This window comes from Oreochromis niloticus, linkage group LG14 (genome assembly GCF_001858045.2).
Source record: "Oreochromis niloticus isolate F11D_XX linkage group LG14, O_niloticus_UMD_NMBU, whole genome shotgun sequence".
Taxonomy (NCBI): Eukaryota; Metazoa; Chordata; class Actinopteri; order Cichliformes; family Cichlidae; genus Oreochromis; species Oreochromis niloticus.
This window is the reverse complement of record NC_031979.2, coordinates 34,805,073-35,033,254: the sequence shown is the minus strand read 5'-3', so window position 1 is coordinate 35,033,254 and position 228,182 is coordinate 34,805,073. Positions and strand designations below refer to the sequence as shown.

The following is a 228,182-nucleotide window of genomic DNA, read 5'->3' as shown; positions in this document are numbered from 1 at the left end:
TTTTTTAAGTGTTTGGAAGATTTTTAAGAAAAGAAAGCTCCCAGATTTAGATCTTCTGCCCTCCATGTCCTAGAATAACAGGATTTAACAGCCTGCTTTTTGCACACAGACACTGGGAGTCTATGGACACATCTGCAGAACACAACAGCTTACATATGAGGACAATATTGTGTTCATGATGTTTAAAAGAACTCCTTATATCCTTGAACATTCCCAGAATCACCACAGATCGAAGATACCCTGAACTATCTGTCTGGGGAAGTCCAGCCATCTTGTCTTTCTAACAAGGACGTCGATATTGCCGGAGGTCCTCACACTCCCACGCACTTCTCAAAATATGAAAATACAATTGGGCTGTACATGGGACGAGGGACTAAAACGTAAAAGTTATAGCACTTCTTTATTAAGGAGGACTCCACTGAGCAACAACACAACGATCTGCAGTCATAAAAATTAATGTGCAGCAGAAAATCCCACATCACAGGGAAATCTTAAACATAATCATAAAGTATTTTATGATTAAAAGAGCCTGAGATGATGTCTGTTTCCATGATGACTCGGAAATTACTTAGAACTAAAAGTAATCTATACTCTAATACTTCCTGTAATACTGTTTGTTTTAGTGAAACCTGGATGGACCCTTTACACTCGTCACTGGTTTCCTAGTCCTCCTGTTGGCTCAGGACTGATAGCACTGAGTTGCCTACGATTCCCAAGGCTGGTGGCTCTCTCATCATCTCTTGCCTCCATCTGTTGAAGTGTCCTCGGGCAAGATGTACCCCCGGTGTATTAAATAAACGTCAGTTTAACCATTGTGGACTAACCAAGGAGAGGAAGGGACACGGAGGTCATGAACGGGCCTCACAGACTTGGACAGTATAGCAAACAGCTGGGCTGCACAGTGGTGCACCGGTCACCTCACAGCAAGAAGGTTCTAGGTTTAAACCTGTTCACAGACATGCCTGTGAGGTGAAGTTGCTGCTGGTAAATGGTTAAAAAATTGATGACAGGGCGCGTTAGCAGGAGAGAACTAAACCAGAGGTAAAGGACTCATTCATCGATGTGCACAGGAGTGAACAGGATCAATGTTGAATGTCTGAGTCTAATTGTATGCGTCACACTGCTATCAAGGGGTCAAAGGGTAATCCTTCGGTCTGCAAACCACTGAGTGGTTGTATTAGTCATCAGACCACTGGAGTGAGATGTAACATACATGTCACTGCAATTTTCTTTTGTTTGTTCTTGTTTTACGTGAAAAAATAAGCGCTGCTGAAGTTTCTATGTTATAAATTAGACATAGAGTCAAGGCTGACATGCTGTAGTAAAAAAACTGTTTCTTAAGATGGAATGACAGATAAAATTGAAAAATATTGAAATCTAATGTCCCCAGAAAGACAAACACTCGATTTTTGCAGTTGTATCCGCTTTCAAAGATTATTTCTGTTATCTGCCACACTAAAAAGTTCAATCCACAAAAATAGGGCAGACACAGCAGAGTTCCCAGAGTTTTCTCAGTAGCTTGTCACGCGCAGAAGTTAAACGCAACTGAGCTCAGATTTCACTTAAATGCTAAATTGTTCACTCTTGTTGCTCAAGCCAGCGAGGAGGAAGCTGAAAGTCAATGCCAGCAATGGAAGGAAACAATCTGAGAAGCACAGGAGAAAGATGAGGACGAGTTAGATTAGAAGGAGTCCTTTCGGATGAAATGTGAGCAACTGTGATAGACTTTGCTTTCAGTGGCAGTGCTAGTCACTTAGATTTATTTGTGAAAGTGTCTCATTTCACTTTGTTCTCAGTTAACATGATGTTTAAAAAAATAACAGGAACACTCATGGAAAGGAACAAAGGTGTTTTTCTAATGTCTTCAGCCAGGGGCGATTTCAGCCCATTTTTGAATCAAATGAATCAAAGCACCCCCAAAGATTTCTTACGTTTTTTGACAATATTTGCTGTTTGTGTGACACACTACTAAAAATATAAAAAGCATACAGTACTTAATTGAGATGGAACATTTTAACAACAAAAGTATAGATAACCCCCCCAAATGGTTTGTTCCAGCTCGCCTCTCCCCTGCTCTGGCTCTAGCGTCCTTTCTGCCAGAGCGATGGTGGCTGAGACGCAGCGGAGCGGAGGTGTGAGTGCCTGGCTTGAAACAGGACATATTAGCTGCATTTAACCTTCAGTTACTCTTTATATAGTTGGGTAGGAGTCAGACCATGTTTCTTTTTAGCTGAAAAACACTACACCCAGGTAACCTGCAGTGTTGAAAACATGTTTTCCGACGATGTTTGCTACCCTACAATCCGTCCTCGTGTAGTAAAATCAGCAACATCTGACCGCCCTGTTGTTCCCATTGAAATTTATACAGCTTATTTAAAATCTGAAACTTAAAATTATCAGTAGCCTGCTGTTGTTACCACTGTCCTGTTTGAAATGGAATGAGAGAAGCTGGTTATTTTGTCATATGTGGTGATATTAAACCCAGGAGCAACATTCAGGTAAAAGTGTAAGAACAAATGATCCGTCAATCAAGGATAATGTTGGATCAGTGTTTCAATATTTATATCTTTTATTAGATGTTCATGTGGTTTGGTTATTTGCCTTTTGTTTGAAAGTACACTGAGAGAGGACTTTTTTATTAGTGATCTTAACAGTATTTTTTTCATATTAATGTGATTTTTTCATCTAATTGAATACAATCTATTTGTGTATGATTGTCAGTCCAAAGAGGGAGAGAGGAAAGAGGGGAACGTGAGGAGAAAGTACAAGTTCAAGAAGAGCCAGGTAAGAAAACAGACAGGGAACAGTGACAGGCACAACAGAAACCATTAAACTGCTTGAGAGAGTTGATCACCAAAAAGTGATGGACAGATTTGCCAACCTCAAGGTGAGGCCACATAGGTTAAAATAAAAGAAAAAATCTGCAGAGCCATAGTAGTATCTGCAGTAAAGATCTATTCATACATTGTATACATTGTACCATAGGCAAAGTTGCCTCCATTTTTATAATTTTTCTATCAGTATTTTGTAGATTTCAAGGACTCTGTTTTTGGAGTGTATTTTTATGTATCTGTATTATATTATACATACACATTAAAAGTGAATCTCTGTCCAAAAATATGCTCTGTTTACTTCTTACTCACTATGATCATCATTCATAATTCTCCCCCAGTAATTAAGGTTAGGATATGTATTTTTTTTTAAATTTCAATCCATTCTTCTTTTGCAGCATTTAAATAACCTTTATCAGATTTGATGGTTTTGTTACAGACTTTAAAAAAAGTGTTTTGCTTTTCTTTCACAAATGTGGGGATTAAATTGTGTTAAAATGTACAAAACAGTGATGTCATGTTTTGTGACGAGGACCCAGGCAGAGAGACTTGATGAATTTAAGAATCTTATGATTCAATAAAGAAATTTGCAGACTTGCACAGAGATGGTAAAATTATGATGACTGATAACGGAGATGAAGACAACAGAGGATGAGGACAGGGAGGAACAGGGGTTTAAATGCACCAAGGAGACAGTCAGAGGGAACTCTGTACAACTGGAGACATTCAAGGATGCAGGGACTGACAGAGACAGGGAAGAAGTCTCATCGTGACGAGTAAAGATTATCTTGCCTGGCTGGGCAGCTCTCTGGGTGCTCAGCACCCCCAAAGCTCTGGTCCTAGAATCGCCCCTGTCTTCAGCCCAGTAAAATAAAAGCTTTTTGTTATTTGTCCAAATCTCTTGTGAGTTCCTGGAAATTTTTTTTGCCAGTTTTTGTTCATAATTTTTCCATTTTTCTTTTTTTCAACATAGTATTTATACTTGATCCTTATAATGTTGGATGAGAAAAACCAGCCACTTTTATAAGTAAGCTATGAAGTCTTATGACATATACAAAATGAATTAAACACAAGTCTTTACCAGATGTTTTATTCTGTTTCTTTTTCTTGTGTAAGTGAAGGCATAAGTACATCACACTGTTATAACGGAAGCTGAGGTCCTACTTCTGATTTTATCTCATACTTTTGTCATTTCTGTGGAACTGCCACAGAAAAATTTAAGTTACATTTTCTGAACACTGTTTTTGTTTTTCTGATAAAGTGTGGGTGATATGGTCGCTGGGTGACACTGTGCAGATTTGTGCAAAGGTAAGTGAGTGAGCTTGTGAGTTTTAACAAAAGAGTCAGATGTTTGGTTCATGTAGTTTGTAGATTGAGTTTTGAGACATAAAGTTTGGAGATAGCTTAAAAAATGTAGAGTGTGTTTAGCCAGCTTAGAATCGCCAGTAAAGCCAACATGTGAGAGGATCCAGGGAGAACACAAGCATGGGGCAAACCCCACACTGACTAGAGGCAACAGTGCTAACCACTACACCATCGTGCTTGATGTGAATATGACACACACACACACATAAACAGATGTTTCTTCTAATCTGCTCCTGTAATGAGGAATGGCTATTTATAGCTACCCTGAAATTAAGACGTGACTGTAGGAATGAAGCAGTACTTTCTGGATACTGAGAGCCTATCAGTTACAAATCCAAATGTCTGAGGCTTAGAGCCTGCCCTGCAGAGCCATCAGCACAAGATGTGCATAGCAACTGAAGTACATCATTTTGTAGAGGACTGTTAGCGATTTGTATGTTTTAATGAGTCACCAATTTATCCAGAAAGCGTGTTTTCGTCTTTCTGATGATCAGTGGAGTGGCGATGCAAACAAATACCATCAGCTGTAATTCTGCTGTGAGCCTGCAGAGGAAGAAAATACCCCGTTAAACACTCGTGGTAGAATGGATTGGCCTTGTTCTGCTGTGATTGGCTGTTCCGTCGTATAACTGATGACATTCCACTGAAGGCCGCAACAGTGTTGATGTTCACTGTAACATTGTAGCTTCAGGCGGTGTGCTGATGTAACCAATCAAATATTCCTGTGTGTGTGTGTTAATGTAACAAAAGTTTGAATGTACAGGTGAGCTCACGGTGTCAGTCTGTGTGTCCACTGAAACTGTGAACCCTAGAAGAGTCACGGTTTTTGAGGCTCTTCTTTAGTCTTTCTAATACACAATATACTTATAAAGAAGCCTGTTTTGTTAGAGTGTACCGCACGCGCAGGCTGAAACAGTGGAGCTGTTTGTGTTTGACCGTGAACAACAAAAGGGGGTTTCTGTCAGATTTAAGAACTCTGTCACACACAGAAAGAGTCACAGTCACACCACGTCTCCATATACAAGATTCAAAAATAATCTTTAAACACCTCTGCATAAAGTTACAGTACTGTCCGAAGGCCTCGGGTCTCATTTCTTCATGTTTTTCTTCCAATTTCCAACTAATTTTTGAAGTGGTCTTGTTCAGTAGTTCTCCGGGCTTTCTGAAGGACTTTCTTTGGATGTTGGCTGCTTGTTCATTAATTTTCAATCCAGTCCTTGTGCCTGACCATTTCAGAAAAATGGTTTTGTTTGTTAAAGCATTTAACACTGAGCTATGAATCGTTCAATCATAAAAAAGAGACTTAAGGGATGAACCAGTGTTGAGTCTATACATAACATAAATGTTGTCTTTTAAGACATGTGTTCCCATTAATTTAGCAGAACTAAAAAGCTGAAGTGTTAGAAATGGTCTGAGTGTAAGTGTGGCTGTGAAGTTCTTCTTAAGTAAGGCAAATAGAGAAAAAGCTGAGGTACGCCAGATTACACAAGGTCAGGAGAGTTCCGCAGCACTATATACTTATGAACAGTATTAACAGAGAAAAAAATCTATAAAATTTACAAATATACAAACCGGTGTAAAAAAGTAAATATGTAATAAATAGTGTTATGTATATACAGTTGGGTCATTGCACATAGAATTCATGGTATTCATGACTGCGTATTTACGATCAACACTAAAACCCCAAGATTTTGCCAACTTTGTCCTAAAACAAAGTTTTAAAAATATTTCCTCTCCTGAAAATTAAAACTTCGGCCTCCGTCTTCACTCCATTCCCTTCAGGATTCTTGAATGTTGTTTCTCTCTCAGGTTTCGCTTTTTAGATGATCAACGTATTCGTTATGACGACACGCCATGTCACAGCGGACACGCCCCGGTCCGCGTCCCTCCAGCTGATGCAACCTAGCCGAGAGTGAAACGCAGTAAGGTTACGGAGCCTCAGAGCGCCTGCGTCGAAGGGTGAAGGCGGAGACGCCAGTAATACCGGAAACATGAACGTCTACAAAATAAAGGCACCCTTCGACCGAGTGACCTACTTTCCCAATCTGCGTCAGATTTCAGCTGCTAAATGATCAGTCATCGATCACTGGTGATTTTTTAATCAGGCAGATGTACTGTATGGAATGTAAAACTATGATAAACACCCATCAAACCATTACAAATCAAAATACCTGTAATTACAAATGAAGGTTTATTTCGAAACCAAATTATCAAGAAGACACCCATTCAGACAAATGAACAACATTAAAAATGATTTATTTATTTATTGCTATTATTAATAAACTTAACACGGATTAGACAGAAAGGCAAAACAACAGATGTCATGTAACCGGGTCATTAGTTAAAGCCAATTAGCATTCTCTATCCCCGGTTAATCTTTTAAAACTGTGTCCAAACAATCAAACTGATTAGTTACCTGCTCCTGATTACTGCTCATAGACTAACCACTTGTTTACATCACCTTTAACTTGATCCGATCTGCTTTTTCCTTGTAAAGATCAACGGTAATATGGTTAAGTAAAACGTAATGAAACACTAAAACTAGACTTTTGAAAAAGATCTAAAGGAAAGTACTGTTAGACACAAAAATCACTATAATAAAACGAGAATAAACAGGAAATGTTTCCAGTTTTAGTCTTTGACAGTGTTAAAAACAGACTGGGCTAACATGACACGCAGTGCTGTGTTTGTGTTGTAAACCCATTCTGGGCGTTTTAAAGTTTGCCTCAAATACCTGCTCCCTACTGTTAAAATAAAATATAATAATAACTGATAGTCAAATTAGTCAAAACCAAACTGAAAACTCTACACCTGAACAGAATGAAATAAAACATAATAATAAAATAAAAAATATAAAAATAACTTTGCCTGTTTCAGTAAATTTTGCACAATATTCTGCGGTCGAAAAGTAAAGGACATAGGACATCTATAGTTAAATGTCTTTATAGTTAAAAGACATTTAACTATAGATTAAAATCCACCTTGTTAATAATAATAAGAAATTGAGAGAAACTGTAGGCGGAAGCGGGGGGCTCTTACTTTGAAGTCTCGGGCGGAAGCAGCCCGTGTTTACAGTGAGTAACCTGACGCCTTTGAGGGGATTTATTGGGATTTTACTGTGTCGTCGAGTCAGATTAAACAACAATAAAAAGCCGAATCGTTTCGCTCAGCACTTAGATTGAAGATGGAGAAGAAGGAGGGGGTCGTTGCGGTCAAACGGTAAGACTTATCGATTTACGGTTACTCGGGTGAAGGGTTCGGTGTGTTGATCTGTATTTTCTCGCTTTTAACTTTGAGTCTCCGGGAGCCATTAAAGCAGCAGCGGGCGGTGGAAACGACGGCGGCTTAGCTCGCAGGGCTACAGGCTGTGCGGCTAGCTCTCTATCGGCCTGTTTATATTCAAGGAACATTATTTTTAAATTATCATTTAAATAACATTTTTTTCTGTTCTTCCCCCTCCACAGCTCCGTGCTGCGTTTTCCCTGCGTTTAATAGAGCCTTTTAATTTGAAATCCTATTTGAATTGCGCGTGCTGAACAGCCTTATTTCCTTAAAAAAAAAATAGACATAATTAATATTACAGCATGTTTACAAGCCTGTAAATGAGATAAATATGCATGGGATGTGATATCTGCTGTACATCTGTATTACCCAGTCTGGTCTTGTGTTGTTGTTGCAGAGCACAGCCGCCGCCTTTGTTCACGCCATGTTGCTCTGCTTCATGCATGTCCCGCATCCCAGTTATGGATTTTTTTTTTTATTGCAGGCAGACATAACAGACAGAGATGGCTGCGGAGAGATAACATTAACGTGTTCACGGGGTTTCTCGGGACTTTGCGTCTGATTGTAGTAGATTGTTTAAAAAAGAAAAAGAGGAAGCTTTGGTGGAAAGTGGAAGAGGGTCTGAGGACATTTAGTGACAGCTCAAAGAAAGGAACAGTGTGTTCTCTGAAGGCTTTAGAGCAGAGCCTGAGCACACCTGAAGTTCAAATTGTTGTATTTATCAGAGAGTATGGCTGCCATAGAGGGCATATTTTCATATATATGGTTATAAGAGACACTTGAATCTTTAAAGTGAGTATGTGTTCTGGGGTAAGTGGCAGATGATTTATGGAGGATTTCTAGTCATGTCTCTTTTTTGCGTTTGTTTTTCTTAATGCTTTGAGGTTCTTTTCAAGCCCTGCTGGCAGTGTGGATGTTTTGGTGTCGGGGGCAAGGCTTTAGGGTTTAATATTAACACTAAAACTGGAAGTATAGCCTTTCCTGTCTGAGCAGAGGGGACGGAGGTGGGAGGGGGGGTGTAACATGTGGGACAGAGTGGACAGCCACAGCAGGAGCTGTGACCTCCGCCCAGGAGGAAACCTGAAGCCCACCAGAACAGTGTGCTCAACCAAAAGGTGTCATGTGTTAGTACATTTATTCATATTTGTAGGTGACTCACAGGGATGAACTCTAGGTCACATTATTGATTCGTCTGTTAAAATTAGTTTGATAAAGCCCATAAAGTTGCTGGTGTCAGCTTTGATGTGTCTCATAAAAATGTGGATTGGAAAACAAGGAATATGAAGAAATGGCCTTGGGCTTTAACCTCCGTAGTGGAGGGTTATGTGTTTGGTCCAGTTTGTGTGTTTGTTCAGAAAGTTGAAGATAGATTGTTGGGAAATTTGGACACACACACTGGGCTTGTTTCCATAAATTTCTGGATCCAGGTCCAAGAAGTTTTTGGAAGGACTCTTTACTAATGTCCGATGGGGCAAATGTAGAAGTTTCACATGATAAAAATTGTTTTGTTGTTCTAAAGATAATCTCACAAATTAATCTGGATCTGCACACTCAGATTGTGGAGGGTGTGCGTTTGTTGGCTTTGGAGGAAGTATGTGGTCTTGGATTGCTCCTGGTACTTAATGTGTCCTAGTTCTGTTTACGAGTTTTGTGGTCACCTCAAAAGAAGTGTCTCTGATTGGGACTAACTGATTTAAAAAGACTTGACATAAGCACATAATGTTGAAATTACACTTATTTCTTGAGATAAATCAGGATTTTCATCATCTGTTTTTACTCATTAAATGTGAACCTTCCCTGCTGTACACTAACAGATCGGCAAGTTATTCTGAGACTGTTTTATTGGCCCGTTAGCTGAGTTTGACAGTTCTGCTTTAAAGACTGACCAAAAGTTGGTTTCAGGCCAAAACAGCCTGTGAGAGTAGGAAAAAGAACAGTTGTTCAAATGTGAACACACTAGGCCAAAGGTTTGGTGTGTGTGTGTGTGTGTGTGTGTGTGTGTGCGCGCGCGTGTGTGTGCGCGCGCGTGTGTGTGCCATGACAGTCTCCAGGCTGCCAAAAACAACCCTTCCCTGTTTCAGCAGTCTTGAACATTGTGTACTGAGCCAAACAAGGCCGAGCTCACTTTGTTGTTTATAGTTTAGTACGCATGTCAGCAAGGATATGAGATGTCTGGTGTTTGTGTGTGTGTACCATGTTTAGATATCTTTGTGCGGACCACAAATTGGAATGTTACCATACTTGTGGGGACCAACATTAATCCCCACAAGTTTGAAGGTATTTTTGAGACTCAAAATGTGGTTTTAGTGTCAGGGTTACTGTTATGGTTAGGGTTAGGCATTCAGTTTTGATGGTTAGGGTACGCGGCTAGGGAAAGCATTATGTCAATTAGATGTCCCCACTAAGATATAAAAATGCAACTGTGTCTGTGAGTGTGTGAGGGGGCTGGCAGGATACGTGTGATTATTTACGAAGGGGGTCCCGGAGTCTTTGTCCTGGACTTCCTCATGTTTTCCTTCACTCTCTCCCGTCCTCATCGCTGCATTTGTTCCTTTTGCTTTAAAGTCTCGTGACCTGCTGCTGAGTGTTTGTGTGTGTGTGTGTGTGCGCGCGCTCCCTCCCCCGTCTACACATGCCACGAGAGGACATTGTGTTCTAAGCGTAAGCGGCGCTCCAACTGGTAATTGCTTACCTCATGTTTCATAGACGCTCCATCTGTGTAGATTATAGATTACTGTGTGTGTGTGTGTGTGTGTGTGTGTGTATTTTAGAGGAAGGCGAAGTCATGTGTGACGGCTCAGTAACCGCAGTTTGTACTCCAGAACACACACAGAAGACAGTGTTTGGTGCAGAGCTCTATTCAGGGCTTTGTACACCTCCTCCCAACACACACACACACACACACACACACACACACACTTGTATTGAGCAATAAGTCGACAAAGAGCAGCGCTGCTCTCTGACCAAGGACACGGAGCTCGCTGAGGCTCCTCCCGCTGGCAGGCTGCTCGGTGCTGTGAGTGCTTGTTGACAGCCTGTGATAAACAGCTGTAACAGGGCTGCAGTACTGTACCTGACTGACTCGTGCAGGTGTAATCAGCTCCTTTTAATGTGTCAAAATCCATCAACATAGTGTTAGTACCTTGTGTGTGGCTCTGCGGTGTAGTGGTTTACACATTCGCCTAACAAGTGAAAGGTCCCTGGTTTGATTCCAGAAGCTCGATGAAGACTTTAATTGTTCTGTTATAAAACGATGAAGACAGACAAACTTTTATTGTGTTTTTGATTGTAAGGACATATTTTAAAACCTTTAACATTAATGTTAGCCTGGTGGAGGGGTGATGGAGTAATCAGCCAGGAGGGTCATTCGCATCCACCTCTTGTGTTTTACAGGTTTGTCTTTAGACTCTAAAAAGTTTCTGGTTCGGTTTAGAAAACATTGCGGTCTGGGTTCATAAACACCTCTCAGGAGTAGCCATGCATGTTTAACACTGACAGGTTTGGCGTGACGGACGTGTTTTGCTTTTCCCATATCCTCGTGTATCACCCACCGCCATCGAAGGACATTCTTTGTGTGAATGTGACACGTTATCAAAACAGCATTATTTTAGGGAAATGGCCATGAAATTGAGCCTAATCATGTCAGCGCTGTTTTCCACGGGATTTCCTCTTATTTGCACGATTGTTTAATTTGTGCACAGAGAATAAATATCTTGTGAGACGATGTAGGACCAGAAAGCTGTTTTCACTCACAAACTTTGGAGAGTTTCAGGATAATTAGGTCGGGATGTTTTCTGTAGTTGGCTTTGTTTATATTGCATGAAGCACACAGCAGGAAACCGTCTGCTTCAGATATGTTAAAGCCGCTGGAAGTGCTCCAGAGGGAGTTGTCTGGATCGAGCTTCCAGGACGCTCACTACCGGTAGAGCTATTACTTGAACTGCTCCCACAGTCTGACATCACAGAGTTTTTTATGAGGGAGCTGGCAGGTTCAAAACATTTTAAAGCGACTACGTCAGACATTTTTCTCACACACCCCTCTGTCAGGTGATGTCTAGAAGAGTTCAGGGATGCTGTGCATGTGTGGAAATGTCTTCCTACCTCTGTCTCATGGCAAAACGTGAAATGCTGTTATGTGCGTGGGCACGAATTTGGCAGTTTTCCAGTACAGGGAGGAGGAATTTGACATTTGAGGAAGCTTTGAGGGAACTAGGAATGCCATCATACCTGAAATTATTTACACAATACGCAATACCACAACAAAATTATCTAATGCACTTAAACATAAACATTTAGGTGTTCCCCGTCACTTCCTGAAAAGCTGCAGGTTCAGTACCTACACTGCCTACAGCAGCTGAGGTCATCAAAAAACCAACTACTGGGGCGTTTTTTTTTAGAGTTTCAGTAGTAAAAGGTATCCCAAGTTTTGGTTCTGGCAACTTCCTGGAGGAAACCAAGAGAACTGAACTTTGTTTTCCAAATCTTAACCAAGTCATTCTGGCTGATCTAAATGGGAGGCCAGGGTGTGTAAAGGTAAAACTAAAGAAATTTAAAAAATATTCAGTCACGTGTGCAGCTCAAGCGGTGGTGTTCATCCAAAAAATGTGGACTTTCCACCCTTTAAACCTGGAAAAATTTCCACCTGTGCTTGTGGACACGAGTCAATAAATCTGATGAAAATTTGTGTTTGTGTAAACGGCAAAGGAGGGGAAATTTGTACCCGAGAACACGGATCGATAGATTAAATATTGGGAGTATTTAACAAACAGCTGTAATCTGTGTTATAGAGGTGAAAAATAAAAGCGTGTTTAGCTGAAGTTGTTTTCCTTCTGTTAGCTTCGGGGAGGGAAATCGGTGGGGGGGGGGGCTTAAACCCTAAAGCAAGTCAGCTGAGGGGAAGCACTGAAGTTGTTGGAGACTCATGAAGCTGTAGTAAATTAAATGAAGTGTTTGTCTTGTTTGTGTAAGATAAAAAAACCTGAGAGGAAATGATAAGTATCTCCTGTCCACAAGATAAAATCCCTTTAAGGTGCTTAGGAGCTCTGTGAGCAACAGCAGTGATGCTAACACAAGTATCAAGCTAATATTGGCGACAACAACACTTGTCGGTAGTTCTGTATGTGGTGGAAGGCCTGCAGGCAGAAGCAGTGTTGGCAGCAACACAAAAAGGAGCTAAAACTTGAGTTTTAATCAAAACAGTTGAACAGCAGAACAGAAGGACACGTTGTGTCCTCACCCGTGTGCAGCTCTGTGTTTTGGTTTGTGGTGAAACTGTGACACGGTTTAATGTGTCCACATGCTTACCAAGGTCATTTCTGACAAATATTTTAAGATCTTAAGGAAAACCAGGGCTGAAGAAGCTCTCACAAAGACACCCCACATTAATCTCATGACCCCTTGAAGGGGCTGTGACCCCCCCTACTGGGAAGGGCTGCCTTTCAAAGGCAAAAAGAGGAATGCATTCCTTGCAAACCCCCTGAAGGGGTTTGTCCGCCCCTGGCGTCACTGAGCTGCACTTTGGGAATTCACATGTCTTCCTATTTTGTGCTGCAAGTTTGAGTGCGAGTCTTCTAATTGTCAGCTTCCAGCGCAGCGGTTTGAAGTGGGTTTGTCAGCTTGTTTTTCTTGCACAGACGCAGCACAAAGAGACAAAACGAGCTGCGCCATTATCTCTACCGAACGGCTGCTGAGTGTGTTTGAGGGTGACGTAGGCTGGTGTGAAACTTTGACCATATCTGTGGCTGTCCAGCTGCACTTCACCTCCTCAAACATGGAAATGTGTTTGACTTGGGATGGCGTGCCAGAAGCTGCATGAAATATATCTGCAGTGTTGTGACCCTCGCAGTGTTTATGTACCCAAAAGATGTTGAGTGACGTTAAGCTGACATGCTAAACCTAGAGGTTTTTTTTTTTTTTTTTTTCTGCAAGCAGCATACCAGAGTTTCCTGTCTTCGGTACATTCAGTTCCTTACACACCAAAAAAAAAGTTCATGACCCTGAGCTGTGGAAAATTACAAGTTTTTTTGTTTGTTTCTTGTTTGATCACCTTGTAGACAAAACTATTGAATCAAAATGATAAGTAAAAGAAGAGGAAAGTGTTGCAGACACCTCTGCAGGAAGTGTGCTGCAGCAAAGATGTTGCTGAATCGGAGGAAAACGTCTTATTTATTTAATTTTTGGGTGTGCTTTTGAGCAAAATTGAGCTGAACCCCAGAGGTAAACAAACCAAATCCCTGTGCGGTGTACGGGTACACTCAGTATTTCAGGCTGTGCTTTAGTTCATGCTGTGAACGTGACTCTGTTTCACTTCTTTGCACGAAGATTCGGCAAAAGAAAACAGGGCTGTTCTTTCAGAGGGGGTGGGGATGAGCATGCGGTGGGGGGGCAGACTCTGAAAGTGTGTGTGTGTGTGTGTGTGTGTTTGTTTGAATAAAAGCCATCACGTTGGATGCGGATGGTGTAATAAATTTGTACTCTTGTTCTAATGCCCAGTAATAAAGAGATTTGCGGTATTATGTGCTGATGCAACAGCAGCAAAAACAAGGATGTTCTTTAATCTGATCTCAGATATTCACACGGGTTCCAGGTGGATTAGCGCCTGATACAAACAGTGTGGGTGTGCCCGAGTGTCCCGCTGGAACATTATGTGCTACTGTCTGAATAAAGGACCGACATGTTTGTGTTCACTTTAAACCAAAGCAGGGAGGAGGTATTCAGATCAGGCGGTGAATGTAAAAGATGTCCTTTCACCCACAGACCAACTTTATTTCATTTCTTTTGACTCGGAGTTGTTATGATTATCATTATTATTATTATTATTATTATTATTATTATTATTATTATTATTATTATTATTCATTGATCACCTTCATTTGATTTTCTTTCACTCCATATTCCTCCCATAGATGTTTAGCAGCAGTATTAGGTGAGGTCTGATCTTTTGTCTGAGCAGGTTTTGTTTGTTTGTTTTTAGTTTATTCTGCTGAAAACAGAAAAAATAAACATAAAGACTAAAACAATACTGGCAAAGTCGTAATTTTAAACATCAGCATCGGCCCAGAATTTCACAATCAAGTCTGCTTATTTTAGAGGATGCGGAGGCCCCTGTAAGGAATAATAACCCACAATGTGAAGAGTTGTGCAACATTTCTGTCAGCGTGATCAAACATGTATTACCGTAATGAGTGTGATTATGCTGACCGTGTGTGTCTGTGTGAGTGTGTGGTACTATGTGCTGTGTAAAGGTGTCTGTCAGCTGCAGAAGTTATTTTTGAAGCCGTGCTCAGCTGGTGTCCTGTGTTATGTTCTTTTTGTTCTGCGCTTTGATCATTTATTGGCCCGAGTCAGCACACTGAAAGAGGTCACTTTGTTTTAGGTAGTTATTAAAGCCTGTAGCATTTTATTACGGAGGACCCAAGGTGCCAAAATAAGTAAATAAATAAAGAAACAACTTTATTAGTTTTTATTAGTTTTATCTGTCAACAATGCACTAAAATAATAATAATAACAGAATGTTGACATGTGTGTTTAAATGATTGGGCCTTGTATTAAATGCCATGCCATTCTTTGTTTATTTATGATTAAGTATTTATTTGCTGGTGCTCTTCAAAGCTGTGTGTTCTCGTCAGCTGAATTCTTTATTATCATGTTTTCTTTTTCCGCAACGTCCGTGTGATCCCACACAGACAAACACACCCTTCAGATTCCAGCTCGGTGTTTGCTTTTTCCAAAAGTGTTTTACTGTTTTTCAATAATTTAATAATTTGTTGCACAAGAAAACCACCCCTAAATCTCTCCCTATTAAAGTGAACTGGAGAGCCAGAGAGGACTAGGTAACCCACCGAGCTTGAAAACTAGAAAAATCCTGCTTTTCCTAATGGAAAATTAATACACTGTGTGTAATGTTCAAAATAAAAGCCTTAGTTACTGTCTTAAATGTTCAGTGAATCCCCGAGTTGATTTTACAGTATAAACACAAAATAAACAAAAATATTTCAAAATAAAAGCCCTTAGCTAGGCTAGTTATAGGAATTTTTCAGCATGTTTTCAGCAAGTTTTTCAAACTTTTTATAGTATGAACATTAACTGCTGACTCCCTTCAGCTTTTTCAGGCAACCTGTTTACCTGCAACTTCTTACACATTTACAAGCAACCATCACACAGCAGTTGCCCCAGAAATTGCATTTTCTACTCTATTTCTAATTTTCCTTTTATATTGTTATTTATTCAGAACTAAATGTATCAATAAGTAAAAAATATTTCTTAACATTTAATATCCAAATCCCGATCACGAGGCGCTGCCAATGAATATTCAATGAATACATTTACTCTTTAATTTTTCTTAGTTTGGGTCCTCCACTGTTGCTGCTTGCAGTGAAAGAGTGTGTTAGGTGACACTGTTTGGCCTCGACATGATTGCATATCCACCCACGACTGGAAAACGCAGTGAATGGAAGCGAAGTGAAACCAGGCTTTTGTCCTGTCAGCACATGTTTTTTTTAATCTCGGCCTGAGCGGTGCTGAGCGAGCTGAGGGATGGATGAAGACAGAGCGAAGAAAAGACGAGCGGGGGAGGGAGCCCTGTAGATCTGGACGTTTTCCTGGCTGCTGAGATGGAAAACATTTTGTTCCCTTCAGTTTTTGGGTGCTTCTCCCTATTTTTGCTCACTTCTGTTCCCACTTTGGAGTGTTTATAGAGCTGAAACTTGTGGGCACGATCACCAAGTAAAGACGTGAAGGCGTTTATGTCTCGTTGCCTTTAAAGTGGGATTAACCCTGTAATTAAACGCCTTCACTTTACAGAATCTGTACATGCATCTGTGATTAGTGCATTATATATTTGATGGTTGGGTTGTTTTCCATTAAAAGCATCTGGTTCCAAACTCCTCCTCATGTGTGTTTCGAAATCCAGAAGACTGGAAGTTGCAGTTTATCAGTTTATTAGGGCACCAAGTGTTGCTCATAAAATTCCCAGACTGACTCACAGGTCACTGCTGGAGGCTTTAAAACTGCACAGCTGCAGCACTGAAGGGCTTTTAGGGCTTTATTGGGGCCGTTCAGAGTTTTCTAAAAGCATGCCTCTTTTAAAAATTAATCTTGAACTGGCTCAGGGCAGGTATTTGAAGATGTATCTTAAATTAAAAATTAACATTAACAGCCAAGAGGATTTAAAAAAAGCTATCTGCAACTGGGTGTTTAGAGCTTTGGCGCTCACAGAGACTCCTCGTACAAACTCTGAGGTCATCATTTGAAACTTTAGCCATGTTTATTACGAGTGTCCGCCATTGACCATAAAGAAAAGCAGACTAGATCCACTTTAATGTTGCTTGAAAGGAAACTGGGGGAGCCTTCTTTGTATAGCACTCATACTCTGACCTTCTTCCTTGTAGTTCTGTGTTAACAATAAAAAGCATTGTCAGCAGAGGAAAGGAGAAACACATGCTGGGGCTGAAGTGGGGAAGGAAATTTGGTTACAAGTGAATTGTTGATTCTGGGCTCCACACAGAGGTCTTTTTTTTTTTCTTTTAGTCCCACTTCAGCTCCTCCGTTCCTCCCCCACTGCCCCACATTCCTTCTCTGCTCTAATCATCTTTTCCCTCCCCTCTCCTCGTCCATTCTTCTTTATTTATTTCTGTCACATAACAATTATCCTCCCTTCCTCCTTCACAGCTTCTTCTTTCCACATTAGTTTTCCGCTCCTTTTTAAAAAAAAATTCACCTCCTGATCATCTTCCTCTTCTTCCTCCTGCAGGACCAGCTCAGAACAGAGAAAACTGCGCTCTCGTGATGCGGCCAGATGCAGGCGGAGTCAGGAGACCGAGGTCTTTTATGAGCTCGCCCACACTCTGCCTCTCCCACGCCGAGTGTCCACCCACCTGGACAAAGCCGCCATCATGAGAGTGACCCTCAGCTTCCTGCGAATGCACCACCTGCTTCGATCAGGTAAGAAGCACAGAGTCATGTGACAGTGTGTCCCAACAGGGCCTGAAGATCCTTAATGGATCAATAATTATTACCTGATTAAAAATTACGTTACGTTATACTTAACCAAAGCTCATGCATGGCAGGATTTGCATTGGAGCTTTCACACATTCTCTGCAGCCCCGAGCCCTGAAAACAGCTTAGGATGCAGTGCACTTAAATGTCACCTGGTCTGAATTGTGCGCCCCAGAGGATGCAGCTGGATAGTGTAGTGGTAAGACTACACACCTTTGGAGTGGGAGTCACAAGTTCGATTCCCACCCGGTATCCAGTAAGGGTCCTGGCTAGACCCCCCATGCTAAAACCAAGCCCTGGAATGGCGCGGCTGTCCGCAGCTCGGACAGAAGAATTTCACTACATGTTGTGTTCTGTATAATTGTGTATGTGATAAATAAAGGTTGTTTGTGCAGATCCCATTTTTGGTTTGACAATATAAACTACAAAACAGTTAAACTCCATCTGCATTTTTAGTGCTAATAAGCAAACATTGCTGAAGCAGTGCGGTCGAATTTGTAAATATTTAACCTGCTTAACAGCAGGATGTTAGCATACTGAGCACAGCTACAGACTCGGTTTGGTTCTTTTGGTTTTGTTATTCTGCACATGCTTTAATTTCATGACCTGCATGCTTCTTTTTTCTGTTTTCTAATGGCAGAAAACATAAAGACTGGTTTAACTCAGCTAAATAATGCAACTTCTGAGTTCCACGGGAAGAGTTAAGAATGAGGAAAGAAGTGAAAGTTATGCTTTTATGGCTACAGTTAAATATGAGGCTTGATTGTGGCTCAAGTGGTTGTTGTTGCAGGTGAGTCAGGTTTGGATAAAATGTTCCAAGTGAAGTCCTTTAAAAACAGCACAGTGTGAGTTGTTCTAATCATTTAAACGGCTTCTCCCTCATTTCTTTTCTTCATCTCATCTTTACGAGTGACAGAGTTTGAATGGTGAACTCGGTCAGGCATGAACGGTGCGTGAATGTGAATACAGCTCTGGCATGTTGCGTGTTCAGTGTTACTACTTAACGAGATGAGTCGGCTCATTGCCTCAGGTGTGAGAGCAGAGTCATGAACTCCTCCTGGCTGGTTTATTGATTGAGGTCAAAGGTGAGAGGTGAGACATTCTCATAGCTGGATCGGATTTTTAAGGGGATTCAAATATGACACGTATGTCAGGGTTTGAAAGTGTGTTCCCGGATTTACTGGTGGAAAAATCCTGCAGGAAGCAAAAAACAGAAAATGCACAAACAGTCACGAAGCAGGAAAAGTCGATGGTGATCATTTTCAAAGAGGTCTGCATATCAAGGACCTTTAATTTGTGCGGTTAGTGTGAATGCCCACACCAGCAGAGACACGGAGCCATGGGAAGGAGATGTAGGCAGAAAGTCGGTGAACTGATAAGAGGCTTGCAGCTACAGCAGAGTACGTTTCTTTGAGCCAAATCTCAGAGAGATGGAGCTCACATCGCAGCAGAGGAAACGCCAAAGCAGGATTTGAAAATGTGGCTATGCTGACAGCTGTAATTACACATAAGAACGGGTTGGCTCCAAGAGTGACACAAATCACCATAAACATGGCGGAGTTTACAGGAAGAGATTACAACATGGTCTGCTTGGTGAAAATCCAGAAGGAGACTTTCAGGCAGTTAAAGACGTGCAAAGTCGAAAAGAGGTTTAACCTTAAAGACTTTGGGTTTAAGTGATCCTGCCTGATCTGCCTCTGGTAATAATAATAACCTGGTTCTTTTCTTCTGCAACAGATAAGAATCTGAAAGAAGAGCCTAAAGAGGAGGAGGTGGAGGAGGAGGAGGAGGAGAAGGATGAAGATCCGATGGATGCTTTCTATCCTCAGGCGCTGGCTGGCTTCATCATGGTGATGACCGAGGAGGGAGATATGATCTACCTGACAGAGAATGTCAACAAACACATTGGCATCACACAGGTACACACACACACACACACACACACACACACACACACACACTGTCTTGATGTTTTTAAATGATAATCTTGTGCTTTGTGGGTGGCACAGAAATCTTAAGGCATTTGTTTTTGTGCCGTGCAGGCGTGTCCAGGACATTTAATCCTGACATCTGTTGATTGATTTTTGTGTAACAAGCCAAGTACTGATTGTAGGTAGAGGCGAGGACAGATAACATCGTCGTATGAGTCGTAGTTTGTGATAAAGAAACCAAAGTATTCGCTGCCAAAGCTTCACCACACGGACTCGGCCTTGGATAAATGGAGAAAGTGAGGAATGTGTGGATCCATGGCTGTGAAACCTCCTCTGTAACCATGGTGATATCCCTCTGTCCAGAGGCTGAGCTCAGATTATGTTCATTCATGATTTCTTCCTGTTAAAGGGAGTTTTTCCTTCCCACTGTTGCTAAGTTCTTGCTCGTAGGGGGTCGTCTGATTGTCGGGGTTTTCTCTGTGTTATTGTAGGGTCTTTACCTCACAATATAAAGCGGCTTGAGGAGACTGTTGTCGGGATTTGGCGCTGTATAAATAAAGTTGAAATGAAAAATTGATGCTGTAACTGTGGCTTTCAAAGCTTGTTGGCAAACCTGTGTTCCTGCCTGCCCTGTGGGTTCTTCAGACCGTGTTGTCAGGCAGAGGAACTCTAACTGCCCATTTGCCGCGTATCCCCGGCCTCCTTCAGACACTTCTACACAATCTGTGCTGCATCTGGTTCAGTTCCAGCACTATTGTGAACGAGCCAAGCTTCTCTCAGGAGAGGTGTTTGGTTTCCAAGTCCCCTTTCAGCTCACTTGGCATCGTGTTAGCATTTGCCAAACTTCTCCTGACAGATGTCATAGCGGGGGCGGGGGACTCGTGATGTCCTCGGTCCAGCTGAAGCCATTAGAGGGCTGGCTTTTCCAATGTAGTTTCCACTTTTTGAACTTTCTTTCTTTTAAAATTTTGAATGGTGGGTCACACCGCTGGTTAATTGTGCTTTGCTTCACATAAGAAAACGATTAATTTCCTTGTTATCCTTAGAGTCATGCTCACATAATTAAGATCATCCATCAACTGCTCCAACACACCGGGCTCTTTATAGCAGGAGGATTTTATTTCAGGGAAAGTGAATACGTAGAGTATGGATGCATGAATCTAATGACTGGAAACTTTTTATGTAGTTTGATTATTGCTGTAATAACCTATAGTTGGCACACAAACAGTTTGGTTTGTTTATATCAAGGGTGTCAAGGTCACTTTAGTTAATGAACCAAAACAAGCTAGTATGATGGACCAATAAAACAATTATGTGATAACCCACCTTTCTTTTAACATAGAAGTAAACAATCACGTTTACTGAGAAACAGCTTAAAATATCCTGCGTGAATTTTCAACAGACCGTCTTTATTACATGTGCATTCAGGATCAGTGTAGCCGTGCAAAAGCATAAAACAGAGCTTAACGCCTGTATTATGTATCCAAATATATTTTAACTTTGATTAAAAGTGTTTTTAACATTTTGATACCTGTGCTGTTTATGCAAAAAAAGTGCATCATAAGTAAAATTATTCACTCCCCGTTTTAAATTTCACACTTTGCAAAGTCATTTATTTACTCAGTTTGTTCTAATCAGCGAGACTTCTTTTTCGAGAGGCCGGAGAGCTCTCGTAAACACATCGAGTAACAGGAGACCACATAGCTTCTCTGAGGCTAAAAACATTCCCTCCACACCCTCCGTGAGCAGGTCTGCATTGATTTAGGATTAGTTTGCCTTTTGTTTTTCTCTTGATGAAATTTAGATAATGTTTCTCTGAAAACGTAAAATTAGACAAAATGATGTGCAACTTTGCTCGATCTTGCACTGTACATATCCTTGCAGAAGTTACCCACAAATGCTTGGAATCAGTTCCAAAACAACAAAGTTAATCCAGGCCCCACCTCTGGTAAAAATTCATGCAAATCCATCCGTGTCTCTGCGAGTAATCCTGCTGACAAACAGGACGAAACAAGCACTCGCTCTGCAATCACTTTGTTATTTTACTATTTATGATTCCAACAATTGATTAAAAATGTATGAATATTTCTAAGTTTCCAGAGAATGGCCCTCCCGTGTGGTGAGGCTTATATCAGCAGGAACAGCCGTGCATGGCGTTAAAAGTCAGACGCTAAAGACTCTTTGCTGGTTTAAAGGCAGCTATGAAAAAGGAACATTTTCACTTTTCCTGGTGCCTTCACGTCGTTTGTTACTGCCGTCTGATTGGGCGCTGAATTTCCATACTTTAGTCTTAAATCTTTTCCTTTCATTTCAACCGTGCCACCCTCAGTTTCCCGCTCAGCGGCCACTCCGTGTGATGATCTTGTGACCCGTCAGCTTGGCGTTCCGGTTATTTTCCAAGTCGGTTCTGCTTTTCCATGCACTGTGTAGCATTACGAAAACCTCAACACCAGAAAATGGATTTTTGTCGGTCTCCAAACATCCATTTTCGGTGGGGTTGGTCATTTTAAACACTTGACACATCACCCCAATCCCCATAAATACATATATAAACTTACTGGGTTTAGAAACTGGACCAAACTGAAGGCATTTCCTTTGCGTTGCATTTATTGTAGTTTATTTTTGTAGGTGCTCAGCAGCGTATTTGCTAAAGTGTAGTTTTTATTTTGGTTAATTACAGTGTCTTGGTTTACTTTCAGTGAAGTGTAATAATGTTGTTTCAGGGTGTGTAATTAAACCCCAGAGGTACTCGTTGGACGTGAGAACGGCATCATTATTGCTTATATTGTAGATGTGGTGTTTGTCATTCCTGACCTACATCAGTTTTTAGTACACTCAGCCCTTACGAGCTTTTCTTAGATAAGAGTTGTTTTCTTTTTTGTTTCCTGTGAGATGCCAGGATAGTGTGTCTATGAAAGCTGAGCGGGAAGAAGAATCTGTTCCTTAGATCTATTCTTAGCCCCGTTTGAAGAGGTTATGGCGAGTATTCACCGAGGTCCAGAGTGAAGTATGCTGTAACAGCGGTGGCTATTTAACCCGACCTCGTCAACTGTAATTACAGTCGCTGCTAAACACAGAAAAGAAGAAAAATGGATTCACCAGAGAAAATAAAGTACAGACAAACTTTTAACCAACACGTCAGGTTCAAAAAATACATGTTTGTGCTTTAACAAAACAAAAATCAGGGATAGCAGTTGATACTTGTTGTGCTTGTTGGTGTGTGACTCAGCAGTTTTGTTGGTTTCTTGTCATCCACAGCTGGAGCTGCTGGGTCAGAGCATCTATGACTTTGTTCATCCCTGCGATCAAGAGGAGCTCAGAGACCTGCTGACTCCACGTCCAGGTAAACACGCAGAGCCGGGGATCAGGAGCTCCTCTGACACCTTTATTTTGTAGTTTGGTCATGTGACAAGAAGACAAGCATCTTCTTAATTTGATCTCCAGAATTTAATTACAGGCCAGATTGACTGTAATGAGTTAATTTAGTGCGTGCTGTTGTATTAGTTCTGTTTGTTTGTGGTCACAAAGACTCAGCGAAGCCCGTCTGTGTATGCTTTCTCAGCTCAGCTGTTCTTTGAATTTTTAAAATGTTTTTGGTACTTAACAAATTTTTTTGTAGGCTGACAAACTCCTGTGAATTACCCACGTTAACGGTGTCGTGTTGCTTTCAGGTCTGAGTAAGAAATCACGGACAGAACAGACGAGTGAGAGAAACTTCTTTGTGCGAATGAAGAGCACACTGACCACCAGGGGGCGCACTGTCAACATCAAATCTGCCACCTGGAAGGTTTGTATTACACACAGCTGTACATTAGTGTATATATACACACACATCTCACAGTGGTGGCTTTCTGAGGGTGCTCACTCACCTCTGACCTCATTCTAGCCTAAACATTAAAACTGTATATAAAAGATGGACACAGCTACCATGATGTCATCTATTAGTTTTTATTTAGAAGCCTCAATATTAAAGTTTCGGCCGGATCCATGTGCGGATTTTGATCCAGAAGTAGTTGTAAAGAGTGCAAATGCTTAGAATAGTAGGCTGCATTCATAAACTGTAGGACTGCAGCTACTAGCTAACTACTGCTCAGCAACAGAGTAATAATATACTAGAATACACCAACTTGCTGAATATGCGAGAGGGTCAAAGTCCAGTTTGCAGTGCTGTAAAGAAATGTTCTGTTTTATTCATACCGCCAGGTGCAGCATGTCTTTAACCCTTAAAGGGGACGTATTCACCACTTCCTTATTTTCTCCTATGTACATATATACTTATGCAAACATGGATGTTCAAATTAAATGAGGCCAAAGTTTTAAAAAACTACAAGTAATGCCTTCACAAGTGAAAGCTGAGCTTTTGGCTCATGCACTTGATTGGCTGCAGGCTTCTTCTAAATGACAGGTGTTGCTGCTCAGGAAAAACAATAAATAAATCACAGCCTCGGGGTTCGAGCAGGAATAGAAGATTGCTTGTACTCTCCCCGACACATTTTTACTGTTTGGAGGTGCACGACGAGCCCAAACGACAGCAGTGCACATTTACTTTTGACTGGTGCGTAAACTACCTTCAGTAAGGACGTCTCGAGTTCACACCTCTGGCTTTGAGCACATAAGCTTCACCCACCTTTACCCAGGTCTTCGGTTTATGACAGGCAGCCAATCACAAGAAAGGAAGAGGAGTTAAAATAATAAATTGTCAGCTGGAATGAGCAGAATACGTCCCCTTTAAACAGGCCTTAGAAGGTGTGTCACAAAGTGAGGGACGGCTAGTTCTGAAGCTATAATTGGTCCTCATAAAAATAGGCACAACAGACACACACATGCAGCTAAAGTCCAGTCTGAAAGAGATATGGCAAGGTCAGATTATCGCTGGCAGCCGGCCTTCACGCTGTAAACGGTACACCTACTAGTTCAAACACACACACTACTTTCAATTCATGCGCTCACGTGTACTTGCTGCACAGTGGCACGTGTCCTGATGTTACCATTCCTGTCTAAAGTGCTGCGCTTAAATTTTAAAACCCCTGGAAGAGTCAGATGGTTTCCAGCACTGACGTGTTTTGGCTCCAGCGCCGCAGAGCAGGGACTCTTAAAACCTTCTGAGCATTTAAGGGATTACAGCTCAGATTTGAGTTTGTTTCTTGTTTTTATTCTTTCTGAATTTAACATTGGCAAAAGCAGAGCCACACAAACTGAATACTTTTCATTAAAAGGAGCTCAATACAGCTATGTAGCATGAAAACGAGCAAGAAAAGTTATTTAGGTTGTTTGAAGTGTGCTCTGTTGGTGAACTCTGCCTTAAATTCCTCGCCCTCTTTCTCCAGGTCCTCCACTGCACAGGCCAAATTCGTCCCTTTGGCAGCGGCTCTGCGTCGCCCCCTGCAGGCAGAGTCATGACCCTGCTGTGTGAGCCCATCCCACACCCATCCAGCGTGGAGTTCCCTCTGGATACTTGCACCTTCCTCACCCGTCACAGCATGGACCTGCGCTTCACCCACTGCGAGGGCAGGTGAGACGGAAAAATGTAACTGATCTCGACCTTTGACCTCCCCCCGTGGATGGGAAGCAGAGGAATATCATTGCACTGTAGCGTGAAAACAAGGAGGAAAAGGAACCTCTGAACTCCCGGTTTTCTTTTCTCACACTGTTTCCAGGGTTGCAGAGCTGGTGGGATACAAACCTGATGATTTGATTGGACGCTCAGGCTTCGAGTTTCTTCACGCGCTCGACTCGGATCACATCAACAAGAGCCTGCACACATGTGAGTGTCAGTGTGTGTCTGCGTGTCACAACAGTGTAATAATTTCAATCATTTTCACCGCATACCTGGGTCTAAACGGCTTTCATATACGGATTAAAGCAAAATCCAGCATAAACACTCTCAGCAGTATTTGGCCCTCGGGTGTCGTCAGAACACCTTCAGTGCATCTTGGCCTTTAAGAACAAAGTCTGAAAAGTTGGCTTTGATCCACCTGAGCTCATAAAAGGGTGTTTCTTCGTCATGCTCTCTGCTGTTGATGTCATCAGTCTATTGATTGTGTGTTTGAGGCACAAGTTTTAGTACATTTCAGCTGTTATTAAAAGCTGTGTTTCAACGAGGAGCTCCCAGAATTTGTGTTTTAATTAATTGAAGACGTGTTCTGGCATTTCATCATCATCATCTTCTTTCTCTTCTGTCCACACTGCGCAGTGCTCTCCAAAGGTCAGGTCAGCACCAGCCAGTACCGTTTCCTGGCAAACAACGGCGGCTACGTGTGGGCGGAGACTCAGGCCACAGTGCTGTACAACAGTAAAACTTCCCAGCCTGACGCCATCGTCTGCCTCAACTTCATCCTCAGGTACTTTAAAAAGAAGCAAAGTTGTCTCACAAACTGCAAAATGAGCGAGGATGGCGCTGCAGTTTACTGTTCCCCACTTTAACGTCGTCTTCGTCTTTTAGCTCTGTGGAGCAGCCGGATGTGATTTTCTCCATGGAGCAGACCCGCTGTAGTCGCGTGCCTAAAATTGAACCGGCAGATGAGGACTCCGGGACTGCCGACATACGCGAGTCTGAAACTGACAGTGAGCCTCGCACTGTTTCCACTGAGGCTGAAGATGTGGATTCAGATTCCAGCAGCAGCGCGAAGCTCTTCATGGAGCTGCGGGAGAAGCCGGAGGAGCTGCTGCAATTGGCTCCTGATGCTGGAGACACCATCGTACCTCTGAGTCCAGGTGAGACCGACAGAAGACCCTTTTTCCCCCCTTTTTTTTTTTTCTAAACCTAAAAGCCTCGTTCACGTTACAGTTGAGGGAACGTCGTCAGTGGTTATTCAGAGTGGATGTTTTTGGCCTCTTTCAGGTTCTGTCGAGCTCTCATTTGCCAGTCCACCCAGTCCAGATTCTGTGCCCGAGCACCCTCGGGATCTGTGCACCCCGCAGCTGAGAAAGCTCCTCGCACCCATCTTTGACCCCATCACTCCTCCTCCATCTGCATCCTCATCCTCTTCTTCACCATCGCCGAGCTCCTCACCTGAACCCGAGCAGGTAAATGTCAGCCCTTAAGTCTTTGTGTATCGGTCGAAGTATCTGTGTCTCCGTCTGATTTAACGCTTAATCATTATCTGTGTCTCAGAGCCGCAGTGAAGAGGAGGTGATGGACACCAGCGAGGTGGAAAAGTTCTTTGCCTTTTGGCCAGAAGATGCCCAGAAGAAAGATACCCTGGTGGTAAGAGCACCAAGCAATGAGGCATCAACAAAAGACATCCAGATAAAAACTGTTCAGTCAACCGCTTTCTGCAAAATATTCAGTCCTACCTGCATTTTCTCAGGAGATGGAGGGGATGGACCTGGACATGTTAGCTCCGTACATCTCCATGGACGATGACTTCCAGCTGACCTTCCTCAGCAGTATGACCGAGGAAGCTGAGAAACCTTCGTCATCCGAAAGTTCAGCAACAAGCAGGAAACGGTAAGTTAGACCAGCGTTATCTATGAAACTATTGCAAAGGTGTGTTCAGAGCAAACAGGAAGCCAAGTTTCACCTTGCATTATATAATGTAACTGAGCACAACGGGCCAATGCCAAAATGTGAAATTTGTCCTGAGGGAGGCGCCAGAGCGAAGGACATTGTAGAGCCCCTTTTCAGTCTCAGCTTTTTATTGTAGGTGACGACACAGCTAAAAATTTATATCTGAACATTAAAACAAAGATTTACGTGTTTTACAATCCGTCTGTCTCTCGTTCAGGACCCATGACTCTGCTGAAGAGATGCTGTCAACAGTGATGCTTCAGGACAAGAGACCGAAAAAGGATCCTTCCATAGAGGAGGAGCTTCTTCTCACTCACAAACTACTGGTGAGTGGAAGAGGAAGAGGAGCCGAGAGGGGCGATTTTAAGACGTTTATTCCAAAATGTTTTCTGCCGTGATGACCTTTCACTGCTTTGATTATTGATGCAGTGTTCAGTTTTTACCTAAAACCTTTAAAAAACCAAATCAGTATTTGGTTGGTTTCTTCTAATAGATGCTATGTAATGATAATTATGTTTTCAGAACAAACTTTTTCACCTGACCACACGTTAACCTCCAATTTCAGGACAGTCTGGATGAAACCGACCAACCAGATCTGATCATGGACCCGGTGCCGGAGAGTCGCAGCCATCTGCTCACAGACAGAGATCCGGTCTTAGGAGGCATGCAAGGACTGTGTGACACTGCAGGTAATATCTCTAACCTCAGCTCACATTTTCAGTCTGGCTTCAAATTAACGTCAGAGGATAAAGGGCACTGAGTGACTTCCATCCCCGTTTAGTTTTTAAGCAGCTAGACCTCCAAATTCATGTGATTTGGCGCCATCTAGTGGTCATACTGAGATAATGTTTTGGAATCGAGGCAAAATATTCCACACAGTTCAATAAGTGATCATGTTGGTGCATAGGCTACTTATAGATTTCCTGTTGTAATAATGTTGGATTGTAAACGGATTGATCTTTTTCACCCAGATATTAAATGTGATGGGTCTGGAACATAAACTGTACGTCACAGATGGCAGTTTTCTCTCTATTCTGACTCCTTTCAGGTCAGATCTTGGTTATCAGTGGTTAGCTCACAGCTAAAAAATGCTTAGTTCAAACCCCTGCAGGGACCTTCCTGTGACTCTGTGGAGTGTTGTTTTTTTTTGTTTTTGTTTTTGTTTTTACCTCCTGCTGTTAAAAACATGCCAGAAATCACTGCCTGTGTGGGTCTGAGACACATAAGAGATTCTTAAGCCTAAGAGTTTCAATTCCTGCTTTGGTAAAGGTCAGCCGGAGTCATTTTTTAGAATGAAGCCAGTCTGTGCAGATTTACCCGTGGCCTCAGATTCATTATAAAAAAAACAACTCTCACATTTTTAAATTAAATGACAAAAACAGAAATTCTGTTGCATCCAAAACCTTTTTGGATTAAAAAGGCAGCTGTGAAGTGTCCTCTGACCGAACTGTGTCTCTCTCTTTGTGTCTCGCAGCTCTGATGAAGGACATATTTGTATCTCGCCCGACTCTCCTCTCGCCACCTCTCTCACCTATGACCTAAAGGAGTTCCTGCCAGTCACGAGTTGGCCCGACTTCACCGCTTAAAACGAGAAAGTCGACTTTGGATCTGCCTGCAAACACTGCATCCTGAGCGCACACCTACAGACATGCACGCACAAGATTCGAGACTCACACACGCTGCATCACTTCGCCTTCGGATCGTTGATTGTAGCCAAAGCCGAACGGTCTCTTGATGTTGGCTTTTCCCGTCCGTCTCTCACTGTGAAACAAGAGCCGGCGACCCGCTCTGGAGCCGGGAAAAGTCAAAGCGAAGATGCTCCAAATTGGCTTCCCGCAACCCGGCACAGCTCAAGCGCTCGCTTTCCTCCATCATCACTTACTTTTCGTCAGGGATTTAATCTGAGAAGTCATCACTGAGGTCTGTCCGTTGTGATGGAAACGGCAGGTGGTGCTAATTTTCCTCATGCGAACGATGTGAAAGATTAATCATCCCGAATGGGTTTAACGGTGAGACAAAAAGAGACGTGTTTCTCTGCAGCTAAATTTCTCACAGTTTGATCACATTATAAAGGTGTACAGAACAACCATGTCAGCAAAAATCACCATCATCCTTCAGTCAGTGTCTCAACTAACAAAAAGTAAATAAATCACTCGCTCTTCCACTTTACTCAGAAATAAACAAAAAAAACCTTGCGAAATCAGTGGCATGTCATTTCAGTGGCATATTTTTGTGTTTTTTATACACTTGTAAACATTTTTTTTTCTTTTTTTTTAAATGATGCAATTACTAGAAAGTTCTGATAGTTTTATTTCAGCGTTCTCTTCAGATCCTGAGTCGCCCTTCGTCGCAGATTGTTCTTCATGTCTAATCTTTAATCCCGAGGGGCCCGGTGGGTGCCCTTCATCTTCTCTTACACTCTCTATAAGCTAATGTGAGGTGATCAATTGGCTTTCAGACGTGTCCCCGTAGCCGTGGGTAACCTGCTGAGGGTGTGGTCAAACGGCAAAAAAAAAAAATAAAAAAAAAGTTTGATGGGTATTGCTTTGTCCTTTTTTATTGTGGTTTTGAATATATATATATATATATAAACATATATATATTTCTATAATCGATTTATCTTGCCATTATTGTTAGTTAAAGCATCAGTAGAGTAAGCTTGTTTATATGCTGGTAAAAATGTGATGAAACACTAGAATTTAGTTTTGTTTTTTGTCCTTAAGATCAAATTTTATGACTTTAACAAATTTTACCTCAAATTAAATGAGTTTAAAGTAGGCTTGCATCCTTCAGTTGCAGTGTTTGATGAAATATTGTGATTTTGATGTTGAGGATTGTTTTCATTTGGCCACAATCATCTTCTCCTTTTCCACACGTTATCTGAAAAACTACAAACTGTCTGTGTGCTACTCCCTGCCCCCTGTAAAACTGCCATTTTATCTCAAACGTGTTACCTCTTCCAGAGCTGTCTGTGCCTTTTTCTCACCCAGTGAAAAACATTGTTTGGCCTGTTACTGTCACGCAGGATCTGTTCATTATTTCCCCCCGATGATTTACACAGAGGGAGAGGGGTTGTATACTGTTTTCTTTTCTTTTTACTCTTCATCCTGTATGTATTCTTGAGCTAAATAAAGCTGATGAAGCAAAAGCAGAAGCTGTAGTGTGATCTGTGTGCAGAGGTAAATCAGGGTACCTGAGCTTCTTATGATTATTGCCCACAAAAGGACCACAAGCTTCTGTCCATGGCCATGAAGGTCACGTCATACCTCTGAAAACAGAAAAATGTTCTCCATGTCAGAGCGCTCGTATCTTTTTCATTTTGAACATGAAGTTTTTAACTAAAAACTGCTGTTTCATCACCTTATTAAACGTCATCTGTGGCTCTGCAGGCCTGTTTTAACCTGCGATGCAGAGCTAGCTTTGCTCCTTTATTAGAATTAATTTATGATTTGTCCTTTTGGAAATTTCATTTGTGCTTCATGGCTACTGTTCAACAAAAAATATAACTACGTTAAAAACACAACAACAAAGCAGTAACATCACCAAAAATCTAAATGCCACCATATGCGAGTGGCACCCACATCATATCACATGTACCGGGATTTGTTCCACAGAGCTGCTCAGAACGATTAAAGGAGCACATCACCTAATGAGATGCCCTTCCAGACCTCAGGTCACCCTCATGAAGTCTGTTTCTGATTGCTTGGTCAGATACATTCGCACTGGCGGCCTGCTGGAGCTCATTTTGTAGCTCTGACAGTGCTCATGCTTTTCCTCCTGTCACACAGGAGCAGATACCGATCCTATGAAGGACCTTCCTCAGCCCTGTCCAGCTTTCCTAGAGTAACTGCTTATCTCCTGGAGTCTCCTCCATGTCGCTGAGACTGCCCTGCGAGACACAACAAACCTGGCAATGACTGGGGTGGCTGTAGGATAGGATGGGTCACTAATCTGCGTAACCATTCCTGTTTTGGGAGTTGTCTCATTGTTGCCCCTCTAGTGCACCTGTTGATAATTTCATTAACCCCAAATCAGCTGAAACTGATTAATAACGATCACCAACCAGATCAATATCCCAGAAGTTTAACCAACTCGATGCTACACTCTGATTAAGAAGTGTTCCTGTATTTTTTGAGCAATATACTGCAAGAAATAAAAAACCTCTGTGCTGAAATGTTCGCAAACATTTTGAGAATAAACCCACATTTGCACAGATTTCACAAATCATTATTACGCAGCAGATTTTAGGAAACTTGTGTATGAAGAAAATCAAGCAATGTACAAGCTGTCAGCTGTATCGCCCACAGCTCGTTTGCATCATCGTGGGGTTGTTTTTCTCGGAGAGGGGGCAAAAAATGCATAGAAGCAGTTGTAGATCGGACACCAACACCACATTTGTGGAAAAGTTTAGTAGCAGGTGGTTAGCTCTGACACCTCACAGCAATGCCTGATTTAATATGACTGAGTGTGTGTGGTTGTCTGGTTCACACATCTTTAAGTTTTAAAAGCAGCATTTATATTTAATATTGTTATTTTGCCTGAATGCTTTTGAGCATCTGACTGTGTGTGAAAGAAATGTCTTTAATTTGTAAACAGTTGATGAAATATTTTTGTAAAACCCCTCAAATTAAAGCTGAAAGTCTGCACTTCAGTCACATGTTGACTGTTTGATTTAAAATCCAGCCTGGTGTGGATCAGAGGCAAAAGTACCAAATTATCTCCAAGGTTCAAATGACCTGCTGAAGGAGGCCTGATCATGTTTTTCTGTTCACGACTTTAAGGCGTCATGAAGCATTTTTCCTTTGATTTCCATAAAGGTTTGAGCTCGTGCAAAACCAAAATAGTTTAAACCCTTACCTGTGACTTCATTCCACAGGTGTGTTTCATCTGTTAAAGGTGGCTTTCAAGTCGTCAGCAGGTGGCCCTAAACACTAAAATAAAATAAAAACAATAATTAATAATGACGTCAATCATTCATCATTGGAACAACACTGATGTGTTGAGTTAAGGCAACATAAACATATTAACTTACATTTAAGTTTCATAATCCAGTGGAAATGTGACTTTATAGTAAATATTTAAATTGACTGTGTAAGAACTCTAACTTAGCCCCAGTTATGTGGCAAAATGAAATTTAAACTGTCAAAATAGCTGATGTAAGGCAGTTTTAAATTTTAGTTCTGTTAACTTTTTAGGGCTTAAAGAAACAAAGAAGCAGAAATGGGAAGTAAAACAAATGAAAGAAAACCAGTTTGTCATCAAAAAAGAAATCACAGATGTGGGCATTTGCATAAACCCTGACAGTAACTATGAATTCACCCTGTTTGCACAACCTCGCTGTGATGTCACACGCTGGTCACTTTCTGAAGAACGCATTTGTAAGGAAGCTGAGCAGAGGAGGGAAACCCTCAGGGCTGGTAACAGTTTCAAAGATCACACTGTGTCTTTTCTGGTTATGAGTTGAGAAATTCAGTCTTCTTCCAACTTCCACCATGTGACGGGATGTTGTCACACTGTGGCAGATGCAGAAAATTAATCACTGTGCTGACTGGTTGCAGCACGTCTCTGTTTCACTTCTGGACAGCTTGGACTCATCCGAGCAGCTTCTCCTTTTAGTCCGACTGGAAAAGGTGAAACACATCCAGGCTTATCTGACACAGAGTCCTTGAACTAAGTCATAAACCGATAAAGACCAATAATGCTTTCCTGTAAATAGGTGCATTACATATCACTGAAGAGACAATGTGTTTTATCTTTATGGGAGTTTTCCTGGAGAAAATCCAAGGAGGAAAAAAAAAGAAACACAATCTTACATTTTCAGTTTAAGAGTCCTTGACCAGAGAGACATGTTTACTCTGTCTGTGGCTTACTTTAGGGTTTTATACTCCTGCGCATCATTTCAGAGAGAAATACTGAGGTTTTTTTTCATACATCTGCTGAGACGAGATAAAATGAATGGTCTTTTGTTTCAGAGGTGTGGTCTGTGATCTGTTGTATCCTGAACAGGTAACTGTGCATCCTAATGTTAATGAGGTCCAATCAGCCTTATGTGAATTGTGTTTAATCATATTTGATGTGTTTACTTAAACTGGATATTTATTTCCAACTCCACTCTTTTTTTCTCAGACTGTACCAGAGTAGCTTTGCATGAATCACAGATTAAAATAATCCTTATTTATCTTGAATTGGATCTCGTAACAGCATCTCAGTTCATATGTTGAAAACAACCTCTATTCTTCTGACTGGCTGCCCATCATAAACAGAAGGTTTGAGCAGCCAGTGGGCGGAGCTGCTGGCGTTGTGGCTCAAGAGTTATGTAAACCTCCATGGCTTACAGCCTTTTAAGCAAATATCAACTTGTGTAGTATTCACAGAAACCTTTCTACAACCACCAAACACAGCGAAAACAAGCAATGATTAAAAGAGCAGTTATGTAAATGCGAAAAAGTCCGCTAAACATCAAAACCAATCCAGAAATTCTCCAGACTTCATGTAACCGGCTAAACAAAGGCTAGTTAGCTTCGAGAGCTATCACACATTCCAAACACCAAGTTTCACCACGCTCCGACCAAAGGTCACTGAACCAGCCGCAAAAGAAGACCACAAAAACGCGTAGCATCCCAAAATCGGCTTACCTCCCAGTTTCCTCCCTTATTTTCGCCGGTAGCCGATAGCACCATGATTATCAGCAGCTACCGCGGCTAACTAGCCGCATCAGAGCCACTTCCGCCAACAACTGTCCAGCCTGTAGACCCAGACCCTGACTGGACAGACAGACAACACGTCATAAATTGGGCCCACCTGGGCCTGGCTTTGCAACTTCTGATTGGTTGAAGTGCAGTGAACGCGGCATCATTACCTGATTCTATTTGCTCAAACGTTAAAAAGAAGCGTCAATCATGCAAATCGGCTAAAACAGGCCAAAAGAAGCCGAAGCTACAGCCCCTCAGAAAGGGCCCACTGCTTATGAATATGTGGTTCTTAATTCTTCAAAAATATATATTTTTTTAAAAACAAGCATTTTTAGGCATGTTAATGAAATTAAATAATTTCTGCTGTTCGATACCTAAAAAATTCAACCCTATATGGTGTCCAGAGAGTGCCAAAATTGGACTTCTTGTACAATGCCTGAATATTTATTGATGAAAAGTGTTTCACTTTAGAAGCATAAATCTTTTTATCTGTTTATATGTTGATTACTGAATTTCTGGATTAAAATGTGAACTAAAGAATATTTTAAAAGGGTTATATGCTAAATAAATAAATTAGGCAAGGAAAAAATCTACTTAATTTTTCTGTGTTCCAGCCTCAGTAACATCTGCTGCAATTTTGACACCTCTGATGAACAAGTGTTGGTATTAAAATAAAACTAAGATTGTTTGCAGAGAGTTTGTGATTGCAGAGAAATACTCCATTCATTTTGGGGATGTCATTTTCGATCAGGAAGCGCAGAAAGTAGGTTAAACCAGACTGCTTTCTGTTTTTTATTTTTTTTGTTGAATTGTTTAATGTTTAATTTTTAAGTCATACTACTTTTATGTTTTAATGCATTTATTGTTCTATTAGCTGTAGATGATCAATATCTAGCTTTTTTTTTTTTTAAACCATCCTTTTAAACAAATTGACCTGATTTGCCTCTGCGACGTGACATTAGATGCCTGATTGTTGTGTTGCATCATGGGCAAAGTTCTCATGCCAGCTAACCTGCAGTCTCCTAAAAGGGAAAGACCAGATTTTGTGTCATTGTTGTTTTCACAACGTCAAACAGTACAACTCGCTGTGCCGTTTCTTCACCGTGCTTGAGTTACAATGTTTCTCAGTTACTTTCCGGGAACACAATCATTAACTTTACTGCTGACAGTTGTTGTTGTGGACTGACCTGCAGCACGTAGGGGTAAAAGGTTCATCCAGCCAGGAAAAACTGTTGAGCAAGAAAAGAAAGAAAAGTAAACCACCAGGAATTTAAAACCCTGCAACACCTCAAAGAGTTCCTCCTGTTTTTAGCAGAGCATCTCAAACAGTTGTGTGAAAACTTTCAGATTTATGTGAAACTAGCAGCTAAAGACAAAGGCTGCACAAAATATCAGCTGTGTTTGCTCATTTTCAACAGACTTTACATTTTTGATGCATCTGTGTTGCACTGCTGGACTTATCTGACACAAATCAACTTTAACAAAGTTACAAATGAGACGGAGACGTCCAAATAAAGAAACACCTCAACATTTATTAATCATATAATTCTGTGCAATTACACAATATAGAAATAATCGTTTTGTAAATATTACAATTATATATATATATATTATTTCAGATCTGTCTGCACAAAACAAAAACATTAAATACATTCAAGGTCTGAAGGCGTCAGTCACTTGAGGAACCCAGTAAGGACATGAAGATGATCCTGAAAGGCATTCGGGTCATCTCAGAGATTTGCACCTAAAATCTTTTTTTTTTTTTTTTTTTTTAAATTGATTTTTTTTTAAAAAGTGCCTACATAAATCTCCAATGATTTACTAAATTTATTTATTTACGGAATGATTTCATTTAGTAAATCAATCGACTCTTAACTGTAGATTGAAAGCGATAAAATATTAAATATTTTTTCCTCCATCAGCATTGAATAAACACAGCAGAAACACTTTAAGAGAACATTTGGTTTCCAAGCACTTTGCTGTACATGAAATTAACATTTATTTAAAAAAAACAAAACAAAACAAACAAACAAACAAAAAACAAAATCACCATCCACGACCCAAGTGTGTGTGCTTTTAAATCAGCAGCCCGTGCAACTCGGCCCGTTTGGACTTAATAGAAACACTGTGCAAAAGTCTCAGACACAAATGCGGAAGTGAAAAGAAATAACACGCCACTGACTTCACAAACGAAGCCTTGATGAGCCCCGTCACTGAGGGGAAAGGTAGACGACGTCTCCAGAAACACACTGAAAACACACACACACACACACACACACCTTCATGTCACCGCCATCTGGTAAAAGCCTTCCTGTTTTCACACTCTCAGGATTTCACAAGACAGCGATGATACCGCACAACACACCCCCTCCCTGTGTCACATACATTCACACAACACGCTATACAATCAACATTTCAGTTATAAATGCACTTCAGTCCTCTTCAGTCGGGCCTTTTTTGACCCAACAACTGGCCAATCAGAGCTTATCATCTAAAATACCATGTGATAGGTCCTGATGCTGGTGAGCCAACCAGGAAAAGTGCAGGCAGTACAGGAGTCTGCCGTGAGCCCCTGTTTTTATGTTTTTTGAGCCATAATTTGCAGAGTGAACACTGCACCTGTCACAATCATAAACTACTTCAGTCATATGTGAGTCTCTCCGTCTGTCATCATGTGTCCTTATCGTCTGAAAGTGCAACGTGGAGCTGCAGGACGTCCCCATTATTCATCCTGTCTCTGGCATGTGGTGACTGGACCTCTTCGTAAGGCGGTGGAGGGTTGTCGGGGCTTTGGCCCGATAGGAGCGGGCAGTGGCTGCCGTCTGACTGACTGCTCGGGGAAGACTGCTGACAGCCCGGAGCCTCCTGAGCCAGGAGGAGCTGCGTGGGCCCAGGGGCTGAGCAGGCAGGGATGCGCTGCCCCCAGCTGCCATACACCGCCTCCTCATAGGAGGGAAGGGAAACGGGAAGCCCGTCCACCATCAGGTCCAGCTGGTCTGAGGAGCGACGGCTGCAGGGAGGAAGGAAAAGTAAGAGGTTAATGCTCCGATGACAACTGAAGCGCTCCTGACCTCTGACCTGAAACTGCAGCACTGATTATAAAGTAACTAAAGTTCAGCCGGTGTTTCCAGTTCCCAACCCTCAGACAAGGCAGCACACGATGTTAACACGCCTTTGAGTATCACGTATCCACCGGCGCTTATCAGTAACCAGAATGGATACTACCAACCCTCTGGCCTTACTAGGAGGTGGAGTTGACCTAATTTAGAGCTTATTTATTATAATAATGAGACCATGTGGCAACGGCCTTGATAGCCTGATAACACTCAGAGTTTTTGAAGTGGTGTCTGTCCTGTACAGCTATTAGTTTATTTATTACTATAAGGGTACAATAAGATATCATGTCCATATAAATACACGTAAGATGCCACACCAGTAAAAATAGGTGCTTAGAAACAAACATGTGGATAGTTTTTTTTTTTTTTTTTTTAAAGTCAGTAGATGTTTCTTCTTACCTGTGTGATTGACAGGGGTAGAGCCGGGACTTGAGGACCAGGCAGGCGGTGGTGGTGAGCAGGAAGATGGACACACCCACCGCAGTCGTGGCCATGCTGGGCATTGAGTCATCTGGTTTTGGGATAGGATTGCCTGAGGAGAAAAAGACAGACATTACAGATGCTGAAAATACCAAAATCTTCACATTTTGTTGCCTTTTCCTGACTTTTCCTGCACACTGAACATTTTGGGCCATTTCTTCATGCATGGTCTCATTTATGCATGAGACCATGCATACGCAGCAGAGCCACCAGAACATTCTGCAGCAGGTTTGAACTTAGCAGGACCATAATCTGTTTTCAGCAGAACAGAGCTCCAAAACTAAAATCCAGGTTCTTTAAGGAGATCTGATCATTTCCAAAATTGTGTCTGAATGCCAGATGTGCATTTGGGGTTTTTGTCACCACAATAAGACAGGTAAATTGAACCTAAATGCATAACCGTGAGAAAGGTTGTGTGTTCTGAGTAGAAGCTCTGAGCAGAAATTAATTATCTATCTCAAGATCTTTGCGAGAGGAGAGATTTTCAAGCTGTGTGGTTTGTTCGTGCCCGTGACAACACAGCAGCAGCTTTCCATGAGACTGACAGCGTCAGAGAGGAAATGTTTAATGGTTATTATGGTGGCTTTGCCCGCTTCCTCTTTCTGCACTCTGACTTCCTGTTGCAGCACATTCGACTGAATGGCGACAGAGGAAGTTGGAACTGGTCTGAGGAAAGTAAAGCTGCTACTTCCTCTGTAGTGTGTCTGTGTTCACCTGTTAAGTAGGTCATAAGATAGAGACGATAAAGCTGCTGTGTCTGCTGTTTTTGCATAATTGATGCATTTAACTTAATTCAGTATTGAATTATCTACATTTTGTGTCAGTGTAGAAAACATTGGGGCTGATTTTCAGGTTCATGCACAGCCCTGTGCACAAAAACAAAACTAAAAGTCCTTTTATTTTGCAAAACTTGTCAGCAAAGCAGTGAAATGTGTATTCAGACTCTTTGAGGTAAAGTTAAGAGTCAGAGCATCAAAATATAGTTAAAAGTACTTAAATAAAAACAGTCATTGTGCAGAATCACACATCGATGAAATGCTACAGCTGAAGAGGTTTTTCATTACTTATACACTGCTGGATAGTTTAAAGTACAATACAATACAATACAAGCACAATAAAAGTGTATTTCAGCAAAATCCAAGAGTAAATATATCGCGTCACACTGCAGCACTGGCGGCACCGTGAGACTAAGAGTACAACAGTTCAGTGGCACTGCTGGTGGGTGTTGATTCTTGTGAATGAATAATGTGGTTTCCAGTAATAATGTAGCCACAAACATTATGAAAGTTTACCCATTAACAGAAAACTACGACAGAGACTCTGTTTTTTTTCCCTTTCTTGTTGTTTCAGAAGTTAATGAAATGGATGTCTTGGTAACATGTGCGGTGTATGGGCCACCAACGTGTGGCCAAAACTGAGAACTCGGTCTCTTAACGCATAATGTAAATACTGTACATTTTCTAAAAGAAATCTATGCTCATTGGTTCCATTTTATGAGGTTTCCATTATAACATTAGCTTAAAAAAGATGTTGAATTTAATACATTTATATTAGTCTAGTTGTAACTACCTATTCCTGAATACTGAGAAGCACAGTCATCCACAAGTGTGTTATTTAGTTATTTGTAAGGGATACATCTGCAGTGGCACATGCACAGACTCACTGGATTGTTAGTGCTCAACTTCAAAAGCTTAATTTAATGTGTTTTGATCATAGTTTTCTTTTATTCTGGGGGCGATCGTGGCTCAAGAGTTGGCAGTTCGTTTTGTAATCGGAAGGTTGCAGGTTTGAGCCCCGGCTCCAACAGTCTCGGTCGTTGTGTCCTTGGGCAAGACACTTCACCTGTTGCCTACTGGTGGTGGTCAGAGGGCCCGGTGGCGCCAGTGTCCAGCAACCTCACCTCTGTCAATGCGCCCCAGGGTGGCTGTGGCTACAATGTAGCTTGCCATTACCAGTGTATGAATGTGTGTGTGAATGGGTGGATGAATGTAGTGTAAAGCGCTTTGGGGTCCTTAGGGACTAAGTAAAGCGCTATACAAATACAGGCCATTTATTCTGCTTAGACTTTGAGTCTTGCAGACTTGTGATGCTGCTGTCTGTGTTTTATTGACCAAGAGCACTGGTTTAGCTTTAACTCATGGAGTGGTTACTGAGCCCTGGTCAGTGCTTGTGTTCAGGGTTGTTATCCAGTTCCTCATGAAACCTGTGTTTCTGAAACTGTGCGGTGTATGGGGCATGTGATCTCTGATATCTGTTTTAAATATTGTAAAATCTGGGAAATTTGAGTTCATAATTTGCTAAACACGTGGTATGGTGTATTAATTTCATGTGACTCAAGCTCTTTGAGTACTGCACACTTTAAAAAGCCATGCAAGTACAACTTGTCTCTTTAATTATTTTCAATAGTGCCATAAAGTCACTGGCTGTGAATTAAAAGAAAAAAATGTAACAGTGGCTGATACTCATTGGTATTAATGATGAGATGGAAATTAGATGAAGATGATGAGATGGAGCTTGAAGCTTCATATTACTTTTAGGCCCTCTGCCTCTCATATCGGAAATTAGCATTAACACATATTTGTATGCTGTCGACAAGTATTTGGTACACACGCTATCCACTTCCTGAATGCTTAAAACAAGAAATGAGCAGTGACTAAAATGACTAACCAGCCTTTAGACCGGCTGGGCTGACGGGGAGATGAGTCACAGGTAGATTCTAAACTGAAGTAATAATCTCTCACAGCAACGCTGTGATGCTCACTGCTGCTGGGAAATGTTAAGAGTTGTCTAAGAAAATCTTATTATTAAAGAAGGAAAGTTTAATATCATATGACTTTAAACTGAGTAACTCCAGAAGCCTCAGAGGCGATTGGATGGCTTGAATTGTATTGAAACTAACAACCTGCTGACAATATGCATGAGCAAAACTCTTAAGCATGGAAACTGAAGCTGGCTTATCAGCTCCATTAAACACATCTAAGAGTGTGAATTTAATGTATCATTGCACTTTGCACTTAACAAAACACACAAACCTCAACACCACGCCCTGATCACATTGCTAGAGTACAAACAAAAACACAACACACTCTATAACTCTGACTGGAGGCCTTCAAGCTCTCACCTTTCATGGGGATGCAGGCAGATATAGGAGGGTGCCACTTCCCGTTGTGGCACCTGGAGTATGAGGCCCTCATCTGGTATCCTGATTCACAGAAGAGACGGATGGTGGTCTTGTGAGGGAAGCCTTGGCACGGGGAGGGATCGCAGCGGAAACCTCCATATTCTGGCACCAGAGGGTGAGTGCAGTTCATTTTGCCTGCAGAAAAACAAAACACAGTGATGAGAAGAGGCCATGTTTCTCCAAGCACCAGACCTCCTGGACACCTCCTAAGTTAGACATTTGGCCATATCCATTTGGCCACTTGGGAGCATCTCAGTGCAGCTCCAGAAGAGCTAAAGGAGTTGGGTCCAGAGAGGAGGCTCTGGACATCCCGTGTTAGACTACGGAGCTGTGGACCTAGACCTGGACAAGTGGATGGATGGACATTTGTTCAGGATCCATCACTGTTGCTGGATATCGTTTATGTTCTCCCTTGCCCCTCCTCCATCTCTGCAGCACTGCTCCATGTGCGTTTGTTTGCTTTTGGCTTTAAAGAACAGGATAAACATTGTGGAGGTGTTTTTCTCACTCCTTCCTTCCACCAGCTGCCACCTGCTGAAACTAAGAGAGATTTAGCTCTGTTTGGATTGAGGAGGGTTTCACCCCCCCCTTTTTCCATTACATAATATTCAGGGTTTATATTATTTATATTTATATATATATATTTATATTTATATATTTATATATATATATATCCATAGGTCCCTCATCCTATTCATGAGGGACCTATGGATATATATATATCCATAGGTGACTCCCAAGCTAGGCGAGTGGCTCCAGCAGATCCCGGGAACAACATCGGAGATCTCTGTCCAGAAGAGCGCAGTCCTGGGAACAGCTAAGATACTGCGCAGGACCCTCAAGCTCCCAGGCCTCTGGTAGAGGACCCGAGCTTGAAGGATAAACCGCCCGCAGGGGCGTGCTGGGTGTTTATATATATATAAAAAAAAAAAAAAAAATATATATATATATATATATATATATATATGCATGCATATATGCATTGCTTTACATTGATGTCCACAGTGTCCTTTGGTTTCACAACGCTAGCCAATGATTTTGCAGGTTTATCTGCCCCCTTTGTATTTGCACTTTTCTTAAATGTGTCATTGTGCAAACACTTGTGTGGTTCATTGTATTTATGGATAAAGAAAGAGGACCTTCATGCATCCTTTGTCTGGATTTTAAATAACTAAACGAAAAAGAAACCAAAGGGCAATAAGTCGGCCTGGAGTGCAAGTTGTTATTCCAACACACTCAAAGAAGATCAGTATGCAGGCGAGGTTTCAGGGTGAGGGGTGATGGATGAAGAGTGATTGCAACACAAGCTGTGTCCGCATGAAAGCACAGCAAGGGGATATTATTACAGCAAACAAGAGCTGATACGTGGCTAAAAGGTTCCACAGAGAGTTGAGATTTGGTTCAATTTTTTTTTTTTTAAATGATCTTTATTTACTCGCCCACAGCAGGCAGCTTTACCAGAAACCCAGCTGTGTTCCTAACTTCCTCTATTTCTTCATCTTTCACCTTAAAAACCTCATGTGTCTGCAGAATTATGGTTTCCTCCACCTCCTCAGTGTTAACGTGCTAAGAGTAGGGCAAGTGTGAAGCTGAGAGTGCAAAATGACAACTGAATGAATAAAGTCAGGCACTTTCAAGGGATTTCACTCGCCTTCTAAAATCAAAGAAACAGATATTTAGACGCATTTTGAGCCACAAAGTTGCACTGCAGCATTACGAAACACAGCTGGTTCCTATACAAGCTAAAGAGCGTGAAAAGACAGTTCTTATTAGGACAGGAGGAACCAGACAGCTAGTTTCAAACCTCCAAAACAGACTGAACACAGTGACCTGAAGAGAAACTGCAGACATCCTGCCTAAAGTTCATGTAGTGTTTCAAAATCAGTCATGGTAAAGGTGTCATATAAGTGTGTTTCAGTCCAATCTCCTGCAGAGGCTTTATGTGGCTTATGTGGCCTTTTCAGTGAAAAAAAAAATTAAATAAGGGTGACTTTTTGATCTTTTAGTGTTTTTGTAACCTTTATAAATCTCACGTTAAATTTCTCTTCAGGTAAGATCAGGTGGCAATCTGAATTTCCAAATAAAGTTATCTTTTCATAACTTTCACTGAAAATTGGTTTTCAGTTTCACTCCTGCTGGTACACATAAGGTGAGCTGAATAAAATAAGATTATATCAGTTTATTTAACCACTTATCCAACTCAAGCCGGGGTCACCATGCGTCTGTGTTTGGAGCTCTTTGGTTGCAGAAGGATTGTGGGAATTGAAGCAATGCAAAGACACAGGGCATTACGACATTAGTGAGAGTAATCGGCCACTCCCAACTCATCATTTCTCAAATACCAGGGTTCCTGTTGTGAAGAGACGAGCTTTAAACCAAGCTGCAGTCTTTTCGCAGGTTGTCGGTCATACATAAACCTGATCACTGAGTGGAAGTGAAAGTGAAAAGTGGGGGAAAGAGAGAAGACAAAACCTCCTCACTGCTGTCCCACCACCATCCTTCCAGCGTCCATGAGGACTTTACATGCCTGCAAAAACAGGACTGTGACCCGTCAGGTACCGATAGAGCCGCGGCTGGAACAACTGACGCTCAATGACGCCTTTTGCATGATGGGGAAGCACAGGAGGCGCCTGACAAAGCTGCATTATGATGTGTCAGGGTGAGGGCTCCCTGGTTCATAGAGAGCGCTTTGAAACAGTCCAGAATAAATGGGGCTCGGTGGAGCTCTGGCCCATCTTCTTCCATGTTCTTAATCAAATGTATTGAGGCAACAGATTTACATGTCTGTGAATTTCAGGGACATCACAGCACCATCATCAAACTGACCAATCAGCACGCTTTAGAGCAGGGACGGCAAACTCACTTTACATCAAAGGCCACACACACACATACCCACTTTGATCTTAAGTGGGCAGTAAAAATTCCCTTTCTGTCACGGTAAAGTGGTTTAACTGCACATTTATCTCAGCATAAGAAATACATGTGCAAAGTTTCTGGTTTCTCATCGCTTTTAATTATAAAGTGGAAAGTTTTGTTAATTCAAATAAAAATAATGAGAATTTTCTGTCATTTAAATGCTGATCTATCACTTCATTACTTTGGTGTAGTATGAATGTTGGGGGGAGGGGTTTATCAGTAGGACAAGCAAAAAAACATTCTAAAAAAAAAAAAAGAAAAAAAAAAGGTTAAGTCATTACATGTTTCAGTGTCCAATTCTGGCCCCTGGGCCTCATGTTTCATACCACTGCTTTAGATGAACGTTTATAAGCAAAGTGAACTGGCCTGCATGGAGACTACTCATATTGTAGTTGTGAAAACTAAACTCGGATGTGTGTGAAGCAGGCAGAAATAATCACTTTATGTTTAGGTTCTTCACCCCTCGTATCTTTTGGACCATCTGAGACCAATTTCTGTCATAAAGTAGTTAAGAGGAAGTGGCAGATCTGACACTGACAATCTTTTTCCCTACTTCTTCTTTCAGTCCAAAATGTAAAACTACCACAATGAGATGAATGAGCGCTTTGTTAGTTCTCTAATATTCAACACTGAATCAAAGTGTGTTTCATTTCTCTGCCATCAGTTCAGAGTTTTTGCTTGAATCCTTTCAAAAAGGTCGAGTGGAGATTGCTGCTTGTTTTAAAAGCGACCCTGTTGAGGTCAGAGGTCGTACCTGCAGTGAGGAGTGGTGAGGAGGCCAGCAGGAAGAGTCCACAGACCAGACTGACGGGTCCACACGGCCATGGAGAGAGGACTGAGGCCGACATCAAACCGGATTTCCTGGTGACACAACAGAGAGTTAGAGGAGGAGAAAACACACACAAACATGCCAGCGGCCATCTTCACACACACACACACACACACACACACACACACACGGGGGTAACAGACGGTCACCAGGAAGAAGTCCCCCCACCCCCCTCTCCCCGCCAAAACCTTTCTGAATGAAATGACACCCCAGGTGTGAATGCAAACACCTTTACACTACTTTTGTCAGCTGTGAACCAGCCTGTCTGCTTTATTTTGCAGAGAACACCTACAGACCGAGCCAGCTGTTGTCTTCATCCACACCTGTCAGCTGCTGATCACCACCGCACCCTGTGCTCACCGAGCAGCTGCAGCTGCAGCAACAAAGGACCTCGCTCTGATTTTAAACACAAAACATCAAATTTAAAGCCCCACGTCCTCCCCTCTGTCTGCAGCATAAAACCTGCCATTTTCAGCCACATTTAACTCAGAAAGCTGCTTTTAAAATGCAGAGAAGCAACAATGAGGAGGACGTTTAAGAATATTATCCAGATTGTATCCCAGCAGGATCTTCGTCTAATGTTTGGAAGTACTGGGGAGTTTCTCCAGCCTCTGAAGGAGGTTTGAGAGCCAACGGAGTAACTGAATAATCGTGCAGCATCTGTTTGTCACTTTGTCACAAAGCAGCGTCAGCCACACGTTATTTCACAGCTCCGTGTTAAAATGCCAAACAGTCACACACTTTTATTTGCTTCTACTGGAAATGCAGCAAAGTAACAGTAAAACATTGATTTTACTGATGGCTGAGGAGAAGTTTTCTGCAAAAATAATCAGATAAAAAGAAGATTCACCCACCAGCTTTTCAGACCTTCTGTTTGTGAGGTACAGCTAATCAGAAGAAAGTTTGACTGCTTGTTTCAGTCAGAGTAGGAACTGAGGATCTGCACTGATGGTCAGTACAGTTCAAATAAAGATTATTGTGGACTCAGAATCATGCAGAGCTACTCTAAAAGAGACACACACCCTACTTTATTTCATCATCTTCCCATCAAACCTTTAACCAAGACAGCATGGCCTGACTTCAACCTTTCAGGTGATCCATACTGAAACTACCACCTCCCACTGTTTACGGTTTCAACAGTGGCCATATCGACCACCGCCGCCGTCTGACGGCGCCGATACAAAACTTTCTTCATGCCGAAACCGAAAGCGATCGCCACAGCAACCAAACCTTTATCTCCAAATCACTAACATTGCACGCACACGCTTCCTGAGATAAACTGGTGCCAGATCTCTGCCGGAACCTGAGCCCAAATGCCAGTATGTGTGAAAAGGTGTGTGTAGGTGTACTTTGCCCTCTTTCATTTGTGTTCGGTGCTTTTGTGTCGAGAGAGATGCCAGTCATCTGTGGAGCAGCCGGGGGAGGCCCCACTGCCTCAGCATGCCAGCCAGGCTTAGATGCACACACACACACACACTACAGATTAACACACTGAAATACACACACATTCACACCTTCTCCATCTTCTGTGACCACAACCTGCGTGGGAGGTCTGCATCTTAGTCATCATGGATCTGTGTGATATTAGAACTTGTGCTGTAATGTTTGTGAAGTTAGAAAAAGCCTGGAGGCAACAAGGCTGCCGTGACAACAGAGTGATAAAATAAAACCAGCCTCATCAGGCCTTCCTGTCTCACTATAAAGCCATGAAACGACACCCAGGCTTCGCTCGGTTTGGCAAACTTTGCGTTTGAAGATGTGAAGCACCAACGCAGACTTGATCAGAATTGTTCTGGAGAGGCTTAAATGTCAGATTTCCTGCCGACTTCAGGCTGCGCCGGTGCAGTCTGGGTGCTGAGGACTGATGATATGACTGGCAGATGCTACAGGTGACTCCACACTGCAAGTGCACCAAAAATGCAGCTGCACAGTGAGAATAGGACAAAAGCAGAACAATTTCACAGAGAAAATAGTTCCTGGAGCATGTTTTGGACTGTCCTCCCCCATCACCTACACCTCCCCTTCATGACTGAGGTGAAATGATTTCACCGTAACTCAGGGTGGCCACGCCTGTGTGTACACATTACATCTTCTTTATCTCATATTAGATCACCTAAAGTAGCATTTGCTCTTGTTTTGCTCGCTCTTTCTTGGAAATATTTTCTGATGTTTTTTTTCCATGTTTGCAGCCACAACATCAAGCTGTTTGGCACAAACAGAGGAAGCAGCGGGCGTGAGCACAGGTGAAAAGGGGACTGCAACCTTGAGAGAGCCTCGCGGTCTCGTGCAAGATGCCGTAGACAGTAAAGATAAGGGGAAAAACAAAAGCGTGTGTTATGGAAGTTATCAACAGTAGTTTGTATAAGGTGGTGTTAAGCCACATCTGAGAGTCTGGTTGATGAGTAGCCGTGAAGAAGAGTCCTCCTGTAAAAGCCTGAACTTTGCTCGTTTTGCTCCGGCTGTGAACGTGAGAAACGAGCAGGCAGATGGAGTAATAGATGGAGTAATAATAATAACACTTAATGTCAGTGTATGATTATTACCGCTTTTAATTAAGAACTGACCACAGTTTTTAACCACAAGTTAGAATAAACATGTGAGCTCTATCTCAGATATCATAAGATAGCATGTGATTAAACCTGTGTTTTGAGTCAGGCTCCAAAATACGTCTTCAGCTGATCATGCGGCAGAAAATTATTCCTCACTTATGTTTTGAGACAACAAGAAAAAAAGAAAAAAAAACATCAGTGATGAAGCAACAAACAAAGAAACAGAAACCTGGCCTCTGTGTACACAATGCACAGCAGCACTCTGTGGAAGTGCTGATGCTGCATTACTGAGCCAGTGGCAGGGATGCAGCAAACATGCCACCCTGCAGCTGCTGCTCCTGTGTGCACCAATATTTATTTGAGACACACAAACACATCTCAGTGCAGGAGGGAAACAGGAATATCGTGTGTGCTTCACTTAACTGAGACATAAATTTATACAGAAAAACATGGAAAGCAGGATTATTTCAGAAGATGGATCCTTGGATGCCTCCTTGTGTTTAAAAGCACCATCAGAATCGCTGCCTGGTTTCTATATTATGTTTCTAAATAGATGTATACATATGCAGGTTTTACAGTGTGTAGTGGTTTGCATGTATGTTGTATCGCTCTATATTTTATAGCTGGTCTAATCTTGTGTGCTGCGGCTAAGGGAGCTGCAGATCGAGGCTAAAATGCGGTGAAAGTTCAAAGCTAAATTAAACGATCTGTATGTGCACACACGCGAAACACTGGAGATCCGTCCTGATGATCTCACTTTGTTCGCTAATCTCATCCCTTTGAAGGATGTCTCAGATCAGTTGGTGGAAATGATTTTATCCATAAAGTGTTTCCTGTTCAGTGAGTCAGATGTAAGATACTAAAGGTCATAAAATCTGGCAGAAATTAACCATGCACTAATATTATGGCAAAAAAACCGCTTTGGTCTGATATTACAGGTTCATTTAACCACTCGATCAGCCAAATCTGACAGAAACTTTCATATTAGCTCATCCACCACAGTCCAGATCCTTCCTTCGGGTTTTTACAATTAACATGTTTTGACTCACAGATAACGTCTCTTATTTTGCTATGATTTTTTAAAACTAGTTGATTAATGTTGAAGAATCTGGAAATCTGCCCAGCTTACGCCTTCAGATCGCTTCTTTTATCATTCAACAAACAGCATAAAAACAGAGGAAAGCAGAAAATAACTCAGAACAACTCATACACTGGTTTTCCTTCATCCTGCCTCCTCAGTCCCTCAAGAGTCAAGAATCCTCATTCACGCAAGCATAAAGAAATTAAGGCATTACTGCCGGACATGGTGCAAAAAACTTTAGCACAAATACTCTCACATAAAAATAAGTATGAGTGCAATATATATAAAAATAAAACTGATTGAAAAGTATGTCCCCCATCACATGTCCACATCAGACGGTCTTGGTGTTAATGAACGTGACTCAAAGAGCACTTTTCTCACCTCACAACCATACAATACATCAGTAACATCACAAGTGCTGCTTGAGGGTGATAACCTCATTACTCAAAGGCTTTTTTTTTTTCTACATCTGAAGCTCACATCATTTCCAATGTTCATGATATGTGAAATGTGGTAGAGAAAAGCAGGAAAGTGCTAAAAACCGACTCATATTTCATCTGTAGACCTAAACTCTTGCAGTGCAGAGCCCTGACAGCTTAAACTCGTTCAAATTAACCCTTGAAGAGGCTTCAAGGGCTCCTGGAAAGCCTTGAAAGTAAAAACCTCTCCTTAAAAGCTGCACAGCTCCTGTTGGATTACAGATTTCTGCGCACAAACACGGTTTGTTATGTAAAAATCTCCCCCGCTGCATCATCAGCAGCATGACGGACCTGTTATTTTTAGGCCCTTCAGTCGTTTTTGAAGGAGCTGCTCTTCTGTCACCACAACAATAATTCGATTACAGGCACCGAGCGCCCCTGCGCGATCTGCTGTGACCGCCGATGTTTGCTGTGTGTGGATCCAGCGACATCAGAAAAACACCCACACACCAGATCACAGCGGGGAGTCCTCGCTGTCCGTATTTACACCTGCGTTATCCCGCCGTCACCGGGCAGGTAAGCGCAAAGCCCGACACCTCCTCGGTGTGAATGGAGCGATGGAAGAGAGTGAAAATGTCAGAAATAACATTAAAAAAAAACAAAGCTCACCTGAGGGCTGAGAGCGAGGCACGGCGGGGTGATCGTGCACCGGAGCGGCTGCAGGGCTGTCGAGGATTCCTGGTGTGCTTCTTCACCGGTTTCAGTGCGCGAACCGAGGGTGGATCAGACCTCCGCGACCAGCTGACGATCGCTGCTCCTGCTCAGCAACAAGTGGGACCTTTTGGGCTGTTCTCCCCTGACTCATCGATCAGCTGTGTTTGACAGCGACACCTAGGCCTCCCATTGGCTGCTGCATCCTCAAACACCGCCCACCTGCGCGCCTGCCGTCATATTCTGGAAACGCTCTCTTTAAGCCACAAACACACACACACACACAAACACAAACACATCCTTTAAAGCTTTAGTTCCTCTTAGCACAATTAGGGAAAGGAAACTGTGGCCGGTTCCAAAATAAAAATAAACATATACATAGAATCATTAAAATGAGCTGAAAAGCCGATGAAGTGACTTCCTGGAAGCACATTTAAATAGATGCTGTGGTGCAGCAGCAGCAGCAGCAGGCTGAGCTGCTCGCAGTTATAATGAGCTGAGCCTGTTTAACATGCTTGTTAAACACACAGCTCACAGTCAGGTAAATCAACAGCCCTGTTACTACACCCTGGGAATCATGTCAGTGATGGCAACAGATTATGGGTGTTATGGTAGTGATGTTACAATCACAAGGTACCCACGCATTTACGCAAAAACTGTAAATCATGCTGTGTTTCACAAGAATTGAATCATCTACACGTAACAAGCAGGAGAATTTCCACTATTCTTCTATAGATCTGTTTTATCTGTTAGCTACCAGAGGAGTCGCCCCCTGCTGGAGGCTAGAAGCTGCACGCACTGACTGTATTTAAAAGATGGACGTAGCATTCGGGTTTTATAAGTAAAGAATTAAACCTTTTTCCTTTCAAATGTCCAGCAGAGGGCGACTTTTCTGGTTGAAAAATGGACAACTCTACCTGTTCTTTGATTTATGACTTCAGTTTGTACTTTCATGAGTTTGTCTCCCTCATTAGTTTCAGGTGTTATTCTATAAAACATGATATCCACTTTTATAAATGACGGTCCCCGTTAGTATCAGCACGGGGGGATTCTTCAGGGCGGGTGATTCATGAGTGTCTGCCTCATGAACATGGGCCTGGGTGTCGCAGTTAGATCGACCCATTTCTAGTGTTTCAAAACATCAAGATGGAAACAATGACGATTTTCAAATTGAGTCTTTATGACGGAGCTTCACTAACCATTCTGTGACGTCACCGCTCATACAGCCATCTTTTAGTGCAACTGTGAGTAATATTAGTAAGACACGGGCGCAGGGTCAAAACAAGCAAACCACAGGTGAAGTGCTGGAACTTATTTGAAACCAGATGTTTTCATGATGATGAGAAACAGACAGTTTAGCCTTGCTTTCTCCTGCACGGGTAAAGTGGGGCTCTTTAATGATCAAAATTAGACCACACTTTACAAATCCACCATCAGGTTGCTCTCAGGAGGGCTTCAAACTAATGACTGAGGTTGTAAACCCACCAGGAAACTGTTTACTGGGGTCACCGAAACTTGTCTCTAATCAGAGGAGTCGCCCCCCTGCAGGTTAAAGTAACTTCACTTTTCAGGCCTCATCTTTTATAAAATGGGCTTTCTCTCTCTCTCTGTGTGTGTGTGTGTGTGTGTGTGTGTACAACCACATTTCAACTGAAGAGAGGATCAGAATGAAGACAGGAAGAAAAACAAGTATAAAAAGTATCCAAATTTTCTTTTTTACGTACTTCAAAAATAACCTGGTTCCAAGTTTAGGTAACCCATCCCAACAGGCACAGATGCACACTCATCTTGAATACAGCACAAGATCTAAACATACAAATAAGCAAACGCCTCACTTCTTCTTTCCCATCTGTGTGAGGTTCACACGCCCACAGGGACCACAAACACAGCTGTCATTGTTTGGAGGAACCCACCCTTCAGTCTCACTGTTGACAGTAAAAGCGAAGAGCCGCAGCCTGCAGAACATGGTGCCAGCGGGGTGAGTTGACGGAAATACTAAAAATAAAACAGCACTGACTCCCTGCATGCTGCACAAGTGATTTTTTTTATTTTTATCAAAGTTTCCTCTGGTGGCTGTATCAGCTCATCAGCAAACTCACAAGAAGTTTATCAGGTGTCAGATTTTAGCCTCACTGTGACAACATCTCTGCAATAATTTCATATCATCAGTGTACGACTTCCTGCTTGTAAACTGATGACTGTGACTGTGACTGTGGCACACTCAGCAGCTCTGAAGGCAGAAATCAGGAAAATAAAACTGCTTTTTAAATACCAGAGAGAAAATCCCGCACTTGACAGCAGGGAGGAAGAACTCCCTTTTCACAGGAAGTTGTTTGGATTGAAGTCTTAGTTGGACTGTGTGGCGTGGGTGTGGTCTCTGGCCCACTGCAGAGGAGGGGTGGCATGGTGCGCTCCCGGGGCGGCGCAGAGGCGGGGCCGAACAGGTGTTTGGGACGAGTGACTGATTGTGACTTTTCTTATGTTTCAGTGACAGTTGAGGAAGTGGCAGAGCGACTACTGCGTCGGGAGTGTCTGTGTCCCGTGCGTTAAGCCGAAACCACAGCTATAATAAAGAAGTGTGTGTTGCCATAACCACGGTGTGTGTGTGTGCGCGTGTGTTGGGGTCCGACGTCACAGACTGATTGTGAACCCTGCACCTTATGTTTGACACCACTGTTATTGACAGTGCTGGGGAGTAACGGAATACATGATACAAAATACAAAATATAAGTAACTGTATTCCATTACAGTTACCACTTAAATAGGTGATAATTAGAATACAGTTACTTTGTTGAAATAAATGGATTACACGATGGTCTTTTCCTGTGTCTTATGTTAGGCTATCCCCTCTCTAATTTTGGTAATTCCACGCATTGCCGGAAACCCAAACAAAACATGCAATAAGAGCCTCTGACCGGAAATCTGACCGTGCAATGCAAACTCTGTTTGCCAGCAACAAGCTGCTCTCAGCGTCAAAAGACTACAGCTCCAACCTAAAGAAACATCTGGAAGTAAGTTCTTTTTAAACAGCTAACGTTAACCTATTGCAACTTCCTTGTTTTAGTTGTGGTAGCTACCTGGGTTATTTGCCACTTCAGTTTCTTCAATGTACTATTGCTGTGATCTATTACTGTTACTGAAGGCTGCATTACAACCTGCTAGCTGCAAATAATCATGTGCAGTTCTGTAAGCAGACAGAAAGAAACATATTCCCGATACAGAAATAGTTTTCTATACGAGATCACTGCAAAAAGTGCAGCCTTACCTAATGTCCACCCTACTGTTACTCACTTTATATTAAGATTTAAAAATCGAGTTGGTATTGCTTTCAGAACTGCACATGATTATTTGCAGCTAGCAGGTTGTTAATGCTGTCCATGAAGTCTAAAAGTCTGTGGTCTATGAACTAACCTCAACTAATGCCAGCTAACAATGTTAGCTCGGTGGCGAGTAGCCTTCAGTAATTGTAACAAATCACAGAGCAATAGTACATTCATGTAGTTGTAAAAATGATGACAATATATCAAGTAATGGTCTGCTGAACCCAAACTGGGAGCTGGTTCCACCAGTGAGAGGTCTGACAGCTGAAGGCTCTGCCTCCCAGTCTGTTTTGTTGGGTCATGTGACTCATGCCGGAGCAGATTAATTCTAGCAATGTATTTGTATCTGAGCTGACCTGGTTTTTCTCACTTCCTGCCTGATGGACTTCAGACTTTCTGCTCATATACGTCACCACCGATTCACTGATCCTTCCCACCGCTTGTCAATAAAATAGTTAATGCATGTCTTCCTTGTGTGGACTTCCCCTTTAGTTGCAAGCTAAAGTCACTTGCAGGCACGTGCAGGGGGCTTGGGCACCAGCCCCTTTCCCTTTTTACTTTATTTTTTAAATTTGTGTGCATGTGGACTCCTGCCTGTGCCCTTCAACAATAACATTTAACTATTAATCACATTTTTGCTAAATAAAAGGATCTGGCTTGCATCAGTTACATGATGCTCCAAATATCTCAAAATGCTGATTTTACAGCAGCAGACTTAATAAGCTTTCTGCCTGCACAGAGTGGATAGTCAAACAAATCATTATCATAAATACATTATTTTGTCAATAAATACATTTTTATATTTATGATTTTATTTTATTTTTTAATTCTTATCACTTTATTATTATCGCACTAGGAATAAATAATAAGGGAAGAATTCTGGATCATGGTTTCAAGCACTGTCACCAATCTTTGCATTTTATTATTATCTCCTAACACATGTTTAATCAGCTTAGTGTCAGATCAACACAGGCCTGCCCTCCAGCACTATCAGCAGCAACCCCTCAACAGCAACATTGGACCCATCAGGTAAAACATAGGCTACGTTTGCTTTGCATTGTTCCCCACCTGAAGACAGTGATATAGTGTGATGTGATTGTGGGTTGTTGTTCTTCAGCTTGGTTCTATGTGTCCCTGTTTAACTTTGAGCACCCGCCCCTTCAAACATCTCTGCACAGCCATGGCCACTTGTAACATATGTTTACAAACTATGAACCTATAATTAAGTGTCTGAGAGCGAAGAGCTGCGTTAGGCACGAGGATGAGGAGCCAGCTTGTGACGCACTAATTTAAATGTTTCAAATTCAGTTTACGGGTAGCATATGTTTAGAAATGACAATGTAACAAAAAAATGTTTACTGTCATGTTCGCTTATTTCAGTCATCGAGACCTCAGACGTGGTCAGAAGAGCCGCAAGTCATAGAGGAAGGGTTGAGCTGCACTGAGCCACGTACCAAACAGAAAGCATGAAGATGCCATCTTTAAAATTAAACCTCTCACCTGAATTCTGGCTGGTGTCTCTGTAATAACCTCCGATCTGTTACTGGGCCAAGCGCTTTGAGTCGTCTTTGTTTTCCACCATGTAAACACATTTATGCATGACCAACATTTCAAACACACCAAGCACATGAAGAAAGGAAATAAGAAATACACAGACTCTGGGGATCTTTACAAAAACTGTATTTGCAAAAAAGTAAAATTTGCAGAGTAAAATCTATGTTTTTACAACACCAGTGACATTTACAGAAACGAGTCGGTGCAGGTAGTCGCTCGCATGTCTGACAAAACAACACATCAACAAAATCAGATATTCAACAAGTCAGTGGAAATCTGAACAGTCCATTTGTTTCCCCTTCACGTGTTTTATTCCAGTCAGTTACTCGTTCGCTGTGGAAACCAGAGGGAGGTCCTGCAGGAGTTTTCCCAAGAAGCAGGAAAACTTTTAAAAACGATGCCTCAAAGAAAGGCACTAAACCCTGAACCCAGTTAACAAAATGATCCACAGGACGCCTCTGACAGATCTGTAGGACAAATGAAAGTTAGCAGCCCTGCTTCCTGAAAAAAATCCTTTTGGACTGGACCTCTTCCCTGCCCCCATCAATCAATCAGATGTCTGTGAGGAATGTCAGTGAGAGCTGTCACTTTAAGCATGTTTAAATGATGAAGACCCCTCAGATATGTGAGATGAGAAGAGGATAAAGCATCATGGAAGTGTCCTTCTCCCCGTCACCGGCAGTCCCAGCGTCAGAGTCAGTTAATCGTCTGTCAAGTAGTGACTGTGAATGTTAAGGCATGAAATCGTGACGCGTCTGCACACACAGCAGTACAATCTGGTCCACGGACACGTAGCTACGGCTACTTAAACATCTGGCACACCAGATAAACAAGATTCACATTGATAAAGGACAGCTGATCAAACAGGGCTGATACAAAAAACAGAGTGTCTTTACAACATGACAAAAAACTGTCACCAGACTAAAAGGGACTCGATCTGACCCGGGATCAGGGCCGCTGTTTGGAACAATTAAAATAAAAAAAACAAAAACAAAAACTCCACACACAACAGAAAGAAAACTTAAAAACAGCTATGAACAGACTCCTGCGCATTAACATCCAAAAATATATTTATTTTACTTGCAATGTTTCATATTAGACCTTCATCGTGGACATGTTCTGTTCGACTCACGAACCAGACGTGCCAAAACTTTTCCACTGCAAGAAAAACACGTGAAACATTTGCAGAACAAAGTTAAAAATTATGAGATTGAAGCCGTTGGTCTGGTTTCTCTGTGCATCGCAGGTTTGAGGGCAGTGAAGTGACCGATTAAACCGGAAAGCACAAACTAAAGCAAATCTAGATTAACGGTTTCAATGAGCCACAACACTCAAACCTCTCACAGGTGACCTGAACACGTTCTGCTCCTGCCAGCGCTCCCCGACAGCTGCGGTTTCTCACAGCTGGACACAGACTTCCTGTTGAGCTAAAACATTTCTTTTGGTTGTGTTAAACAAACACGTTTCTCAGTGTTGGGAGAATCTTGTTTTTGCACCAATTCATTTAATCAATATTTTTAAATTAATATTTACATTTAATCTTCCTCACTGACGTCGCCGCCTGCACTCGCTGGAAGGAGTGCACGTGTGGAGCAGCAACTCATCCATCATCTCAAAACGAGAGGAAACGAGAGCGATTCTGACTGCTGCTTTTGTTTTTCAGTTTTTTATTCTCCTTTTTTATTGTTGATGAAAGTGTGTGAAGGGCACGATGAAGCGTGGAGGACAGGCAGGTGAGACATTTTACACAGATAAAACAGACTGGTGGAGTTCAATTCAATTCAATTCAATAAAACTTTATTGATCCTGAAGGTTGACCCCGAAGGAAATTGAGTTATGAAGAAGGAGAAGGAGAAATGAGGGCAGAAGCCACGACCTTGTACAGCTTTTGTGGTTCAGCTGATCCATGCTGGGTCACGGGCTTTGGCTGAACAGGTGAACGAGGCTCTCATGCTGGGGAAGCCTCCTGGATGTCCTCCCCTGTCTCTATGCGGAAGATGATAGCCTACACTGTTCTTCCAGAGAAAGCCTGAGGAGGCATTGGAAGAGGAAGCAAATGGCCAGGGTTTGAACCCATGACCTTCTGATGTGTTAAAAGGCCGGTGCCTGATCCACAGAGACCCCAAAGAACTGCTGCCACACATGCAGTCCTACTCCAGACAGACCAGAGCTGCCCACATTAGTGACAAGGTTTAAGTGGTTTTAATGGTGTGGCTGATGTGGCTTCAAAACAAACAATTAAGAGTTGGACTCTCATTCTGCTTTTCCAGTGGACCCAGTATGATCCAGTCATTTTAACCAGCAACTTATAACAGATTAACAAAGTTCAGCAGGAAACACAGCCAATAAAAACCCAACAAGAATCAGCAGCATTAGCAGGAGGCCAGTCTTCATGTTAATCAGTGTGAAAAGGTTCAGTTTAAAGATGAATTTAGAGGCTAATCTGGGATCGATAATCAAAACTGAGACACAAAACAGAGAACAGCAAAGTTCAGAGTGTTTCAATCACTAAATAAAGATTGTCATCCAGTCCGACATTTCATTCGCCTTTCGCACTCGGTGACTCATTACCGGCCTGCTCCATTTTTCACCACAGAACACATCCAGATGATAATTTACAGTCTGGGAAGCTGCCAAGAAGACAAAGTACAAAACGCCTGCGAGACGTTTCAACTGAGCGGATGCTTCTGAAGAGGAAGAAAAAAAAAAAAAAAAAGAGCGGCAGGGACGAGGTTTACAATTAACCTACGTTCATCCTGTGGTGGCACAAAAACATGCAGATGAAACCCGGGCATGGAAAATATCGTAACGCACGTTTTCATGGGGTGGAAATTATTTTTTTCCACCTCCACTTTTATGAAAAACAGCCGGAAGGCATGGGCACTTCAGTGCTGAGCTCCTGAAGCTAAAAAGTCAACACATTATTACATGATTAGAGGTTAAAGCGGCTGAAAGAAAGCTTTTCCCCGAGGTTGAGGTGCCGCCTAATGGAGTCTGCGTCTTTAATGTGACCACAGAAGAAAAACTGTGAAACTGTGCGGGGTGATGCTGCTCTCAGTGAGAAATCCTTCAGCCTGCATCATTAAAGTGGTTCCGGTTCTGCTTTTCCTTATATACTACCACATCTCTGCTGTCAGGGCAGTGGATATTAAACCTGCAGAAATTCCAGCTTTTAGCCTGTGCCAAAGAAAACCAGGGTGTCATTAACACAGGCGTACTGTTTTTGTTTATGAAATGGTCTGAAGTAAGCTGAAATCACACATTTCTACCAGTGAAGGTAACACAGACCCTGTTGACATGTTCTCACGTGCATAAAGGCTCGTTTTAAGACTGGAAAAATCCCTGAAAACAAGGCCAAAGTTTCAAATATCGAGCAGCTGCTTCCAAACATGTTTTGGCCTCCAACCAAAGGAAAATGACTAGCGTTGTGTAAGCTGTTGTTTTTTTAAAGCTGGGGTTTGTCAAAGATCGCTCCCTGACCCAAAACACAGAGACCAGTTACACTGGACCTCGTTAAGGAGTTGGACACGTCAGCGTCAGTGTGGAGGCCCTACTGGTCTGTTGCCTGGACGCCAGGAGCAGGTTGTCTTCTTTTATTTTTGTTATTGGCAAACAGAGTAAAGGCTCACTGATATCACGTCTGATAAAAACCACAGAAGCAATCCAGTGTCAAAAACAAAGCTTTACACCTGCGTTCTTCTAAATGTCCAGAAGGGGGCAGCTACTCTGGCTGTATAGAGGTCTTTTTTGTAAATATTTCATTATTAGAGTCAGATGCTGATTATCCAGTTTATGCACAGTCAGACATCTTTTATATACAGTCTATCGCTAAAAAAAGGGAAGGTGTGAATAATTTAAAACTATTTTTTCACTGACCAGTCAAATAGTCATCCAAACTGTCACATCTGTTCCCTGTTTCTCACCCTATTAAAGTGGGACAGCGTCGAGCACTGAGCTGGAAAGTGAATGAAATGGATGGGTCAAAAATGATTCTTAATCAGAAGTTAGTTGGGTTAAAGGGGGTGGAGCTAAAACAGCTCTTCTCAGATGGAGGATGAACTGCACCCTGCGATAAAAAAAAAAAGGTGTTATTTTGGACTTGCAAAATACTCCAGCAGTCCTGTGCAACTGGAAAAGAGGGTGTCATTTTAACCATCTTCAAACCGCAGCTAGCTGTGCCTTGCAGAAATGATAAACAATGTTAGGAAACAATGAGCTTGAACTAAAACCTACTTCCTGCTTTGATGTGCTTCTACTCTGTGCTGCTGCTCTTTGTACAAAGCTTCAAATATGCCAGTTAGACAGCTGCTGTGTCAGCATGGTTAACAATACATTTATGTCAAGTACAGTAAATGTGCCAAAGGCCACCCAATCATACACCTTCAGGTGTGTTTCCAAAAAGCAGAAGGCACCTGTAAGTGTGCTACATGTTTCCCTGTGTCCATCGATTGGAAGTATTCTGGGTTGGCAGTTTATAAAAAGCCACCTGACCGAGTTCTGGTCGGATGTGGAGGCTGAACTGGAAGACAAAGAAGGAATGGAAACAGGCTGAGATAGGAATGCGTCTGCAGGTTGTTTATCTCCGTCTCCCTGCAGGGCGCTGGATCACAGCAGAAACAGCTTTCCTTCCATCGTTCTAAGAACGACTGCTCACAGCCACACACTGCACAGACCTCAGACGGGTAGTTAAGTCTGAAACTGTGCCCAGCCTGACCCCCTCAGAATCAGCTGACTGCTTTTTGTACACCAGCTTCAGTTTATGGAATGAAGCTGTGCAACATTTTACCTTCAGAGTTACAGCCCCTAATGGAGGCTTGCTGTTCATTAAAAGTGCAAAGTTTTGTACTCTTGATGGTCCGTGACCAAAAAGTTTTCACAGCATGAAGGCAAAATTATGCACGGCTTCATGAAATATACTAAAGTTATTGTACATGAAGAAAAATCAGCTGATTCTGAGCGGGTCAGGTGGGAAGAACGGACTAAGTTTTCATGGAAGGACTTCCGTTTTCCGGTCTTAGGATCGTCAGGGCAGAAGCATAAAAAAAACAAAAAAATCAAACTGAACTATTATAAGTAGTTTTCATTTATAAGTTTATATCTTTATTTATTTAAAAATTCTTCGTTTAAAATCAGTTTCCTGAGTGGGTCTGCATGTTTGAGTGCTACAATGTGGTCGTGTAGACAGCCCAATCCTCGGATTACTTAAGATATTTGACTGAAACTGAAGAGATCTCTTCTATTTTTTTTTCAAATTTAGGTTTTAGTTTATTTTTAGCGAACTGTGATACTGTCAGTCGATTTCAGCCATCTAAGGAGGAATTTGAGACTTGAGTCATCACCATTTGGTAACAGTTATGATTTCTATGAGCTGCAAGAAAATTAAAAGAGGAAGGGCAGGCCGGAAAAAAAAAAGATCACATTTCCATATTCGTCTTCTACCCATCAGCGCTCTTTACCCATTTAGATTGTTTTGGTGCGAGTTGCACAGGTTTGGAGAACATGGATCTACAAAACTGTGGAATGAAATAGTCCTGAAAGCACGATAAGCTCAGCAGAAGTGCCCTTATACAAAAATCAAGAATTTTCATGCAGGAACTATTTTTTCTCAACCAAACCACATCTGAAAGCGTATCATTCTCCAGAAGGAAGTGTAAGCGGCCGTGTCGAGAGGCTAATGGTTGTGCACCAGCAGAGCTTCCAGGTCCACATTTACATATTGAAACTTGTACTGTCACCAAAGTGGTGCCAAAAAATATGGTCAACTCTGTGCTGTTGTTGGTCCAGCAGCTGACTGTTTTTAGGGGACAGAAGTCAAAATACACACCGGGCTTCTCTTTCTTCTCTGTAGCTAAACCGAGTGTTAAAATGAATGAAAACTTTCCACTTTAGCCAGTTTCTTTTGGTTGCATTTCTTCCTCTTTGCAATGAGCTTATTGCTGTTCTTTTCTCTTGCTGAGCCAGATTATTAACCAATCAGCATCTGACCCAACCCTGTTGGCATTTTGGAGGACCGCAGACACTCTAAAGCATCTGTGCTGGTTGAATTTGCACAGTTCCTCTCTTTGTGCAGCCAAAGAGCTGAATAAACAGACGCTGCACCACAAAATTAATGTCCTCCCTCTCGGCTGATCTCTAATGATAGCAGGCTACATGCTTCTTTTCACTTGAAAAAAAAAATAGTTCCCCCATGAAACAAACCGTTCGTTTGAGTAACCGGTTACAATGATGGCAAGCTCTGCAGACGTATTTTTCAGCACTTTAATAACCATTTAGTTGAATTATATTAAAGCAAAGGCTTTAATATAATTCCAAAACTGCACGACTCGCACCAAAACGATCTAGATGCATAAGCAGCACCACAGTCCAGAGGAAAAATGAACAAGCCTGATTTTGGTGACCTGTCCTTAAAGGGTAAATCTGTGCCTCAGGTCTCGTGCTTTCTTTAGCTTTTAAACATCTCTACATTATTAGCAGCTGGAAGCTGATTTTCACACGAGTGTTAAAGCTCCAACAGACACTGTCCACTGGAGTGTGAGCAGCACAGCTCATCGACAACAAAGCTGCTTTTCTTAATCATGGCTGACACTTCTGTTTGTGAGGTGGAATAGTGTTAACATGGTCCTATAAATAAAAGCCTCTGGGTGACAGAGACCTGGTGTTATCTTATTTCAGAGTGGACTCGCAGGAGGGCAATCAAACACGAAACAAGCAGAGGAACAATGTCAGCAGCTGGAAACTTCTAACAAAAACGTCAAACGACCACAGAATAAAAACTCAGCTCAGCAGCTCAGGCTCGTTTTCTAGTTTGTCGAGTGAGCGTTGAGTGTTTAAACCCTACTGTTCTAAAAACACGAGTGAAAATCAACCAAACCCAGGGGGTGACTCAGACACTCAGACCCAGGTTTAAGAGGCTGTGTGTGTGTGCTGTATGTGGTCTTTATCTAAAAAACAAAATAAAACTGGGAGTGCAGCTTCTATCTCTCGTCAACAGTGCTTAAGAAAAACAATTATCACATCTCACTCTAAAATAAACCAGGAAACACTTTACAATAACAATAAAACAATCACAAAACAGAGATAGTATAACATCACAAGTGATATAGCTCTCTATGTTCATTGTACTTCAGGAGAAAAGAAGAAGAAAATTCATCTGAAACCACGACTCCAGTGTTTACTTTTTCACTTAGTGTACGCTTGCTTGTTTACGACAGGAAATTAGTGTTTTTAAGGCTACAGAATAAAGTCGGAGCCACAAGATTTCCTCTCTCAGTAGTAAGTTCTGGCTGTGATGAGGACAGTCTCCGAACGCAGGAAAAAAAACGAAAGAAAGAAAATCGGCTTACAGATTGTCCTATAGTGATGTTAAAAATCAGCCAATGGGCTCTCAGCTCCTTCAAAGCATCAGACTGGTGTGCAAAACCTCACCTTCACACCTCAAATCCAGGTAAGGTCCACAGATAGGAGAAAAACAAAAGATCCACAGTTCTTAATCTTTCCAGGTGAGGCTCTTCAGGTAAAAGTGTTTACAGGAGGCTGCTCTGCTGCTCACACACAAGTATGAAACACACACACACACACTCCACCTTACTGCCTCTGTTTGTTTTAGGGAATTCACTCTCGCAGTTCAGTGACTCACAGAGGATACTCCTGCACACCCTGTTTTCACGTCTCCTGTCTGTGACCTCCGAGGGTCACTCCTGTGTGTGCAGGAGTATCCTGTAACACCATCTCCAGAGTCCAGGCGTCTTAGTGGCGCGTATTATCTCACTTCATCCTGTTCTGCCGCATCAAAGGCACGATGCAGGACGGCGGCCCCCCCTTCGACAGGAACGGGTGCTTGAGAAGCTCGCTGGCGGTGGCCCTCTGAGCCGGGTCTCGCACTAACATCCGGTCCAGGAAGCTTTTGAGCAGAGGAGAGACCTGGGAGAAGAGACATCCAGGTGTTACTGATGCTAGAGTTAAGATTTTAATTGTTTGATGCCAAAACATCCAGCTGTTAATCTAACAGCTTCTTCATTTAACCACATTGGTCAGTCACTCACAGTTTACTTGTTTTGTTAAAACATGAATAAAAGCTGAAGCCTGTACTTTATGTTTACTGATTGTGTTTAGATGAAGTTATTAGCCCCAAAGACCCATTGTAAGGCAGGAAAAACACTGTTACAAGCCAAAGACTCAAATATTTTAGTTCAAAAAACAGTCTCAGACAGTTTTTATGCCCCTGAGAGCAGACATGCCTGATATGGTCATCTCAGGCACGTGGAAGCTGCACAGAAGCTTTACCCCCCTGCAGGAGCTGAAACAGCTTTTTTCAGACCGCATGCACCGAGGGATCCAGAATAAATAAAAGTAGTATTATTTTGAATTGTGAATCATGCAGAGTTAGTCTGGGAGAGTCCAGGATTTAAAATTTCAAGATGGAAATGAGAATCTTAGCTCCCTTTGAACACCTCTTTTAATCTGAAAGCGTACTGCCCTGATGGATGTGATACTCTTTAGCTCGTCTTGATGCATTCTCAATCATCCAGGTAAGTAAATCTCCAAAAGTTGCTTCTGTTCATCTGGAAGTAGCGTTTTCAGAGGGAGAAGCGTTTCGTCACTCATCCAAGTGACTTGGACTAACTGAAGAAGTCACTTGGATGAGTGACGAAACGCTTCTCCCTCTGAAAACGCTACTTCCAGATGAACAGAAGCAACTTTTGGTGACTCTTTAGTTCAGGTGGTGGCATCAGCACCAGGACCTGAGCCAGGTCACAGATAACTTCTGTCATTGTTGCTTGATGACACTAAGCAGAAATCACATGTTGCAGATTACTGAACACTCCTTTCACCTTGCATGTCATTTTGCTCATGCAACAATAAAATAAGGGCAAATTATAATCACACCCGTGCAAAGCAGTGGCCATTAACACCACCACTCCATTCTTCCTCTTGTGGAAGCAGAAGTTCTGCTTTCATATGAAACTAAAATAAATTGCTGTGCTTTTGATTGTGTTTCTGTCACTAAGGGGAAACCGAAACACTAAATTCTGCCAACTGTGTTTCATACAAAGGCTGGTTTTATTAAAAGCTCATCTGTCTGTTTTTTTTTTTCCTGGTTTTCAGCTTATTGCCCCCTCTTCTGTTTCTGTACCTTGTGCAGATTCTTCAGTTTGGGTGGCAGGTTGTCTCGAATCATTTTCATGGCTTTGAGTGGCGGCTCATTGAAGTACGGTGGCTCCCCATCCACCATCTCTATGACCATGATACCCAGAGACCAGATATCCACCTGGACACAGAGAGGAGAGACCGTCAGTGACGGGTGGAGACAAAAATACAGGTTTATCCTGACAGACAACACAGCCAGAGTGTTACCTCTGGTCCGTAAGGTAATCTGGATATGAGCTCTGGTGCCATCCAGTATGGAGTTCCAACCAGAGACTTCCTTCTCTGCACTTCCTTAGACACCTGTGCACAGAAACCAAAGTCGGACAGCTTCACCTGCAGATGGAGAGGAAGGAGGAAAAGAAGAAACAGGAACATTATTGTTAACATCTAACATTTTTCTGCAGCTTTTCACAAACAGACTTTACTTGAGCGAGCAGCTCGTGCTCATTTTGAGTCTATTTGTGGACAGTCCCCATAGCTCTTATTTTGAACGCTCTGTTGTTGCTAAACAGCTAGCTCCAGCACTTCCTGTGTCATGTTTCCCCACCTAGTGGCTGCTCTACAGTCAGAGTGTAGACTGTATTAAAAGATGGATGAAGTCTGATGCTCTCCACACAATCTGACCAAAGAAGGGATGATACCCTGGTTCATCCCTCGTTTTCACTCAGTTCAATAAAAACTAACAAATAAACCCATAAGAGTTTACAGAGGCAGAGAGCTGAGGCATGTTTTCCCCAAAACCTCTATACAGTCAAGGTGATCCCAGCTGGGCACCTGTCATAACCGGACGTTACATCCTTTACATACAGGCTATGGGTCAGATAGACACCAAAGGCTAAGACTGCAGCTACCTTCAGATTAGGATGGTGGAGTTAGTGGACTGAATTTCGAAGTTCCCCAAGTGTGTGTGTGTGTCTTTATATATATGTCCAATTATTCATTCATTTGTTTAGATAAGTGTGGGTGTACTTTCCTGCCTGCATGATGCACTCATATACAATCTGATTCTGTGGAAAACACCATTTGGATACTAGATGACAGATTCCTGGTAACAGAGCCAGAATGGTTATCGGTTTACCGTTTCAGCCGCATAAAAATAAATATTCAGACAGTTTATCTGATGAACCACACATGACCTCATGACAGTCAGGCATCGCTGCCATCCACACCTCTTTCAGAGAAAGTTTCTGCATGGCTGCATACTCAGACACTGGCTGGCTGCTGGGCTCAGATTACTCATAAAGAGAAATGAAACGGCCTGTTAGGAGAAGTGGTGCACACTGCACATGTGTGAACACCACCATACACAGACGTGAACATGTTGGTCACTGAGCTCCACGTCCAGCAGACGATACAGCACAACCCAGAACAAAAACCCACTGCCTGGCCTTACTGTAGGAAGATGAAACCATCACACAAATGCACTGCTCAGCACGCAGGTGCATTCAGACACAACAAACACTCCCGCCCCTCTGCCGAGAAATGCTTCAGGCTTGGCTGATTCTGCTTCCCCTGCCAGGCCAAACCACAAGCAGCAAGTAAAACCCAGCCCAGTACCAAAACACCACAGCTGCCAACAGGAAGCGCTCTGTGAGAGAACGAGACCACCCAGAGAACTTCAAACTACGGTTTTCAAATAAGCAGACCGCTACTTCCCCCAAAGCCTGCATGCACATCAGTGCTTCTTGTTTTATTGTAACCCGTTTAGGTTCATTCAGAGTGCTAACAGATAACACTCTGACTTGATTTTTTAATTTACTGAAACTTTAACTACTAATACAGATACTGGAAATAAAACGACTGCATAGTTTATCACTAGGATGGTGCATGACATCCTCTGCTTACAACGGGAAACAATTTATTCTGCAGAAGTGCAACATCATCTTCAATCTGGCAAATTTACTCCTTAGACATGCCACTTTAGACTCATGTTAACCTGAGCCATGTTTTTAACTATAAAGCTGGTTTACAGGCAATAAAACGGTGAGAAATTATTTATTTTTGGTTATACTCTGAAACTTGTTTCCTCTAAGAAGGTTGTGGGGGTTTATTTTTCATTATAACTGTTTATTATTATACTGATAAAGAAAAATATTACTTTTGAAAATCATTTACAGGACCTGCCACCCTTCATACATTTGCTGTCTTTAGACATGTATGGAAGTTATGCTTTCAGTTTTAGTGCTGTATGGGTGAGTATTTTATATTGCGACTCCTCTGAGCTTCAACTAGCATTCAGTATTTAGACTGATAAGATTTGTCAGATGGTGATGAAGATTTGTGTGGGTGTTAAAGTTTTTGCATCCAAGTGATGTAAATTTACTCATCAGACATTGAGCACAAGGCTGCATGCAAACATCTGCGTGCCCACCAGTTTTTTGGGACCATGAGGACTTCTCCAACAGAACTATAGCGAACCAACACGAACCCTACAGATGGACTCCAAGTCTACTTGGAAAAAAAGGAGAATAGGAATGACTCATGTGTGATGTCCATCTGTGTCAGTAAGCAAGTGTAATCCCTGCCTTAGAGCCTTTCCCCCCCCCCAAAGATGAAATTAAAATAATAGTTCATTATTATTATTATTATTATTATTATGACTAACACTTTGTGTTTGTAGAATCTGCAGTGTTTGAAAAACTAGACAACACACCATACAGATAATAAATTAAACAATCTGAAGGTCATTAGAGCTACCAAAACACTACTGGAGACATTACAATAGAAACATTTCTGCCATGTTAAAGCAGGTTTACTCATTTTATTCTACTGCAGCAAACTGTGGACACAGAGTCTCACAGGAAGATTAAACAGAGCTGGCAGGTGCTTTATCTGTCTCACGACAGAGTAGACAAAGCGCTTTGGTGTCACTGCAGACAAACGCTTGGTCATGCATAGATCTGGAGGCCGAGGGGATGGCGAAACCACAGCTCATAAAGACATCAACCCACAAGCATTCATCAGATGTGATCAAGTGCAACGTGGTTTATGCAGTAGCATCAAATGTGTGACTTGCACAGCAAGTACGCTCTCAGAAGAGGCTCAGCAAAGACCTCCGTCTGTGTATAATATATACGCACTACACTGTATAAGCAGGTTTCCTCTCACTGGAATTTATTCTAATTATTAAACATGAATTAAGAAGCGGTGGGCCAACTCGGCCCTGCAGGGCTGAAGAGTTACAAAGAAACGTGTGGTCTTGATTGCAGCTTTAACAGCTGTTACAGACAGCCTAGCATCCGTGATCTGAATCTGCACTTTCTGACTGAAGGGGTGTGAATTTAGATCAAAGATGATTATGAGGTCATGAAAAAAAGGAAAGGTGGCAAACTGCTGAGCTGCAGTTTAATAATTTAATGTATAATATGGCAAATTGTTGTTCTGTGCTGATGAGCTATTAACTGAGATGTGAACAGGATTACAAACGACGATGATCACAATGCCAGGAGAAACTGCAGGTGTAACGACGCCAGAAATACACGGCAGCCACTTCTCTACAGGAACAGCACAAAAAACTTTTCTAATGAGGAACTGATTTTTGGGCATTTCGTCATACAAAATACAGAGCCTCGTCTTCTATGAAGAAATGTGTGCGGATTTCTGCAGACTTTTGTTTTTCATGTTGTGATGCAAGAGCTACAGCACACACAGTGAAGGCATTCAGCATCACGGTTACATCAACTTATCCTATGTGAGAAAATTCTGGCAGCAGTGACATTAAAACATTAAGTCAGCAGAACCTGCAAAGTTCTTCAGTTTTAGAGGCACAGTTCGTGTGTGTGTGTGTGTGCGCACACTATGACACACCAGAGGATGAGTTCCTTTTTTTATTGGTTTAACTGTGGTTTCATTTTCTGTAGAAAGCAGAAACTTGCTTGTCACCAGGCAGGAAGCGATTGGGCATCTGTCTCAGATGCAGTAGTGGTTAAAAGGCATCTGGTTCCTTTTTCTAGTTGCCATTTTATTTTAACTCGTGCAAGAAGTGGGCTTGGTTTTGTCAGTGGCTGCAGTGCATCCTGCAGAGTTTCTGCACCCCGAGAGATAAAATTTAAGTAGAAACGATAAAGCTGCACCACTATGGGCGCATGCCACAGTCCTTTCTCACAGCAGACAGTGTGATGCACTACAGCAGAAAAAACTCAGATAATGCTATTAATATTAGTGGTTAGTGCATTCTGCTTAAGTAATGGTTTACTGGGAAACCTCCACCCTCACATTTAAATAGAAAAGAGTCTTACTTCAACTGTACTCACTGTATAACTAGCTAATAATTAATAATTTTAAAATTAAACTAAGCATAAAAAGATTTTTTTTAAATAGGAGATACAGCCTTTTTGTTAAAGTGAAGGAAATTATTACATAAAAGTGATTTACATGGATATGAATACTGGCGTGGGTTGAAATTTCTATTCTTCCCTTGTTTGAAGTGTTTGAAAACTCCTCGTAGTTGACATTTCAAACTCATCTCTACTCTGAATATCTCTACATCTGTCTGTTCTGCCCTTTCTATATATCTAATACACTTTCAACGTGGCAGGTATACTGGTGTAGGCTGGATTCAAGGCAGTGGCAAGTTTGACAGTATTTGGATGAAGGTTTTATTTTATTTTACCAAAACACTTTTTCTCCATTTGAGTGACTGCTGCCTGCTCCACTCCGTGTGCAGTACATACGTGGGCATGTATATTTGGCTAGCTTTGACATTAATGCTTTTTCACATCTCTTAATCACGAAGTTTAACCATCATGAGTAAGTACCAAACGCCTTCACCTCAACGTCAAGCATAAGCCCAAACTCCTAAAAGTCTTAATCCTCAAAGAGACCTATGGAGAGGTGAGCCGGCAACAAAGCTTTACCTCATCAACTGACAGTTTCACGCTTAACGTGTTTTATTTAATTTAAAATGGTTTCCTGTGACAGATTAATCAGACACTCAACATACAAATGAGTAAACAAAAAAACTCCCCCCAAAAAACTGCAGCCCACAAGTTGCCCATTATGTACAGCCCCGTACTGAACAGACATAGTTACACAAACACATTCAGCAGCTTTTTGACCACCTGCTCTGTGCAGGTGGTCAAAAAGCTGCTGAATGTGTTTAGGGGAAATCTGTACATTCTACCTGCACAAAAACAAAAAAACACCTGGGTTACACTTGCTAAACTGAAAGTGCACCACATTAAAAAAAACTGTGCAAACTCCAGTAAGGGAACTGAGGGTGGGGCTGGAGAGCTCAGTGATCATAGGACCAGAGAAACAACACCCCTGTCATAGAAGGCTCTGTCATTTTGACCCACATAATCAAGTGGAGGACAAGTTTTAATTCAAGCTGTCCCAGCCCAGTAACGCTCAGATTGGAGGTCAGCGAGTTCTGTCTATTGACGGGCTCTCCAGCCCTCTGCAAGCACTGCCGAGGCATACGAAGGTCTGAGGGGAAACTAATCTCCTCTGGTGATACTACAACGGTCATGTGCAAGCCTACATTTAGACATGCACAAGTTGCGATTTACGATATTTGTGCTCTTCTTGGTGTGACTAATAGAAGATGCTTGGCGATAAAAGGTCTGTTACAGTCTTTTGCTAAAAAAGTTGCTTTCTCAGCAACTACTTTGTGGTCTGACATAAAACCACAAGTGTGAGGCCATTGTTTTAAAAACAGAACTACATGATTCACCTTCCTGTGAAACTTTGACCGATCAGCTGGCTGGGGTTTCCTCTTGCGTTCCTCCAACATAAAAAACTGTTTGGTTCTATGGAAAAAAACTTTACTCTTGTCAAATTATTAACATATAACATGGCAGACTTTCATATGTAATTTAAAGCAGTTCTTAATTGTTTAGGTTTTAATTTAATTCCCTCAAAATTATTTTGAAAGGTGAGTCCCTGCAAACCAGCTAACAACTGCCAATCGCACTTCCCCACCGGCAGGATTACCAAGTGGCATTTAGCTGCTCTCTTATTCAGCGACTCAAACCCCACCATCCTTCACAAGATAGTTTTTGTTCTGCTTGGGAAATCCGACTGTGAGCTAGAGGGTCGCTCTAACCAGAAACCAGAGCATTTGGAGAACCAGTTCGCACGCTGAGCTCACTGAGGCTGCAGAGCTGGACGAGCTTATCATCGTAAAGTTCTTTTCATAGGAGGAACTGACATGAAAGTCAGCTGATTATTGCTGATATTTATTTTCACAAAGCGTATACAGTACTATGACTTTGTTTTTTTGCACTTACAGATGCACATGGCAGAGCAATGGCAGAGCAATACAACTTAATTCTGTGGAAAATGCTGACAACATCTGAACGCTTGTCCCTTCCAGAGAAGTTTTATTGAGTGTTACACTGCAAAACAGGAACTTAAACTGATTCTTACAGAAGTGTAGTACATACCCGTCCATCATGAGTGAGGAGGATGGAGTCGCTCTTTATGTCTCTATGAATCACACCCTGTGTGTGAAGGACAGACAACGCCTTCAGGACAGACAGACACACTGTGGCGATCTGCTCCTCATTCATCCTGCAGACAAACAGAGACACCAGTTTTTGTGATTCAGTTCACAGTCAGGAGTGAAAAGTTCTTGAGCTACAATAATGTGCATCACACAGGGTGTCTACATGCAAACACAAGTGCAATTTAAGACTTAAAGACCTCTTTTAGTACAACCTTAAGAGATACTAAAGCCAAAACACTGTCAGTTCCAAATAACATGAAATTAAATTATCTGATTAAACTGTGAAAATTAGCAAACAAATCATTGTTTACTTAAACAACATCACATTTTCTGACCTACGACAATCAGCACAGTTTGTTAGCATTTTCACAAGCTAGGCTTAAACCCTATTCACTATTCTCTGGTCATATGTTAATGAATTTGAACGTTTCTATTTCAGTAAACTAACGAGCAAATTGGCTTCCTCTTTATTGTCATCATTTACCCAGTTTCCATCAGTGTACTGCAAGTCTCCAGGCCTAAAATAACCACCTGCCAGCGCAAGATTTCAGTGACTCTGGTAAATAAGACCTATAACTGTTTCATTAGCTCATGCAGCTTATCGGTCTGTTACTGTTAAACATTTCCGCATATAAAAACAGCAAGATGGGGTGGTGAAACTAGCACATCCTACATGATGTATTACCTAAATGTTTTCAGAGGGACAGAAATTATTTACGTGACATGACTAAAATATTCCCATCACACCAATCCAGATTTACTTTATGAGCCCCTATGTGTGTTTTAGACTTAGAAGATTCAGTCTGCCAAACACTCTCACTCCTGTTGCATGGAAAACAACGTAAAATGACAGACTACTGTAAAGCAGTATGTTTCTGTGCTGAATAGATAGGAGACAGCGCCCCCTTATGGTGGAAATCATATCTGGTGAACGAACAACTTAATAAGGGGCAGCCTTAAATGGCTTAAAGCTTATGAAAAAGGAATATAATGGGCACAATGCCTAAAGTATTTTGGTTTCTTTCAATTAGCAAACATTTCAGAAAACCAAATCTATACAGTCAGTAACTTGGAACTAATTTTCTCCCACTTAAATTCCAGCATTCAGTCCTCATTAGCTTGTTTTTAATTGGTCCAGAACACAGAAGCTAAGCTAACAGAAACTAGCTAACATCACCTTTATTCTTGCTTCACTTCACTGCCTTACAGCTAAAGTTTGTATTCATTTTGAGACTTTATTAAATCACTAATAAAGCCTTGAACGGCCTAGCTACTGGTCATACAGCAAACATGGAGATCAACATGTGCACACATGCTTGCATCAGTGCCAGATACTTACATAGGCTCTACGCATATTCACTGCATAAGCATAAATTAAGGTTTAGTGTGTGTATATATTGGTAATTAATATCAAATATTGTTGCTGGAAGAACTCAGTAAACATTGAACTGGCTCAGTGATTAAGAAAATGAATAGACAGTTGGATTTTTACTCTTATTATTGTTATTATTATAGCCATTTAATACTGCGAGGTCCTGCATAAATGACTGATGTATAAAGTGTTTCTCTCACCTTGTGTGTGTCACGATGTCAGTGAGCGCTCCTCCCTCCATGAACTCCATGACGACCCAGAGCTCATCTCCCACCAGGTAGCTGTTATACATCTCCACCACGTTCTCATGGTGATAGTCCCGCATGATCACCACCTGCAGTTACCACACAGAGAGGTAGGATCATCACATTACTTTGATCGCACTGAAGCCCTGCCTCGTCACTCATGAAGGGAGTCCAGTGTTTAAAATCCAAGGTGGAAATCTGCAACTGAGGCGAAGGCGAGATGGAGCGTGAACCCCACAACGCTTGCTTTGGCAGCGCAGACTCATGAGATGTGTCTAAAGGCGACTTCTTACTTATTGGTTTTATCTTGAATCAAGTGTGGGGAGAGATTTCACGTATTTCTTACCACTCTGATGTATTAACATAAAAATCTATGTTTGGAAAAATGCGCTGGTGTCAGGAAAGCATCAAATATTACTTTTAGATTTGAGACTATTAAAAAAAAACCAGATCTGTATGAACAGAGAAAGATCTCGTCTCCTCTTTGGTTCAGCCAGCTTTCTGAATGCCTCTGAAAAACAAACGCAACATTTGTATTGACTGTGTTTAACCGTGCTGATTAAACTGGGTTACATTTTGATTGTTTATTGTGTTAAAAACTTATCTTCATAAATTTTAAATATACAAAAATGTAAATGAATCTGACTGAAGTTGCATTTTGGTTTTATTTACATTTAAGACGGTGTCCCAACTTTTCTAGGTTTGTATGTTTACCATAGTGGCTTTTCAAATAAAAGCCACCAGCAACGTCACACATTGACTTGTGTCAGTTTTTATAAAATAAATAAATTACAGACGTCCAGAGATCAGTGACCTCACAGCTGGTTAAGGCAATGGCCGTCAGTGCAGTAAACAGTGCAGAGTAGACGAGCCAACTGGAATAACCAAACGCTCTACATTCCCTACTTTTATGACGTTTTTGCCATAACCTGGCATGTTAATTCTGACTTTTTTGAGTTGCCAAACAGATCTTTTACCTCATTGAAGAGGAGTTCTCTGCGCTGTTGTTTCCTCAGGTCCATCTTCTTCACGGCGACCAGTTTTCCTGTGTTTTTCATCGTAGCAATACACACAATCCCTGTGGAGCCCTCACCAATCTTAATGTAGTGATCCAAGTAGGTCCGCGGATCGCCCGGATCGACCACCATCTGCAGCGCCGCTCTGAACTGCTCATGGGAAACTCTCTGGGGTTCCCTCTGTGGTGAGCGGCCCTGAGGAGGAGCACCCGATGCAGCGGGCCCAGACGGTACCGGGGGTCGTGGGGCTGGAACGTTGGGGTGAGGGGTGTGCGGGAGCTGGGAGGACTCAGGGGCCAGGATGGGGTGGGAAGAGTGATGAGGGTGTGGGTGGCTTATAGGGGGCTTTGAGCCAGAGGAACCTCGGACGGAGCCGCTAGAGGGGCCGTTCTGAGGTGAGGACTCATGGTGTCGACCCACCTGGAAAAGGGAGCCAAAGAACAAAATTATAAAATCTAAATGAAGCTTTTCTGTCACAATATCTTCCTACTCCCTGGACGTGAGGTGCATGAGTGTCAGGATTATTATGGAGCTATGGTAACTGTCACAAAGAAGGTAGCTAAATCTGATCTGGAGATCTGCCAGCAGGCTCAGTTTAGACATGTCTGTGATTTTATCACTGGTTCCCTGAGGTTTCCCACCCCTACCTGTCCTGTGGGGCTGCGTCCGCCATCGCTCTCTGTCCGCGGGTATGTGTTAAATGGCCGTGAGGCTTGTTGAGCAGTTTTCATCACTCCCTCAGACATTGGCAGATTTGGGGTGCGTATGTTGGGTCCTGAGAGAGGCCTCTTGTCCCTGGGAGACTGAGGACTGCCGTCCCGTGCCACGTAGCTGGACTTTGGCCTGTGGTCACCAGGCTGATCCCGCTGAGCCCCATGATCCCGAGGAGAGGGAAAGATCCAGAGAAAGTAAATTAATGGGAAGTATTGAAAGAGAGACCAACAGAGAGGAGGTGCTTGTACTGCCTGTTGCGCTTTTATTTTCTATAATATTTACTATAAATCGTGAATGGAATTGCACTTACAAAGTGCTTTTATACTCTGAGCACTTAAACCACTTTGTACTACAAACCTCATTCACCCACTCACACACATTCATACAGCGTTTAATTCTGTGGCTAAGCAACTATAAGAATTACTATTTTGCGAGAGTATGTGGGCTAAAGGAGCAAGGGGTCAAACTGAACCACAACCGACCTTTTGTTACAATGTTCATGTCAAACATGCCCAAATTTCCAATCATGATATCAGTGTGAAGCAAATGGCTTCAGATTACTCTTCTCTCAGTTTCAACATTTTTTTCCTCTACTTTTGGGTAAATGTGATGACGCCTTCTGTTTGTGAGGGGGGAGTCAATCCGAAGAAAACTGAGCAAGAACTGAGCATCAAAGAGCCTTAAAAATAATAACACAGCCGTGAATGTGAAGCCAGGTTCTTCCGTCTCTACCTGGTCTCTGTCCCGAGGCTGTCTGTCTCTGTGAGGGGGAGGAGGGGGGGCTTGTCTGTCCCTCTGGGCTCTGCTGGGCTCTTGGCCTCGGGGCTGCTGTTGGGGGCGGCCCTGGATCACCTCATCTGCCTGAGGAGGACGGACCCCGCGCTGACCCTGGTGGCGGGGGTCACCTCCGCTCTGCTGGTCTTGTCTGGGTCGGTCTCTGAAAATCACATCAACACAAATGTAAATACAGAACAGATATATTATAACTTTATATTATTTAATTAATTTGCATTTCTCCTTTATTTTGCATTTTATTTATTTTCAAGTCGTTTCCAGTTTAGTTTTTATTGTTTGAAAATGTTCAGTTTTAGTATTTTTATTTATTACAGTTTATTACAGAGGGTGTTTGTCAGTTCAAAATAGACTTTATAATATAAACATAGCTTGCAGTGAAGGCAGATGACTCACAGTCATGTTGACATGCCAAATCTGAATGAACAAAAGGACTGAAGCCTCATTAGGCAGGTTGTGTCAAGAAGAACGAAAGCAAAGACATTTCCCGTATAGTTTTCTTTCAGTTTAATTATTTTTGTAAACGGAGGTCATTTCAGTTGAGTGAAAAAACTAAAAAGCGGTGTGGTACACATTTTAGTTATTCCACCAAAAAAGATGGAAAAGCAATTATCTGAAACAAGATTTTGCACTTAAATAAAATAAGACAAAATAAACAAACACAGAAAATGTCTTTAGTTTTACTCTGGTGCAGATGTTTATTGAGACTGGGATGTCTACATGACTGTGCAGACAACCTGAAAAAATGCCACATAATAAAAAAAAAAAAAACCAAACCAAAACAAAACATAAACAGAGTAATAAAAAAAATGAAACTTAAAACACTAAAACTACTTAAACTATATAAGAACATTTCTGGTAAGTACACAATAACATTTCAGTATAGTTTAGATTTCATGACAATTCACTAAGTTTCTTCACTCGTACTTGTAGACTTAAACTTGTAGTTTTCTTAAACTAATCTAATTAAGTAATCCTATATTCATGAGTAAGAGTTATTTAGCTGGTCCTGAAAATATCTGGTGTGTAGGGAGTAACGGTGCCTTCCAGAGGAAGTCAGAATTGGAACACCCCCCTTATCTCAGCCCCATCAACCCTGAGTTAACAATCCAAGATGGCGGCAGTGAATGTAAACAGTATTAATTTGTGAGTTGTCATTTGTGACTCACTAAATAAGCCATGGATTGTCCAGTGATTAGGATGCATCCATGAATGTGCTGCAGTGGTGTTTTGTATTATGCTGTATTGGTAGTAATGGACGAATTGCTCTACCCTGCTTTTCTGTTTTTTCGACTTTACCGGAACGCACTCAACAGTTTCGGCATCCAACTTCCGAGGAATTAGGAACGCAGCAAATGTGCATGATTATCACTCCACGGGGAGCTGCACTTCATTGTCTCACCTGTCTTGTCTGTCTGAGTAGTGTCTGTATTGAGGATCTCCGTTCTCCTGCCCTCCACCTCCTCCTGAAGAGCTCGAGTCCCTGCGAGGGTGCGTGGGAGGACTCCCTCGCCGCAGGGAGTTGGAGCGAGTCACGGACATGGTGTCGAACTCATCCAGCAGCCATGTTAGAGACTCTGTTCCCATCCTGCTGCCGCGTACGATGGTCTGGAGATTTTTAAAAAAACAGAAGAGAGGATGCATTACAATCTGTAAAGTTAGCAGGTTACAAGGTTGGCAGTGTATGTTGTTTTTGTATAAAAATGACTGAAAACTACAATCACGAGAATATTTCAGATCATCTGTCACTAAAGAATCGGTATGATAAACTCAATCTCTGATTTCCGCTCACCTTTCGCGGTTCTACAGTAGTGATGATGGTCGCGTCGATAAAGGGTTTGGGCCTCTGCGCCGTGTCTTCGATGAGTGATTGCCATTGCCGCGGCAGCCCGACAAACTTCTGCTCCTGCTCATCAAAGTCCGTGTGCACACGGTGCTCAAAGTTGGACGGAGCTGAGATCTGGATACGAGACTTCTTCTTTTTGGCAAACATGATGGCAGCTGTGGCCGAGCATCAGACCTGTGTGGAGGAAGGAGGAAAGGGATGAAGGTTAACAGAAAATAACAGTGAGGAGAAAATGCAAATGTAAAACTCCCAAGTAAAATATGTAAAACACATCACACGTGCATGCTCACAGGCAGCGACGCTCGAAAACAACTGCTGTCAAGCTTTAAAAGTCACATCTCATTTAAGGGTTTTAGAGGCTGTGGATGAAGTCTTCTCAATGAATGACTTTCTAAAATTCTAAATTTTCTTGTCATGGTTTTAAAATGACTCAGGTTTAATTTGCATGGTATGTTTGATTAAGCTCCTTTTATCATGTGTTCTGTTGATTTTACCTGTTCTTTAAACACTCAGTTATACCATTTGTTTATTTTAAGTAATTGGTTTTTTTAATTTATCATATTTAAAGCGCTCCCCCCCATGTGGCTCTCTGTTTTATGATGAACCTGATGAAGTCCACAAACTGAAACTGATCAGTCAAATAATAAAGATGTTCTACACAGTAAGACTTGCTGGAGCTTCAACCTCGGCAGAAATATCAAACAATATTTTCTTAGCAGATATTTTTATTTGAAACATAAAAAAAAAAAAAAAATCTTTGCTTTGCTTGTCAGTGTAAATTCGCATGTGTTTTTGGAGACAGACTCAATTTAAAAAAAAAAAAAAAATACTAAACGAGTAGTCTTTTGTTGCACTGCTTTGGCCTCTTGTGGATGTTAATTGAGAGTCAAACAATTCAAAATCCTGTTTCTTTTTAACCATTAATCAAATGTGATTTTTGGCCAGTTTTGGCAGCCTCGGCGGCGTGTCACGTACATGCTCTGCAGTGAGCCATTAATAGCTCACATTATGCCAGATAAAACAGACGAATACACGATTCTGCACTTATCACTTAAAAATAATTGTGTTTTCAACTTATCATTGTGTGCGAGTGGGAGGAGGTCTCAGAACTTTTCCCACGCCCTTTATCTCATCCTGCTACATTTTCCTTGAGGACTGATATTAGATGGCTATAAGAAGACTGGAATAAAGAAGTGGTTTTAATATTTTCGATATTTAACTTGTTGGAAGGACTGTGAGGCCCCACTCAGGATTGACACTCGCTCTTTACTTCAGCTGAGGGTTCTGCCATCCTGCTCCCAGAAAAAGCCTCCACGTGCCCCTGATACTTGACAACATGAGCACAGGCCCACATGAGGCTCACCTGATCTTGCAAGTGGAAAAAAAAACTTTTTAAGCCCTGTAATAAACTGGCAATCTGTCCCGCCAATGAAGCTTTCTCATGTTTGACAGATGTCTACACTTAGTTAGTGACCTTAATAAAATCACCTGCTGTTGTGGTTGACTGAAACAAAAACCAGCATATGTTAGAAAACAGCAGTCTGGATCCAGTATGAAAAAGACACTCCCTGTAGTTAAGCAGGGGAATCAGGTAAAGCAGGTGACTGACAGATGAGGTGGAGCAGCGGGCTCATTACATATTTAAAAAAGTCAAATCTGAAAAGTTCCTACCTCAGCAAAATAACCTGATGATTTTTTTGATGTACTTAATTGAAGCAGTGCAAAAAATGTTAAAATCACAGTAAATGTTTTCTGAACTACACACCCCCAAAGTAGACAGATATGCTGAACCAAATAAATTTTAAACCCACTCCAAATATCACAATCTAAAAGGCAAAATCTTATTTTCTTCTGTGTGATTTTTTTTTTCTAAGAGCAACATTCAGCATCTGTCGTTGTGATTTGCCGCAAATGATCCTCTGCTTGCTTATAAAGACAGAAGGTAGAGTCTGATGGCTCCCTCTCCCTCTTAGCACTGGCATTACTCCTCACTGTCTTTTTGCAGTTCTGGTTATTCATTATTAGTCATGTTAATTATTAGTTTAGTTGAACAGTTTAAGTGATAGGCAAAGGTCAGAATCCAACAGCTCATTGTCTGGCTGGTTTCTGTACCATCACCACTCTGAGAGTTGATGACTAAGAAAAAATTCATATGTCGTATATTTATAGTAAGACAGTAAAATCTTACACGGCTTCATTGCACAAGAAGGATTCTGAGTATGTAATGACTCAGCTGGCCTGTTAAAAGCAGCTGCTTTCTACAAAATACTGTGCTCATTGGTTCAATTTGCTCATGAAAAGAACAAAAAAAAGAGAAAAAAAAAGGAGAAAGTCGAAAACAAAGTGATGAAAAAGATGCTAGGATGTAAGGATGGGGAGATAGAGGGCGGGGTGAGGCGATTGAGAGGGTGATCTGGGTGGGTCACAAGTGAACAGGGCATGAGTCATGTTGCTGAGCTCACAGGCTGCTGTGGTAATAAAGTCTTTCACAGCAGGAACGTTTGAAGTGAAGTGGGACCCGCCCAGAAACACACCGAGAAATGAGAGGTTCAGAGCCAACGACGCAGCACAGACACAGAACATCAGCACAGAAAAATAAATCAGGATCAACGTTGGCATAAGAAAAAAAGTGTCAAATAAAACCGATGAAGAAGGAAGAAAAACAGCAAAACAACAAATTCTCAGTCATTGCGTGCTCACTGCATTGATTTACTGCAGTAGTACTTATATTAGTACTTATAGTAGTATTATTTCTTGTTAAAGGTTCCCTGTGTGCTAGGGATGAGCGGGAGCTGTAAAAACAGAGGAGGTTCAAGTATCTCAGCATCATATTCACAACTGATGGGAAGATGGAGTGTGAGAAACCGATGCAGCTTCCTTTTGGTACTGTGGTTACTTCAATATTTTACTAATGAATAGCTTTTATTTTACCTAGTTACGAAAATAATTTTTAACCTTAGCTTGATGTTTCCTTACACCCTAAGGAACAACTCCCAGAATCTTCCTCCTGGTGAGGAACAAAGTTTATTATTTAACAGTAGTACTGGATCAGAAGTCAGTATCAGCAGATAATCAAAACCAAGGTATTGGCATCACATTTCAACCGGAAAAAGTTGGATTAATGTATCCCCAGTCATGAGCTCCACTTAGTTACACAAAAACGAGTCTGCTGGGTTCATCCTCAGAGATTGGATGAGGAGCTCGCAGCAGAGACACTGCTCCTTTGTGTCAGAAGAAACAAGCTAAGGAGGTCCCGGGGAGGTCTAACTAGGAGAGACTGAGGTAAATCCTGAATTTGCTGAAGAGATTATATATCATCTGGACTGAAAGCACAGCTATAAAGGAACTGGAAACTATTGCTATTGTCTGTTTCCCCCCCTTTGACACCTGCAGTATAACATATACGTCTTCCACAAAAAGATAGTGGCAGAGCACCTCGAAGGTATTTGTCAAGAACAGCATGATACTAGCTACCAGAGGTCGGATCAGTGAAGCAGGAAACAAGAGAAATGTGAAAGACAAGAGACGATTACAACCGTCAAAAAGCCATGTATGCAACTCATGACAAATATAAACAAAAATGAAATCGAGTGGGAACTCCGAGCATGTCACAAGTCTACGACAAGTATACAGTTATTTAAGGGAGGCTGAGGTAGGTGAATTCCCAACACAGTCAGATGGGATGCAGCGGATCTTAAAGCCGACAGCTCCTGACATGTGGTGCATGTGAGAATAGTGTAGATAGCGGTTGAGTAAACGAGCGTCATGTGTTTTACCTCCCGCGCACTCTATCCAGGAAGCTTCCTCTTAAAACAAACCAAGTATTTCCAGTAATGTGAACGTGTCTGAAAAAGGCCATTTCCTCTTGATAGGATAAAAAAATCTAATGAAATGAATGGTAGACAGAGATCAGCTGTGATTTATATATGCAAAGCTGTTCTCTCAGTTTTCTCAACAGGATTATCAAACACAAATTCCATTGGAAAAGAGATGAACTAAGATGAAAACAGAAAGAGATAGGTCATTAACCTATTTTTTTATTCTCTTCTATGAATTTTAGTGACATCTGTACAAGAAGCGCTTGTTATGTTCATGTCTCTGTATGAATGACTGGAGAAGGTCAGGAGGAATTAGATTAGAAGTCTGTCGCCTTCAACATTTCCAAGTCAAAACGCTGATTCAGTTCCTAAAAGTAAACAAATACAAAATGGTCCAAATTTCTTCAGCTCCAATAAAATGATCACATCAGGAGTTAGAGATGTTGGACTAGCTAACTACAGAGCTGTGGTTAGGCTAATATTAACACATCAGAACAGGAAAGTGGGATGAGGGTTAAACTGTACTCAATAAAAGTTCTTGTTGAGGGTTCCTGATGGACAAATGCTGTCATTAATATGTTGCTGTGTGGTTTGTTTTACTTGGAAGCTTATTGCCCACACTGAAAACTGTGAGACCTACTACGCATGAATATTGATCACAAAACTTTTGAGGGGATGAATAAACAGTTTTTGGGAGCTCGCCTCTGTTCAAATAACATGACATGAAGAACTGCAGCACCTTAAAAAGACGAGAAACGGAGTCCACACGTCAGCATTTCACAAGCAGACAGGAAAAGCTAACACTGGTGCTAATGCTAATAATGTTAAAAAACAAACAACAGCATCTGGAGGTCATGTGTGAAAACAGCCACTCTTATTGTTTTAGGTTTAGTGAGCAAAGCTGAAGCATGCAGACTTTTTTTTGACCAAATCAAAAAATTTAGCTTTACATCTGGACACACATTCAGTTTTTTCCCTGGAATCCCCACCCAGCTCCCAACTCTGGATTTAATTCCCATTAGCAGAACTGACTCGCAACTGACTTGCAACAGCACAGTTACAACATGGATGATAAATGCCTCTTTCCAGTTATAATGAGTCTGGTGACAACAGGGAGAGGAGAATAAATCACCACAGAGGCCTATCATTAGTGTTTGGGCTGAGACAACAAAACAGTCAGTCAATGCATCTGAACTGAAAGAAAGCACTGCCTCAAGGAAGGATAAAAAGTTATGACAAAAGACTGAGGAGGATTACTACACTACAGTAACACAAACCTTATACTCCTACATAAGGCCTGTTACATACAGGAAATCAGTACAAAAAACATACATATGAGGGCTGATAATGACATTGAGCATCTCCTATTCGTAGATGGCGGTCTGGCCTTGAATCAAAGAGCCCTGCGGCTTTCAAATCCTCTGCTTTTTTCTTCCTCCTGCATTTGAAAATATGCGGAGGTCTGAGCCAAATGGCTGTGGGTGAAAAACAAGATTTTACTGCTGCCTTCAAGAGCCAAGAAATGATAAGATTCATAAGTAACGAAGGCCGAGTGGCAAACAGTAAACAGATTATGGAGCTCTGACCTCAGAGATCCCGTTTGATTTGAGAGCGAACTTTCTTCTTTCACAGGTTGCTTCACTGTTGCATGAACAAACCTAAGTGTGTGGGTGCAAAGACAAAGTTTACATGAAAGGACAAGTGAGTCCAGGCATGCAGTTCAATCAGGAGATGATAACTGCACAAGCCTGTCAGGACAAAATAACAACAGAGATGAGTCAGTCACTCATTCATCCCAGCACACAACACTGAATGAGCGCGTTTAAAACGGTGCATTCAAGTGCACTAAACTGAAGAATAACCGGGTACATTTTTGTTTATCAAACAGACAAAATTGATGGAAAAATACTACTACTGTTATGTAAGGGGATACAGGCTCCCTGCCTTTACCCACACTTCCTATTATATATGATGTGTGAACAGCTGATTTGACTGGATCTGAACTTAAACTAAATTACAAGACAGACAGCTGACAGCCTGCCAACACCTCAGCTACACGCTGCCAAAATCAGACCAAAGGAGAAAACTCCAAAGACAAAGGTGAAACCATGAAAGATTGTTCCTCATGTTCACCTTTTGAAATCTTTAACCTCCTCTTGACAGATCTTGTTGATGGAAGGATCTCCTCCCGTCACAGAGACACGATCTGAATTAAACCCTAAGTTTCAGCTTTAAGGAAGGGGTCAAAACAACAACAACAACAACAGCAGCAGCAGCAGCAGCAGCAGCAACAACAAGAACATACATACAATTAATGAAAAAAAGACTGTTTATCCTTTTTTCATGAATGCTGGAAGACAAAGTCATAAGTGACAATTAAAAAATTTTGTTGTACTATTCATAAAAGGTCTCAAACTATTGGTACAAAAATAAATGGTAAATGGTACATGGCCTGTATTTGTATAGGGCTTTACTAGTCCTGCCTAGGGACCCCAAAGCGCTTTACACATCGAGTCATCCACCCATTCACACACACAATCACACACTGGTGGAGGCAAGCTACAGTTGTAGCCACAGCTGCCCTGGGGCAGGCTGACAGAAGCTTGTTATAATAAATATGCTTGTTAGTAAAAAAAAAAACATTTAGCTGAAGTTGCATTTTTCTTTGCATATTTCTTTAACATCTGGGCCTATAAAAGTCCACTGATCTCAAAACAAACTAGGGCTGTGCGATATGACCAAAATCTCATATCCCAATATTAAGACATCTATCGTCCGATAACGATATAAATCACAAAAATGTAACATTTTCTGTAAATTCTGTGAATGTCGGGCAGCTCGACTTGCGTGAAGTGTTTCCAGCTGGGCTTGTAACAGCCGCCGTTTTCTTTGTGAGTATTTATCACACAGCGTGCTGCGGGGAAAAGCCTGTTCTAACGTTTGAGTCTAAGGTTTATTTTTTAGCATCTGACGGCTCTTTTTTGCTTCTCATCCGTAAATACTCTGCATCTTTCACGTGATTCAGTTTATTTTGAAAAGTCTCAACAGGATCTTGAGCTTTATTGTGAAAGGTTTATGTGGAAAATAAACAAGCAGACATGCGGTGGTTTTACCGTCGTTGTTGCTAACAACAATGCATAAAAACAAGCGCTTCTCCGTCTGTAGTGTGGTTATATAAAATATAAGAGAAAGAGAGAACTTTAGGAAATTAATATAGCCACTACAGTGACCATCAAAATAATGAAAAAATATTGCCGTAAACAGTTTATTTTGCGACACCACAAAACAAACGATAGCGTAAAATGAAACGATAGACGTTTTTATATCGTCATCCGATATATATCGTTATATCGAACAGCCCTAAAACAAACACATAAATTAATGTGTTTGGAGACCAAACTAGACACCACTCTTCTAGCTTTTACTGTTTAAAAAAAAGTTGAAATAGAGAATACAGAAAATATACAAAAGATATGAACTTCAACCAGAGGTTAACGTAACTAAGTGCCTGAATGCTCTGCATAATTTAGCAGCCAACAATTGTTTTTTCAGAAGTGAGTAAAAGTTTTAACTGAGCTTTGTTTGAAAAGCAATTTCATTCTATCCAAGTAAAATTTGCCTAACAAGTTAATAATATATCTTTGATCAGAGATCTAAATCGTTCCAAAACAATCCCACATGTGCAAATGGATTAAATAAACTGGACAACTAACATCTAGGCAGCACGTGGTGTGGTCATAAATATTTGTCTACCACCACAGTTGACTTTAAAACAAAGTCCAGACTTTTTCATCAACTGTTTAGGAATTACACAGGCCCAATATTTCTGGACCTGACTGTGTTCTGGCTGGCACAGCTGGGCTGGATAGGAAATGTCTTGCTTGGTTGAGCTCTTGATTGTTTGGCTGTCACAAATAGGTAAAAGGGGACAGGACTGCACTGCACCACCCCCTCAAACACTGTTAGAGTACATCTATAATTTGTCCTCTCTGAGCAAAACAAGCACATCCCTCTCTAAACACAACAATCAGTGTAGTTACAGCTCCCCTGTATTTTCCCCTCCCTCCTACTAAAAAAAGAATAAATCCATCTCTCACCATCCTCTCTCCTCACCACTCGCCATTTAGCTCTCAATCTGCTCCCAAAATTCCCTTCAATATCTCCATCTCCCCGTTCTCCTTTTCCCTTTAAGCGTTTTCCATCTCCTCCCCCTCCTTAATTTAACCTCCTCTGCCTTGCTGTATGCCTGGCTGAACCGTGAGAAAGCCTGTCTGGTCAGTGGGGCAGAGCCGGGCTGATGAGCTCTGGACGAAGCTGCTGTCCTCTGGCCTGTTTCACGTATTGTACATCATGGGTGGTCTGCACTCTGAGAGACATCGAGAGGCGGTGTAATGACGGGGACCGCACTATGAAAGGCTGCTTCTGAACTGGCACCAGATCCAAATATACAGTACACAGAGGGATTTGTTAGGAATGATCCCTCTGATTGTACTGCAGACATATGTTTGATGTGGCTCTATTTAACTTACAAATGTCTCTCTTCTTCTCTCTTTCTATAACAACATCAGTTGGCTAAATGGCAGTCACAGTCCATTTACTATGGCGCAGTATGAAAAGCCTGATTTTTCAGTGGTTATTTAGAATAAAGCAAAATCTAAAATAGCACCTGAAACAGATTTTAGGTTCAAGTCTTCCTGATCAAAGGAAATCACCAGGACTTTGATTTTTAAGAAGTTACTGAGTATAAAATACATTTCTGTTCACCATAAATAACACAAAAATGTCTATTTTCCTTTTAATCAGGTAGCAGCAACTCTTTGCTTTACCTATATGTGAAACAATTGTACCATTTTGAGTTGGAAAGATACTATAAAGTTAATTTTTATTAGTATTATTCTTTTCCTCTCTAAATTTAATTAAAGCTATCGACAGGGTGTGAAGAAACAGCCACTATGACTTGAGGAGATATCAAGAACAGATATCAAATACAACCATGCACTAGCACTTTGCTGCACTTTGATGCAATACCAATTTGCACCACAAGATGGTGAAACAAGGTAATGCCATCATTATTTAAGCAGTCAAATCATTAACACTACATTCTATTTAGGAAAATGCAAAGCCTCCCTGAAATGAAACCAGAAGTATAAAAAAACAAAACAAAACCAAACAACCCAGCAACACATATCTGGAAACATCACCAGTCCCACAGGTAAAACACTGCCCCCTGCCAGTGAATGTTATATTTTTCCTGAGGGTAATTACAGAAAGTACCTTTAAAAATGCCACAAAAAGGTAACCTCTGGGTGAGCCAATGGTTAAAAAAAATGAACCTTTTAGTTTAAAATTAATGTATTTTGAAGACACACATGACCTCAGGAGATAACAGAGGAGTTAACACCTTTCTTCTTACTATAGCAGGCCCACCTTGTCTTAAAGCTTTAGTGAACGTCAAAGACATAATTAGTTATGGACATCTGCTCTGCATGCATTACAGTTTTTGCTTCCTCCAAGCTAATTGTTTTTCTCCATTCAGACATACCTCACATAGCTAACTTTCTAAGGATGCACTTACGGCACTCAGGTGTTGATAAACTTCAGTAAGTCAAACTAAATCTTTGAGACAGCATTATAAATTAGACTATTATGCCAAGTAGCACAGATATTCATCACCCCATGTAATAACTTGTTAGTCAGTGATCTTACTGCATAGAAACCAGCATTGTCATTTTCACCAACTAAAGACTAATATCTATTTTCATTAATAAAACAGTTAAAAATAAACAAATGCAAATACTGTTGTATAACTATGTCACAATCTCCCTGGCTTTACCAAAGAAGAAAAAAATGCTGCAGTTAATAAATTGTGAAAATATGAAAGTTACATTTGCAAGTAAGACCATTCAGTTTTGCTAATGTGGAGTAAAAAAGTCCCTCAATCTATAAAAAAAAAACAAACCCTCAAACAAACTTACAAATAATTAGATATCAGATCAGTTCAATTTTTATTTGGTTTTCACAAGTTTGAAGGCCCCTTCAAATATTGCTGACCTATCTTAAAGCTGTTGGACCGTGGGAATATGTTTAATTAAAGCACAGAAACTCTTATGTTTACATGAAGTCACAATGACTGATAAATGCTTTAAATTTAACAGCCAGGCACATTTTCTAGGGCTGAGGTATTAAATGGTCTCTAAATGATACCTGGTAACCTGCCAATGCAACTGGTGGAGTGCAGAGCTGCCAGCCAAGACCAAAAAACTAACCCGAATGTTTGTCAGGCGGTAATTTCTCACGCCTTGTCTCACCAAAGCTGAATACACAGGTAACAACTCTGGAGTGAGATGGAAACAGAGGGGGGTTTAAAGAGTGAAGCACCAGAAAGCGAACTGCAGGATTCAGGTTACCTCTGCTGTTTGCTGGTAGTTGTCACTGTTGTTGTGGTGTGCTTACATTAGCTTTCTTCTGCAGAATCAGGGCTGATAATTAATAGCCTGTACTCTCACTACTGCACACACACACGCACACAGATAGAGAGAGGACAGTACTTCTCTCCCAAAGTTTCACAGGTTTATAAATGCAGTGCAGAGACACAGCACACTGACTGCTCTCACAGCATCAGTCTGTTCATAACACGGAGTTTATATACGACAGTCTAAATTTCAGCATCACTGCAGGGCCAACAGAGGAGGTGAACATGAACCTATTACTGTAGCACTTTTTGCCCTCAATAAAGCAGAATAAGTGGCTGAAATGCACAAAACTCCATACAACCCTGAGACCATGACTGAAACAGGTTATTACAACTATTATTAAGACTTTTCATGCTTCTATTTCAGAGAAGTAAGATCAGGCTCTGAGACCTGGACAAACTTTAAAAAAAAAAAAGAAAAAGAAATTATAATTCCAGTTGAAAAATGCATAAGCAGCTGTGTCTCCTTTCTCACCAGAAATCCTGCACTTTCCTGACATTTTTGGCCATCTGATAGAGAAAGATGCATTTTAAGCTTAAATTTAAACCCCACTTGAAAAAAAGCATTAAAAATCACAGTCCCACTGAGCTTCCTGCAGTGGAAGGCCTAAATGTTTTACATGTGGGAAAAACTGCTTATCCTGAACCTTCACCCTAAATTTTATTACAGTTTTATTACTCATTATTTTACCCTTTGTAAAGGAGCCTAATATCTTTTTCAAAAAAATTAAAATAAAACAGTGCTTAAATTATACTTCCTCACGTTTTGTGTTCAGCTCCCGCTGAACCAAGCTTCCTCACAACTCTTACCACAAACACAGGTTCACAATGAATCGCCATCCTCCCCCTCTTATCTCCATGTGTCACCAACACTTGTGCAGAGAAAGACACATGAGCGGGACAGCGGGGTCCAGCAACTGTCCTGACAGCCGCAGACATGAGCGGTGAGCAACAGGTTTGAATGGGAGCAGCGGGTGGTGAGGGGGAGGTGGGGGAATCATCCCTCGCTGCTTGCTTTCTCACTCCCCCCCCTCCCCTCCACACCAGGCAAACAATAAAGTTATTATGCTTTTTTCCTGACTCACAGTTAATCCACTCGGGAAGATTTCAACAACAGAGTTTCGTTGTTCGGATTAACTTTCCAGCGCAAACAACCCAGCGAGGAGCAGCGCGCTTATTAAGTGGCTTTCCACGCGATAAACGTGGAATTTCACACGCCTTTATTTCGCCTTTCAGAGCGGAGGATACTCACTTTAAAGCACAGGTACTCCGTTTATCCAGCAGGACACACTATCCACCTGATCTCATGTCGGAAACGCAGCGGAGGACGAAGGGAAAGCACACGGAGAGGATCCCCGCAACAGCCGCAAAGTTACTTCCGCGGAGAAATCCAGTTCAGCTCCGCGGAGGAAGCGCCTCTGTCTTTACTTAAAGACACAGCGAAGTGGACACGAGTGAAGACACTCGGCGTCAGCGTGAAAACACACACAAACACAGGAACGCTGTAGCTCCCGGCCGTAAAAACTCAAAATGTGTCGCATTCCTATGGTTTCAGCAAAGCCGGCCCAGTATCGTGACGTCACGGGGAGAGAGACGGAGAGAGGGAGAGCGAGATTAGCACGGGTAAGCTCGGATCTATTCACAACTTTATGTCCTGCCTGCTTTTAAATAAAAGGCGTTAATGCCCCTTTTTTCTTCCACTCCTACGCTTTTCTTCCTGTCACACACACGGAATCTGCTGTCACAGGTGTTGTTACCTGAGGTGTCACGTGATGCAGAAGCCCTGTCACTTAAGGAAGCCTGAACTCAAACATCGAGTTATTTTTTTCAACTTTAAGTTTTGGGTTTTTTTTTTTTTACCCATAAACACTTCAAAGTTTAATCTGTAACAAATATCTTCTTTTGTCCACCTTTATTGTTCACCATTTAAAATACCAACTGTTTCAAATAGTAAACTATGTGGTATTTATTAGTGAAACCATAGATTAAATGTTGGTAATTGGTTTCCCTTTATTACTGGATTCCTTTAACCGCAGTCATACCGGTTAGAGCTGAAACTGGGCAAGTGCTGTCATAATCAGAGTGACATCATGTGACAGCACAGGTAACGATATGCCTGTGGTGGGAGATTCCTGAAGCGTGACAGAAAGGATGACAGGATTTCTATTCAGGATACTTTGTGTGCCATATCTTTATGCTAAGGACCTGTAAAATCACAAATCATTGGTCAGTGAGCATTACCTACTTTTGCCAACCTTTCTGAGTATAATGGATTAGAACTACTGTTTGGCTCCATAAAATCAAATCATAAAACCCCCTAACAGCTAATGGGATGAGGAAGAGCTGGAATCAAGTTACAGTAACATAATTTGAAGACCTTATCATGAAATTCTACAATTTCACTTACTTTTCTCCAGGCCCTCTCCTTTCTTATCCTCTCTATTTAAAAGTGAGGCTGAACTACACAGCTCCATCAGCCCACAGAAGTGGTTCAACAAGAATCAAAGTGAAGAAAATTATTCAAAGCTGAACTTTACTTGTGAAAAAGAGGAAACATCAAATCCTGTCTGAGATTTTAACAAGTTCATTTCATTAAAAGACAAAAAAAAGTAACCAAGAAACCAAAATTATCAATCCTTTTGGTGTGATTTAGAGTCCAGCCCTCAAAGTTAAAACTGTTCAAGTGTTCCTTTAATTGTTTTTTAGCATTATATTTTAACTCAAGCAAACACAGATTCGCACATGTTCACACATCATCACATGAAGCTGTGTAAGTTCACCTCAATGCAAAGCTTCTGTGTGCAGATGTGCTGTGTGAAAACTTTGTGTGTGAAAGCATTGTGTTTGGTGTCAACACAACATACAGTCACAACTTTAATCTGTTTATTTACTTAACTAATCAATAAACTATTAGTTGTGTTTAATGTAAATCTATAGTTTGAATGATGTTTGAGCCCTAAAATGGATTATCATTTACTCTGAAATACCAAGTAAAGTTAAAACAAAAGATGAATGATGAGCTATTTCCTGGCTGAAACTTTAAGGTCTTTCTGTTGTTGTTTGTTGTCACATGACAATATGAGTCACTCTGACATGGCAGGACCTGCCAGTACGGTTCAAATTAGTGCTGTCCAGCCTGCTATGAAATACCACGTCTGCCTGCTAATGTCAACAGACCCATCAACACATGGAGAACTCGCTGAGGGCGAGTATGTCAAGTCTACATTACAAGACACATTATCTTAGATTCAACAAAAATCTTGCCAATGTATTGTGTTAACATTGCTGCTTAAAAACACGTTTAAAAGCTGCTCATAGAAAAAATGTGATATGGTTGCTTAGTTTCAAAAGACAGAAATAAACAGATTTCAGGCCGAGAACATAAATGGGCGAATCTGAAAATGATTACAGACACATTGTTCCACTTTTTAGTACGTGCACGGCCTCTCAAACGAAATTGAATTTGGTCTACAGGTTTTTATGGTTGCCTTGTTGCCATACTTAGTAATGACTAACAATATAAGCATAAGTTATTTTAGTCCAAATGAAAGTAATTAGTAACTGAATGAATATGTTTCTTTAATATGTTTTTTAATAAGCCATTTATTTCAAAGATTATTGGGCCAACAAATGGCCATAAGCATAAACAACTTATTCTGCCTACAGAGGACAGTGACGGAGTATATTCTGCATGGAAACATTTTTATTATAGCTAAATCACCATAAACAAAGACTAAATAAAACAAAAGAAAACAATTAACTAAAAAAAGATAAAGACAAGTTTGTCATGAACGCTGAGAGTCAAACCTCAGTTTTATAGTTGTTTATCATGTTATTTTTATGTATATGTTTTTGGAGTTTCTAGTCACAACTACTCTACAAGTTTATGCCCTTGACAGGTACACAGTTTACTTTTTTAAACAGTTTTTTCATCCATGACTTCACAATGTAACTCTAATTTAGATAGTTTGGAAGTAGATTATTTTGTGCATTCTGTAGTATCATTTCAGAGCTAAGAACAATTAAATCATGAAATTATAAGGTGTGAAGTTTAATGAATACTTGATTGCCAAAAAGTTGATGCTGTTCATCTGACGTAACGTTTTCAGTGGGAGAAACATTTCGTCACTCATCCAAAGTGACCTCTTCAGTCTTAGCTAACTGCAGGTTTCCCCAACCTTATAAACAGTACATTTGCACAGTAACTGAAACTAGCTCACTGAATGAACCATGGGCTGTGAGGTCAGTTCCTTGATCATTAACATGCAAATTGTCATGACCATTGATCAACAACCACTGATTACAGGGAAACCTGCAGTCAGTTGAGACTGAAGAAGTCACTTGAATGAGTGACGAAACATTTCTCCCACTGAAAACGCTACGTCCAGATCAACAGAATCAACCTTTTGGGATTTACTTACCTGGATGATTGAGTAGGCATCCAGACAATAGTCCGTTGGCTGGTTCATAATAATATGACCCATTTATCCATCAGAAGACAAGATCAGTTTATATCAGGAGTTTCTCAGAGTGCTGTGAAGCCAATGTTTTATCAGCTTTCCAACAGACTACAAAGTGTCAGCCTCCATAAGGATAAGGCACATTCCTCAGAGAGTAAAAATACAGCAGGAACTAGTCCACTCAACGTATCAGATCCAGGAACATACAAACCTGCCAATCCCGACGGCAACTTTAAACAAAGTATGCAGTGTTGCAGCCAATGAGGGCTGACTTCCAGAGGCAGGTTGTGGAATGTGGAAAGGTCAATGATAAAGAGAGATAGAGATAGAGAGAGAGAGAGAGAGAGAGAGAGAGAGCTACACGGAGCACACCAGCTAGCTCCCAGCACACACGCACTGTGAACACGAGCTAGTTTGGCTGTGAACTGACCTGAAGGACTTTTGCTCATTGAGCACATACTGACAAATACAGAAATACTGAGGTTTATGGAAGCTTAGTTTAGGAAAATTTAACCTTGTTCCAACATCATGAAAATTTTAATTACGACCACCAGATAAAAAAAAGAAAAGAAAAAATGAATCCAGGATCCTTCTGGATTCAGAAGGATAGTGTGATCGGGATTAGTCTGTGGTATTTTCTTTATAACATTAAGATGATCTCTTCACACGGGTATTCTTTACATCCCATCTCATCAGCATTTGTGAAGATACGGCACAAAATGTCCAATTTAGCCTCATCTCATCGTGGTAAAGAAGACTGAAAAAATTCCAGAATCCCGATCAACTATGAAACATAATCCAGTTCAGCCAAGACCCACCAAGCAAAAAACATTAATCCAAACTTTTTGAGTAATCCTAATAAACAACCGACCACGCTAATACGGTAATATTATGTTGAAGCACAGTACGTATCACTCCGCGAGGCGCCTGCCTACGATAGCTGTAATGCTCCGACAATCCATCAAGCGGTGTGGGTTCGTAGCTTAGCAAAGTCGTACTGAAACATTTGACAGATTTTCGAGCGCCGTGTACCACATAAAATCGTTTCGAGGTCAGTAAACACAACCAGAATTCATACATAAGGCACATGGGATTATAAGGGGCACTGTCGATTTTCAGAAAAATCAAAGGATTGATTTTAAGTGTGCCGTATTTTCCAAAAAACACGGTAATAACGACGGCCCGCTAGCATGCTCTACCAAAAATAGTGCTCTGTTGTGTGTCTGACGGATGAAAGCCAAACCAGTTCCACACCACTGAAGTTGCAACATTTTTACAAACCAATTCTGGTTCATCCGTTTCATTCAACGATCCACTTTCGCTCTTCTCATTCTGCGTCGCCGCCATGTGCGTATGTAAACAAAGGCACTGCGCATGCGCGTTTTACCCATATTCTATCGCGATATTTCATTTTCTTATCGTTGCCCAACATTACACCGGTATTACCGTGAACGGTATGATATAGCCCAGCCCTACTAATCATCACTAATCAATATTATATTATTTTTTCAATAGTTATATTGATATTTACTTATGCATTATTAGTATTATTTTATTACTCATCATTATCATCAGAAATAACAGAAAAATTAAATGAATGATGTAAATTAAGGTAAAGACTTATTGCCTTTACTGGACCAATCATACTCATGTTTGTAGTCGTCCCCCAACAGGCCAATCCTGGTTATGTACCAGGTGCCTAAACCTTTGTTGCAGAGGGCATTACACTAACTCTTCTCCCCCAGCAGAACATGACAAAGAGCCCGCAGTGCTGAACCACTCTGCAAACTCCTGAGAGCCCAAACTATGGAGCACCTGCAGTACAGACAGCACTGATGTTTGTTGACTTATGCTGCGGAACTAGCTGAGAGATAAGAGATCTCGACACACAAAACCACTGCTTACTAACAACTAGTCTGACAACCTGGAGTGGCTTCTTAAGTTTTTTTAAGAACGTTGTGTTTTTCTTTGAGGCTCAGCAAGCAAGATAGCTCCGCTTCAACTACTCTCATCATAACTTGTTAGTGTCCCATCAACAAAAGTGTTGTTTCAGTGTTAGAGCTGTGTTAAACATTGAGGTATAGCGTAAAGCATGTGACTCACAACAGCACCATCATTACATAATGACGACATGTTGTGGAAAACAGAGGCAATGAGGTGATGGTGTGCTGAAGAAGCCAAACTTCATGCCAGTCTGCTCTCTCTTTAGCGAGGCCGGCTTTCATCTGATCCAAGAATTACGGTCTACCGGAGAGAGCCGCCCGCCAAACTCAGCAGAGGTAAGAAACTGCAATCAGAAGCTGGCAAATATCCTTCTTACGCTAGCTGTGAAAATACAGGCAGCTACCAATGTGTAGTCCACAATCAAGCGAAGGCTCACAATAATACGTTTGGACAGCTTGGACATTTCCATGCCAAAAAAGCATTCCAGTTACATTCAGTGGTTTCCCCAGAAATCCCACTGAAGAGATTATGAAAAACTCAAACTTTCTATTTAAAAAAGATTAAATTTTTAATTTCTAATGTAGTTTTACTCATTTTGATGGGATTTAACAGGCTTATCCTTATTTCCATCACATATGGCAAAGGTAACATGTTATACCCCCAAATATCTGAAGCTATACAAATGAAAAAACAAAGACAACCAAAACAAAAAACAAAAAAACAAAAACAAATCCGCTTTCCTTTGTGTTCGCCCTCGCACTTCTGCCATACACCAGCACAACTGAGGTAAAAAACACAGCCAAAATCCACAAATATCTGTATTGTTTTTAAAACCTCTATATGAGCAAGCTTGCCTCATCAGCTTAAAGTAGGACAACTGTGCGAGCAAACATAAGTGTATGCTGGGATATATTCAATTTAACCAAGAAAATGTCAGAAAATGATGCCAGATGGTGCTCAAACTGACTTGCTTTGCTTGGCCATTGTTAAAAAACTCAATATAAGAAGCTCTAAAGTCCTGTTTTGTCATGTTTTGTCTTCAGCTGCATCGACTGTGGCTAAGAATGCAGATTTCAGGCTTCACTCAGTGTAAAAGATAAAAAATGATGATATCCATCCCAAAACAAACGCACTGTAAAGAATTTCAATTTTTCCAGACACAGAACACCAAAAACTGTCAAAAATGAGCCCTTTATTTTTTTTAATACAGAATTTTTTTGCATTATTATGATGACGATGATTATTATTATTCATGTTAATCGTGTGTTCTTGCCTCTGTTCCTGAGCACCTACAGAGCTCTGTTGATCTTGGCTCCTTCAGTCATTCCACAGAGGATTTCCCCCCCTCTAATGCAATAAGCCTGGACCTCTTTCCCTGTTACAGCGAGAATCACAATATCTGATGTAAGTGTATTATTTCTGCTTTTCCCCTATCCCTCATCTTCCCTTCCTTTTTTTCCACCCCCTGAACATGATTTTCCACCTAACTCATGTCATATGTACTGATAATGTCCACATCTTCCACTTTTAAAGGTGATAATTTGCATTTGGTGGTTGGAGTCGGATGTGGAGCACACCACAAACAGCTGATCGAGTCCTACACGGAGCAGATTTTTGATAAAAAATTAACTTGTTATGTTTAGGGAGTAAAAACTTGTCTGTAAGGCTTAGGCCTTAAAACTACTCAAGTAGGTTTAAAAAAAGTTTTTGTTCAAATTCAATCATTACTACTTTCCCAAAGCTTTTTTGGCAGCTTGATGTCACGATTTCAAGCTTGGTTTCAGAAATTTTACATGTGGTTGTTAAACATTGATCTATAAAATATACTTGCAAAAAACAGAGCTTATAAAAGCAAATTAATGAATTAAAATGGTCTTGTTTTAAAGTCTTGGGTTTTCTTTCGCAGTATGGGCAGATCTGGTAATTTGGCTGTTAGCCTGCAGCTAAATCTGGTTTACTGTTACCTCTGCAGCTCACCTCGACACAAACACACACACACACCCCTTTGCTCCCCCTTTTTCCTCACTCAACTCTGATACCTCTCTCACACACAGTTTTATCTGTGCGATCTGGCCCCAAGAGAAAAGTCAGAATTTAATGTTTCCACTACAGCATCAACTCAACAAGCAACGACACAAACAGGACAGAAGGAAAATGGAGGTAATTGCAACTTCACATGTGGATACAAACAAAGAACTTCTAAATAGTCAAGACCTCCCACTCTCATAGACTTCTGGTTTCACAGGGGGCACTTACTCCACTTACTGTATTCCACAATGGCCTTATGAAGATCAGCCTATAATGGAACATTTCATCGGGTAAAGATTTTAACCCAATTAAACATTTAGGCAGCCATTTCTTCTGCTAATTTGAGCTTAAGCCATATTATTATTAAGTTATAAGATAAGAGGAGTGTATCCTATTTTTATCTCTGTTGACTGAAGGTCAAAACTGTTGTTTTTTACTAACACATTATTCTTATATATTACAAACTAAAATGTGTTTTGTTTTGTTTTTTGTCTAAAAGCAGGTACATGTAGTTATTTTAGCCATTAAGCCTTTTTCAATCATATTTATTCATATTCCTCCATTCTCTTTATAATGGGATAAACAGGAAGTAGAAGGACTGAAGGGCTCCACTTTATATTGGCTGTCATAAAAGTCAATAAACAAATTAAATTCAGTAATTATTAAATAATAAACAGCAATCATAAATTTCCAGGGCCCAAAGTGACGTGTTCAATTTACTAGTTTGATCAACAGTTAAAGAGATTTTCTTTGGGGGGGGGGGGTTGTTTAGGCTTTAATTGCTGTTGGTGGTGGTGACTAATCAACTTCACGGCTATTTATCAGTAAAGAAAGTTAATTTCCTACTTTTAAAAATTTTAATTGATTACAACTATTCAAAGGCTCAGAAGTTCATTTTTTCACCTCAAGTCATCACACAGGATCAGAACTAAATGAAAAAGGAAAAACGTGCATCACAGACTCTAGTCAAATGTAATGTCAGACAGCCGTCATGTCTTCAAACTTTCATACCTGGAAACATAGTGGCTGCAACTTTGTGATCTCAAACTTTTTTGAAATAGACATCCTGTTGCCCTTTACTCAGACCACACCAGAAAATTGTTTCTTTTTTTTCCTTTCAACACCATCAGTTTCTTTCTCGATAACAAATCACCACACACACCTCATGCTCCTGCCTGTTATTGCCCTTTTGCCTCCAGCCATCACCTTGTACATCGCTGTGAAAGCTGTTTGGACTTCACAGAAGAAGCCTGAACAGCAGCTGCGTTCGGGCCCTTCTGGTCAGTTCGCATCAAAGCAATGACAACATCCCTCCTGCCAGCAGCTCTGTCTCCTGCTGGACACATCTGTCAACAGTCATCTGTGATTTCTGATCATTTCCACCTTCATGGCTCGCCTCCTCTGCTGTGATTCACCTAAAAACTGGCCGAAAATCAAGAAAAACTCTTAAATCTGCTTGGAGTGAATCCTTCAAACTCAGTAGATTTTAGGTACTGCAGCTTTATAAATATGATCAAAGAAAATACAGAAACTGCAGAGGAATTTGAAAAAAGTAGCATATAGCAAGTGATCAGATATATTTTTGAATGCCTCTTCTTTACTGCTAAATACAGTTAGAAGCAAAAAATCTTTAGCCCCATTGTGTATTAGGTTTATTGGCATAAATTCAGTGTCCAGCAGGCTTATCACCAAAGCCCACACTGCACACTGAAATAGCTGCCAAATGGGCCTTTATTATGGAAGAAGTTTGTCTAGCTTTGTCTAGTAAATTCTGCATAAAACAGCACCTCAAAGTTCGTAACTATAAGTACACTTCTTTCTAACTGCCTTAGTCAAGTCCCGCCACAGCTTTTCCATATTAATGGTTCAGACAGCCACTATCTAGGACTTCCTCTGAAACCTAAAGCCAATATTCTGAGGTATGCTTGGGTCACTGTACTACTACTGAAAGGTCCATCAATGCTTGCGCATCAGCGTCCTCACTGACAGCAATACATTTTGGCGACCGTGGCTCAGGAGATTGGGAAGCTCATCTGTAACCGGAAGGTTGCCAGTTCGATCCCCCTGCTCTCTCTGTCCTGGTCGTTGTGTCCTTGGGCAAGACACTTTACCCTACCGCCTACTGGTGTTGGCCAGAGGGGCCGATGGCGCGATATGGCAGCCTCGCTTCTGTCAGTCTACCCCAGGGCAGCTGTGGCTACAACTGTAGCTTGCCTCCACCAGTGTGTGAATGTGAGAGTGAATGAATAGTGGAACTGTAAAGCGTTTTGGGTGCTTAGAAAAGCGCTATATAAATGCAATCCATTATCATTATTATTATTTTCTTCCAGGATTTCTGATACTTTATTTACTACATGTTGCCAGTTGTACTTTGTAGACTTTTGCATTACATGAGGAATCAAAGAAGTCTCTGACATCACTGAGCCACCATCATGCATTACTATAGGTCAGTTCATTCTTCCTTCTCCAGACACATTTCTGACCCATAGGCCAAAAGTTCTAGTTTTGTTTTGTCCCCCCCCCCCCCCCCAAAAGATCTGTGCCATCATTTCAATCATCATCAGTAATGAGTCACAGCACTTCGATAAATCATATGACCTTGGGAATAAATTCAGGAACAGGTTTCATTTCAGCCAGTGAAACTGCTAGTCAGTGACTGAAACTGGCAGGGCTCTCTTAGGTTTGGCCCTGTTACATAGTGCCAGCAGGCAAATGACAGGAAATGAAGGAAAGATGGATGCAGCAAAGGTTCCCAACAGACTTCTACCCGCAGACATTGTGGTTTATTGTTGTCTGAGCCAAAGGAAATTATTATGAAGTAGTAAAATTAAAGTTAAAAAGTGTTGTTAAATGTCTTTATCCTGCCAGGTAGCATAATAAGTTTCCTGCCAGCAAGCAGAATAAACACCAAGCAGCATCTTTTGGGACCAGTTTTGATTATTTATACTGGGATGAGGGCTTTTTGAGCAACCTCCAGGGTACCACAAAACCCCCTCTTTTACCCTACAGGGAGAGCCAACTGGAGCCTCCTTTCAGGAGGAGAATAAAGTATAATACTGATATCCTACTTTAAGGAAAAACAAACAAAAACCAAACAGCAGCATACACTTAATGCTCCTTTCCCAACAGACTCTCTATATGCCCCTTGTCTGCCACACAAAGTCGTTTATTTTTCCACTTGTTGATTGTCTGCTGCTTCTATGACCTGCGTGGATTTGGTTTATCTGGTCCAAATATGTCAGTGAGGATGACTGTTTAACCTGCCAGCCTGTTTTTCCTGTTTGATTACCTTGGTTGGCTCCTCGTTTTTCCACCACAGAGCAGACAATTCCAATGTTTCTACAACTACCAGCAGACAGAAGAAGATGCTTTTTATTAAAGCTGTTCTGGAAACCCGAAAAAGTAAACAGAACTTAAACATTTTCTGCTAGAAAAGCTAATTACTTTCTTTCACCTGTCCTTTTGGCTTAGGTTTGTATAATTTTAAATTATCAGGTACCTAACAAGGTATTTTAAAACCATGTTATCTTAACACTGTTAGATTCATATTCAGCACATATGCTGTGTTTTTTGTTCACAATGAACAATCACTCAAAGAAAACACACACATTTCCAATTTTTTTCCAGTAAACTTGCCATTTGTTTCTTTCAGATTCAGTTGAGGTTGTTGTAATTTAGCAGAACAAATGCCATCCATAAGTTGCATTTTCCCAAAGAGATATTAGTCAGTTAGCTACTATCTAACAAAAATATAACTTTTCAATATGGCTGTACTGATTGTGAAATTCTGAGCTGATACTGTCAAAAGAATTTGGCCTAAATCCTATCCTCATGTATCCATAGTTTATTTAAATGTACTTTTCTTGTTATCTGTTCCCACTTCTGTGCTATAAACACTAACATCTTTTTAAAAGACTTTCACCTTTTCATCACACTGCCTTTGAACTCTCCAGCAGATAAACTTAACTGTTTATCTTACTTACTAGTAGATGGATATCAGCTGTCTTGCAGCTGCATCCCATCTCGCAACTTAACACGTGAATATTGCTGATGAATATTTTGCCATACATGATGTAGATGTTCCCGCTGCTGTTTGGGAATGGTGCATATGTGAGAGAGACGAGTGACCCCTTCATACAGCTTCTCTGGAATCCCAGGAATGTATGGTGTGCCCAGCACCAACCGCACGACCTTACAAACACAAACCCCCCCCCCCTTCCTCTCACTGCACACTCACGAAGCACAACACAAATGCAATCCATAACATGACATCCGCCAGCCAAGAGGAAAAGAAGTGGGAGGGGAAAAAAGAAACTAAAAAGGAGAATTCATTCATGCACGAGAGAGAGAGGGAGCAGCTTAATATCCTCTTTTCCTGCTTTAGCCTGCCCACACAAACAATTCAGTCCTCCTTCACAGGTGAAAACGGAAGTTCACCGTGATCGTGATTATCAGGAACCAGCTGAACTTATCAGAAAGCAGACTGGCAGACTCAGCGTTACCAGAACTCGTTTGTCTCCTGGGTGTGCAAATGAGCCATCCTGTGAGCGTATGAGATCTTAGCAAAGGAAGACAGTCTGAACCTAAAGTTAGCTTCACATTTTTATTGTTTAACAACTTTCACAAGTGGCCCTCAGATTTTTGATTTCACAGTTCAGACACGATTCACTCTAGTCTACGCTTTGAGTGATTCATGAGCTAACACACAAACACAAGGAGAGCAGACTGAAGGAGGCTGCTCCGGTATCCTCACACCCGGACTGGCCGGACCGACCGGAGCGCAGCTAACGCTAGCCTCCGTTAGCGGCTCAGCGGGGAGCGGAGACGCGCCACAAGCTAACCCACAGCACGGTCCGGTAACCGAAGTCAGAGCCACGCGGGGATACTCACCAGGGATGTCCCAGGAAAACTTTTTCTGCCGACCCCGCGACGTACTTGGAAACTTTCCAAAAATCAGAAGGGCGGGAGCGGACTAACTTCAGGGCAAACTGTGTGATATTAGCCGAAGTCTTACTTTCCCGACGCCATGTTGAACAGAGGAAACTGGAACATCCGGGAAACTGAAACCAATCTCCATGGAAACCGAGTTAGCAACGGGCTACCGGGAGACGACTCTTCTTCGGCTTTTTTTTCTTCTTCTTTGTGGTTGGTAAACATTACCGCCCACCGGTAGACTAATACTGTACCTTCCTCCCAGCTGTTTCTTACATTTGTAGTGCACGTATTATTTATTAATGCAATTCACACTACTCTCTTTTACCATCTCAGTCTCACTTTTTACTTTACTTTAACTTAACCTAATTTTTTTATTCTTTCTTTTCTTTGTTTTTTAATCACAGTGGAAAATGTTTACATATAACAATCTCACAGGCCGTCACTATGCGCCTGTGGCACTTTAACTTTGTTCTTTATTTATTGTAGACTGCACTATTTTTATTCTTTATCCCGCTGTTGTAACACAATAAATTTCCCTTGTGGGATTATTATGTTCACATATGGCTTCTTCTTTGCATGACAAAGATTTGTCTGCACTCTCCATATAATCTTACATCCAGCTGCTTTAAAATCACCAGCTAACCTAACATGCATGTCTTTGGACTGTTTGAGGAAGCTGGAGTAACTGAAGAGATCCCACAAGGGCACAGGGAGAACATCTAAACTCCACACAGAAAGGTCTCAGCCAACCCGGGAATTTGAACCTTTCAATAAACCCCATTGCTAACTACTTCAGAATGCTTTCCATAACAGAACTATTTAGGTTTATATCTTGAGAGTTAATGTAAGTTTAAAACAAGAGAAACAAACCAAAAAATAAATTTTTTAGAAGAAATGTATTGATCTCATGGCAGTAGAGTGTTTTTTAATGTTACAGTGACTAAACACAGTGGTACAAAAAAGTCTGTTTTACAAATGTAGCCAATCGTCATATTTGCGGGACTGATGGATTCTCATACAGGGGCACCTCCAGAATTTTTTCATAGGGGGCCACTAAAAATACTGGGATGCCACACCAAAAACAGAATTTCCAGTTTTACCATGCTGTCATCAAATATATTTTTTTGGGGGGGGGGGGCTAGTTTTGTTTTGTTTTTTTAATCTACCATGTCGAAGCAATGCAGGCACACATACGTACATGCATTAATATGTAGAATATGCAGTAAATTCCTATAAAACAGAGACATTTCAATCAATAAGAGGGACAAACAACTTCACTATGAGCTCATATGGTAGGTTTTATCTTAACTTTAGTAAATAAAACTGCGGCAAGTAGGGTTGGTTAATGATTCACCAGGAGAGATGGGAACAGAAGTTGCTGATACAGGGCCAGGCTCCTATTGTGTGATGCAGAGGTGGTGATGGATAGGTGGGACTACAGCCTTGAGAACAGCTATTTGGATGCAATTCGACTTTCTGTGCCAGATAAAGTTGGAGCTCATGGATCATAGCGACGTCACTCCTCGGTATAAGTTCAGGGACAAGTCATCGCCTTGCTGCTGTTGCTCCTGTAGGAGATGAGGAAAGCAAGGAAGGTGGGCGAAGAGATAGGAATGAGGTAGCTGCACAGTGAGGAGTGCAGATATCTGACAGTCCGCAGGTGGTGGTGATCATCCAGAAGAAGCTCGGGGCAACAGAGGGAAAGTTCAGGGTTAGTTCGGAGGAGCTAAAGTAAATGCTAAACTTTCACAAAGAAAAACTGTTTTTCTCTGTGGAGGTTTAGCACCGCACTGCAGTGAGAACAGCCCAGACAAGCTTTGTCTGAACCAGAATATCCTCACCTTATCCCAGAATAACACATCTGCATACTCTGGGGATCTGTGAATTCACCATTTTCATCACAGCTGGTTCAGAGCTGCTCACGAGTTTGTTAAAGGGGACTGCAACAGTATGCTTACCATCCAGAAAAAAACACCCCAGTGATGCCAAGCAGCACCGCAGTGCAGTGAGAACGACCCAGAGAAGGTGTCTCTGTTTGGATGAAGAGGAATTAAAACTGTATAAACAACCATATTCATTAATCTGCCACTGAAAGCCCTGATTTTGCTATGTTGCCATCTGAAGACAGAGACTTTTAAAAAACAAATTAAGCTTTGGTTATCCTCGCATCTGTGATACAAAAAAAAGCTCTTTGTATTAATCAGTGTTTGGCAACAACAGGGGAGGAGATACTGAGGACAAATCTCATGTCTGGTAATGTGCAGTACAACACACTGACAAACATGTAAAATATATTTAATTTTGGTCAACATACACTCATCATAATATGTTCTGTGAAAAAAGTAACATTAAAGTTCCCATTGCTTGTATTTTTAGTCTTTGTGGGTCAGCAGCTCTGTGTTCATTGTTTCCTGGCTAATGAATCAATACACTGCACTGTAATTATTATTAATATTATTTTTCCCACAAAAATACTGTAAAAAATATCAGAAATGTACAATAATAATCAATTTTTTGTGGTATTTAAAAAAATAAAATCATCTTAATTAAAATACAGATGTTTTAAAGTTACATGAAAAAAATGTCTGTTTTTACAGATTTCTTTTTTCGAATAAAGATGTTTAAATCTGTATAAACAACAATATTACCTAATAATAAGTTCAAATACTCACCAAGTAATTAATCCAATTAGAACAGGAGAAAAGTACTGTTGAATTTTACTTCGTACGTTCTGCAATTTTGTATTTTTAGTCCATTCATAATGTGAAAAAATGATTTACTACACAAATAAACCAGTTTGTTAAACTAGTAACTGGGTTTACATTTTTTTTTTTAAATAATTAAAAAATTACAGATCTTTTCTAGCACATACTGACTGATCATATTTGATTCCACATAAAATCTTAAGTCTATTTAGTTGATATGATAAGAGTGAAATATTCCATGAACCATGTAAACTCCTGTTTACTGTGCTTTCAGCCTGAGCAACTGTTTTATTTTGTAAATCTAGATACTGCTCCATATTTGTGGGACAGCAGCAAGTTATTAGTTTCCTTGTATGTGATGATCTCATCAGTATTTCCTGTGCTGCTACAGATGAAACTACACAACAGGGTAAATTACATTATGATAGCTTGACCTCAACCAGCAACATCAGTGAAGCAGAACTCAATAAAAATGATTAAATAATGTATAATAATCCTGTGATAGACTGGCCAGCTGTCCAGAGTGTACTCCGCCTCTCACCCTGTGACAGGCTCCACCGTCACTCTGATCTGGATGAGAATTAATGAATGAATGAATGAATGGATGGATGGATGGAAGAACATATTTTTCTGCAGTATCACTTTCAACTTTAGCTATTTCTTTCAACTAAAGAAAAATGTAAATCCATAATGTAAGTAAATTTTTACTTAACATTGAGAATTAATTGCAACTTTTAAAAACATTTGTAATCTTGTTTAAAAACAAGCAAACGGCTCCATTACGTCATTAACCACATTTCCCTCATCACTGTAAAAGCCAGGATATTACCTCAGTGTCTTTGCAGTTTGATCTGCACAACACTGACCTCTAGTGATCAAATGCACACACTGCTCTGTCAAGCTTTGCTCTGTGGCGTCCTCGTCACGGTGAGAGGTTTTCAAAAAGGCCTGATGAGTGAGGAGACAGTTTTCTTTTTGTTCCTCACACACTGATGGAGTAATGTCATTGTTAGTTTCAGAAATGATAAAAATAATAATGAAATTTGTGAACTAAACTGTGAAGTTTTATTTTATTCTCAAAGATGTACGTTTCTGTGTATGTTTTATTATTGAACAGCAAATTTTCATATGACGCATTTACCAGATTTCTTCTGCCAATACTAAGTGCATACACCTCTTCTGTTCCAGGTTTCATTGTCTGGAGATGAAGCTATCACGTCCCCCCTTATTTTCTGTCATATATTTACTGTTACAGTAGTTGGTGCTCATATTAAATGTCCCTGAAACCTAAACACACGGAGCTGGAAATGAGCAGGAAAGGTCACCTTTGAGAGTTTCTCTCGGTGGAAACATCTTCCCATTTAGATAGTCTTGCTTACTGTATTAATATGTTGAGAAAAACCTACATTAATCTCTTAACCTGCTAACCTCTAATGACAATCAGCTGATTATAACTTTACTTGCAGCTTTAGGAGAAAGTTATATAACTAGAGGTTTCATTGAGCGAGAGTTTGATCATTTATTTCTGCAGTGGAAGCAAATTTGTTACATTTCAAATAGCAGCTTTTTTGTCCCATTGCAAATTTGGATCAATACTTTGCTTCTTTTCTGGTGGTTCTCCAGCTTATTTACAGGCTTTGTTTGTCCTGGGAGACGTGTGTGTTTGCTGAGCATGCTCCTCTTTTCCAGCTTTGCTTCTGCATGTATAGATAAATCTATATTTACTATTTTTTTATACAGAGAAATCACATTTGTCCTTTAAAATTCCTGCTTTTCCTCTCATTGTGGTTTCTGACTCTTAGGGAAAACATATAGTTAATCAGATCTCGGCTGTAAGTGTTTTATAAACTGAGAACAGATGGTTTTCTCATGTTTCACTGCATTAAAGAAGTGTGGAGTAAAGGCACCAACATCTGAGGGACTACAGGTTGGACTCTGTGACTAAAATGTGAAGCTGCTCAAACAGCTTTCCTAAATGAATCCACAGCTCAGCAGTTTGTCGAGCCGCCTCGCTGGTTTACATCCTCTTATGAGGTAATGAAAGCCCTGAATGGATGGTACAAAGCAGGACTTCATCATCCTTCCAGTGTTCACTGGGCATCTAATTACTTTAACAGGGGGTCAAACGTATTGGACAAAAATGAAATGTAAAACGTAGTCTGGCCTGCTTCATAGCACGTCACAAATTTCAGGTTTGGCTGCCTGTAGACTGTAATTGAAAAACCAAAAAATCAGACATTTATTGTTGTCATTTGTACTCTGAAAAATGCCTGTGAGCTAAAACAGAAATAAAGGCGGTATTCTGGTGGTTTGGGCACTATTGTCATGGTGTAAAAGTTCAAAAGATTTTTAAAGATAAGAAAAGTAACAATCAAAAGTAAAAATACAGCATGAAACAAACACTGAAAGCAAACAAGGAACAAAAAATGCAAATCCACATACATCCAAAGTAAATACTGCAAAAGATAAAACATTCAGAATGCTCCTGAAATATTTCTTTAAACTCCAAACCTTTTATTGAGTTCAAAAAGCATCTTGGGACCTTTTCAAATGTTTTTTGTTGTTGTTGCATCTCAGAAAGCCTGGAGATCTGTTCCTCAACAAAGTCTGGCTACTTGGAGGCAAAATATAAAGAAATGATGAATGAGCATAATACTGTACCTACAGCATATATATCAAAACAAAGAGCAGAAAAATTGATTTCTGACACTAATGGAATATTTTGAGGTGATATTTTTAAATATTTAAATAAATAGAAAATATGCCCCAATGAAGCACAATTAAAAAACACAACTGGAACTGAGAATTATGTATTTGTTAAATGTTTTATCTGCCTACACACACGTATGAGCTTCAGTGACATCCCATTATTAATCCATAGGGTTTCATATGATATCAGCAGACCCTTTACAGCTATAACAACTTTAACTCTTCTGTGAAGTCTTTCCACAAGGTTAAGAAGTGTTTATGGGAATTCTGACCATTCTTCCAGAAGTGTATTTGTGACACTGATGCTGGACGAGAAGGCCTGGCTGTCAGTATTCACCCTAATTCATCCAAAAGCCGTTCAGGTTGAGATCAGGACTCTGTGCAGGCCAGTCAAGTTCTTCCACACCAAACTCGCTCATCCATGTCTTTATGGACCTTGCTTTGTGCACTGGTGCACAGTCATGTTGGAACAGGGTCCATCCCCAAACTGTTCCCACAAAGCTGGGAGCATGAAGTTGTCCAAATGTCTCAACAAACAAACAACTCCAAACAACTCCACACCATAATCCGTCTCTACTGCTCAGCCACTGAAACCCATCACATTACTATGCACTGTTCTTGAGCTGATCTGAAGCCACATGAAGTTTGGAGTTCTGTAACGATTGACTCTGTAGAAAGTTGGCGACCTCTCCGGACCATGCGCTCCCAGCATCCACTGACCCGACTCTGTAATTTTCTGTGGCCTCCCACTTCATGGCTGAGCTGCTGTCATTCCCAGTTGCTTCTACTTTGTTATAATACCACTAACAGCTGATGGTGGAATATTTAGTAGCAAGGAAAGTTCAGGACTGAACTTGCTCCACAAATGGCATCCTCTCACAGTAACATGCTGGAATTCACTGAGCTCCTGAGAGCAACTCATTCAAATGTTTGTAGAAACAGTCTGCATGCCTCGGTGCTTGATTTTATACACTTGTGGCCCTGGAAGTGGTTTTCAACACCTGAAGTCAATGGTTTGGATTAATGAGTGAATACTTTTGATAATAAAGTGTTGTTAGAAGCTCCAGATTTAGAAATAACACGAGAAGAGTGTGATGTTTGCTGTATCCTGTGAAATACTCTTGTAGTGAAATAGCTGACCTGTGTGTTTATCAGTGTAATTCTGTTATCTCATGTTTCACTTCCTAAAACACGGCCTCTCCTGCACTTAGAAAGTTTAAGAACGATGACAGACACCAATCAGCCAATTGCTTTTAGTCTATTTTGGAGAATATTATGAAGTGCACAGTTCCTGTGGATTAAAACTGCCATAAATGAATGATGAATGTCTACTCTTACATTTTTTTTTCCCATGTGGCCTGCTGTTTCAGGAGCACGGAGAGGAAAGATGACAGGAGAAAGGGAGGAATCACTGAACCCAGAGGCTGATGCAGATGTGTGAACAGCTGGCTCAGGCTGCATGCAGCACGGCCTTTGCTGTTTGTTGCTGCTGCAGTTCGGACAGGACGGCGAGCTCTGCTGAGTCACGCGAGGCTCGTCTGCAGCTTGTGAGGAAGAACAAGCGCTGACAACCTCAGCTGTTAATTTAATTATTGATCGAGGGAGGCACGGCGACCCGCACACTGTCACACGCTCTGCGCTGAGCCGCTACAAATAATAGATAGAGGAAACTCCCTGGAGCCCACTCTGATGAGATTTTGTGTGTGCGTAAAAGGTGATGAGAGCAAGCTGGCTCAAGCACAGCTGCTTATTGGCCTCATGTGTTTCTCTTCTATTCTTAATCCAGGGGAAAACGCGGGTTAACAAGGGCTGTATAGATTTGGTATTGGTATTGTCACAGTATGAGCGTGATATGGTGGTATGAAGCACACGCTGACATCTTTTAGTTTTGAGAGCCCATCCTGTGTTTCAGCTGATTATAATTCAGTGTGAGGTCGTAAATATAAAAGGATGCTTTGCAGCATCAGAAAAATGTCAGACTTTAGCTTTTATTGACACACAGTTGCAGGAAAAAAGGAAAAAATATCCTCTGAATGTGTTCACCATGACAGCTGTGCAGGTTTCACGTTTAATTGATTTTTATTTCCTGCCTTGACTTTGTTGATATTTTTCGGTTTGTCCTGCAGTCCCCAGTTTGCCCACTGTGTCCCAGTCTGTCAGCGTTTCAGTGCCCCTCCTGTCTCTGTTGTTATGCTGTCAGTTATTTGTCTTGAGGTTATTTTTAGTTGGTTTTCTCGTGTGTTGTTATGTTTTTGTTTTTAATTCCTGTCTTTATGCTTCTTCCGTTCCCTGATTGCCTCCACCTGCCCTTTATCCCCGATCAAACCCCCGTGTCCACACACAGTTCTGTTTTAAATCCCTGTCTGAATTATATGTGTTTTCCATTGGATTCTACTTTGTGCTACCGTGTGATTTTGTTTATTTGGACTATTGATCAGCCAATAAAGGCTTTTGTTAGAAAGAGGTTTGCTGATGCTCATCACACTGGAAAAAGATTACAGAACTAACTCTAACGGTCTGCACCACACAGCTTATTATTTTGCCTGAAAGAAAAAAAGTCTAGCTCTGCGACTCCCATTAATTGCAGTTTTACTTTTATTTAGGGGGTTGAGGGTTTCAGAGGATGGCTCTGCTAGGTGCTCAGTAAAGTTTTAGTGTTTAAGCGCAGCCCATTGTGCAGTCACACTGCAGCAGCAGCCTGCAGTTCAGTCCCTTTTCTCAGGGACACGTGAGAGGAAGAGGGAAAGAAGCTGCGACCCTGATTGATCCTGCTCCCTCAGCATTAAAAACTTCACCAGCGTTTTCTCTACAGTAGAAACGCTTTGCAGTAAAATGTGAATCACAACTGTCATAACTAACATTTTACGGTAAAAGCTGCAGAAAGATATTAATGTTTTAGAACAGCAACCATCTCTCTACTTTAATGTGTGTGCATAATGGTGCATCATGGCTGGAAGTCACTGTGATCTCAAACTGCACAGCATAATAGCTCGGTAGTTCTTCTTGTCCTTCTGGCTGCTCGCTCTAGAGGTCACCACATCTCTCCCTATTCTTAGCATCTGTCACGCCAATCCTCTGCTTCCACAAATCTCCTCTGTGCTCTTCCTGTTTTCCTCCATACTCCACAACATTAAAGAGTGATTTTAACCTTTTTTATTTGAAAAGCTGTGATAAATAATATTATTTTGGCATCATTGGGCAGAGAAATCTGTCCACTCACTGTACATTAACTCCTGGACAGTTCATTTTCCATAGAAAATCCAACCTGTGAGAGTCAATTATGGCAGATCTTTTTTGGCTGTTACTACTCTACTAGCTGTTCTAGTGGGAGAGAATGCTGAGGGAAAATTTACAGCATTAATAAGAGCCACCTGCACTGAAAAGCATCCAACTGAAAGGTACGCAGTCATATCAAACTCTGCAAACTCTGGGGATAAAATAAAAATAATAAAAAAGCAAAACACGGAGGTGCAAAAAAATGCAGTTCCTCTAACGGCCACTCGAGGCAGGCTTTAAAGTGGTAAAAATTCTACATATAGCCTGGTTCAGAGAAGAGTTTTGGCCTCTCATAACATCTGTACAGTGGGTGAATTACTCTATAACTCCTCTATCTGGACACTGTTAAGGGTTAAAATTAGGGGTGTGGCCACTTTGACTAAGCTGTAGTCGCTCTGTCCTGTTGAGCCTCACATTCACTAAATCACTCAGTCACTGAACTGGACTTCTTCACCGCATTTGTGCTGCTGATGCCTAATGGAGCATTTTTAATGCAAATATACGACTGTGTGAATCAGCCCAGGCAAGAAGTTTGTGCTGCACTTTAAGTGAGTGAAAGTCGATAGTTTATTTTAGTCTGTTGCTTAGAAATAATCAGCAGGTATCTCTGTTTCTGCACATGGTTAGGAAAAAATAAAACTTTTAGGCTTCCAAACATGGAATCCTAAATCGGTGGATGACCTCACGGTGGTTTATGTCCAACTTTTATATACAGTCTATAAGTCTGACCGGTTAAAGCACAGGTCGATGTCGGCACGGCCTACTCCTACTGATCTCTACATGCTGTTTATGCAAAAAGTAAAAAACGATGCACATTAAACAGGACGTGTCACTTCATCCTGCTCCTGTTACTGTTCTGCGACGACCTTTTTAATCATCAGAGAAGCATCCACTGACAGTCTTCGGTTACCAAAGCACTCTACTTAGATAAACATGAGAAAGGTCAGTGAGGAGAGGGCCAAGCAGCTGTCACACTGAAGAGGCCAGATGTCCTCACACAAGTGTTATTTCCACGTAATCTGGAGTATCTAACGGCTCTGATTTATAGTGAAAGTGGAGGCTGTGTTGTTTCAGATGCAGGCCAGCACTCCCCTGACGTCAGCTTGGCCTTTTCAGTAAAATGTCCCTGCGTTATTTCAGCGCAGGACGACACCAAGCTGCCCGCCCCGTTGCCTGTTTTTGCTCGTCTGCTGACAGAATGACAACACACCCACACTGGAATAAATGCATAGTTTATCATATCATAACAATAAATTCTCAAGGCTACATTGTTAATAAAACAGTCTAGTAGATTTAGCCTAAATTCTGAAAAAGGAAGTGAGGTGAACAAAACGTGTCATTGAGAAGAAGAGGTACAAACGTGACACTGCAATTAACGGTCATTCTGTGCGGCAATGCAAGACAACAAAGATGGCTCTAAAAAGGTAAAACTGCTGCAACTACTGAGAGTGATCGCCTTGCATTTCATACAGCTACGAGCTACCGGAGATCACAATTTAGGCTACTTCTGCTACAGTACAGTATCGCTTTAAGTTCCTCTAGATACCTGAATAAAAACAGCATTCTGCTGTGAAAAAAGAGAAAAACCAGAAAGTCCTCTATAGGCATGAAAAAAAGAAGTCTCCATTAGTGCAGAGCAGGGTCCTCGAGGAGTTGCAGGGGTTCCTGAAGGGGTTTGTAGGCTGGGGTTTAGTCTTGGGGGGTTTAAGAGTTCTTTGGTGGGGTTTTCTAATGAGGTTTCTCAGGGATCAGCATCAGGGGTTGAGAGGTCTGCTGGGATGTTCTCCAGGATGTTTAAAGGATCAGGGCACATTCATGGTTTTTAAGCTTCCATAAGGTGGAGCATTGGTGTATAAAATGAATTTTCAAAGGGGACCTCTTATGCTTGTCCTTGTTTTTTGGCATATATCTCCAGTTCCCGTGCTGGATGCTCATATTTAACACGGACAAAGTTTCAAATAAGGAGGTCCGTGCATGTTCAGGCAGTTTTTTCCCCCTCAGCTCTGTGTGATGTCATAGAGAGCGAGAGAGAGATCTCAGGTACAGAAGTCCCATCCACCTGCTGTTTGCATTGGGCAGCCAATTAGAAGAGAATTGATGAGCTGAGGGGCTTCACCAAGTCCATGTGACAAAAATAAAGATTATTTTGAACTGCTGATCATGCAAAGCTACTCTAGCAGGTTCCCAGGGTACAAAATACAGAGCTGGAAGTGAGCAGGAGAGGTCCCCTTTTCACAGCAACATGAAAGAGTTAAAGCATGGATGGATTAATGGGCGACCAACTGGGCACAGACATTGGTTAGATTTACACTAAGAGGCTAGGACAAGTGTGAAAAAGACACCAAAATCTCAAACTGAATGGTCTGCAGTTGTATGGTGGGTAATTTAAAGAAGTAGCATCTGTGATTGTGCTGCACTGAGTTTGATCTGGGGTTTTTCTCACCTATAAAAGGAGCAACAAAAAGATAATCCCTGTTTCTGGTTAGATGCACGTCATAATGAGTGATCTAGATTCTTAGTTTTTCTGTTATTCGTTTTGCTCAGAATATGACGGAAGAAATGAAAGCATCCAACATACTGCATGCTCTCAGAACCCAGAGGGTTTTTCTAGTCGTCCACCTAAAACTCAAACACATTCAGTGAAGAGTCATATAAGAGAGAGAAATCACCAGGTCCTGGAAGATTAAAAGCTTCAGCAGACAGCGTTCGATAAAGAAATAATGTGACCTCTGCTGAGGCTGCGGCATTCAGATTCAGGACCTTCAGTAAAGCTTCTTCAATCTGTCATTTTTGTACCGAGTGCTTTACTGTATTGTGATATCTGCTCTCGGTGGTCAGGACTCAGCCTGAGAAGTGATCACTGAAATTTAGCTGCAGCACTCATTTACCTGCGACATCTCACGGGGAGTCCTGAAGGAGTGCGGGACCTTTTGCATGTCTGCACCCAGGAGTCCTGATTCACCTAATCCACCCATGATTTAAAGGACGTAAGCATGACTCTCAGAATAACCAACATTTACAGGCACACAGCCACAAATCAGAGGGAAGCAGCTATAAAAGATGCCTAGTGTGTTTTCCAATGCCTTTATCTCATTGGATAGATGAGTTCAGTGAAATGAAAAACAACAAACAAAAAACCATAAACCCCCTCAGGACTGGGTGTTGGGGTAAAGCTGGAAAGAAAAATCCCCTCCTCCTCCTCTCCACCTGCATCCTGCATGCGGAACACTGATGCATCCCGGCAGCACCTGCCCCCCTCTGTCCTCCCTCAGGTCCTCAATAAGCATCCCAAACTCTGGATGCAGTCATGTCTGTGTGCCGTCATCTCTCATCCATCCATCCACCTCCGCCGCCGCAGCCTCGTGTCAGGTGTGTGCAGTCACTTATTTAATGCGTGCGTGCGTGCGCGCGTGCGTGCTGTAAAAGTCATCAAGGCTTCGCCAGGCACACGTTCTGGTTCGGGTTCTGGTTCAGTGGCTCGGTGTTGTTGCCCGTTTTGCCCGGCGTCCAGAAGAACACATAGTAAATGACCAGGATGAACGCGGCCACGGACACGCAGAGGAAATAGGCGATCGCCATCGCCACTTTCACCCAGATCTTAGTTGACATGTTGGCGTGTTTGGCCCGCAGCTCTCCGGGATAGCTCGGCCTCCGGTTCATGTCCCCGTTCAGCTTCTCCACGGTCATGTTTCCCTGTCTGCTGGCCGCCTTCATCTCGGTATCAGCGCTGAAGTCTTACTCAAAGATTGCTCCCCTGCTGACTGTTGTGCGTTCATCGGAGTCTGCAGACGCTGCCGCCCCGCTGCGCTTCTCCGGGCCCGGATCAGGACGCAGACGCTTCGGGTTCTCTGGTGCGTCTCCGCGGGGTGCTGGAGCTCCCTGAGCCCTCTGAGCTCTCCGTGCGCACAGGGCAAACTGAACTCGGGAAGGTTTGCTCCGCTATCAGCTGGATGGGACCGCTAGTAAGCTGCTCTGAATTAAAGAAGTCGTTTCCGGCGTGTCTTTTCAAAGTAAAACGAATTATTAACGTACATAGATCGAGAATCAAGGTTATTAGAGTGAACTAAAACTAAAACCAAAACTAGATGTGAAAAAACATTTTTTCTAACGAAAATAAAAATAAAAACTAAGCCTTTTGTAATATCTCTTTTTGAGGAGGGTGAACTTCATTATATGTATATTAATAATTTTTCATGTGATGTGAACATAATTAGAAGAAAGTTAAGTGCTGAATTTAAAATGACTGAAATATATTTTTCTCCCAGGCAAAAACAGAGAAGAAAATAATGGACATTAAATATCCAAATAAAGTCTTGATGCATGCTCAGTCAAAAAGGTAAGTAAATCCCCAAAAGTTGATTCTGTTGATCTGAATCTGGACGTTTCCAGATCAACAGAATCAACTTTTGGGGATTCAAATAAAGTGAAAATGTTGAGTGAGAAAAAGTGGGAATCATTCCTCTTTAATTTGAATTTGGCAAATTTGGCACAAAATTCTATTTTAAAAAAATGACCAAGCATCCATAACCTCTCAATACATGCTGTAAATTAGACAAATACAGGGAGTGCAGAATTATTAGGCAAGTTGTATTTTTGAGGAATAATTTTATTATTGAACAACAACCATGTTCTCAATGAACCCAAAAAACTCATTAATATCAAAGCTGAATGTTTTTGGAAGTAGTTTTTAGTTTGTTTTTAGTTTTAGCTATTTTAGGGGGATATCCGTGTGTGCAGGTGACTATTACTGTGCATAATTATTAGGCAACTTAACAAAAAACAAATATATACCCATTTCAATTATTTATTTTTACCAGTGAAACCAATATAACATCTCCACATTCACAAATATACATTTCTGACATTCAAAAACAAAAACAAAACAAAAACAAATCAGCGATCAATATAGCCACCTTTCTTTGCAAGGACACTCAAAAGCCTGCCATCCATGGATTCTGTCAGTGTTTTGATCTGTTCACCATCAACATTGCGTGCAGCAGCAACCACAGCCTCCCAGACACTGTTCAGAGAGGTGTACTGTTTTCCCTCCTTGTAAATCTCACATTTGATGATGGACCACAGGTTCTCAATGGGGTTCAGATCAGGTGAACAAGGAGGCCATGTCATTAGTTTTTCTTCTTTTATACCCTTTCTTGCCAGCCACGCTGTGGAGTACTTGGACGCGTGTGATGGAGCATTGTCCGGCATGAAAATCATGTTTTTCTTGAAGGATGCAGACTTCTTCCTGTACCACTGCTTGAAGAAGGTGTCTTCCAGAAACTGGCAGTAGGACTGGGAGTTGAGCTTGACTCCATCCTCAACCCGAAAAGGCCCCACAAGCTCATCTTTGATGATACCAGCCCAAACCAGTACTCCACCTCCACCTTGCTGGCGTCTGAGTCGGACTGGAGCTCTCTGCCCTTTACCAATCCAGCCACGGGCCCATCCATCTGGCCCATCAAGACTCACTCTCATTTCATCAGTCCATAAAACCTTAGAAAAATCAGTCTTGAGATATTTCTTGGCCCAGTCTTGACGTTTCAGCTTGTGTGTCTTGTTCAGTGGTGGTCGTCTTTCAGCCTTTCTTACCTTGGCCATGTCTCTGAGTATTGCACACCTTGTGCTTTTGGGCACTCCAGTGATGTTGCAGCTCTGAAATATGGCCAAACTGGTGGCAAGTGGCATCTTGGCAGCTGCATGCTTGACTTTTCTCAGTTCATGGGCAGTTATTTTGCGCCTTGCTGTTTCCACACGCTTCTTGTCACCCTGTTGACTATTTTGAATGAAACGCTTGATTGTTCGATGATCACGCTTCAGAAGCTTTTCAATTTAAAGACTGCTGCATCCCTCTGCAAGATATCTCACTATTTTTGACTTTTCTGAGCCTGTCAAGTCCTTCTTTTGACCCATTTTGCCAAAGGAAAAGAAGTTGCCTAATAATTATGCACACCTGATATAGGGTGTTGATGTCATTAGACCACACCCCTTCTCATTACAGAGATGCACATCACCTAATATGCTTAATTGGTAGTAGGCTTTCGAGCCTATACAGCTTGGAGTAAGACAACATGCATGAAGAGGATGATGTGGACAAAATACTCATTTGCCTAATAATTCTGCACTCCCTGTAGAGCAAAGTGATAAATGTAACGGATTAAAGGAAGCGGCTCTAAAATGGAAACAAAGTCTTAAAAACTGTAAATAAATAAATAAATAACCTGAAGCTAACACACCAGTTAACACGGGACGTACTTCATCCTTCATTCATGTCACACTTGCGCACGGACTGTAGCTCCAGTCCAGCCAAACTCAGCAGGGACCCGTTTTGGACCTTCCACCCCCCGCGGGTGGATTATTTGTAAGCTGTGGTACCCTAACCTAACTCTGGTGTCTTATCACTGCGGCCTTCATTGTTGACCCATCACAATCTTTCGAGGTCGAGATGTTGAGATGCTCTTTTGTCATCAGTTACTCTCAAGGCCAAAAGAAAACAAATTCTCTTATTGTGAAGGAATTTTTGCAACGTTTCCGGTGGCCCTCCGAGCTTTTTCTGCCCGTCTTTACGCAACTGTGGACGAGGAGGAGCTCAAAGTACGCAACACCCGACGATTGGGTCATAGTTTGAGAGAAACGTCCCGCAGCAGAAGGCGCAGAGCCATCTCCATCCACAAATCATCACGCCTCAGATTTTCTCCTCCAGCCTAAACAAATCTGTACAGAGACTGTAAAAAACAAAACAAAAAAACGAGACATCTGAAACCTCAAAATAATATAAATAAATAAACCCTCTCTGCACAGATGAGTCACAGGCAGCTGAGGGGGGGAAGGGGGTTGTAGCCCCCGTTATGTAGTGTTAACTGAGGATGAGGAGGAACCGTTTGTCTTCCTGTCCTGCAGCGAGCAAGGTCACAAGGTTCAAACAAGAGCTCTGGTGCTCGTATGTGCAGAGGCAGAACGGCTTCTCAGTGCGGGACTGTGTCTGCGAGCAGGACCTGAATTCATGCGTCTTGGCGGCGGACAAACGGAGCAGAGACGGTGTCGGTGATCCAGATTCTGTTATGTAGGAAATATTACCAGCATTGTTAATCATTTCCTCACGTGCAGAATAGACTTCAGAGAGAGAAAACATTTATTGACTGAATGAATAAAACACAAACAGATAAAGCAACAGTTTGCTTTTCATTTCATTGAGGAACACATTTTTAAAAGCTGTACAAGCGTCTAGATGCTCCTTCCCTCTCTGATGTGGACATTTCTCATCAAGGTCTTTCATAACATTAGAAAAAACAGAAGCTACATCTCTTTGTATGCCTTCTACATTTGTGTTTTCAGAGAAGCTTGATGAACTTGGGATTCAGAAAAATGAGGTGAAACTTGCCCTCAGAGTCACACTCAGACAGATCTTGGATGGAAGAGGCAATCACCTCCTCTGACAAAGCAGATCCTGAGCCGAGGAACACAGAGCTTACTCTCCATTAGTTCCCTACAGCGTCTCTGATTATTTTGATTTCCTGTCAGTCGTCCCGGAGAAGGAGAAAACCTGCCCGGAGACGCCCCTGCTGCACAGGCTGCTGCAAGAGAATCAGCAGGTGGGCGAAGACCGAGAACGCTGGACAGTAAAACGTGATTAGATATCCGCTGCCTGCTGGGCTCAGGAGGTGAACCACTCAAACTGGCTTCACCTAAACATGCGTGCTAAGATGCAGCAATATGAATCTGAACAGCCGATAAAGGAACTGGACTGTGATGGAGACCGGACTAACACACACAACCACGACCTGCTCAAACCGCAGAGAAGAGGAAGACGAGGAAACTTCAGGGATCACAGGCTGCATTTTGCACAGACATTCAATGCTGGAACAATTCCTTTTATAAAACTGTACATACTGCAGTTTTCTTTCAACCCAGAGGCATCACTTTTATTCCTCGGATACAGAATACATAAAACATTAAAGCATCCCCACTCATCCACGTGTGTTTAAACGCCACAGGTTCAACGCTCCGGCTGATGCGAGCTGAGAAAACAAACTCACTCTGAAGCCCTTGGCCCGCTGAGGTATGAGAGAGCAGATTCACTCCAAAATAAACCATCAGAACAAAAAGAGGGAGACAGTTTCATTTACAAACGACTGTTTAAAACATTTGCATTTAATCCCAAAAAACAAAACAAACTTCATACATTGGAGGCAGCGAGTCCTAAGAGGGCCGGGCAAAGTGTAGTCGCCTAAATGTAATGCAATATCAGAGAGAATGACATAATCAAATCATCAACTGGAGTGATTTTTTTTCTGAGTACATAACTGATTTTGATAGATTTGAAATTAAGAGAAGACCCGAGTAGGTCACATGATTCTTTCAGGTAAAGCAGGTGAGCAGCAGCTGATTAACATTTACAGGAAGGGTTCGTTTGTGGTGGCGTTCCAGTCCTGAAGACCAAAAACTAAAAAAAGGAACGAAACGTGGGGAACACGCGGACAAACCTCAGTTTCACTGATTTTAATCTGGACACTTAAAACATGCTGCAGCTTGCTGACGAGTCCAGAAATGGGTCAAACTGAGGTTTGAGGTCTTGTTGGGAGTTTGTCCTTTAACCCTCTACTGCACGCCTTACCTCCTGATATTTAAACTCACAGACGGCCTTTCAATGGAACGATAAAGAGAAAAGAGATGAACACCTCGCGTGGGGTGAACACCTCGCGTGGGTTTTCTCCCACAGTCCTGGATTTAAAACCAAAATCAAGACCGCGAGTCGTCTGCACCCAGTGCAGGGAGAATGATGCCTGCTGAATCAGTCTTCATTACAGACTCACAGGGGTTAATTTCACAATTTTCCACGACTTCCCAGAGACCTCGTGTTGGAGTGAACGCTCCTGATTTGCACAAAGAACCCTAAACTTCCACTTTATGCAGATGAAGACGTGGCGGCTCGATGCTGTGCCTTTTAAACACCCCTCTGCTTTACGCCTGCAGCAACACCGCAACTATACAGCCGGTGGATTCCTGTGTTTTGAATATGTGAATCTCTTTGTAACTCAGATCAGTGTTACGCTCAACATAGTGACACGACTGAAGAGAGACTGCTGATGTCTGCTGCCTCTGAGGACAAACAAATTTCAGCTTTAGGATAAAAATGTCACAAAAATGTGATTTTCACAGAATTCTGAAGTGAAATTTTTGTGTTTTCAGATTTGATCAAAAAGGTATCCACATAATAAATTAATCTTTATGAAAAGTGTCTTCCCAAATAATTCAAAGATACCACTTATGTTGTTGCACAGTGAGTCTGTGCAGTTCCAACAACACATTTTTGTTTAAATGTTGATTAAAATTCATATTTAGTGATAAAAACTTGATAAAATCTCCTGGCTGGCTTGGGAACGACTGTGTCACCATGGATGAGCTGGAAAAGATGGTCGGGGTGAGAAAAGTCTGGGGTTCTTTACTCAGTCTGTTGCCTCTGTGACCCGAACCTGGATAAGCGTCAGAAAATAGACTTATGGATGGAAAACGCCAACATTATTTAAAACATTAAGTAAAAAGGGCGCTGTTTTACTGCCACCATCTACTACAAACAACAATTCATTATATGATATTATTATGTTCGATCTCGTTCGACACAAAATGAGCCGATGGAAAAATTAAATGATAGAGCCGAGTTTGAATCTGAGCTGAATTTGAATCACATGATCAATTAAAATTTCATTAAATCTGCGTCATCTGTGCCGCCACCTTAAAAAATGAAGCGGTGAAACTGCAGCGTGACGTTTTGGGACAGATCGGAAAAGCTAGAATCGCCGTGATGGAAAAGACGGAAACTGTGATCGGAAAGAAGCGAGCTTAGCAAACACCTGTCACCTCTGCTTAAAGCTCAACATTAACTGGGTCTGGCAGCTGTAGTCCTGCCTTTTCATTTCAACAGCATCAAGAAAATATAATTGAGGAAAAGGCAGATTTGTTTTTCATTGATTAATGTGGCTGAGATCCTCTTACAGGATATCAGTTTAAGCGTGGTCAATATTTGTGTCAATCACCATTTTCTTGCTTCCTGTAACTGTGTTAGAACAGGACGGCGATCGCCCCATTCTGCGGACGATTGGATTCACTCATCTTATTAGCCAATCAATCAATCACTGAGGAAGTTGGAGGTTAATGATTGTCTTTTTCCCGTGGAGAAATTCAGGTTCCTGGTCCTGAGAGGAGAGACCACATCGACCTTATACAGGCTGGGCTCAGCAGCCGGCTTCTTCGTTAAGGGGTGATCAATGGGGATGAGAGCCTGCGGGACAAAAAGGATGCAGTGAAGCATTGAAGTAATCCAGGCAGTGAAGTAATCCACGTTACCATCTGTAACTTCAGCAGAATCTCTGAGGCAGAAACGACCTCTGTGAGGCTCTCGGGGCAGTGTTAGAGTGACTTTTTCCCCCTTTAGCATGTCTTAAATCACCTCCTGTGCTAACATTCATACACATGAACACAGATGTTCTCTCAGAGCAGAGAAAACGAGTCTGTAGAGAGAAGTCGCCATTTTTAAACCAAGACACTGATGGACATTTTACGTTTGATGTCTCAGTACTACAGAGAGAGGGGAGGTGAAGCAAAGGGAGGGGGTGTTTGATCACAGCTCAGAGCACTAAGAAGAGGTTGGTCCGTGGAGGCGATGCACACTTCCTCCTCCTCCACCTCCTTATCATGGATGAAGTCATTTTTTTCCTGTTTTTTAAAACAAATTTAGATATGCAGTGGTCACGGATGAGTAGTGTGATGCATCCATCTCCTCCTCCTCCTCCATCCATCCTCAGACGTGCTGCAGCTTCAGTCTGTTGATACAAACAAAAGGAGGACGTTTAAAAGTGTGTGGCCTAGAGAATGTGCCTTTTACCCAAAGCACTTCAGACTACCATAAAGGCTGAACATTTGCAGCCATCACCGAGCGTATTCAGCCACTCTGTGGCTCAATGGGAGAAATTATCACATGCACAGAAGCTGGTGATCAATATGAACTCGCGCAGCTGCAGAAAGCCTCACAGAGCAGATCAGAACACATCCTGATCCCTGAGTCACAAACAGCGGTTTGATTTCACGTCCCCGGCGTGGCACTTTCCCACTAAGATGGAAAGATAAGGGAAGGGGTTAAAGTAGGCTGGAAAGATCCGGAATGGCGTCCCGGAGCTTTTAGTTAATGAGTAATTAAATCTGAGAGGCAGTTTAATACATTTTAATATCGAGCGAGTTCATTTTTCATGTTGCTTCCAGCTGATGCCATGGAGGAACAACCACTCAGGAAATGATGTCACCACACAGACACACAGTCGGTAAAACCTCTTTTTTCCTCCTCGTTTCTCATTCCTGTCTTTCAGGGTCATCACAGCAGATCATCGCTCTCTAGCATCCTCTGTCACACCAACCCTCGGCATCACCTCCTTTACTACAGCCATTATTCTTCTCTGAGCTCTTCCTCCAGCCTGGCAGCTCCTATCCGTCCTCTGCACATGTCTAAAGCATCTCCACCCGCCAGCACTCTGTTTCACCTCTCCTGTGCTTTGTATGATTGACCACAGGTATTTAAACTCATCTACCTTCACTACGTGTTCTCCTCGTTGCATCGTCTTGCTCTTATTCGCACACATTTATTCTGTCCTGCCTCTGACCTTTATTCCTCTTCTCTCCTGTGCATACCACCACCTGCTCCCCACTGTCACTACGATCATAAAGTCATGACTCCTATCTGTCCTAAACTGTCAGCCTGTCCATCGCCATTGCAAACAAACAGGGGCTCGGAGAGGATGATCACCCACCTGTTACACCCACCACACACCTCGCCACACTCCTGCACCACCCTCCGATACTGCAGATGTCAATAAAGTTGTGGTCACAATGGAAAAATGAAAACTAGTTTTAAACATATCAACAAATATCATCTAACACAAATTTTGAACCACACAAGCCCCTTTTCCATTAGTACCTACTCAGCACGACTCGCCATGGTTCACCACGGTTTTCAGGGTTTTCCATTAGGTCATATTACCTGGTACCAGGTATTTTTTAGTACCTACTCGCCCGGGTTTCAAACGATCCGAGCAGGTACTAAAATGTGATGTCATCAGACTGCATGCCAGTGATTGGCTGGTCAGCAGCATCACTCAATGAGTCATTAAAGCGTCTTGTTCACGAAAATCAAAACCGCCATTTTTGAAACCGGGCAATGAGGGGAAACGGCTACAAAAAACAACGCCGTGGTCCCCGAGTCTGATGAAAAGCCACAGACTGAGCAGCAGGTATATTCTTGCCTGGACGTTCACCATTGTTGTAGCATTCGCGTCACATATTAATTACGTTGTGGGACGCTCTGACGTGTTGCTATGACAATGGCCAAGCACATTAGGAGGTACTCAATTGCAATGGAAAACCAGTCGACCCGACCCGAGTAGGTACTAATGGAAAAGGGGCTAAAGTATCCACGAGCTAAAGACGCAATATTTATTTCTGCTATAGTTCCCTCTCATGAGCAGCGTGGTTTGAGGGATGCAGTAGCACTCCTGGTATTCCTGTTTACTTCTCATCCGTGGTTTAACTTCTGATATTTCTCTCCATTCCCTAATGAGGTTGTTTCTTCACATTTGGTTGAGAATTTTAAAACATCATGACATTAGACTGTTTTACCTTTTAATAACATTAATAGATAAAAAGGTTTTAAAGGATTCGAGAATCTTAGAAGACGGGAGGTTTCACTCAGCCATGTGACTCTTTCCAACAATCCATAAACATTACCAAGAGTGCAAAACAGCCCGTGTCTTAATGTTGTTTCCATGACTTGTTAAGCTAATTCTACCTACTGGTAGCTCCATATTAATAAATAGAACAAGAATGCTCAACGTGGTTTTTAGTGGCGTTGGTAGAGAGTCATGAGCTTCTCTTTAAAACCGTACAGCCACCTCTCTCCACTATTTGCTGAGCACTTTCTGCAAACACTGCTATAACAATATCTTTGCGTTTTAATGTTGATGTTTGCCAATACTTGAGTGATTCACACAATTCAGCCTCTCCACACTGGAGCCTCAGAAACATCACACGATTTAATTCAATCAGACTTCAAACGGACTCCACTGTATCAGCCCTATCATCTGTCCAGCAGGCTGTAGCTCATTTCCTCTGAAAAGCCTTTAAAAGCTTAATTGTGCCTCTAATTTCCCTGGTTTCCTGATCTCCACCCTGACGCCAACACACACACACACACACACTACCACCGACACACAAAGCCCACATGAGCTCATCTGACTTGTGCCGTTTATCATGAATGAGTCATCAGAGGTGTAAATGCAGCTACTGTGGATTTTTATATCAGAACAGAAGGAAAGCAGCGATCCTTTAAAACTGCTGTACTCTGTCCAAATGGTAAAAATTTAACTGGATTTAACAAAAAAGTCTGTTTTTAAACAGCCCAGATCTAATTGGATAAAGATAACGCACAAGCAGCTGTTATCGACTAATCTTCTGTGTTAATCATTTCGATTCAATTGTAAACGAATGGAGGAATTCAAATACAAATGTCAAAATTGTGCCAAATGCCAAAAATGTATGGTTTATTCTTATTAAACGACAGAGAAAAGCAACAAATCTTCACTAAAAAAAAAAAAGAAAATTATGACAATAAAAGAATAAAAGTCAAAATTTGCTCCAGCAAAAGTCCAAACAACCTCCGTTCACCTTTGTTTTTTTTATGGCTGCTGTTTTTAATCATCCTTTGCAGCAACAACCTAACTTATACCTTAAGAGTAGATTAATTAAAATGTTGTTGAATATGTGTGCTCACATATTATTATTATTATTATTATTATGATTTTAAAGCCTTGGTATCTTGGTTCCGTCAGGTGGAACTATTCTCCTCATTTCCAGCTCCATGTTTATTTCTGGACTTTAAAAAAGAAGCTTAGTATTACTCACACTTTAATTCATCTGTATTTATAAGACCCTGTTTTAGCTTCTACCACCTTTAAGAAAAATGGGTGGAGCTTCTGTGACTAGCATGATCATATACTTTCTTACCAAAAAAAAAGCAACTCAATTTTTGAAACTTTGGCCATTTTTAAGATTAACGTCCCACATCCTATCAGGATATATGCGACAGGAGAAGCATAACAGGCCTCCTTCAGTTTGCACCATTTTATTTGGTTCTCCTCTGGTTTTACTTTATGAGATTAACCCCACGCCCACAGATCGCCTTTCTAGCTTTTATCATGCCATCTGAATTTAAGCCCAACTCACGCTGACTTCAATCTCTGTTTCCATATTATGACAGTTCCAGAGAAAAGGAAATATTTATTATTTAAAGCTTTGCCATTTGCCAAAGTGATAACACCCCAGTCACATGATAAATGGGTACAGGGAGAGTGCTAATGACTGGACTTCGTCCAGCCTGTGGTTTATCCACTTAGCTCTCTTTTAAACCACAGTGTGCAGAAAAACAGACGAACGGGCGGAAATGTGAAAAACATCGATTCACACCACGGTGAGTGACTCCATCGGTGCATGACTCACGGCACCATGAAGTGCTTTGGATCCAAATAATCACAAGTGGTAATATATCTATCACCTATATAAGGGCTGGTTGGCCTTATAGTTCAGTACTCCCATAAACCCCAGCAGTAATGACACGTGTCACAACGAATGAAGAAAAGGAGCATAAAGGAGCACAGTGTTGTTCAGAGACACAGACAAAAAAACAAGTTTAAACCAGTTGTTCTCTTTTTTCCTCAACGTCCAGCACCAGAACAACAAAAAGAGATCCACGATTCAGTTTTAGTAAATTAAAGGTCGGCCTCACAGGCTGAGAACCGCTGGTTTAAACAGAGATGAGCAACATAAACAGAAACCAGTTGTGAAGCAGGCGCTCAGCACATTCATGGCAAAAGGAACCATCAGAGCTCAAAGCCAGAGTCACACCGGACTCTCCATAATCTTCACCAAGACTAGGAGCTGCTTATATTTTGAGTTTCCAATCTGTGTTGGGCAGATTAGGCAGGCTAAGCATGTGGTCATTAGGATATAATCTGAGAACCCAGATACTCCGATGATCGGGCCTCTGGAGTTAGTGGCCAATTTTTCTGGGCTTCCAGTGCAGCCAGCTGATATCTGGGGAAAGACTTCCATTTCTGTACTCGGGGCAGGGTTTATGGATGCAGATTATTAAAAAGAAAAACTAATAACAACAGCTTTTTAATCAGGTTTTATTAGCATCAGAAAATAGCTGATTGGATCCCAGACTGGGAGTATTTACTCTGTGCATCCAGAAAATGCCATCTCAAACATGACCCATCAGCAGAATACTCTCTGAGCTTGTCTCATGTATATTCATGGAGATTAATTAGGACCAAACACAAATTATAAGTAAGGCTGAGGGGAACTTTGTTGTATGGATGCACGGATTGTGAAATTCTGGGCTTATGCAGATGTTTTAAAAAGTAAATGAATACAAAAGTGGCTGTTTATTCATTTCAAAATTAAAATGCCTTAAAACGCCTTCAGGGACTTTAATTTCAGAGCAATATCTAATCTAACTTTAACTCCAGTGGTCACTTGGACTTAAAAAAATAAAACAAAAGCACATGTATAGAATCACCTGACCAATCAGATAGAAACTGGTTAAAACGTTCGATGACTTTGCCCTAAAATAAGGTTTAAAAACTTTTTACCCCACTTTTCCCCTCTTACATCATCATCTTTGCTTTTGCTGACATCTCAGATTTAAGTATCATGTCTGTGGTTTATAATATCACTGCTCAGTTGTCTATGCACCCACTGTTTTCTTCATCCTCCGTGCATTTTAAAAACACCACTTTCCACGAGTTTTGAAGCAAATATCAAGATTTCAGCATTGTTTACAAATGCAAATACATAAAATTATATATATCTGAACGTTTGTCTGCACGTCACCAAAGGCTGCTTAAACATTATTGTCCAACATAGTACAAACGGATTATATACGGAAACCAGAAAGGTACAAAACTCTTGCCCCTTGCCTATTTACAGAGATAGACCCTTGGAGCTCGCTTAAGAAACAAATGTGTAGTTGTAGACAAATGAGCATCAGCACAGAGCCTACAGTACCGCAAGAATCAAGATAAAACCCTGACCTGATGGTATATGACAAGTGGAAGCTATTTAACTAATTAAACGTGGACCTCTCTCAGAGGCACCAGATAAAAAGTCAAAGCATGCACGACTTAGCTGCATGTTTGCACATAATGAATCTAATAATTATCACAAAATTTTACTCTAAAATAAAACCGCGGAGCAAACCTGATCAGACGAAGCTATTACGCTAAAAACTAACCATCCACAGAGCAGAAAGAAGACCCTCAAAGAGTTTAATGGAGCTCATTTGGCTCTGCTCACATACAAGACGTCCTCCATGTTGGCTGAGACACCAACTTCTCAGTGTGTGTACCATCTAAAGTCCAGATTTGTTCACAGCGTTCACCAACAACTCAGCGCCTCAGGCCTGAATTATGCAGATTTCCCTCCTGAGATCCTTGATGGGTAGAGCAGCACGTTAACGGATACTTATGAGTTTGAATGTTTTGACTTAGATTGCTTATAAAATGTGTTTTTAACTGAAATGATCTGGTTCCACAGATGCCATGAGTGCAAAACAGGCAAGACAGCAAATGCACTCTGATCATATCATCTGATTAACACACTCACATCAGCACAAAAAAATAAGAGGAGGAGGAGACAGAGTAAAAGGTTTGGTAATGCAGGCAGTGCATCAAGCAGCAGCAATTTCATTACAGCCATAAAAACAATGAAAACAAAAGGTTTTACATGCTGGGGAAGAACAGGAAGAGGAGGAGGAACAGCACACGGGGAGTACATCCAACAAAGGAGGTGGAGTTAAAAGTTTCAGTCCATCAGAGGAGGAGCAGGAAGACAGCCGGGAGGAGTTTCAAAACAGGAAGTGGGTCCTGATCAGTTGAAGGAGGCGGTAGAATTGCAGGTCAGATTTTTTAAAAAGCAGCATGTAAAGCTATCTTTGGGTTTGTCAGGCCACCAAACAGCTCCCGTCATGATTTATTTATAAGGGAACGAAGACAAAAAGAGTGAGAGAGCCACACCATGAGGGAAATGAAAACCAGCACAATCACAAAAAAGCAAAGAAAAAAAAAAAAAAAAAAAAAAAGCAGGAGCACAGCGTGAGGAGGCGTTAGAGGTGCGCAGGGGATTTCTTACAGTAAGCCACCGTCTCAAAGTCAGTGATAAGGACCGCACCTGAGGACGGCTGCTCTGAGGACTGCTCTGTTCCTGCTGTCGGAGCAGCGTCGCTCTCGGCAGGCGGTGCGTCATCTTCTTTTTCTGCTGAAGGTTCAGGCGAGCTTGGTTCAGCTTCCAGGACGGAGGGGGCGGGCGGGGAGTCGGGTTTGTCTGCTGTCAGAGAGAAAAAGGCAACAACGCTCGATTCAGAATGAAATAAAAGCTTATGTTCAAAGGCAATCTGGAGGGAAATAAAGATGTTCAAGTGCAGAAAAAAACCCAAACACTCATTTCCACTGCAAAGCAACACAGCGTCATTCAGCGTGGTGCTATATTAGGAAAAATACAAGGAGAATATTTCTCCTCCACTCCTTTGATATGTGCAGTTTCCTGTTTCCTATACTTTCATTGCATCCACAACATTAATTCCTCCATTTTATTGTCACAAGAAAGATAAAATAACTGCAGCTGTGATGAAGTAAAAATCCTGTCCTGTAGTGCTCTCGACTCAGCCTTTAAAATCCTTACAGCCTCATCAGTCTCATTATATTTAGTTTTGCAATTAGAGATAAATAAACTGCAGGATCCAGCGTGCATCTAATCAGCTGTTGTTGGGTGACAAGCTAAAAATTCTGCAGTTTTTGGAGGCGTTACTTGAATCGAGATTAACATCAGTTAAAATTTAGCTCAAAATGAGCTGAACTGCAAAGTGACGCGGGAGGATTTCAGATGCCGGGTTAGTTCAAGCGGGAGATTAGAAGCACCTGGATTAATCCTCCTGATGCAGCTGGATTAGAGCTGCTGCTGCTGGGATGTGGTTTGCTGATCCTCACTACACCACAGGACTGTCAGCGTGTAATGTTTCTACTCTCTAAAGAAAGTATTTTTTAGTTAAATGTAACAGAAACTAAGATTTAGAGAAGACATGTAAAATGACTGAAATTATATGTTGTATTAACTAAATAAAATAAACCAATACACCCAGCATGTGAAGGATATTCTTTTGATATTTATTAAGACTGAGACATCTACGTTACTGCGACTGAACTATTAATAATTGACTTCGTCTTTCCTGACGCTCTATATTATCCTAGAAACTTATAAAAAATAAACCTCAAAAACATTTTGAAACAACAAAATCTTAATTTAAATGTGAAAATCCACTCTGAAAATTACAAAGGTAAATACTAATGAAAGATTAATGAAAAAACAAACTATAATAAATCTGGTTCTAATGTTCTGGTTCTTCATTTAGGATAAATTAAAGCAGCGGAAATAACCAGTCATTTTAATATGTGCACATCTTTGTTTTTGTCTCAGTCACACTAGAGTAAAAATAAGACTGCAACTTTTATGTGCCTGGAAAAAACTGTAGCCTGGTTGATGCACTGAACCAATTCTGAGGTTGAGGATGCAACATCCTCAACCTCTGGGTGACCAGCTTCAATCAAAAGGTGACTGCACGGGTCGGCTGGCAGGAGAACACCCGTCTGCAGACAGCTGCAGTCACTCTCATACAGACTGGTGAAGGTTTGCAAACTCCTCAGTCTGAGTCACTCTGGGCTCATCTGCAATAGAGGACTCAACTTTCTGCCAGCTGGTTGTTTTCAGGTTATATTTAATATCACTGCAAGTTTCCTGAGTGTCTGGGATTTTCAGCAAAATTCATCAGTTAGTTGCTGCATTAATCACAAAAGGACTGTATGTAATTGCAGATTTTCAAAAGCAACAACATCACAAGTTTGTTGGACACGACTGACATAATTGAGCTCATGCTACTGTCCCCAACCACTGTTGTCTTAGTGCGACTGTAGCTTTAATTAAAAAAATTAATAGTTGAAAATCTCCAAATACTCTTGTAGCACCTCGGGCTCAGATGTTCTTTGAGTTTTCTGCACACTGATAAGTGTCAATAAGATACAAGCGTCACAAATGTGGCTGCAGACAATCTCCACATGTGACTTTTAGACATTTTCAGGAGAATCAGGTCGGAATATTTTCCATAGCTGTCATTTCTCACACGCGTTTGCATCATCGGAAAAGCTCTGTGTGGTTTTGGTGAAGCAGATGTGTGGACGGAACATGTAGGAGGCCCTAAAAGTCCAGCTAACGTCCTGATACAGCTGCTGTAAAGGCTCACCTTTCAGCACATTCACTTCACCAGATGCACCTTGTTTCTTTTCCTCACCTTTGATTGGGTGTGGTGCTTGCTCTTAATTGCACTCACCTGTCACTCGTTATATAAGGACTGCACTCACCTACCCCTCACTCTTTCTTCACTCCCACATGGGGCGGCAGCTGAGGTGAGTTTCTGTTTGAGTCTCCTGAGTTCATGTATTATTTTGAGTGACTTAAATCATACTTTATGTCCTTTTTAAAGAGAGCAGTCCATGTGTCTTTCTTTTACCCATTATCCAATAAAAGGACAAAACCTGCAAATGACTGATGACTGCTTAAACCCTGAACCTTCCTTCCTCCAAAACAACAGCATCCAGATATTACACTCTCACACAAGTCTGTTGGGCGAGTCCTAGAAAAGTTCAGGCTGCAGTGGATGAAAACAGCCTGGTGTGTTTTATGTTGAGGGGTTAATTTTTTATTACCTTGTGACGGGACTGGAGGCGTATCCTCGTCCACCTTCACCTCAGACGGGGCGGGGTCAGATGGCAGCGCAGTAGGTGAGTCTTTAGGAGCCGAATCAGGTTCTGACACCATCACCTGGATCTCCTGGATTTCAGCTTTTTCCGGAGGAGACGAAACATCAACGGCTGAGCACCGAGGATGGAGAGAAGAGGTGAAGATGAGGGGAGGAAACAAAAGGGAGAACAGAGAGGAGTTGGGGCGGAGGCAGAAAAAGAGAAATCAGAAGAGACAAGGTAAGAAAATGAGAGAGGTGTGAATATTTTCCCCTCAGTGACTGAATCTTTGACAGAAACAAAGGGAAAATCTGAAGGCTGTCCATTTAACAGATTAAAACCTGAAAGTGACCTTCCTTAATGTTAAAATTATTTCAAATGAGCTGTTTTTTTCCATAAATAACAAAAAGTTATGTAATCATCCCTAAAGGACTCTGAGAAACACGGAGCACTACGGGTCACAGGTGCAGCAGCATCACCCCTGTGCAGAAGGGAGACATGCTGCAGGACTTCCTGTAGGACAACAGAGAGCTTAAATGGTCCCAAAGTCCTATGTTGAGACACTTCTGCCGACCTACTGGGAGAAATGTTCGCCAACTTGACACAGAAGTAAAAGTTCAGCCTTCAGAACAACATTAAAGTTGCCTGAAGCAAAGAAATAAAGACAGAATGTCAATCACTTCTGCAGCATTTGAAGCTTTACAAGCTCCCAGTTTAAGCTCGCTTAGTTAATATTTGCATTTACTGAAGTGTCTCAATGGCTCTGCTGTGAACACAGTAAAAATGCTTCATTTTCTGCCACTTATCCGAGTCGAGCAGAGGCTGCCTCCTCCTTCCTGGCCAGGAAGGAGACACAGAGGCGTTCCTAAACTAGCCGAGAGATGTGATCTCTCCAGTGTGTCCCGGGCCTCCTCCTGGACATGCAAAACTCTCCGCAAGCTTTACATTCAGGAGTGCTGTTTCTCTCCTGTGATGAGGGTCTAACACAGCTCTCCATCCTTCCCATCTTACATTTCAGCTCCTCTGCGATTTCCCATTAACGCACGTAAAATTGCATCAATGATTCTTCTCTTTATAGCCCTGCACAAATGCTAACTTTAACAAATGGTTTTCAGAAAATGTTATTGCATTATTAACTGATAAATCCACGTTATTTATCAGATCTATTGAGTTTAAGCCACCTGGGATATTATTTGATGTTAACAGTGGTATAGCACATGTGCAGCAGCTTCAGAAAATTGCTACAATAATTCCCTGTTATGGTCTCAGTGTGGGGTAACTATTCTACCTGCATGCTCCTCACTCTGTGACTCGGCAGGTTCACTGGAGCTGGCAGCTTGGCTCTTGGTCTCTTCTTCCTCCTCCTGCTGCTGCTGCTCCTCCTCCTCCTTCTTCTTCTGTGGAGGGCTGGAATCAACGCTGGAGGGTTTCGGCGGGCTCTCGCCTCCCATGCTGCTTCTGGGTGACCGCAACTCCATCTCCTCCGCCCAGTCTGACACGGGCTGATGGCCGTCCAGTGGGGAGAAGGGGCTGAGGGGTTTGCCTCCCTCTGGGGACTCCTGAGCGGCCGCTGGGGGTGGGATGTGGACCTTCGGCCTGGGAGTCCGTTGATCTTTGGGGCTTCCTGCTGACGTCTGACGAGAACGAGGTTTGGGAGTTTTTGGGGAGGACTCTTTGCTCTTCGCTCGCTTCTCCTTTCCGATGTCCTTCTTCTCGTCGCCTTTTGAGTTTTGCTCTGAGTCGCTCACCTCCTCATATTCCCCATCATCACTGGCATCCTCCCATTCATCATCATCCTCCCCTTCTCCATTCTTCTCCTCCACCTAAGGAAAGATGGAAACAAAGTTATTTTTTAAATTTTTTTAATCCTGCAACAAATGCCTTATTTGGGGCTGTTTGGTTGGAGTGGCAGGAGCATTTAAGGCACCGGTTCTCATGTCCCACTTCAGAAATTAAAAGAAATTCACACCTCACAAAAAGAAAAAGGATCCATTTTTCTGGAGTAAAGGTCAGCACGACAGATACTTTATTATTCATAGAAGTCCAGATGAACCCGTTACCTTCTGTACTGTGGGAGGTTTAGATTTCTCTTCTTCCTCATCTTTCTTTTTACTCTTCTCTTCTTTCTTCGTCTTGTCCTCCTCTTCCTTCTCCTCCTTTTCCTTCTCCTCCTCTTCCTTCTCTCCCTCCCAGCGGTTGTCATGCATGCTGTGAAAAGTTTCAGAATAAAAGGTTCAGTGGAAATCGCACCAGCGTGAGAAATGCACCGAAAAATATCGCAATTCTCAACAAGAGCTGTTAAAATTTTTATTAAAAAGGAAAAATGAGGAACATTTGTTAAAAAAAATAATATTCACTGACAGTCTCTAGAAAGTATCTACAGTACAACTAGTTTAAAAGTCATTTTAGTGTTTAAGATTTCAGTTTCTTCACTGTAGAACAGCTTTGATGAGGAATTAATTACATTAAAAAGTTAAAATAAATAAAATGAATGGATCTGTCAGCTGACAGTGAGAAAAGTTTTACCTGTAGCTCTGCTTCTGTCCTCGGCCCCTCCCTCTGCTCCGGTCGCCCCTCGGCCCCTGGCTCCTGCCCTGGGACAGGAAGTCGCCGAATGTCGGCGCTTTCGGAGGTCGCTTACTGTCATCTAAAGGAGACATCGATGGTGAGTATAAATCAAAGTATTTACTGCTGTGATGTTTAATCTAAAAAAGCAGAAAGCAGGTGATGGATGTTTCATCATCACTGCTCAGGAGGGGGGTGGGTGTGTGTGTGTGGGGGGGGGGGGTTTAAGTAAGAAATAAAATTCAAGATGGAGAGGGGGGCACATGTTGTGTCATAAACATGTCTTTATGCCACTGGCTGTCTGATGGAAAGTATCCAGGCATGTAAAAGTCCATCTAATAATGTTAAAAATAAAACATTTCAATAAAAACTGCCTCCACTGATTCCTCCGCCTCCGCTGCGGTCTGCGAGTTAATGTCATAACTTGCTTGACAGCTGCTGTCCCGCTGTGTCAGCCTCCTGCAGAGTGCGTCTGAGCTCTGGGACAAGGCCAGATGTGTATTATGATTGATGGCTCTGAGAAAGCCATCAATCATATCAGGAGAGAGAGAAAATATTTTAAAGATGTAGAGAAGAGGGATGACTACGAGTAAAACTGAGAACATCCAAATTTTAAAGCCACCTCATTTTGGACTCCTTTAGAGTGTTACAACTGGAAATTTGAGTGAAAGAGAAAAGTGATTAATTGATTAGGTGACCAGCTAATGGAGACATGAAGGAGGGGGGGAAAAAAAGGTAAAAAATTTTTTCCAGTATTTTGTCTCAGGAGATATCCACACTGAGTTTTCAGTGTCAAACTGAAGCCAAAATGTTTGTTTTATAACCTTTTTTTTTTTTTTTTTTTTATGACCAACTTTGGTCCCATGATGTTGATGCTCAATCTGATGATTCTGGTTTTGACACAAAGAATCACAGTTAGAAGATCAACCAAGTATCAAAGAAGACCTTCCACATGCTTTAACTTGTTTTGGCCAGCGGCACATTAACACATGGTGATGTTCAGTGGCACCGACGCTTTCATAGTCAATTTAAAGGCAAAATTTTTCCATGTGTCACACATTAAAAGACAACAGGAAAAAAAAAAAGCTGACTTTGGGGTGGTCGCATGTTCCCTTTTTTTTTTTTTTTTTTGAAGGATGTGGCTGACTTTATGGGGGGAAAAAAAAAAATTTGGAAAAGAGTCAAAGTCAGAGGGAAGAAGAGCAGAGGACACGAGGAGAAGATCAGAGACCAAAAGCTCAGACGAGGGAGGATAAGAACTCAACAGGGAGAGAGGAGAGGATGTTATTAAAAGGTCAGAAAGAGACAGATACAACTACAAAAGAAAAGAAGGGATCAGTGAGGAGACAAAGGATGTAGGCAACAAGACTGAAGAGGACTGAAGGATAAATCACAGTGAAGACATGCATGCAGCCAAAGGCAACAAAGAATCTGAGGACCATCCACAAACACTGCTGGACATCTTGAGGTTGCTGTGTGTGCAGGCAGGAGCATCTGAAGTGTTTCCAGCCACAGAAAGATTAGAGCTGCTCACACAAAGGCAAACCTCTCCGAGCTGTCACAATGTCTAATTTTAGAGATCAGAGCAGTCAAAATTTACATCAGAGTCCCCGAAGGTTAAATTGAGACAGATTCAGAGTATTTGGATATTTCCAAAGACTCAAGATTAACCTGCATTTAAAATTAAAAACATCTACTACTGTTGCTTAATTCTCACAGTTATACACAATTCTTCTAATTTCAGTGCCTTGAATGAAGACCGTTTGCCTTTGGTTTGGAAATTCTGGGGCCTGTAACATGAAGCATGTTTACTTCAGGTTTAACTCCAGGTTAAGGAGGTGGATCATGGTAACTACTGCATACTGACCAATCAGTTCTCTGGCAAAACAACATTCCCAAAGGGGATCCTGTGCTTTTCCATTTCAGACAGTATGAGGGACTTTAGTTTAATAATAATAATAATAATAATAATCTTGGTGAATCAATAACAGAAAGATCCTTAAGATCCAACTGTATTGCTTCTTAAAGTTCATTAAACGATGACATACTACTAAAACAGTCCTATAATCTTTAAACTGGGCACCTAAGCCTCGATCTTTCTGCAGGAACGCCTGTATTCAACGACCTGCTCACATAACTGGACCCTGCATACTGCAGCTGTAACTACAGTCAGCTTTAAGGAGTGAAGCCTGATAAGAAAAAGATTAATGTTACAGGCCCCGGGTCTTAACATGAGCTAAAAAAAGTGGAATTAAACGCTGGTATCAATAGTGGACTAAGCTGATTGTCATTATAACATCATTAAGGGCTGCGTCATCATGAGGGTGAGTCGGGCATGTGAGTTAGGGGTGAGGCTGGTTTTGGGTGCAGCTGCTTCACACAGACACACTCAGACTCAGGCCCATGCTGTGGTCTAACCTGAGGCCCTGCCCCGAGGCTCTGTACGAGAGTTATGCCCCCGCGCTGCAGAGAGGACACACAAACACATTACACTACATCTGCCCCACCCACACACACACACACACACACACACACACACACACACTAAAAACATTTTCTGTGAAATAAGGTTTTGACATGAACACTCACTGCAACTCTGTAAACATCATTTATCTTGCTACTAAGCCAGAGTAAAGACCATTAAAATCTCTGCCTAGTCAAATAAAGTCTTCAGTCCTTTGAAAAATAAAATAAACATGCACTGAGCTTTGTATGTTGGTCAAAGTCAGTTAGCACAATAAAGAAAATCCGGACTCCTCGGAACGGAACGACCGCGGCTCAACTCCGAGCTTGATCTGGACTCCGGGGAAACACGGCGAGCATTTACATAACGAGGTTAATTACTCAGGAGGGCGACTGTGTTGCCTCTCATACAGAGTGGGGTGTTTGACGTGTATACATCAACACAGCAGAGTGACATCGTGTCAGACGAGCGAAGGCGTGGCATGGAGGTGGATCCAGGGTCAGCTGCTGTGTTGTGCTGCCAGCTGTTGTGCAACAGCATGAGATGGGTGTGTGTGCGCGTCTGTGTGTACTTGCCTCTCCTGCTGCCCTCCGATGGGATGCCCTCAGTGGCCGCATATGGGTCCTCTTTGAACCTGTGAAAACAGCCACAGGGTTACACAAACATCAAACGTTAGCGTCCTCTCTGCCACGTCAGTCTGTCGCCATCTTTATCCCAGCAGACGCTTCCATCGTGCTCACCTCTTCCTCCCCCTCCATCTTTGTAAAGTCACTAAAGTTCTGTAGCACAGCTTTAGTAGACCCAACATAAGCTGCACTATTTCAGACACTTAATAATATTTCTCACCACAGACACACAACAGATGGAGGGTTTCTAAGTCTGGACTTTTGCAGGACCAACCAAGGACAGGTTGTCCTGAAGCCTTATGAATGCTGCGGCTCACTACACTCCGTCCTACTTTGCTGCATTTATTCTCCCTTGAACTGCGCCCCTGCCACTGAGAAGCATCTCTTTTCAATGCCATCTGACAAAGTCCAAGCAGGCTGTCCAGCTGCTCTGCGGTGAAGGGCTGATTGATGGAGCGCTGCTGAGATGATCGTCCCTCCGGCTCAGTCTCTAAACTCTGCAGATGACTTCTGAAGCTCCGTCAAAGTCACTGTCAGGTTTCTGGTCACCTCTCCATGAGATTGTTAGCATCTTCCACTTCAATACTGTGCCGACTCCCAGACTCTGAACAGTTTTTGATCCATTTCTTTGCCACAGTTTTATCTCATAGCTCTGCAGAGGCCTGTGATAAGCTGGAGGAGGTGGCTGGGGAGGAGGAGGTCTGAGTTTCTCTGCTTGGGCTCCTGCCCCCTCAGTGCTCTACCAAAGTGACTAGAGGGATGAATGGAGGTGCAGAGGCTGCCTTAAGACTTCCTGGCATCTTTATGTTCTGCAGTTTGAATTATGGGATCTTAGTTTACTTTTAAAAGACAAAGACTCTTACATGTTGTCCGTCTTCTGCGCGTCCCACTCTCGTCTCCACTGGCCTGTGGCGTTACGATGGCGTGCTAATCTCTCCTCATCTATCTGCTCACGCTCCTTCTTCCAGCGCAGGTACTCTGCTCTCTCCCGGCCGGTCATAGACATCGTCATATCCATAGAGCCTTTGGGACCAGGTCTCCGGCTCTGCAGAGAACAGAGAAATCAGAGTAAATAATTCCACCACAGGAGTTTAAATAAAGACAAAGGTAAGGCTCAAAAACAGAACCACTGATCTCCATTTTTAAAGAAGTACTCACGGTCCACTCTTTTTCCAGCTCAGACCCTGTCTTCACATTGTCAAAGTCCAGTCCCCCCCAGTTTCGTACATGTCTCCGGCTGCCCTCCTTGCGGTCCGTGTCCGGGGCTGGACCTGAACGTCTCGGGTCATCCAGGAAGTTACGGGTCGGTTTGTCTCCATCCTGCTGTGAAACGGAATGACTCTGTTCAGTTCAGCCTGAATCAGTAAAAAACTGATTTAAAAAAAACAAAACAAAACAGAAAAAAACTGCGCAGAGGAACCACACGATTTAAATGTGAGACCAAAGCAGAGACAGTTAGCTTCATAACACTTGATCTTATAGGAATCTTATGTTATACTAATTTAAGAGGATAAAAAATAAATAAAAAAAACATGGCAACTTATTAAAAAAAGCACATCTGGTGTGTGTACAGTCATAACAATCCATCTGTGCCGTCTCACTGGACAATAATTTATGCATTTACACATCACCTCTGCTATATTAAGTAAATTAATCTCCAATAAAAATGAGTGGTTAGAAAAATTATTATTATAATGTTGATAGTTTTCGTCTTTCAGAGCCTTGTCTGTAATATCCATATCAGGAAATCAAACCCGCTACGACACATGGCAGCTGATAAAAACAGTGACTTTCATACCCGCTGTCCTCTCTCATACTCTGCTATCCTCTCCATTTCTTCATTCATCTTCTCAATGTTCTGTCGTCTCTTCTCCTCCCATTCCTGTCAGCAAGTTTGTGACATTTGAGTTATTATTGAACAGGATGTTAATGTTACAGCAGTTTTAACAACACTGGAAAATGACTGCATCGTCCATGTTACAAAGTCCTCCACCAGGAAGTAACTGCAGCAGATTTTGAGCCAGATTAAAGTTTTTTCTGCAGTATTTTTCCAAAAATCCCAGTTTTAGTACTTTTATGTTAAAAAATTAAAACTGCTGGGACCAAAGTTAAAACATGTGACGTGGCTACAGCAATACATTTGTAGATGTTTCGCACACATGTAAATTCTTTGTATCATGTTTTTCCCTTCTCACTGAAATCCTCCCAGCTGCTGTTTAATACTGAAACTCAACATTCGGTGCTTAAAGCGGTAAAACGTGTTCATTCTCAAACCGCACAAGAACAGAACAAGCTTTGAACATTCACAGGTCGCACACTCGAATTTATGATTTAAACAAGACACATAACTGGATAAGGATTAGCTCGGTTTATAGATCATCAAGTCAGCTTTCGTTTATTATTTCGCAAATATGAATTTGTTAATATATGACAACAAAAGTGACACATTCTCATACCTCACATAGAGCTAGCTCTGAATTGACTTTAACAGTTAATAAATTAAGCCCCATGAGACTTCACTGATATTGATACATGATTTTAAGTATTCGCACTACCACATATACCACACAGTCACACTCTAAATGTATTATCTTCAGTGTCTTGCATCGTGCAGCATGCAGCTACATCCTGTGTGAAAACCTCCCTCAGACAGTTCATCCTCACCCACCTTGGATTTCCTGTCTATTCCTCCTGGTGTCCCTTCTCCTCCTCCTCCTCCTCCTCCTCCTCCTCTTCCTCCTCCTCCTCCTCTCCTTCCTCCTCTGCGTCCATGGCCACCTGGTTCACCAGGCTCTCCATCTCTGGGTGTTCTCGGTTCCCGGTCTCTCCTATCTTGGCGACCCCCGCTGCCACCTCCTACTCCTTGTCCTACTCCTCCACCACCACCACTACCACCACCACCACCACCACCACCACCACCTCCTCCTCCTCCTCCTCCTCCTCTCTGACCTCCCCGACCCATTCGCCCAGACCCGGTCCTCCTGGGGGGGCTGCGGCCATCACTCTGCCCTCTGTGGCTGTCGCTCTCCTCTGATGTCTTCCGGCCGCGAGGAGTTCCCGGTCTCCATTCATTCACAACTCTCTTCTCCTGTAAGCAGCACACACACAGACTTTCATTGAGGACGGAGCATTGAGGGGATTGCTCAACATGACATATGTGGTAGTTTAAAAACACCATCTTTATTTCTGAGTCTCTGACTAATTAAAACACCTAAGTGTCCATTTTAGCCTGTTATAATGTGGATCAGTAACAACTTTTAGATCATATTAGTTACCCATATAAGCCACCCCTATAAGTTATATTTGGTTACCAATAAATGATAAGATCTAACTTCCAACAGACGAGTGAGGGAAAAATCTGTTTTGGATATATTTTGAATTTTTGTGGTGCCAGAAGAGTTACAGCACATGGCAAAAGAAAATAAACGTTTGTCTGATTTATGGTGTAAAATTGAAGTTTTTCATTTAGATTTTTGTCAAAAAAAATCTGAGTTAAATGAGTTAAAAAGGGTACTTATCAGCAGTAGAGCTCATAAGAAGTCAGACAAAGCCACATTTTATTCACACTTTAAATTAGACAGCTTGACAGCAGCTCATTGGAAAAGAAGGAGAATGACCTTCATTGCTGCTGCCTGCAAACACACCATTATTACATAATATTAATAATGTAATAATGGTAATACGTAATATAATACATTACATTATGCAATTACTTTTTTCAGTATTGTCAGAAATGTTAATATTTCGAGAATATTTCAAAAAAAGTGCAAGCAATAGCATGCCGTAATTTTTAGGAAATAAAAGGACTTACAGGGTGAAGATTATAACACCACATCATCTTCAAAAAACAAATAATGTCTTCAACTCAGGAAATGGAACAGCTCAACTCTTACACTTACAAATTCAACTCCATCTCCTCAATCTAATGAATGAATGTCACATGAAGCAAAGGCTAATCTGGGCTATGGATTATGCAAAGAGCTACAACATGATGAACTCTGAGAGGCTGAGTGATGAGACAGAAAGAGGCCACAGTCGTTCATCAGGTTTTCAAAGGCCTCTTCAGAAAAGGTCCAACAGACTAATGAGCCCAGATTAACCCTTTAACCAGTCAGACAGGCGCTCGTGAGGAGCAGTCAGCCCCCTGCTGTTCTCCTGGCCTTTTTTTTTTTGTCTTATAACCTTTTCAGGTTGAAATCTAGGTGCCGGCAGTGATCGGTAGTCTTTTCTGAGGCAATCTGGATCTCAGCAGGAGCTCACTCCACTCTTACACCTATATCTCCCCTGGATCTGCTTACCGGCAGCTTCTTCAGCCCACAGGAGACTAATTAGAAACGTGGCAAACTAAATGGCTAATGGGGGGGGGGATTTCCCTCAGGAACTGGATGTGACCAAAAACAGAGCGTTAAAAAACCCTGATTTTAACCAATGGGCCATGAATGCAGCTCTACAAGAATCATTATGTTGTTCTATAGAAGGTTTGACATATTGTTCCAGTTACATAAATTACATGCAGGTTTTTCCTAACTTCCCTGCAGTTCCTCTACTGACCACTTGAGGCTGCACCCTAAAGTGAGTCCCTGCGTTAAAATGACCACCTTTACAGCAGAAGCAAACATGTTTACAGCCCGGTATGAAATCTAGTCTCTGGATAGTTCACCCGTCCATGTGTCCATGAGGTCAATTCAAGTATTGTTACTCTGTTACTAATTATTGGGCATTTTTCTGGTGCACCTGTACAATATACAGGTGCAGCTTGGCAAGCTTAGCTGATCATTTAGAACTGCACTCTTTTTACCCCAAAGGAGGAAACCTTTGGCTCAAAAACAAGCAAAAAACAAACAAACAACAAACCCCCCAACATCCTGGCAGCCAAAATGCAGGCTTCAGAAAAATCTGAGTCAATGTCACTATGGCCACATCCATCCATTATATGCAATCCATGTTTTTTCTCCTTTTCAGACAAATGTATCCAATTTGTCTAATTTGTGTTCACAAGGCACGCTTAAATCCTGTTTGTCTGCAGGAGAAAAGGATAGATCTAACAAACAGAGATGATCTGCATACTGAGCAGAAAGAGCTGGATAAACCGATTACACAGACAGTTCTCCAGCATGATCGCTACTTTAATAAGCTAGCTAAAGTTCATTCTGCACAAACATCTGCCGTTAACAACATTATGTTAGTACAGCAGGTACAATCACCTCAGCTCTGTTTCCAGACAATTACCTGACATGCTTTTTTAAAATCCCATTTTTGTCCAGCAGAGCTGCATGAATGGATAACCACGTTAAAGACAAAACTCATCTCATGAACTCTCACAGGGTAACTTTGGGTATTTTTAGTGTGTGCTGTGCTCTAATTTTATGCCCGCTGCTTCACTGTTCTCTCCAGCCATCCTAGGCTTAGTACTTCAGGCCTTTGAAAGCAAAGTGGCAGCAGAAGAGTGTTAGAGGAAAATTACCTTTACAGATTTGTATTCAGTAGGAATCCCTGCCATGATTTGTAAAAACAGGTAAACGTCTTCCATCACTACTTTGTGTCAAAGAAGTGAAATATATGTTTAATCATTTTTAATTCCAGAAAATCCAATAAAAAAGAAAAATAGCTGTGTGTAATGATGACTGAAGTTCCTACATATGTGGCCCAGTTAGAGTCTAGCACCTGCCCACAACACACTTTCCTTCTGTTCTGACACCAGATCTGCACCAGTACACTCTGTTTTGATTTTTATCTGGTGCGAGCGGGCGAGAGCAGCTCGCTTCTCTTTGCTGGCTTCCAGTTTACGGATTAATTTTAAAATCCTTTATTTTCCATTTTATCTGTCTGAACTGCTGCACGCACAAGGCCTGTGACATTCTCTCGAGTCAGAAGACCAGACGCGTTCATCTCTTACACGGTTTGACTGTACAGCACTTTAGTCGGCCCTGTCGTTTTATGCTGTGCTTTACAAATTAAATGAGAGATGTGTCTGATAGTGATGGAAGTACAACATAATCTGAACCTGCGCCACTAAACAAAGGATGTTCAGTTCGACTTGATTTCTCACCCCTGTTGTTTTAGAAAGGTCGACTGTGACAGTGAAGTTTTCCTTCTCCTGCTTCGGCTCATGGGGGCGGGGCTTACGAGGTGTCGTCACCGCAATGCCCTCCTGCTCTGCTTTCTTCTTATCTTCCTCTATTTCCTGTTAAAAAATAAATAAATACAGGAGCCCAGTGAGACCAATGCTTAATAAGAAATGCACCAAAGACAAACAGGTCTGGGGTGTGTTCTGTGTTCATACGACAAAAGTGAGAAGATTAAGTGAAGTAGCCATCTGTGTGCAGCTGATGGACACTTTTCTCCCACAATGCAATGCGCAAAGGGAATACGACAGCTACTAATATCGGGGAAAATAAAAACTGTTTGTTTACGGGAAAAGAATATCTATTTTCCAATTAAAAAGAAAATTATTTTAATCGCTCTGAACTGATGATATTGTGTTTCATCCTTCAGACACTTTTTTTTTTTGTATTTCTCAGTCTGTACATGTAAAGCTCAAGAGAAGCTGTGCTGGTATCTTATCTGAGACCTGAAAAGAACAATATGGTTTTCTAAGCATTTCTCATCATATTTCAGTGGTTACAAATCTAATGAAATAAAACATATGACAACTATTTAACTCCCAAATCTTTTGACGAGACCATGTTGCTCATTCAGCTTCATGAAGTGAAGAATTCCTTAAGAAATAGAAATGAGTAGCAGTAAATCCTGAAACATCAGCTGGCCTCAACATCCTGACAAATAAGATGAAAACGCAGGGAGTTCGCCATGAATAAATGAAATCAGAAGAGACAAATGGTTTAAAAACAAATAAAAACAAACAAACAAAAAACAGTTATTCAGGGTTTCCTGATTCAAAACAGGTCTTTTGGTGCACACACAGCATGATTGGCTCCACTGAATGTTTATAAAGGCCACTTAAGATTTTAAGGTATTTCAAACTTGAGTTCATTAAGCAAACTTGTAAAAAAAAAAAAAAAAGTTGTTGAAATATTTTTTAACCACAGTCCTAATTTGTCTTGGCTTTCGTCTTGAGTATGCAGTATAAACTTTGACTAATGTAGTAAAACAAGCTGCTGTTATGTAGAACTGAATCGTTGTGTTGTGAGATATTCTGGGGATGTCATCATTCTTCGGTGATGACAGTTATCAACATGAAGATGGTAGTTTTAAAGATACATTTAGTGTGTAAAATCTTTCCATACCTGGTACCTCTTCATCAGAGCTTCATTCTTCTTCCTCAGAGCTTCAATTCGCTTGTCCAGCTCTGCATCCTTCTCCTCCTTTGTCTTGAGATCCACCGTTGAAGACTGAAGCAAAGAGGAGGAAAGCAGAAGCGACAAGACCGGTTTGGCCTGTATTACTTTAATGTGCAGCGCTAAACTAAGCACAATGAAGATACATCAGCTGTCCCAGCTTAATTAAATAATTGTTTTGCTTTTATTACAGAGGAGAAAGAAATAAGACACACATATACAAATATTAAATGAGAGAGAAAGAGCGCAAGATATTGCGCTCAAAGAACGCAAAACTGAAATCAATGGGAGAATTATATAACAAAGAATAAAGATGGCAGTAGAAGTAGCAGAACATACTTTTATACACTTGTCTCGTCTTTGTCCTTCTGTCTCATGTTACCACTTTATTATTGAACTGTATGTTTTTAATGCTCATGAATTCTTTCTGTCGTAACGCTAAACATTTCGGGTTTTCTATTTTCTACATGAGGTTTTCTTCCATTCTCATTTTTCATTCAGTTTTATGACTGACTTTCTGCTTGAATTCAGTAATCTGCTGCCACTTGTGTGTCATAGCACTTCATGGACTCTATAGACTGACAGGTGTACAATCAACAGAGGCTGTACATGGCTGCATAGTTCAAAGCAAAGGGAAACATTAAGTGAATTTTACAGGAGGCGGGAGCCGCAAATATGAACGCCCTCTGTCCAAGTTTAACTACAGACAGAAGGAACATGTCTCAGGACCGAAGGCAACAACTTTGTGCACTTTTGGGATGAATTTAATTTAAATATAGGATGTTAGGAACCAAGAACAGCCCTAAAAATTGATATGACTCTCCAAAATACGAGCCTGAAACTGTTACCAGGATGAGTGTGAGATGATTAAACTTCCTTCTAGACAGACTTTGGTCCTCCTGAAAGTTTTAAGTAACCTACACAGAACATCAAGACACTGTCTGCAGTGTTTTTACTCACCATAGCTGCCTTCGGCTGTTCTTCGTACACTGGTGGCTGGCTGCTTGTTCCACCTGTAAAGAAGATGAAGAGGATGAGGAGCTTCCTACCGTTTCTTTACCTCCACTATACAGATACTACACCATGAGTAAGGTGAGTTTATTCAGTAACAGAAATTGAGTGGTGACTGGGTACCGCCCTCTTTTCCCTTCTGCTGTTTCACCCTTCCTCTCTATTGATTACACTATTGAAGGTAATCACAGGTGAGTTTACAGCCAGGTATATGATGAAAACCATTTCAAAAGCTTCAGTGAGTGTCTCAGAGCTGCAGACAAGATGTATATATGTCACCTGAGGAACAGCACCACGGCACACATACCTGAGGCTATTTTAGCACATCTAGCCTCACCTGAGCTGCAATAAAGAACTGCTTTGGTGTTTTTGTCTGTCCCTGGTCTGCTGTTCGGTAATGTAAGCACACTGAGCCATGTCTGAGCTGTCTGAGCCGATACAAAGCCGCGAGGAGCCCACGAGACGTGGAAACAGACCACCGCAAACACAGAGACGACGTGCAGAAGAACACCTGGATGAACGTTTACACGCACTAAAGTTACAGTCCGTTCACGTTACCTGTTTCAGAGGGAAGTGTTTCAAAGGCTATAAGGGTCAATGTTTGAACTCGCTGCTGTTCGCCAATTCCTGCGCCTCAGTCCGTCCTCATTATTCCACTTCCTGTTAGCAGCGGCTAACTTCCTGCCAAATAAATCCCGCCTCCCGGTTCTTAAAGAGACAGTGCACTTTCTGAAGGCGCAAAACGATCCCAGCAGATTTTCGCTGGAAAAGTCTCTGCACACCACCACAGTGGATTTTAAACCAAACCATCAGGATGTGACTGAAGTACAGACTTCCAGCTTTAAATTAGCGGGCTTTACAAAAAAAATGTCTGGGAACTAGACATTTTTTTATACAGAGCCTCCAACTTTAGAGGCTTAAAGATAATTGGACAACTGACTGAAAATTAATTTGTGACACCTGTCCATTTATTATTTCATGAGAAATTAAGCACACCTAATATTCTGAAGTTCAACTTGTATTTTATGGCTAAATGTGAGACACGAAGAGATGGCAGTGTAAGTGAGGAAGGCTGCCATTAAGCTAAAAAAACAAACAAACAAAACAACAACAACAACAACAAAACAATAAAATAAATAAAATCCTCAGCATAGAGAAAGAGAGAGCAAAAACTGTAGCCGTGGCCAAATCAGCAATCAGACATTTATAAAAACTAATAAAAGGTCTAAAAGACCACAGAAGACTGAAAAAGCTCATGATCACAGATTTATTTTCATGTTTAAGGAAAACAATTTGACAACATCTAACCAAGCTGAGAACACTCTCAGGGAGGCAGATTGTAAGACGAAAGTATGGAGAAGGAGAGAAACATGGTCTGAAGCAGGCCACATTATTTGTCAAACATGGAGACAATCGAACAGCATGGGCACACATGGCTGCCAGGTGAAGCAGGTCACCAGTGTTTAATGGTGATGTGATGAATTCTGAAGTGGACAAAAAACAACACAAGAGTTTCTCAAGGCAAATAAATTCAATGGCACTGATGTCAACGCAACAGAACAGCTTTTCAGCTATTAGATACAAAACACCTGGCAGAACATCTAAATGGAGGAAACGGCATTTTGTCCACAGATTCCAGACTTCAGTCAGGCAGTCACTGCAAACACTTTTCATAACATAAAATTATGTCACAGTCCAGTTATTATTATTGAGCTTCCGAAAATGAAGAACTATATTTAAAAATGGCTGTAAGTCCCACGTAATCCACTGTGGTGGTGGTCTTCAGAACCAAAAGTACAATACTTATGTTGTATTGGTTCAGAACAAACGATTAGATTATGGATCTAATTGTTCGTTCTGAACCAGGCATATCAGGAATCTGCAACCTTTAGTATCTATTATATTATAGACAATAAATAAATAAATAAATAAATAAATAAATGGACCCATCAAAGATTTTTGAGCCATATATTAAAGTGAATAGTCTGTTAAGCATAACTATCAATTTTACTAATATGTGTAAATAATTACTCATCACATATGACTACTGTGTGCAATAATGAATCAATCTTCTGTTATACCAAACCTAACTCGACCATCAGTTTAGTTTTTCCAATAATAATGTTAAAATTTATTCTCTGTTGTTGATCCATACTCCAAAGTACAACATGTATATATATATATATATATATATATATATATATGTCACTCCTTCTTTAATTGTGGCAAATGTAATTCATAAACCGTCCATGAGATGGCACCAGCAGCCAGCCAGCTAACATGACCTGAACACACAAAAATTTGTCATTAAACCTTGAACCTGAGGAAATCTACCCATGGAAAATAACCGAGAACAAAGTGCACTGCCTACTTCAAGCATAAAGGTGAATGTTTTTTCCTTATAGCTGTACAGAAAATATCACACATTTACTCTTTTTGATTGTACTTACTAAATATTTTTCACAGATTCAGATTTCTCTTAAATATAGTTAGATGAAATAGATAAGATGTATTTTATTTTTCTGTGTTACAGAAAAATCAGATGGATATATCAAACAAAACTACTGTTGTAAAAAAATAGAAAACCAAAAGCTTATCTGAATATGAAAAATAAAGTAAAATAAATGAGCTAAAAGAAATACAATAAACACATTTTATATGCAGTTCTAAGTATAAAAATATTTAGTATTTGGTCACTCTAATCATCTCAAAATACCACTTAGAGAATAGAATTACATCACGTGAAAAAAGGGCACAAGATTTATATTTTATACTTTTCTTTGTATTTTTCATTTTTTTTTTTTTATTCATTTGTTCATAAAACATCTGGTCTATGTTTCAACCCAGTGTCACACACTCACAACAGTTATCGGCAAGAATACGTCAGAAAGCAAGCACATTAAATTAATGACTCCCTTTATCTGACTTTTAAATTTGCTTTACAAGTCCTGATAAAGGTGTAGCTCTTAAAGGGACAGTACACCCCAAAATCAAGTTGACCTCCTCTTCCTCTCTCCTACAGCACTATTTAAACATATAGTTTTATTTTGGTACGCGTTGCCCACATTTGGAGGAATCAGCTGTAGAAAAGGGCCGGCTTTTCTCTTGAATATAATAGAATTAAATCATCTCGTGGTCCTCAAAGTGCCAAAAAAATATCTCAAAGGAAAAATAACTCAACAGTCACTTCCTATTCATGAAGCTGTGACCATAAGTCTACTTTAAAAACAGCTTCTTGTAAAAACAGTTTTCTTTGTAATGAACAACACCCACCAAAAGAACATGTCCATGGACCTGTGATGAGGGTGTAAACATTAATGCCATCCACCCTCAGCGGAGCTGCAAGTGTATGTGGAGTCTCAGGGAGATGTTTTTTTCACTTCCTGTAATTCTACAGAATGTACCCAGACAGCACTTTTTGACTTTGCCCTTTAATGATTTTATGTGTTGACACCAACTACAAGAACCTATTTACCAGAACTATTAATAATGTTTAAGCAGGAATACACTCTTTTCTGTAGACAACCCCTACAGAAGCTCTTCCTCTCACCCGTGGGGAATATGAAGGAGAATGAAAGAGTTAACCTTTTGATGAGCTGATGTCAGGACCCTGATGTTAGCTACCTGCACCCTTGTTTTGGTTGGTGGATGGAGAGAGTAGACAGAAAATAGTTCCTCCACAAAGCTTCCCAAAACAAGCTTTGTGGATTTTTTTAATTTTTATTTTTAGTAGTTACATAATTTCTTAAAGAGACACTGCTGCAGTTTATCAAAGGTATATTTTCTGATGCAAACAATACATAATCCAGAGGATCTGAATTTGGGGTTAACTGTCCTTTATAATGTTGTAAATTTTGTTGTTTATATATATTATTACCATAACACCGGCATGCTTTTAAAGCAGGATTTTCACTGTAGTCGCTGTAACATGCAACTGGATATAATACACAAGGTAATGGGATCAACCAGCTTTACAGTGACTAAGCACATTCAGAGATCTCCAGCCTGGATGACGTACTGTTTTCTGTCTCGTTAGTCTGAGCAGAATAACGCAGGTGAGATAAGGCTGAGTTGGTTACGTTTAATGTTTCCCCAGGAGACCACAGGTATGTTTATGTGCTTTATTTTTCAAGGATTTTGAAGAAAGATCATTTCATATGAGCAGTATACGTTTAAAGCATGTGCCGTCTCACACGCTCTGTCTAGCGAACACAAATATGACAGAGTATCCTGCCGTGGCCCAGTTTCAGTGCATGCAGTCAAAACAAACAGCTCCTCTGTTGTTAGGCAGAAGGCTGAGTGAGTAATGACCACACAGGATTTGTTAATCACCTGATAAGATCTTGCAACCAGACCAAGTGTATCTAGCCATCCCTGGAACACATACAGAGGAGAACTGCTGCCAAACTAAGAGACAGGTGGAGGGAAACACCAGAAAAGCAGCATCAGTTACACAATACGAGACCCAGAAGAATCGGTGGTCTTAGTGGACTGTAAGATGAGATATTATGAGAGGGAGAGGTCAAAGAAGTCTGCCTCAACAAAACCTTCCAACAAAACTAAAGTCACAAAATATTTTAAGCTGCTTTTATTATATCTAATTTCTGACACTGGACAGTTTTTATGACCCAGTGCCCCCAGAATTAGAGTTAATTTAGATAGTACTTCACATTAGGTACATAAATAAGTGCCCGGAGGCGTATCAAGATGGCTGCAGGGGTGCTTCTGCAGAGACTGTAACACAACATCAGGTTATATAATCATGGTAATGATGGAACATAATGTGCTGTGACAAACCTGTGATAGAGCTCAATGTGATGTGGTGTAATCAATTTTTATGTAACATGATGTCACATGACATCACATACAGTAGGGAAATATGTCATGTGACAGGTGACATAATCTAATCTGACGGCTACTTTACAATAAAATCATTAAACTTGTTTACAAATTGGTTAATAATTGTTTCGTAAAACATTTATGACCGTTGTGATTATCTGAAAGTTGTGACAGAAACTGAATCTGATTGTTTTAAAAAGGTATAAACAGGCAGGTCGAGTGGTGGTGGCGTGAATCATAAGACTGGGAACTCTTTAGTTTTGTTTGCTCTGGATTTTTACTGTATTTTACCAACTCTTTGGCTAGCTTTAGTCACCAGAAATACTTGGTTGAGGTTTGGGAAAAGACTGTGGTTAAAGTTGGAAGTTTAAGTTAGAAGTGCTCCAAAACATATGTCACTGCTCGAGCAGTAAAGGAAACTGTGCGGCACTATTTCATGCCAAAATACAGCTGTTAAAAGGTCCAAAGCTGGCACACTGGATGGCTATTTAAAGGCTGAACACATGCAGAGAAGGAGGGCACCATTTCTGGTGTTTGTGCTGTGTTTTTCTCCATTAAACATCGTGCTGCAAGTCATCAGATCATCACAAGAGTTTTGTCCAAATCGCTAACTTTGTCTGGTCCAGGTGTCTGGTCCACAGCAATTTTTGTATGGCCTGCCATACCACCGTACTGATGCTTGTCTTTGATTCATGGCACTAATGCTTCCTTGTACCTTCAGCAAACTGACTAAATGTGGAAAAAAAAGGGGGAAATATTGCAGAAATTTCACTTTTAAAGCCATTTCAACTTGTTGTTTAACATCTGTTTAATGAGTACATTGCTCATTAGATGTGAACATTTTCAAAATATACTTCTTCTTTACATTAAACAGAAGGGGAAAATGTGGAGGTGTTTTTTCCAGGTTGTTATGCAATTATGAATTATAGGTTATTGTGCAATGGTTTTACTGGTCCTGCCCACCTGACATCAAGTCAGGTCGTATGCTTCACAACACTGAGGCCCCGAGACCGAGGACAGGCTTGCTGGTGTTATTACAAAACAAGGATAGCTAAGATATAACTCAGTATAGAAAATGTTATGTCTGCTGATGTCAGGACAATTATGTTATTATTGCAACTAATATGAGTTTAAAGTTTAATAGCTCAGATCAACATTTATCAGCTGTTTGTATTTTAAAGTGTGACCATAGTGTTACCTAATAACCTGGGGAGATCAGACCTCACATGCTCACACATGCTACACAGTCTTCAATGTTCCTGGCTGATTAACTGGAATCATTATGCTATATTTCCCTGTCATATAGGTCAGCGCCAACCCATCTAAGCTTAAAAAGTGCTCCATCTTTCAACTGGTGGCCCAGTACAGAGACATGGATCCCCTTTCACTTTGAGCATGGATGAAGTGAGGGGAGGGGGAATGTCAGCGATGAGCTCATTGTTGTGAGAGCCAAACAACAGCCTCCCCGGGGATAACACGAGCTCCCTCGAGGCTCTGATCACGGACAGAGGAAAGTGACGACGGTTTCTAGTGTTGATATAAACACCCGGCACTCGGGGGTTTACATGGCAATGTCAGTGACTCAAGCAGAGGTTACTGCTGAAGTTTGTTTGGGGAGACGTCGTTAACTTTCCTCTGGGAAATTTAGAAAATGCCTGCAGTTGTCCTCCGAGCAATGCAACACTAAACACAATATTTGTCTCATTCTCTTTGCACTGAAACCTCACCCGGTCAAAAAAGACCCCAAAATGACACAAGAGGTCCTTACTATCTCAAATTAGCCTGACACTGGTTCACCATAATGATGATAATAGTACAAATGTAATTGATATAGCTGTTTTGAAAAGGTTTTGACAAAGAAACAAAAACAGGGGCCTAAATGCAAACAGTAGGCCAGGCACTGAAAACAAAACAAGACAAAGTTAAAGTTGTGTTTTTCACAAAAATGCAAAATACAAATTACAAGAACACTGAAAATGCACAAACTAGTTAAAAACACAATAAAAAAATGACATTTAAACACGCTACAGCATAAAAAAACAAACTGATACTGCATTACATCCTGAGACAGGATGAAAATGAAAATGATCTTAGACTCATACAGTTTATCAACTACTTATGTTCAACAGACTAGACAGACGTGTCAGGACTCCATATAGGGTGTGAGCTGGGGTGATGGCTCAAAATACTCATTAATATACCCCTTTTTTAACAGTTTCAGTTATATTTCAACATCAGATTTTAAAGTCAGAAGGACCAAGAGTTCGAACATCTTGTTTAAAGTTAAAGTAAAAATTTTAAGTTTTTTTATAATAATCTATTTTGTAATTTTCCCCATGTAGAAAACTGTTAAAGCTTTGTGTGAGAAATAATGGATTACTTACTGGATGTGGTGTCAGAGAACGAGAACAGCGTCTCCAAACGACTTCTCAGAGTGGAAAAAAAGGCCAGCGTTTATCAGCTGATCTGAGATTTCTGGCAGTAACAGATGGGTGAACGTAAGGAGAAGAACTGGAAAGAGACAGAGAGACTGTGGTGTATCAAACCCACAGTGATATGTGGCAAAACTCAAGTCTGGAGTTTGTTTTGACTCTGGAGTTGGACACCTGCACCACCACGACTCCATCTTGCCAATGAAGAGTACTTCTCCATTGTTTAGAAGTGCACCAAAACGCAGAGAAACACAAACAGCCTGATATCAGATGGAGCTCTGTGGAACATTATCAGATCAGATGGGATAACATGGTTTTATGAGACGTGAGGGCTTCAAGCAGCTCGCATGCTAATCTGATGAACTCTGGTGTATCCTTGAAACTTGCTGATGTCGATGACCAGGTGTGTGTGTGTGTGTGTGTGTGTGTATGTGTCAGTATTAAGTCTTGTAGCTGTGAGTTTGTAAGTCAGTCCTGGTTCAACAGACACCTCAGGCCGTCTTGTGACAGACTGCAGTCTTTGCAGTCTGATAGTGTGTTCACTTTCAGTATGGCCATTATGAGCACTTAAAGAGTCCTTAACAGACTCCCTAAAGACTGTGGTAAAGTCCAACAAAATACATGTCACAGATTAGCCAACCAGGTTGCTCTGATGCACGCATACAGTAGAAGTTAACCACCGTGTCAGATGTGTGGGGTAACGTCAGCACTTTGGATTTTTCTGTTAATGACGTTCTGATGTTGTGAAATTGTGCACACGTATTGCAGAATTCTCATACGTGCATAATAAATGTCTTTTGAAATGCTTTTTAGGGCAAAGTGCCACATGTAGTTCTTCAACCTGTTTTCACCCCAGTGCATGAATTAGTACCGCTTTGCCAAAGTCGCTGGTGTGGCTAATTTACAAGCAAGGTGTCCATTGGCATGTGTGCCCTGATGCACCTGATGCACCTAACTGAGGACCCTAACCTGGGTCCTCAGTTAGACAGCTCTTTCAGTTTGTGAAAGAGCTGTGCTTCTTTTGGCCATAGTAGTCTTAGGTGTGTAACTCTAACCAGTGGGTGGAAGTGAAAGTAAAAATAAAAAATAAGTGGGGAAAACTATCACTCTAGAGGCGAAACCACAGAGCAGGAAAACACACAACCGAGAGAGAGGACTTGACAAAGGACACTAGCAGACACACCTGGTGAAACAGAATCTAACTAATGAGAGAGGGGAACCAAATGCAAACATATGTACACGAGACAAGATATTATCAAAATAAGACCAACACAGAGACCGGGAATTAGACACATGAAGTTGACACAGACAATGGGACATGACTGACTGGGAAAACAAGACTAACTTGATGCAACCAAATAGGAAAACCAGACAACCATGGGGACAGACTGACAAACCAGACACGGAGACACAACCAGGGAAAACAGAAAGAGAAACAGGACTACAAAGAAACTGGGGATATACAATATAACCTGAAACCAAGAACAAAGTCTGGTAGTCTAAATAAAGAGAAACAAAAAAGAAAAAAAATTAATAAGATTCAAAACGATGTCACAATGGCTTTCTTATTATTACATTTAAGATGTGTCTGCTGTGTGTACATTTGTGTGTCTATTTTCCGTTTTTAACCTCGCGGTGTTTCCCTAACAGTTGTACAGCACATTAAATGACATTTGTTGTTTTGCGCTCTATTAATAAGCTCGACTTGACACGACCTGCCATGAGCCAGACATCTCAACACCTGCTTCAGTGGACGGGATACAAATGAAGGAAATCTGACCTTCTGTATAAACACATTAACTCAGCGAGTGGCAATAATCAACCTACATTTGATTTCTGACCTGAAAACAATGCAGGAGCTTTTCTTTGTCATTCATACTGTCCCTGTTTTTTGTTTTTTTTCATTCTCAGCTTCTAAATGCTCAAATGTTTTGATTATTTCCAGGTTTACGTGAAAATACGACAGATTTTTGATGCCTTTTTTGGACCTTGCTGAATTTAAGCCTGTCATTATTTAAATTATTTCAAATCTCCCCCATCCTCATATTCTGCCTCGTTGCTTCGGGAGAAATAAATCCATGAGTGAACAGACATGATGTGCTGCAGATGCACATTCCTCCACACTGTGTTGGTTCGACTTATCATAACAGGGATTCGGTTGGCTGACACTCGCAGGCTCACACACACTCACACATTTACGTGCTTATGCACACACACCAGGTCCATCTGTCCGACTCTGTTTGAGGTGAAACGGATGATGTAATGCTGTTGCTCTTCAGAAGCCTGATCCCCCCTCCTGCTCTCTTGTTTCATAAACCTGTCAGATTTCTCAGATTTCTTCCTGATACGCAGCAGCACTTTTTTTTCTCTCTGTATTGTTTTCTTTGTTTCCTTCTGTAATCTCTGTAAACTTACACCATGTTGGCATCAGACAGTGCTGCTCAGCTGAAAGGGGTTGAATTTCTCTCAATCTACAAGGAATCCTCTCACTTATCAACACATGTAAAGTAAAAATTTCCATGTTTAAAACACCTGTTATACTCTCCAGCTCAGAGCACATTCAGCATTTCAGACACAGAGACACCTACCTGTTAATGCAACCAACGACATTAACAGGTAGGTGTCACTACCTGTTAATGTAGAAACCGCTACTGCTAACGACGCGTGTCTTTGTCAAAATTAAACAGTTGTTTGACATGTCAGTGCAGGGCAGCAGTTTCCTTCTTGCCCAGTTACAACTTCACAGTTATTCAGACGTCAGAAAAAACATATAGACGTGACAAAGGTGATCTGAGCAGCCGCCTGTCCTTCTCCTGCATCAATTACCTACTTAAACGCAGAAGACTAATTTTTCAAAGAAAAAAAATAGCCCACCATTTCGATCCAAAAGGAAAAAAATGGTTCTCTTTTGGAAAAATGAATCAGTTATAAAGAGATTTTACTTGGAAAGGTCAGTCAAGGGCGTAACGATGGTAGTAAAATGTGCAGGAAACTTCCTGTTCAGCCTGTGAATTCTGTGAATTCCTCTGGATAGCTTGCTTTGACCAAAGATAATGGCTGACAATGTCCTCCCTGCTGTTACTGCGGTCTCTAACAGCTCTTTCCCTTCTCATTACTCTCTCCATAACATTGGTAGCAAGCAATCTAACTTCCATTAGATGAATGTATGAGCAAAGCCTGGTTTAAGGCTGCAGACCCGTCTAAAGTATCTTTGTGAAACCAGCCCCTGGACAAAAACAACCTAAAGCACAACACTGGGTGTCTGTTGTTTCGACACATAAACAGATATTTCCGATTTACTGTGCATGGATGCAATCTGGAAAAGTTCTTACTGGAACTTTTTATTAATCTGAACAAACAAAACCAAACTGAAGAAGAAGAAAATAATACGTTAAGAGAGGTTACAGATTTCATTGTGGCCACAGATTTAGTTTGAGGTATTTGATTGTGCACACTCTCAGAAAATAAGGTGCTTTATTCCACCTTTAGGGGTACCACAGCTTCTCCCTGTGGCAGTTCTAACACACTGCTGTAGGACCTTTAATAGGGATCCTTATTTTCACAGATGTGGTTTAAATCTGTACCTACAGGTGGACCTCGACAACAGAGGAAGGTTTGAAGTCAGATGCTAACCTGTGCACCACCACGCTAAACACAGATACAGACTGAAACGTGTCAAAATGTATCAGATGCTGTTTATTTGGCTTTAATAATCAATAAACCTAAAAACGTAAGATTTAAATTTTACAAAATGCATTTTTCTATTTTACAGATATACTCTGTCCTGATATTAATCCTAAAATTCTAGAAGAATGGTGTAGAAAAATGACAAAATATGTATGAAATATGAAACATATATGTACGCAGGTACCATCAGGTGCAGTACTCATCCCGAGGGAGATATTTGTCTGATCTCTGGTTTCATATTGTGAAGAACCTCAGGTTTACGTTTGAGTCCTTTCTGAAATTAGATTTGCAGAGTTTAGCTTCGAAAAAGAAAAGCTCTTCAGTTTTAGCTTTTTTAAATAACCTTGAGAAGGTGATTCATGCTTTTATCGCCTCCAGATTAGATTACTGCAGTTCTTTATACATCAGACTGGGCGAGGCACTTTTATCACTTTTGTGCACTCGCTCCAAAATGCTGCTTGTAAACAGACTCCTGACGAGTGGATGGAAACATTTCACCCATGCTGGCATCTTTACACTGGCTTTATGATTTGTTTATTCACTTATAAGTTCTTGCATTGGGTTGCCACTAAGGGCCTATCAGAAGGGTAATAGGTTTATACCCCACGCTGAATGCTTAGGGCAGTTGACTGGCAGCTGTTAGTACTTTAAGACACCAGACAGGCTCTTCCTGCTGATTGGTCTGTCGCAGCTCTGAGGCAGACTCACCCTCCATTTCACGTGCCTCACAAACAGTTTTCAAATCTCAGCCAAAAACTAATCTTTTCAATTTGAGTCTGTTTTAATTATACTTGTAATTATGTAATGTTGCCTCCTAATTTTACTGACTACTGTGGAGCAGTCTGATGGTGGAGCCACGAGTGACATCGCAACTGAGTTGACTGAGTTAAGGTAGTAGTTGGACAAACAGGTGATGTTTTGCTCCCTCATGAAGCAGTCATCATGTGGAGTACAACTGGATGCCTATTGACTGCACTAATGGGTCCATTTATGCAGGTTGTAGCTGCAGGGACAGAAAAGGAGATTTACTCTATCCCTTTCTAAGGTTTTACAGTCATGTGAAATTGAATTAACTTGTAGTCCACATATAGGAATTAGGCTGCTGATAATCAAGACTAACTGATCATCAGTAACTGTGAACATCTCTGTAAAAGCAGATGTTTTGACAGTTTGCATTCTGGAGCATTGAGGTGTGTGTTAATGTCACGATCTTCTCAAAAGAGACGTTCCAGTGAATTCACCCCAAGGTCGGACTATGCAATCCTCATGCAATGTCTTGTTTGGAAGGGTTGCCAGGAGACAGCCTGGCAGCCACAGATGAGACCAAAATGGAGATGTTTGAAGATAATGCACCGTTTGGAAAAAACAAACACAGCACATCAGCACAAACATCTCATACCAACTGTCAGCACGGTGGTGGAGGGGTGATGATTTGTGTTGTTTTGCAACCACAGGACCTGGGCACTTTGCAGTCACTGAGTCAATCATGGACTCCTCTGTAAACCAAAGTATCATTAGCTGTCCCTCAGCTAAAGCTCACCTGAAGTGGGATCATGCAAAAGGAGTTCTACAACCCACTGTGTTGTTAGTTGTTCACAGGGCAACATAGATTTTAAATGTGAGGTCCGACAGAGCTTCTTTTCATTTTATCTACAGCTGCTAACACCCGGCACAAAGCATCATTATCACGCCATCAGCACTCTGCTAACATTACAACGCACATCTGATAAAAGCAAGCTCTGGGCTGCCTCAGTGTATTCAGATAGCTTTACATTTACCTGTTAACAGGCAGCTTTCTGCAGCTCACCTGATGAGGTCCCTGCTTCTCCCACTGCTGCTGGCGCTTTAACAGATAGTCACCACAGCAATGGGGGCTAATTTGTAATGAAGAAAAGAGATGAAGGGAGCAGAAGATAAAGAAATGACAGTATAAGGGGGACTGAGATAAGAAACTGGTTTTGAATAACAGAAAATTCAAAACATGCACCTTCTGTAAATAATGTGAGCAGGAACAGCATTTTTATGTTTCATTTCACATTTTGAGATCATGACTGGTCAAATTTACAAAAGTCAGCAATGGGAGCCTCAAAATAAACGTTTGCCAAAGGTGATTGCCAGACAGGAGAACATCGGGAATGAGGGTTAACAGTTTTAACAGTTTTAACAGTGATTGTGGTATTAAAACGGAAGTAAACAAATGTACAATATAGCATGATTTCAAGCATTATTTAAACATGCTGGCACGAGTTGGAATAAGCCTACTTAAGTAATCACTGTGCAGAATCATATATGCATCATTGATCTGTTCATCACGTTGGGGCTGGGGATGATTTAAAAGCTAAAATAATGATGCATAACTAAAACTTTCACCCTGAAATTCCAAGTGTATCATATTTGATATGGGAGTTTTTGTGGGTTTTGGAGCCCTCTGCATCATCAGTGTGATTTTTATTTTTCATTTACAGTATTTTTCGGACCATAAAGTGTACCGGATTATAAGGCACATTAAGTGAAACAAAACAGTCAGATAAGTCAAACTTTACTCAACTCATTCTTCTTGCTTCCTCCGCTTCCGTACCATTGATTCATTAATGTTGAATTCTCTCACAGCTGCTCTGTTTCCATGTTGTTGCAGCATATTAATGACTAACCTCGTATTGTGGATAGATTATCTCAGTTGTTCTCCTGACTGAAGTTTGGTCCGTTTACAGCATCCTGCCATGTGATTGCATTTGTCCCTAACCATCTGAACGCTCACGTTAACTTTTATCCAGTGGAAAAAAGTTAGCATTCATCCTCCAGCTTCACTGTGTTATGCTTTATGTTATGCTAACATAGCTGTGTCGCTAGTGATCATGTAGCACATCATTATATACCAGCTAGTCCAACTTCAGTAACCCTACAAACATCCCTGCTGTTTAGTTTTCTGTCTTCATTTATGTTGGAAGTGATAGCAGAGCTGTACGTTTTATTTTTTTTAAGAAATCTCTCAGTTGGAATATGGTATATCATGTTTAGGTAACTAGCAAAACTAGCGAGCTAACGTCCTGCTAACTTCTAACTCCAGACAGTTAAATTTAATAAATTCTGTTTCTCATGGATGCCTGGATGTTAAACATAATTGTTACACCTGGTAAAGCAGCAACGCTGATCATTTTATTACAGATGAAAGAATTTAGACAGTTTTTAACTCTCAGTGTGCCGCACTGTTCGTTTGGGACCTGAAAAGGACGGAGTTTTGGACCCAGATTACCCTGCGAAGCTCCTGACTATGGCAATCCATCAAGCAGTGCGGCTTCGTAGCTTACCAAAGTCGTACTAAAACATTTTTTGACAGATTTTTGAGCGCTGTGTACCACATAAAATCAGTTCGAGGTCAGTAAGCACAACCAGAATTCATACATAAAGCACACCGGATTATAAGGCGCACTGACGATTTTTGAGAAAATTAAAGGATTTTAAGCGTGCCTTATAGTGCGGAAAATACAGTATGTATTTATTTATTTTGAAATAAATAAATAAATACATACGTACGTGCGATAAATGTTTAAGCAATAAATTGCAAGAAAAAAGCTAGATGTAGCAAAAATGTTTACATATATCCATATTTATATTTAATTAAATATTTAATAATTATTAATTTAATATTTCGATTTTAGAGTTGTCAGAAGGTTCAATAAACACTTCAGCTTAAAAAAAATTCCGGCAATTATTTCATGGTTCAAGCATTACAGCGTTAAAATATAAAGAGCAGAAAGTGCAGTATTTGCATTCAAAATACAGTGGAGTAGAAAAGAAGAATAATATAGAAATGTGCTAGTCCTGACATTTGGTCTCAGGGTTTGGAGTTTATTCTCAATTCCTTAGTTAAAGTATTTGAGCCACGCTTTATGTTTGATGTTCATGGCTGTTTTTAGTATTTTAAGTTTGAATGTCCCGAGGAGGAGGCCCAGGGGAGACCCAGGACATGCTGGAGATCTTCCGGCTGGCCTGGGAACATCTCCGTGTTCCCATAAATAAACTGGAGGATGTGGAGAGGGAGGTCTGGGCGTATGTGCTTAGACTGGATAAAGCCAGGAAGGAGATGGATGTAATGATGTTTTGATTTTTTTGATTTTTTTTTTTTTGGCTAACCAGGGATTCTAAATTACCCATAGGTGTGAATGTGAGTGTTAATGGTTGTCTGTCTCAAATTAAAAACTCAATACTTTTTTACTCTTCCTGTCTGCTTTTCTCCTACATTTGGGTCTCTCCATTCATGCTGTGTTAAGAAACACTTGAAGTTCAAGTACATTAGTTTGTTGCCATCTGGTCACCCAAACTCAGAGGTAATGAAAACATAGGAAGGGTTGAAGGATGACTAAGGAAAAGTAAAGTAAATAAGCTGAAAGAAGTGCAGATCAGGAAAGAAAGGATGACCTCAGAGAGTTTAATCCCTGCTTCGTGTGTTGGTATGGCTGGGTATATATGGATGACGGGCCGTGTTTCTGACTCTTTGGATGAATTTCCATCAAATTTTGTGCATTTTTGTGATGAATGTGAGTATGACTATACCCAGACTTTCCCTGATGCTGGCGGTGATTTCCTGACCTTTTCTGTGGCTGATGTCAATAACAGGGTGACTGAAACATACCATAACAATTACTATTGCCAAAACATTTAAATCGGACTTCCTGCTGCCTACAGGATGAACTTTATTAACAGTAAGCAGTCAGAATAATAAGTGTCAGTCACATGATTCTTTCTCTGTTAAATCTAAATAGTCCTTTTACTTATAATTTGTGATTTCTAAGATCGCTATTGAGTCTTTTTACATTTTACAAACACGTCTCCTTTCTGTGAACGTTGTGTCCGAGTGCGAACTCAGCCCTGGATGCAGGAAAGAAGAGGAGGAGGCATGGGATGAAGGGCGGAGGGGGTGAGGGTTAAAACGATGATGTCATTGTAACAACCCAAACAGTGGCTCAGCTTTCAGCTGTGGGGACAAAAGCTGAGGCCTTCTGCTTTGGTTACTGCAGGACAAACAGCAGCTACACACGCGCGCGTGCACACACACACACACACACACACACACACACACACACACACACACACACAATGGGGATTCCTCTGACCTGTCTGAAGGCTCTCATCATGTCTCCTAACAAACGTGCAACCAATGAAAAAGAAGCAGATTTGTTTGTTCAGCTCAGTTCAACAAAGCAAAGTGTTTTACATGAAATTTAAAAAGCATCCAGGTGAAAGGTAAACTTAAAAAAAAGGTTTTCTTGATTAAAATTTAAAACACAAAGCACATTTACATTTGGCACTTACATAACTTAAATAATCACATTTAAGCTAAACTCTTAACTTTCAGGTCGGATCAATCAGCTGCATAACCCTTAGATGAAACTTTACCAAATTCAGCCACCTTATGAAACAGCAGCTGAGGTTTTCAGTTGGACTGAAGAACGAGATGAGACTTGAGGTGATAGATCTCATTTACGTTCTTATCACAGCTACAGAGGTATAGGTTACCTGTCAGAGAGAGCGAAGAGAGTGTGTGTGCGTACACCTGATCTGGTGCCGTCATATCGTCTTTCTGTTGCACCACTGCCCTCGGGTTACAGCAAATAACACCTCCAACACAGAGACATGCTTTGCAGGACAGAAAACAAGGTTGGTGATGCAGTTTGGAACCAAAAACCTGGCAGGTGACTCGATCACAGGTGGCATCAGCAGGTGTTTGGGGAGCCCTGCATTGGGTCTGAACCGTGCAGTTTGCACTTGTTCTCCTGCTGCAGGAATCTCAATATTATAACCAGCCTGCAAGTATTTTATGAATCAGAAAGGTCACGTATCAGTCAAGGGTCTGGCAATAAAGACTCAGATAATGTAAAGAGCATTATCCTTCAACTTGCCTCCAACTTCCTTTATTCTAACTGCTCTAACATCCTCATGTTTGGAGAAAGTAGGCAGCTTCAAGCAGGAAGGGGTCTAAAAAGCATCTGTGCACTTTTAGAAACAGGAATGTCGTAAAAGTCTATTTTCCAGCTGGTATAATCTCCACAAACCTTCTGGGACTAATTATTCAGCCTCAGTGTGACTATGTGAACCTTCCAAGGAACATAAAGGTATGTCTTTGTTTCTGAGCTGTTAAAGGAACATGCTTGCACTGTTTCTTCTATAATTTAAGGTTTGATATCAGGAGAAAAAGACAGAAAGGTTTTTAACTGCACAGGTTAGCAAAATCACCTCACGGCACGTACGAATTTAAGTTTAAACCTGATGTTTTTCTTCCTGCACATGTGCAGATGTGTTTCAAATATATATAAATGAATAAAAATAAAATGCTGCTGCATTAAGGTACAAAATCTTTACCAGAGCCTCAAGTCTAGTTTATGTAAGACACAAGCCCCCTGTCAAGGACGCAACAGCAGTACCTCAGAGGATACTGTGCAGTGAGAGGCTGTTATTCCATTAAAACTACAATAGTGCAGTATATTAGTTGACCTGCTTATACAGAAAGACCAACAACATTTAGCAGCGAGAGCCTAATACCATCCTCAGGAGTTGGTAGAGACCACAAAAGAGGAAACATTATACTTGCATTCATGAACAAACACAAGTGCAAACTTCTGAATGTTTAAATACATTTATTTCGATTAGATTTACTCAGTCTAATCAGCTTATCACACTGCCTTGAGAAGTAGCCACACAGGTGTGTTTCTGCTGTGTTCACAGCTTTCAGATGCACTACAGGTGTACAACAAACAGTGTTTAAATATAAAAATCCTGATTCTTAGACAGGGAACAGCACGGAGGAGGTTTCAGAATAAAAACAATGAACTGTATAAATGTCTACATGGAAAGTCTGTAAACAACATCTGTTTACCTGAATGTGATCCAGGCCTCAGCCCCCCCTCATAACCCTTAACTATGTTTGTGATCAAGGTATGAGTGTGACAGTAAAACTCCTACAAAATTAGCATGGGTGAAAGCAGAAGTGCATCCGAGCTGCAGGGTGAATGTGCTGCTCCTGAGAAGAAAGGTCGAGAACGACAGAAGAAGAACAAAGAGGGAGACAAAGCTGAAGGAAATTGTCCTTCAGTAATAATCGAGTTATTTCAGACTCTTCTGAAAAATATTAGAAAGTTGATTATATTTAAAATAATTCATCGCATTCATAATCAAACCAGTAACAGACGCAGCCTGATGGTCTCGACTCAGATTAGCATTCATTATCTCGCCCCTACAAGCTAACTGTTGACCACATGTCATCCAAAGTCTGCCCGTGTCAAAGCTGGCAGAGGGTGTTCGCCCGGGCATGTACCTGACAGGAGACCCACCCCCTGCACCAAAACAAAGGCATGTGCAGCAATCTGCTGCTGGAAGAGGTGGAGAGTGTTCCTCACTCAAGCTGCCACTTCCAGCCAGTTAAACAACATCCAGCCCCGCTGCTCAGCTGAGCAGCCCCCCCCCCCCCGTCACATGCCCTGCAGCTGAGGGGTGCATCCAGAAAACAATGATCTGAGGGTCAGGGGTCGAGATGACGGAGTTTCTGGTGTCATTTAGGATGCTAATGTTATGCAGGGCTCTCAAGCGCAGGGGGACAAAAGCTTGCACAGCTGAGTTGTTGTTGTGACTTTAAACTTTACTGCAGGTTTCTGTCAATACGTTAAATATGAGCATCGCTGTGAGGTGGAGGGTTTAGCTCGGGTAACTATGTGGTAGTAAAAGAATAATAACCTTTAACTGTGAACCTTCAGTCGTGTTAATTCAGAAGAATGTTTCAGTCTAATTCTCCCTCAGCTTTTCATCATTTTTTTTATAGGAATTGGCCTATTTGTGCCACGAGGATAGGGGACATTGTAAGTTTCCACTTCTAATCTCTGTACGCTGTCAATGTTCTGCAGCGAGCCATGGCTCACACAGCAGATTTAGAGATATCCTGAAGTACATGCAGGTTTAACACACGAGTAACCGGAGCACACAGGCAGGCCACAGACAAACTTGCTGTTTCCAGGGATTTTTAGACCATGTTTGGAGCCCGTTTAGCAAAATACTCCCCCTCTCTCTCTCTCCCTCCTACTGATCTCTCTGTGGATGAACAGTTGGTAGCTTTCAGAAGCAGGTGCAGCTTCAGGCAACACATCCCTTATAAACCAGCCAAGTATGGCAGAAAGATTTCGAGGAAAAGTGATGTCAATTATTTTTTTGCTGATTTTGTAGAAAACTATAATTAACAACATTAAAACACTTGAGACATGTGTCAAGATAAAGGATGCACTGTGGGTATGAGAAACACAAGAATACAGGGTTATGATTTCTAGTACTTAGCTGCAGGAATATCATGATGAATGCCATCAAAATGACTTTTAGAGAAGCTTTCAACACACTCGCTTTGCATTTCAAAGACAGATCCAGATCTGGATAAGGTGGAATTTATTGCTGACGGTGTTGAGCTGAGTCAGAACAAAGCCACAGGTACACCAGTGACGTTCCTGGATCTAAACTCGGATTAGTCTGCCAGATAACCCATGCAACAAACAGAATTCCCAGGGTTGTGACCTTAGTGCGGAAGATATGTTCATTCTTTTTTGCATGAATCACATGCAGCCTGAACTCACCACAGTCAGAACCACTAATGTCTTGGTCACACACACACTGATTATGCAATGAATGTGTTGTTAGCAGCACTACTGTATGCTAAAGGCTGACTCAGCTCCACTCCAAACAGGAAGACAGCGTGTTTGTTTACAGCTGCTGAGGATGCATCTGAAAAAGAGAAGGAAATTAGAGGGAAACGAGCTGGGGGGGGGGGGGGGTTGTGAGGGAAAGGAGGTGTGTGTAGGTGGGGGGTGTTTTGTTGATCGCTGTGTGGGGCTGTGGCATGAAAAAAGTTAAAGACAAGGGGGGAAGAGAGGAAAAACAGAGCACAAGAAGGGCATTAACTGTTAAATATGAAGGAGTGTTTGATGTGTGAGTTAAAAAAAACAAACATGGAGACGTGCTGAAGAGGATTTAAAAGTTTTGATAAAATGTCAAATATAAAGAAAATGTGAAAGAGAGAGAGAAGGCAAGCAGAGGGGACAGCGGTGGAGTAAAAGACAGCAGCATCCTGTCAAGGAGCATGTCTGCACTTGTTGTGGAGGTGGAGAGAGAGGGAGGGACCGGAAGTCAGACAAACCCATCAAAATAAAAGCTAAAGCAAGAACAATACAAACGCAAAAGGTAAATTAAGCACAAATCATTGGATAGGTATGGAAGCCCGTTTCCGCCACTAAAAAAAAAAAAAAAAAAGATACTTAACTCGAAATGTCGAGTTATCTTTCTCGAAATTTCGACTTATTTTCTCGAAATTTTGAGAAACTAAGTCGAAATTTCGAGAAAATAAGTCGAAATTTCGAGAAAGATAACTCGACATTTGAGTTAAGTATCGTTTTTTTTTTGTTGTTTTTTTTTTAGTGGCGGAAACGGGCTTCCATAGAGGTTTTCTATTAGATTTGACTGGTGATTTTACACCAGTGTCTAAGAGGGAAGGTGTGTGTTTGGAGGGGGTGATTGGGACTATACAGTTGAGAGGGGAATATTGAATGTAGAGACTATGATTGGGAAAAGGAAAGCAGATATATTGTGTGTCTGAGATGGTTTAGACAATTGCAGAGGAGGGATGGTGGATATATTGGACAAAAGATGTTGAAGATGAAGTGAAGGAGGACATGCAGAGATGGAGGTAAGCCCCCTGAAAGGAGAAGCCGAAAGAGAAAGATTTATTTATTGAAGGCTCTCGGTTTTATTGTGAAAGGCTAGACCGGATGTTTGACCGATCGGGGTTTAAAAGCCGAGACGGACCAGCACAGACTGAAAACCCGGACAGACAGCAAGCCAGGCAGAACATAGTCCCGCTACCTGCCCGCTTCACCTCATCGGCATCAATATTATTGTTTTGATGACGTAACCCGAGACAAAAACAGATAAAAAAAATTCACCGACGCCATTCACAGCGGGACACCTGTGATGGAGTGACACGGCTTCCTCCGGGCGGACTTTAAACATCTCCGGAGCCTTCTCCCCGGCGCATCCACGGCTTCTTTCGGCAGCTTTTATTCCATCTTATGGCCACCTGTTACCGTCAGGTTCAGACCTGCAGACAGACTCGCCGCGGATCTTCAGAAAACCTCCACCAAGTAAGCGCTTCACGCCGGATTTCTCTCTGCAGAAGTTGGCAGCGCAAAGTTGCATCATCTGCCCAGCTGTGGGGATCAGGAGTGCGCTTTAGACTTCAGCTGAACGAGCCCGTTTACTTCCAGCTCCTCTCAGATTTTATACTCAAACAGTGTATTTTTACACAGAGTTTATTTTCTTGTGCAGTGAGCTGATGTTCGCGTTGCTCTGACAGAGACAAGCCCCGACATGTCAGAGGACGAAAAGCTAACAGCGTGGCGGTAAAAACATAAATGTAAGCTAATTTTGTTTCGCGGCAGTGCGGACAAGTTCGTAAAGTCAGCGCTGTTTTTTTGTTTCTGTGTTTTTGGCCTCGTGGATTTTATTTTTAAATGATCAGTGTTGACTCTGTGTCCGGAAGTGAACGACATTGGATGCATTTGTGGCGACAAAATATTAAATAAACGGTTTTGTTGAAATTTGTTCGTGCGCCGCTTTCTGCTCGGTGACAGCGAACGTCGAAGTGTTCCGCCGTTAAATCAGCGCGCGCGTCCCTGTTCTTTGCTGTGTGAGTTCGCGAGCACGCTGCCTCGTGCACGGGCGGCACGGATTTGTTTACAAACACAGGTCTCGTGCTCCGAAAACGGAGCAGCTGGTGCCTCCTAGCGGCCTACAGCAGAATATACAGGAGGAAAAATCAGAGGCGCTAAAAATAGATGTTTTTTTAATTTTATTTTTTAATCTTCAGTTTACTTGTTTTTACACCGTCCAGCTGACTCTGTGCGCTCAAAAAACTAAAATGATTATTGTCTGACGTATTTTTAGTTGTTATTAAGAATTAATTTACACAGTCTTGTATATTTGCACATATTATTTGCCAATATTATTTTTGGTAAAATTAAAACTAAACAAAAAAAAAACTAAGCCTAAATAATATTGGTGTCGATGAAAAGAAAATCTACACCTTTAAAAACAATGAAAATTAAAATAATTTTGTATATTTATAAAAATGGGCAAAATAAAAAAAAAAAAAAAAAAATATAGCAGAGGTCTTAATTTTGAGTCTTTAAGCTTTGGTGCCTATGTTTATGGAGACTGGGATATGTGTTATACTTTGTGATGAATGGCAGCCATAACAAAAACCAAAACCAACACTGAAACCAATAAAAACAGAACTAAAACTTTAAACTGTAAAAACACAACTGAATTGAAAATTAACACAAAATTTTAAAACCTCTGTCTTCCTTAATTAGGCTACAACTGACATGGCCAGAGCACAGACCATACAGAGCGCTGGAGAAACCCCTGCTGGAGGAAACTCCTCTGTTCCATGTCACAACACCTGCCGAGTGGAGCTGCCTTGCCCCCTCCACACCTGGCCTGGGATGCTCAATAGTACGACCACCACCCCCTCCTCCTCCGGGACCAGCTCTGGTGCCATACACATCCACCACTATCACCATCACCACCATCACCTGCAGCCCATGCAGGCTCTCTATGTGTCGTACCCGCTGTCGTACTCCCACCCAGACGACCACGACGACCCCCGAGTTCACCAGCAGTTACCTGCAGCATCGCCTCCCGACCGGAGGGATTTGAGGTGCAGAGGTGCACCTGCACCCGGTGACATCTCAGGAGAACGTTCAGGTAATATTTAATATTTACAGTTTTGCACACAGTGAGTTGTAGCGTGGTGTAATATTAAAACTACGTGGGGTAGTTCTACTTGTTTTGACAGGGAGGCAGAAAAGAAGGTCAATGTAGCACCAAGCCCAAGTGCGGTGTTAATCATTAACCCTTTCAGCAACAGCCAGGGTGATTCCAACAGAGTAAATGTGGGGCATAGTATGCTTGTGTGAGGCGATGTGGGGCACATTCTGACAGGGATATAGCACAAATACATTTCACCTGCATGTGAACTCTTTTATTTCTACGTGAATACAAGGATAAAGGGAAGCTAAACGTTGTCTTATGCAGTACACTTATGCAGATCAATCCATTCCCTGATAAATCCTTTTAAGATGCAGGTTTTTCCCAGTTTTCATTAGGGTCTCACCCCTAAAAGGTGCAGTTTATTTTTATGAACCAACAAAAAGTCTGCCATTTTGAATTGAATATGCAATTTTGGGACTCTTTTTTTTCTACTTTAACAAACGTCTCCTTCTAGTGATTTAGACGGCTCATCATCATATGTGTTCAGTCTGCCTTTAGACTTTAGGGATGCTAAATTATGAACTTTTCAAGTTTTTGTTGAAGGGTGTATCGGTGGCACTTTGGTGAATTTTGATCACTTTGTGTTGTATGAATTCACATATAAACCGTCCAGTCTGGCACCAGGTTCTCATGTGCGATAAGCGTCCCGACCTGAAAACCTCTGCATACCAGCACTTAGCGCCATCTAGCAGCAACAGAACCACACCTATCTTATTGCAGCTTGCAGCTTTAATTGAAGCTTTATTTCTCTTAATTTGAGGTAGTTTTTAACATATTCCAGAAAAGAAAAAGTCTCTGTCTTAGAGTTTTTTAAAGTGTACCAAATCAAAATGTCAGAATCTGTCTCAGTTTGTCTCGGCTGGTCAGGTGAGCCTCAGCAAATCTGATTTTAAAGCCACTGCAGCAGGAAAGAAGCTGCACGTATACACAACAAGCCGTAGTGGTTGGGATCAGATGTGACTCAGCCACAACCACACACAAGTGTTTGCCTTCCAGACCCCCACCCTTAAATAAACACCAGCGTTATCAGTTAGCAGGAGAGTATCGGTTGGTTATGTGTTTACTGGAGCTGTGGCTTTATTTACTTGACAGGAGTTTGTTTGGGCAGCGCTGATGAGTGGGGACAGGTGGAGGGTAGAGATGAGATGTGCTCCAGCTGTCGCAGGGATCAACATGTGGTCCCTCTTTAGTAGAGTGACCTTGAGGCCAGCCGGCCTTTATGCTGATCTTTCAAGAAGCTGCCCAAGGTGCCACAAATGCCTCAAACTGCTCAGAGTTTATGGGGCGAGGCCGGATTCATTTCAGGGGACATTAGAGTCGCTGCCACTTTGTAATATTAGTAAAAAGAGCTCTGAAAGCTCATTGTGCTGCTGTCACTCTGAATAAGGTGTCTGTGATAAGATGTTGATTTGTGCCTGAGGCTGTTTAAGTCTGCCGGAGACACTCAGCCCTCCGCTTCAGAAAGAAAATCACCTCTCCGGGCGATTCAGGAATCAGGTGAAGTAAGCCCAAGAGTCTGTATCCTGGAGGAAAATTTATCAGAAAGGTGAATTCAGGTGAGGCTGCAGAAGTGGCTCAGCAGGTTTAACTCTGGCTCTGGGCCACGCTGTTGTGACAGAGCTGTAGCAATGTAAACAAATATCTTACCATCCTCCTCCTCCACCACCTCCTCTCTCAGCTGTAGTTCAGCTGTGCATGCAGGCATGTTGAGACATGTCCCCGCCTGCAATAAAGAAACAATCTGCAGTTTCCTCTTCATGAGAGGCTCAGCCCGGCAGCACAGTCAGGTCAGCCTGTCAGTGTGTCCCCAGCAGGAAATGAGGCCAAAGAGTCAAAACTGCAGGGATTTATTCAGTTAGGTTTTTTTTATTATTATTATTTAAAAAAAAACAGCTTTACAAAAGTCGGTTTATCAGATTAAAAGTTTGCTAAGCAGGCTTATGAGTCAATCACTAAGCCAGTTAATGGGCAAGTGGATTTGTTATTCAGTGAGTGGGTAAGTTGATTATTCAGCTATCTGCACAGAAACCGAGTTAATTGATTAGTCGTAAAGCTGTAATAATTATTGAGCCATCATCAGTCAGCCAATTATTTAATAGACCAGAGGGTCAGACTGTTTTCACACATGGACATTGGATGATTCCTGGAGGATCAGTTCAGGACGCTTTACAGCAGGAAGTAGTCTGCTTCAAATGGTCTGTCGCTGCAGGAAGTACTCCGTGTGGTTTAGGGGTGCAACGATACACAAAATTCACGATTCAGTTCGTTTCGATACTTTGGTGTCACGGTTCAATATTTTTTCGATACAAAAAATGTTCATGCCTTTTTTAAGTTATTAAATTTATAAATATTTCTTTTAACTCAAAAGCACAGTTTTTAAATTAAATGTTGCTGAAACAACAAAATAATTAAAAAAATAAATGTATCTGATGAAGAAATCACTGTGGAAAAGAGTTTATTACAGAGAAATGGCTCCTTCCAAAATAAAAGCTATTTTGTCGACAGCAATAAAAGTAGCAATTGCCCTGTCTATCTCTTTTGCCCTCTTAGAATCTAACGGCTGTCTAAATGACTCGGCTAAAGTTTGTAGCACGCGTGCTTGTTGTTGTTTTTGTCTGCTTCCACTTGTCTTTGCACTAGTGTGATGTCAGCGTATATGTGCAGTCATATTCGCTGTGTTCCGACCGATGTAATTGAGCATTGCGTGGCACATCCGACATACTGTTGTACTTTTGTCCACGACGAGCTTAAGTAGGGTCATACTTCACATGAAAACCAAAATAGTTCCAAACGCCAGATCTGAATGACGGTGGATGAGGTTCAGTTTCGGGTAGCGGTGAGGCAGTTGCCATGCTAACTTGAGTGAATGCATATGGGTGGCGCTCAGTGGATCTGCGCTCGACAGTGCAGTCTAGGCGGAGTAATCGAACGCAGATCCAGTGAGCCCTCAACACAGACGGCATCGTCAGAAGAAAAGCTGATCAAATAAATTAAAAATTTTATATCGTTCAATACATATGGGTACCGAACTGAAAGCACTGTATCGAAAGGTTCAAAACAGATACATGTGTTGTTGCACCCCTACTGAATAGGTGCTATTCACACATCACCGCAATCAAACATTACACAAATTTTTTTTCTTTATCTTTTACCAGGAAGCTGACAGGTTAAAGACCGATAATGTGTCAGATTTTTATGCTTTCAGGTGATGTCTAGGAAAGTTTGTGGCCACGAGTCTTAAAATGGTTTACTCATTAGTTAATTGCTCCAAAGCTCGCAGCCTGTCATCAAGATGAGATAGTTTACTTTGTCGTACAATGCGCTCCTTTGCGGTCACGTCATTCGCGGGCTCATGTGCACCGCATTTGCTTAGGTTGTGTATTTGTTAAGGGAACAATGTTTCAGAGCTTCTAGCGCAGTCAGCGGAAATTGAATAAACTAGATAGCCAGCCAGTATGTTCCCTGTTTTGCTCTTCTCTGTTTCGGTTCATCTGCAGGTATCTGTTTCTTATACGGGTGTTATAAAAGACATTGCATTACAGACGTCCACAGTATCGTGTCACGGGACATCCTCCCATAACGTTATGGCCATATTAGCCTGATGAGAGCTGTACTGTTTAAAGATGGTTTTGGAGGCTTGTTGCATCCCAAGTTTATAGATATTAGTGAAACATTAATAACAGAACTAAAGTAGGTAGAGTTATCCAGCTCACCATTAAGCTTCCTGCCTCCCCCGTCAGTGTATCTTTAGGTTTAGTCTGAGGTTTTTAATGCCACCCCCTCCTCACCTCACCCACCCCTTCTGTCTCTAGTGGCTCCCACATTTAACTGGTCAATGGGGTCTCTCTGTCACCTTGTCACCCCGTCAGCCTATCAGATGGACAGGTTCATCTAGAAACCCGCCCCCTTTCCTCTAGGTCACCCTATCGCAGCTCGGCCCTCTGCGCTGTCTTCCAATCACACGCAGATGTCTCCAGGAGCGCTGCCTCAGAGTTACCTTGGCAACAAGCCAGGGTTTTCCTGTTTGTGTTTTTTTTTTTTTCTTTCTCTCCGCCGCTCTCTCTTTTCTCTCTTCCTCTCTCTCTCTCGCCGTCTCACTCCGTCTCTCTCTGTCTAGTCACCTGCATCTTTAAAGGATAAGTTATAATCCTCCTAGCAAAGTGGATGCTGCGGTTGCCGGGGGCACCACGGGCGCTCGGCGTTGTGCCGGAGACAGGGGTCGTTTCAAAGAAACTGTGTGATTGGACGAAGTACAAAACAAGCCGGGGAACCAAAGGTGTACCGTAGAGAGGTCAGAGAGGGCATCTGTTCAGCTTTCAGAGACAAGTTATTAAAATCAAAGAGGCCAAAATCTAAAATCCAAAAAAGCCAGCAGCTGATTAACTTTTAATTAGTTCATTGGCATCAAAATTAAAAGACTGAGACAGTTAAAGTATTTGTCCTGTTACGATGCTTTCTCACACTATGAAAAAGGATTTAAGAAACACTTAAACCAAAATACGCAAAGTAAGTACAGATATGTAAATGAAAAGAGTTTTCTTAAAGTCATAATATCTCAAACAGATTCAGGTCTGATTTAGGTTGGATTGTCACAGCAGAGGAATCAGACTGGAGGCTCAGGTATCTGCTTATCCAAGAAAACAAAACAAAAATCATTCTGTAAACACAACAAACACAGAAAAGCTCTCTATGCCAGACTTATTAAGCAGATTAAGAGATTACTCTCCCAAGTTCCATGAAGAGGAAGATAAGTCACCCCATCAGCCTCCTCCTTAAGAAATTTGTGTGTTTGTCGGCCTGTGTGAGAAAACTAAACGTCTATTTTTAGCCTGATTTACTCTCAGAGGTCAAGAAAATCCACCTCCTCTGTCTCTTTTCCTACTGAAATGCATAACATTTAAATTATTATGATTCCCCTGCATGTAACTTTTAATCCGGTTTTCCTCTGTGGAGGAGTTCAGTGTCTGTTACTGTGTGGGCACGCATCCCCTCTGACTTAACCTGTCTGCACAAGGAGGCCATTAATGTATGCTGCTTGTTGACAATCAATTGATGATAACCAGAAACTCTGCAGGAGCTTCTGGCCGTTCACACGTGAACATTTATTTTCACTTGAGAGGCAGATGGAGTTCATGAGGAAGGTAAAAAGAAATTCTTATATGCAGTTTTCTCTTCTTCTGCAGACTCGAGCAGACGGGAGCTCCAGCAGCCCTCCAGCCGTCTGCGACCTCAGTCTAACATGTTGCCCCGAAATGAGCGGCCATCCTGGGCTTCGCCTCGCCGCAGAGCTCCTGTGGGAGAAGCAGTGCAGGAACAGGAGATCAGGAGGGTGGCGAACCAGCTGAGGACAATTGGAGATGAGCTGAACGTCACGCTCCTCCGTAGAGCGGTAAGGAGGGTGACGGGAAAAACCTGGGCTCAGTTTTAACCTTTAACCCTAAAGTCTCTGAGCTGTTTTGGCGACTGCAGGGATTTTTTTTTCAGTGTGGAGTTGATGATGACGTAAGTGTGAAGTGCTTTCTAGTCCTTGAAAGCAGCGCAGTTACATCGATTCTTTCGCCTGCCCCTCTCTTTCACTGTTATCAGGTTTATAAGTGGATGTGAGTTCAATGAGTAATTGCACGTGTGCATGAGAGCGGAGAGAGATCGATATTTGTGAGTGTGAGCGAGTGGATCAATTACAACTGTGTGCGCTCCTATCTCCATCTTTTATTCATTGTTTGCTCCTGTTCATTAGTTATCTGTTTTCTATCTGGGCAGCAGGGAAGGACCCACAGTTAGTCGCTGGATGTTAGCAGATCATGTCAGAAAAGTAAAAGCCCTTAGTTGTTTGAATACATTTTTTTGCCATGAAGGGGCATCCACACAGGAAGTGACTTAGAGCAACCTGGTGCCCAAAGACTCTGTAGTGACTGAGTTTCAGCAACTACAAGAGAGCAGGTGTAAAATAATGAATGCCGCGAGAACCTAGTTAAACTTTTCTCACATTTTGAGGCAAGTGAGGCGAGGGAAGCCGTTGTAGCAAAGGATACTGTTGATACATGAGGGTGTGGCAGATACGTTAGATGGTAGCCTAGGCAACAGCTGCACCATAAAAAGTTGCTTTATGTGTGCACTATGCTTTAAAAATGCTTTAAAATATGCAGTTTTTTCAAAATAAACGCCACTGTTAGTTGAAGAAAGTAATCAGAAAGATCGGGCATTTCATATTTTCAAAATAAAACCCATTATTTTGTTAAACTGTTGTTGTTTTCAAAATAAAAGCCTTCAGTTATGTATGGGAAGTTATTAGGATGCTTTAATTCTTCTGGATTTTTCAAATTACAAGTCCCTTGTAGATATCAAACGCTCGGAATGGTCATAATTATGTCAGATTTTCACAATAAGAGCCCAAAGTTAGTTATAAATGAAGAATAAAAGCACAATAAAGGCCTTGTGTGTAGTATTTGTTTTTTTTCAGCTGTAGGTAAGAAACTAAGACCTGCAGTAGCAGCAATCCTGAGGTTTCTCCAGAATTTGCATCGTCTAGCTCGTTCTTCTTTCTCTCCTTTCATTCAGAAATTAGGTCACACGTGGAGCTCTTTAATCCTTTTTTTTTTTCTTCCTTTTGTCTGAATGACAGCGTTCTCCTCCCTTTACTGTCTGTTTCTTTTGATTGTTATTTCTTTATCTCGCTCCCTCTCCGGCCCCGCCCTGCCTCTGTGCTCTACATCGCGTGAGGAGTTGGCAGTGACCTCCCCCCTCCCCTCCTCCTCCCTCCGACCTCCTCTCCCCTCTCGCTCCCTCACCATCCCGCCTTTTGCACACAAACAAAGATGACGTCACCTCCTCCTGGCTCGCACTCAGATATGAGTTGCTCACTTTATGAGGATGTAGGCGCACGCCTCCCTCCCCGCGCACCCCTCCTTGCAGACAAGCGCAGCAGGTTTCAGGGTTTGCTTTTCGTGTAACTGTCTGCCGCTCTGTCTTCACACTGAGAGAGATACTTCAGTCTCTGGGGAAAACTGAGGAAACTGTGCGTGTTGTTTATGATCTAGTCAGTTTTTCTGAACGAGCACTTTGAAACAAAAGCAATGAGGAAAGGGAAGAAGGAGGGATGGAGGTTGCAAAGGAAGCATATAGGGAGGTGTAACCACAACCACAGCCACAAAGGTTCATCGTCCTCCACACAGAAACACTCTTGTTTTCCTCGTGTTCGGGCTCAGCGCTCCTCATTATTAGTCTTTCTCTCCATTATCTCTTTCTGGCCACTTCTTGTTTCAGAAGCATATATTTATTAATATTTTAAAAACATGAATAACAAATCAAAAAGCAGGAAAAGGCACCTTTCATAGCTCAACATGGAAACATCTAAATCCATCTATATATTTTTTTGTCCATTCAAGAATTAAAAAAAGAGATTATTACTTTAGTAGATGTTATTCTTTGTCACAGTGGGGTTGATGTATGTGTCTTTTCTGGTCACTTCTCTTCCTAGGAGTAAGACATTTATGTTCTACCATGTGACATTTTTATCCAATAACACGGTGACTTTGTGAGATTAGGCGATTACAGCGTCACCAGTTCTTGCCATGTCACCACGGGGCTACCTCTGAGCAGCATCCACTGAGCCTGAGTTAACCTTTCCACTTAAGAAGTTAAAAATGGGGTTAAATAACCAGGCAGATGTTTGCTGCTGATATGATTTGATCTCTGAAAATTCATAAATGATCAGCTAACATCATTTATATAGTTTCAATCACTTTGTTGTTGTTGCTGCTCCTCCATGTGTCAACAAGGGCATCTGGAGACAACATTGACTTGCATGAAGCTGCAGCCATGTGATTAAGTCTCTTCTATGAGCTGTTTCGGGGTCATTTTGTCAATGCATGCGCATTTTTAGCATCTAAAAAGGTCAGTTGTTGAATAATGAAATGTTGTTGAGTTTTATTTGGACTTCATTTGGTCTTTTCTTTCTCCCTCCAGCACGGCGGCCCTCACTGGCACGACTTCAGAGACGTCTGCCGAGGACTCCTCAGCTTCATCACCCAGACTCTCAGCACTCTCTACAGGCTCACATAGACTTGCTGTAGCGAACAAGACAACCTGGACTGGCTGCTGCTCTTCATCGTCACTCACACCTGGAGGTGCGACTGAAAACATCTGTTGAACAAAAGAGGCGTTGGGAAGATGAAAGCGGCAGCTGGATCGGGCTGCTCCCTGTGGAAACTGGACCCTGCCTGTCCGTCTGACTGCCTGTCAGTCAGTCCGTCAGCCCGTCTGCTGGTACGGACCGCTGCTGACGGACTGACCTGTATATTTTGTAAAATTATTATTATTTTTTTCTCCATGTCATGTCTCGGGGCTCAGCTCTTTATGTAGCAGGTGTGACTCAGCTCATGTGAGTCGGAGTGTATGTGTGTGTGCACACATGGAAGATGTGGGTCAAACAGAAGCTGTGAGGTCCTTAGAAAAAGTTTAAAGCCACTAGAAGTGTATGAGGTATGTGAACCTCTGAGCCTTAGCCCTAATTCTAACCCTGTACTGTCAGAGTTTGGGATTTTTGATGGTCTTCCAGGATTAAAATACAGAAATGCCACTGATATTTAAAATTAGGATGGGAAATCTTTTGATTTTAATATCAGCTGGAGGATGCAAAATCATTTCAGTTTCAATAGACTGCATCTCTCCAGCTCTTCCCTCTGAATATATAAAAAAAATGTGTTTCTCTGCTGTGGCGTTCAGCATTAGAGGACTGTCAAAGGCACGATTTGACCCTCGTCTGATGTGTGCGTGTTGCCGTTGTGTCTTTATCGTGCAACCTGTGTCCCTCTTCTTATAAACTGTGAAAACTGGGCGCTGTGGTTGCATCGCAGGGAAAAAGAAAACGAAACAAAGTCGGGTGTTATTCCGCTACGGAGCGAAGCACAGACTGAACCTTTTTCTCAATCTGCTTCATGTCAGTGTACAATGTGCCTTTCTGCTTGGCGCTCTGTTGAGGTCTAATCTCCAACACCAGGACAATCAGCCCCACACACACACACACACACACACACACACACACACACACACACACACACACACACACACAGTTTGAATAAAACACACTTAATGTTGGAGTGGCTTGTTTGCAGTCACTGGATTCGAGCATTCGCATTAGATTCAAACGTTCCAGCTTCACTCGCTCGCCCGCCTGTGTTGACAGTGTTCATAGTTACTTGATCAACTGTAAATATTCTTTTGGAAGATGAAACTTATCCCAATCCAAAGGTTTGGATGAACCTTAGTGGAGAGTTGGAAGATGTTTTGTTTTTTTTATGTTGTAACTGTAGAGCAAGTCTGAAATTAAATCCAGTGGATTTGGGAAGATATTCCGTCAGCAAAAGAGAAATAAATGATTTGGATCTTTATGATTGTTGGAAAGTATTCGATGATGTTTGTCAGGTGAGCCCTTTGGTTGTGGGATTATTTTCATTGTAGTTTAAAAGAGGGGGGGAGTCGATTACTCATATTAAGACCATAATTTATTTTGAAAAGTAGCCTAGCTGTAGCATGGTTTTTGTTTGGGTTTTTTATGTTATTGTTATTTTTTTCACACATTCCTGATCAAAAACTTTACTTTAAGCGCTACTTGAGTTGTAACAGTTAAAAAACCAGACTGATTTAGAAATCACCCACAGTGAAAACACTCTCATTCATGCAGAAACACTCTCAGCGGTACTGTGTTAGAAAGCATTACAAACGGCCTCACTCACGTTCTGTTCTCTGCTGTCTTTGGCCATGAAGCAAATGTGAAAAATGAGATGTGAGGAGCATTACTGAACCATGTGAAAGCCACATTTGTGAATATGAAATGAGATGGGGAAGAAATGGTACCAAAAAGTTTCCCTTTAGCCTCTTTTAAAGCACAAAGAAGAAGAAATCAGGCGTTGCAGGCTCATAGCAATACTCAGTGTTTAGCAGCTTGAATCGACTGGGCCGAACCAAACGGCCGCCGAATCGTCAGTGCGGTTTTTCTTTGTAAATTTATTTCCAAAACCGTGTGATTTCTGTTTTTATTTGACAGCTGTAGTGCTGTTGGTGCTACACATGCTCAAGAATGCAGATTGATGTACTGTAACGTACTTTGGATTAAAGTGCCCACTTATCATTTTTCATTTTATTTCAGGAAACGTGGGGCCTTTCAGCCTGTTCGAAACGCCGCTCTCACTCGGCCTTAGCCACGCCGTTTTCTACGTTTTTGGCACAGGGCCTTGTTTTTAAGACTTCTGAAAGCCTTTGTGTATAAAGTCGTAATGATACCACAGCCCGTAGAAGTTCAGCTGACACTGAGCTGAGCAGAGATTAAACCGCTCGCTCCGTAGACTCTCATTCACTGCCTGTATATTTATATTTGTCCGGCCTTTCGCTCGCAGTGCTTTTAGCCGTGTTTGCCGTCATCGGAGCTGCCGGTGAACTCTGAGAGCTCACAGCTGATGTTTCTCCTGGTTTAGCGCTCGCCTCTTTCCTACCAGCAAAGCTCAGTGTCGGTCGGCCAGTCACATGCAGTTTGTATTTGCTGTTTTCAACTTTTTTCTATTGTAAAATTTCTACATGAATTTTGTACTTTTTTTTGTTTTGTTTTTATACAATAAAAGTAAGAATAAATATTTTTCTGTGTTTGGAGTTTAATTTCTAAGTTTTTATCAGGACAGTGGGATGAATGATGTGTCCTTCAGGTCCTATGCTGTTTTCTAGTTTCACATTTTTACTTTTTGACTCTGCTAGAGTAGCTTTGCATGATTCAGTTTAAAATAATCTACATTTGTCTTATACTACACCTTTCTTCAGGCCTTTAGTTCATTACCTGTTTCACACAAGTGATTTTAACTCCAGGAGCTCCAGAGCTAAAAGTAAAAACATAAAATTCTCTTGAGCATCGGAGCAGTCTAAAGCCTGAGCTTCTAGCTCACAGGGTTTACTTCTTTATACAGTACTGTGCAAAAGTCTTAAGCCACCTGTAATTTCTTAATACTTTAGTATGAAAATCGGAATAATGTGCAGGGATTCTTTGAAACATCTGCAAACATACACAAAAATACAGTTTATGAGACAAAAACACAAAAGCACATTTCCAACAAGCTTGAAAGTCGATACTTGGTATGACCCTCTTTTTTTTTCTCCAGGCATCTTTCTTGACATTTATTTAATTAGTCTGCAGGAATAGGTCTCCAGCTCTTTGGCTGCCTTTTGTTCTGCTCTTTTTCAGGATGATCTCACACTTTTTATAATAACGATGAGCTCCGGACTCTGGGGAGGCCAACTAATGGCTGACCATTCTGTTTTCTTCTATCCTCACATGCTTTTACTCCCCTGGCAGTGTGTTTGGGATAACTATCATACTGAAAAATGAGTACGTTTCCAATCAGATGCTTTTCCAGAGGATCTTGCATCTGGTTTTACAGTCAAATCTGATGCTACTTTTCTTTATTCATATTTCCATCAGTTTTGATAGAAGTTTGGCTGAAATGGAGCCCAAAACATGACGGAGCCTCCACTGTGCTTTACAGCTGGATGTAGACAGTCACTGTTGTACCTCTCACCTGACCTCCCAAATTACTTGAATCAAAAATTTGCAATGTGGATTCATAACTCCAGAAGACCTGTTGGCACTGATCCTCAAGCCTATCCCAGCTGCCGTAGGTTGAGAGGTGGCATACACACCACCAGATAAACCTACCTTACTAACTGTATGTCTTTGTACTGTGGGAGGAAGCCAGAGTACTCACCCATGCAGACAACATGTAAACTCCCCACAGGAAGGACCTGTCAAGCTCGTGGATTCAAACCAAGAACCTTTTTGCTGTGAGGCAACAATGCTTACCACTGCACCACCATGCTTGTGGGTGGGAAGAGTTTTAAATGATTTCTTTGCTAAGCTGACTGTCACATGTAGACACAACACAGGTTCATCACTGGAGTTCGGTTCTTGTAAAACTGCTTTAATGATTCATTGGTTAGTGTGCATTGGCTTAACAAACAAAACAACAAAACAACATCCCCCTGGAAATTGTCAGGTACAAGGACTGGACTGAAAATGAGTGAACAAGCAGCCAAATGTCTAAACAACTATTATTCAAGAACAGTTTAAGACTGACGAGAAAGTCCGGCCCCTTGGAGGCAAAATGTAAAGAAATGAGGGGTGGCTTGAGAACTTTGGACAGTACTGTAAGGTGTTTATAATAATAAAACAATTTCAAACCTGGCTCACTATTTAATTTGAACATTCACTGTGGTAACAATATAAAGATAACAGAAAATAAGGAAAAGCTTGATAAAATAACTTTAAATGGAAATAGGTCGTCTAAAAGCTTCAGTAATGTTCATATCTGTTCCCAGATTTTAGGATTTGTCTGTTTTCATGTAACTGACAGATTATTGAGCTGCTGTGTTTTGTTCAGCTTTAATTATCAGAGTTTTTAAAGCACTCCACTAAATGAAGTCCCTGTTTGAGAGCTGTTTAAGAAGTCAGAGCAAAGAATGAAAAATGATACGGGGACCATTTTCACAAGAAAAAGCAAAACTGAAACATCACAATGGAAAAAAATACAGCTGTGCTTTAGAAAAACATCTGTGTGCTGTAAACTTGTGATCACCCTCACAATGATTTCATACTGCCTTTAAGGTCTAAAGATAAAGACTGTCTGCAGGCTTGTTAGCTTAAAGCTAATACATAAAGGGTGCCGAGGTGTGTACGTTGGCAGATGCTCACTTAATTCTCTCTCGTGTTGATGTAATGTAAGAAAATACATTTAAAGCTAATAATAAATCCGTTTAAATAACCAGCGTCTGATATGCGCACTAATATTAGCAGGAAGCCCAGCTGGAAGCTTGTAGTTTCAGTTTGATTTGTGGGATGACATCACTCTGGTGATACAGGCGAGGACAGCAGCACCATTTTAGGATGTTGTTCATCAGATGTTTACAGATGTTGACACTCTGTGGCTCTGCGTGACAGCGGGTGGTGCGGTCTTCATCACATCTGGAGCGTGCTGCAGATTAGCAGACATGAGGTCGAGACCCTCGCTGCTCACAGACACACCACAAGTGTTTACAGCGATTATCAATGCAACAATCTGGCACAAGATCAGGACTGAAATACGTACACAGGCATGTTTGGGGGCTTCTAAAGAGGCTCCTCTGTCATTTAATGTTTACTCTGAGATATTGATAACAGATTCTCTATCACATTTACTTCATCAGTTATCAGTTTTAGGATTGTTTACTGTGTGGTTGATTAATTTTTTAAAAATGTAATGAAGTGGAATTTTTCTTTAGACTTTCTCTTAACAGTGCACTGTTGATGTAACGGGCTTTAGTTAAAGAACAGTGGATGAGAAAAATGAAAAGCCATTTTATTTATAGAAACCTTATTTTATTTAACCATTATTTGAGTCATATTTAAAGACAAAGGAAAAATAAAATAAGAGACAACAGATCCATCTGGTTTCTGGGCGCTGGAGCCTCTCTTGGCTCTCTGTATGTTGGTCCTTGTGATTGGCTGGCGGCCTGTCCAGGCTGTAGTCACTTTTTTCCAGCGACACCTGGACTGGGATAGCTCATGTGGTAGGTGCCACAATAGTTAGGGCTGTGGGCCCACAACAGTTGGTTTCAGATCCACTGGTCAGTTTGTTTGTTTGTTCTCTGTGTGCACTTCCTCCCACAGTCCAAAGACATGCAAGTAACTGCTAAAAGAGTGCTGTTGAGCCTTTACACTGTTCTCAGCCACACTAACACTGGACGCCACGATGACTGAAACAATGTTTATGACACTCCTAATTATTAATTTAAGCATAATTCTTTATGTTTCTGTGAATCTTTTGGCAAAGTTTCATATTCAAATATCAAATTCAGAAAATTCAGTGTACACAAACACAACAATAATAACTGCATCAGGGATACTGAGTAAGGAAGTTGTTTCAAGTTTCAAGTTTCCTGAAAAATATAAATACCGCTGAAGTGGCAGATGCTCGTATTAAACACGACCAGTTAGAAGTAATGATGTCAGCGTATGACATAGCACATTTTTCTGTTATATCAAGATATTTAAAGGTTGTTAAGCCGTCTTGTGGAACATTAGGACATGTTTTACGAATTTCTGAGACTAAATGGATAAAGAAAAAATTTTTGGGCGATTAACTGGAATTAGAAATGACTGTTAGTTGGAGCCTTGATACATTTTACATAATCCACAAAAGACATAACTTTATCAGAAACAGACCTGCTGCTGAGCCCACACACACACACACACACACACACACACACGAATACACACTCTGTCTGTTACTGAGTCAACAGGCAGCACTGGAACTAGATATCCTCACTAAAACTGCTCAGCACAACGAGCCAATCACTCAGCTCTGAGAGTAAAACTCGGGATGTGATTGGCTGCCACAATAGGCACTTGGTTTTTGCTGCTAAGTGGAGGCCGAAACAGAGAGAGTGACCACACAGCAGGAGCACCGGGCTGGGATTTAACTCTGTGTGTGTGTGTGTGTGTGTGTGTGTGTGTGGGAGAGAGACGAGAAGAAGAAGAAGAAGAAGGAGGAGGAGGAGGAGGAGGAGAGGACAGAAAGAAGGAGGCTGAGAGAAGAAGGGGATGGAGAGAAAAAGATAAAGTGCAGTGGAGTCAGCATGTAGTCCTGAGAGCACGGAGAGTGAAATGAATGTGTGTGTTGGCAGATAAGAGTTTAGGTTTAATTAAAGGGGCAGAATGAGCTTAAAGGGACCTTCCATAATTAATCTGCTTTCCTAATCCCAGGAAAAGAGCAGCGGCACCCCGTGCTGCATAATCGCCCCTCTGGTTTCATCACAGGGCTCGGCTTGTTTTGGTGCTCTGTAGCCCTCAATCAGCCAAAAAACACGACACCACTCAAAAGTACACGGAGTTACTCCATATGTGGGTAAAGTACACGGAGTTACTCCATATGTGGGTATTATTCCGTACCCGGACTCAACCTTGTTCTGCGTTGAACTTGCAGTGAACCCCGTGTGTGAATAGACCCGGTCCCATCTTAATTTAAAAATATGCCCATTTCTGGAGCCAAGAACAAGTGTGAGTCAAGGGATAGAAATATCTCAGTCTTGAGTTCTGACAGAATCAGACTAAAGCCAATTTGACATGATGGCTTTTATGTGGGGCAACATAAGTTACAGCTGCCCGAGATTTCTTGTTTACTTTTTCATAAAACCCATTGAATGAGTGTTAGAGCTGTTCTACAAAAGCAGATACAAATCCCACATTAGTCTTACTGTAAAATACCTTAAAAATACACTTTCCTTTAGAGGATTTGTGTAAATTTTACACAACAAAGTACAGTGAACTCAATGGTTTAAAAGTTTGGATGTAGATCTAGCCACAACATTAACTCTTTACCTCTTAAAATCCTGCTCGGAGTACCCTTTGAAGCTCTCCTTTAAGACCTTCTTATAGACAAAATGATAGGACGTTAGTGCGGCTGATCTCTACTATTCTAATAGTCATCAAACCACAACTTCATTGATATATGATAAGGTATCAAAACTCATCTTTAAGGGTACAACAGAGGTTCCCCAGATGTTGTCTTTATGTGTGAAAGAGTAGAAACCACGCAGTTTCTGTCCACTAGTGTGAGAAGCTTGACTTTTCTGGCACAATGATTTCTTTTCTTTTCTATTATTTGTATTTTTCAGTCACAGTTTAGTTAGGCGACGGGTTTTCTTGGTTATGTTTCGGTTAAAAATGAGTCAAAGATATTAACAGTCTCCCATCTGCCAAATCCTTTTAGTCCTGTGGGTTGTGCATAACCACAGACTGCATATAAAAGTTGGCTATAGCAACGTTGGCATCACCCATTTTGAAGCCTTAAAGGACTTGGACTAAAGCCATGTTGTCAGAAAATGAGTGGTTACTGCTGTGTTTGTTAGGACAACTGTCAACTAGTCAGGACAGTGATAAAAACTCTGATTCTTTAGTGGACTGGAATGCTTTTTCAGTGATTTAACCTCGTCTAATTTCTGGGTATTTTACAGGAAAGGAGACACAAATGATACTGTAAATAATTTGAAGTAGTGTTTTGCAGAAAAACACAGTTTCCCAATCTTACATCATAAGTATGCTATGCTTTTTGGGGTGCAGGGCATATTGAGTGAATTACCCTTTTATTGTTTTTGAACCTTTATTTATTTATTTTTTACATTGTTATCTAACACCTATTACATCGATGTGCACAATAGATTTTCTATTATTCAGCTGAGGTTAGACAAGGTTAAGCCACTCCATAACACAACCTGCACCTCAAAGAGTACAAAGTACTTTACAGTGTACTGCAAGATGAGGAAATATTGTTTGTTTTTCCCGCTAAATTACCAGGAAATTAGGCAGTACTTAAAAATATTTAAAATATAATTATTTGTTTGTTTTCTGTAAAAACCTGACTTGTTATTCCCTTGTTCTAATGTACCTACCTTTAGTTATTTGTATGTAATTTCAAATAAAATACACTGCAATTCTTTTTAATTATTGAGGAATTATGCCCTTTAGTCAGAGGCTGTATTATAAAGTGTTACCAAAGAAAAAGGGCAACCAAAACAGACGAGGGGAAGCCTGAGGTAACCTTCACTCTTTATGATTTAAACAAGATTTTACATTATATTTGCTTTAAAATAAAAAAGGTCATTTATCGCAGACCATGTCTGACAGCCTCGTTTGTATGCAAAGGTTCACAGTATCATGATGATGTGCACTTATCTGCTGAACGTGCTGCATCAGTTAAAATCTGCACTGCTTTCAGAGATCACCGACATGCAGCCGTCAGCACTCGCCGATGTGAGCCAAGATCAAAATATAAGTCACTTTTTCCACTGAGCATCAGGTTTCACAGGTATGAGGGCAGCAACATAAACACCACACCCAGTGGCTGATGTAATGATGCTGCCTTTCTGTGCTAATGCTCTGTTGTTGCTGCCCTGTTTTGGGGCATAAGAGAGGAAATGCTGTGACTTTATGTCACGGCTCATTTGAATGGCAGCCACCGCCCTTTCCTATTTCTTTGCTGCGCTGTGACATACTCACTACACCACCATGTTTGGCTGGATGAGTCACATGTCAGGCGATGGGAGGCTATGACCAAATACAGTCATACACTCTGCGAGACATCATGTGTTGTTGGTGTTGTTGGTTGTCTCTCCCCTTCAGATAAACCACACCGATATCAGCCATGAATCTAGCCTGCGTGTGATTTCTCTCTCATGCCGATGCAACACTGCAGCTCGAGTCCTGGACTTTAAAATGTCCCCAGCAGCAAAGGAAGGAGAATCATCATTATAGTTTGGTGGAAGATTTAATAAAAAGCAGACACGAGAGGCTGAAACATTTTACTACACAATGTTTTATTAACAAATGTAAAAAACCAAAAAACATCCTGCTGTTCTTGTATCAGATTTTGGGGCGAAATGGATCCAACTGTAAAAAAAGAAAGAAAAGAAACTGAACGAGCAGAACAAGCGCTGCCATAAATAATCAGACAGGACAAACTGAAGTTTGCCTGTAAACCGGCGTAGCCTGACACGTTCAGTTTGGTCCAAAGTAGTCCACCACGCCATTGCCTTTACGACCGTCGAAGAAGAAGAAGTTGCGGTGAGGAGCGTCTCTCTGAGAGAGGGCCTGAAGACAAAGAGGGAAGAAAAATGTTATGTTATGTTATTTAAAGAGGAACTACAGTGGCTGTTTGTAAAAGTTCGGCCTCTCGTCTAGAAATCTGTGAGAAATAAAACCTCCACATGCTCCGTCAGCAGGATGAAATACTCTACTGCAGCTAACAAAGTTTCAAAGACCCTTTCAATGCCGGGGTTTAACTTGACTAGAGCCTGTCACACTTCTGTCAGTTCTTCAGTTCATAAATGGAGTTAATGTTTCTGTGTGCGAGAGAAATAAGACAGATTCACTGTGAGAGACATCAGTCTGGCTGTTGCAGCAGGTTTCATCATCATCATCATCATCCAGACAGCAGGTTGGCCTTGTGCCAATATAACGCAGCCTGATTCTGAACTGTCTGTCCTCTCTTCCCCCCCCCGGCCTGTCTCACACACTCACCCTGAAATGAACTCGCCCATTTGTGTCAACCGGAGGTCGCCCTGCGCTCACCCCAGAAAGAAAGACAGGTTTCTAATCTTAACTGTGCCTGTCTGAAATGTTTCTGGGTCAAAAAACAGGCAACATGTTGACTGCTGGGTTTAACCACAAGAGTTGCTGGTAAGCAATAATCATACTAAAGACTTAGAAAGCTCCCTGACTTCACTTATAAAAAATAAAATACAATATCAATTTAAATCCAGGTGATCTTTCCTTAAAGGCTGTCGCTTTGAGCAGCCCTGCAGCTCTTACGGCTGTCCTTCCCTGGATGCCCCGGAGTTGCTTTTTGCGTTGCAATGTGCCTTTGATCTCTTCCCAGGCGTCAAAATGGTGATTTTCTGAGTCGAATTTCGAGTTTGGGAATAGGACAAAGTCACAGAGAGTCAAATCTGGCAACTAGGGCACCTGACGAGTGAAGACTGACACAGTTCAGGAGCTTTAGCCTGAACGGTCTCCATCGGGATGTGACAGCAGAACTCCCAGATTCTGATCTGGATGCTGTATTCAGTGGGAGAAACATGCAGGCATCAAATCACTATAGCATCATTGACTATAACATTATTCCCATAATCCCTCTAACTTCTGGAGGAAGTATGGGAGTTTGACCATCCAATCTACACATTTTTTGAGAACTTCAGGAATGGTGAAAACTGGGCAATCCCTGGGACACCTGTGGGCTGCACTGTGCGAAGTTTGAGAGCTGATCCAAAGCTATTATGAGCCGTTGGGTCCCTGTATACTCAAAGTGAGAGCTGAGAACATCTGGTGCAAAGTCAAGCACATTTTCAGTGAGTTTTGGACTCATTGAGCTGCCCTTTGTCCTCAGATCTGTTCGTTATATTTATGGACAGCACCTTAAGGCGTAGCTCGAGTGATCAGTGAGTGCATTTTAGGAAACACTGGATAGTACTCCTGCTTGTGTTCTGTTGATTAATTCTGAAGGTCACTGCCTGGATGAGAGTCTGCATCTCCACATCTGGCAACATGGTTCTCTGTCAAAAAACTCACTGTTCTGTCAGAGAGTGGGTTACAGAGCAAGGTGGACCGGTGTGATGTCAGCAGAGAAACAGAGAAAGTCAGTTTGAGGTTCATGGTGAAGTCTGAGAGTGCACAGAACAAGTCTTCCACAGAGGGATCTAAACATGGAGGCTGGAAATCTTGCAGTGCCGCCCAAGGAGGAGTTGAAGAGGAGATCAGCTGAATTTATGTCAAGTATTGTTGATTATCAGCAAACTGATTCATGTAGAAACAAAGAAAAGAGTGATTGCTCTGTGAGATATTTCACTGCATAGATTTTGGCACAGTTTAAAGGAGCTTTTGTTATTTTTAATAAACTGATTATCCTGAGGGAATTCAAACAACAGAACAGGCTTGACTGTAGGAAAGGTGTTGGTGTCACCGTTCAGTCGCTTGTCTTCTTTTTGTTTTCCCACTAACAGCTTTCATTAGCTTCTTTTATGAATGGGGTTATTACGGCGTTCAGCTTGAGAACAGTACAAATCATCTCTCCATTTAAACGGCTGCTGCCAGAGCGTCACACAGAGCTGCACTGTGGTCACAGCGAAAATCGCTTCTGCACTGAGCAGAGCCGCCGCCGTTTCTCTGGATCCAACCCAGCGACCAGCCGAGTGGCCACATGTCAGCTGACACACCAGACCTGCCGTCTTCATCACAAAGTCACCGACTGAATACCGTTAGACGCTTCAGAGGGGATGACATCAGCCCTTTCACAACGTTTCCTGAAGCTGCAAGATTCATACAATTCTGTGTGCAATTTGCACACTGCCCCAAAAATCTTCATGTTTACATCCTCACCTTAACAACTTCCTGTCCCAGAACTCCTCCCACGACTGCACACACTGGAGACATCTCAGAGAAGCAGTAGCTGAGGATAAACAGTGCAAGGAAACATTAACCACTAAATAGAAAGTGTAACGCTAAGGAAGTGACTAACTAAGTAACTAAAAAAAGAGCACAAGAGCCACAAAACGAAGAAAAAAAAATATGTTCCATAGGCTCATCTGCCAGCTGATTTATTTGTCTTGCTATGGCTGATGTGAACTAAATAAACGTCTTTTCACTGACACTAGAAGCATGTGTGTTTGGGTAAATCGGTTTGCCATCGCCCCCTCCCCCAGGTGATGTCATTTGGTCTCAAAACACTGGTGTGAAATTGATTAGAGAGACTTTGAGAAAAGCTAACATTACTGTGCTTCTTTCTGCCATCAGGGTGGATGTGAGGGTGTAGCAGTGGATTAATGAGCTTGTGTTTATAAGCCAAAAACTGGCAACCCACCGTGTCAAAAATCAAAAGCAGTGAAGGTGGAATTACAGCCAGGAAACTCATCTGCAGACTGAGAGCAGCTAACAGTCGGCCTTTAATCAGAGCCAGCTGCTGAGTCTTCATCGGCCCCTGTGCCCGTGTGCACGTTTTTCAAAGTTGAATTTTCTTGTTGGAACAGCTGATAACAGCCATGCAAGCCATCTATTCAGCCCCGACATTAAAATCAAATCTATACTGCTGTGTGTGTACATGTATGCTGTCTGGGATTGTCTGGGTTGGAGTCTGAAGAGTTTGAAAGCTTGGCTAACACTTCAGACTTGTTCTGGGATCAGTAAAGTGAACTTCTTATTGCAATTTCCAGCTCAGTAGTTTTATCCTTGAACTACTAGACTAGCTTCTCATGAACACTGGGCCTTCTGAAAAGCATTTTTATAGCAGACAAAAAGGATTTCACAGGTATTCTACATACAGTGAGCTCATTATTTGAAATTTTGATCATCTTTAATATGAACATCCACCCATGTGGCAGTAAATATGTGACAGGAAATATGGAAAAGCAAACACCTTCAACGTTATTCAGAGATTTTATGTTGTGGTGGATCGCTGTTTATGCTGACATTAAACTGCAACTAGTGCCTCTGCAGAGATCACATTTTACTGATAAATCTATAAATTAGTAAAGAAATAAAGGCTGCATGCACAGTTATGGTCCTGTTTAGAGATTTAACTTTCCTTAAGGTCACAGAAGAGATGCATGGAGGGGCATTATGGCCAACAAGAGGGTCAAAGTGAGGAAGGTGGATGCAACCGTCTAAAAAAGTACATTCAGCTTGATTATATAAAATAATGTCTGCCCCCCCCCAGCAGGGAATGTTTGGTGTGTTTGTGTTTGAAAGAGCAGAGGATATATTTTGAATCGACTTGTGTAAATTTAAAGTCACCTGATGAAGTCGTCACTCAGAAGGTCGCTGTTCAATGACAGGGACTCGAGGACGTCGTCGCGGATTTGCCTCAAGAGTTGACTGTCTTCTGGAAAGGACTGCGGGTCGGGGTCACGGCCTTTGTCGGTACGAAACTTCAGCAGAACTGTGGAGAGCAGCAGATGGGAGGAAAGAAATGACAGTTGAGACGCAGGAAAGAAGTTTAAACCATTTAACTAAGGCAATATTTTCCACATAATCTATTGCACTATTGCCATTTATAATTACATCACGCTTTCAAGTGACTTCCACAGTGAATTATCATCTTATGGAAAGACAACATCTCCCCTGCTGCTCCCTTTGAACCAGGATAACATCAGTATGTGGTTGCACCATCAACCATTTCATCCGATTAGGCCCACGTTTCCCCCACATCAAATTAAGAGCGCGCAGTCACAGACTCCTGGGTGCAACACACATCCACCTGCACAGGATCACAGAGGAAGTATTAAGTCTGCCTCTCAGAGCGAGAAAGATGAAAAAAAAAACCAAAACTCTTTCCTGTGTCGGCTTTAGGACCGATTGAGAAATTAAAAATCAAAAGCACGAACTATTTGGTCATGTGCAATATTTCAAACAACAACCGACTTCTCCAGCTGCACCACACAGATGCACACATCAACACTTCGCCCCCGTATTTCCTGTTCGTCCATTAACTTAAAACCACATGAGGAAGTCAAGTCCTCCCACGGCCATTTCCACCAGCGTGGCACACCGCACACACAGTACATGCTCACATGTAGCAGCGATGAATCATTCTCACACCTCGGCTCTGCCCTTTATCAGTGAAACTTTGTTAGTAGAAAGTTACAGGCTGGTACAAATGGCATCACGCTCGGGAAGGAAATCAAACTGAATTTCATAACACAATATAATAATGTGAACATGGATGGAACAAAGATACCATCTCTGAACATACACAGGCAGCAGTGATACCATCACAGATTAGAGTGGAGGGGAAATGCTCGAGATGGTCCTTAATGCCAAATCCTGCACATTCAGATCAAAAACAATGGACAGAGAAACATGTTCATCTGGCAGAGGTAGGCAGGTGGATATGAACCTATTCTTTATTACATGTACACCTCAGATTTAAGACATCTTGGTAGTTTGGCCATGTTATGTCCATATTAGCACCTACAACTAAACCTTTTTGTGTCCACGGCACACCAAACACATTACAACAACATATCGGTCGCATTATCTACGTAAAACAGCCTCGACATCATCTAACAAGCTCTTCTTTTATTCATTGGTTTTTACTTTTGCAGCAAGTGAAAGTGAAAAATAACATTTCCACTCTGAAATTGACTAAAACAAATAAATTAGACTGTTTACACAAACAAACCACAAACAGGGCACAACAGTTTAGTTTAGTTTACATGAAACTCCAGAAACCCCTCCATCATCAAGACCTCTAACACAAAAACTGGTGAGCTTTGAATGTAACATGCATGTAGGTACTCTAATGTTCTCAGACAGTTTCTCAGCAGGAAAAGGCTGAAGTGCTCACGTTGAGTCAGGGATGAGTTGCTGCCCTGAGTGGAGGACTTCACGAGTGAGGGGAGCGGGATACTGACAGGTGGATTTGTGTGGCGTCAGCAGCGATGAGGATGTTGTGGTGAAAAGAGAGCTGAGTGTAAAAGCGAAGCTGCTGACTGGTCGGCAGTCTACATTACTTTCCTGACCACGTGCTCTGGGTAGTGAGCAAAGACTAGGACCGTGGAAACGAGCTTTCTGATTGGTTCGGGCCTCTCCCTAACAGATAGGGTGATGATGAGATCACATTAAAAAGAGCTGAGGTGGTTCTGGGGATGTCTCCTGGGCACCTGAGGTGATTGAGGCATATCTTACCACACATGGAGGACACACTGGAGTGTCGAGTGTGGGTGGATGGTGGTTTTCTAATGGTACTAAATCTAACAGCACTCTGCAGAAGGATAAATACTCGTATTTATTCATTTATCTTTTGCACCCACACCACTAATATATACTTTGCCTCCAGTGAAATCTCTTGAAAACTTCCTCTTATAAGGGACATTTGGTTTCCACGTGCCTCTTTACCTTGATTGACACATTGTTTGGCATTACCTAATGATCCAACAGGGTGGAGCGCTACTGACATCCTTGCTTCAGCTGAAATCATAAGACATGTAGAATTTATGACACATTTTCTGTTGTCTTTAGTTTGCTCCTCACAAGAAAGCAATGCCTTTTCCCGTTATTAACCTCCTCGCTGTCAGTTGGGGCCTTTGATGCGTCACGCAGTCGACAGTTGTGCAAACCGACGAGTTCTCGATGACAGGAGCTTTTTAAAGGATTGCGTTAGAGTACTTTGTATCAGTCCATATAAAGTACTGATACCCTTTGTGCTGTTATGTATTGCATTCATGATGTACCGCTGTCACAAAATTCCACGGCACACCTGATTTCGAGTCACTATTTGAGAACCACTGAGCTAACTTAATGAAACAGCTTACACTGGAAGCTGAATTTGAAATCGCATCCTTTGAAGTCTGAAATACTTTCTGCACAAAATACAAAATGCTTCACACACATTTGTAGTACAGGTTTCAGCCATGTTGCAAAAATCTTGGCTGAATGGCCAATTTTATTTGAATTGATGCTTCTCCCAGTTGTTGGATGCATGCGGCTTTCATATATGATATTAAATGATAATTTCAGATAAGAAAAACTATTCAGAAATCTCTGTGAGGCTGATTTTAAAGGTAATTAAAGCCTTATTTGCAGATAAAAGTTAGACTTTGTTTTTTTTAAAGGAGGAAACACTTCAAGTGTCATCTTATCTTCTGCTGGTCAATTTTTTTCCCCTCTGACTACATCTTAAATAAAAAGAGGAATTAAAGAGATGATAAAAGCAAAGACAAACGCATACACCCTACACACGGTTCACATCTCTCGACTGTTCCTAGTGAGACAGGAAGCAGTTATAACAGAGGAAGAGCCACTTCCTCATTGGTGGCACCAAACAACCACCACAACTTCCAATTATAGCAACAGCAGACGAATAATAACACTGCCTCCCATCTCGCCTTCACAAAACAAAAAAACAACAACTAGGTGGTGTTTCCACTCAGAAATTAGCCTGAAACTCAGCAGACTGAAGACAGGGCGAGGCTGCAGCGGGTAGGTGGGTTTCAGATGGGGTGTTATTAGACTAAAGGCCATGACGGCTGGCAAAAACTAAAATTAACCAGACAAGACTGCCGCAATGCAAAATCCCCCTGAACGAGATGAGAAACTGAGGAGCATGTTGACTGTTTAGTAAGCAAATAAAGCAGACAGCCACTGTCACATGACTGCATGTGGCTGCTGTGAGTGGGTGTGAGACAAAGGGGAATCTCTAATGCTCTTTTTCAGAACCTTATTTTTATTGTTGGGCTCTAATAAAATAGCTTTGCATGATTCACTGATCAAAATAGTTATCTTACACCAGGCCTTGGCCAACTCCAGGCCTCGAGGGCTGGTGTCCTGCAGGTTTGAGATCTCACCCTGGGTCTACACACCTAGTTCATTACCAGGCCTCTGGAGAACTTCAAGACATGTTGACGAGGTCATTTAGCCATTTAAATCAGCTGTGATGGATCAAGGACAGATCTAACACCTGCAAGACACTGGCCCTCGAGGCCTGGGTTTGGACACCACTGCCTTAGAGGATGCGTGGAGGAGCTGCACTGTCTGAAATGAGCCATTTTAGCCCCTCCCTCTTTAAGTCAACTTTCTTCTGATTGGCTGTCCAACACAAGTGGGTGGAGCTTTTGGACTCACAGTCAGAACTGTGTGCCTGAGATGATAAAATTAGGGATTACGATCTTTGGAACAATAGATCATGAACTCAAATCCCAGCCAGGCTATGCATCCAGTAAAGATCCCCACGCTAAGATCCAGTGCTAACGTCTACCTCAGAACATGAGCAACAGATACACAACTGAAGCACCTCAGATATCATCCAACTTAAAGTCTGCATCAGGTTTTGAGGTACCAGGATATATCGATGTAAGGTGGGCTACTGGACGAAGGTATGCATGGATGAGGACTGATGATTCAACAACTACAAAGGCCAGAGCCCCCCAACCCCCGACAGTAACCTCAAACTCCAGAGGAGCTCTTTGCTTGGTTTGAGACCGGCCCTCCCCCTTCACCCACCTCACCACCCCCTCCCTAAAGGAACATGACGTCAGGAGGAGACTGAAGGCGGTGAACCCCAGAAGAGGTATCTCAGAGGGTGTGGTTAAAGCTTGTGCAGACAAACTGGCAGGGATCCTCACCAGGCTGTTCAACCTCTCCCTGATTCATGCCACCTTTCCCACCTGTCTGTAGGCCTCCACTAGAACTCACAAAAAGACTGGTATAGACAATGACTACAGACCTGTAGCCCTCACGTCTGTAGTCATGAAGTATTTCGAGCAGATAGTGTCTCGGCACATCAGAGACTGTCTACCCCCCCGCCCCCCTCGACCCTCACCAGTTTGCTTACAGAGCAAATCGGTCAACAGTTGATGCCATCACCATCACCCTTCACAGAACGCTGAGGAAGAACTGCGTGAGGATGCTCTTCGTGGACTACAGCTCAGCGTTCAACACCATAATCCCAGACATCCTCATCTTCAAACTGGACCACCTTCAGATCCCGCCCTGCCGCCTGCTCCTGGATCAAAGACTTCCTCACAAAACGGCCTCAATCGGTCCGACTCAGCCCCCATCAATTCCACCAAAATGGAACTGATGTAATGAGAGGGGTTAATAATAAGTTTGTCCTTTGTGAGTAAAACTGTTCTACAGCTTGAATATGAAAGCATCATTCATGTGTGTATTCCACGTAAAAACGTCTTTGATTAAAACACACTTAGATGTTTAAACTCTGAAATCATTCCAGGTCAGTATTTAAAAGCTTATTAATAAAATACCAGTTTTATTAATTTTATTTAGTCTAGTCTATGACAGCATTAGTCATCAATGTTAACTGACTTTTGCAAAAAAATAAAATTAATACAAATAAAATGCTGATAATAGAGTGTAACTGCAAACTCTATAACTCTCAGCAGCTCCCTTATTCACAAGGGATCTCCACAGCAGGTAGCTCAGCATATTTGATTTGGCAGATTTTTACGCTGCATGCCCTTACCAACGCAGCCCCATGGGGAAATTCTACGAAACGTTTTGAACGTAGCGCATTGTGGTTAATATTTGTGATCAGTTCATCCAGTGAAATTTCCCATAAACTGTGGTTTAGTGCATTTATGCACACAAGTGTTTTCTGAGTTAACACCTTTAATAGTTTTCTTTGTATTTCCTGTTCTGATATGCTTGTTGTCATGCCGTGTAGGTGTCGGGCCACTCTCTGTTCTACGCTCAGTGCACATGACTGGCCATGGACAGCTTGTGATGGAAACTAGCGTGCAGAGTGTGGGAATGGTGCAGGGCCAGGTGACAGGAGGGACAATAACAACTCTGTGGAGAAGGTCATCAGACACACATAAATAACCTGAAAAACAGGAAGGTAAATTTATCTCATGGATCAAAATGTTCATTTGGGCCCATGGTTACGAAGCATTTAACAGAAATGATTCCAATATATCATTTGGAGCAGTATACCATCGCTGTGTTTTAAGAATATTCTTTATTTTCAAACAGTTACCGAATGTATTTGACAAAATCTAAAGTTAATGTGTTTTATCTAGAAGACAATCTTGCTTAAATCCCACTGGCGTTTATATTTAGATGACATTTACCACGCTTTATGGACATGACTTTCCACGCATGTGCGGTGATATTTCATCAGCTAAACTGGAACAGTGATTTTTGCATGTTAATGCTATGTGTTTCAGTCTAGCTGCAGGATCCTACGCTTTTTCAGTTTCCATTTTCTATACTTTTTTAAACCCTTCAGGATTCTTTATGTTATTTGCCCAAATCGATGCATGGGAAATCTTGCCTGCCACAGAAATGCAACAAATATTCAGCTCTTTTATGCAATTAAAACGTACATGCTAATGAAACAACATCACCTAAAGGAGAATTAAAATAAAATAAAATAAAATTAAAAAAAACTTTGCAACTTCTTCGCAAAATCTTTAAAGGCTAAAACTTTTTTAGAAAATTATTCATACACATGAGAAATAATTATGCAGAATTAAAATGGTCATTTTTAAAGACAAAGTTTAAAAGTAGTACACGTCAGAAACTGTTAAACAGACTTCAAACATCTTTATAATTTTCTGTAGTAACATGTGGATATTCTGATTATAATTTCACTCAATTCACAAACTGAAAAATTATCAGCTGTTACTACAACAGATTTGCTAAAAATGATGCTGGAAAGTTTATTTTTACATTTAAAAACTCAATCATCCCACATTTGGAAACAAAAACAGCTTTAGGTACCTTGGAGCAGGAAGTAGTCCACTGGTGTTCGCTTGAGACCCGCTTTGGCCTTCTCGCTTGTCCAGTCGACCTCCAGAGCCTCCTTCAGAGTGCAAAAACTGGCCGTCTGATTGGTTGGAGAAGATCAATATGGAGTGAATAGGTTTTGAACTGATTTGTTTGTTCTTTGTTTTTATGACAAATAAAAAGCGATTTATATCTGGGTGACATTTTGTCAGGAAAAGCCATTTATTTGCATTTCTTATTATTAAAGCCAAATAAAGACAAACAGTAAACGCTTTAATATAGGACTGTGATGACAACCTCCGATTTAATAGAACGCTGCCAGAATGTGCCAGTAATAGAAATATGATCTCATCAATGACTATTACATAGCATGTAACAGTTCTTTTTCTATGTTATTTTCCAGTTAAAAGTTTCATTCCTCAAAAAGAGTATTTAATTTGTCTGATACTGTTATTGCTAATGTGATATCATAAAAGCCCTTTTTAAAACCATAAATTAGAAAGAGAATCGATTTTAGTTTGAACCTTTGAGAAAGAAAGAAATAAAAATGAGGGTAACTGCTGTTATATTGAATATTCCTTCTCTTTACTAAAGGCAGGATTGCTAATACATCTCTTTGTCTAAGTTAAAATATATCTTTATTTATGTCAGTTCTTTCAGTTTGATGTTTCTGCCTTATTATCAGCTGATAATTGTGCACGTACTTTTTTCACCATGGTGGTCTCGTTGGGGTCGACTTTGGCTTTCTTTGCCTCCGGGCCGTCGTTGGATTCACCGCTGGGTTTTACTACTTTGGGTTTCTCCCTTTAAAGAAGAAACAAGAAGAAGAAAGTAAAAATGAAGACAAGGAAAGGTTTCTTATTATGTCTGAGGCTGTGTTACAAGACACAAAACACACAACGACCAGCTTTATTCCCACAAACTGGGAATAAAACCTGCCCCCGTCGCACTTACTCGACATAGTTGTGTGCCTGGCCCAGGTTGCAGAACATGTAACCGTAGTAACCGTAGACATCTCCACAGAAGACCTTGATCTTGTGTTTGGAGCAGAGCTGGTCAACCCGTATCATCAGGTCTCTGGAGCAGCCTGTCAGACACACCTGAGGGACAAAACAATTCCCAAAACAAACACAAAAACAAAGGGTTAAAGGCTCATTAGGGATTCAGATATTGAAATAATTTAATTCAATTCAATTCAGTTGTAGTTATACAGCACCAAATCACAACAACAGTCGCCTCAAGGCACTTTATATTGTAAGTTAATCATATGACCCCCTATGAGCAAGCACTTTGGTGACAGTGGGAAGGAAAAACTCCCTTTTAACAGGAAGAAACCTTCGGCAGAACCAGGCTCAGGGAGGGGCGGCCATCTGCCGGGACCTTTTGGGGTGAGAGAAGGAAAACAGGATAAAAGACATGCTCTGGAAGAGAGCCATAATGAGATCAACATATGTACAATTAATCCCAGTGAGTACAAATCTCAGGTTTACCTAAATGCTCCGTTTCAGACAGCTTTTTTCTACCCTGGGCTCTTTGTGATGACACTGAGTGCAGATATCCCTAATAAGGTCATCTCGAGCATATTTAAACCATCTGTTTGTGAGGGGCAGCCAATCAGAATAAAAGTTGTTTAAAGGGGAAGGAGTTGGAGAAGCTTGTTTCAGACAGAGGATGAACTGGAGGCTGCACCAGTATGAGAAAAGGATTAGGATTATTATGATCTTTGAGTCATACTTTAGTAAACCTACTGCGGTGGAAATGAGCATGATACAAATCCTACAATTTGCAAAAATGAGGTTGAAAGTGTAGATTCCTTTTCATGTGACCTTTTTAATCCCGTTCTACTAAAATCTAGTCTTTTCTCCCACTCAATTTCCTCGTTTTCCCAATCTTATCTTGATCTCAATCATCAGAACCTGAAGGCTAACGAGCAAATCTTTCCAGTTACTGATAACAAAGCAGTTTTTCTTCAGGGCTCACCGAGCAGTTTCGTAACACTCTCAGACGGAGACACAAACAACTTTCAAGTCATATGATCATGGTTACTGTTAGGGGGAAATTTGTCATACATTTTATCGAAAATTTGACATTTACTCTAAAATCTCTACACTTTTTTTTGCACTGGTTGAAACATATGACTGTAACTCCCACTCCACAGTCGTTGGAAGTTTTGTCTTTGCACTGTTATTTATTTTTATCCTGTCCTAGAAAAACTCCTCTGTGACGGTATAACTTTAACAAACATGAATATTTATCAGAGATTAAAGAAAATATTTTTGTTTTATTAAAATGAGACACTCAGGCCAAGCAGAATAATGGAAAATTCTTAAATTTACTATATATTCAGCATGAACTTCTACCCTCTTTTGCATCTTGTTTGGCTGTTTTTGTATTTTGTGCACTTCTTTCCATAACATGTGCAACTTGCACACCATAAATTCAGACCTATGCCCCAGTAAGCTGCTCTTGAAAAAACATGACACCACGTCAGCTGCTTATTCTGGGCTGCACCAGGCTTTCAAAAGGAATACGCTGGATTTCCCATTAATATAAACATTCTATGAAAAACATCTATTAATCAATAGTACAAGACCGTCACTATATGTAATGAATTTGTGTCAAATTTGACCTTCATACTATAAATACTTTCTGAGGTTCAGGCTCTTGAAGAACACAGCGGTGGGTGGAAACTTTTGTCATAAGTCATCTTATTTTCTTCCTTATTTATAGGCTTCATAAGCCCACAAAACTTCATCTCTATGTCAGACATTAAATTACTGCAGTTGTAGATAAACTCTTACAGTAATTAGACTGTGACAAGTTGAAAAACGTTAATTCAGAATAATAAATTCTGACCCAACCGTATGCACTTACTTACAACCCTCGCAATTTTCATTGTGTGAAGGTAAAATTTAAATGATGAAGCTGTTATACAATAAATAAATAAAATAAAATCCACTGATTCTGAGGACATTTCTCAGATTTACTGGTTTTACGTGGAAAGACCCAACTGCTTAGAAACATTAGGTTCCAAAAGAAGTTATTTTACTTCTAAAAATCACCTCTAATCCCCCTTTAAAAAAACAATAAAAACACCTGAAACTTTCACTGCATGTTCATTCTTGGAACAACAGAGATGCTGAACAGCAGCTGGTGAGCTGCCAAAACACTTGAGACACACCTACTGCAGCAGTTTACTACCCGAGTGAAACGAGATTAAAGTCATTAAAGTGACACAGTGTACTATATGAAAGCCAGGCTGACTGATGGTGTTTTTGATGTCTTTGTGTTGGTGTTGCTACGGGATCATCGCTGAAACTGACCAATCATGTTGATGCGACACCACAGAGGCATCCTTAGGGAAAAAATACTAAAGCAGGCACTTACCTGCACTTCCTAGTAATCTAAAATATCCAGCACCACCTTTAATACTTTTACACTTACTGAATGAATATAAAACACTACATGTAACACAAGCCCTGGCTGCTTGTTTGGCGTATTATTTATGTATGTATTTAGTCATTTATATTTTTATGGTTAACTGGATTTTATTTTTTTTGGGCGCCTCATTATTTGAGTCTTGTGGCGACTCTTGCAGCAGAGGAAGTGTAGGTTGTGGTGGGTGAAAGGGTTAAACAAATGATTTTCACCCACAACACTTGAGTTGGTGTCCTTTGTGAAACCAGAAGCAAAAGCAGAATTATTATTTTAGACCCAGTGGAATCATCATAAAAAATATTTTCAGTTTTAGGTTTCAGTTTGGGTGGCTCTTGGCACAAAACCTAAAAACAAAAAAACAAAAAAAACCACCACCTTTTTACAGTGTTAATCATGTATTAAAATGTCTTTCTGTGTTTGAAGCAGCAAAGCCAAACTTCCTGGAGCGATGATGATATGAAGTCGTGGAAAAAACACCAACATGAGGATATCAGATTGTGTGGCGAGAGACGCAGTGGGCTATGATATAACCAGAGTGGGCTCATGTATGACTGTAAACAACTGACCGGTGGGCTGGGTCTACCTTATCCAACTGACCCAGTACAGAACACGCAAAACACCCTAAACCCACAGATAAGACGGATGCCGACACCCCCTCATCGCACCGGGCAGACCGGGGCTCCAAGACCAGTGTTTTTAAAACACTCTCTGGAGATTTGAAGAGTCTCGAGATAACAAATAATTATTATCATTTACACACCCACAGTATGACAAGCTGTACAGTACAACACATTATCTGCAAGACGGCCGATAGCTGAAAACACAACCCAGCAATTAAAACGAAATGTCCCCATTTCACCTCTAACAGAAAGAGCAACAACAGGCGCGAGCAGCTGCACAAACTGCTTTCATAATGGGAATCTTCGTATGAGTAACCTGCCACGTTAGTCAAATGTTAATCAAGAAAACTGGCGATTCATTCGGTGTAGTGTTGTGTCAAAAAACGGAGGTGAAAATAAACTTTACTCTCTAAACTAACGTAGTCAGAAAATATGTAAAAACTTCAGCTTCAAACTGCAAAAAATGGTTCACGGAAAACAATTTCAATAAACCCGAGAAAAAAGAGACTAAAGCGCCCCCCGGGGGTCGAGTAGTAGACAAACAAAATCAAACCCAAACACACACACACACACACACACACACGCGCGTGCGCGCAGGCCACTTATGCTCTGAACACTCTGCATGCTGTGAGATAAATACTTCTAAATAGGTGAGCCATTGTATGAAAACATACGGCGTTTTTGAATACTTCCAGCATTAATTACTTTCCAGTGTTTGAGGCATAACTATAGTCCAATGAACACACTGATTAGCAGTTATACGTTTCACAGTATGCACTGTTGCACAGGTCAGAGTGCTTTTACAAAGTGAAACGCCCCACAGTAGCCTGGATATCCTGTTCAGGATAAATGGCAGATAAAGCTGACTAAAAGCTAAATCAAACGCAGACGATAGCTGGTGGTTTCCAGGTTTCAACAAATGCATGACCTCTTACTGCTCACAAACAAGCTGCATGCAACCAAACCAGTGTCCAAAGAAAATGTTTGAAATGTTTATGTTTTTCATATTAGATAACCACGGGTATCTTAATGTGTGCCTGTGTTTTCACTGTAATAGCATCATTTAGGCTTTGTTTACATCCAAATATAGGAAATGTAGAAAAATAAAGTTAGGAGCAGAGACACATGCAGGACCAAACACATAGCTGCTAAAAGCGTCTTTGTGGAATAATAACAGGGAGGCAAAAATAAGAACTTCTGAGAACACGACTGGGTTTGTTCTGCCTCATAATTGGCCTTTGGGAAATGAAGCATGATTCATCGGCATACAGATTAGGCAGTGAGTCTAAGCCAGTGTTTTACCTTTACATTAATCAAATACCATTTCATGCTTAAGTACATTTAAGTCCACTTAAATAAAAATAAAATAGTTACAGATTCGCCTTTGGGGCAAGGCTGAAATCTTTTTTGGGCGAGTGTAGAAATGTTTTATAAATAAGAGCAGAATCAGAAATAACCATGAGAGGCTCTCTATAGCCAGATGTTTCAGTTCGGCCAAACACCAAAGAGTTTGGGCCACTGGGGGAGGAAACACCTCCAAAGAAAAACCTCTTGCACACTTGGAAAACCTTGGATTCCTTTTCAAAGGTTGATGTTTGAGGAGTTTATTTTTAAACAAGAAACTCTGGTGAATTTTGGTGCCTGCCCCAAACCGAGCCAGAGGGAAATGACCAGCATCTATTTTTTAACCATTTTGTTAATTGTGAGTTTTATTTACTCGTGCACAACGCTGCATTTTATTGATCAAACTCTCAGATAAAACAGGAAAACCCTGTAAAAACAGCAGCACAGATTTATTGTCTTTAAAGGAAAAAAATGCAGATAATTATGATATTTTTTAGCAATACATAAATAAAAAAAACGGTAAAAGGATACATTTCAGATTTATCAGCGTGTTTGTTAGTTATGACGTGTGATTTTTCCTTTTCTTTCCTACTTGAAACCAAAGAGTCTGAATTGTAAACACTGTCGGCAGCTCTCTGCAGGCACACAGATGGACACTGTGTGCTTTTCTATTGTATTCATCCCTCAGTAATTGGGCTTCTCAGATGAAAACTGCGACCACACTCCAACTGCTCCGCTTTAATCACCCTCCATCTTCCCGCTGAGCCACACACAGATACATCAGTGGAAGCAGATAAAAGCAGCAGAGACCCCCTTCTGTTTTCCACCTTTTTTTAAATCATTTCTATTTTTTTTGTTTCACCTTCTCTTCTTTAAAAGTTTCGTCCTCCCTCCATCTGTCCTACTAACATCCTTCTCAACCTGTCCTCACTCTTTTTTGTCTTAGTGCTCCCACCCTCGTCTTCCTCCTGTACTACTTTCCCTCCTCCTGACACTCATTTAGCACCCCCGGAGGGAGGAAGACTGCCGACGATTCAGGCTCAACGGGAGGGGAAAAAAATCTGTTATTCTTCTGATGGTGTTCAAATGAATTCTTGCCATCAGCTGATAAAACTTAGATCGAGCCTGTGGAGAATAACGCTAAGCGATGAAACCGAATGTAAAATGCAATCATTCATTTGTTTTTCCTGACAACAACACAAAAATACTGTCACGGTATTTAGCACCAGCTACTCACGACATCATATTTTACACGATGTACTCAAAGAGGGAAGTAAATTTCTATTACAAGGAAAGTAGAAATGTAATATCTTAATCCCACTATAAAAAGGTAACTATTACTCCCTTGTTAAAAGTATCTCCTGAACCTGGTGATGCAGTCAGAAAATTCAACAAGGTCTTGATCTGGAACCAGTTTTCGTGATCTCCTGGTAATGGGGTGCGTGCCAGAGCCCACCTAGCGTAGGGTGAAAGGCACCCAGGACAAGTAGCAATCAGGAAGACAACCAGGAAGCTGAAGGAGCCGGAGAAAACTCACACTGGCAAAGGAAGAACATGCAAACTCCACACAGGAGTGCCCCAGGCAGCCAGCTGCCGGATTCAAACCCACAACCTCCATGCTCCACCACTGCGTCGCTGCTCTGAAACTCTAAATGAAAACACTAAACTGAAATAAAATAAAGACTCCAAGAAATCAAAAGCTAATAAAAAAAAGAAAACACAGCTGTAAGAACTCCTCCTTTAACTCAAATAAATATGCGTGACAATATTTAGGGCTCCATTCCAAATGCCATTAAACCATCACAGGTGACTCAGACTAAACAAACAGGAATGAGACGCACCGCCTGATCTTATGTTATGTATCATGCAATAACATGTCCTGTGCTGCTTTTTGATTAGAGATTTTGATTTTCTTCACACCCAAATCAGCAAAGAGACCAACTCGCTGACCCGGACATCCTTCTGCCGGCTCACTGAGTGAACGACGCTGTTAAATTAAATCCATTCGCTTAGTTTAGTCTTTTATTCCACGGCTTGTTTGCTCTTTTCCCTAAAGCTTCAGGACTTCCCCTGGTACCCCCATGTTTAATGTTGCAACAGTCTGAAGTGTGGGTAATTCCCTCAGGCAAAGTCTACACCAACAAGGAAAGTCTGCTTACAGGGCTCACCGTGGTTTGACAGGTGGATACTTTAAGTCAGTGTGGTCTTAGTGAAAGGTGGGTTAGGGTTGGGGGGGTTAATGTGGCCCTTCTTCTTTCCAACTCCTCGGGTTGTTCAGTTTCAGGTTTACTCTCCTCACATACACAGCAGCATAGCTGTGTGTATAATCTGCATATAATTATAAACTAATTATATCAGTGTAACATTTAATTCTAAACGTCACCATTTTCACTGGCTGGACAATGAAGCTCATGTCATTTCGACACCTTACAGACATTATCTCACCGCAGGTGTTTCAGTGCACCACGTGGTCTACTAGCGCCGTCTAGTGGTCAACCTGTGAGGTACAGTCAGTCAGTCACACTGCTGAAAAATGTAACAGGACATTTTTAATCAGAGTTCTTCTTCTGGGATATTGATCTGGTCTGTTAAGCAGCAGGGCGGGTTTTTAATCAGTTTCAGCTGTTTTGGGGTCACTGAAATTAACAGCAGGTGCACTAGAGGGGCAGCAATGACACAACCCTCAAAACAGCAATGGTTTTACAGGTGGAGGCCACAGAAATTTTATTCCTCCTCATCTTTTCTGACTGTTTTGCATTTGTTTAGGGTCAGTGTGAAGGCTGGTAGCATGAGGCGATACTGGGCGCCTATAGAGGTTGCACAGGTAGGCCACCTCCTCCAGGATAGCACATCAATATGTGTTACTGCCGTGTCTTATTGCTCTGTCTCCCAGCACAGTCTCAAGAACATAGAGGAGATTCCAGGAGACAAACAGTTACTCTAAGAGAGCTGCACAGGACCATAGAAGGCCCGTAACCCAGAAGCAGGATCGGTATCTGTTCCTTTAGGTGAGGAGGAAGAGGATGAGCTCTGTCAGAGCTACAAAGTGACTTCCACTGGGCCACTGGTGTGAATTCTGACCAAACAGACAAAAACAGACTTCAAGAGGCTGGCCTGAGGCCCCAAGGTCCTCTCTTAGGCCCCTGTGCTCACTGCCCGGCACCTTGTAGCCACTTTTCCCCGTGTTGAGATCTGATTCTTTTTCAAAGTGTTTAATTTTTTTTAGGAGTGTATTTGATCTGGACAAGACTTGATGTACTAGACTTGACGTATCTTCTGGCCTGTGGCTCACAATTCTTATCACAGAATTGATAAGATTTTCACGATTCCGATTCCATTTTCGATTCTGTTTAACGATTCGATTCTTTATCGATTCTTATTTTTAAAAAAGGAGAACACTAAGGTCGTTTAGCTTAGAACTTTGTTTTATATCTTTTCTTTGAACAAGATAGAAATTTAGGAGTAACATGGCCTTACAAACCCAACAGTGAGATCTTAAGAGATCCACAGCCTACGGCTCTTCAATGGGGTGTCACAGGGTCCCCAGGAAAGAAAATTGTAAATGTAAAATAATAAAATAAATATTCTTCTGTAGCAATAAAAAAGTATAACTTAAATTATTCTGTAGCAATTACACAAGACTATCCAGTAACGTCACTGCCTACAATTAAACACATTCACTTACCGAAAATCGGGGGCATCTGCTGTGGCAAATGGGTGCAAGCCTTTGACCACAAACTTAGTCACTGCTCGGTGACATTCGTCTATCCTGGCCTGAAAGGAAACGCTACCGGTAGACTGCAGCGAGAACTGCCAGCATCTGAGCCAGCCAGACTCTGTCTGTCTCTCTCATCACGGTCACCTAAATGCACAGTAATGGCAGATTTTGTAATAAGGCAGATCGCGCTAACATAATATGCACTGTTAGCTGATTATTTACCTGCCGCATTAACGGGAGAGGACGTGCAAACGTTACCGCTGCTGCTGGGTTGAGATTCACGAGTCCGGAGCGGAATTAAAAACACGACATTCATTTAAGGTTATCGCGTGTTTTGTGAGCAAATGCTTTTGCATATTCGTAGTGTTTCCTCCCTTAAATGAAATATCTACTTTGCAAGTATTGCAAGTTGCCCTGTTGTCATCCGTTCTCGTACAGTATAACCAAACTTTTGAGCATTTGAGCCGCTTAGGCGGCCTGCCAGGTAAATGACGCTCCGCAACGTGGTGACGTCATTCGGGGCGACTGGAATCGATAAGGGAATCGTTTGCAAAAATGGCAAACAATTCCAAGGAATTGAAACAGTGGGAACCGGTTCTCAACAAGAACCGGGTTTCGATACCCATCCCTACTCACCGCATCGAACTGGAGGAAGAAGTCGTCTGGTTTGTCTTCGATTCTGTCTGGATCGGCGTGCACTTCCACCATCGGGTTGAGGTTCTGCGCTCGCTCCAGAGAGGCCTTGGCACGATTCTGACCCTGAGCTGTGACCGGAACCAAGAACTGAGCTCGGCATGACTCCTCCGACACCTGGAAAACACCCCGACAGGGAGCGCACAGCTGGATAAGGCTCTTACTGCAACTGTTACTGCTGTTGTGCTCACATAACAGATCTCCTTTTAGACTAAATACACACAGACAGGTGTTAATTTATATTTATGATAATATATGATCTAATATATTTTTACTCCACTTTGCCCTCATGTAGTGTCAGAGAACAAGGAACAAGAAGACAGAAGTCTGTAACTTTCTTTATAAAATTATCACAGAACAGCTAAATTACAATGTTCAGTTTTACTTTCCCAGAAATATGTGAATTGCCGCTGACACAAAGAGATTTAATTGTGGTGTTTGATGTAATTTGATACAAACATGTAATAATACAGGCCTGTCGTCAGATTATCAGATGGACATTTTTTGTATGAACTTTGATGTTTTTGACACAAACAACAACAAAAAACTGCTTAAATAAACCATGATCAGTCTTGTCTCATTGGCCTTGAACTGGTAAAAATGCACAGAGTGGGGTTGGAGGCTATCAGACAAATATTGTACTGACAAGAAAAAGAAAGACCCTCATTTCAAATTTTGAACAGAAGATATCTTCTATGGCAAGATGTGGAAATGTTCAAAGTGAATATTAGTTATTTACGTCCTTTCTGTCAAAAACTGATTCAGTTTCTCTGGATGCAACATTTCAGTGGGAGAACCAAGTCCTAAAGCAACTGTTTATATTCTTTTTCTATCTTGGGATTACCTGTATTAAAAAAAAGGTTGAATAAAAATTATGCATTTTGACGCACTGTATTTCATCCTTTGCTGTACTTAAAACATTTTTAATTTGTTGTTATTTTAATGTTTAAATCCACTTTTTATCAATAGTTTTGAAAACATCTAGCTACTGGAACCACCTAGTGTGTATTTTTAGTACTGCAAATCTAAAGCTCTCACATAAGACCGCCCACTATTCCACTGTTTTATTGGATTTGAGTAAATGTGTTTTGTTTGATAAATGTGTAAAAGGATTCCTGCTGCTCTTTCAATGACATCTCTAATCAGGGATAACGATGAAGAGAGAGACCTGAGCTGTGCCTGTCTGGTACTTACCTGTTCATGGTCCAGCAAGGTGAGTCCTTTAACTCCAGCTAAGATTAAGTTCTTGGCCACTTCAGCCCCGAGACCACCCAAACCTGCCAGGAGCACTCGAGACCCTCGCAACCTGGAATACAGACAGAATTTAAAAACCGGTTTAAGTACTGCTGACTGTGCGGTTCCAGAAGTAATTGTGTGCTGATTGGAAGAAAATCGTAATGAAATGGTCTGTGAACATTTTGACTACATTAAAGACCCATTAAAGAGATGCTTAAAAAAACATTCAGACAGAATAAAATGAGCAGCTATTACAAATAACGGATACTGAGCCGTGTAAGAGTGAAACTAAAGTTTCATTTTGTGAGATTCAGCAGTCTTTTTGAAGCTTTAATATCACGTGAGCATTAACTAAAATGCATCCTTAAACAGTTAATTCACATGTAATAATTCCAGTATGAACACGGAGAAGTCTGTGCCGATATTATTTACATCATCTGTTTGAATGAAGCGATCGCAGAAATTACCTACTCAGGTAATTATCAATATTTTCAAGTAAGAACACATAACACATTTATTATTCATTCGTAAATTAAATCATTTAATTATGTTTTTTTTTTGTAAAAGAAAGATTTAACGATGTACTCTGTTGAAAATAGGTGCAGAGTAAGTACAGCAAGTCAAAGCTCCGGCTGCACCGATTAGCCTCCCGAGCTAACTGACCTCTTCTGGGCATCCAGCCCCCACAGTCGGATCTGGCGGTCGTACTGTGCCGCTTCCTCCTCACTAATAACCGGGTCCTCCTTCTCGATCATATCGATCAGTTCAGTTCGTTCCAATGAAGGCAAATCCGGGGTAAATGAATATTTTGTGCAGCTACAGATGGAGCTGTTTCAAATGCCGCGACGGTCCCGCTGAACAGGCGCTAGCTGATGACGTCGACAGAACAAAACAATAGATTTTTTTTTTTAACGAACTCTTTTTCTACCGAAATTTTTTTAAGGATATATATTTTTTCTTATTCGTAGTTTTCACATGCTGTAAATAGAATGCTATATTTATATTAATGTCGTTTATCTCTTTATCTTAAATTCTTCACCGTCGCTTTAACTTTTAATGAGTTCAGTATTAGAAATATAGATATCGAAAAATATACATATACATATATCGCCGTGCTGCGATTTAGCGTAAGCATTGGTCATTGAGCCCTTAAATAAATGTTAAACTTGAAAGCGTAAGTAATTAAGTTTTAGCTTTGTCACGTAACTGTGCAGGAGATTGGGGCTGATTTTTCCCTGGGCATTGTCTTATAATCAGACTGCCCGCAGAGTCGAGAATTTAAGAACATTGAACCTTTGTGTTATAATGACCCTAACAAGTACGAGGCTAGAGAAGAAAATGAGGTGTAGAATGACCAATCTTTTATTCACTAACACGAAATATTATACGAAAGATAACACAGCGACCTAAGAATAAAATACCGTGAATGAAATTGACTTCAAACCAACGTAAGTAACAGGGAGAAAGACATCTATCTAGTACTAACCTTAAAAAAAAATACACGTTTTGAAATCCTTAATAATCGGATAAGATTACTTGGGGGAGAAGGTTTACCTGCAAGTCAATACCCAGGCCTAATTTTACCCTGTAATTTTGCCATTCGTTGATTTCCGTGAGGAGCGTACGTTATTCGTCATGATGTCACTCTCGGGGAGGCCAGCCCCTTTTCTCCTTAGAGAAGACGGTCGGCCATTTTAGGTTCATCAGTCGTCATTTCACATCGCTACAGTAGGACGGAGAACGTCAGGACTCAATATTTCTCTTACAACTGTAGTGGAGAATTGCCTACTATGAACTGAAACTCTTCCTAAAATCAAAACAATTAGATCCTAGTGTGAAGTGACGCATAAGCCAGTAGTTTCCAGTGTCGAGTTGTAATTTTTTGCACCTCAATGTAGCTAGAGGAAATGGCTGTGGAAAGCATGACTGTCCATCCAAACTCCCCAACTACCAACCACGAACACAACAGTCTCCTGACTGACGAAAGGTCGAGTAATTCTACAGTCATATTTAAATGAAATTATTTATTTGTCCTGTGCTTTTACACAAAAAGCCCGGGGTTTCTTTTTCCTTTTTTTCTGTCAGAGGGATTAAACTCGCCTTTTCTGGAAAACGAGTACAGAGGTAACGCCATGTTGATACGACAACGCCAACTGGGAGGCCAAAAAAACTTCTGGGATAACGTTGTTCCCTTTGTTTTATTTACGTTTATCACAATCAACGAGCAATCGACTTGAGCCAGCCTGTCTCAAGGAAAAAAGATGAGGTTGAAACAGCTGATAAATCATACTTTAAGCGACCATACTTAACAATTCGACGACTGATCACGGCGCCTTGGCTAACTAATCACCCTCTCTTAAAAAAAACTTAACTAATTAGTTCAGTTAATCGTGTGTGTGTGTTTGGTAACAATAGCGATCACAGCGTTAAAAGAAAAAAACACAAACATTAAACTGGTGTTTTTTTGCTAACGGTGAGGCCTACTTTCAGGCTAGCAGCGTTAGCATATTAGCTGGTGTTACCAACGTATGCTGTTGGCAACAACAGAGAAAGGCTAAGCTAAGGGCTAATACTTATGTTGACTGTGATTTTTAAGGTCGTCGATATTTCTAAGGGCTGCTGTTTTTTTTAAGTAGCCCAACTTTAAGTCATTTGATCACCATCGTCGATTATTATCGGTTCAAATGCATTTGTGCCGTTGGCGGTGTGTAGCACTTTATTGCACCCTTGGCGCTACGCACTTAAAATTGTCGTCGTCTCCTCGTCTCATTAATTGTAAATAACTCAAACAAGAAAAACCCTTTAGCTCCCCTTATTAACGCCCTTTAACAGTCAACGTTTAATTGTCGTTAAATTTTTTTTTTTTTTTCCTTTTTGCTGTAGTTATGGATGTATTTTAACTAACATGCCATTTTTATTCACAGTCGTGCCCACACTGACTCGTCCCCAACATCCCCCCGAAGTCCCCCCACCTCCCCCAAAATGTGTAAAACGTCTGCAAAGCATCCCAAAAGTGTTTCAAGTCAAACACAAAAGTTCCCTTCTCCACTGTCCCCAGTTGGCAAAATTTGCTGTACCCGGTTGGTCCCCCACTTTCCAATCCCCACAAACCCCAACTTAGTGTCCCCGAAAGTTTAGCGAGAAATTTAATTTTTTTCTGTTGTTTTGAGTGCAAAATGTGAAGAGAGCCCGTCACAGTAAGTATTCCCCATTTTAATCGTGGCCCTTTGTGCTTATAGAGTTAAGTTATGGAGTCGAATATTGAGCTAATAATGTGCCATAATGCATGGTAAACCATTTGATCCGGAATAATCATGTGCTCTGCTAAACTTCAGCTGTCTGTTAGGAGATTTTACACTTTGGATATAAATGGAAACTGTCTGGTGTAACTAACATGGCGAACTGATCATGCACAGGACTGGACTTTATTGTGCTCAGCTTACAAATAACTAAGTAAATAACAGTTTTTCCTCTCCACAGCTCTGTACAGCTAAGCTTGTTTTGGTAGTATAGAGTATGCTTGAATGGGGTTTCCTGTTTTACATTATTCCTTAAATTGAGAAGCAGCAGGTTATATGTGTGTGTATGGGGGCATTTCAGAATTGCAGGGAGGCCAACAGCTTGTGCCCATAGCGAATCCCAGCCACCCCCTATTCACAACAACCTGCCTTCACAATGCAGCCAAATCCCTGTGCTATGAAAGGGAGCCCTTCTTTGTAACAGGTCTGTGCAGTAATGTGAGTCATAAAGTAGGGGGCTGAGTTTGTGGTGTTTGATTAAAAGCTGATAGCTGTTTTTAGGACAAATAATCTTATAGAGTCTGCTAAAATGTTTCAGATAATAAGTCAAAAATGGACTGGACTGGGTTAGTTGGTATCTGATACTGCGTGTCTTTCTACTTATTTCCAGAGAGAATAAGTGTAGTTTAATTCTGGCCCATGGTCCCGAGTACCAAATATGAAGACAGATTTTGTTGTTTATTCTGGATTGTGTCTTGTGAGCAATCAGCAGATAACTGAATTTTGTTCTGGGAGTGAGTCCAGGTTTTATAAGCTTATTTTTAATAAAAGTGAAAGTTTACTAGGTCATCTGTGGATATCTTTGCACTGTCAAACCTAAAAATCAGTCAAATCTGGAATAGCTACTAATGAAAGATGACCTTTGTACTCCTCGAAGCAGTCCCTTGGCAGGCTAAATCTTGGTAGCAGCCAGGATTTGTGGTGGAAGGTGGACTTTGCTGGAGACAGTTTTCATTCTTCTTTAAGCTAATCTTTAAGCTAATGTGTTTGTGGCATTCTCTTTTTTTTTAATAAGATATTTGCTGTTTTGAGGGGAGAAAGTGGGCTCTGATGATTAAGGCTGATAAGTTTGCTTCCCCTGAGAAAGCCAGTGAGCTGAGGATGTGGTGCAGTGCAGACTACACGTACAGTGGAGTTGACATTTTGCCTCAAAAGCAGATCAACTGTCTTCCACCACCTGCTCCATCTTAGCTCACTGTGGACTCAGAGGAGGACAAAACCTGCCTTTGAGAGTCTGATACTGAATGGCAGTAGTCTTCTCAGTGAATCAGTTAACTCCTGTTCACATCATCCAGAGCTCAGACCTCTCCCTGTCTGCTGGACACAGTGCTTGTCAGCCTACTTTGGGTGTTGGCTTTTGCAGGAGAGACACAAGCGTCTTTCTCAAATAGGGAGGGACTAATATTTTTTCTTTTCTTTGTTACTAACATTTTTGTGTCAACATTTTATGACGTGTGTCTTGCACAGTTTTGACGTAACAGAGTGCCACAGGTTTTTTTTTTTTCTTTTGTAGGCCAGCCCAGAAGTTGGCATCGACCTGGCTCCCTCAGCTAAAAGCCAGTAGGATGTTTCCACGGGCTTCTAGATTGTGGCAGGAAATGAGCTCTGTGGAAAATAAAAGTTTATGATAAATACATATTTTGTTCAGCAATTTAATCTGAGATTTAGACTCATTACTGCAGCACTCTGTTGCAAGTTCTTGTTATTTTGAGAGATGGCCAAACATAAACACGTTAAAGTACTCAAAACCTTCTCTGAGGTAGTCCTCAGTTACAGCAGACATCAGGAACTGTCTCTGTTTATTTTTTTTCTACACCAGATGGATGTGCTTCATATAAGAAGTTAAAATACATTCAAAAGAAAAATAGGCCTTATAGGGTATTTTTACCTCCGGATCCTTTTACTCTGGCAGTGTTCCAGCTGTGGTGGCTAAAATCTGTCTGCATACAGACAAAAACATGAACACTTGGCATATTGCGCAGACTTCCTTTGTGGTTACTCCTGCTGCTGTAGGAGTGATGATTGCATTTTATCTGTGTATGATAACACACGCACAGAGGCTAACGAGGTGAAAAGACACCAGCATTGCTGTCGTGAGTGTTAATAATAGGAGCACAGTATTACATATACACATGACCTAATTTGAAGTCTAAAATTGTTCATGCTCATCACGTTATGAGGTTAAATCCAAAGGAAAGCTGTTGATGCTGTTTCTGGAAGCTGTGTAGACGATGTAGAAAGTTCGCCTTGAATACACAGTTTTGTGTATTTTAGTTCACCATTCAGCCTTTTTTTATCTATCCTTCTGTTTGGATGACCTAGATAATATGTCAATAAGCAGCTGTGCAGTCTAACCTCACTGCAGGAGCGTTTGAGTTTGTTTTTTTAATCTTTAGTGCGATTATATATCCCTCCCAGTGTATGCATAAAGTGTTGTTTGACATTTTAGTGTTGCCTTCACCTGGCTTATACGATTGAAAGGTCATCCTTGGCTGATTCTTATGGCAGTCCCAGATATTTATTATGTGCAGTCTTTACAGGAATGCATGTGAATACAAATACAAAATCATTAACTTTAACATCAACCTATCATAGATTTCAAATTCTGCAGTTAAATTTACATTTACCCATCTAACAGTGTGACAGTCAGTCCATCAGAATACACCGTATAACCTTGTAAATCTTCAGCATCAGAAATGTTCCTGGCAGAAAGTGGTACGTGCTACAGAATAATAGTCTCTTTTAGAATTATAGACAACCATCAGCTCATATCACAGTCACATGGCAGCAGTGTAAGCAGAGACCCTCAGACCCCTCCAGCCAGATCCTCCAGCTCTCCAAGGGGACACTGAGGGGTTCCTGAGCCAGCTGAGAGACATGATCTCTCCAGCATGTCCTGTATCTATCCCAGGGTCTCCTCTCGGCGGCATACCTGGGTTACAAAAATACGACACACAGTAAACAAGGATCTAGATGAATTTGACTGATAATTTTGAAAATCAGAAATCGAGACGGCTCAATCAAAAAATGGCACCATCTATGATATTAGCAGCAGATTATGATCGATGACTCGTTCTTAATTGCGCATGTTTTCCTGTATCCTCAATTTTCAAATTCACCAAGCCTCTGTACTCGTTTTCGCCGATTTATCCCCAGCTGCATAAATAAAGTCATTCTTGCTTCTTCCTCTTTGTTTGTAGAATTTTATTGTGCATTTATCTTTGTAAAATTTTGTGGCCGTAACATTAAAGATGGCTTTCTTTTCATATACAGGGCAGAAGATGGAGAGCTGGAGGAGGGCGAGTTGGAAGATGATGGGGGAGAAATGGAGGAGGAAGAAATGGCAGGTGTGTCAGCAGTCGGTCCAGGTGGAGACGGTGAAGAAGTGGGTGGAGGTGAAGGAGGCCACGAAGGGTCAGCGGAGCGGCCTCGGCGAAGTAGGGAGCGCCATGCTAGCAGCGATTCAGATGACGAGAGAGCCCACCGTCGTAAGAGGAAGCGGAAGAAGGAGCGAGAAAGAGAAAAGAGGAGGTCCAAGAAGAAACGCAAATCACGACATAAAGTAAGAATTGTGGTTAACGCAGAGGTGAAAACACCCTTGTTTTCTGGCTTAAAAATATCAACTCTAACATTTGTCCCTTTTTCTCTCAGCGTCATGCGTCCTCGGATGATGACCACTCAGACTACAGTGAGGAGTCTGACTACAGTCCCAGTGAGAAAAGGAAGTATAGAGAGTACAGCCCCCAGTACGGTTCTGTAAGTCTGAAAAGAAAACTTTCCCCACACTCATATTATGTGTACATAATAAAATGTGATCATTATGACAGTATTCTCAGTTTATCAATGTCTTATCTCTCTCTAGTCTCGCGGGAGCTACGTTGGCTCAAAGAGAGGTGGTTACATGAAGATGGACAAACAGGGTTATGGAGGTTACGATGACTACGAAGATGACAACTATGAGGGAGAGGAAGATGAAGATATGGGGGATGATGACTACGATGACTTCACCAAGGAGCTCAACCAGTACCGAAAGGCCAAGGAGGGAGGAGGCGGCCGTGGTGGGCGAGGTAGTTTCACGGCAGTTTGAAAAATAGACTTTTAAACATATTCTGCTGTTTGCTAAATATTTGCTCAGCTGACAAGTCAACATGGTTTAATAACAAGACCGTACACGGAAAAATCAAATCTAAGATCCAACATTGTGACAAGGCCAGCCGTCTTTTCTGGGGATATTTTCAAACAAGTAAAGAGAAAAATTTATCACTGTGTTATCAAAGTTCACTATTTTACCTGCACCACAGTTGAATTTGCACATATGTGGCACACACTCGAGCATATTTGCATACATACATACATACATACATACAAGTTCTCTTATCAATCCAAATTTCACAGATAAGTTGCTGACAGGTGGTGTCCTGCTTTTTTAGCTTATTCTTACTTCACTTCTCTCTTTGTCTCTGTGCAGGGGGCAGAGGTCGTATGAAGAACCAGAGAGGCCGAGGATTAATGAGAGGAGGGAGGAGGGGAAGAGGAGGAAGCAGAGGAAGAGGAGGGCGAGGCGGAGGAGGAAAGATGGGAGGAGATGATGATGGAGACGGCTACGGAGATGAAATGGAGGTAAGGATTAGAGCTCAGAATAAAACCCATTGTCTTTTGCTTTGGTCAAAGTTTAGAAGGCAAAAATGTTTCCCTCCTACATTTCCTGTGTTTTGTGTATGTGTGCAGTTGTTTAAATATACTGGAAGTGTGCCAGTAAACAAAAACCACGTGGAGCAATAATTTACTTCAGAAAACTAGCCTGATCTGGCTTAGACAAACATACAGCTTCTGTACTATTTATATTTTGCTCCAAGTTCATTAAGAGTCAGTAAATGACAATAATAATCCCTGTCCATACAGTATGGAGATGATGACTACGACATGGGTGATGATGACTATGATGACTACTCGAAAGAGCTCAACCAGTACAAGAAGTCCAAAGACAGAGGCAGAGGTTTGTTCTTCGTCTCTTAATTTCTTGCAGAAATCTAAAGTATCCTTTTATTTAAATTGGACCTACATTGTTTGTTTTTTCTTGTTTTCATATATTATTGAGATAATGGTTTGTGCGCATATTAAATATGGCCAAAGACTCACATAATGCCATCAGTGTATGTGCAAGTGTTTCTGTGAGCCAAAAACTGAGGTACCAGACTGTTCTAAACATTCAGTTTCAGTATTTTTTTTTTTTAAATCTTTCATCCTGTTGATGTCATAGAAGCTAGATGTCCATACTATGGCACACAGCTCTAGCTGAGCACTGAAGCCCCACATGCTGTTAAAACCTGTTTGTGAGGCCAATCAGCAGAAAGTTGCCTGAGCATTAAAGGGAGGGTTAAGGGAACTAAAATGGCTAAACTATGAATTATGCAAAATTAATGGGGAAATAGATCCTTTTCTTTTGCCCAAAAGTTCACTCACACTGTCTGTTGACTTCTCCACCAGGTGGTAAAGGGGGCCGCGGGCGAGGCAGAGGTAAAGGAGGACGGGGTATGATTAGAGGAGCAAAGGGTCGAAACAGAGGGAGAGGAAGAGGAGACATGGGGAATGATGATGACAACGGAGACATGGACAATGGGGTAAAACTTTCATAATTATTATGAGCTCAGCCTAAAGCGCCCTGATCTGGTAACAAACTGGACAGTACAGCTAATTTGTCTTTGCTGGTTGTGTGCGGTGGATTCAGGATGGTGTTGGAGGTGATGGCCCGGGAATGGGGAGGAGGAATCAGAATGAAAAGCATCAGGACAAGAAAGGAAAGGCCATCTGCAAGTACTACATCGAGGGGAGATGCACTTGGGTAGGATGGCACAAATATCATTAATATGTATTATTAATGCTATTTTGTTATATACATGCAGTTCAGTTCACTTTTCAAAGTGCACATATTAAGTTGAAATAAGAGTACATTTCCAAATTTTGTATTACATTAGTTCCAATCGGACATGCGCACATCTCCTTTGAGGTTGCATTAGGAAGGGCATCCGGCGCACATCTCTGCCAAATCACACATGCAGAGTTGTAACTTTCTAATAGTTTTTCATGATTTCATACCTCAAATGCATTTAAAAAAAAAGTATTTTAGAGTTTTATAAACATGTTTTAGAAACAAATTTAAACCCAACTATACTGTTTAGCACACTAGCTACCCCCTGACTGGATAAAAATACAATGGTTTCCAGTGGAAATTTCAACGTTTGGTGCCAGGAATCTATAGCTAAATACAAATATTATAAAAGGCTTTATACTAACAAACTCTTACAGCAGCATGTAATAACGACAGCTGCAAGATGCAGAGGAAATGCTGTGTTGTTTATTTTGGTCTACAAATTATCTGTAGGCTTCTGCCTCAGCCCTGACATCCATAACACACACGTTTTTTCCATCCAACAGGGCGACCACTGTAACTTCAGCCATGACATTGAGCTGCCAAAGAAGAAGGAGTTGTGCAAGTTCTACATCACTGGATTCTGTGCCCGAGCTGACCACTGTCCTTACATGCATGATATCCTTTGCTGTTGACCACATGGAGAGCCTCTTTATCAGTATAGATAAGGCAGTCTGGAGTTGTGGATCAGAACCAGTTTTTCCAATCAAATTAAACTTAAATCTCTGACTAGTGAGTCAAGTTAAAAGTCAAGCTGGCAATATTTACCAGTATGAAATTGCATAAGTGAAATCAAACCAGGGTTTACACCAGTTTATTCCGATCCTGGCGGCCCACCAGGCCAAAGTTGACCCCTTGCTCGATATATGCACCAGTGTTTTGTTTCAGGGTTTGTTTGTTTTTTAAAAGCTCCAATCGTTAAAATGACCATTTAGTTTTCATATTAGTTTGAACAACCATTAAAACTATGAAGAAAAGATGAACTAGTAAATTGTTATATCCAATAATCAGGGTAAATGATTTACTGCTGTATGTGAGTGAGGTTAAATATGATGCCATGCTGTATCAATCGCCTTACCCACTTTGTCTGATAACTGTGTTGACACAACTGATAATGTGACACGAGTGTTCCTCCTTGACTCCCGTGCTACGTGAATTCCCCTGTAAGCTGTTCCACACCACAGGGAAGTGTGTCAATGGTGACGAGTGTATGTTCTCCCATGAGGAACTCAACGATGATACTCGGGAGCTGCTTAACAAGGTAGGAACCTCCGACCTCGAAGACAGTCACCTCGTTTATTTTCTGTAAACTCTCACACTATTAAGTGTATATAAGTTAGATTTTTGCCACTTGCACAGTCTGCCAATTTAAGTTGACAGACTGTTGTTTTTGTTTGCCTTCAGTTGTGTTTTTTTAAGATTCACCTAGCAGTGAATTTTTCTTGGTTTTGTAGATGCTGGCAGAGGATGCAGAAGCTGGAGCTGAGGACGAAAAAGAGGTGGAGGAGCTGAAGAAGCAAGGAATTAACCCGCTTCCTAAGCCCCCTCCTGGAGTCGGCCTCCTCCCAACCCCTCCCCGGCCAGTTCCTGTTGAAACCAACACAGGTGGTGTGGATTTTGCTGGGCCTCCAACTGGTGACTTTGGGGGTCTTCCTGGACCTAATCAGGTGCCCATAGTTGTCAAAGGTCCCCCAGGACCAGGGCCTATTCCTGGCCCTGGCCCTGGTCCCTGCGCCGGTCCACCTGTCCACGGTCCTGATGGAAGTCCCTTCCAAGGTGGCCCGCCGAATCCAGCTGGCCCTCCTCCTCCTCCCCACATGGGTCCCCCACCTCCTGCTGGTGGAGGAGGAGGAGGAGGCATGGGGAAGAAGATCCCCTCGTTGTTTGAGATTAAAGTTCAGCCCACAGGACAGCTGGCCCAGAAACTGGCAGTTAGGTAAGAGATCAGAAATGCAAAGAATTAAAGAGAGTATTTGTATAATCCACATCCTGACTTTGTCTGTAAGAAGATCCAAGTTCTCAGTTTTTGGAATGTAGGAATACTGTGTGAGGTTTTTACTCTGAGAACTGAAAACGTTTTCTGAACATTTGTGAAACTGCTTTAAGGGTGAGAAGCAGCTGCTTAGATTCACAACAGCTCAAAGGTTCCTCCCAAAACCTGAGTGTTGAGTAGACAAAGGATTTTCAGTGCAATAATTATTTTAGTATTTGAGTATTGATTTTGTCAGACTTCTAGGAAATGCACAACTAGCAGAGAGAATAATGTCTAACAGGAATTAGTATCTACGTTTTTTAAATTAACTCTAAATAATTAAAAAAAAGTTTGCTTTGAGAGTCACTATCCGAATTCTAAATCACACTCCCGCTTTTGTATTAGAAGCCAGGCCCCCAGTACCAACCAGGGTCAGACCCCAACACCTGGACCTCAAGGGCCCCCTGGTGCCCCTCCTCCCCGATTCCCTGCCCCTCCAGGTATGATGCCCCCTGACATGCAGAACATGGGCCCCAACCTTGGAATGAACCAGGGCCCTCCCAACATGGGACCCGGTGGACCACCAATGATGGGAGGATTTCCACCAGGAGAGGGCCCTCCACATGGAGGTGCTATGCCTCCAGGTCCTCCTCAGGGAGGAGGAAACTTCTACAATAACTTCTACAATCAGCAAGAGGGTATGAAGATGGAGGGAGTGGTTCAAGAAGGTGAGATCATTTTATACTAAATACCAAAATAGAGTTGGAGCAGCTTACTTCAAACAATGGTGGCTCTTAAACTTATGAGAATGTCGTCTGTTCCCTATCAGGTGACAGTTACCAGGGTTTTTCCGGTATGGACGAGAGAGGAGGAACAGGAAAATTTGGAAATCAGTCAGGCAGCCAGGAAGGCCCTGCTAATGGAGCCACAGCCAATCAGGGAGGGATCTCTGTGCCTGACTTTCTGCCACCAGCTCAGCGCGTCCTCTTCATGAGGATCCAACAGAAGCAGCAAGAGGAAGAGGAAAGGGCTCGCAGGATGGCCGAGGGAGGAGCAGAAAAAAGCAGAGACACTGAAGGTAGGGGAACAGCACCTGCATCTGTGTATAAATGATTCCTGTGGCATAGTGAGTTGTAGCATCCTTTGCAACTATTCCTCTTTCCGTATGAATGTCCAAAAACAGGAGAAACCTGTAAAACCAAAGACTTCAGACTTAAAACCATTTTAAGTGTAACAGAAATGAGACAGAGGTGACCCTTTCAGTGATTGCTTAGAGTTGACCAAAATGTCAAATCCCTCTTTTCCTAGGTGACTCAGGGAACTGGTATTCTAGTGAGGATGAGGATGGCGGTGGTAGCGTGACTTCCATCCTGAAGACCCTCCGTCAGCAGACCCAGGCTCCTCAGAAATCTGACGTGCATCCAAGCGACCCACGCCTCCAGAAAGCCTCTCCTTCCCACCCTCCAGCTCGCCCAGCAGACCCCCGCTTAGCTCGGGATCCACGCTTGGCACGTGCTGCTGAGTCAGCTCAAATCTCTGACCCCACCCACTCCACGCTCGCTCCATCGTCATCTGGACCACCTGCAGACCCCAGGCTAGCCAGGCTAGCTGCCGCTGCCTCAGTAGGATCCGCCTCCCATTCGCCTCCAGCTGCTAAGCCTGAACCTCCCCTGGTCTATAAGCCTCCTCCGCTCACGACCCCGGCAGTGGATGAGGAAGAGACTGAGCGGGTTCTACGGGACAAGCCTGTGCCGATTCCTCTGGATCCGCTTATGGGTATGGCTCTGAAAGACCCACGTTCCCAGTTGCAGCAGTTCAGCCACATCAAGAAGGATATTATTCTTCACATGCCAGCCTTCGCTAAAACCATCACCTGGTCTCCTGAAGATCTGCTTCCGCTCCCTATTCCCAAGCAGGACCTGCTTCCTCTACCCCCAGGCATCCCTCCCGTGTCCACCCTTGACTCACGTCTGTCCCGCGGTCAGCAGCAGCTCCACACGCCGCTCCCTCACTCGCAGCCTCCTTCCGTACAGCCTCCTCCTTCCTTAGATGCCCCTGCTCCCTCCTCCTCAGCTTCCACCCTCCCAGAATTTGAATTTCTGTCTCGCATCCTGAAGAATGTTAACTCCAGCACGTCCCAGACTCCTTCTCCTCCTCATTTACCCACACCTCCTACCACTATGCCAGTTATGGGTCAACCTCAGTCCATGCCTGCAGCTTCTATAGAAAAGCCTGTTGACCCCCGTGTTGCCCGCAAAGTCCCCTCTGATCCCCGTCTCCAGCCACAGAAGTCGGCACTGAAGCAGCCATCAGAACCTGCGCCCCCTCCCTCCACATCTCCTGCACCAGCATCTAGTTCTTCTCCACCTGCCATTGCTCCCTACGACCCACGGCTGCTCTCCTCAGTTGGGGCAGGGCGCAGTGTAGGGGCCGGGACACCAGGGGGTGCCAGTGTGCTGAGCAGCATTAGTCTGTATGACCCTCGGACTAACAAACCAGGCAGCCCTGGTACCAGCAGTGGCTCTAACAACTCACCCAGCTCAGCCAGCCAAACTGAGTCCAAACTCAGTGACCCCACAACGAGTAAACCTAAATCCAAGGAGCCCCTCTTTGTTCGGAAGTCTGCATTGGACCAACCAGAGCCAGAGAAAAGTACAGAGCAAGGCACGGATAGATACAACAGCTATAACAGGCCCCGGCCCAAACCTGCGCCTTCACCTAACTCCACAGCTCAGGGCGGGGCTGCTGCAGCTGGGGTGGTTGCACCTGGAGGTCAGGGTGCTCCTGGATCTGCTGCAGACCAGGGGCCCGCAGGGGTCCATAACCTACCGGTATCCTCTTTATTTGGTGTTGTGAAGCAGGCTAGTAAGCCTGGTGGGACAAGCAGCCCCTTTGGGGGAAACAGCCCTGCACAGTCTGATCAGGCAGCCACAGAGCAGGACAACGGCTCCCTGAAGGAAGTTTTCAAAGGCTTTGACCCCACAGCCTCTCCCTTCTGCCAGTGACACTGATCCTGGAACCCTGACGCCCCAGATGTGGCAGCTGGGTGTGGGTTGATTCAAGTTTTTGGACACTGAACATGTCAGTGAAAAGAGAAACTTGCACTGCGGCAACTGCCTGTAAGACGAGTTTAGATAAGATTGGCAGCAGACGTATTACACACACAGACACACACACACACACTCAACCACAGTGTTTCAGATTCTATAAAAGACTCTCGGGTAGCGTTTAAAGTTTAAAGTGAAATCTCTATTTTAAACAGACTTATTGATGTATAAATAGATGTATTCTCTCATCTCAGTGCTTAATGAAAATGATTATCCTGACAACAGAACACATTTATATGGAATGAAACTTTAAGCATCACATGTGTTTAAATCTCCTTTTATTTAAGTTTCTCACATCCTTCTGTTTCGTATTTCTTCTCTTCTTAAAGCTGATGTGCTCGTGTATATATGCATATTTTTTGGTTAGTTACAGATGGCTGTGCTCTTTGTAACAAATTAAAAGCTTTTTTTATATCTGATTTTCCCAACAATATATTGTTTATTTTTGGTGTTTCTTTAAACAGAATCAAGAGCACTGAGGCAACTTACTTTACACCTGTCAAAACTAAATGCCCTCCATATCACTGCCTTTGCTTTCATCCACTGTTCTCTGTCGTTGGCGTTATATCAAACTAAACCATTTTTTTTTTCTTTTCATGTTACTTTTTTTCCTGCAGAAATGACTGAAATGGTCTAACCCTAAATCTTTATTCTACTTAAATGCTTTTTTAAGTATTTTTCTACTCCTTTGCACTGTCAGCTTGTGTCTCTGAGGCTTGTATTAATATTTTGAGTGGCTGTAACCCTTCACGCTGTTCATGTACAGCTCCATTTCAGGTGTTTAGCTCTTACAGGTGACAGGCTCTTTAACCACTACACAACCGTTGAAGCCCCTAATTCTCACAGATTTTGCCTTTACTCCGGTCTGGTTGCTGTGAGGAGAAACAGACTTTCACTTGAACATTTATTTTTATCGGTTTGTGAATATGGAGAGCACTTAAGCTCTAGTTTCCGTAGAGCTTAATGGGTGTTAGGAAAAAGCAGGAAACAGGTTTAGCTGCTCAGACTGATGACTGACTCGGTCACTTCGCTCTCCACTGGCACATTTAGGTAGCGGTTAGTTATCCATTGAATCATGTCCTTTTTATCTCTGCTGCCAAAACCGGTTTTGTCAAAGTTATTTCCATGTATTTCCTCCTGATTACATTCGAATTTGGACCACTGAATTAAAAGTCATCTACATCTCCGTGTTTAGTTTCTTTGTTTTGTTTTATTAGCTGTTCTGAATAGAGAAGTTTTCCGTCTTCCATTCTCAATTGAAATGCTTGGCTGGTGGCACCATGACAATCATAAACTACATTTGGACCTAAAATTCAGATAACTTGTACGTCTCGCGTTGATCTGTGCTCCCTCTGCTTTTCATCTGAACCATGCCAACCAAAATAAATGAAACGAACTAAAAAATTGTTTGAAAAAGTGGACGTGTAATTGTGGAAATGTTCACTTCATGGTTTGGACTTACAGCCTAGATGAGAGTGCAAGTCTTCTCTCCAGAACGTCTGCCATAAACACCGTGAATTGGAAGTGAGTCCAGCGTCTGAATCAGGGTGAGGGAAAGCGGTTGTTCCTGTTTGTTATAAGGAGGGAGCGGTTTCATTGCCATTCTCGTTGGTGAATCTGTGCGTGTGCGGTCAGTTGTGGCGGGTTCAGACGTTTTTGACCTCCAGAAAGTGAAGATTGTACAACAGCTCTCAGGATCGTTGTCGTCTGTCTTGTGTATAAACGTTTTAATTTATTTTTTTATACTTGAGTAAATATACTTCCTCACTTGTAAATTTTGAGCTGAATCATTTTGTATGTCAGAGATTACCACTCACCTCAGTGGGGCGTTGGCGCTCTGCAGCAGCGTGAGGAGAGGAAAGACGTTCATGTCTGGTTTTGTGTATGAAGATTCAGATAAGAAAAATTCACTATTATGTCCTCCTCCCTGCCAGTCCATTTAAAAGCCTGTCAGGAGGCTGAGTGTCAGCTATAGCAAGTGTGAAAGTTGTTTGTTTTTTCCTTTATGGATTTCTTTTTTTTCTTTTTTTAAAAAAATATTTTATTATTTTGTTTGTTTTTCCCTCACTATGTAAATTTGACCAGTATCCAGTTCTCGTCTTTGGAGGAGTGGAGTTTTCTAACTGTACACTGTAGGTGAGGTTGTAAGTATTTAAATAAAATTAATACATGATCAATCAGTTTCAAGTGTTTCCTGTGTCGTTATTACCTCGGATGATTCATATGACCCATTTTTGTTTTCTTTCGAAGCCTCTAAGTAATTCATTGAAGTCACAATTGTTCAGCAGGATGAACGTAGTGACCGCTGAGCTGTCTGCATCTCCAGTCAAATCACAGATTATCTAAAAACACCCTTTGGCCTGCTTTTCAGATGTATTTTGCACAAGCGAGCTGTCATTTTTTTTTTATTGTTCTTTTATATATTTAGACCTGAACCGTGCAGTTCTTGGCTCGGCCCCTGTGGATTTGGATCAGTACCTCAGCAGCACACAGCCTGTTTCCTGGTTAAGTACGATCCACTACTGACTCACTTCCTGCTACCCTCCCATCCTGCAGCGCTGGCTCCAGGAAGACAAACTATTCATCCCGAACCTCAAAGGTTTCCTATCACACACGCGAGCGCACATGTTCTCCTCTGACGGTTTGGTTCTACGTGTTGTACCTGCCTGTGACCTTCAGCACAGCACAACACAATGTTATACAAGGTTATCCAATAGCTAATTAAAATGATTATTACCTTTATTTAATTAAGAGATTTGATGTCTGGAACTTCCTATGTCTTCCTTGGTCAAATGCAGTAATGTAAAACACAAAATCTACAACATCATAAATAAATTAGAGAATACCCTCTTTAAATTCTAAGGTTTTAGAAATTGAGAAATATTAAAAATTGTCTAAAAATTAGGTAGAAACAAAGTATGACATTACAAAATTATTTAACAAAAACTACAGGGCAGTGATTATCAGTTGTACACTACTTTTTGTAAGGCACTGCACATACATGGAGTCCATTGTATAGAGTATAATGATTCACTATGTGGTCTTAGGTGTGTGTTGAAACAAGAAGAAATGAGCTCAGCAATGATGTTAGAGAAGTAATCGTTGTTGGCCATCAGCTGGGGAACAAACAACATGAAGTCCATCTGAATGAGTGGACGTCTCAGCAAATTTACTCCAGGGTGATGTACCGTGCAATGTTTAGGCCTCAGTTGGCATGTTAAATTTAAAAGTTCGAAATTAGAATGAGAATGAACAAGTGGGGCTTTTTTGGACGTGTTTCCAGCTTACGTTTGCAAAGTTGTATCTGAACAAACCACAAGACTTCAGGAGCACAGCAGACCAAAGTGGAGATGTTTGACAATGATGCACAGCACCAACTAAAGTACCCAGAACATGAGCACAAACACCTCAAACCAACTGCCAGCACGCTGTTGGAGGGGTGATGATCTGGGCTGGTTTTGCAGCCACGAGGCTGAGGCACCTTACAGTCACCGAGTCGACAGTGAACTCCCCTGTTTACCAAAGTAATCTAGAGTCTGACAGGTAAACTTTGGTTGCTCTGCTCTGCAGAAGGACAATGATCCCAAGCACGCCCGTGTGAGCAGACCCCTGTGGAACAACGTTTTAGAGGTCAAGATTTTTCATTCTTGACAATAAAATATAGTTCATGGTAAGACAGTTATGATTTAAACCATTGTATTGTTTTATCAGAAAATATTATAGCATGGTTATAAATAAAAATATAATTTAATGTGACAAAGTGCTTTTAGAGCTCTGTAAAGACTGCCCTGATTACTTCACATTTATCTTTGACTTGGGTCTTTCTTAATTTGGCCTGAGGAGGCTGAGGTGCAGATGCTTATCAAAATTTGGGACATCTGCACGTGAACTGCCTTCAATAAACTTTGGTTTGTATTGTAATATCTATTCTCAACTTCTTCTTTTTCTCCATTTTAATTTATTTAGAAAACATTAAAACGATTAAATAGGTTTACATTTTTAGTAATGACAAAACTGAAAGTAAAGTAAAGACAGTCTGGAAAATCCACTGAATTTAAAACAACAAAAAAAAAGAATCACAAAACGTTCTTCACTCTTCAGCACAGCTGAAGTTTTCCAGATAAGATCCGTGGGATTGAATATGGTGATCCAGACTTCCGAGGACATGAAAACTCATTGCTGAAATAGGGAAATATGCAGTGCTGTCGTCTACTTTTAGTATGATGCATTGGGGTTTTTTTGTATTGTTAAGTAGATGACCTGTACTCATACTGGTGTTTTCCCAGAGTTCCCTCACACTCTGAGTTGTGCGTTGGGCGTATCTGTTATCAGTAATCTGCTTAGCTCCCTGTTCGGGGAAACTACCTGTGGTGAGAGTATATTTAGAAGATGTGATCCTCTTAGAGGACGACTTCAGCTTGGATTTGGACTCTGATGGTCTGTGAGCCGCGGTGCTCGTAGTGCTGGTCCTGCGCCTGTGGGGGCGCAGCGTGTGAAGGGTGACGTTGGTGGCCAGGCTGAACTTTCAATCTCCATTCACAAGATCTCTTATGTCTCTCTCTTTTGTGCCCGTCTGTCTCGCTATCATGGGAGTCTCTAAAAAATTCCCACATGCTGCACGCTGAAGAGTGGAGGACACAGACGTTAAAGGACTAAAGGGATTTATTGCACCCAGAGGACTGGCAATTACTATTAAAGAGCTTCTTTGCTTAAACAATTAACCAACTAATCCCATCATCTGCGTCAAATAAAAGTAAAGAACATATTGTTGTCCTGTGGTCGTTTTCTCTCCCAGGCGCCCACGCTCTCCAGACAGGGAGTCTGTCTGTCTCTGTGAGCTGCTTGTTGGAAGCTGATTCAGATAAGAGTGTCTGTTAATGCCAGAAGGACACAAATGTAAACGCCACCTCTCATTTCTGCTCTGTCTTTGTCTTATTATTATGTTGGGACAGCCAAGCTGATCATTTGAACACAACTGCCAGAATGTCTTTCTGAACTCTGTGGAAACTGCAACCATAACCTGCAGCTCACAGGCTAGACTTATTAGACTTATTTTTAATCCTCGTGTTTGGCAGGAAGGTAGGAACTGTGTGCGCTGAACCGAACAGAGCAGCAAAGAAAACCCCAGAAACATATGTAGTTCTGTTAGAACTTCATTACCGTTAGCAGCACACAGTAGTAGTTTTTATCCACAATACACACAAAAACCCCTCAGATGCTGTGTTGTAACCTGATTAAAGCTTATTTTATTTAATTAAATAACAGACTCAAACTCTGACCTGATTCATAGCTGTCTTAACTGAAATCCTGGATATTACTTTGTTGTCTTGGTTGTTGTGTAAACAAGCGCTAATAACGGTTATATGCTGGTTATGCCACATATTCCAAATATAAAGGTCACCAACCAAAACCATGTACAAACGTGGAAAGACTTCCCTGACACTTGAACAAACCCCTGAGCTTATCACACAAACAACATTTGGTTTGCGAAACGTGACCTTTTACATCTGATTAAGGATTCAATAACACGTAACACTAAACTGCTGAAAAATTTAAAGAAACAGCAGATCTCAATGGGGAAAAATCAGACTGTATAGATATACTGACTGGATAACGTGTTGTGAATCTTTCCATGACAATGATTTGTCATGGAATGACTCATTTGATGGAAATTAAAATGATCAGCCTACAGAGGGCTGAATTCAAAGACACTGGACAGTCTGAGGTGTCGCGTGGACCAAAACATAACATGAGGTGCTCTGTTGGATTTAGGCCAGACATTGTTGTGCACCGGGGGGCAGGGGGGCGGGGGGGGCGCAGGACCCACTGATCCAGCTTAGGGTCTGACAGTCAGCCCAAGGATTCATCCTGATATCTAATGGCAGGTTGCCGATGGTTGCCTAGCCTGTGGAAGTTTGTGCATTTTGCACAGCTTCTCTAGACCCTTTAGCGTTTGTCACATGTGCTCAAGGTGAACCTGCTCTCATCTGTGAAAAGCACAGGACGCCAGTGGTGCAGCTGGTAATTCTGGTATCATGTGGCAAATGCCAGTCGGGCTTGAAGGTGCTGGGCAGTGAGCACAGGGTTCACTAGACAGTGTTGGGTCTTCAGGCCACCCTCATGAAGTATGCTTCCGATTGTTTGGTCAGAGACATTCACACCAGCTGCATTTTGTAGCTCTGCCAGTGCTCATCCTGTTCCTCCTGTCACTAAGAAGCAGATACTGGTCGCACTGACGGGTTGCTTTCTATGGCCCTGCCCCCTGAGTAACCACCTGTCTCCTGGAATCTCCTCCATGCTATTGAGCTTGGAGATACATCAGGTTGTCTGGCAATGGCTTGCATTGATGTGCCATCCTGGAAGAGTTGGACTACCTGTGCATCCTCAGCAAGCATGTGCCTGTAGGGTCCAGGTATCACCTCATGCTACCAGTAGTGACCATGACCCTGGTCAAATGCAAAGCAAGTGAAATAACAGTCAGAAAAGATGAGAAGGGAGGAAATTTCTGTGGCCTCCACCTGAAAAATCATTCCTGTTTTGAGGTTTGTTCCATTGTTGCCAATCTAGTGCAGCTGAAACTGATTAGCAGCGCCCTCTGCTACTTACTGACCAGATCAGTATCCCAGAAGTTTAACTGACCTGATGCCGTACTCTGATTAAAACCTGATCCTTTAATTTTTTTGAGCTAATGTTATTGCTATGTGGTCTGTGTGATCAACAGTGTAACAGCCAGTTGGGAATGTTTCTGACTGACCATATTAGACCTCATGTAATACGTTTGTGGGAGAAAATGTACAGAAAATACAGGAAATGATAAAAAGTTGAAAAGTGTGGAATGTCCCTTTAATGTTATTTTTATGTGCTGAGGAAAAAAACATAAAATCAAATGTTTAATTTGTTAAAGGATGAAGTTCAGGTTTGATGACACTGTCTCTGTGGTAATATCAGGACTCTTTATTGTGCTTTGGGTAGAAATGGTGAGAAACCCTGAAGGTGAGCCGTGAATCTGTTTCTGCTCCTGCCGTGGCATGTTGCCACTTTGTGACCTCTACACAAACTGGCAACATGCCTCAGCAAACTGCACCTGGTGGGATACAGCAAATTGATATCCAACTGAGTTTAACACCTCTATTTTCTGCTGATGCTTTCTATAAACATCAGCTATTTTAAAAACATATTTTTGTTTACAGTAATTAAACGTCTGAATCCTTCTTGAGGGAATCAGACTTCAAATGTATCAAATCATATGACAGATCACTTAAGGTTTGACTTATTTGATCCAACAGGAATCAGATTAACATGAATCTTTCTTTGATGGAGATGGTGAAGGAATCGTGACCGGTTCTCCTGCATGAGAGGAAAACTCGAGAACAGGACGCTCCCTTCTGTGTCAGCTCCACCTGCTGCGTCAGAAGGATTTTCTTTAAATCTCGCCTGGTGCCACTTCTTGTATCTTCTGTTACTGTGCTGACTCCACCCATCTGGCACTCCAGAAAATGTAAGCACACAGCTACACCCGATGAGTTTCACACAGCCTCTCGTGACGTCAGAAGACCCTAAGAACAAATGATTTCTGAGAGACTCTGACAGTGAAAAGACTTGGCAGTGTTCACTGTGGCCTTCAGCTGCAGAGTTTCTGATGAATAGATCAGCAGTGCGAGGTTGGGATGAACAAACTGACATCACTATGCTGGTATGTATCTGTTCAACATGTGACTGGAGCCTTTGTGGAAGACACATGCTTGTGGTGCCTGTGCACATGAGTGCCTGTGTGTGTGTTCCTATAGATCTGCCTCACAGCTCAGTATCTATGTTGTATCGGCCTTTGTGTGTGTGGCTGTTTGTATTAATCATCATTTCACTTACAGTAAATACAAACCTGAGATCATTTTTTGTGACAGTGTGGCAAACGGTGAGTTTGATATTAAACTCATCTGGATTAGATAATCCTGATGAGTTTGATATTAAACTCATCTGGATTAGATAATCCTGATGAGTTTGATATTAAACTCATCTGGATTAGATAATCCTGATGAGTTTGATATTAAACTCATCTGGATTAGATAATCCTGATCAGAATGAACCCTTTCTACTGTAGACCCACTCTCCCTGTAGTTATACTGCAATAAGCCTAGGCTGCTGGGGGCTTCCCATGATGCACCGAGTGTTTCTTCTTCACGCTCCTCTTTGTTTATACACCATTTTGCATTTGATCATTAGTTATTACTAATCTCTGACTCTCTTCCATACTGTGTGTGTTGTCCTTTTCCCCTTCTTCACCTTCGATCGTTCACTGCAGATGGCCCCGCCCCTCCCTGAGCCTGGTGCTGCTGGAGGTTTCTTCCTGTTAAAAGGGATTTTTTCCTTCCCACTGTCACAAAGTGCCTTCTCACAGGGGGTTGGTTGAATATTGGGTTTTTTTATTATTATTAAAGGGTCTTTAACTTACAGTACAAAGCACCTTGAGTGCTGGAAATACTCACTGTATGTTCTGATTGAATTGCTTTGAATGAACGCAACAGATGGACGAAAGAAACCCTGCAATTCTGCATGTTTTCATGCAGACTTGTGTCACTTCTGCTGGACCACACCGTCCATTTCAGCCAATTCCTACCAACATCAGCTGATGGCTCAGCTGATACCCTTCAACATATCCAGTTGGTAGACATCATACAGGTGGAGCCGTTCAAGCTGCTTTAAGGGTAATTTTTGGTTCCACAGATGTGTCTGTCTGCATAAGTGTGTCTGTTTGTATAGTGAACGTGAAGCTACTTTGCAACCCACCTCCTCCCTGGCTGCCATATCTGACTTGTTCCCACTGAGGCCTGCTCTGCTCAGTGCTGGGATCTTAATGCTACTTTCAGACTCACGCTATCCACATGTGCACATGGAAAAACAGAATCATTTATATGCAGATGGAAATAACGACGTCCCTTTGACTACAGTGGTCCTGATGTTTTGGTTGCTTCTGTATCTGTCTGTGAAGCCTCCACTTAGATGTTTTTAGAGACTGCTGGATTATTATGGAGACCTTTAGACCCCCCAGAGTGTCGTGGGAACTCTGTCAGGGATATCTAACTAGGACTTGGACTTTACAGGTGGATAATGTAAGATGATGAAATCAACATTTGATTGATTTAACACATTATCTGAAAAAACAAACAAACAAACAATCAGACTTCAAGGAGAACTGAGAGCCTAAGCACATGTATGTTATGTTGTTTTGCATAAGGGTGAGTGTGTGTGTGTGTGTGTGTGTGTGTGTGTGTGTGTGTGTGTGTGTGTGTGTGTCTGTGTGTGTCTGTGTGTGTCTGTGTGTGTGAGATAACAGCGTTTAGCCCTCCACTTCATCAAACTAAGACTCTGGGATTGTCAAGTTTGCAGTTCCCATGAGGCCTTGGTGCATGCGCGCACACACACACACACACACACACACACAAACACACACACACACACACACACACACACAGGCAGTCATACTGCATTCCCTAGGCTCTTCTAGCCTCTTATCCTAACTCCCCACAATTACATGCCTGACCCGAACCTTTACCCTAAGCCTGACCTAAAACTCTTTCTTACCTGAACCCAGGAACCAGGTCCGGACTCTCAAACAGCAGTTTGGAGGCATGGCAGAAAGTGGGAAGCCTTCCAAAGGTCTATAACTCCAAACTGGTCCCCACAAAAATAAACATTCACGCCGCTTCCTGTGCCTGTTGAAAAAAAAAATTCCTCCCATTGCTGCTCCCATCCTGGGAAGACTCCTCCTTTCTTTTCCTTTTTAAAAACCTACTTTCCTCCCTTGTCCTTTTTATTTTCCTCATTTTCTTTCCTTTCTCTCTTTCTTTCCTTGTGCTCAGGTTACTACAGTTCATGGTTTGATGGTCACTGTCCTTGCTGCCATCAAAACAAACTCTTTTCATATCTCCTTCCGTTTTCCTCTTCATCCTCTGTACTGGTCCCATTCCTCCTCCATGATGGATCACTTGTGCAACTAAACAATGCTGTGCTTTCCTGTCAGAGCCAAAAGGAACATCACATTCTCAGCCAGGCCAGAGTCTGAAAAAAGAAAAACTTTTTCCTCTCTACACTGATAACCATCCTGAAACTGACATTTAATGTCATTCTTCAAATGCTGTACGAATTTTGGGAGAGAGCTCTTAGAGTTATAAAATCCTGGAGTATATTTTCAGCACATATGTAAACATCTAGAAGTTATTTGGTTTGAAGCCAAAACTCTGAGTGTAATCTGAGATAGTTTATTAGACTGCGATGCTGGTGTTCAGGCTGCACTGTTTATTTAGAAAGGGACAGTCAACAGAGTCTGTGCCGTGCAGGACAGATGTCTTGAGAATGAGGGGCTGGATGTTTTCAAAATAAGATCCTGTTTTTAATCTAGACTTTTCCTCGTGAAGTTTTGTGGTGTCCTAAAATTTAAGCCTGTGATACAAACTGTCTGAAAGTGTCACGCCATCCACCTCGGCTGAAACAGGAGGAAAGTTAACCGAGTAAGGTCTTTCATCTGGACCTTCAAGGCTAAAGTAAATCACCCCGTCAGTGCAAAAACAGAATGTTATACCTGTCGACCAGTATCGTTGGCATTTTTCATGGACTCAGCAGGAGGAATTGGAACAAATGTTTTCATAACAAAGTAACAAAGTGTCTAAACA

At 41.6% G+C, this 228,182-nt stretch overlaps 7 protein-coding genes and 8 long non-coding RNA genes across 30 annotated transcripts; 7 read left to right on the top strand and 8 right to left on the bottom strand.

Annotated features, from left to right (window-relative positions):
- The first annotated feature begins 7,257 nt into the window (after positions 1–7,257).
- On the top strand, positions 7,258–29,803 carry hif1al (hypoxia inducible factor 1 subunit alpha, like). The gene is made up of 15 exons (XM_005461141.4): positions 7,258–7,415; positions 17,230–17,420; positions 19,212–19,393; positions 22,664–22,748; positions 23,077–23,192; positions 24,733–24,917; positions 25,063–25,169; positions 25,599–25,746; positions 25,848–26,119; positions 26,247–26,431; positions 26,520–26,612; positions 26,716–26,855; positions 27,133–27,241; positions 27,481–27,604; positions 28,390–29,803. Exons 1-15 carry the CDS (start codon positions 7,381–7,383, stop codon positions 28,455–28,457), a joined length of 2,040 nt encoding a protein of 679 aa, XP_005461198.1. The 5' UTR covers positions 7,258–7,380; the 3' UTR covers positions 28,458–29,803.
- LOC112842140 (uncharacterized) lies at positions 14,059–16,833 on the bottom strand. The gene is made up of 2 exons (XR_003213816.1): positions 15,603–16,833; positions 14,059–15,563 (listed from the first exon to the last, which is right to left on the bottom strand). It is a non-coding gene; the product is annotated as an uncharacterized LOC112842140 (long non-coding RNA).
- LOC102077323 (uncharacterized) lies at positions 29,143–33,681 on the bottom strand. 3 transcript variants are annotated; one of them, XR_001223016.3, is made up of 4 exons: positions 33,551–33,681; positions 32,235–32,536; positions 31,773–31,846; positions 29,645–30,183 (listed from the first exon to the last, which is right to left on the bottom strand). It is a non-coding gene; the product is annotated as an uncharacterized LOC102077323 (long non-coding RNA). The 3 variants fall into 3 exon arrangements; XR_001223017.3 differs by having other exon boundaries at positions 32,249–32,536; positions 33,551–33,674; XR_003213815.1 differs by lacking the exon at positions 32,235–32,536 and having other exon boundaries at positions 29,143–30,183; positions 33,551–33,677.
- Positions 33,682–35,119: 1,438 nt separating this feature from the next.
- LOC109205074 (uncharacterized) lies at positions 35,120–45,610 on the bottom strand. 3 transcript variants are annotated; one of them, XR_002064546.2, is made up of 2 exons: positions 45,593–45,610; positions 35,120–35,886 (listed from the first exon to the last, which is right to left on the bottom strand). It is a non-coding gene; the product is annotated as an uncharacterized LOC109205074 (long non-coding RNA). The 3 variants fall into 3 exon arrangements; XR_002064545.1 differs by lacking the exon at positions 45,593–45,610 and adding an exon at positions 44,246–44,260; XR_002064544.1 differs by lacking the exon at positions 45,593–45,610 and adding an exon at positions 44,242–44,259.
- zgc:152863 (sushi domain-containing protein 6) lies at positions 35,120–49,094 on the bottom strand. Its single transcript, XM_005461139.4, has 5 exons — positions 48,848–49,094; positions 44,055–44,161; positions 40,325–40,519; positions 37,123–37,255; positions 35,120–36,617 (listed from the first exon to the last, which is right to left on the bottom strand). The coding sequence occupies exons 2-5, from the start codon at positions 44,146–44,148 to the stop codon at positions 36,278–36,280; spliced, it is 762 nt and encodes a 253-aa protein (XP_005461196.1). The 5' UTR covers positions 44,149–44,161; positions 48,848–49,094; the 3' UTR covers positions 35,120–36,277.
- A 2,711-nt stretch (positions 49,095–51,805) lies between these two features.
- LOC102076849 (uncharacterized) lies at positions 51,806–53,706 on the top strand. Its single transcript, XR_267371.4, has 3 exons — positions 51,806–51,900; positions 53,161–53,238; positions 53,590–53,706. It is a non-coding gene; the product is annotated as an uncharacterized LOC102076849 (long non-coding RNA).
- A 167-nt stretch (positions 53,707–53,873) lies between these two features.
- On the bottom strand, positions 53,874–99,801 carry pak4 (p21 protein (Cdc42/Rac)-activated kinase 4). Of its 3 annotated transcripts, none has more exons than XM_005461136.4 (11): positions 98,956–99,801; positions 75,290–75,517; positions 74,900–75,105; positions 73,438–73,642; positions 72,639–72,857; positions 71,953–72,411; positions 70,931–71,064; positions 69,297–69,423; positions 63,118–63,243; positions 62,897–63,031; positions 53,874–61,683 (listed from the first exon to the last, which is right to left on the bottom strand). In XM_005461136.4, the coding sequence occupies exons 2-11, from the start codon at positions 75,488–75,490 to the stop codon at positions 61,528–61,530; spliced, it is 1,968 nt and encodes a 655-aa protein (XP_005461193.1). In that variant the 5' UTR covers positions 75,491–75,517; positions 98,956–99,801; the 3' UTR covers positions 53,874–61,527. The 3 variants fall into 3 exon arrangements, with proteins under 3 accessions (XP_005461193.1, XP_005461195.1, XP_005461194.1); XM_005461138.4 differs by lacking the exon at positions 98,956–99,801 and adding an exon at positions 90,055–90,193; XM_005461137.4 differs by lacking the exon at positions 98,956–99,801 and adding an exon at positions 86,886–87,131.
- Positions 87,152–93,922, top strand: LOC102076780 (uncharacterized). The gene is made up of 4 exons (XR_001223018.2): positions 87,152–87,256; positions 92,303–92,372; positions 93,333–93,441; positions 93,571–93,922. It is a non-coding gene; the product is annotated as an uncharacterized LOC102076780 (long non-coding RNA).
- A 15,297-nt stretch (positions 99,802–115,098) lies between the features above and the next one.
- ccdc9 (coiled-coil domain containing 9) lies at positions 115,099–142,221 on the bottom strand. 4 transcript variants are annotated; one of them, XM_019345083.2, is made up of 16 exons: positions 142,096–142,221; positions 141,487–141,539; positions 140,476–140,580; positions 139,278–139,412; positions 135,897–136,316; positions 135,027–135,110; positions 134,387–134,551; positions 134,092–134,273; positions 133,178–133,236; positions 132,557–132,601; positions 130,100–130,220; positions 129,634–129,781; positions 128,862–129,396; positions 127,541–127,705; positions 124,956–125,111; positions 115,099–118,507 (listed from the first exon to the last, which is right to left on the bottom strand). In XM_019345083.2, the coding sequence occupies exons 2-16, from the start codon at positions 141,487–141,489 to the stop codon at positions 118,503–118,505; spliced, it is 2,328 nt and encodes a 775-aa protein (XP_019200628.1). In that variant the 5' UTR covers positions 141,490–141,539; positions 142,096–142,221; the 3' UTR covers positions 115,099–118,502. The 4 variants fall into 4 exon arrangements, with proteins under 4 accessions (XP_019200628.1, XP_019200629.1, XP_019200630.1 ...); XM_019345084.2 differs by having other exon boundaries at positions 124,956–125,108; XM_019345085.2 differs by having other exon boundaries at positions 134,387–134,548.
- LOC109194602 (uncharacterized) lies at positions 127,190–129,031 on the top strand. 3 transcript variants are annotated; one of them, XR_002056397.2, is made up of 4 exons: positions 127,194–127,240; positions 127,362–127,505; positions 127,676–127,813; positions 128,892–129,031. It is a non-coding gene; the product is annotated as an uncharacterized LOC109194602 (long non-coding RNA). The 3 variants fall into 3 exon arrangements; XR_003213809.1 differs by having other exon boundaries at positions 127,226–127,240; positions 127,426–127,505; XR_002056396.2 differs by lacking the exon at positions 127,362–127,505 and having other exon boundaries at positions 127,190–127,240.
- Positions 129,388–131,842, top strand: LOC109194603 (uncharacterized). The gene is made up of 3 exons (XR_002056398.2): positions 129,388–129,581; positions 130,106–130,238; positions 131,046–131,842. It is a non-coding gene; the product is annotated as an uncharacterized LOC109194603 (long non-coding RNA).
- A 20,083-nt stretch (positions 142,222–162,304) lies between the features above and the next one.
- On the top strand, positions 162,305–174,984 carry bbc3 (BCL2 binding component 3). Its single transcript, XM_005461135.4, has 4 exons — positions 162,305–162,664; positions 163,895–164,288; positions 169,538–169,743; positions 172,320–174,984. The coding sequence occupies exons 1-4, from the start codon at positions 162,593–162,595 to the stop codon at positions 172,413–172,415; spliced, it is 768 nt and encodes a 255-aa protein (XP_005461192.1). The 5' UTR covers positions 162,305–162,592; the 3' UTR covers positions 172,416–174,984.
- Positions 174,985–181,721: 6,737 nt separating this feature from the next.
- On the bottom strand, positions 181,722–204,099 carry sae1 (SUMO1 activating enzyme subunit 1). 3 transcript variants are annotated; one of them, XM_005461133.4, is made up of 10 exons: positions 203,872–204,099; positions 203,167–203,278; positions 201,916–202,089; positions 193,114–193,259; positions 192,864–192,963; positions 192,154–192,259; positions 185,710–185,854; positions 184,300–184,369; positions 181,898–182,016; positions 181,722–181,815 (listed from the first exon to the last, which is right to left on the bottom strand). In XM_005461133.4, exons 1-9 carry the CDS (start codon positions 203,961–203,963, stop codon positions 181,924–181,926), a joined length of 1,038 nt encoding a protein of 345 aa, XP_005461190.1. In that variant the 5' UTR covers positions 203,964–204,099; the 3' UTR covers positions 181,722–181,815; positions 181,898–181,923. The 3 variants fall into 3 exon arrangements, with proteins under 3 accessions (XP_005461190.1, XP_025753817.1, XP_013120272.1); XM_025898032.1 differs by having other exon boundaries at positions 181,724–181,815; positions 181,922–182,016; XM_013264818.3 differs by lacking the exon at positions 181,722–181,815 and having other exon boundaries at positions 181,888–182,016.
- A 767-nt stretch (positions 204,100–204,866) lies between these two features.
- On the top strand, positions 204,867–219,696 carry zc3h4 (zinc finger CCCH-type containing 4). Of its 3 annotated transcripts, none has more exons than XM_005461131.4 (14): positions 204,867–205,195; positions 209,781–210,069; positions 210,159–210,263; positions 210,370–210,574; positions 210,976–211,127; positions 211,410–211,503; positions 211,995–212,128; positions 212,236–212,349; positions 212,943–213,054; positions 213,588–213,697; positions 213,891–214,372; positions 214,817–215,136; positions 215,238–215,486; positions 215,717–219,696. In XM_005461131.4, exons 1-14 carry the CDS (start codon positions 205,116–205,118, stop codon positions 217,411–217,413), a joined length of 4,143 nt encoding a protein of 1,380 aa, XP_005461188.1. In that variant the 5' UTR covers positions 204,867–205,115; the 3' UTR covers positions 217,414–219,696. The 3 variants fall into 3 exon arrangements, with proteins under 3 accessions (XP_005461188.1, XP_005461187.1, XP_005461189.1); XM_005461130.4 differs by having other exon boundaries at positions 214,814–215,136; XM_005461132.4 differs by lacking the exon at positions 204,867–205,195 and adding an exon at positions 205,248–206,405 and having other exon boundaries at positions 214,814–215,136.
- Positions 208,496–227,483, bottom strand: LOC112842104 (uncharacterized). Its single transcript, XR_003213740.1, has 2 exons — positions 227,095–227,483; positions 208,496–209,439 (listed from the first exon to the last, which is right to left on the bottom strand). It is a non-coding gene; the product is annotated as an uncharacterized LOC112842104 (long non-coding RNA).
- Positions 227,484–228,182: the final 699 nt, after the last annotated feature.

Excerpts from the sequence above, each read along its gene's own strand:
- hif1al (XM_005461141.4), top strand. The coding sequence starts at position 7,381 with ATGGAGAAGAAGGAGGGGGTCGTTGCGGTCAAACG. Across the intron at positions 19,394-22,663 it reads AACACATTGGCATCACACAG|CTGGAGCTGCTGGGTCAGAG; the intron begins GTACACACACAC and ends TGTCATCCACAG. Across the intron at positions 27,605-28,389 it reads AGGACTGTGTGACACTGCAG|CTCTGATGAAGGACATATTT; the intron begins GTAATATCTCTA and ends TGTGTCTCGCAG.
- zgc:152863 (XM_005461139.4), bottom strand. The coding sequence starts at position 44,148 with ATGTCGGCCTCAGTCCTCTCTCCATGGCCGTGTGGACCCGTCAGTCTG. Across the intron at positions 40,520-44,054 it reads CTCACCACTCCTCACTGCAG|GCAAAATGAACTGCACTCAC; the intron begins GTACGACCTCTG and ends GTTTTTCTGCAG. Across the intron at positions 37,256-40,324 it reads TGCCTGCATCCCCATGAAAG|GCAATCCTATCCCAAAACCA; the intron begins GTGAGAGCTTGA and ends TTTTCTCCTCAG.
- pak4 (XM_005461136.4), bottom strand. The coding sequence starts at position 75,490 with ATGTTTGCCAAAAAGAAGAAGTCTCGTATCCAGATCTCAGCTCCGTCC. Across the intron at positions 71,065-71,952 it reads GAGAACTCCTCTTCAATGAG|GTGGTGATCATGCGGGACTA; the intron begins GTAAAAGATCTG and ends TGGTAACTGCAG. Across the intron at positions 61,684-62,896 it reads AACTGAAGAATCTGCACAAG|GTCTCTCCTCTGCTCAAAAG; the intron begins GTACAGAAACAG and ends CTCTTCTCCCAG.
- ccdc9 (XM_019345083.2), bottom strand. Across the intron at positions 139,413-140,475 it reads CTCTGATGAAGAGGTACCAG|GAAATAGAGGAAGATAAGAA; the intron begins GTATGGAAAGAT and ends ATTTTTTAACAG. Across the intron at positions 129,397-129,633 it reads AACCTCCCACAGTACAGAAG|GTGGAGGAGAAGAATGGAGA; the intron begins GTAACGGGTTCA and ends ATCTTTCCTTAG.
- bbc3 (XM_005461135.4), top strand. The coding sequence starts at position 162,593 with ATGGCCACCTGTTACCGTCAGGTTCAGACCTGCAGACAGACTCGCCGC. Across the intron at positions 162,665-163,894 it reads CTTCAGAAAACCTCCACCAA|GCTACAACTGACATGGCCAG; the intron begins GTAAGCGCTTCA and ends TTCCTTAATTAG. Across the intron at positions 164,289-169,537 it reads CATCTCAGGAGAACGTTCAG|ACTCGAGCAGACGGGAGCTC; the intron begins GTAATATTTAAT and ends CTTCTTCTGCAG.
- sae1 (XM_005461133.4), bottom strand. The coding sequence starts at position 203,963 with ATGATCGAGAAGGAGGACCCGGTTATTAGTGAGGAGGAAGCGGCACAG. Across the intron at positions 203,279-203,871 it reads GGGCTGGATGCCCAGAAGAG|GTTGCGAGGGTCTCGAGTGC; the intron begins GTCAGTTAGCTC and ends TCTGTATTCCAG. Across the intron at positions 182,017-184,299 it reads TGGGACAGGAAGTTGTTAAG|GCCCTCTCTCAGAGAGACGC; the intron begins GTGAGGATGTAA and ends CTTTGTCTTCAG.
- zc3h4 (XM_005461130.4), top strand. The coding sequence starts at position 205,116 with ATGGCTGTGGAAAGCATGACTGTCCATCCAAACTCCCCAACTACCAAC. Across the intron at positions 214,373-214,813 it reads GCCCAGAAACTGGCAGTTAG|AAGCCAGGCCCCCAGTACCA; the intron begins GTAAGAGATCAG and ends CTTTTGTATTAG. Across the intron at positions 215,487-215,716 it reads AAAAAGCAGAGACACTGAAG|GTGACTCAGGGAACTGGTAT; the intron begins GTAGGGGAACAG and ends CTCTTTTCCTAG.